Source organism: Aquarana catesbeiana, linkage group LG13, assembly GCF_042186555.1.
Source record: "Aquarana catesbeiana isolate 2022-GZ linkage group LG13, ASM4218655v1, whole genome shotgun sequence".
In the NCBI taxonomy this organism is placed as follows: domain Eukaryota; kingdom Metazoa; phylum Chordata; class Amphibia; order Anura; family Ranidae; genus Aquarana; species Aquarana catesbeiana.
In genome coordinates this window covers 21,050,795-21,339,152 of record NC_133336.1, presented here as the reverse complement: position 1 = coordinate 21,339,152, position 288,358 = coordinate 21,050,795, and the positions used below count along the sequence as shown (strand labels likewise).

The following is a 288,358-nucleotide window of genomic DNA, read 5'->3' as shown; positions in this document are numbered from 1 at the left end:
TTCTATTCAGCTGATTCTGGGATATTTAGAGCATTTTGGAAAACGTCAAAAGATTCTAAAATTACATCCACCGTGTTAGGAGTCTACTAATGGAATCCGCCAAAGTGTCTGAAAGAAGGACTGTCTGTGGGGCCCGCAGTAACAAATGGGATTTTATTTTATATAAAACGCTGACAGATATACAGAGAACACTGAGCCAGTTACATCAGTTTCTGCACCAATGGAGCTTACACTCTAATATCCCCCCCCCCCCAGTCACACACTATAATTATTGTATTACATTTATATAGCTCTGACATATACCGCAGTGCTATACAGAGAAAACTGAACCAATCACATTAGTCTGCACCAGAGGAGCTTACACTCTAATGTCCCTTCACAGTCACAACACACGCGATTATACATTTATTTAGCTCTGACATATACCACAGTGTTGTACAGCTAACACTAATCCAGTCACCTCAGTCTCTGCACCAGGGGAGCTTACACTCTAATGTTCCTACCACAATCCCACACCTAATATACAGATACAGTGCCTTGAAAAAGTATTCATACCCCTTGAAATTTTCCACATTTTGTCATGTTGTAACCAAAAAACAAAAATGTATTTTATATGTGATAGACCAACACAAAGTGGCACATAATTGTGAAGTGGGAAAACGATAAAATGGAAAATGATAAAATGGTTTTCAATTTTTTTTTTTTTTACAAATAAATATTTTAAAAATTTGTGTGTGGGGGGGCATTTGTATTCAGCCCCCTTTATTCTGATACCCCTCACTAAAATCTAGTGGAACCAATTGCCTTCAGAAGTCACTTAATTAGTTAATAGAGTCCACCTGTGTGTAATTTAATCCCAGTATAAATGCAGCTGTTCTGTGAAGCCCTAAGAGGTTTGTTAGAGAACCTTAGTGAACAAACAGCATCATGAAGGCCAAGGAACACACCAGACAGGTCAGGGATAAAGTTGTGGAGAAGTATAAAGCAGGGTTAGGTTATAAAAAAAATCTCCCAAGCTTTGAACATCTCATGGAGCTCTGTTCAATCCATCATCTGAAAATGGAAAGAGTATGGCACAACTGCAAACCTACCAAGACATGGCCGTCCACCTAAACTGACCGGCCGGGCAAGGAGAACATTCATCAGAGAAGAGCCAAGAGGTCCATGGTAACTCTGGAGGAGCTGCAGAGATCCACAGCTCAGGTGGGAGAATCTGTCCACAGGACAACTATTAGTCGTGTTCTCCACAAATCTGACCTTTATGGAAGAGTGACAAGAAGAAAGACATTGGTGAAAGAAAACCATAAGAAGTCCTGTTTACAGTTTGTGAGAAGCCATGTGGAGGACACAACAAACATGTGGAAGAAGGTGATCTGGTCAGAGGAGGCCAAAATGGAACTTTTTGTCCTAAAATCAAAACGCTATGTGTGGCAGAAAACTAACACGGCACATCACACTGAAAACACCATCCCCACCGTGAAACATGGTGGTGGCAGCATCATGTTGTGGGGATGCTTTTCTTCAGCAGGGACAGGGAAGCTGGTCAGAGTTGATAGGAAGATGAATGGAGCCAAATACAGGACAATCTTAGAAGAAAACCTGTTAGAGTCTGCAAAAGACTTGAGACTGGGGCGGAGGTTCACCTTCTAGCAGGACAACAACCCAAAACATACAGCCAGAGCTACAATGGAATGGTTTAGATCAAAGCATATCCATGTGTTAGAATGGCCCAGTCACAGTCCAGACCTAAATCCGAAGGAGAATCTGTGGCAAGACTTGGAAATTGCTGTTCACAGACGCTCTCCATCCAATCTGACAGAACTTGAGATATTTTGCAGAGAAGAATGGGCAAAAATGTCCCTCTCTAGATGTGCAAAGCTGGTAGAGACATCCCCAAAAAGACTTACAGCTGTAATTGCAGAGAAAGGAGGTTCTACAAAGTATTGACTCCGGGGGGCGCCATACAAATGTACACCACACTTTTCACATATTTATTTGTAAAAAAAATGAAAACCATTTATCATTTTCCTTCCACTTCACAATTATGTGCCACTTTGTGTTGGTCTATCACATAAAATCCCAATAAAATACATTTACGTTATTGGTTGTAACATGACAAAATGTGGAAAATTCCTGTATGCAGGACCCTGTCTTGGTCCCACTGTATATACAGTTGTGCTCATAAGTTTACATACCCTGGCAGAATTTTTTTTTTTTTTTTCAGAGAATATGAATAACACAAAAACTTTATTTTCACTCATGGTTAGTGTTTCGCTGAAGCCATTTATTATCAATCAACTGTGTTTACTCTTTTTAAATCAAAATCACACCAGAAACTACCCAAATGACCCTGATCAAAAGTTTACATACCCCGGTGATTTTGGCCTGATAACATGCACACGAGTTGACACAAAGCGGTTTGAATGGCTATTAAAAAAGGTAACCATCCTCACCTGTGATCTGTTTGCTTGTAATTAGTGTGTGTGTGTATAAAAGGCCAATGATAGACCCTTGCATCTTTCATCTAGTGCTGCACTGACGTTTCTGGATTCTGAGTCATGGGGAAAGCAAAAGAATTGTCAAAGCATCTGCAGGAAAAAAGATAGTTGAATTGTATAAAACAAGAAAGGGATATAAAAAATATCCAAGGAATTGAGAATGCCAATCAGCAGTGTTCAAACTCTAATCAAGAAGTTAAAAATGAGGGGTTCTGTTGAAACCAAACCACGGTCAGGTAGACCAACTAGAATTTCAGCCACAACTGCCAGGAAAATTATTTGGGATACAAAGAAAAACCCACAAATAACTTCAGGTGAAATGCAGGACTCTCTGAAAACATGTGGTGTGGCTGTTTCAAGATGCACAATAAGGAGGCACTTGAAGAAAGATGGGCTGCACGGTCGAGTCTCCAGAAGAAAGCCATTACTACGCAAATGCCACAAAGTATCCCGCTTACAATACACCAAACAGCACAGAGACAAGCCTCAAACCTTCTGGCACAAAGTCATTTGGAGCGATGAGACCAAAATTTTGATTTTTGGACACAACTATAAACACTACATTTGGAGAGGAGTCAACAAGGCCTATGATGAAAGGTCCACCATTCCTACTGTGAAACACGGAGGTGGATCGCTGATGTTTTGGGGATGTGTGAGCTACAAAGGCACAGGAAATTTGGTCAAAATGAATGGAAAGATAAATGCAGTATGTTATCAAAAAAATACTGGAGGAACATTTGCATTCATCAGCCAGGAAGCTGCGCATGGGACGCACTTGGACATTCCAACAATGATCCAAAACACAAGGCCAAGTCGACTTGTCATTGGCTACAGCAGAATAAAGTGAAGGTTCTGGAGTGGCCATCTCAGTCTCCTGACCTCAATATCATTGAGCCCCTCTGTGGAGATCTTAAATGTGCCGTTCATGCAAGACAGCCCAAGAATTTACAGGAACTGGAGGCTTTTTGCCAAGAGGAATGGGCAGCTGAGAAGATAAAGAGCCTTCTCCCCAATACCACAAAAGACTTCAACCTGTCATTGATGTTAAAGGGGGCAATACACGGTATTAAGAACTGGGGTATGTAAACTTTTGATCAGGGTAATTTGGGTAGTTTCTGTTGTGATTATGGATTTAAAAAAAAAAAAAAAAAACGAGTAAACACAGTTGATTGATAATAAATTGCTTCAGTCAAACACTAACCATGAGTACAAGAAAAGTTTTTCTGTTATCATTCATTATCTCTGAAAAACGGCCAAGAAATTCTGCCAGGGTATGTAAACTTATGAGCACAACTGTAGGAACAAAGTCACCCTGTCTTGGTCCCACGCCAGAGGCATAACTAGAACCTTCAGGGCCCCAGTGCAAGAAACCATGGAGGGCCCCCCTGACCACCGGGGCCCTTTATAAGCCCCAGTTTACACTGCTGCGATTCATCATGCGACTTGCGACACTTGAAGTCACATGACAAGTCAAAACATTAATTTCAATGGATGTCGTCTAAATCAAAGCAAAGCTGCAGAGCAAAAAAAAAAATCCCGGTGGGGAATGCCAGGGCCCAGTTGCAAGTGTGACCTTTGCAACCCTGGTAGTTCCACCATTGGTCCCACCGAATGCAAGAACGTAGCCGCTCTGTCTTGGTCCCACTGTATGTAGAAACATAGCCATCCTGTCTTGGTCTAACTGTAGGAACGTAGCCATCCTGTCTTGGTCCCACTGTCTGTAGGAATGTATCCACCCCGTCTTGGTCCCACAGTATGTAGAAATGTATCCACCCCGTCTTGGTCCCACAGTATGTAGGAAGGTAGCTACCCTGTTTATAGGAACGTAGCTGAATGTAGCCACCCTGTCTAGGAACATAAAGTGGGACCAAGAAAGGGTGGGTATGTTCCTACATACAGTGAGACCAAGAAAGGGTAGTCTTGGTCCCACTGTATATAGGAATGTAGCCACCCTGTCTGGGGCCCACAATATGTAGGAAGGTAGCCTCCCTGTTTATAGGAACGTAGCCTTGGTCTTGGTCTCACTGTATATAGGAACTTAGCCACCCTGTATTGGTCCCACTGTATGCAGGAACCTAGCCACCTTGTTTTGGCCCAAATGTAAGTAGGGATGTAGTCACCCTGTCTTGGCCCTGCTGTATATAGGAATGTAGCCACCCTGTCTTTGGCCCACAGTATGTAGGAAGGTAGCCACCCTGTTTATAGGAATGTAGCCTTGGTCCCACTGTATATAGGAACGTAGCCACCCTGTATTGGTCCCACTGTATGTAGGAATGTAGCCACCCTGTATTAGATCCACTGTATGCAGGAACCCAGCCACCCTGTCTTGGCCCAAATGTAAGAAGGAATGTAGTCACCCTGTCTTGGCCCCACTGTACATAGGAATGTAGCCACCCTGTCTGGGTTCCACTGTATGAAGGAATGTAGCCACCCTGTTTTGCCCCCACTCAATGTAGGAACGTAGCCACCCTGTCTTGGCTCCACTGTATTTGGAATGTAGCCACCCTGTATTGGTCCCACTGTATGGATGAACCTAGCCAGCCTGTCTTTGTCCTACTGTATGGAGGAACCTAGCAACCCTCTTTTGGTCCCACTGTATGTTGGAACGTAGCCACCCTGTCTTGGCCCCATTGTATATAGGAACATAGCCAACCTGTCTTGGCCCCACTGTAAGTAGGAATGTAGCCACCCCGTCTTGGTTCCACTGTATTTGGAATGTAGCCACCCTGTATTGGTCCCACTTTATGGAGGAACCTAGCCACTCTGTCTTTGTCCCACTGGATGTAGAAACCTAGCCACCCTGTCTTGGTCTCACTGTATGTAGGAACGTAGCCACCCTGTCTTGGTCTCACTGTATGTAGGAACGTAGCCACCCTGTCTTGGTCTCACTGTATGTAGGAACGTAGCCACCCTGTCTTGCTCACTCCTGATATGTAAGAAGTACTATGGGATTTGTAGCACATGACCGCAACAAACGTGCAATGCTTGTTCCAAACAAACAGAAGTTTGGGGGAAAAGAAGTGGTTCAGGAGCTCATGGAGGACTTTACACGAAGGCAGAAAATCACAGTAAGAAACAATTACTGTGGGACATTAATAGTCGATCTGTATGGATTATTTTTGGAGACTAAGGACATCATTTAGGGTCACCTTAAGCCCCTCGTCTCTCTAAGTTCTGTGGAGTAATAGTCTGCAGCTTTCACCCCACACAGGATCCTTTGGAAGTCATTCCCCAGACACCTCGGCCGCAGGCTCTCCTCACTTCCAGGATGATGCGTATTGATTAATAGATTAGCTTTCTCAAGATGACCCAACCAGAGGCTTTGCGAAAAAGAAGAAAAAAAAAAACTGCGCCTCCAGCTTGTTAAAGCCGTACCGCGTCCCTCGCAGCAGTCGCCGCCGCACGCCCCGCCGTCAGCTGCCACAGCAGCAAATTTAGTACGCGGGGAGTACAGGAAAATATGGTTCGTCTTCCGCTTTTGTTGGTTCGTTCATTTCTTTTCACAGGGAGTTCTGTCGGCAAGGCGCCCCCGTCAGGGGAAAGGAACTGGTAACGCGGGGTTAAGCGTCACCCGTCCAGAGAAAAAAAAAAAAAACTCCCCGTCTGTTTGGGAGAAAAAAAAACCTTCACCGCATGTCAGGCTTTCAGAGCGATTGTCAACAGGAAGCAGACATGCTTCTGACATATATAAATGCATCCTGGGGGCCATCTTGATTCCACAGAAAAAAAAAAAAAACACTACAAAACTTCTCCCCCTTCCTTATCAATGTTACCGGCAACCGTAGAAGAACCACAACGCCCAGCATGCCCTGCCGGCCAGAGGGATCCTTTCCAAAACTCCATAAAACAGAAGTTGGACTAAAAATCGAGTCGGCGTGTTTACAGCAAGCCGCAGATCGGTGATTTATATAGCGCCATCATCTGCAGTGGCGCTGTACAAAAAAAAAAAAAAAAAAAAAATCACAAAAACAAAAAAAACAAAAACAAAAAAAACACACACATTTGCAAAATAGGCTTCATAAGAGCAGCTGAGGCCACAGGATGGGAATAAGACCGGTATAAAGTACTAATATTTTTTTTGGGGGGGGGGGTTGGGGGGCTGAACACATCCAAAAATGGGACCCTAGGGGTCTCCAGCCAATGACGTACGAGACGTTGGGGCGCTGCCTTAAAGGTAGAGTACGACGGCTTGGGTTGTCCATACTGGAGATATAGATATAGATATAGATACAGACAGTGTTTCCTATAGAAGAAGCCAAGGACTGATACAACGTAGCCCATTCTGATGTCATAGTGATACAATGTAGCCGGAAAGTGATACAATGTAAATGCTGCAAATGGGGGAAGAGATCCAATCAAGGCGATCCAATTGTTCTCATTGTGTTTACGAAAGTGATACAATGTATTAGTAAACGACAACAACGTAACACTCCGTCTAGAAAGTGACACCATGGGGAGGTTCCGTTCCCATACACAAAGCCACGTCACCCACCTTGCAATCGTCAACGTCTGGAGAGTCCTGTCCGCCTGGGCCGCCTCTGGGCAGGTTTGGGGGTTATATCGGCACACTTGTGGCGTCCATCCCGGCGCGGTTTATTGGGAATGATTGGGGCAGACACAGTGCAGCCATAACCAGCCTTGTACTAAGAGAAGGAGAGCTTCATGTGTGCTGCCTGCAGGCTGGCCATCCTCCTGGGTCCTACTGCTCGTCCGCCCTGCTCTGCTACCATGTGCTAACAAGCCTTGCCTGCGATCAATCGGTCATGTAGGCTTTTGTGCAGACCAGACGCCAAAGCGCTCAATGTGCCTTTTTTAGCGTTCGCCGACTACCGTATCCTCTTAACGCTTGAACTCAGTTTTGCAACTTTGGCTTGTGTTGGTAAAACCTGTATATACACTATATTACCAAAAGTATTGGGACGCCTGCCTTTACACACGCACATGAACCTTAATGACATTCCAGTCTATGGTGGTTATGACTAAGGCCTTATAGGCTGAAACGCGTCAACTGACTTAATCTGCGCTTGTTCACTGTGGCTATTCAATAAAATGAATACCAACCCGGAGAGTGGATCATTTTTTCTTTATCCCAGTCTAATGTCCTGTTCATAGGATCCGAAAATCGAATGACAGATCGTCCATTTTTTTTTTGCATGCTAGTCGCATATCGAAAATGGAGAGGTTACTTAACCAGTTAAGGACCAGCCACCGCAGTTGTACAGGTTGGCTCTCCTGGGCGAATCGCCATCATTGTACGATCATGACTGTACGTCATTTAAGACCACTAGGGGGCGCACGCGTGCCCATGACTCGCGGGAGCCGATGCGCGTGGCCAGTGGCCGCGATGTCCTCCAGCCACCCACGATCGCTCCTAAGAGAGACAGAACGGGGATCTGTCAATGTATACAGACAGATCTCCGTTCTGTCAGAGGAGGAGAGACAGATCTGCTGTTCCTAGTGATTAGGAACAGCGATCTCTCTCCTCCTCCAGACAGTACACTCCCCACACAGTTAGAAATTCAGGAACACTTAACCCCTTGATCACCCCCCCTAGTGTTAACCCTTTCCTTGCCAGTGACATTTATACAGTAATCAGTGGCTATTTTTAGCTCTGATCGCTGTATAAATGTCACTGGTCTCTAAAAATCTAAAAAAGTGTCCGATCTGTCCGCTGCAAATATATATATATATATATATATATATATATATATATATATATATATATATATATATATATATAAATCGCAGACCGCAGATATGTATAGAATACATATCGGCCTAAACTGATGAAGACATTTGTTTTTTTTACATTTTTTTGGGATATTTATTATAGCAAACAGTAAAAAATATATATATATATATTTTTTTTTTTTTAATTGGCGGTCTTTTTTTGTTTATAGCGCAAAAAAAAAGTAAAAAAAAAAAAAGACATCAATTTTGTTTGGGTACATCGTCACACAATATCGCAATTGTCAATTAAAGCGACGCAGTGCCGTATCGCAAACAACGGCCTGGTTATTAAGGGGGCAAATCCTTCTGTGATGTCACGTGTTGTTGTGTATTTCTATTGTATTTTCGGACGACAACTGTGCCGATTAAACGAAAATCGTACGAGAAAACTTTTCGTGTTTGTCTGATTGGAAAATATCGGAAGAACCTTCGTGATCGGCTCTTCAAAGCTCTGTGCTAACTATCTGATTATTGTACGATCATTTAGAAAGCGGTATTTTTTGTCCGATTTTCGGATCGTGTGTGCGGGCCATTAGTCCATGGGGTTCAATATTGATTTGGCCCACCCTTTGCAGCTAATAACAGCTTCAGGCTGGGTTCACACTTATGCAAATTGGATGCGGGTTTCTCCACATCCAATTCGTATAACATGAGAGTGTGACCGGCTCACAATGAAGCCAGTTCACACAGCTCCAGGGCAGCCGCGGCGCGCACATAGGGTTGCCACATCATCCCTTTAAACCCGAACACATATGAATTACACGGGTTCTGAGGCTGATTTAATGCAGATGAGGCACTAAGTGAGTTTAATTGCCACCTTAAGGCTCGATGCACATCTATGCATGTTGCTTTTGAGCGTTTCTGCAGTGCTTTTTGCGTTGCTTGCAGCGTAATTTTGCCGCGATTTGCGTTTTCTTTTTTACACTGTATATAGCTGGTTGCTAAGGAGGGGGCCGGGAATCTGGCCGCCATGTCCTTAACAACCAATGAGTCATCAGTTGTCAGCGGGCTTCCCGATCAATGTAAAAAAAAAAAAGAATTGCCGGCTAAAAAAAAAAAATTGAGAAAAAAAACAGCGTGGGGTCCCCCCGGTCCTTGGGTCTAGTATGGATTCAGAGGAGACCCCCATGCCAAAATTTTTAAAAAATGACGTGGGGGTCCCCCCAAAATCCATACCAGACCCTTATCCGGTCATGCAGCCCAGCAGGTCAGGAAAGCGCCCCCCTCCTGAACCATACCAGGCTGCATGCCCTCAACATGGGGGGATGGGTGCTTTGGGGCAGGGGGAGCTTTGCCACCTCACCCCAAAGCACCTTGCCCCCATGTTGATGGAGACAAGGGCCTCTTCCCGACAACCCTTGTCCGGTGGTTGTCGGGGTCTACGGGCATGGGCCTTATCGGAATCTGGAAGCCCCCTTTAACAAGGGGGCCCCCAGATCCCGGCCCCCCCCATGTGAATGATTATGGGGTACATTGTACCCCTACCCATTCACTAAAATAAAAGTAGTGTAGTGTTAAAAAATACACTAGACAGTTTTTGACAAGTCTTATTATTAAAAATCTTCTTCTTCTTCTCCGCTTCTTCCTCCGATCTTCCTCCATCTTCTCTCGCATCTTCATCCTCCGGTCTTCTCCTTCTCCCCCTGCTTCTTCTTCCGCTCTTCTTCTGTCTTCTTTGTCCGATGTTCTTCTTCCTCTGCCGCCGCTCCCGCCGACGACCCTCCTCCGATTCTGCGTCCCGCTAATCTGTCGGCGCAGATGTCCTGCATTTCTTAAATAACGATGGGGGCATGGCAATTGGATTATGTCATCCAGAGGCCAGGCCCCCTTGTGACGTCATGGACCCAGCATGCCCCGGGCGGTGACGTCATGAGGGGACGTGGTCTCTGGATGATGTAATCCGATTGCCATGCCCCTATCGTTATTTAAAACGCGCGCAAAAATGCACGTCTGCTTGCCGCACTTGGGGTGCCATCAAAAAAATTAACGGCACCACAAGCGAAACACACTTTTTTTAGCGCATACTGTGAACACTCAGTTGTGAATACAGCCTTAGGTCTTCTGTACAGGGGTGTAGATAAGGGGGGAGTCAGAGTCCTGCATATGGGCGTCTGAGCAATGTAAAGCCTGGTGCTCCCCCTCCCAAAGACTCGAATGGCTGTGCCCGGATGTACTCCAAATATACGGCGGTACTCAAGTATAGCGTACGGGTGTGTGCAAAAAAATAAAACCTTTTCTTATTAATATTATTTTTTCTATTGTCTATAAAAAAAAAAAAATCTACTATTATTGTTCTCTAAATTGACATCCAACTGTTAGCCCTCGTTCACATTAAACACGGCTTTGAAATCGCACAATTTCGAAGCTGCTAGAGCTGCACGATTAATCGAATCGAGATCGCGATATTCTCCCCCTCGCAATCTTAACAAAGCCTTTTCCCGTATTCTATGCAGAGAGTTCTCTGCTCAAGCCGACAGCTGTCAAGAAACAAAACAAAACAAAAAAAAAAAACAGGCAGTCTGCCAAGTTTCACAACATTCCTCAGCTGCAGAGCCAACTATAAACATTGTAACATTTTGTTCTTTAGATCAAAGGAATGAACTTCTGTCTGTAAATGAGGGACGTTTAACCACTTTAAGACTAAACCTTTTTCTGAAACTTGTTGTTTGCAAGTTAAAATCATTATTTTTTGCTAGAAAATTACTTAGAACCCCCAAACATTATATATATATATATATATATATATATATATATATATATATATATATATATATTTTTAGCAGAGACCCTAGAGAATAAAATGGTGGTTTTTGCAATATTTTATGTCACACTGTATTTGTGCAGTAGTCTTTCAAATGCAGTTTGGGAAAAAAAATACACTTTAATGAATATATATATATAAAAAAAAAAAAAAACCAACAAAACTAAACAGTAAAGTTAGCCCAACTTTTTTGTATAATGTGAAAGATGATGAATCGTGATCTTTATTCTAAGCAAAAAAATTGTAATTCTCATTTTGGCCAGAATTGTGCAGCTCTAAAAGCCGCAATTCAGTCCGACTTCGGGGGCGACTAGAAAAACATCTATGTGGGTTCATGCACAGATGTCTATTGAAGTCACCCCCCCTGAAGTTGCCAAAAGTATTGCAAAAAAAACAACTTTTGGAAATCGCTGCGGTGTCGCACTGATTGGGACAGTGCCATTGCCGGCAATAGGCTGCGATTTGACATGCGATTTGACCTGTCCCAACAGCTATAATCTGCCTGCATTGCATAGAGAATCACAGAGACCCAGTGATGACATCACAGGGTCCAAAATAGGGTATGTAATGAAAAACAGAAAATGAGTTAGGGGGGGAGGGGAGGAATCAGGAAAGTAAAAATATAAGCAGATTAAATGCATGTTAACGCACAATGGATTGCTAAAAGCGCAAATAATCCCTCTTATTAAATATGGAGAGCCTATAGAAATACCTAAAGGAAGGAAATGACAGTAATGCCATCTTGGAGCACAGAGGAGTTGTTTCTTCAGATAATCTCTCTCTACAAATAACAGAATACGTAATATATAGGGATTGGTGTAAATTCTCTGCAAAAATTTTAAGCAAAAAAATTTTTTTTAAATTTGGGAAATTCTACAAATCGTTATTAATGAATATTTCCATTTTTGTTGAATGCGGTGAAAAGCTGTGCATTGCCATCGGTCACTTTCTAAAACAGGAGAAAATGTCAATATTTGCATTGACAAGAAATGGCAGGGTGTCAGTTTTTTTAGCCTTTAGTGGGCCCCTCGGATTCACTTTGATTTCTTGTAACTGATAAACACAAAGCAACCAGAGAAGTTATCATTATTGTCAGCCACCCAGTGACAGAAGAGGAAATCTGAACCTGTATCATGTGTCACATCTGATGCTGATCTCACATCTTCTAGGTCAAGTGGATGAACTGTATTCCCAGGTGGTGTGTGCGCCCCCTGCTGGTGATAAAGCTGAACTACATGCTGAAACCTAATTTAGGATAAAATGGATATTTCTCGGTTTCACCTTCTTATTGGTTTTTTTTTTTTTTGGCTATTTATAAAACTGCTCTGAGCAACTTTTTTTTTTTGCTCTTAATGCATTTGCTGTAGCCTACAAAAGACTGTAAAAGACTTACCACTTATTTTTCGCAGAAAATATCACCAATAAGTTACACCACTTCTGACACAAACCCTTGTTTATTTCCTGCAGTTCCCTGTGTTTTTATCTCATGTCCTGATTTAGGTGTCAGAGGTGACTAAAGACGCGTTCTGCGTGTTGCTGGTTTAAGAGGAGAATTTTGACAAAGTTTAGCGCTGACTTTTGTCTGTGTAACTAATTACAGCAATCTGAAATTTAAAAAAAACACAAAAAAAAAGCTGTTGCATGAAATATAATTTTTTTGGGCTGCATTGATCAGTGTGCAGAATGAACCCTCCAGTGTGTGGTATCCCTTCCCTTCCATGTGCAGACCGACCCAGCTCAGTGTTTGGAATCCCCTAACTTTTATTCCACTCACAGAATGACCCCTCCCAGTCTGTGGAATCCCCTCCCTTCCCTTTCCACTCACAGAATGACCCCTCCCAGTGTGTGGAACCCCCTCCCTTCCTTCTATTTCCACTCACAGAATGACCCCTCCCAGTGTGTGGAACCCCTCCCTTCCCTTTCCACTCACAGAATGACCCCTCCCAGTCTGTGGAATCCCCTCCCTCCCCTTTCCCCTCACAGAATGATCCCTCCCAGTGTGTGGAATCCCTCCCTTCCCTTTCCACTCACAGAATGACCCTTTCCAGTATGTGGAACCCCTCCCTTCCCTTTCCACTCACAGAATAACCCCTCCCAGTGTGTGGAATTGCCTCCCTTCCCTTTCCCCTCACAGAATGACCCCTCCCAGTGTGTGGAATCCCCTCCCTTCCCTTTCCACTCACAGAATGACCCCTCCCAGTGTGTGGGTTCCCTCCCTTCCCTTTCCACTCATAGAATTACCCCTCCCAGTGTGTGGAATCCCCTCCCTTCCCTTTCCACTTACAGAATGACCCCTCCCAGTGTGGGGGTCCCCTCCCTTCCCTTACCACTCATAGAATGACCCCTCCCAGTGTGTGGAATTCCCTCCCTTCCCTTTCCACTCACAGAATGACCCCTCCCAGTGTGTGGAATCCCCTCCCTTCCCTTTCCACCCACAGAATGACCCCTCCCTGTGTGTGGAATCCCCTCCCTTTCCACCATCATGCAGAAGGCCCCCCTCCAAATATGTAGAATCCTTTCGGGAGGTAGAAGAAAAGCAAGCAGGATAAGGAGCCAGAAGGGATGTCAGCAAAGCCAGTCTTTAAACAGGAATGTAGGAGATGGTTTCTTGTGCTGTGACCAAGGCGAAGGCAGGAATGAAGTGAGCTGGAGACCTTTAAGTAGGCGGGACTGACGAGAAGTTAACTGTGGAGAGAGATGAGAGCTGGCAATTAGCCGACAGCTGAGGGGCCAGCTCAGAGAAGGAAGGGCTGAGCCAGCCCTGACACCCCCCCCCCCCCTCACATTTTGAGAATCAGCAGGTCATTATCAAAACCATCTTCCCATGCCAACCTTTGTCAGATATCAGGTTAGGCATCCATGAGATGACCAGAGTTCAAGAAAGTACAAGTAAGAGAATGTAAACCACAGAAAAATAGTAAAAGAAGAACAGCATAGCTCTATTTACTAATTTATTGTATTAAAGTAACAATCCTGTCTGTGAATATCAATGTTCATGTGATGTGCACACCCCCAACAGTCAGATACATGTGAAACAAAACAAAAATGAGAAGCAGCACGTGGCCACGCCTCCTCATTATGTCATAGTCCCCATGAACCAACCAACACCTTCCTTCCTATGCTTCAAGTGTCAGTCACCCAGCAGAGCGTTCGTTCATTAATTATCTTCACGTGAAAACAATTACAGTCCTGGAAGCTGGTTCTCTTCTCTGAGCACACCTGAGTGTTACTCTCTGGGGTCCCAACAACTCTCCATAGTGATTAGCCTTAATGTGTGCCATACGCGGAGAATTAAAGGCCCCCCCCTGAGGACCGCGCACAATTGATGTGTTTTCCAACGTGGATAAATGGCTACAACGTCTCTCTAATACATGAATGGCTACAACGTCTCTCTAATACATGAATGGCTACAACGTCTCTCTAATACACACTCTATGAATGGCTACAACGTCTCTCTAATACACACTCTATGAATGGCTACCTTCTGCACCAACAACTTTCCTTATTTTGTTAGCAATATTTCTTCTTTACTGAAATTTTCAAAAATTAGAAAACAACAAGGATCCCCAAAAAAGGCATCACCCAAGAAAAAAAAAAAGGGTGGTTGGGGATTTTTGCATCTGGATACATAAGGGGTCTATTTATTAACCACTTGACCTCCGGAAGATTTACCCCCCCTTCAGGACCAGGCCATTTTTTGCGGTATGGCACTGCGTTAATTAAACTGACAAATGCGCGGTCGTGCAACACTGTACACAATAAAAAATTGACGTGCTTTTTTTCCCCACAAATAGAGCTTTCTTCTGGTGGTATTTGATCACCTCTGTTTTTTTTTTTTTTTTCGCTATAAACAAATAAAGATCGACAATTTAAAAAAAAAACAAAAAAAAAAAAAAAACATTTTTTACTTTCTGCTATAAAACATATCCAATAAAAATAAAAAAATAAAAAAATCTAATTTCTTCAATCTATTTAGGCCAATATGTATATTCTGCTTCACGTTTTTAGTTACAAAAAAAAAAAAAAATCACAATAAGCCTATATTGCTTTGCGCAAAAGTTATAACATCTGCAAACTGCAGGATACTTTTTTTTTTTATTAATTTTTTTTTTAAACCAGTAATGGCAGCACTCAGTGGCTTATAGCGGGACTGTGATATTGTGGCGGACAGTTGCACACTAAGTGACGTTTTTTACACTTTTACAGTGATCAGTGCTAAACATATGCACTGTCACTGTACTAACGACACTGGCTGGGAAAAGGTTAAACATCAGGGGCGATGAAAGGGTTAACTGTGTGCCTGACCAGTGTTTTTTTTGTGTACTGTGGGGGAGGTGCTTTTAGCAGGGAAGGCATGGATCCATGTCCCTGTTGTGCAGGAACACGGGATCCATTGCCTTCCCTACTGACAGAATGGTAATCTGCCTTGTTTACATAGGCAGACCGCCGTTCTACTTCTGTGCTAGATGATCGGCGGGTGCCGGCGGTACCTGCAAATCAGCTCCCACTGCGTATAAATCTCAGTGAGAGCGGTGTAACCCTGTGCACTGCAGACCTCAGAATGGGAGCTTAGAAGTGTGAGCCAGTCCGAGTCACCTACCTGGTTGAGGGCAGGTTAATGAGAGGGCTTTCCTTACACCTCTTGTCCCATTTCACCTGGAGTTGACAGCAGGGTATAACAGGGCACAGAGTGGCCGGGATATCTTGTAGTAGGTGCAGAGCTGAAGGCTGTGCAGAAGGCAAGCTGGTAGATAGCGGGCGCAGGATCTCAGATGCGTGGTGAGGCAGGCAGACAGAAGTCAGGAACAACCGGGCAGCAGAAGTACAGAATCAGGAACCAATAGCCAACATCATAATCGGTGCTGATGCTATGCATTCGCACGAGTATCGGTACTCGTGAAAAAGCCCCCATACCTGAAACCGATACTTTCAGGCTCGGTTCTTTCAGCTCTCAACATGGAGAAGGAAGTACCCCCAAGCAACTGGGACTTTAACGGCAACAAATATGCAAAAGTACAAAAATACAAATTTTATTAAATAAATATACATATATGCAAATATCAAACCACTAAAAAGCTGATGACAAACAAAAGATGAATTTGCATGCAGTCCAGACAGTCCAACGCGTTTTAGGACAACGAAACGCGTTGGATTGTCTGGACTCCATGGGAATTCATCTTTTGTTTGTCATCTGCTTTTTAGTGGTTTGATATTTGTATATATGTATATATATGTAATACAATTTGTATTTTTGTACTTTTGCATATTTTTTGCCGTTAAAGTCCCAGTTCCTTGGGGATACTTCCTTCTCCATACTGACTTCACATGGGATGTTGGCAACCTTTAGTGGGATGTTTGGATGTTCTTTCTCCTGTATGTCTACTTTCAGCTCTCAGCAGGATTTCCCCACTGACAGCCTAAATCTAAAAAAAAAATAAAAAAAATAAAAATAAAATAATAATAATAAAAAAAAAAAAAAGACGGCAATTACCATTGTTAAGGGTGGGGCTGCCGCATCCCTAACAACTGATGACTAATTCAGCTGTCAGTGGGGTTCCCCTGTTGACAGCTGAAGTGCAAAGGAAGTCCCGTCAATTGCCACGGTCAAAAAAACAAAAGCATCCTGACAATGTTTATCAACAACATTGCTCAGCCGCTGAAACAGAAAGATAAAAAGAAACATTGTTTATTCATCTACAGATCAAATGGATCAACTTCGATCTGCAGATGAAGTCAGTTTAAAGCAACCTGTCCAGTAAAGAAGTTTTTTTTAATTATTTTTTTATTAAATATTTCTCTGTTTAACCCCTTATTGACCCTTAATTCGCTCTAATCAGCCATAATTAACTCCCTATTCTCCTTTTAATTATTATTTTCCTGCTGATTTTTTTTTGTTCACTTCTATTTATTAAACTATTATTAATTAAAACTTTTTTTTTGTGTTTGGTAATATTTTTACACCTTTAACACATATTTACATGTTTCACATTGAAGAAAGCGCAAAATTAAAAAAAAAAAAATTGTAAATAACTTTTCAATGCTTTGTACCATTGATGACATCTGAAGTGTAAACAAAACAGTTGCGGTAGGTATTGGTAATTGGTATCGCGAGTACTAAAAAAAAAAAAAAAAAGTATCGGTACTCGTACTCATTGTAAAAAAAAAAATTGCATCGGTGCATCCCTAGCTATGCCAAGGTCAGTATCGGGTGGGCAGAGAGGGTACTAGAACAGCAGGTAGGAGGCAAGGTCCGGTCACAAGCCAGAGGTCAGCAACAGATTTTCTGTAGCAAGCAGACTGATGACTTCATGAGTGTGCTTCTGCTCCTTGGTTAGGGACAGGTCCAGACTTGGATTTGCTATCTGGCAGAGGTGCCTGGTTTTAAAGTCGATTTGTGTCAACTGTGTATATGGCTGTCCATTGTAAACACAGCCATGGGTCAAATAAATGATGAATGGGGTAAAAGTGAGTCAAGCAAAAGCATCCAGAAGCTGAAAGTTTAAATGGATGGCATCCGACAGGAAAGGGGGCCACCCATGCATAAAACAAAAGAAAAAGTACTTTGTCATTCCAACAAAGTGTCAGAAACCATGAAATCAGACCGAGACAGAAGTACAGTTAAGTCACACTTGTTTAATAATAAAAGTCAATAGAACAAAGCATAGTCAAAACATAGCCAGAGTTCAGGAACCGGAACGGATAGTCAGACAAGCCAAACGTCAGGGAGCCGGAGATGAGCGTAGTAAAACAGCAAGCAGGATCTGGAGCTAGAAGGGATGTCAGCCAAGCAAGTCTTTTAACAGGAATGCAGGAGAGCGTCTCTGTATATGTTGAGTAAGGCGAAGGCAGAGCTCCTCTGGACTGGACGGCTTAAGTAGACAGGACTGACGAGCAGGATATCATCAACAGCTGAGTAACTGTGGAGAGATAGGAGCTGGCAATTAGCCGACAGTTGAGCGGCCAGCTCAGAGAAGGAAGGGCTGAGCCCAGCCTTGACACAAAGTGAACCCGGCTCTATTCGGCGAAGTTGGCATCATTGAGAATCCATTATACGGGGGGGGGGTCCTAAATGTGTTAAATAATTTCAATTGTGCAGTCTCCCCCCCCCCAATAGAAGTAAAGAAGTAAAGTCTTCCTTTTTTAATTGTACCTACAGGTAATCCTATAATAAGGCTTACCTGTAGGTACTGTAAATATCTCCTAAGCTTGCACCGTTTAGGAGATATTTACTAAATGCGCCAACGTCATCAGCGCATATGCTCTGAAGGAATGGCCGCCCGTGCCAATTCTTCAGGGCCCTGTGCTGTGAACGGAGGCTCTGCAGGGGACTGACGTCATTGTGACTCCGGACAATCACAGTGATGCATACTAGCTCATTATGCCTATGCCTTTGTCTTACAGGTTGTTTTTTTTTTTTATCAGGTTTACAACCTCTTTTAAAAATACATTTTATTATGATTTATTTCTCTTCTTGGAAGCTGCAATCATACTGGTCCATGACCATATAGGTCCATTTACCATGGTGGTCCATCTTGGACTTCTGGTATCAAGAAGATAGCAGTGAATTGACCTACAGTGTCTCGTCCAACAGACGTCTTTTCTTCAGTGTCCTCTTGTCCTAAATTTGGACCCTTAACAGACCTTTTTCTAGGTTCTCCTGCACTGCAGACTCCCCTCAAGAGTCCTCCCACCTGCATCTGCATAGTCATTGTACCCTCAAGCATCCGTTCCCTAAGGACTCAAGTGAATCATTGAGTATTCATGTGCATATTATTGGGTTGTAAGGGCAACGTGCTGCACTCTCAGTTTTCCTCTTGTAGTTTGTTAGCATGTCAATTGACTCTTCACTGTATTTCTGACTGACCTCAGTTGTGTGCTTGCTTCTTGCTCTCATTTTGTTATTCATCTCTGGTTAATCAAGCAACAAGCGCACTACACTTCTTTCTCACCCTTGCATTTTCTCTGGTTGACTGGATTCGACCCTTGACCTGACTCCAACCATGAACTTGCCTAATGACTGGTACTTCGCCTTGGCCTGTTGATCGGCTGTTTGCCACCAGCAAGACCATCCCAAGGACTACCACACTCATACCCCGCCAGTATGGGTTCTGGGGAAATCCGGGCACTTCCAGAGCCTACACCTGGGCCAGCACAGTATTTCTCCCTTGGGCTGAGCCTGACCATGAACTTGCCTGATGAATCATACTCCACTTTGGTCTGTCCATCTGCAGTTTGCCACCAGTGAGACTATCTTAAGGACTACCGCACTCAAACTCCACCACTATGGGTTCTGGGGAAGACCAGGCACTTCCAGAGCTTAGACCTTGGCCAGAACCTGTTTCCACCACTGCATTCCACCGCTGGGCGGAGCCTGACCATGAACTTGTTTAATGAATGATACTCCACCTTGGTCTATTCAACTGCAGATTTCCACCAGCGAGATCAACCCAAGGACTACCACACTCAAACCCCACCAGTATGGGTTCTGGGGAAAACTAGGCACTTTCAGAGCCTACACCTGGGCCAGAACCTGTTTCCACCACTGCATTCCACCCATGAGCTGAGCCCGACCTTGAACTTGCCTAATGAATGGTACTCCACCTTGGCCTGTCCATCTGCAGTTTGACACCAAAGAGACAATCCCAAGGACTACCGCACTCAAACCCCACCAGTATAAGTTCTGGGGAAGACCGGGCACTTCCGGAACCTGCATCTGGGCCAGAACCTGTTTTCACCACTGTATTCCACCCTTGGGTTGAGCTTGACCATGAACTTGCCTAATGAATGGTACTCCACCTTGGTCTGTCCAACTGCAGTTTGCCACCACTAAGACCTTCCCAAAGACTCTCACGATCAAACCTCACCACTATGTTCTCATCTTGCTGGTGGCTCTAAGGATTCATCACCCTCCTAGCTAGCCTGCACAGCTCCTAACCTGCATCCAGCATCTTTGCCTATTACAGTCAATAGTCCTTTTTCTAATGGAGCCACCCTGGTTATTTACAATTATTCCTCTGACATGACACATTATTTTCTGCTTTTGTGTTTTTTGTATTTTAGCGACCACAGATGCATTAAAACGCAAATGTCAAAGGACAGCCAAATAAGAATTTTGTAGACTACCAACCAAAAAAAAAATCAATATGGTGTTTTTTTCTTTTCCCTAAGTAGAAGGTTATTGGAACTGTGGTGGTATTTTTATATTGCTGCAAATTCAATCCAAATGTGACCCTCTCTACTCACGTACATCTCTTTGGTTTATGGCGAAATAAAAAAAATCCTTGTAGCCGTAAAACTTGACCCTGTCAACATGAATCTGGGGGCCGGCCCTGTCTATCACAGCGATACAGCCGCCCGGAGAGCGGATCCGTGGATGAAAACAGCCTTCTATATTTAGTACCTGCCCACGTGAGCAGTAAATTACTTTGAGATCATTTAATTGAAGAGTTTTCTGAAAACCACAAAGCCTGGCAAGAGGCTGAGCTCAGTGTGTTATGACTGAGGAAGGTTTCCTGGAGATAGGGCAGTCATTTCAATCTTACATAACGATTTCCCTCAATAATAAGGAGTATGGGAAACAACCAACAGAGGGATTTTTATAGAAACGTTCTGCGCAAGGACTTAAAGCTCAGAGCAAAATATTGTAAAAGTAAAAAACACTGAGGACCGATTCACACCCGTGCATGCATTTGTTCAGGCTCTGAGACATGTTAAAATATTGACCAGAAGTGTGGAAAGCTGGATTCTTTGTATTGTTTAATATTAAGACTGGTAAAAGAGAATATTCCGCCATACACATGAATGTGGTGTAGAGCAGTGGTCATCAACCCTGTCCTCAGGGCCCACTAGATGCAGACTAGAATACTGCAATCACTGAGCAGCAAATGATATCACCTGGGATGTATTTCAGTTATCTTGCAAACCTGGGCTGTAAGTGGGCCCTGAGGACAGGAGTTGATGACCACTGGTGTAGAGCACTCCCTAAGACCCCATTCACACAGGGACGACTTGTCAGGCGACCTAGTCGCCTGACAAGTCGCCTCCCGTTCTGTGCTATGGAACCGTTCTAAGGGGAGCGACACAAGTCGCTCCGACTTAGAAAAAGGTTCCTGTACGACTTCGGGGGCGACTTGGGGCGACTTGCATAGACTTCTATACAGAAGTCGTTCTGCAAGTTGCCCGGGCAGTCGTTTGCAGGTCGCCTCGCTGAGGCGACCTGCAAGTCGTGTTGCCCCTGTGTGAATGGGGTCTTAGGAGAACGCTGGTAAATTTGGTCCTAATTCGCACTTTTTGGCACACGCAGTCAGGCACACTGCATTTTCTTCATTCTTCCACTGACTCAGAAAACAGTCTAGGGGTTCTCTAACCTTAGTGGTAGATGCGTTTTCAGGCGATTCACAGTAGGCAAAAACAAAGCAAAAGTGCAACATATAGTGTTTCCTTCACAGGGGTTCTCTTCCAGCGATATGCACAACCGAAAATACTAGCCCACCTGGCTCTCTCTCTCTAGCAGTACCTCTGCTCTTTATGCTCATCCTCAGACCACAGGTTCTTTGAAGCCAACAGCTTCACTCTGGCCTCAGTCCTCAGGCCGTTACCTGTCTTTTGCAGACACACGCGTCCTCTCACTGCCACCTGTGTTTGATGGGCACAGTGCCTGTGTTTGATGACACAGTGGCTGCGATTTATGGGCACAGTGGCTGCAATTGATGGGCACAGTGGCTGCGTTTGATGGGCACAGTGGCTGCAATTGATGGGCACAGTGGCTGCATTTGATGGGCATGGTGGCTGCAATTGATCTGCACAGTGGCTGCAATTGATGGGCACAGTGGCTGCAATTGATGGGCACAATGGCTGCGTTTGATGGGCACAGTGGCTGCGTTTGATGGGCACAGTGGCTGCGTTTTATGGGCACAGTGGCTGCAATTGATGTGCACAGTGGCTGCGTTTGATGGGCACAGTGGATGCAATTGATGGGCACAGTGGCTGCGTTTGATGGGCACAGTGGCTGCACTTGATGGGCACAGTGGCTGCACTTGATGGGCACAGTGGCTGCACTTGATGGGCACAGTGGCTGCATTTGATGGGCACAGTGGCTGCATTTGATGGGCACGGTGGCTGCAATTGATCTGCACAGTGGCTGCAATTGATGGCCACAGTGGCTGCAATTGATGGGCACAGTGGCTGCGTTTGATTGCACAGTGGCTGCAATTGATGGGCACAGTGGCTGCGTTTGATGGGCACAGTGGCTGCGTTTCATGGGCACAGTAGCTGCAATTGATGGGCAAAGTGGCTGCGTTTTATGGTACAGTGGCTGTGTTTTATGGTACAGTGGCTGCGTTTGATGGGCACAATGGCTGCAATTGATGGGCACAGTGGCTGCGTTTCATGGGCACAGTGGCTGCAATTGATGTGCACAGTGGCTGCGTTTCATGGGCACAGTGGATGCAATTGATGGGCACAGTGGCTGCGTTTCATGGGCACAGTGGCTGCACTTGATGGGCACAGTGGCTGCATTTGATGGGCACAGTGGCTGCATTTAATGGGCACAGTGGCTGCATTTGATGGGCACGGTGTCTGCAATTGATCTGCACAGTGGCTGCAATTGATGGGCACAGTGGCTGCAATTGATGGGCACAGTGGCTGCGTTTTATGGTACAGTGGCTGCGTTTGATGGGCACAGTGGCTGCGTTTGATGGGCACAGTGGCTGCATTTGATGGGCACGGTGGCTGCAATTGATCTGCACAGTGGCTGCAATTGATGGGCACAGTGGCTGCAACTGATGGGCACAGTGGCTGCATTTTATGGTACAGTGGCTGCGCTTGATGGGCACAGTGGCTGCGTTTGATTGCACAGTGGCTGCATTTGATGGGCACAGTGAGGCTACAATTGATGTTTTTTTTTCCAGAATTTTTCAGTTTGTCTGCGCCACCCCAAAAATTTTGAGCACCAGCCGCCTCTGCCACGTACACCTATGTATCATACGTAGTCTTAGAGCTACAAACGGCCCTTTGAGAGCAGCCATAATGCTGATGCGGTCCGCAATGAAGTGGAGTTTGGACACCCCTGCTGTAGAACATACTGTAAGGTGAAAAAAATCCTAATTCATCTCAGTATGTTGTTCTGTAGCTCATGGATCTTTAATGAGCCTTAACGCCTGAAAAAAGAGCAACTGCACTACCTTTGGGCAACACAACAGAACACAAACATCTGTGCACTGTGGCGCACCATAGCGCAGGTGCATATTGTATATACTGTATATGTATGTTGTGGTACCATTACTTGTCACATCCGAGGATCCACTCCTTCACTGGAAGCTGCTAACGTAGGATGCCCTGAAGCAGTGCTGGTGACGCAGCATCTCGCCGGTGACGCAGCATCTCACACCGTCACTATGGGCCCCAACTCTTCATTTTTGATGCCTTCACAATAAACACATTCATTTGGAGTGTTGGTGTCTTTGCATCTTTGCATCTCATCACATCTGTGATGTGTCCACCTCTAAAAATGGAAAATACACAAAAGAAAGATAAAATTAAATACAGCAACTCAAAGCCTACACAGCTGCTCCCTAATGTCGCTATGAGCTGCACTGTGCACTGAAGGGCATTGAACTGCAACAAACATGCACAGGGTGTTATTGTGCTCTGCGGTAACCAGGGATGTGAACAATTGAGAGGTATCATTCCCCCCCCCCCCCAAATTTGTGGAGAAAATCTGGATATTTTCTGCAAAATGTTATCACTCTGGTTAAACGCATTGAAGTTAATGGGGAAAGTTACATTGGCTTTAACTCTTTTGCTGCCAAAAAGAGCACTTTCTTTCCCCACACACACATGATTAAAAAGTAATTTTAGGCCTGAAGATTACTTTAAACCTCCCAAAATATTATATATTTGAAAGCGGAGACCCTGGAGAATAAAATGTAGGTGGTTCCATTTTTTTATGTCACACAATATTAGTGCGACAGTTTATCAAGTACGAATCACCAGTAAAAATACATTAACCACTTCCCATCCGGGCCAATTCTGGCACTTCGCTCCTACATGTAAAAATCATAATTTTTTTTTCTAGAAAATTACTCAGAACCCCCAAACATTATATATATATTTATATATATATATATATATATATATATATATATATATATACATACAGTGGGGACGGAAAGTATTCAGACCCCCTTAAATTTTTCACTCTTTGTTATATTGCAGCCATTTGCTAAAATCATTTAAGTTCATTTTTTTCCTCATTAATGTACACACAACACCCCATATTGACAGAAAAACACAGAATTGTTGACACTTTTGCAGATTTATTAAAATAGAAAAACTGAAATATCACATGGTCCTACTAACGATAAATGGCAAGCCTAGTGCGCAAAAAAACACGCCCTTTACTAACCATGGGAAGCAGCCAACATAAAGGAGTATACTCACAAAACTCAAAACGAATCTAAAAATAAATGGGTATGTGGCGCTACCTCATCTAGAAATAATAATAATAATAACAGATAGGATACATTCATTCATTCATACTGTACTAAAGGTGATCCAAAATAAAATAAGAAAAAACGAGACTATAAAATCTTCAAAGTGACCTAAGGATAAATATATGCACAATACTAATAAAAAACGGGACCTCACTATAAAAAGTGCATAGAATTAGTAAGTATTCAGACCCTTTGCTCAGTATTTAGTAGAAGCCCCTTTTGATCTAATACAGCCATGAGTCTTTTTGGGAAAGATGCAACAAGTTTTTCACACCTGGATTTGGGGATCCTCTGCCATTCCTCCTTGCAGATCCTCTCCAGTTCTGTCAGGTTGGATGGTAAACGTTGGTGGACGGCCATTTTTAGGTCTCTCCAGAGATGCTCAATTGGGTTTAAGTCAGGGCTCTGGCTGGGCCATTCAAGAACAGTCACTGAGTTGTTGTGAAGCCATTCCTTCATTATTTTAGCTGTGTGCTTAGGGTCATTGTCTTATTGGAAGGTAAACCTTCGGCCCAGTCTGAGGTCCTGAGCACTCTGGAGAAGGTTTTCATCCAGGATATCCCTGTACTTGGCCGCATTCATCTTTCCCTCGATTGCAACCAGTCGTCCTGTCCCTGCAGCTGAAAAACACCCCCACAGCATGATGCTGCCACCACCATGCTTCACTGTTGGGACTGTATTGGACAGGTGATGAGCAGTGCCTGGTTTTCTCCACACATACTGCTTAGAATTAAGACCAAAAAGTTCTATCTTAGTCTCATCAGACCAGAGAATCATATTTCTCACCATCTTGGAGTCCTTCAGCTGTTTTTTCAGCAAACTCCATGTGGGCTTTCATGTGTCTTGCACTGAGGAGAGGCTTCCGTCTGGCCACTAAAGCCATAAAGCCCCGACTGGTGGAGGGCTGCAGTGATGGTTGACTTTCTACAACTTTCTCCCATCTCCCGACTGCATCTCTGAAGCTCAGCCACAGTGATCTTTGGGTTCTTCTTTACCTCTCTCACCAAGGCTCTTCTCCCCCGATAGCTCAGTTTGGCCGGACGGCCAGCTCTAGGAAGGGTTCTGGTCGTCCCAAACGTCTTCCGTTTAAGGATTATGGAGGCCACTGAGCTCTTAGGAACATTAACTGCAGCAGAAATTTTTTTGTAACCTTGGCCAGATCTGTGCCTTGCCACAATTCTGTCTCTGAGCTCTTCAGGCAGTTCCTTTGCCCTCATGATTCTCATTTGCTCTGACATGCACTGTGAGCTGTAAGGTCTTATATAGACAGGTGTATGGCTTTCCTAATCAAGTCCAATCAGTATAATCAAACACAGCTGGACTCAAATGAAGGTATAGAACCATCTCAAGGATGATCAGAAGAAATGGACATCACCTGAGTTAAATATGAGTGTCACAGCAAAGGGTCTGAATACTTAGGACCATGTGATATTTCAGTGTTTCTTTTTTAATAAATCTGCAAAAATGTCAACAATTCTGTGTTTTTCTGTCAATATGGGGTGCTGTGTGTACATTAATGAGGAAAAAATGAACTTAAATGATTTTAGCAAATGGCTGCAATATAACAAAGAGTGAAACATTTAAGGGGGTCTGAATACTTTCCGTACCCACTGTATATATATATCTTATATATATCTATATATATAGATATATAGATATATATATATAGATATATATATATACAGTATCTCACAAAAGTGAGTACACCCCTCACATTTGTGTAAATATTTTCTTCTATCTTTTCATGTGACAACACTGAAGAAATGACACTTGTCTACAATGTAAAGTAGTGAGTGTACAGCTTGTATAACAGTGTAAATTTGCTGTCCCCTCAAAATAACTCAACACACAGCCATTAATGTCTAAACCGCTGGCAACAAAAGTGAGTACACCCCTAAGTGAAAATGTCCAAATTGGGCCCAAAGTGTCAATATTTTATGTGGCCACCATTATTTTCCAGCACCGCCTTAACCCTCCTGGGCATGGAGGTCACCAGAGCTTCACAGGTTGTCACTGGAGTCCTCTTCTACTCCTCCATGACGACATCACAGAGCTGGTGGATGTTAGAGACCTTGCGCTCCTCCACCTTCCGTTTGGGGATGTCCCACAGATGCTCAATAGGGTTTAGGTCTGGAGACATGCTTGGCCAGTCCATCACCTTTACCCTCAGCTTCTTTAGCAAGGCAGTGGTCATCTTGGAGGTGTGTTTGGGGTCGTTATCATGTTGGAATACTGCCCTGCGGCCCAGTCTCTGAAGGGAGGGGATCATGCTCTGCTTCAGTATGTCACAGTACATGTTGGCATTCATGGTTCCCTCAATGATCTGTAGCTCCCCAGTGCCGGCAGCACTCATGCAGCCCCAGACCATGACACTCCCACCACCATGCTTGACTGTAGACAAGACACACTTGTCTTTGTCCTCCTCACCTGGTTGCCACCACACACGCTTGTCACCATCTGAACCAAATAAGTTTATCTTGGTCTCATCAGACCACAGGACATGGTTCCAGTAATCCATGTCCTTAGTCTGCTTGTCTTCAGAAAACTGTTTGCGGACTTTCTTGTGCATCATCTTTAGAAGAGGCTTCCTTCTGGGACGACAGCCATGCAGACCAATTTGATGCAGTGTGCGGCGTATGGTCTGAGCACTGACAGGCTGACCCCCCACCCCTTCAACCTCTGCAGCAATGCTGGCAGCACTCATATGTCTATTTCCCAAAGACAACCTCTGGATATGACGCTGAGCACGTGACCTCAACTTCTTTGGCCACCGTGCTGCAGCTCAGTTTCAGGGTCTTGGCAATCTTCTTATAGCCTAGGCCATCTTTATGTAGAGCAACAATTTATTTTTTCAGATCCTCAGAGAGTTCTTTGCCATGAGGTGCCATGTTGAACCTCAAGTGACCAGTATGAGAGAGTGAGAGCGATAACACCAAATTTAACACACCTCCTCCCCATTCACACCTGAGACCTTGGAACACTAACGAGTCACATGACACCGGGGAGGGAAAATGGCTAATTGGGCCCAATTTGGACATTTTCACTTAGGGGTGTACTCACTTTTGTGGCCAGCGGTTTAGACATTAATGGCTGTGTGTTGAGTTATTTTGAGGGGACAGCAAATTTACACTGTTATACAAGCTGTACACTCACTACTTTACATTGTAGCAAAGTGTCATTTCTTCAGTGTTGTCACATGAAAAGATAGAATAAAATATTTACAAAAATGTGAGGGGTGTACTAACTTTTGTGAGATACTGTATATATAATGTTTGGGGGTTCTGAGTAATTTTCTAGAATGTATTTTTTTTTTTTTAATTTGTTTATTTATTTTTTTAGCAGAGACCCTAGGAAATAAAATGGCATTTGTTGCAACTTTTTATGTTGCACGGTATTTGCACAGTTTTTCAAACGCTTTTATATTTTAGAAAAAAAAAACAAAACAGTAAAGTTAGCCCAATTTTTTTTGCATAATGTGAAAGATGATGTTACCCCGAGTAGATAGATACCTAACATGTCACGCTTTAAAATTGCACACACTCGTGGAATGGCTCCAAACTTTGGTACTTAAAAATCCCCATAGGTGACGCTTTCACATTTTTTACAGGTTATCTGTTTAGAGTTACAGAGGAGTTCTTGGGCTAGAATTGTTGCTCTCACTCTAACGCACGTGGCAATAACTCACATGTGTGACTTGAACACCGTTTACATATGTGGGCCCGACTTACGTATATATTTTTTTTGGAAGGGGGGGGGTAAACTTAAACGATTAGGTTTAAATTTAAGTTAAATAAATTTTCACTTTTTACACTCATATTTAGATATGTTACATAGAGAACCAAAAGCAACAGTGCATAAATAATCAAATACGCAATAAATGGGGAAAAAAAAATCACAACTACAACATAACATTAAAATAATGAAATAAAAAAAAATAAATAAACACACAGACTTTAACCACTTAAGGACTGGAAGGTTTTACCCCCTTAATGACCAGGCCATTTTTTTGCGATGCGGCACTGCGATACTTTAATTGACAATTGCGCGGTCGTGCGACGATGTACCCAAACAAAATTGACGTCCTTTTTTTCCCACAAATAGAGCTTTCTTTTGGTGGTATTTAATCACCTCTGCGGTTTTTATTTTTTGCGTTCCGAACAAAAAAAGACCGAAAATTTAAAAAAAAAAAAAACAATATCTTTAATTTTTTTGCTATAATACATATCCAAAAAAAAAGAAAATGTAAAAAAAAAATGAATTTCTTCATCAATTTAAGCCAATATATATTACGCTAGATATTTTTGGTAAAAACAAATCCCGATAAGCGTATATTGATTGGTTTGCGCAAAAGTTATAGCGTCTACAAAATAGGGGATAGATTTAGGGACTTTTAATTTTTCTTTATTGTTTTTACTGGTAGTGGCGGCGATCAGCAATTTTTAGCGGGACTGCGACACTGCGGCGGACAACTCTGACCCTAAGTGACACTTTTTGGGGACCAGTAACACCAATACAGTGATCAGTGCTTAAAAAAAAAAAAATGCACTGTCACTGTACTAATAACACTGGCAGGGAAGGGGTTAATACCAGGGGGAGATCAAATGGTTAACTGTGTCCTAGGGAGGTGCTTTCTAACTGTGTGGGGGATGGACTGACAGGGAGTACACAGAGATCGCTGTTCCTGATTACTAGGAACAGACGATCTCTCTGTACTCCCCTCTCAGAACGGGGAATCCGCCTTGTTTACATAGGCAGATCCCCATCCTGCCTCTCTGTGGAGCGATTGCGGGTGGCCGGTCGGACATCACGGCCGCCGGACCCACAGTATCTATTACACAAAGCCATGTAGGGGTACGTCGTTTCGCGCAATAGAGCCGGCCCGCCCCAGTATATCTGCGGCAGGCGGTCTTTAAGTGTCTACTCACAGGGCTTGGGAATACATGTCACAGAATTTAAAGAAGTAAATGTGTGCGATCTTCACAAAGTGCAAGATTGTAGTTTAATAGGAATACATTAAAGAGGAACTGCAGTCTGCTCACATAATTTGTAATAAAAACATCTTTGCCATTCTGAAGCTTCCCTCCGACCACTTTGCATATTATTTTATACATACTGTGATACTACACTTGCCAAATATGCTGCAGAAATCTCCCTCCACTGAGTGTGGCTGCAGCTATTTTAACTGTGGGCAGCTGAAGCTGCTGCCTGGCCACTTCCTGGATTTACACACAGGCACACCTCCAGCTCTGCAGCTCTCAATGGCCCTCTTATGGCTCATCCCCCCCTCCCTTCCTGGCAAACTCTTACAAGAGTGAGAGAGAGAGAGCTGTACATGATGTCATAAGCCTAGACTAATGACCAGACAAGAAACAGGAAGTGGGCTGTGTAAGGGATTTACTGGCAGAAAAAAAAAAAAGTGTTACTATCCAAAGTTAAAACAACAACAAGGGCAGAAGATTTAATAGATGGAAAGATGAAAAAATGACCGAAGTTCAATTTTAAAAATAATTGAAATAAAATGCCGGGGGTGCGCAAAGTGTGGCTCCTTGTAAGCTCCTTGGGGCTGGCTCTCCTGGGGAATTGAGGGTGGCCTCCTGAGCTCTCCGGTGTCCCCATTGGCCCCCAGTACCTATCCTGGATCATAGAACACTCATTCCACCGTTGAGCGGTAAAAACATATTATCTTGGTGTAATCAAAGTGATGCACAACAACATATATATTTATGTATTTTAATTTTATTTATGTAACTATTCTTTAGCTCCAACTGTCCCCCTGAAGAGACCGCTTACAGGTCGAAACGCGTCGGGGCTTGCTATCCATGTAACATTTAATTTAACAATGTGTATCAATATGTGTTTGTTACTGCACTGGGGAATATGATTTGTGTTACTGAACCAGATGTTTCTCTATATACTGTATTTCAATAAACCATGATATTTGACAAAATATTTTTATACATCTATTAAGAACTTCTCTTTTGATCTTGTACATTGCTGTTTTAAAGCCCCATGGGGGAAAACAATTCTTCTATGAAAGATTTGATTTTACATTTTGGTCATAGAGATACTTTAACAGACCTAAAGGGACACAAAAAAAAAAAAAAATTGTTGGGTTTACATACATTTTGAGCACATTTTATCAAGCAGCTCTATGTGAGAGACTGAGAGTTCCCACTTTGGCACCTAATGATGAAATGGGTAATTTCATGGAAAAATTTTATGTTACTTCACTTATGTCTGGTAGCAGTGGCGGCTGGTGCTCAAAAATTTTGGGTGTGGCGCAAACAAACTGAAAAATGCAGAAAAAAATCCATCAATTGCAGCCTCACTGTGCCCATCAAACGCAGCCACTGTGTCCATCAAACGCAGCCACTGTGCCCATCAAATAGTGCCACTGTGACCCCCCCCTTCTGCTCGCCATCTGCCCATTACTTACCCTGTCTCGGTGGGGGCGGCGAGCAGTGGGACCTTGCTGCAGGTCAGACAGCGGCTCCTGTGTCCTCCGTGTGTCTCCTCCCATGTCCAATCGTAGCGCCTAATCGTCCAATCGTAGCGCCTGTCGTTTCAGCCAATCAGGTAACAAGTAATAGACCCGCGCATCTGATTGGCTGAGAGGCAGTTAAGTGTTAGGAAAGCAAATATTCATTCGCTTTTCTAACACACCTTTGTAAACTGTGAGCGCAATGCTTTGCACTCACAGTTCACCTTTTTTGAAGCCTATTAGAGCCTATGGCTCTAATCAGGTGCTTCAAAAACACACACCCCTGCCGCTGTAATTCTGGCGCCCGGCATCCAAAAAGGGGCCGGATGCCTGAAAAAGGGTTGGCTACAGCCGCCATGCATGAATCTATCCATTATACACAGAGGGGGGGTGGCTGGCGAGAGGGGGCGGCGCCCGTGCACCCTTAATGGACGCACCGCCACTCCCCGGTAGTAACTAAACGCCATCCAGTTCAGAGTTAGTTGTACTGTACCTGAATACCAGCCTGTCCAGGCCATTTTACATTTTCAGTTCTGTGACAGTTTGACTCACAATTACTCAGTCATGCAACACTGTTTCCAAATGAATTTTATATCATTTTTTAGCGACAAGTAGACTTTTAATTTGGTGGTTTTATAACCACAGTTTTTTTTTTTTTTTTTTATTGTTTACGCTATAAAGGAAAAAAAAAGGATAAAAAATGTTGAAAAAAAAAAAACTGACATAAAGGAATAATAGTGATTAAAAAAAAAGCACTTGTGGGTTTAACTAATCTTTTTTTTTTTTTTTTTGGAGAATTCTCATTTCAGGGGGCGTGGCAGGGGGTGTGTCCTATGCCTACATTTGCTAATAGGGTCCCTTGTTCCCATCTCAAATAGGGTTCCTTGTTCCCATCTCAAAAAGTTGGGAGGTGTGCCTAAAAATGCACCCAAAATTGTGTAGGCCATGGCATGTATGGTGGTGGTGGGTGCCCCTTTAAATGGTGGAGATCAGTGGTGTGTGGCCCTCTATTCTTGAGCATCAATGTATTTCTTCTTGTAACAAAGATTGTTTGCTGTTTAATAAGGGGGCCCCCAGATCCCGGCCCCCCACCCTATGTGAATGAGTATGGGGTACATGGTACCCCTACCCATTCACCTAGGGAAAAAAGCGTCAATAAAAAACACAGTACACAGGTTTTTAAAATAATTTATTAGGCAGCTCCGGGATCTTCTTCCGACTTCGGGGGTCCTCTTCCGACTTCGGGGGTCTCTCCGCCGTCTCCTCCCGGTGTCCGCATCTTCTGCCGGCTCCTCCGCTATCTTCTGCAGCTCAATTGCTAGCGGTGGTCCGGACTTCTGCCTTCTTCTTTTCTTCCAGAGATTTTGACACGACGCTCTCTCCAGCTGGAATGGTCTCTGAACGCTCCGCAACGGACTTATATAGGCGGTGGCCCCGCCCCCTTATGAGGTCACAGTCCCTGGGCATGCTGGGACTGTGCCGTCATAAGGGGGCGTGGTCATCACCCGGTGACCACGCCTCCTAAAACGTCACAGACCCAGCATGCCCAGGGACTGTGACGGCATAAGGGGGCGGGGTCACCGCCTATATAAGTCCCTTGCGGAGCGCACAGAGACCATTCTGGCTGGAGAGAGCGTCGTGTCAACATCTCTGGAAGAAAAGAAGAAGGCAGAAGTCCGGACCACCGCTAGCAATTGAGCTGCAGAAGATAGCGGAGGAGCCGGCAGAAGATGCGGACACCGGGAGGAGACGGCGGAGAGACCCCCGAAGTCGGAAGAGGACCCCCGAAGTCGGAAGAAGATCCCGGAGCTGCCTAATAAATTATTTTAAAAACCTGTGTACTGTGTTTTTTATTGACGCTTTTTTCCCTAGGTGAATGGGTAGGGGTACCATGTACCCCATACTCATTCACATAGGGTGGGGGGCCGGGATCTGGGGGCCCCCTTATTAAAGGGGGCTCCCGGATTCCGATAAGCCCCCCGCCCGCAGACCCCGACAACCAACGGCCAGGGTTGTCGGGAAGAGGCCCTTGTCCTCATCAACATGGGGACAAGGTGCTTTGGGGTGGGGGGGCCGCACTGCGCCCCCCGTGCCCCAAAGCACCCACCCCCCATGTTGAGGGCATGCGGCCTGGTACGGTCCAGAAGTGGGGGGCCGCTAGCTCGTCCCCACCCCCATTCCTGACCGGCCGGGCTGCGTGCTCGGATAAGGGTCTGGTATGGATTTTGGGGGGGACCCCACGCCGATTTTTCGGCGTAGGGGGTTCCCCTTAGCTCCATACCAGACCTAAGGGCCTGGTATGGGGGGGGGGGGACCCACGCCGGCTTTTTCATTTAAAACTTGGCGCGGCGTTCCCCCTCTGGATTCATACCAGGCAGCTGTCAGCACTGCCTGTCGCTCATCGGGAAAGGAAAGAAAAGTTTTCCTTTCCCGAATAGCGAGGCCAGGCTTGTGCTTACAAAGTCGTACTGAAGTCGTGTCTATATTATTCAGGCACGACTTGCATGCTACTTCAGGGTTTAACATTCAGGTCCATGGAGTACAACTCGCATAGAAGTTGGACCAAAGTAGTGCAGGGACTACTTTCAAGTCGGCACGACTTAAAGTCGTGCCAATATGAATGGTAGTCATTGAAAATCATGGAGAATGACTTGTCATACGATTTTGCAGTACAAAATTGTGGGACAAGTCGTATAAGGCTATGTTTCCACTATTGCGTCCCCAAAGTCGCGCGATTTACACTGCGATTGTGCGTTGCGATTTGTGGTGCGTTTTGTTGCGACTTTAATAACGACTTTGTGCGACTTGGATGTTCTGCGATTTATTCCTAGTGATGTAATTCCTTATCCTGCTTATTTATTTCCCCTTCCTCTTTGGTTGTCACGTGTTGTATGTTTGTTAGCAAACATGTTGGCTATGCAGTATGTTGGGTCAGCAGTCATTTTGGCTGCTGTAGCAGCATTTATAGATCAAGAAGAGGAGGATAACCGGAGGAGGAGAAGGCATCGCTTTTGGATACATCCCATCATTGCCCAAAGGGAAGTGAGAGGCCAGTTTGGGGTCCTTTACAATGACCTCCGGGCTCATGAAGACAAATTTTTCAACTATACAAGGATGTCAATTAGAAGGTGAGAACATTTTTTGATGTCAACTTGCAAATGCTGCCAGATATATTTCTGAAAATGTGTATATGCCTGGTCATTATGACTCTTTTTAGTATTTTTAGATTTGAATAGCTCGAAGTGTTAACTAGAACCTGATCAAATTGTTAGAAAAATGGAACTCCATTTGTAAATGTTTGATTTTTACATGGTCAGTGTAGATACTAGCCATATTTTTTCTCTTTACAGTTTTGATGAATTGTTGGCTTTGCTCTCTAGTCATCTAGAGCGCCAAAACACCAGTTTCAGAAGGAGTATTCCATCTGCTGAAAGACTCATAATAACATTGAGGTAAATGTTCATACCTACTGTTTCTTCTTCTTAACTTCTATGTGGCTTTTGGAGATCCACATCATTCTTTCATCATCTTTACATGAAGTCCAAAAATAACTACTAGCATGTAATTGTGCGTAAGCTTGTTTTTAAAATCTTAACTCTGCCTCTACATCACCTGTGTCTTTCTCCTGCTCCTCTTCTTCCTTCTTCACTTCCTCAGGCACCTCCTTCCTAGCTCTTTTTTTTGGGTTTATTGATGTAGCTTAGTGTCAATATGTATCATTATCCTAAAATGTATGTACTTTTCCATTTTAGGTACCTGGCAACTGGACATTCCTTTTCCAGTTTGCATTATGAGTTTTTGGTTGGCAAAACTACTGTCAGCAATATTGTCCACGATACCTGCCGAGACATCTGGAATGTCCTTAGTGATTTGGTTTTGAAGAAGCCCACTTCCGAAGATTGGTGCAAGAAAGCGGAACTTTTCTGGGATCGTTGCAATTTCCCAAATTGTCTAGGGGCAATTGATGGCAAACATATGAGGGTAGTGATGCCCATTGGCAGTGGAACAAAATACTATAATTACAAAAAATATTTTTCTTTTGTCTTACTTGCAGTGGCTGATGCCAATTATTGTTTCAGCTATATAGACATTGGATCATATGGCAGCAGCTCAGACTCCAGTATTTTCCAAAGATCTTCCTTTGAAAGAATGTTGCGGGAAAATGGTCTGGACCTGCCACAGGACTGTCCGTTGCCAGGAACAAATGGGCCGCCAATGCCATTTGTGTTTGTTGGGGATGAGGCCTTTGCTCTCAGTGAGCATCTATTAAGGCCTTATTCAAATCGGTGTTTGAGTGAAGAGAAGCGAATCTTCAATTACCGGTTAACGAGGGCAAGACGAGTGGTAGAATGTTCTTTTGGCATTTTAGCCAACAAGTGGCGTTTGCTCCATAACCCCATTAATTTAAAACTGGAGAATGCAATATCTGCAGTAAAAGCAGCATGTGTTCTTCATAATTTTGTTAGAATTCGTGATGGCTATCTTTTTGAAGATTCCCTCATGCACGATCTGGAAGGTGCACAATGGAGTTCCAGTAGGGGCACCACCAATGGTGCCAGTGTGCGTGAGGGATTCTCATCTTATTTTCTGTCTGCTGCTGGTTCTGTCCCCTGGCAGCAGGATGCCATAGCATAATGTATGTCATGCATTTTCTGTGAATATTATTTAGATGTATGTTATGTTTCAGTGCATCCAAAAGCATAATAACAGGTATTTTCCTCAAATTAGAAAAAAGGATAAGCCGAAAATGCACAATGTAAACAAAATAATTTTTATTTTCTTTTTTTTGTGCAGGAAAGCACACAAAATTTTTTAGTTATGTGTTTGGGTGAACTACACCATTTTGTTTAATTTTTACCAAGCACAACAAATAGTGAAATAATAAACTATTTCTCTCTGAAAAACACCAAAATAAAAATCTTTCAAAAATAAAAAAAATATCTGAATCTTTTTTACAAGACAACTCTTTTTGCAATAAGGCAAAAATAAAGAAATACGTTCCATGAACTTAAAAATTCAACAGTTGTTGTTTTGGCCTTCTCAACCAAACAAAAAATAGAGAACAAGTCTTAAACACACATCAATAATAATAGTAAATTACAATTGCTCGTATGTTTTGTTTTCATCAGTTGGTCCAGGAAAATCCACTGATGGACCAGGGTAATATTTCCTTTCCAGAAAAGGCGGAACATGACTGGGTGTAGGCTGCCTAAGTTGGTGAGTGGTTGGGGGGCCAAGGGTAGAGGTAGTGGGGTCAGGAATTGGATGCAACATGCGTGGCCTTGAGGGATTCAGCATATTACCATACTGGTCACAGTATGGACGGTTTATTGGTGGAGCATACTGTGTACTTGGAAAGTGAGTGTATTGTTGATAAGGGGGATATTGGGGAAGGGGGGTTGCATATATGCTGAGGATGTTGTTGGCCCCTCACCCACAAATGATTGAGCAGTTGACATTAAAGCCATCCTGAGTGCATATTTTTTCTCAGGGGGTACCTGTTTACATATGCCTAAAATTACAGTGAGAAATGCTGTGTCTTCACACTGGTTTTCAGCCATTTTAGTGGACATCTGACTGACTACATCTAAAATTTTATCCATGGGTTTCCCAGGCCGGGCACTGCCCCTTGAAGACCTTCGCAAAGGCCTAGAGACATTGCTAGGTCCTGGTTCTGCATCCTCCTCATTCATTGAGTTTGATGTTGACCTTGATTCATCTACGAACAGTTCCTTGTCAACATTGTCTTGGAATTGTTCTTGCTCCTCCTCCTCCACAGCTTCCTCTGCCTCATCTTCTGCTGCCAAACCCTGTGTGCTGTCTTCCCAGCTTGCTTGGGTTCTGAAATACAAATCACATATTTTTTAAGTAAGCATTACTATTTGATATGTAGAATTCGTAACATATGCCTGCTGATAACTTACTCTCGCATTTCCAACACTGGTTTCAAAAAATCAAGATCCCCGGCATGGGCATATGGGGCTAATCTTTTTGAGCCGGAACCACTCCTTCCTTCTTTTAATTTGCGTAAGTACCGGTTGTAGCAGTCTTTGAGACTTCTCCATCGAGTTTGTAACGAGTGCACTACAAAATATAAAGCAGATTATAAATTTTTTAAAAAATCTTTAGTGACTGCCTATAGGTCATTCATTTGCTAGGCTGCATAATTGATATGGATGGTGTTAAAACAACCGCTAAATATATTACCCATGACACCTACATAATTTGACATGTGCTGGAGGATGTTGACAGGGCCATCTTTAATATTATTTAATATTATTAGGACCGTGGTCAAATATTATTTGCTGGCCCACACACACAGATTTACGTTCCTGCAGCCACAGGTAACAGGAAAGTAACTATATAAATTCCACCATCAACACAGATAGTGTTGACAGGGGATTACCTCCTGCCAAACCATTGTGATCTCCTGCCAGGAGAAGCGGTCCCCACCAAGAAAACACAGTGCACACAACCATTGGTTACAGAAAGTGCTAAGCAGCATATATCAACCACTTACTTTTTGTAGAACGTTCTGTGGCTGAGAAAGAGTCCCAGGTCTCATAATATATGCGAGCCACCTCCAACCATGCTCTCTCCTTCTTTGCATGATCTTTGTAACCTGGATCTCTGAGGTCATATATTGCCGGACGTTGTCTGACAAGCCGAATAATTTCCTCATTGTCATGCACTTGTCGCTTATTTTTTTTAGCCCTAGGCATGCTTCCTGCTGTCTTCCACACTCACATACATTGATATAGGAAGTGATGTATTTGGGAGGAGCAGAGATCATGTGCTTCCGTAGACTTCCGTGGAAGTCGCAACAAAGTCGCGGTGTCAGACATGTACATACGACTTCATTGCGACTTAATACCTTTCTATGGAGAACAAGTCGCACCGAAGACGGAACAAAGTAGTGCAAGAACCTTTTTTCGAGTCGCTGCGACTTGAGTCGCACCAATTAGAACGGGGACCATTGAAATACATGGGTTTTGACTTGTCATGCGACTTGACATGTGTCAAGTCGCAAAATAAGTCGCACTAGTGGAAACAGAGCCTAAGTGTGAAAGGGGCCTAAGGCTATGTTTCCACTATTGCGTCCCCAAAGTCGCGCGATTTTGCCGCGATTTTTTACCGCGATTTTACCACGACTTTTTACCGCGATTTGAAGCAATGCCTGTATCTATGGACCTCAAGTCGCATCAAAGTGGGACCAAAGTAGTGCAGGGACTACTTTGAAGTCGCTGCGACTTGAAGTCGCACAGATATGAACGGTACTCATTGGAAATCATGGGATACAATTTGTCATGCGACTTTTCAGTCCCAAGTCGCATGAAAAGTCGCACTAGTGGAAACATAGCCTTACAATCCATAACAGACCTAAGGGCCTGGGGGGAACCCACGCCAGTTTTTTTATTTAAAACTTGGCGTGGAGTTCTACCAACTACTGTGTTTTCATTTGTTAATGCCAAAAACGTGGCAAAGTAGTACTCCTCCCAAATCGCGGCAAATCACGGTAAAATCGCGGCAAAATCGCGGCTGCGAAATCGCGGTAAAATCGTGCGAGTTTGAAGTCATATAAGTGTGAAAGGGGCCTTATTGTCCACACAGATCTGCGCATATCCTGGCTCCTCACAAGCCACGTTTGGCCCGACAGGAGTAGTTCCTCTCGGTTTATTTTTTTTTTAATAAATATTTTTTTATGTCTACATAATTTCTTGTTTATTTATTATTTACTTTATCTTTGATTTTAGTTTCTCAATTATTATTTTTTTTTCTTCCTCTTTTTTTCTTTTTTTTTTCTATTTTTGATCTTCCATTTCATTTCTATTTTGAAGTGATTGACCTATCTATGCATTTTGCATTGAAATGTGTCAGGTATGCCCACTGCAGATTTTTTACTTCCGGTCCAGGGTGGATGTAAACAATTTTTTTTTTTTTTTTGTAAATCAAAAGATCCAACTTTTTTTTTATCTTTTGCTTTTATTTTTATTTTTTTATAGTTGAACTAGATGGACTTGTGTCTTTTTTCAACCTGACTAACTATGTAACTATGTAAAGGTAAAGAAGAGATTTGGGGTCTTTGTGACCCCAGATCTCTCCATAAAGAGGACCTGTCATCCTTATTTCTATTACAAGGGATGTTTACATTCCTTTTATAGGAATAAAAAAAAAAATGAAAGGGACAGTGTAAAAATGAAATAAATAATAACATTTTTTTTTAAAGCGCCCCCATCCTTCCATGTTCACACACAGAAGCAAACGCATACATAAGTTACGCACATAATGTAAACGGTGTTCACACCACACTAAACATGTGTCTTTCATTCGTTTTTTTTTTTTTTTTTTCGGGTCATTCAGTATAATCGAAATTCGATATTTCGCATAAAATCAGAAATTCAGAAATTCGAAAATTCGGAAATTTGAATATTCGGAAATTCCCAATCCAAAAATTCGGAAATTAAAAAAATTTGGAAATTCGAAAATCTGAAAATGAGACTAAAAATCTGAAAATTCAAAAATCCAAAATAATAACTGATAATAACTAACTATTAAATTATAGGTATTGGAATTTCCTTTCAAATTTGGCTGTTAGTGAACGTTACGAATACGTATTTATCCGAAATAACGAATGCCGCATCTAAACGAATGGAATGTAACGAATTTAATAGTAATAAATAATAATAATAAAATGTTTTTAATAAAAAGTAATAGTTATTACTAATCAGTTAGTTATTATTTAAAATTTAAAAGTTTTGGGGTTTTCTAATTTTCGTATTTTCAGTCTTATTTTCGGATTTTCCTTCTTTTGATTTTTCGGATTTTCGTTATTTTCTCATTTTTGGATTTCCGAATTTTCGAATTAGTAAATTTTCGAATTTCCGATCTTATTTTCGGATTTTCGTTCTTTTGATTTCTCAGATTTTCGTTATTCTCTCATTTTTGGATTTTCGAATTTCTGATTTTCGAATTTCCGAATCCTCGAATTTCCATTTTTTTCGAAAACATTCGTTAAATGGGTTTTTCGTTTATTCGAATATTTCAAAAATTAACAACGTTTTTCGGAAAACAAATTCGGAATGAAACGAATTGCACATGTCTACACCACACATGTGAGGTATCGTCGCGAACGTTGGAGCGACAGCAATAATTCTAGCGCAAGGCCTCCTCTGTTACTCTAAACAGGTGACCTGTAAAGGCATTTAAAACTTTGCCTATGGAGGTTTACAAGTACCGTAGTTTGTCGCCATTCCACGAGCGCGCGCAATTTTAAAGCGTGACATGTTAGGTATCGATCTACTTGGCGTAACATCATCTTTCATATCATACAAAAAAAATGGGGTATATATTTTTTGTTTTGTTTACTTTTAATTCATTAAAATTTATTTTTTCCCAAAAAATTGCGTTTGGAAAACTGCTGCGCAAATACAGTGAGACATAAAAAATTGCAACGATCGCCATTTTACTCCCTAGGGTCTCTGCTAAAAAAACAAACAAAAAAAAAAAACCCAATATATATATATATATATATATATATATATATATATATATTATATGTATATATATTATATAGATAATATATATTATATATATTTATATATATATATTGTCTATATATTATATAGATATTATATTTTATATATATTGATATAGATAGATAGATAGATAGATAGATAGATAGATAGATAGATAGATATAGATAGATATATAGATATCTATCTATATCTATATATATCTATCTATATATAGATATATATTATATATCTATATATAGATAGATATATCTATATAGATATATAGATATATCTATATATATATAAATAAATATATATTTTATATATATAAATAATGTTTGTTTTTTGTTTTTTTTAAATATACTTTATTTTATATAAAATATATATATAAAAAAAATACTTTAATCAGGGTAACCCACGTGTGGCAGATGTGCGGCTACATCCTCCCATTTAAACAGAGGTGAGGCGCTCACCGCGTCCTGATCCTGGCTGTCGCATGGTAATTAAGGATACAAACTGCCTGAGACTTCCACGTCGCAGTTACTCAGCCGCACATTAAAATGCACAGCCGTATTTTAATAGTAACCTAATAAAGATGTCAATATGTGATTGATTTTGTTTACGCTGCCATTAGCGGCCGCATCCATTTTTCTCCAGCGGTGTTCAACTCCACTCTGGATCAAGCCGCCGCCAATTTTCATACATTTGCATAAATAAAAAGACGATCCCTTAGTAGAAGTAGGAGCTCGCAGATAACCCGCTTACATTACTGATGGCTGCTACGTGGGTTTTAAACACATTTCTTGAGTTTAAGAGTAACTCCGCTTTTGTTGAGAAAAAAAAAAAAAACCCTCCCCCTCTGGGTGATCTGTACATTGCAGGGATTTTACCAAACTTTGTTGCAGATTCCTACCCTTTGTTATTCTGAAGAAATAACTGTTTGTTTCTATGTGTCCATTGTGCACACTGAATGTGAATTTGAGTGACTTTATAATTATCAATCAGCTTCTGCACCTGCAGGACTCTAATGAGGAAAGTGGCCGGGTCTGGATCCCTGTAGATGTGATTTCTCTTTGGGAGTATCTCACCAAAAATGAAATTTGTGTTGCAGGGGATGCCCAAAATCTGACATGTATCTTACTGCAGACTTCTTTGTGCACTGGTGCGCAGTCATGTTGGAACAGGAAGGGGCCATCCCCAAACTGTTCCCACAAAGTTGGGAGCATAAAATTGTCCAAAATGTCTTGGTAGAGTTCCCTTCACTGGAACTAAGGAGCCAAGTCCAACCCCCGAAAAACAACCCCACACCATAATCCCCCCTCCACCAAATGATATGGACCAGTGCACAAAGCAAGGTCCATAAAGACATGGGTGAGCAAGTTTGGTGTGGAGGAACTTGACTGGCCTGCACAGAGCCCTGACCTCAACCCGACAGAACACCTTTGGGATAAATTAGAGCGGAGACCAACAGCCAGGCCTTCTCGTCCAACATCAGTGCCTGACCTCACAAATGCACTTCTGGAAGAATGGTCAAACATTCCCATAGACACACTCCTAAACCTTGTGGACGGCCTTCCCAGAAGAGTTTAAACTGTTATAGCTGCAAAGGGTGGGCCCAGTGCTGTGTCTTGGCCTAGGCCAACAAGGCCCAGGCCTAGGGCGGCACTGTGCGGGGGGGCGGCAAAAAGCCGCCCCCCCCCCCGAAAATGGCAGCGGCGTCCTCTTCCCGCACAGCAGGGCCACCATCTGGGGAGTACAGCTTAGCAGTGCGGGTGCGGAGGGGGCTAGAAAGTAAAGTAAGAACTGTCAAGCCGCCCCTCCGTAAAGCTGTAAATCTGTCTCTGATTGGCCCTCTGCTGTGGCCAATCATGGGGAGGAAAACAGCGGTCAGGAAGCTGGGCGGCGGCACAGCGAAACCAATTAGAGCCGCTCTCTCTCTCTTCTCCCTTCAGCTGACAGAAAGGGGAGGGGGGGCGAGCGGGGGGGAGTTCTCTGGCAAATGGATCAGCAGCGCTGTGACAGGGAGAGGAGAGATGCGGGCTGTCTGTGTATCTCCCCCGCTCGCCCCCCCCTCCTCTTTCTGTCAGCTGAAGGGAGAAGAGAGAGAGAGCGGCTCTAATTAGTTTCACCATGCCGCCGCCCAGCTTCCTGACCGCTGTTTTCATCCCCATGATTGGCCACAGCAGAGGGCCAATCAGAAGACTCTGGGGGGCATCATGGGAAAATAGTCCCTGAAGAATGGCGGCCCTGTGTGTCAACAGACATGCTACAGCCCCCAGCATGCATGCACTCTGCTGAGGGGGGGGGTGTTAGAAGAGAAAAAGAGGGAGCCACGCTGTACCCGCACCACCAGAGAGCCACGCTGTACCCGCACCACCAGAGAGCCACGCTGTACCCGCACCACCAGAGACACGCTGTACCCGCACCACCAGAGAGCCACGCTGTACCCGCACCACCAGAGACACGCTGTACCCGCGCCACCAGAGAGCCACGAGGTACCCACGCCACCAGAGAGCCACGCTGTACCCGCACCACCAGAGAGCCACGCTGTACCCGCACCACCAGGGAGCCACGCTGTACCCGCACCACCAGAGAGCCACGCTGTACCCGCACCACCAGAGAGCCACGCTGTACCCGCACCACCAGAGAGCCACGCTGTACCCGCACCACCAGAGAGCCACGCTGTACCCGCACCACCAGAGACACGCTGTACCCGCACCACCAGAGAGCCACGCTGTACCCGCACCACCAGAGAGCCACGCTGTACCCGCACCACCAGAGACACACTGTACCCGCGCCACCAGAGAGCCACGAGGTACCCACACCACCAGAGAGCCACGCTGTACCCGCACCACCAGAGAGCCACGCTGTACCCGCACCACCAGAGAGCCACGCTGTACCCGCACCACCAGAGAGCCACGCTGTACCCGCACCACCAGAGGGCCACGCTGTACCCGCACCACCAGAGACACGCTGTACCCGCACCACCAGAGAGCCACGCTGTACCCGCACCACCAGAGAGCCACGCTGTACCCGCACCACCAGAGAGCCACGCTGTACCCGCACCACCAGAGAGCCACGCTGTACCCGCACCACCAGAGAGCCACGCTGTACCCGCACCATCAGAGAGCCACGCTGTACCCGCACCACCAGAGAGCCACGCTGTACCCGCACCACCAGAGAGCCACGCTGTACCCGCACCACCAGAGAGGGAGCCACACTGTTCCCGCACCACCAAAGAGAGAGCCACGCTGTACCCGCACCACCAGAGGGGGAGAAAGATAAAGCCACTGCCAGGGTACAGACATGCTACACTACTGACCAGAGTCCGCCTGGGCAACCCAGAGTGAGCGAACGTCCAGCTGGAGGGATCACTGTTGCAGTTTCACCGGGTCTGGTAAGAGAGCCTGTTGGCCATTATCCATTACTGTTCCCAGGGACTGAGCCATTAGGAAGTGCCTAACCTGATATCCTCTAGGCCTTGTTGACCGCCACAATGAGCTCCAACGCTGGGCCTCCAGTCCAAAAATTAAGGGGGGGGACACAATTTTTACAGCTCCAGGTGACACCAAACCTAGTGACGCCACTGTCCCGGAGCCCACAACAAGTTCCGGCACTGAGCTTCGGTAACTGGCAGCCAGAGTGCGCTAGCGTGGGCACCCAGGAAATCTGCCACCTGGGGTCCCACAAGCGGCGATCGGCTTTCCGTAGCAGCCGCCACCTCTCTCCCCACTGTCAGCCACACACACTCCTCGGCTCCTCCTCCTTCTCGGCTCCAATGTTCTAGTGTACACAGCCAGGAGGAGAAGGAGCCACAGAGGAGGGACACGACTTCAGTGCAAGAGCCGCGCTGCCGGTCTGAGGTCTGTGTATAGTTTACAGTGGAGGGGGACACAGTAACCGGGAAGGGGGGCAGATAACAGATGCACACATGGATGAGGGGAAGGGGGGTAAGGGGATATGTGCTGTGTGCTTTGGGAGGGGAGAGGATATGTGCTAGTGAGGGGGGTCTGATCCTCCCCTCCCAAAGCAACTAGCACATATCCCCTTACCCCCCAAATGAAAAGATGCCACATGCCTCACTGTCCTCCTCCAATGAAGATGACAGGGCGGATCTTTAAAAGAAAGGGGTGTGGCCTTGACAGGAAGGGGTGGGGCATATTTAAATTAGGGGGTGCGCAAGCTCAGTCAGGCCTAGGGCAGCACAAAACCTAAATACACCACTGGGTGGGCCAACTCAATATTGAACCCTACGGACTAAGACCCCTTTGACACTGCAACGCCGCTAAAACAGCACTAAAGCGGCGCTCATTTTTGCAGCACTTTAGCTGCACTATTCGGCCGCTAGCAGGGAGGTTTTTACCTAAAAGAAAGTAAAAAGTCCAGTTTTTTGGCCCTTTCAAAGCGCTTTTAAGGCACTTTGGAAGCGCTGCCCATTCAGTGCAATGGGCAGGGATATTTTGGGAGCGCTAGATTTAGCGCTCCCAAGCCCGCCCCAAAGATGCTGCTTGCAGGACTTTTTCTAACGTCCCGCAAACGCACTGCCACCAGTGTGAAAGCACCCATTACAGAGAATGGATGGCAGTTTTCAGGCGCTTTTTAGAGGCGCTATTTCAAGCGCGAAGACGCCTGAAAACTGCCTCAGGGGTCTTATGCCGCGTACACACGGTCGGACTTGTTGGCGGAAAATTTGGAGAACCTGCTCTCAAACATTTGTGTGCGGAAAATCCGACGGCAAATGTTCGATGGAGCCTACACACGGTTGGACTTTTCCACAACAAGCTCACATCCAACATTTCCCGTCGGGAAAAAGTCCGACCGTGTGTAGGCTCCATCGAACATTTGCCGTCGGATTTTCCGCACACAAATGTTTGAGAGCAGGTTCTCCAAATTTTCCGACAACAAGTCCGATCGTGTGTACGCGGCATTGGACTGGGATGCCATTAAAGTTCATGTGCGTGGAAAGGCAGGTGTCACAATACTTTTGGTAATATCTATCTATCTATATATAAATATAAATATATATGTAAATATATATATATATATATATATATATATATATATATATATTATATTACATTAAATATAATATATTATTATTATTTAATGTATAAATTAAATCACAAAGGACTTTTGAAATTATATTTAAAAGAGATTTAGTAATGAGTTCCGATCTATATTAAGCACTAGTTTCCATTTACATATAATGGAGCTTTTGACATTAATGCACACGGTGCGATTGGTTTAAATTACCACCATTCAAATCTGAGCTGAGCTGGTGAGAAGTGAGCCCACGTAGCCCTGGTGTCTTCTACCCACCTAATATTTCTATAGATGTAGGAAAAAAAAAAGCTTTTCATTCTAAGCAGCTTAGTGGTAAGCACTGTGCCTTGTAGTATTGGGATCCTGGGATCAGTCCCACCCAAGGAGGCGCTTTTCCTTTTTTTTCTTTATATTCGGTTTGTGTGGGGTATTCTGGTTTCTTCGCACAGTCTGACGGGTAGTTTGGCATCTGGCCAAATGACAGAATGCGCGTTGAGCCTAGCTTCGGGCGTACTTATGAGTCGGGGGGTCTCACATTTGAAATATGGCCTCTAAGTGTCCTGAATTATCGCAATGACAACCTCACACTGCAATGATGTCTTTGATTGTCAGTTTAAAGCGCAACAAGTGTATTAGTAATGAAGCAAACACTGCAGCTGTGCTAAATTGGAGTGTGCGCACAGGAGTTGTAGAAAAAAAAAGTAAAAAGTCAGCAGCTGCAAATCCTGTAGCTGCTGACTTTTACTATTAGGACACTTACCTGTCCAGGGATCCCGCGATGTCCACAACCCCAAGCCTCCCTGAGACGGCGTCAGTATAGGACGAAATGCGCATAGGAAGGTTGACGTGCTGACGTCATCGCTTCTATGTATTCCTCTGATCGTTATTTCCACATTTCTGTAAGTGCAATTTTATTAGTTTTAAATAAATCTTTGTTACATTTTTACACTATGGAGAGTCTTTTTGCTTTTTCTGGGTAGCGTCTGATCCACCCTCCTGGTGGTTGATGCTCGAGTCTCCCCGGTCGTTTTGGTGTCTTATTCCAGTTGCCCTTCCTGTGGACATTCAACATCTCCCCGGATGAGAGGCCCTGGTTGGGTAATTTAGCGGCAGGCTTCCTAAAGCTTGCCTTTTGGTAAGTGCGCATTCTATGTGGTGGAGGTGCCCTGTCTTCAAGAGACAAGAGCCTTGAGGCGATTCAGTTCGCATTTGCAGCGCTATACAAGTCATTCATTCATTCGAGAGATGTATTTTCACAAGAACCTGCACTGATGTGTTTTTTATGGACCGTTGATCAATTTTTCACATATTATTTTGTGTTGTAGTTCACTTACTTTCACTGCTGGGATTAGTTTTTTTTTAGTTTGTTTATTCATTTTATAGCGCTGTCACATTGAATTCTATTGTCAAAACCAGGTACCTGCTACCCCCAACCCCCCCCCCCCCCAAAAGTGCCAAATGTGGCAGTGGAGGGTGCGAGCAAGCGGAGCTCCCTCTTTTGGGTGGAGCTCCGCTTTAAAGTTTTGGGTTTTTTTGTGATACGGCACTGCTTTGCTTTAAGTGACAATTGCGTCATGCGACGCAAATAAAATGTATGTCCTTTTTTTTTCCTACAAATAGAGCTTATTTTTGTTATTGGTATTTGATCACCTCTGCGTTTTTTTTTGGTTTTTTTTTGTGTTATAAACAAAAAAAAAGGACAATTTGGAAAAAACAAAAAACATTATTTTTTACTTTCTGCTACAAAACATATCCAATAACATTAAAAAAAAAAAAACAAAACAAAAAAAACCACATTTCTTCATAAATTTAGGTCAATATGAATTCTGCTACATATTTTTGGTAAAAAAAAAAAATCCCAATAAGCTTTTTTTTTATTGGTATTTGATCACCAATGCGTTTTTTCACCGGCGCCCCCCGCACCTCTGGCCACATGCGGTACTGCACACCCCAGAGGCTTGAATCCTGCTCGTCTTGCGAGACAACAGTCGCAAATCGAGTCAGAAACCTGCGTTACTCGCAATCCGAGGTTTTACTGTCTTCAATTTTCCAGCTTTCTGCTTGTGTGATTGGTTTACTGATTTTTACCAGAAGTCTGCACTAAGATACAAGTCAGGTTTTAGGCACCCTCTGCAGTAGGAATTTCTGATTTGGTGAGCTACTCCTCAAGGGTTAAATACTTCTAAAGGGATGCAGACACTGCAACTTTCCTTATTAGAACACTAAAAGTGCACCAGGTGATTACAATCAACCAGATCCTCCCATTCAGAATCAGTCAGCACAGGACATGGGGAAACAAACAGCTCTTTCTTCAGAGCAGAAACAAATAGGAATCTGCTATTAAGTTTGGTAAAGTCCCTGCAATGAACATAGATCACCCAGAGGGGATTTTATTTTTTCTTTAGGCCCCCTAACGGGGGGGGGGGGGGGGCGTCCAGAGCACCAAGGTCTGAATGAGCTCTTATGGAAGCTGCAGCACTGGAACGGAGGGGGGGGGGGGGGGTAGGAGACACAAGCCACCAAATAGGTGAGTATAATAAATCTTCTCTTGCTGCAAGCTTTGAATGGAATTTTTTCTTTAAATAGAGGGTCCCTTCAAGGCCCCCCTGCACACAGGGCCGTCCAGTTGCAGCGTGCCCCTCCAGGCTGACCAGAGGGGTCAGTACGATACCTCTTCCCTTGCAGCAAACTTTAGATGGGATTTTTTTTTAAATAGAGGGTGTCTTTGAGGCTCCTAGAAAATTTCCAAATTTTCGAATTCCGAATTTTCTGATTTTCGGAATTCGAACATTCAGAAATTCAGAAATCCGAAAATTCGGAAATCTGAAAAAAAAATAAAGAAAATCAGTAAAATTTGAAATAATAATTAACTAATAAATTATAGGTTTTGGAATTTCCTTTCAAATCTGGCTGTTTGTGAACGTAACGAATTTCTGAAATTTTGAATTTCCGAACTTCCAAAATTTTGAATTTCCAAAATTTTCAAATTTCCGAACCTCAGAATTTCTGAATTTACTAATTTACGAGATTCCGTAATTTAGAATTTTTGAAAATTCGGAAATTTGAAAATTCGGAAATTCGAAAATCGAAATTCGGAAATTCAAAAAACTAAATTCGGAAAATCAAAATTTGGAAATTCAGAAATTCGAAATTTGGAAATTCGAAATTTTGGAAATTGAACAATTTGGAAATTCGGAAATGAACGAATTTATCAAAATTTGTCAAAATTCGTTAAAAAAACTAAACGAATTGCACATGTCTATTTAGGGCCCTGTGTGTCCAAGGAGGAGAGTCTGGAATGCAGAAGACCCGTGTTCTGGAGGTTTGTCCCTGAACGCACAAAGCCCTAGAAGCCGGTGCCACACATGCAGGGTTCAACCCCCTTCCAGCCACGGCCCGCCATAGACTTTGACAGGCTGCATGCAGTGGGGCTGGATGCTGCACCTGTCCCTTCCGGCCACACTGAAACCCTTGGAGGGATAGAAGGCACTGATGAGCACTGATAGAAGGCACTGATAAGCACTGATAGAAGGCACTAATGAGCACTGATAGAAGGCACTAATGAGCACTGATAGAAGGCACTGATGAGCACTGATAGAAGGCACTAATGAGCACTGATAGAAGGCACTGATGGGCACTGATGAGCACTGATAGAAGGCACTGATGAGCACTTATAGAAGGCACTGATGAGCACTGATAGACGGCACTGATGAGCACTGATAGACGGCACTGATGAGCACTGATAGAAGGCACTGATGGGCACTGATGAGCACTGATAGAAGGCACTGATGAGCACTGACAGACGGCACTGATGAGCACAGATAGAAGGCACTGATGGGCACTGATGAGCACCGATAGACGGCACTGATGAGCACTGATAGAAGGCACTGATGGGCACTGATGAGCACTGATAGAAGGCACTGATGAGCACTGATAGACGGCACTGATGAGCACTGATAGAAGGCACTGATGAGCACTGATAGAAGGCACTGATGAGCACTGATAGAAGGCACTGATGAGCACTGGTAGACGGCACTGATGAGCACTGATAGAAGGCACTGATGGGCACTGATGAGCACTGATAGAAGGCAATGATGAGCACTGATAGAAGGCACTGATGGGCACTGATAGAAGGCACTGATGGACACTGATAAAAGGCACTGATGGGCACTTATAGGAGGCATTTATGGGCACTGATAGGAGGCACTGATGGGCACTGATAGGAGGCACTGATGAACACTGATAGGAGGCACTGATGAGCACTGATAGGAGGCACTGATGAGCACTGATAGGCAGCACTGATAGGAGGCACTAATGTGCACTGATAGGTGGCATTGATGGGCACTGATAGGTGGTACTGATGGGCACTTACGAATACTGATAGGCAGAACTCAGTCAGTATTGATGGGCTTTGATGGGCAGAATTGAAGAGTACTGATGGACGCTGTTAGGCGGCATTAATGAGCACTGATAGGTGGTACTGATAGGCAGAATTGATGGGCACTAATAGGCGGCATTAATGAGCACTGATAGGTAACACTTGTAGGTGGAAGTGATGGGCACTGATAGGCAGCACTGATGGGCACTGATAGATGGCACTGATGATTGTGGCACTGATTATCAGTGTAAACAATTTACTGAGATTCTTGACAGTTAACGGCAGTTCTTTCCTCACACAGACACAGCGTGTGAGGAAAGGGCTGTGGATAACTGGCAAGTCTGTTTACATGGTAAAGGGCCGATGTGATTGCACTGGATGCATGTCCCAGGGGTCATGCGGGAAGCATGGTTTTGGGAGGATGTCCATGGAAACTCTCCCAAAATTGGAAGCCCGGGGCTTGGATGGAAGGGGGGCCCATCATGGTTTCTTGCACCGGGGCCCTGAAGGTTCTAGTTATGCCTCTGGGTGCAACATTCACCCGCTGAACATTCTGCATCATCCCGTTCTCATTATTTCGTCACCAACATCAGAAAAGCCGTCTAAGTTATGCCAGCAGGCGGAGGGTTAACCCAGCTCCCCAGCATTGCGCTAATGATGGGTATTGGAAGCCTTGCGGTAACGCCGTCCTCACCGCGTCTCCCCTTTCCAATGACACTTTGATTTGCCGGCTCCTTTCTGCCGGTGATATTTCACCCTCCCTGGAAGAGCAGCTCTTGGGTAAAACAGCAATTTAAAGCGACAGAATATCATCGTCTTGGTGCTCAGCGATCCGTCTCTATGGAAATGAGCCGCTCCCCCCCCCCCATTGTTCCACGTGTCGGAGTGCTGGAGAAACATTCATTGTTTGGAAAACGCAGCTAGTGATGATCATATACCGCTGAGCTGCAATTTAATACTCTGGAGGCTGAGATTGGCTTCAAGGTGGGATCAATACTTAGATTACGGCCTCATAATAAAGGCCCCATTCCAGATGGAGGAGAGGTTTACAAACGTAAATGTAACAAACAAACCTTGACCCGGGCAATGGGAACGCTCGCCATGGAGGATAAACTCCAATGACAGCACCAAATAAAAGGTCAGAGAGTCCAAAGACAACATAGAATGGCTGACGCGTTTCGGGGGGGGGGCTCAAAGAATTTCCCCTCTTCTTCAGGGGCAGGGCTACAAAACGGATAATAAAACATATACTGCAAACGCCTATATTAATTGAATTAGCAGTGGGGTATGAAACATTAATATCAAAATCAAAAAAGAAAATATTTAAACATAAATAATAATGAATTAAAAAAAACAATCTTGTAATAAATTTAGATATTTTTTTTTTCATCATTATTTCCAGTTGAATATTTTGGATTTTAACATATATTTTTTCATAATTTTTACATGTACACACAGGATATTGACAAAAGTATTGGGACGCAGATATTCAACTGATATCAACTTTTTTACGAATATACACTATATCATCAAAAGTATTGGGACGCCTGCCTTTGGGGAATTGTTCGAGGAAAATCCACCACCACCAGTTTTCGTAGGTAAGGCATAGGCCCATCCAAGTCTAGACTAAAGCTTCTACTTAAAGCAGCCCACACCTGAGCAATTAAAAAAATCAACATCTACTCTATTACTAAAAGGGACGCCTGCCTTTACACGCACATGTAAACGTTGCTTCTATGTAATCGCTGAAGAAAGGTTTGGACCTGTTCTGGAAATCCACGGTGTGCTGGTGACATTTTCTTGCCCATTCAACAAGAGGCACCAGCTTTCTCCCTCCCGACAACTGATAAGAACAGATACTGGAAAAAAAGGTGTATGAGAACCTCAGCCCGGGCTCCCACCAGGCCACTCCCCAACGTGTTTCACTCCACCCACTGAGCTTAGTCAGGGGGACAACTAGAGGCACCAGCTTTCTCCCTCCCAGCAACTGATCAGAACAGATAATGGAAAAAGGAAAAGTCCTGGAAGATGAACATCACTGCAAAACCCCATAAGAAGGTGTATGAGAGCCTTAGCCTGGGCTCCAACCAGGACACACCACAACGTGTTTCACTCCACCCACTGAGCTTAGTCAGGGGGACAACTAGAGGCACCAGCTTTCTCCTTCCCAGCAACTGATCAGAACAGATAATGGAAAAAGGAAAAGTCCTGGAAGATGAACATCTCTGCAAAACCCCATAAGAAGGTGTATGAGAGCCTTAGCCCGGGCTCCAACCAGGACACGCCACAACGTGTTTCACTCCACCCACTGAGCTTAGTCAGGGGGACAACTAGAGGCACTAGCTTTCTCCCTCCCAGCAACTGATCAGAACAGATAATGGAAAAGGGAAAAGTCCTGGAAGAAGTGACTGGATAGCTACCTCTATAAATACATCTACTCTATTACCAAAAGTATTGGGACGCCCGCCCTTACACGCACATGTAAACGTTGCTTCTATGTGATCGCTGAAGAAAGGTTTGGTCCTGTTCTTGAAATCCATGGTGTGCTGGTGACATTTTCTTGTCCATTCAACAAGACGCACCAGCTTTCTCCCTCCCGACAACTGATAAAAACAGATACTGGAAAAGAAGGTGTATGAGAACCTCAGCCCGGGCTCTAACCAGACCACTCCCCTACATGTTTCACTCCACCCACTGAGCTTAGTCAGGGGGACAACTAGAGGCACCAGATTTCTCCCTCCCAGCAACTGATCGGAACAGATAATGGAAAAGGGAAAAGTCCTGGAAGATGAACATCTCTGCAAAACCCCATAAGAAGGTGTATGAGAGCCTTAGCCTGGGCTCCAACCAGGACACGCCCCAACATGTTTCACTCCAACCACTGAGCTTAGTCAGGGGGACAACTAGAGGCACCAGATTTCTCCCTCCCAAAAACTGATCAGAATAGATAATGGAAAAGGGAAAAGTCCTGGAAGATGACCATCTCTGCAAAACCCCATAAGAAGGTATATGAGAGCCTCAGCCCGGGCTCCAACCAGGACACACCCCAACGTGTTTCACTCCACCCACTGGGCTTATTCAGGGGGACAACTAGACGCACCAGCTTTCTCCTTCCCTGCAACTGATCAGAACAGATAATGGAAAAAGGAAAAGTCCTGGAGGACGAACATCTCTGAAAAACCCCATAAGAAGGTGTAGGAGAGCCTTAGCCCCGGCTCCAACCAGGACACGCCACAACGCGTTTCACTCCACCCACTGAGCTTAGTCAGGGGGACAACTAAAGGCACCAGCTTTCTCCCTCCCAGCAACTGATCGGAACAGATAATGGAAAAGGGAAAAGCCCTGGAAGAAGTGACTGGATAGATACCTCTATAAATACCCATAATAAATAAATAAACAATATGTGCAAGCACATTGCTGTGCCTCCTATTGGACATCTGTGGCAATGTTCTTATAGTCAAGATTCTAACAGGTTCACTTTAAGTCATAGAGGCTTCTGTATGTGCTCTCATTATCCTTCAATATTGTAGATCTGGCGGGATTCTGCTGAGTGGGTCTAAGTGGTGCACATGATCAATACCCAGACCATTGGCCTGTTAGCTCTATTTTCTTGTGCTGAGTTGGATGCTTTAAGAAAATACCTGAAATGACCACCTCCGTGGGGTTAAATGAATTAGGAGACTCGATGCAGCTCGGGAAAAATGTACAGCGAGTAACAGAAGAGTGGAATCACGTCACTCTATTGTAAACGCTGAGGAAGATTTAGGCACAGATTGCAATCACGCTGTGCCAAATTTGCATGCAGCCTGCGTCAACATGGGAGTAAATGGTATATTGATTACACAAGGAGGACTGCTGTGAATTTACAGATACACATCAGCGGTGCATCAAGATGAGTGACGTGATGTTTTGATACAAAACTCTGTACAGTATGTATAGATCGACGTATATAAGACAATAAAGAATAGGGACCGATGGCAACCAATCAGCAAACTACGTATAAAAAAATTACTCAGCCAGCACTGCTTCCTTCTCCACTTTTTGTCAGGGAACACACTGTCACCTTATATATACAGCTCACTGATCCAGCACTGCTTCCTTCTTCCACTATCTGACAAGGCACACACTGACACCTACAAAGAACTTCATAGGTGTGCGCACGGTGTGTGCCTGGTGTGCCTGGGCACACCCTAATCACCCTGTGCACATCACTCTGCCCGGCCCTGCTAACTCAGCAAAGGGGGCCCGGCAGCAGAGAGACGAGTCTGGCTCATCAATTCTGGGCGCCCCCTACTCCTCTCTGCAGCTACTTAAAGAAAACTTCTAGTCCTATTGTTTAGCTAAGAGCCAGGGGGCAGAAAATGGACTTTTCAACCACTTTTGGATGCAGGCCTGCACTCAGAATTAAGTCCTGGCCTCTTCTATAATAATCTTTGGCCTTAGATTTAATAGTAGGGAAATGCTGTGGTAAATAATTCCTCCTGACCAATTGGACCATCTTCCATCCTGATCTGGAGCCCAGATGTGGAAGTCCCTTACATTGGTGTTTACACCACATGCCTTGTTGGCTCATTGAGCATATGCCCATTGGAGTCTTCTTACTCCGGTAAGCCTCCTTACTAACCAGTGGTGGTTTCATTGTCTTGTGTCTTCACTCCAGCACTGATGGCACATGGAATCCCATCATGGCTATATAGTTTTTTCATGGTTTATCCATGGACTATTGTACTCATGATTTAAAAACCTCTATATGATGGAACCGGGACTTTAGTTTGGGTGTGAATTTCACATCACTTTTCACAGTTTTTTTAATTTTGTGGTCATTTCACATTATATATTAGATTGCATTTACATGAATTTGTATCATTATGAATTTTTGAGCGCTGCACAACATTTTATTTTTCACATATTCCTTGGTTTACACTTGTCCTAGTGTTGTGCTGGCTGCTATTTGATATACGTTTGCATGTCAGCGCGATATACTCCAATTTTTCTATTAATAATTCCGCCTGCACCTGAGAGTGGTTGAATAGCCCCCTTTCCACCACAGACCTGTTACACAGCTTGGTTCCAGGAGGAAGGGACACTACCGGTCCTGGCTCTCAGCTCGCGAGGATCCTCCTGAAAAAGCACTGCACCCAGTGCCTGGCCCCACCAGGTACTAGGGGAAACAGCAGGTTGCCACCTGAATTACCCTGTGATGGCTCCCCGGAGCGCCGCAGGCTTCCCTCCTCTCCTCTCCTGCCGGATGCTGCGGGGGAGAGGGGTGGAGCTTTTCAGGATGGAGAGCGGGGACCGGTACTGATCACTCACTCAAAACTGTGTTTACTATTCTCAGTTTATGAATGAACAGGAGCCTCTGTCTCCTGTTCATTAATCTGCAGTGCAGCTGAGGCCGCAAAGAGGAACCGCAGAATCTCTGTTCTCAGTCCCTCTTTCTCTGTCTCAAAATTGAAACTTCAGGGGTCTGTTTAGAATCCTGATATAAAAAATAAAAAACTACTGTCACTGTCCACTGCCCTACTGACACTGTCCTGTTCCCTACTGACAAAGTCCACTGCCCTACTTACTGACATCATGCACCGTCCTACTGATATCAATCTCTGTCCTACTGACACAACCTCTGCTCTCTACTGACATTGTCCTCTGCTCTACTGACACCATCCACAGCCCTACCGACACCATCCACTGCTCTACTGACACCGTCCACTGCTCTACTGATGCCATCCCCTGTCCTACTGACACCGTCTACTTCTCTACTGAAACCGTCCACTGTCCTACTGACACCGTCTACTTCCCTACTGAAACCGTCCACTGTCCTACTGACACCGTCCTCTGCTCTACTGACACAGTCCAGTTCTCTACTGAAACCGTCCACTGCTCTACTGACATTGTCCACTGCCCTGATACCATCCACTGTTCTACTGACATTGTCCTCTGCCCTACAGACACCGTCCTCTGCCCTACTGACACCGTCCACTGCTCTACTGACACCGTCCACTGCTCTTCTGACACCATCCACTGCTCTTCTGACACCATCCTCTGCCCTACTGACATTGTCCACTGCCCTACTGACACCGTTCTCTGCTCTACTGACATTGTCCATTGCCATACTGACACTATTCTCTGCTCTACTGACACCATCCACTCTTCTACTACATTGTCCACTGCCCTACTAACACCATCCATTGCTCTTCTGACACCGTCCTCTGCCCTACTGACACCGTCCACTGCTCTACTGACACCGTCCTCTGCCCTACTGACACCGTCCACTGCTCTACTGACACCGTCCTCTGCCCTACTGACACCGTCCACTGCTCTACTGACACTGTCCACTGCCCTACTGACACCGTCCTCTGCCCTACTGACACCATCCACTCTTCTACTGACATTGTCCACTGCTCTTCTGACACCATCCACTGCCCTACTGACACATTCCACTGCCCTACTGACATTGTCCTCTGTTCTACTGACACCGTCCTCTGCTCTACTGAAACTGTCCACTACTCTACTGACATTGTCCACTGCCCTGATACCATCCACTCTTCTACTGACATTGTCCTCTGCTCTACTGATACCATCCACTGCCCTACTAACACCATCCACTGCTCTTCTGACACCGTCCATTGCTCTTCTGACACCGTCCTCTGCTCTACTGATATTGTCCATTGCAATACTGACACCATCCTCTGCTCTACTGACACCATCCACTCTTCTACTGACATTGTCCACTGCCCTACTGACACCATCCACTGCTCTTCGGACACCATCCTCTGCTCTACTGACACCATCCACTCCCCTCCTGACACCATCCATGTTTTAATACACTTTGCAATTTTTGTTTACATTTATTTGAGTGTAAATTTTTGTTTACATGTATTTGTTTACATTTATTTGATATATATTGTGTATATATAAATATATATATATATATATATATATATATATATATATATATATATATATTCAGCTGAGCTTTGGGGTGCACACTTTAATGCAATAGGCTGCGCACAGTTAAGTACAGCTTACTGATCCAGCACTGCTTCCTCCTCCACAATCTGACAAGGCGCACACGGACACCAGTATCTCACAAAAGTGAGTACACCCCTCACATTTTTTGTAAATATTGTATTCTATCTTGTCATGTGACAACACTGAAAAAATTACATTTTGCTACAATGTAAAGTATTGAGTGCACAGCTTGTATAACAGTGTAAATTTGCTGTCCCCTCAAAATAACTCAACACACAGCCATTAATGTCTAAACTGCCGGCAACAAAAGTGAGTACACCGCTAAGTGAAAATGTCCAAGTTGGGCCCAAAGTGTCAATATTTTGTGTGGCCACCATTATTTTTCAGCACTGCCTTAACCCTCTTGGGCATGGAGTTCACCAGAGCTTCACTGGTTGCCACTGGAGTCCTCTTCCCCTCCTCCATGATGACATCACAGAGCTGGTGGATGTTAGAGACCTTGCTCTTCTTCACCCCTCCGTTTGAGGATGCCCAGCAGATGCTCAATAGGGTTTAGGTCTGGAGACATGCTTAGCCAGTCCATCACCTTTACCCTCAGCTTCTTTAGCAGGGCAGTGGTCGTCTTGGAGGTGTGTTTGGGGTCGTTATGTTGGAAAACTGCCCTGCGGCCCAGTCTCTGAAGGGAGGGGATCATGCTCTGCTTCAGTATGTCACAGTACATGTTGCCATTCATGGTTCCCTCAATGATCTGTAGCTCCCCAGTGCCGGCAGCACTCATGCAGCCCCAGACCATGACACTCCCACCACCATGCTTGACTGTAGACAAGACACACTTGTCTTTGTACTCCTCACCTGGTTGTCACCACACACGCTTGACACCATCTGAACCAAGTAAGTTTATCTTGGTCTCATCAGACCACAGGACATGGTTCCAGTAATCCATGTCCTTAGTCTGCTTGTCTTCAGCAAACTCTTTGCAGGTTTTCTTGTGCATCATCTTTAGAAGAGGCTTCCTTCTGGGATGACAGCCATGCAGACCAATTTGATGCAGTGTGCGGCGTATGATCTGAGCACTGACATGCTGATCCCCCACCCCATCAACCTCTGCAGCAATGCTGGCAGCACTCATACGTCTATTTCCCAAAGACAACCTCTGGATATGACGCTGAGCACGTGACCTCAACTTCTTTGGTGGACCATGGCGAGGCCTGTTCTGAGTGGAACCTGTCCTGTTAAACTGCTGTATGGTCTTGGCCATCGTGCTGCAGCTCAGTTTCAGGGTCTTGGCAATCTTCTTATAGCCTAGGCCATCTTTATGTAGAGGAACAATTTTTTTTTTCAGATCCTCAGAGAGTTCTTTGCCATGAGGTGCCATGTTGAGAGCAAAAGAAAAAAAGGGGGAAGGTTTGGGACTTTGAATGAGGTATGTGGTAAGACTCAACATATCATATAGGTAACAACAATACATTTGTTCATTACTGAATCATTAATTGACACATCATAATACAACAAAACAAGCATGGTACAATTGTCACAATACATCAAGCAAAATGTAAATCGCATGACACATAACAATAAGAGGTATGCATACTAAACGCTGGATAGGACATAGTCCAATGGAAACATGAATGGATAAAACCATAAAAAGTATCAGTGCACATTGGATGCATCAAAATAGGCTTGACGCGTTTCGTGGGCTGTTACCACTCATCAGGAGCCATGCATCCATGTTCTAAAAAAGAAAAAAATAAGTGACCATTCTATTCTACTATGTCAACTACCATGAAAAACTTGAAAATATGGAAAATTAGCTGGCTGTACCTAAAAATACTCACGTATGGACTGAACCACATGATGGTGTGCACCAAGAGGACCGGTCAAAAAAGGTCACCCGGGAGCTGAGGAAAAGGATCCAGAAGGAGAAGCCAGGCACACGGCCGCAATACCCCATAAAAAGTGAGTGTGTGATGTCATGGTTAATGACATATAAGATGTGACATGAAATAAGAATTAAAAATGCTATATGATGTTGAGAGCAATAACAACAAATTTAACACACCTGCTCCCCATTCACACCTGAGACCTTGTAACACTAACAAATCACATGACACCGGGGAGGGAACATGGCTAATTGGGCCCAATTTGGACATTTTCACTTAGGGGTGTACTCACTTGTGTTGCCAGAGGTTTAGACATTAATGGCTGTGTGTTGAGTTATTTTGAGGGGACGGCAAATTTACACTGTTATACAAGCTGTACACTCACTACTTTACATTGTAGCAAAATGTCATTTCTTCGGTGTTGTCACATGAAAAGATAGAAGAAAATATTTACAAAAAATGTGAGGGGTGTACTCACTTTTGTGAGATACTGTATATACAGCTCATTGATCCAGCGCTGCTTCCTCCTCCATTATCCAACAAGGCGCACACGGACACCTTATTAACAGCGTATTCACCCCGCATTGCTTCCTCCTTCTCAGTTTGTCAAGGCACACATTTCAAGCTTTATATAAATCTGATATAAATCTGATACATACTGATCCAGCACTGCTTCTTCCTTCTTATGTAACAAGACACAAATTGTCACCTTATATACAACTTACTGATCCGGCACGGCTTCCTCCTCCGCTCTCAGGAACACACTTTTAACATCAGGGGCGGACTGACCATTCGGGCTCTCGGGCACTGCCCGAGGGCCCCATGGCACTAAGGGGCCCCATCAGGGTTGCCAGCCTCAATAAAACCAGGGACAGTATGTAAAAATCTGTGTTTTTTTAAAAATCCCATTATAGCTGCTTCGCCTCTCCAGTACCTTTTCAGTGTGTGTATGTGTATTCTGTGTGTGTATACTGTGTGTGTGTGTATACTGTATGTGTGTGTGTGTACTGTGTGGCCCCATAATCTATTGCCTGGAGGCCCCATAATCTATTGCCTGGGGGCCCCATAATCTCCTATTGCCCGGGGGCCCCATAATCTTCTCCTATTGCCCGGGGGCCCCATAATATCCTATTGCCCGGGGGCCCCATGAGTTGTCAGTCCGCCCCTGGTTATCATATATACCGTATATACAGTACATCTTGCGGATCCAGCACTACTTTCTCCTCCACTTTATGACAAAGCATTCACTGCCTTGCTTGACCGTTTGTTGCAGCACCAGCTTAGGCCATTGGTGCATTGGTACGGCGCACGCCGGTCTTGAGCAAAATTTTTCTTACTTAGTCCTGGAAGACCGAAGTTTAGGAAAATGTGCGGACGCAGTGGCAGTCATGTGAAAACGTGATACAAGCGGCATGCACTCCTTCTTTATATGGATTCATAAAATAAAATGGATTTATAGAACCACAGTCGTCGCCATGGCTGCACACAGATAACATGTTTCCCCGAGTACCGCGGACATGCAAAGTCGTCACATTTCCAGCGCACGCAGAACGAGGAATGAATGAACGCTCGATGTATTTATTTTCCAGGCTGAGATCGCAGGGACACGCACTGCTAGAGATGAAGCAATTTCAAGCTTCCCTGCCTCCTGCAGTAATAACCAGTCCTGTTGTCACGTTTCTATGGAGATAGAGAGAGAGAGACGCCATTTCTACGTTCAGAGGAGGGCGAGACATTTCTTATATACAGCCTGGAATTCAGGGGAGGAGAATTAGATAGAGGAAGGAGCAGAGTCCTCCAGCAGTGCAGAGTATTTCAGGAGAGGAGAGTTAGATAGAGGAAGGAGCAGAGTCCTCCAGCAGAGTATTTCAGGAGAGGAAAGTTGGATAGAAGAAGGAGCAGAGTGATTCAGCAGTGCAAAGTATTTCAGGAGAGGAGAGTAATAGAGAAAGCAGCAGAGTCCTCCAGCAGTGCAGAGTATTTCAGGAGAGGAGAGTTATAGAGGAAAGAGCAGAGTCCTCCAGCAGAGCAGAGTATTTCAGGAGAGGAGAGTTATAGAGGAAGGAGCAGAGTCCTCCAGCAGTGCAGAGTATTTCAGGAGAGGAGAGTTATAGAGGAAAGAGCAGAGTCCTCCAGCAGTGCAGAGTATTTCAGGAGAGGAGAGTTATAGAGGAAGGAGCAGAGTCCTCCAGTAGTGCAGAGTATTTCAGGAGAGGAGAGTTATAGAGGAAGGAGCAGAGTCCTCCAGTAGTGCAGAGTATTTTAGGAGAGGAGAGTTATAGAGGAAGGAGCAGAGTCCTCCAGTAGTGCAGAGTATTTCAGGAGAGGAGAGTTATAGAGGAAGGAACTGAGTCCTCCAGTAGTGCAGAGTATTTCAGGAGAGGAGAGTTATAGAGGAAGGAGCAGAGTCCTCCAGCAGAGCAGAGTATTTTAGGAGAGGAGGGTTATAGAGGAAGGAAATGAGTCCTCCAGCAGAGCAGAGTATATCAGTAGAGAAGAGTAATAGAGGAAGGAGCAGAGTCCCCCAGCAGAGCAGAGTATTTCAGGAGAGGAGAGTTGGATAAAAGAAGGAGCAGAGTCCTCCAGCAGTGCAGAGTATTTCAGGAAAGGAGAGTTATAGAGGAAGGAGCAGAGTCCTCCAACAGAGCAGAGTATTTCAGGAGAGGAGAGTTATAGAGGAAGGAGCAGAGTCCTCCAGCAGAGCAGAGTATTTCAGGAGAGGAGAGTTATAGAGGAAGGAGCAGAGTCCTCCAGCAGTGTAGAGTATTTCAGGAGAGGAGAGTTATAGAGGAAGGAGCAGAGTCATCCAGCAGTGCAGAGTATTTCAGGAGAGGAGAGTTATAGAGGAAGGAGCAGAGTCATCCAGCAGTGCAGAGTATTTCAGGAGAGGAGAGTTATAGAGGAAGAAACAGAGTCCTCCAGCAGAGCAGAGTATTTCAGGAGAGGAGAGTTATAGAGGAAGGAGCAGAGTCCTCCAGCAGAGCAGAGTATTTCAGGAGAGGAGAGTTATAGAGGAAGAAACAGAGTCCTCCAGCAGAGCAGAGTATTTCAGGAGAGGAGAGTTATAGAGGAAGGAGCAGAGTCCTCCAACAGTGCAGAGTATTTCAGGAGAGGAGAGTTGGGTAGGGGAAGGAGCAAAGTCATCCAGCGGTGCAGAGTATTTCAGGAAAGGAGAGTTTGTTAGAGGAAGGAGCAGAGTAAATTAGTGTTGTACTAGCAGTCCCAGCATGGTCGGCCTCTCTGTTTAGGTGGACTGGGATTTGTAGTTCCCCAGCTGCAGAGACACCATCCCCTATGTTACACTGTTGAGGTCCCCCTGCTCTCAGACAGTCTGTTGGGTTTTAGGAAGAATACGTTGGAGCTGTATTTCTGGAGAAGTCTGATACAGACACTTATCTATATTTATTAATTTTCTAGATGGAAGGAACTTCAGTCCCCGGGGTCAGTCCCTTAATATCGGGGACACATACAATATGACACAAAGTGAGTCAGACAGGGAATTCTCTTTCAGCCTTATTGTCAGTGTGGAAATGTATATTTCTCCCAGAAATTGAAGGCAAAGTCTGTAAATCACATAATCCGATCAGATTCCACCAGTCTGATACAATTTACAGTCCCGGTGAAGTATATCTCGCTGCCGGTAACAGTGAATAAATATCTATTGCCTACAGTGATTTTTCAGCAAAATAATCCGACAGATGTGTCATAACCATAAAAACTACATGGGAACTGGACAAAAAAAACACACAACAAGTCTACTTCACTATTTATTGCATGAAGGCATTTTAATATTTGCATAACTCCTTCCAAGAGCCAGCCCACTGCTTACATCAGAGCTAGAGGTGTACAGCACCATGCCAGCCCCTCCCACCAGATGACATCACTGGGTCTAAAATAATAGCAAGTTTTTATTTAAAGTGGTTGTAAAGGCTGAAGGTTTTTTTTTTTACCACCATGCATGCAAAAACCTTCTGTGTGTTGCCCCCACCCCGCAATACTCACCTGAACTCCCTCTCAGTCCAGCAATGTGTAAGAGAGCCTTGGCTATCCTGGGACTCCCTCTCCTCATTGGCTGAGACAGCAGCAAGAGCAATTGGCTCCAATTGCTGTCAATCACAGCCAGTGAGCCAATGAGGAGAGTCAGGGGCAGGGCCAAGCCACGGCTCTATGTGTCTTATGGGGCGCGCACGTACCAGCGCCCCTAGAGCAAGTTGTTTGCTTTTGGGGCGCTGGTAAAGGGGGAGGAGCCAGGAGAGCCAGCAGGAGACCCCAGAAGAAGAGGATCTGGGCTGCTCTGCCCAAAACCATTACACAGAGCAGGTAAGTATAACGTTTGTTTTTCTTCTTTTCTTTTAAAAAAGCTAAATATTTAATACCACTTTAAAAATGTCATTATAACGTTGATGGGGAGAAGGAACTAGCAGACATGGGTACTGACCAAAAATTTGATAGTTTTGGTTTCATTCGTTTTTTTTTTTTTTTTTTTCGTTTTTCAGGTCATTCGTTATGATCAAATTTCGTAAATTTGAAAATTTGAGAATTCGTATATTCAAAAATCTGAAAATTTGAAAATCCAAAATCCGTAAATTTGAAAATCCAAAATCCGTGAATTTGAAAATTTGTAAATTCGAGAATTCGTAAATTCGAAAATCTGAATTGCGTTAAATAGAAAATTTGGAAATGAGAAAATTCGGAAATGAGAAAATCCGATATCCAGAAATTTGAAATACTAACTAAGTAACTAATAATAACTAACTATTAAATTATAGGTATTGGAATTTCCTTTCAAATTTGGCTGTTAGTTGAACGTAACGAATACGAATTTATCTGAAGTTACGAATTATCCAAAATAATGAATGTTCTTATCTAAACAAATGGAACGAAACAAATTAATAATAATAATAACAAAAAGTTTTCATTATTTTTATCTATTACTATTAATTCATTCGGTTCCAATCGTTTAGATACGGCATTCGTTATTTCGGAAAATGCGTAACTTCGGATAAATTCGTATTCGCTACGTTCACTAACAGCCAAATTTGAAAAGAAATTCCAATACCTATAATTTAATAGTTAGTAATAGTTAAGTTATTATTAGTTAGTTATTATTTCAGATTTTCGAATTTTGGTTCTTCTTTTGAATTTTCGTTTGTTTTCGAATTTTCAGATTTTCCAATTTCCGAATTTTTGGATTTCCAAATTTTTTTAAATTTCCGAATTTTCGGATTTTAAAATTTTCAAATTCGAGTTTCCGATTTTCGTGAACTCGTAAATTCCAAAGTTCGTAAATTCGATAATTCGTAAATTCGAAATTTTGGAATTTACGAATATTCAGAAAAATTTGTTAAACGGGTTTTCATTAATTCAGATATTTCCAAATTTATCGAAATTCGTTAAAAAAACGAATTTGGGACTAAAAAGATTGCACAGGTCTAGGAACTAGAGAAAGCATAAGTGAGTACCAGTGGTGCCTTGGTATGCATTGAAGTGACCGGTACCTTACCACTTCTGTCTTACCTATACCTTTTTTTCCACGTATCTCCGTTTACTAAGACTATCCTCCCTTGAGCTATCCATCGACGTTTGGGCGCATGGGTGTTCTTGGCTGTGTGAACTGATGCTCAACCTTCTGTTGATTTTTTTGTAAGTTGAAATAGAAAAATTGTAAAGTCATATGCAATTACCTATGTCTGTTTATGTGTTTCTTCTGAACATTTGTTGTCTCTTGTATATGAACAAATTTCTTTTATAGAATACAATATTACTTCTGTCTACCATATTCTCCTGAAGAAGACTCCACAAGTTGAAACGCGTAGGGGTTACCATTAGGCCTTTCAGCCCTTCTGCCAGAATTTGAGTAACAATAGGTCTCTTTTTTCTTTTTATATCAATGTACTGTTACTGTTGTGAGAATTTAAATCATCTTTCAATAAATACATTTTGTAACTTTTATATACCTGTTGATGGTTATTGGTGCCTAAAAAGTCCCCTCCACACTGTTGTTCTTTGTAAATTGCATCAAATCCTTACCATAATTTTCTTTTGCTGGCTCCAGTCCATGGCAGCATACTATCACATGTATGCTGACATGTTGGTGCCAGGGAAAAAATGTATTGCTATGCCCTGGGGTGGCAATCAAACCCCCTCGAATATACATGTGCCACATCCTTTAGCGGCGCGTATAGAAAAATAGCAAACATTTTTTATAGTTCACATAAATTCCAGACGTATACAGTACACATTTATAGTAAAACACATAGTTTATACATAGAAAAGGACCCATTGATTGACCCATGGGGAATACCACTTGTATACTTCCTGTGGGGCTATACTGTTTGTATCAAAAAAGCCCACACTGAGATACGGCATTGACTGTTGGGTTTTCAAAGGTCCTTGGTAAGTTAAAATTTGCTCAACATGTTTCGCCTCTGTAGTTATCGCTTCTTCAGGAGCTTCTGTATTTCTAGTTAAAGTAATAAACTTCAATTGGAATACGATATTGATATTAGGATGCACAATTGTTGTGATGCATACACACATGCATGACCATATACATAAAATATATGAACTCACCACTAATGGCGCTAAAGAGGATTTCAACGCTCACCGATGCTGGTAAGTCACAGCAGCTGAACCACCACTTCTCCAAAGGGAGAGGGTGACCACAGAACCAGGCCCAAAACAGCAGGAGACCAGCACATAGGTTGGGGTGTGTTGGTGCCAGGAAAATTGTATCAAATACTTACCTTAATTTTCCGTTCCTTATGCCAATCCATAGCAGCATACTACCACATGTATGCTGCCATGTTGGTGCCAAGAAAATGCAAAACTTACATTTTCCTTTCCTGGCACCAATCCATGGCAGCATACAATCACACTGTATGCTGTCATGTTTGTACCAGGAAAACAGAAAATTGTGCCAGATACTTCCCATAATTTTCCTTTGCTGGTACCAGTTCAGGCCGGCATACATGTGGTAGTATACTGCCATGTTGGTGCCAGGAAAACAAATGATGGCAGATCTTCATGAAAGCTGGCCATACATGAGGAGAACACGTGGCATGATACGGGGGGGCCGACTAGGGGGATTCTCTGCGATTCCTGTAAATGGTATTCATGGCTCTTTTTAGACACCATCTTGAATTGAGGTTTATTTGCCCTCTAAGAGAAAGATAAATTGATTAGAAGGTGACCTGTCATTGTATATTCAGGAATTATGATCTGCGTGTAGCGTTCTCAGATACGCCGCGCTGCCGCTACTTTCTTTATAAATGTCACGGCTGATTTATGATTCTGATTATTTTTCTCCATTGCTCTCTAAATAATTTTCCATTAGCTGATTCGCATTAAAAAAAAGGGGCTTTTATAGGATGCAGGTAGGGAATGGGGATTAGAGGGAAAAAAAGCAACGTATTTTCTTGCAAGAAGACATTTTGAAGTATATACGTAATATTTAACTAGAGGAGCTATGGGGTCAATTCACGAACGTTTATTACATGTGATATTTAAACCGTCAATTTACTGCAGTTAAATACCGCATTTGCAGTAAATATTGCAAAAAAAAGGCGATAAGCCATCACAATATTTAGTCAGTGATGTCACCTGGAAGACCCCGCTCCTTTGATTACTTTAGTGGTGGGGACCTGGAGGTGTCATTCAGTGTGAGGAAAGCAACGGCATCAGATGTGTTGACAGGAACCATTTATCGTGATTGACATGGATCGCAATCACTGCATGCAGTGATTGATGGTGGATGTACACCGTGGGACTTTTTTTTTAATAAAGAAATTATTAAAAACTGGTGTTTTTTTTTTTTTTTACTGTTTATATTTTTTTCTGTTAAAGAGTCAGGGTACTATGTTATGCCCCCAGATACCGGCCCCATAATTCTTCAAAAGAGTTTGCAGGCCCCCCCACTAACACTGGACCAGGGTTGTCGGAAAGAGGTCCTTGTCCTCATCAATATGGGGACAAGGTGCTTTGTTGGGGGGGGGTCCCCCTTGTTGAGGGCATGCAGCCTGTCTGGTTCAGAAAGGAAGAACTGCATGCTTATCCCCCCTGTTCCTGGCCTACCGGGCTGCATGTTTTGAAAAGGGTCTAATAGGAATATTGGGGGAGGGGTTTGGGGAGGACCCCAACCTTTTTTCTTGATTTTTGCTTGAGGTTCCCTCATAAAATTCTAACCAGACACGAAGGGTGTTAAACTTTTTTTTGTGAATAAGTACCCCTTACTCATTCACATGGGGGTGGGGCCAGTTTCTGGGGGTCCCATTATTGTTCAAGGGAGTTTGTAGACCCCTACAAACATGGGGCCAGGGGAAGAGGCCCTTGCCCTCATCGACATGAGGACAAGGTGCTTTGCCAGGTGGGGTCCCCCCTTGTTGAGGGCATGTGGCCTGGTATGGTTCAGAAAGGAGGGGCTGCAGGCTCATCTAACCTTTTCCTGGCCTACCGGGCTGCATGTTTTGAAAAGGGTCTGATATGGATTTTGGGGGGGGGGGACTTCGCCCTTTTTTTAATTTCTGCTTGGGGTTCCCTCATGAAATTCTTAACAGACGCAAAGGGTGTTTTTTTTTTGTGAATGAGTAGGGGTACTGTTTACCCCCTAGTCATTCACATAAGGGTAAGGCTGTTATAAAGGGTGTTTGCAGACACCCATAAACATCAGGCCAGGGTTGTGTAGAAGAGGCCCTTGCACTCATCAACATGGAGATAAGGTGCTTTGCCAGGGGAAGTTCCCCCTTGTTGAGGGCATGTGGCCTGGTATGGTTGAGGAAGGAGGGGTTGCATGTTCATCCCCCCTTTTCCAGGCCTACGTGGCTGCATGTTTTGAAAAGGGTGTGATATGGATTTTGGGGGGGGGGCACCTTTTATTTTTCTTCATTTTTGGGTGGGGTTCTCTCACCAGACACGAAGGGTGGCAGCTTACTGACAATCAATAGCCCTGAGCGGGAGCTCTCACATTTAGGGGATTAGTCATAAGGCTAAAAGTTTCAGTACCCCCTACAGCTTGAGGTTCAGTCTGCGATAAAATAAGGTGTAAAAAAATGTGCTAAATACCGCAAAATTAAAAAAATGAACTAATTTTTTTTTAGTCATTTGGCTTTTACTGAGTTAAATATCGAACTAGTTATTTTAAGGATATCTCTTAGTGAACTGACCCCAGTATAACTATACAGGTTATGGGGAGAAGGGGCTAAAGTAACCAATAGGCCCTCCAACCACAGTAAAGTCTTCTTAGAACAGAAGGTACTCACATGTCTCATTCCATCGCATATCCCAAAAATAAGAGGCTTATTCCTCATTTCAGGAGTAATCCTCTTATTTTTGGGATATGTGATGAAATAAGACACATGAATTACCTTCTGTTCTAGGAAGGCTTTAATGTGCTACATACTAATTTGGGTTGGAGAGCTTTTTGATTGCTTAAAGCTGGCTGTACTCTCTGTACTCTGTACTGTACTCTCTCAACATTCGTACGAAAATTCTCATCAGTACATTCGATGATACGATGAATGACGTTTGGAAGGTAGTTCGTTGTTTTGTTTGCTTTTAACACCTGGTTTTGGAATGAATGGACGTTCCCAAATGAAAACCACATTCACTGTTAGAAATTCCTTGGAGACAAATTTTCCATCTTGTTTCTTTGAATTTTCTCATCACTGCAGGCGAAAGCGAATGTTGATTTGACTCTATGAATTATTTAAAAAAAAACGAACAAACAATCCTGAAACAAAAGTTTAAAAAAATGACCTTCACCCTCCCGCAGCACTCGTCTTACTGTTACAAAGCTAGAGCAGTATATTCAAATTACAAGTACTGTATGTCTGCCATGGTGAAAGATGGTACTTGTAGCTTTTTCATTCCTGTGAATGCATGAGGCGGCTGTATGGGTGGAGCCCCAAACAACAGCGCTGTTGTCAAAAAGTGACAGTGGCTGCAGGGAGAAGATCCCCTGCTCACTGTCACAAAGCCATGCACTATACAGCAGGGCAGCCACTCGTCGCAGTACCTGGAAGACAGCAATGATTGCTGTATTAGCAGCACCTACTACAGTGATTTCCAGCTTCCACGGGTCTCTCACAGTTGTAGCAAATACATACCTATATTGGTCCAAGCTAGACCAATGCAACTGCATAAAAATTACCATACCTAAACCTTAGCTTTAACCACTTGCTGACCAGCCGCCGCAGTTTTACTGCGGAAGAATGGCACGGCTGGGGCGAAGCTACGTTATGTTACGTCGCTTTTCCCTATGGCCACTAGGGGCGTGCACGTGCCGCCGGAGGAGCGCGCCCGCTGCACGCCCCCCCAGCCGATGTGAGTGCTCAGTGGTCACGATCACCGACGGGCTCCCGCGATCGTCGCTGAGACACAGAGAACCGGGATCTGTGTGTGTAAACACACAGTTTCCGGTTCTCTGAGGGGAGGACAGACAGATCGTCTGTTCATACAGTGTATGAACAGCGATCTATCTCTTCCCCTACACAGTCCACTCCCTCCTTCAGTTAGAACACACACTAGGGAACACATTAACCCCTGCTCGCCCCCTAGTGTTAACCACTTCACTGCCAGTGACATTTTTACAGTAATCAATGCATTTTAATTGCACTGATCGCTGTATTAATGCGAATGGTCCCACAAATGTGTCAAAATTGTCCGCCATAATGTCGAAGTCCCGATAAAAATCGCAGATCGCTGCCATTACTAGTAAAAAATATAATAATAATAAAAATGCCATAAATCTATCCCCTATTTTGTAGACGCTATAACTTTTGCGCAAACCAATCAATATACGCTTATTGTGATTTTTTTTACCAAAAATATGTCGAAGAATGCATATCGGCCTAAACTGAGGAAAAAAATTGTTTTTTTTATATATTTTTGGGGGATATTTATTATAGCAAAAAGTAAAAAAATTGTGTTTTTTTTACAATGGCCGCTTTTTTTTGTTTATAGCGCAAAAAATAAAAACTGCAGAGGTGATCAAATACCACTAAAAGAAAGCTCTATTTGTGGGAAAAAAGGACGTCAATTTTGTTTCGGTGCAACGCCGCACGACCGCGCAATTGTCAGTTAAAGCGACGCAGTGCCGAATCGCAAAAAGTGCTCTGGTCAGGAAGGGGGTAGAATCTTCCGGGGCTGAAGCGGTTAAAGAGGAGCTTCAGTCAAGCAAAAATTAAAAGTAAGCAGCTACAAAGACTGTAGCTACTGACTTTTTATAAACAGACACCTGTCCAGGGATCCAGCGCTGTCCTCGCTGGTTCTTCACCAGTCTTTGGGTCCCCGGCGCCAGCATGCTAAAGTGGAACTTTAGGCCACAATTAAAGATGGGTGAACAGGCAGGAATTTTAACCACTTCCATACCGGGCCCATTCTGGCACTCCTCTCCTACATGTAAAAATCATCATTTTTTTGCTAGAAAATTACTCAGAACCCCCAAACATTATATATGTTTTTAGCAGAGACTCTAAGGAGTAAAATGGCGATCGTTGCAACTTTTTACGTCACACGGTATTTGCTCCTGAATTTTTCAGACGCCTTTCTTTTGGAAAAAAAAAAATGTTTCATGAATGAAAAAAAAAAAAACCCAGTAAAGTTAGCCCAATTTTTTTCTATAATGTAAAAGATTATGTCGCGCCGAGTAAATAGATACTTAATGTGTCAAGCTTTAAAATTGCGCACACTCATGGAATGGCGCCAAACTTTGGTACATTAAAATCTCCATAGGCGATGCTCAAAATTTTTTAACAGATTACCAGTTTAGAGTTACAGAAGAGGTCTTGGGCTAGAATTGTTGCTCTTGCTCTAACGCACACAGTGATACCTCACGTGTGAGTTGAACGCCATTTCACCCAAAGTTGCTGACCCAGCTCCCCCCACACAAAAACCGTCTTGTACTTGAGTCTTGTACTGGATGCTGGAGCGAACGGTCAAAGAGCACAATAGTTGTGGTGACTGTGCTCTCTACAACAATTAAAATCTTCCCTGCACCATCTGCAGGGTCTCTTCCTCCTCTTTGGCCTCAGTGGGTCCTCTGGCCTCCCCCCTTTCCGGGTCGGTTTGTGTGTGTAGGGGGAGCTGGGTCAGCAACTTTGGGGCAGGCACCTCCCTTCCTTTAAGGCACGCCATTTGTCTTAAATTTCTGGCTTAAGAAAATTGGATGTATCTTTCTGCATCCATATGATTTTAAATCTGCAAGGGTTGTCACTTCATTATATCGTATTAAATATTCTTGCTCAACTATACCCCTGAAGAAGGAGAGATACACATATCTCCGAAACGCGTCAGTGGTAAGAATCCCTTATGTATCACTTATATTATGATATGATGACAGCACTGTATATCTGTTCCATTACATTTTTTTTTAACATGTTTTGTACTTTTTATATTGAATAACAGATCTTCGTGCCTTTAAAGTCCACCAATAGGGGATTTTGTTCTTTTTCAAATCTAAAAGTGAAGAACAGTGCTACAGTATCCACACAAGCGGGCGGTGTCCGTGTATCACTCGTGCTCCCCTTTATGTGATTGCACTCACCAGCTAAGAATCCCCACTCAAGGGGTAACGCACTTTCACAGTTGTAAACAGTTCTTTCCACGGATTTCTCACTCTCCTTATCGTGTGGAGTCACATAGATATCATGTAGGGATAATAAAAAGCCTCCATAGCATAATTCCGTAAACCATTTAATGGATAAAATGTAAATATTGCACTTACATCAAGTTAAGGGTAACAAGCATTAAAAAGCAGGAAATCTGGCGCTCCACGGATCTAAACCGGAAGTGACGTAATGACGCGCTAACACTCTAGCTCCGACTTACGCATTTCGTCATCAAGACGTCATGAAATTAGGAATATTCCTCCTAGTTTTTGGTATATTTTTGGAATCAGACATGTTAATATCTTAAGTTTTAAGAAAGCTTTACTTTTCAAAAGAAGAACCCCCCCCCCTCCGGATGGATCATAGGAACCATAGGATCATATGACAGGGCTCTGGGAGTTATGCTCCAAAAAATGTGCTGCCAATAGGTGATTGCATATGACTGACATCCCCAAAAGTGAACACAAAAAGAGACTCAGCTGTAGCTGCCAAAGCAACTCTAACAATGAAATGAATGAAATAGTCAATAATACAGCCTTCAGTCTTTCCCTCATGAAAGGGTGCTAGGTATAATCCTGGACTCTGACCCATCCTTTCAGCTCCAAATCCAATCGCTGTCCAAACCTTGTAGACTTCACCTTCATAACATCTCCAACATGCGCCCCTTTCTAACCATTGAACACTAAACAACTTATTTACTCCCTTGGAATCTCTCGCCTTGACTACTGTAACTCCCTCCACATTGGCCTACCTCTCTGCAAGCTATCCCCTCTTCAGTCTATCATGAATGTCGCTGCCAGACTCATCCACCTTACCAACCGCTCAGTATCTGCCACCCCTCTCTACCAATCCCTACACTGGCTTCCCATTGGCCAACGAATAAAATTCAAACCACTAACAATAACATACAAAGCCATCTACAACTCTGCCCCGAGCTACATCCCCAATCTTGTCTACAAATATCACCCAAACCATCCTCTCCGCTCCTCCCAAGCCCTTCTGCTCTCTAGCTCCCTTGTCTCCTCCTCCCATGCTCATCTCCAGGACTTCTCCAGAGCCTCTCCCATCCTCTGGAACTCCCTACCCCAATCTGTCCGGTTATCTTCTACTCTGTCAACTTTCAGGCGATCCCTGAAAACCTATCTCTTCAGGGAGGCCTATCCTGCCTTCAGCTAACAACTGAATCTCCCTCATCAGTTCATCCCTCACAGTCCCTACCTTTTGTTTCAGCAGCCCCTCCCTATTAGATTGTAAGCTCGCAGGAGCAGGGCCAGACTAACCCTCTTGTACTGAATAGCATTGTGGCTGTATTGTCTGCCTTTACATTGTAAAGCGATGAAACTGTTTGCGCTATATAAATCCTGTATTATAATAATAATAGTTTGGAGCATACTTTCTCTTAATCTGCTACACATCATCAGGCTTCCATGTTCTACCTGAGTGGGAGATCATGGTCTTACAGTAACTCCCCCAATATTTTTAAAGACTGCCATCTATGGATGCCGTTAGGTGATACAATGCTGGGCCTACCAGAGGGTGACGGTGGTTCATCCCTCTAGTGTGATGTGTTTTTATCAGCTGTATGCTATGTTCACCCATTTGGCTCCCTTGTATGGTCTCGGTTCCCGAGAAGAATCTCAAAAAGCATTGGCTATGAGAAATTTGTACCCTAAGTTGTCTTGTGATCACTTTATGCTTTTCATATTACTAACATTTTTTTGTATTATATATGTGTCAGGGCTGGGCTCAGCCCTTCCTTTTCTGAGCTGGCCGCTCAGCTGTCGGCTAATTGCCAGCTCCTATCTCTCCACAGTTACTCAGCTGTTGATGATATCCTGCTCGTCAGTCCTGCCTACTTAAGCTGTCCAGTCCAGAGGAGCTCTGCCTTCACCTTGGTCAACATCACAGAAACTATCTCCTGCAATCCTGTTCATGACTTGCTTTGCTGACATCCCTTCTGGCTCCAGATCCTGCTTGCTGTTCCACTACATTGATCCCTTACTTCTGGCTTGGCTGACTATCCGTTCTGGTTACTGAACTTTGGCTATGTTTTGACTACGTTTGTTCCTTTTACTTTTATTAATAAACAAGTGTGATTTAACTGTACTTCTGTCTCGGTCTAATTTTATGGTTTCTGACACTTTATGCTTTTCATATTACTTTTAACATTTTTTTTATGATATATGGTTAGTCAGGTTGAAAAAAGACACAAGTCCATTTAGTTCAACCAATAAAAGGGGAAAAAATAAAAAAATATGTGACCAATAAAATGTATATTTTTATCAGTTTAAGACCCCTTTCACACTGAGGCAGTTTTCAGGTGTTTTAGCGCAAAAAATAGCGCCTGAAAACTGCCTCCCATTCATTTGAATGGGTGCTTTCACACTGGGGCGGTGCGGTTGCGGGGCGGTAGAAACAGTACTGCAAGCAGCATCTTTGGGGCATGTTTGGAGCGTTGTAAAAAGCGCTCCAAAAACGCCCCTGCCCATTGAAATAAATAGGCAGCGCTTCGAAAGCGCCTTAAAAAAAAAAGAAACGCTTCGAAACTGCCACAAAACGTGTCTTTTTTGGCCCGCTAGCCGCCCGAAAAGCGCAGCAAAAGCACCACAAAAATGACCAGCGCCTTAGCGGCTGTTTTAGCAGCGCTTCAGTGTTAAAGGGGTCTAATAGTTGGAGTACCTGAAAAGTTCCAATCCAAATTGTTTCCTTGTTGTCTACTGATGCAAGCAGGGGGCTGGCTCTTGGGAGGAGTTATGCAAATATAAAAATGCCTTGATGATTTGGATGTCAGTCTGGAGGAGTGGGTGTGTCACTAGGCAGGCTGTATTTGCATGCAGCCTGCACTAGGTAATGCCTATATGTGATGCTAAAGGTTAAAAGAACTGAAATCCAAGGAATGAAAGGGACAGAGAATCCTGGGGAGGAAAGTGGTACATGATGATGGGCGTCCTCCAGCCAGGAAATAAGGCGGGGCTCTATCTGACTTGCTGCACCTTCTAATGCACATTGTGAGAAGCTCAAAGTGTGCAGTGAAATCAGAGGAAGCCATTTCAGTCCAGGAGAGGAGACGGTACAACTCTGCAAGACTGAAGGTCAGATTTAACCTTAAAGCAGAGCTCCACCCAAAAAGGGGAAGCTTCGCTTGTTTGCTTCCTCACCCCCACCACAGCCACATTTGGCACCTTTCGGGGGGGGGGCAGATACCTGGCAAAGCCAGGTATCTGCTCCCACTGTATAAGATCGCCGCAACATTGTGGCGATCTACAAAACTTCTGTCCCCCCCCGCACTGCCTTCTGGAAGACACACAGATCCTAGAAGACAGCGGGACCATTCAGAAAGTGCAGCACTACCCACGCATGTGCACAAGGCTTCACTTCCTGTTTCTCTTAGTAAGAGATGCTGGCGCCTTCACCCAGAGCCGATGGACAGATCGGCTGGGGGTGCCAACATCACGGGATCCCTGGCCAGGTAAGTGTCCTTATATCAAAAGTCAGCAGCTACAGTATTTCTACCTGCTGACTTTTATTCCCCCCCCCCCCCCCCCAGGCTGGACCTCCACTTTAAAGAGAAGCTCCAGGCTCCCCCCCAAAAAAATTAAAATTCAGCATCTAAAAATACTGTAGATGCTGACTTTTAATATAAGGACACTTACCTGTCCAGAGAGCCCGCGATGTTCTCACCCGAGGTGATTATTTAATCGGCTCTGGGTGCAGGCGCTTGCATCTCTACTAAGGGAAACAGGCTGCGCCTTGTGAATGGTCCAATAGGGTTGGGGGGGGGACTTCCAGCTCAGATCGCCTCGGTAAGTGGAAGCGAGTACCGGTCTAAACCAGTAGAGGGGGGGAGCGTGCACACAAGGCGGAGCTTCACTTTTTGGGTGGAGCTCCGCTTTAATATATCTGACAGGTCCACTTTAATAAAGCAGGTAAATGCATCATTCCGGAAGCAGAAAGGATGAGATGCGATTATCTTTGAATGTTCTTTATTTTCTTATTTCCGTCTTTGACTTTTTCAGAGCTTGAAAAGCAGCGGTGGGCACTTGTAAGGATCTGCAGTTGGAGGATTTGCGTGCGTTGTTGTGAACCCCCCCGGGTGGCGCTGACCTGGTATGACACTTCTGCACCTGCTCCACGTTCCTCGGCTTTTCCTGCACACGGCTCCTGAGAATTTGCCTGGTTACAGTAGCAAGGTCAGCGCTCGTACTCGTGTACACGGATCGGCTGGATTGCTAAGCAACGCTCACTAAACCTTCTTGAATTTCCTTCATTCTGCAGGGTTCAGCTCAGGCTGCGCCGCTGCAGTGCCAGCAATGTTCCCAGGATGGTGTGGGGGGGAATGGGGAGACCCGTGCGCACACCGCCACGCTTTGTCAGAGTGAGAGCCGGAGCATCAAAAAAGCCCCACGGAGGAGATGATGGACACAAAGCTTAACTCCAGGCAAACAGTTTAATTCATATAAGGAAGATGGTTAGCCAAATAATTTGTATTGCTGTCCACCCAGACCTGAGATTTACACAGCTCTGCCATACAACACAGCCCAGGGCAAGACCTGATTTTTCTCTGCTGTAGTTGAAACCTGAAGTCTTCCACCCTCCACAGTCACAGCACTGGGTGGGGGTGATAATATGAATGTTGGACCTGTCACAGGCATTCATCAAGAGTGTCGGCTGTGTGCGCCCTTTCGGCCCTCCCTTTCATTCATATAATCTGTATTTTAGCTTCCAATGGTTAAAAGGTCTCTTTTTTAAGGGCGGACAAGCAGATTCATTAACGGTCTGCCTCCGCCATTCATAGAGAACTTTTCATCAATGGAAGCTATAGTACAGCTTCTATGAATGGGCGGGGGGGGCAAAGTCAGCACTGTTGTTGGGTTCCTGTGACAGGTCCAGCAGCTCTTGTATTAACCCCACCCCCAGCATTATGGTGTTGGTTGAGGAGGAATGGTGATGGCTGTTGAGGTATGGTGGTGGCTGTGGAGGTATGTTGGAGATATGGTGGTGGTTGGGGAGGTATAGTGGTGGCTGCAGAGGTATGGTGGTGGCTGCGGAGGTAGGGTGATAGTTGGGGAGGTATAGTGGTGGCTGTGGAGTTATGGTGGAGAAATGGTGGTGGCTGGGGAGGTACAGTGGTTGGTGAGGAGGTATTGTGCAGGTATGGTGGTGGCTGTGGGGGTATGGTGGTGGATGTGGGGGTATGGTGGTGGCTGTGGAGGTATGATGGTGGCTGCGGAGGTATGTTGGAGATATTGTGAGGGTTAGGGAGGTATGGTGGTGACTGCAGAGGTATGTTGGAGATATGGTGGTGGTTGCAAAGGTAGGGTGGTGGTTGATGAGGTATGGTGGTGGTTGGGGAGATACGTTGGTATTTGAGGAGATATGGTGGTATTTGGGGAGGTATAGTGGTGGCTGATGAGGTATGGTGGTGGTTGGGGAGATACGTTGGTATTTGAGGAGATATGATGGTATTTGGGGAGGTATGGTGGTGGCTGTGGAGTTATATTGGAGATATGGTGGTGGTTAGGGAGGTATGGCGATGGCTGCAGAGCTATATTGGAGATATGGTGGTGGTTGTGGAGGTAGGGTGGTGGTTGCGGAGGTAGGGTGATAGTTGCGGAGGTAGGGTGATAGTTGCGGAGGTAGGATGGTGGTGGTTGGGGAGGTATGGTAGTGGATTCAGAGGTATGGTGGTGGTTGCGGAGGTATGGTGGTGATTGGGGAGGTATTGTAGTGGCTGCTGAGGTATGATGCAGATATGGTGGTGGCTGTGGGGGTATGGTGCTGGTTGCGGAGGTAGGGTGGTGGTTGTGGAGGTAGGGTGGTGGTTGCAGAGTTAAGGTGTTGGTTGCGGAGGTAGGGTGGTGGTATGGTGGTGGTTGGGGAGGTATGGTGGTGGTTGTGGAGGTATTGTGGTTATTGCGCAGGTATGGTGGTGATATGGTGGTGGCTGCTGAGGTATGGTGCAGGTATAGTGGTGGTTGTGGGGGGTATGGTGGTGGCTGCAGGTGTATGGCGGTAGTGCGATGGTGGTTGGGGGAGAGAGGAATGGGTCTAGGGGAAGAGGACTTTGGACTTCAACTAAGATAACTACCAGCAGCACAAGCGACACTACATTGAATGTGAGCACTGTCCCTTGTGCTGTAATTTACCTAAACTTGGGCTTTAAAAACACAGCTCCAGCCAAATTTTTACTTTTTTTTGTTTTTGATAACTTTGTGTACAATCACAGGAGAACACGTTTCATGGGATCACCCCCATCATCAGGGCTAAAGGGTGAAACGTATACATTAATATCTGTCAGCATTTAATGTAAAATATAGGATGTCCTATGTAATAATGTATATCAAACAGTATGTCTGCTGAGCAATGCTTGTTGCACCCTGTAGCTCTGATGAATGGGGATTGGTGAGAAGTCGAAACGCGTTGAATACTCTTAGAACAAGTAAAAATCAACAGTATCTATTAAACATGGTTGGCGTGCTCACATCTTGATGATCTTTTTGCATCTCTACAATGGTGACCTCTTTTGGGTTCACCTAAGAGCTACCCTCCCTACATGCCTACAAATCATCCTTTACAGTAGTGTTCTGAGGTCCACAGTGTGTCACAGGATAGGAAGTGGAGGGAAATCGCTCCAGGAGACACACTTTTGAGGAAAACAATGAAGCAGCATCGATAATGAATCCTCCGTCCCGCCATGTATACAGTTCAATCTAGTCCTCTCTCCCACCGTAGTCCATTGCAAATTCAAAGTCCTTGTAGCACACTAAACCGTCAGAGTCCTGATCCACTTCCCTGGGGGAGAAAACACAGAATGAAAGGTTACTGTTTTATTGACCGTACACACTTGGGCTTTCCATGGGTAACTACAAGTCTCAGCAGATCCGCTATAACATATGCCTTGATTGGAAGTATACGGTTTAGGAAACTGTACTAAAAATGGCAGAAAATGCATTTAAAGTGCACAAAGACATGGAGGAGTGAGTTTGGGGTGGAGGAACTTAACTGGCCTGCACAGAGTCCTGACCTCAACCCGATAGAACACCTTTGGGGTGAACAAGGACGGAGACTGCAAGCCAGACCTTCTAGTCCAACATCAGTGCCTGACCTCACAAATGCGCTTCCGGAAGAATGGTCAAACATTCCCATAGACACCCTCCTAAACCTTGTGGACAGCCTTCCCAGAAGAGTTGAAGCTGTTATAGCTGCAAAGGGTGGGCCAACTCAATATTGAACCCTACGGACTAAGACTGGGATGCCATTAAAGTTCATGTGCGTGTAAAGGCAGGTGTCCCAATAATTTTGGTAATATAGGATACAGTACAGTGCCTTGCAAAAGTATTCACCCCCCTTGGCATTTTTCGTGTTTTGTTGCCTCACAACCTGGAATTAACATGGATTGTTTGAGGATTTGCATCATTTAATTTACAGAACACGCCCACAACTTTGAAGATTTTATTTTTTTTTTATTGTGAAGCAAACAACAAATAGGACAAAATAACAGAAAAAGTCAATGTGCATAACTATTCACCCCCCTAAAGTCAATACTTTGTAGAGCCACCTTTTGCGGCTATCACAGCTCCAAGTCGCTTTGGATAAGTCTCTATGAGCTTGCCACATCTTACCACTGGGATTTTTGCCCATTCCTCCTTGCAAAACTGCTCCAGCTCCTTCAGGTTGGATGGTTTGCTCTTGTGAACAGCAATCTTTAAGTCTGACCACAGATTTTCTATTGGATTGAGGTCTGGGCTTTGACTAGGCCATTCCAACACATTTACATGTTTCCCCTTAAACCACTCAAGTGTTGCTTTAGCAGTGTGTTTGGGGTCATTGTCCTGCTGGAAGGTGAACCTCCGTCCTAGCCTCAAATCACACACTGAGTGGTACAGGTTTTGCTCAAGAATATCCCTGTATTTAGCACCATCCATCTTTCCCTCAACTCTGACCAGTTTCCCAGTCCCGACTGCTGAAAAACATCCCCACAGCATGATGCTGCCACCACCATGTTTCACAGTGGAGATGGTGTTCTTTGGGTGATGTGATGTGTTGGGTTTGTGCCAGACATAGCGTTTTCTTTGATGGCCAAAAAGTTTAATTTTAGTCTCATCAGACCAGAGCACCTTCCTCCATACATTTTGGGAGTCTCCCACATGCCTTTTCACAAACTCAAAATGTGCCTTTTTGTTTTATACTGAAAGTAATGGTTTTCTTCTGGCCACTCTGCCATAAATCCCAACTCTATGGAGCGTACGGCTTATTGTGGTCCTATGTACAGATACTCCAGTCTCTGCTGTGGAACTCTGCAGCTCCTCCAGGGTTACCTTAGGTCTCTGTGCTCCTCTCTGATTAATGTCCTCCTTGCCCGGTCCGTGAGTTTTGGTGTGCGGCCGTCTCTTGGCAGGTTTGCTGTTGTGCCATGTTCTTTCCATTTGGTTATGATAGATTTGATGGTGCTCCTAGGGATCATCAAAGATTTGGATATTTTTTTATAACCTAACCCTGACTTGTACTTCTCAACAACATTGTCCCTTACTTGTTTGGAGAGTTCCTTGGTCTTCATGGCAGTGTTTGGTTAGTGGTGCCTCTTGCTTAGGTGTTGCAGCCTCTGGGGCCTTTCAGAAAGGTGTGTCTATGTAATGACAGATCATGTGACACTTAGATTGCACACAGGTGGACATCATTTCACTAATTATGTGACTTCTGAAGGTAATTGGTTGCACCAGAGCTTTTTATGGGCTTCATAACAAAGGGGGTGAATACATACGTACATGCCAATTATCAGTTTTTTATTTCTGAAAAATAGTTTTATGTATATATTTTTCTAATTTTACTTCACCAACTTAGACTATTGTGTTCTGATCCATCACATATAATTCAGATTAAAAAAAATTGATGGCTGTAATGTAACAAAATAGGTAAAAAGCCAAGGGGGGGGGGGGGTGAATACTTTTGCAAGGCACTGTACATACAGTATTTATTTATTTTTCCAAACAGATGTGATATTTGTCATCTTAGTACTAAACATTGCTCAATATGCAATCCCAGTAATCCATGTAGGCGTAATGGATCTCAAAATCCACAATTTATTGCCCACACTCAGCAGCCCTGTAATAGGATCTGATATACAATATATATCTAAGAAAGGCACATATTACATTGTACCACCTCCATTCCTCCTAAAGGGAGTAGATTATATGTACAAAACACGCAGCAATCTGGAAACCCATCACAAAGACTTCCATAGCATTCGTTACAACAGCAGATATCTGCATACATTGTCAGATTTATATAGAGGATACAAATGGGTTGCGGTAAATATGTGCAAAATATTCTGTGATACCGATCTTTTAAAAGCCCCTCTCGGGGATCAATGACACTCTCCTCCCATCCCCCTCTATCTGATTGCTAGAACAGAGAAAATCACAACCTAAATGCTAGTTTTTTACTTACCGTATATACTCGAGTATAAGTCGACCCGAATATAACCCGAGGCACCTAATTTTACCACAAAAAACTGGGAAAAATTATTGACTCGAGTATAAGCCTAGGGTGAGAAATGTGCAGCTACTGTAAGTGGAAAAGAGGGTCAACAATGCCCATTTGCAGCCTCACTGTGCCCATTTGCAGCCTCACTGTGCCCATTTGCAGCCTCACTGTGCCCATTTGCAGCCATAGGTCCCCCGAACTTCAAACTCGGTAGTTAAGGGTTCCTAGATGCCCTCTAGCTGCAGCCAAAATTTGGGGTCTCTGGACCCAAAGGGTCCCGAAATGACATTGCTGCAGATGGACGCAGTTGACCGATTTTTGGGCCCCGTATCTGGGGGCCACTTAGTGCTAGGCACCCCAAATTTGGAGTGCAAACTCAGTGGAACTAGCACCACAATATATCCAAAGCTGGGGTGCCTAGCACTAAGTGGCCCTGAGATACAGGGCCCCAAAAATCAGTTCAGAAAATGTCGAGCACTTTTCTGCAGCAGAGAATGACATTTTCTGAACTGACTTTGGGGCCCCATATCTCGGGGCCACTTGGTGCTAGGTACCCCAGCTTTGGATATGTTGTGGTACTAGTTCAACTGGGTTTGCACACCAAATTTGGGGTTCCTAGCTCGGGGGCCCCATATTCGGTTCGGAAAAAAATTACATTTTTTGTTGCAGAAAAGTGATTGACTCGAGCATAAGCCGAGGGGGGCACATTCAGCACAAAAAAATGTGCTGAAAAACTCGGCTTATACTCGAGTATTATACGGTATTTTAACTTGCGGTCATGTGACGCTGCAGCCTGAGTCTTCTCTTTGGTTTACTTCCTGCTTGTATCCCTCTGCGAGTTCCCCTGTCATTGCCTTTATGGCGTGGACAATTCTTATTGGATATTCAGCAGCAAGGGTACTCTCAGGATCCTGAAGATGGTGACATCATCACAGGAGGGTGGTGGGGGACTGTTAGGGTTGCCACCCTTTCTTCAAGCCAAACCCGAACACTTTACTGGTGCACAGCATTTTTTTTTTTTTAGTATACACTATAGACAATAGGATTGTAAAAGACCTTGGAGCGGGAGTGGACGGGGTAGTGAGATGTACACCAACAGACTTTGAGGGATGGGAAGGATGGGGCGGCCTGTGTGCTTTTATGTCAGTCAGCTAAAAAAAATTGTTTTAAATAAAAACTTGATGGTATTTCACTATTGTGAGTTCCGTTTCTCCTTGAAGTGCTTGTATGGATTTTTATCTGTGAGATCTGCTTGCACTGCCTGTGATGCTTAGTATGGAAGTTGCCCTTGGATAGATGCTGAAGCGCTGTATTACATTCTGACTTGGGGGGGCAAAATTATGGGGGAGCCACTGTCTTTAGGTGTGAGGCATGGAAGAAGAATTTATCAATTTGAATATTTTTTCACTTGAGTGGACTTAAGTTATTGTACAGTTGGTGTTCACTTTTTTTAGGTATACGTATATAAGGAAATTATTAGTAATTAATTGTATGAATTATCAGATGTTCACCTCAATGGAATTACATACTCAGATATATAAATATTTTTATTTAATCACATGCACACTCAAATTCATACATATACTAAGATATATACATATTTTCAATAACATACAGCAGGGCTCAAAATTTCAAGTCCTGAGCTACTAGCCAGGTCTGGAGGGTTACTCGCCACCAATTGACCCACCCAACCTTTATCCTGCCCCGCCCCTAATCATGCCATCATAAATTATCTCATGAAATGACACTTAAATGTTTAATGCAGAATTAAGTTACACAATTAGCTATTAACAACAACTTTATCAGTTCCCCTCAGCACAGCCTCACCTGTGCCCATCATTGCAGCGTGATCTGTGCCAATCATTGCAGCTTAACCTGTGCCCATCATTGCAGCCTCACCGTGCATTGCAGCCTCACCGTGCCCAACATTGCAGCCTCACCATGCGCAGCCTCACCGTGCCCCACATTGCGCCCTCACCGTGCCCCACATTGCGCCCTCACCGTGTGCAGCCTCACCGTGCCCCACATTGCAGCCTCACTGTGCCCCACATTGCAGCCTCTCTGTGCCCCAAATTGCAGCCTCACCGTGCTCCAAATTGCAGCCTCACCGTGCCCCAAATTGCAGCCTCACTGTGCCCCCATTGCAGCGTCACCATGCCCCACATTGCACCCTCCCCGAGCGCAGCCTCACCGTGCCCCACATTGCGCCCTCACCGAGCGCAGCCTCACCGTGCCCCACATTGCGCCCTCACCGTGCGCAGCCTCACCGTGCCCCACATTGTAGCCTCACTGTGCCCCACATTGCAGCCTCACTGTGCCCCAAATTGCAGCCTCACCGTGCTCCAAATTGCAGCCTCACTGTGCCCCAAATAGCAGCCTCACTGTGCCCCCATTGCAGCGTCACCATGCCCCACATTGCAGCCTCACCGTGCCCCACATTGCAGCTTCACCGTGACCCCATTGCAGCCTTACTGTGCCCCACATTGCAGCCTCACTATGCCCCAAATTGCAGCCTCACTGTGCCCCGAATAGCAGCCTCACAGTGCCCCCATTGCAGCCTTGCCAGGGCAGATGGATCATGATGAGTTAGAGGAGAGCCAGGGTCGCAGAGCGGTAAAACACGCCGTAACAGCTGACATTGAAACTGTCTCCGCTCTGCTCATTTTCGCCCAGCCTCGCCTCCTCCTAACCCCGTGCCTGTGATAGACAGAACGCAGGTCCAATGCGGGAATGCATTCTGTCTATCACAGGCACGCAGGAGGCGGGGCTGTGCGAGAATGAGCAGAGCGGAGACAGTTTTAATGTCAGCTGTTACGGCGTGTTTTACCGCAATACCGTGGTTCTCCTCTGCACTCTTGGAACTCCATGCACTCTTCCACCGGGATAATGGCTCCCGATCAGCTCCGCCCGCCGGCAGTGCTCGCCCCCCCCCCCCCCCCAGGCAGCCCAGCTCCTCGCCAGCCCTCATTTTCCACTCGCAACATGCGAATAGGCGAGTGGAAAATTTGAGGGCTGACATACAGTACATGCACACACACATATATACACACACATTTATACACACTCAGACACATGTATACACACATATATATACACTCAGATCAATGTATATATACACACACACACACACACGCACACACAGATATATACAATCAACAAAAGTGAGTACACCCCTATGTGAAAATGTCCAAATTGGGCCCAATTAGCATTTTTCCCTCCCCGGTGTCATGTGACTCATTAGTGTTCCAAGGTCTCAGGTGTGAATGGGGAGCAGGTGTGTTAAATTTGGTGTTATTGCTCTCACTCTCACATACTGGTCACTGGAAGTTCAACATGGCACGTCATGGCAAAGAACTCTCTGAGGATCTGAAAAAAAGAATAGTCACTCTACATAAAGATGGCCTAGGCTATAAGAAGATTGCCAAGACCCTGAAACTGAGCTGCAGCACAATGGCCAAGACCATACAGCGGTTTAACAGGACAGGTTCCACTCAGAACAGGCCTCGCCATGGTCGACCAAAGAAGTTGAGGTCACGTGCTCAGCGTCATATCCAGAGGTTGTCTTTGGGAAATAGACGTATGAGTGCTGCCAGCATTGCTGCAGAGGTTGAAGGGGTGGGGGGTCAGCCTGTCAGTGCTCAGACCATACAACGCACACTGCATCAAATTGGTCTGCATGGCTGTCGTCCTAGAAGGAAGCCTCTTCTAAAGATGATGCACAAGAAAGCCTGCAAACAGTTTGCTGAAGACAAGCAGACTAAGGACATGGATTACTGGAACCATGTCCTGTGGTCTGATGAGACCAAGATAAACGTATTTGGTTCAGATGGTGACAAGCGTGTGTGGCGGCAACCAGGTGAGGAGGACAAAGACAAGTGTGTCTTGTCTACAGTCAAGCATGGTGGTGGGAGTGTCAAGGTCTGGGGCTGCATGAGTGCTGCCGGCACTGGGGAGCTACAGATCATTGAGGGAACCATGAATGCCAACATGTACTGTGACATACTGAAGCAGAGCATGATCCCCTCCCTTCAGAGACTGGGCCGCAGGGCAGTATTCCAACATGATAACGACCCCAAACACACCTCCAAGACGACCACTGCCTTGTTAAAGAAGCTGAGGGTAAAGGTGATGGACTGGCCAAGCATGTCTCCAGACCTAAACCCTATTGATCATCTGTGGGACATCCTCAAACGGAAGGTGGAGGAGCGCAAGGTCACTAACATCCACCAGCTCAGTGATGTCATCATGGAGGAGGGGAAGAGGACTCCAGTGACAACCTGTGAAGCTCTGGTGAACACTTTGGGCCAAATTTGGACATTTTCACTTAGGGGTGTACTCACTTTTGTTGCCAGCGGTTTAGACATTAATGGCTGTGTGTTGAGTTATTTTGAGGGGACAGCAAATTTACACTGTTATACAAGCTGTACACTCACTACTTTACATTGTAGCAAAGTGTCATTTCTTCAGTGTTGTCACATGAAAAGATAGAAGAAAATATTTACACAAATGTGAGGGGTGTACTCACTTTTGTGAGATACTGTATATACACACTCAGATATATACAGTCAGATACATGTAGAGCTGCACGATTGTGGCCAAAATGAGAATCACAATTTTTTTGCTTAGAATAAAAAAATCACGATTTTCTCACGATTCTTGTGATGTCATTTTTTTTTTTTAGGAGAGAGAGAGATTGATAGCGAGAGATTGATTGATTGATTGATTGAGAGCGATTGATTGAGAGTGATTGATTGATCGAGATTGATTGAGAGCGATTGATTAATTGAGATTGATTGAGAGCGATTGATTGATTGAGATTGATTGAGAGAGATTGATTGAGAGAGAGAGAGAGAGAGAGAGAGAGAGCGAGAGAGATTAATTCAGAGAGATTGATACAGTAGCTCACATTTCGTCAGTGCTGCAGTCACGCTTGTGCTGGTGCGCTGTCCCCGAGACTTCTGGGAAGAAGAAACACACTTACCCAACCAATCACATTCTTTTTTGCTGAGTGACGTCAGACGTTTCGCGCTGGCTCCGACGGCTTCCCCTCCGCTCCGAAACAGGGAAACAGGCAGCATCCCGGGGACACCATCGATCGGTGCGCGGCGCGCTATTTTCACCTCACATTCTTACAAATTGCTTGATGATCAGAATCGCTCAAATCCGGAGTTGCGATCGTGGCGGGTGGAGAATCGCGATAACGATTCTCCACGATTAATCGTGCAGCTCTAATGTATACACACATATATACACCCTCAGGTATACACACTCAGATACATGCATACACACACTCGGATATATACTGTACATATGCTCAGTTATATACATGCACACACATATATACACACACTGAGATACATCAATGCACTCAGATACACACAAACATGTATAAATACACAACCACAACACACTATCCAATGAATACATACATATGTAGCCTGGTAATTGACAGCCAGCTTCTCTCCTCCCTTCTCTGTCTTGCTGTTCCCGCACTCACAGCCCAGTCCATACAGCTCCTTCCTCTTCTCCCCACACTCACAGCTCTTCTCCACTAGATCGGTCTGCCAGAGTGAGCAGTCCTGATACATGTAATAGATGTGGGCGGCACAGTGGTGTAGTGGGTAGCACTCTCGCCTAGCAGTAAGAAGGGTTGCTGGTTCGAATCCCAACCATGACACTACCTGCCTGGAGTTTGCATGTTCTCCCTGTGTCTGCGTAGGTTTCCTCCGGGTACTCCGGTTTCCTCCCACACTACAAAGACACGCTGGTAGGTTAATTGGATCCTGTCTAAATTGTCCCTAGTATGTATGAATGTGAGTTAGGGACCTTAGATTGTAAGCTCCTTGAGGGTAGGGACTGAATGTACAATGTATATGTAAAACGCTGCGTAAAGTTAGGTCGCCCCTGGACGACATAAACTCTATTACGAAACGCGTAGGGAGGAGCGACGCGCTTGCGTCACCTCTCATCGCTGTTGCGGTTACCAGCAGGATGGGTTTGTCTATGAACTTACCGGCCGGTGCTCCGGACACTTTAGGCGCTTACTTTACTACCATCATGTGAGTGCAATTATTGACATTTATTTTAATAAGGGGTAAATGGTTTTACACTCTTGGAGCTTTTATATTTTTTATGGTGCATTCATCCTAATGCGGGTTGATGTCCAAACGTGCCAGTTTGAGTGTTTATGCCACGATAACAACGCCCTGGTTGTGCCAGGATACCCTAAGGATTCTGGTTCATCGGCTGTGGTCCGGAGGTCTGGAGAATTTATCCCTTTCAAGCTTTCTCTGATCCTCTGTAGTGGGGGATCATGAGTCTCTGGTAAGCGGCCATTGTTTACTTGTGGTGGTGGATCGAGCACTATTTCCATTTATAGCAGAGACCATTCAGCCCTTTATGGACTCTTTATTTTCTTATCACATTGGTGATTTAATTATTTATGTATATGGACTCTTATTCATTACATTTTCATTCTTACGTGTTTACATTTTATGACATCATTTATTTTGGTGTTATGTCACTTTGATATGTTCACATTTATTCACTTTGTATATTTATATGATATGCATTTATGGACTCATTACTGAGTGGTGAATATTCACTTGCATGTCAGTTTTCAGCGCGATTCCAACTTTTTCCAATTTATTATTTCTGTGTTTGTGTTACTCAGCGGAATTGCTGCTTCTCAACTTGCACAACTTTTTGGTTTTGATATTTGTTGTGTGTTTCACCAGTTTCTTTTTTCTTTGGTGTGAATTATTGTCCATATTCTGTAATTTAAATGTCCAGTTTCTCATAATTGTTATGTTCTGAATATTGTGTTGTTGGTATAAACATTACCACCGGGTTGAAAGAGGTAAACGGCCCTCAGGTCACGTGGATGCAGATAGAGGGGCTCCAGAAGGTATTTTAAGAGCAGAGAAGATTGGGGGTTTCAGTTTTCTCCAGGTTTGGCAATGTCTGGATTTGATTCTGGAGTCCAGAGACTTCAAACAATTTCGAGAGGGTAGAAGCCCTGCCACCGGGTTGAAAAAGGTAAATGGCAACACAGTTCTCAAGAATGCAGATGGAGGGGCTCCAGAATGTTTGTTATGATCAGGCAAAATGGTGTTTTCGGGTTTCTGCAGGTTCGGTAACGCCTGGCTCGGGTTCTGGACTCCACAGACTTTGAAGAGCATTTGGAGTTAAGAAGCCTGCAATCCCGTGTCCAGATCTTACTGGGGACCAGCAGGCTGTGTGTGCACAGTCCTTACAATCGATGACCTGACAGTAGTCTAGGGCTTCACATAGGAGGTCTCCTGCCCAGAGGACATGGTGTGGGCAAGAGCAGCAGGGAGCTTCAAGAGAGAGCCGGGAGGGAAGGGCAGAGTTTAAAATGAGAATAGCGGTGCTGAGAGAAGGTTCAGGGATGAGGTCTGAGAATCGGCACTGCAAGAAGACGACAGAAGGTTTGATGTTGTTTTAATTTGTGTTTGAAATGATGGTGGAAACCCTGTAAGGGCAACTGTTTTCTTGGAACTTTTACATTCTTTTAAAATAAAAGTAGAACAACACATCCGAAACTGTATACCCTGGCTGGACTAAACTCACAAACCCCGGAACAGGAATCTCCAAACTGTGGCCCTTTGTATGTTCTCATCTGGCCCTTGGGGCACTTTCTTCTACTGATATGGAGGATTATTCATCTCGCTGACACCAATGATGGGGCACTATTCCTCCCACTAGTAGGGGGTAGTGCAGTGGTCTCCTTTGCTTGCATTTATCTGGCCCATGGGGCACTATTCCTCCCACTGACACCAATGATGGGGCACTATTCCTCCCACTGACACCAATGATGGGGCACTATTCCTCCCACTGACACCAATGATGGGGCACTATTCCTCCCACTGACACCAATGATGGGACACTATTCCTCCCACTGACACCAATGATGGGGCACTATTCCTCCCACTGACACCAATGATGGGGCACTATTCCCCCCACTGACACCAATGATGGGGCACTATTCCTACCACTGACATCATGGATGGGGCACTATTCCTACCACTGACATCATGGATGGGGCACTATTCCTGCCACTGACATCATGGATGGGGCACTATTCCTGCCACTGACAACAATGATGGGGTACTATTACTGCCACTGACACCAATGATGGGGCACTATTCCTGCCACTGACAACAATGATGGGGCACTATTCCTGCCACTGACATCATGGATGGGGCACTATTCCTGCCACTGACAACAATGATGGGGCACTATTCCTGCCACTGACACCAATGATGGGGCACTATTCCTGCCACTGAAACCAATGACGGGGCACTATTCCTGCCACTGACACCAGTGATGGGGCACTACTCCTCCCACTATTACCAATGATGGGGCACCATTTCTCTTCCTCCTATTGACCACGGGCAATATGTAATTTTTTTAACCCAGCGGACCATCAAGCCTGGAGCATTTTCTAATTTTCTACTCCCACTTGCCACAGTACACCCCCCCCCCCCCCCCATAGCCTAAAGAACAGTAACCTGCCCCTTTCTTTATAAAGTTTGGGGACCCCTGCCCTGGAATATCACAACATGTATACCATATACTAAGAACCAAGCATTTCCAATGTTTTATATTGTAACCAATATGCGTGCTTGACTTGACTTGGTCAGTAAAAGGCGCCTCCACAACGACTTTCTCTGCAAAGTTTATAATCTGCATGTGGGATGTTCCACAATTATTACAACGGGCTTTTATTGAGAGCAACCAGTAAGCCTGATGGTCATACAAATTCAATTAAAAAATCCTACTATCGGTGTAATGTTTTTTTTCCCCTTTTAAATCTGTTAGAAAGAATTAAAAACAAATCTGTTACCCCAAAAAGAAAAGCAAAACGTGAGCGTGTTTTTTAATTCCAAATCGATTTACAAATGAACTAGAATAGATCAGCAGAGTGTTGCGCTGTGATTTGTGAGATTTACCGACCTCACTGAATTCTACACTTTTCACCGTGGAATTATTTTGGCGAACGCATTTATAAATATTACAAATAAGAATGAGCGGGACGCGCGGCCGCTGGTCTGTGAAGACTGATCGTTCCCCTGACATGGAGATGAAATATGTAGATTAAGAGAAAAAAAATAAAAACAAATATGGAAAACTTTTATAGAAGCGGGCAACAGCCGAAGAGGGAATGGAGATTGTTATCGCGTTTACAACTCGGATGAGTCAAAGCGAGGATTACCGCAGGTTTGGAGAATCGTTCGAGGATGACCCACCCCTACCAATTTTTGTAGATAAGGCAAAGGCCCATCCCAGTCTAGACTAAAGCTTCTACATAAAGCAGCACACACCTGAGCAATTCAAAATCAACACACTCTATATTGTCAAAAGTATTGGGACGCCTGCCTTTACACGCACATGAAGTTTAATGTCACCCCAGTCTTAGTCCGTAGGGTTCAATATTGAGTTGGCCCACCCTTTACAGCTATAACAGCTTCAACTCTTCTGGGAAGGCTGTCCACAAGGTTTAGGAGTGTGTCTATGGGAATGTTTGACCATTCTTCCAGAAGAGCATTTGTGAGGTCAAGCACTGATGTTGGACAAGAAGGCCTGGCTCTCCACTCTAATTTATCCCAAAGATGTTCTATCGGGTTGAGGTCAGAACTCTGTGCAGGCCAGTCAAGTTCCTCCACCCTAAACTCGCTCATCCATGTCTTTATGGACCTTGCTTTGTGCACTGGTCCAAATCATTTGGTGGAGGGGGGATTATGGTGTGGGGGTTGTTTTTTAGGCGTTGGGTTTGGCCCCTTAGTTCCAGTGAAGGGAACTCTTAAGACATCAGCATACCAAGACATTTTGGACAATTTAATGCTCCCAACTTTGTGGGAACAGTTTGGGGATGGCCCCTTCCTGTTCCAACATGACTGCGCACCAGTGCACAAAGCAAGGTCCATAAAGACATGGATGAGCAAGTTTGGGTTGAAGGAACTTGACTGACCTGCACAGAGTTCTGACCTCAACCCGATAGAACATCTTTGGGATGAATTAGAGTGGAGACTGTCAGCCAGACCTTCTCATCCAACATTAGTGCCTGACCTCACAAATGCGCTTTAGGAAGAATGGTCAAACATTCCCATAGACACACTCCTAAACCTTGTGGTCCTGACCTCAACCCGATAGAACACCATTGGGATGAATTAGAGCGGAGATTGCGAGCCAGGCCTTCTCGTCCAACATCAGCGTTCGACTTTACAAACGCTCTTCTGGAAGAACGGTCAAACATTCCCATAGACACACTCCTAAACCTTGTGGTCCTGACCTCAACCCGATAGAACACCATTGGGATGAATTAGAGCGGAGATTGCGAGCCAGGCCTTCTCGTCCAACATCAGCGCCTCACTTTACAAATGCTCTTCTGGAAGAATGGTCAAACATTCCCATAGATACACTCCTAAGCCTTGTGGACGGCCTTCCCAGAAGAGTTGAAGCTGTTATAGTCTCTGTCTCTGGGAGTCATGCTGATAACTGTCAATCTTGCTATGCCTCATGGGACATGTACAGTACTGTTCTAAAGTTTTAGGCAGGTGTGAAGAAATGCTGTAAAGTAAGAATGTTTTCAAAAATATGTTTTTTAATTAACTATTTTTTAACAATTTACAAAATTCAAAGTGAGCGAACAGAAGTAAAATCTAAATCAAATCAATATTCGGTGGGACTACCCTTTGCCCTCAAACCAGCATCAGTTCTTACACTTGTACACAGTCAAGGATTTTGAAGGATTAGAGTCAGGTGTATGATTAACTAACTATACCAAGCAGGTGCTAATGATCATCAATTTAACCACTTCAGCCCCGGAAGGATTTACCGCCTTCCTGACCAGAGCACTTTTTGCGATTCGGCACTGCGTCGCTTTAACTGACAATTGCGCGGTCATGCGACGTTGCACCCAAACAAAATTAATGTCCTTTTATCCCCCACAAATGGAGCTTTCTTTTGGTATTTGATCACCTCTGCGGTTTTTATTTTTTGCGCTAAAAAACAAAAAAGAGCGACAATTTTGAAAAAAAAAAGCAATATTTCTTACTTTTTGCTATAATAAATATCCCCCAAAAAATATTAAAAAAAACTAATTTCTTTCTCAGTTTAGGCCGATATGTATTCTTCTACATATTTTTGGTAAAAAAAAAAAAAAAAAAAAAATCGCAATAAGCGTATATTGATTGGTTTGCGCAAAAGTTATAGCGTCTACAAAATAGGGGATAGATTTATGGCATTTTTATTATTATCTTTTTTTATTAGTAATGGCGGCGATCTGCGATTTTTATCGTGACTGCGACAGTATGGCGGACACATCGGACACTTTTGACACTATTTGGGGACCATTGTTATTCATACAGCAATCAGTGCTATAAAAATGCACTGATTACTGTGTAAATGACACTGGCAGGGAAGGGGTTAACACTAGGGGGCGATCAAGGGGTTTAGTGTGTCCTAGGGAGTGATTCTAAGTGTGGGGGGGATGGGCTACCTAGAACATGACAGAGATCACTGCTCCCGATGACAGGGAGCAGTAGATCTCTGTCATGTTGCTAGGCAGAACAGGGAAATGCCTTGTTCTGCAGCTCCGTGACGCGATCGGGACCCGCGGGCATGGTCACGGAGTACGCGGCGGGCACGCGCGTGCCCACAATGCCACGATTTAAAGGGGACATACCTGTACGCCCATTTGCCCAGCTGTGCCAACGTGCATCGTCGTGCGCTGGTCGGCAAGGGTTCAATAAGTAGAAAATGAAAGAAGGATGTGCTGGACAGTTTTTCCCCAAAAAATGTGACATGTATCTACGTCCCCAAAACTTATAAGTAGAGAAACATTTTTCTAGGGGGCAAATGGACTTTCCTGGTTCCGACGCAGACATTACAACATATTAAAAATGAAAAACCAGCAGTTTTAATTTCATATGTAGGGTGAAACACAGTCATTAACTGAAACAGAAACAGTTGTGTAGGAGGCTGAAAACTGAGTGAGGAACAGCCAAACTCTGCTACAAAGGTGAGGTTGTGGAAGACAGTTTGATGTCACAGGTCATACACCACGGCAAGACTGAGCACAGCAACAAGACACAAGGTAGTTATAATTTATCAGCAAGGTCTCCTACAGTCAAAGATTTCAAAGCAGACTGGCGTCATAGAATGCGCTGTTCAAGCTCTTTTGAAGAAGCACAAAGAAATGGGCAGTGCTGAGGAGCGTAGACGCAGTGGTCGGCCAAGGAAAAAATACAACAGATGAAGGACACATCATGCTTACTTCCCTTCCACATCGGAAGATGTCCAGCGTTATCATCAGAACAGAGCTGGTGGAAACCAATGGGACCCAGGTACACCCATCTAGAGAAGTCTGGCCAGAAGCAGTTTTCAGGTAGAAGTTACAGCCGAAAAGCCACCAAAACTCCAACATAGAAACAAGGCTAAGCGACTCAACTATGCACAAAAACACAAAATGGGGTGCAAAAAAAGATAGCAGCAGGTGCTCTGGACTGATGAGTCAAAATGTGAAATATTTGGCTGTAGCAATAGGCAGTTTGTTGGGGGAAGGTCTTGAGAGCTGTGCAATAATGAGTGTCTGCAGGCAACTGTGAAGCATGGTGGAGGTTCCTTGCAAGCTTTGGGCTGCATTTCTGGAGATTTGGTCAGGATCAACAGTGTCCTCAATTCTGAGAAATACAAGCAGATAATGCTCCATCATGCCATACCATCAGGGAGGCGTGTGACTGGCCCCAAGTTCTGCACCAGAACAATGCCGTCTGGTAGATACATTCTACCACCAATGTAAGGGACATTCTTCTCACTGATCACCAATGTAAGGAACATTCTTCCCACTGATCACCAATGTAAGGAACATTCTTCTCACTGACCACCAATGTAAGGAACATTCTTCCCACTGATCACCAATGTAAGGAACATTCTTCTCACTGATCACCAATGTAAGGGACATTCTTCCCACTGACCACCAATGTAAGGAACATTCTTTCCACTGATCACCAATGTAAGGAACATTCTTCTCACTGATCACCAATGTAAGGAACATTCTTCTCACTGATCACCAATGTAAGGAGCATTCTTCCCACTGATCACCAATGTAAGGAACATTCTTCTCACTGATCACCAATGTAAGGAACATTCTTCCCACTGATCACCAATGTAAGGAACATTCTTCACACTGATCACCAATGTAAGGAGCATTCTTCTCACTGACCACCAATGTAAGGGACATTCTTCCCACTGATCACCAATGTAAGGAGCATTCTTCTCACTGACCACCAATGTAAGGAACATTCTTCTCACTGACCACCAATGTAAGGGACATTCTTCTCACTGACCACCAATGTAAGGGACATTCTTCCCACTGATCACCAATGTAAGGAACATTCTTCTCACTGATCACCAATGTAAGGAGCATTCTTCTCACTGATCACCAATGTAAGGAACATTCTTCTCACTGATCACCAATGTAAGGAACATTCTTCTCACTGATCACCAATGTAAGGAACATTCTTCTCACTGACCACCAATGTAAGGAGCATTCTTCTCACTGACCTCCAATGTAAGAGATATTCTTGCCGCCGACCATCAGGCTAATGTACCGTGAGTTGTAGATATAATAACTATTAGCAGGGGTTCCCTGAGCCTGGAAAGTTATTTAAAGGGTTTGTCCATGTTAAAAAGGTTGACATAAGCTGCCCTAGACTATTGTCTCCTCTGAATAGGAAAAATAAAGTTAGACCAAAAATGGGGGGGGGGGGGGGGGGGAGGGTGACGGGGGACGGCAACCTACAAAATTATATTTATTACAGACAATCCTAAAGCCAACAATTAATGTAGATAAAAATATAGATACAAATCTATATAAATAATTGATAGACAGAAGTAATCTATTACAAACCATTTCACCAGATGATACAGAAGAAAAAGAGCAAAGATGATCCTCGGAGAGAACAACCAATGACACGCTCAGGTATCACTCATCAGCGTACAAATTGGACAGCGGGACAAGTGGCGAACAAAATAATATAATGCGGCGTTAAAGATCAAATCATTTCAAACCACTTTAGAAGATAAGTATCTGGAAGCATCTTAAAGTTGATTATACGCCGGAAATAATAGGCCGGAGAGGGTAATCATTTAATCCTTTAAGAAGTGTGAGACGGAACAACGGAAACTGCAAAACTGACACAAATGAATGGCTGAGGAAAGAAATGGCTATGCGGCTAATTCAATATTCACCAGGCAAAGAGCCAATGAGAGCTGAGAATAACAGGCACACAAGGGAAAACCATTTTGCCATTTAACATGTGTCAAAGCTTAGTGAATTGAGTCTGACGTTTTTATACAGAAATACAGTATTTAGCTAGAATCATTGGGGGGGATTTGTTCTACAAGGGGAAGTTTTTTTGGGGGGAGGCTGGAGGATTTATGCTAGGAGGAGTGATTTGAGAGGGAAGGGGGTCACAGGGTGGTATTGTGCCGTGAGGTTGGATGGGGGGGGATTTGTGATAGGAGGGGGATTGAGGGAGAGGGTTTGTGGTAGGAGGGGTGATTTGGGGGGGGGGGGGTTGTGCTGGGGGGGTGGATGGGAGGGGATTGAATTTGTGCTAGAAGAAGTGATTTGTTACATAGTTACATAGTAGGTGAGGTTGAAAAAAGACACAAGTCCATCAAGTCCAACCTATGTGTGTGATTATGTGTCAGTATTACATTGTATATCCCTGTATATTGCGGTCATTCAGGTGATTATCTAATAGTTTCTTGAAGCTATCAATGCTCCCCGCTGAGACCACCGCCTGTGGAAGGGAATTCCACATCCTTACCGCTCTTACAGTAAAGAACCCTCTACGTAGTTTAAGGTTAAACCTCTTTTCTTCTAATTGTAATGAGTGGCCACGAGTCTTATTAAACTCTCTTCTGCGAAAAAGTTTTATCCCTATTGTGGGGTCACCAGTACAGTATTTGTAAATTGAAATCACATCCCCTCTCAAGCGTCTCTTCTCCAGAGAGAATAAGTTCAGTGCTTGCAACCTTTCCTCATAACTAAGATCCTCCAGACCCTTTATTAGCTTTGTTGCCCTTCTTTGTACTCGCTCCATTTCCAGTACGTCCCTCCTGAGGACTGGTGCCCAGAACTGGACAGCATACTCCAGGTGCGGCCGGACCAGAGTCTTGTAGAGCGGGAGAATTATCGTTTTATCTCTGCAGTTGATCCCCCTTTTAATGCATGCCAATATTCTGTTTGCTTTATTAGCAGCAGCTTGGCATTGCATGCCATTGCTGAGCCTATCATCTACTAGGACCCCCAGTTCCTTTTCCATCCTAGATTCCCCCAGAGGTTCTCCCCCCAGTGTATAGATTGCATTCATATTTTTGCCACCCAAATGCATTATTTTACATTTTTCTACATTGAACCTCATTTGCCATGTAGTCGCCCACCCCATTAATTTGTTCAGGTCTTTTTGCAAGATTTCCACATCCTGCAGAGAAGTTATTGCCCTGCTTAGCTTAGTATCGTCTGCAAATACAGAGATTGAACTCTTCATCCCATCCTCCAGGTCGTTTATGAACAAATTAAATAGGATTGGTCCCAGCACAGAACCCTGGGGAACCCCACTACCCACCCCTGACCATTCTGAGTACTCCCCATTTATCACCACCCTCTGAACACCGCCCTTGTAGCCAGTTTTCAATCCAGGTACTCACCCTATGGTCCATGCCAACGCACCTTATTTTGTACAGTAAACGTTTATGGGGAACTGTGTCAAATGCTTTTGCAAAATCCAGATACACCACGTCTACGGGCCTTCCTTTATCTAGATGGCAACTCACCTCCTCATAGAAGGTTAATAGATTGGTTTGGCAAGAACGATTCTTCATGAATCCATGCTGATTACTGCTAATGAAATCATTCTTATTACTAAAATCTTGTATATAGTCCCTTATCATCCCCTCCAAGAGTTTACATACTATTGATGTTAGGCTAACTGGTCTGTAATTCCCAGGGATGTTTTTTGGGCCCTTTTTAAATATTGGTGCTACATTGGCTTTTCTCCAATCAGCTGGTACCATTCCAGTTAATAGACTGTCTGTAAATATTAGGAACAACGGTCTGGCAATCACCTGACTGAGTTCCCTAAGTACCCTCGGATGCAAGCCATCTGGTCCCGGTGATTTATTAACGTTAAGTTTCTCAAGTCTAATTTTAATTCCGTCCTCTGTTAACCATGTAGGTGCTTCCTGTGATGTGTCATGAGGATAAACACTGCAGTTTTGGTTACTGAAGCCCCCCGATTCACTTGTGAAGACTGAGGAGAAGAATAAATTCAATACCTTTGCCATCTCCCCATCCTTTGTAACCAGATGTCCTTCCTCATTCTTTATGGGGCCAATATGGTCTGTCCTCCCTTTTTTACTGTTTACATACTTAAAGAATTTCTTGGGATTTCTTTTGCTCTCCTCCGCTATGTGTCTTTCATGTTCTATCTTAGCCATCCTAATTGCACCCTTACATTTCTTATTGCATTCTTTATAAATTCTGAATGCTGAGGATGATCCCTCAACCTTGTATTTTTTGAAGGCCTTCTCCTTTGCTTTTATATGCATTTTTACATTGGAGTTAAGCCATCCAGGATGTTTGTTCGCTCTTTTAAATTTATTACCCAATGGGATACATTGGCTAATGCCCTTATTTAATATGCTCTTAAAGCAAACCCATCTCTCCTCCGTATTCTTTGTTCCTAATATTTTATCCCAATTTATGCCTTTTAGCAAGGTTTGTAGTTTAGGGAAGTTGGCTCTTTTGAAATTCAGTGTCTTTGTGTTCCCTTCATGTTTCCTATTTGTGTGATTTATACTGAAACTAATTGACCTGTGATCGCTGTTACCTAAATTGCCCCGTATTACCACATCTGTTATCAGGTCTGTATTGTTGGTAATCAGTAGATCTAGCAATGTTTTATTTCTAGTTGGTGCGTCTACCATCTGACCCATAAAATTGTCCTGCAAGACACTAAGGAACTGTGGTAGGAGAAATTTGGAAGGGAGGATTTGTGCTAGGAGGGTGGATTTGAGGGGTGATTGCGCTATGAGAGGGGATTTGTGCTAGCAGGGGGAAGTTGGGGGGGGGCGGCAAAGATTGTGCTGAGAAGGGAAATTTAAGCTGGTGTGGAAATTGTACTGGGAGGAGGGAGAATTTTTCTTAGAAGAAATTTGGCTTGTAAAGGGAATTTACGTTTAGGGTGTGAGTATGCAGATCGTATTATTTTCGTGGGGGAGGAGATTTTTGTGATGCTCACAGGGGGAGGGGGGGGGGTTAGATTTGGGCATCTTCTGGGCCCTAGATGAGCAACAGAAAAGCTGAAATGCTTTCCTTTCCTAGAGAAAACGCTGCCCCGGATTCCTTCCAGTGCTTGCCTTATTTATTTACCTTTTTTTTATAGGAATTTATATAGCACTATTAACTTGCACGTTATGCATAAGCAGGATGAATAAAATTTTTTTTTTTTTTTTAAATCAAAAAAATCAGATTTTTTTTTTTTTTTTTAATTTAAATCGTATTTTTTTGATTTTTATCAAATTTATTTTAATAAAATGCTTTTGGAGTAAAAATCTATCTAAAGATTGATTTCTATTTAGGATACATTGATAATTTAGTTTATTCAGCATGAAATGGAGCTTAGTTACCGTATTTATCGGTGTATAACACGTGTCGGCGTATAACATGCGCCGGCGTATAACAGGCACCCCAAGTTTAGGAGGGAATTTTAAGGGAAAAAACTTTTTAAGGGAAAAAAAACCTTACATTTAGATGCCCATCAATGCAGCCTTGCACAGCGTCCATCTGCATGCTTGTCCAGTGTCATTTGCAGCCTTGCAGCCTTATCAGTGTCCATCTGCAGCCTTGTCAGTGTCACTGCAGTTTGAAAATGGCGCCGACGAGATACACAGAGCCGGTCCTCGGCTCCTCTTGGCTCCTCCCGGCTCGTCCCGCCCTATAATGGACATAACACAAATCCAGTGGCGGGACTGGGTGTGACTGTGAGCAGAGCCGAGCGCCGCCCATATACATACATAGTCGAGTGTACTCGGCTAGGCTCGGCTAGTTCCGCTCACAGTCACGCCCAGTCCCTGTGTTATGTCCATCATAGGGCGGGACTGGGCGTGACTGTGAGCGGAACTAGCCGAGCCTAGCCAAGTACACTCGGCTATGTATGTATATCGGCGGCCGGCGCTCGCTCCGCTCGCAATCAGCGAGCAGGGGGGGGGGGGGAATCAGCGTATAACACGCACCCACGATTTTCCCCTGATTTTAAGGGGAAAAAAGTGTGTGTTATACGCCGATAAATACGGTATGTAGCATGAGGCTGTATATTCTGCAATAGTTACATTTTTGGTAAACTCATTCAATGAATCCAAGCCCTGCGATAAAACAAAGTTCAGGAATATTAATTTATCCCATTGTTTTGCAAATCTATGTACACTGCAAACTGTATGATTGAATCGGTTCTGAAATCGCTGTTTAAGGGCTCTTTCTCACGGGGCGGATCAGTGATGATCCACCCTGTGAACATCCGCTTGATCAGCGGGGATCACTCCACCGATCCCCGCTGAGCAGCACACGTCTACGCTGACATCCGACGCTCCATAGGGATACATGTATGTCCGTTTTTCATCCGAAAACGGAAGGATGAAAAACGGACATACGGATCCCTCGTGTGAAAGAGGCCTTACTAACCTGACAGCTTATTACTCTAAATAGGAAACCTTAATTTTGTTTACAAATATTAAAGATTCTAACTACCAGCAAGAATAAGTCCTTACATTTAAAGAGCACCTGTCATTTCAGAGCCATCATGGCAGCGCCTGTTAGTGGGCATCCACTCACCTGCTGCTACCAAGTCCCTCACCTTGTTGTGTCACTGCCACATCACCAGCCGTCCCATTAAAGTGAATGGGACTGTCGGTGATTCAACAAGCGGGTCAGAGGAGGAGCCAACAGCGGGTCAGAGGAGGAGCCAACAGCGGGTCAGAGGAGGAGCCAACAGCGGGTCAGAGGAGGAGCCAATGCAGGGCAGAGATGACAGTTGCTCTTTAAAAATTATGATCTAAATTGAGTTGATTTAAATCAAATCCACCCATGTGCATAAGTGTAGCTGAGTATTTACGTCAACATTTTTAACAAAAAAACATTTTTTAACAAAAATTGGGAAGTTTCAGCAAAATGTTGCCATTTTGGTGTAATGCATTTTAGTCAATAGGGAAAAAGAAATGAAAGGGTTTCTGGTGTTTTTTTTTTAAGTGTGCAGTGGGCCTTAAATGGCTCATAAAGATAACAAAAACTCCTTTCACTTATCCAGGACCTGTTCTTTTACCATAAAAATTGACCCCATCAGCCTCATTATTTTATATTTTTTTTCAGTAAAAAAAAAATAAAAAAAATTAAAAATTGGAAAAAAAATAAATAAATAAAAAGACAGTACACAAATAACTATCAAAAACAAACAATTATACTTACATTAAAACCTTAGAATGGGACTTTAAAAGCACAATAAAGTACAACATTTAACACGTCACTATATTAAAAGATTTTATATTTGTATCAATTTATTACAAAGCAATTCACATTGTAATACTGGCAATAAATTGATATAAAATCTTTTAACATAGTGATGCGTCAGATTTTGTCCTTTTTGTGTCTTGAAAGTCACCAAGACTTTCAATAAAAAAAAGTGTGATATTTGGTATGTTGGCACAGAAAAACAATTCTCATTGATCATGGCGCACGAAGTTGTATGTGTTTATTGTAAATAGCACCAAACAACATCATAAAAAAGGAAAAAAAACCCCACATACAGTCAGGTCCATAAATATTGGGACATCGACACAATTCTAATCTTTTTGGCTCTATACACCACCACAATGGATTTGAAATGAAACGAACAAGATGTGCTTTAACTGCGGACTTTCAGCTTTAATTTGAGGGTATTTACATCCAAATCAGGTGAACGGTGTAGAAATTTACTGGGACTGTACACACCACTGTAAAGACTGGGCCCCAACGCTAGCTGGCTGAAGAACTAGGGCTAAAGACTGTTCACTCAGCTACTTCACAAGAACTTTGCCTACTGTCCTTAGTAAGATAGGGAGTTTTAAATTTAATTGCTGCCTTTCATATAGAGTGCACTGTAAAGTGGATTAAACCTACTGTTTACAGAGGAGTTCTCAGTATTAATTATTATTGCTGGTATTGTTTTCTAATGCAATTACTTATTGCAGATTTTGTGGATTAACAGATTTACTCCATTCGATGCTGCAATAGATAGTGAACATCTAGTGAACTGTGATTGACCTAATCCTTTACTTACCTATTTATGTGCATACTGGTATTTACTGCAACCTGCAACAATACATTGGGTTAATTTACCAATGAGCATTCTGATGATTGCTTATTGACACTGAGCCTTAGACATGGGTTGCAGGAAAGAAAATTGCTAGATTCCCCCATCAACACAGACAGTGTGTGGTGGAAACCGTCCCCACCAGAAGACCATATACTATACCAGCCGCTAGCAATAATCACATGTAAAATCCAGCAGGCTGGTTGTACCCAAGTTGATCGATCCATTGATCAACTTGGCTACATTCCGCCTGCCCATACATGGATCAAATCTCAGCCAGTTCCTGTTGAACCAGCCGAGATTCGAATAGTCTATGGCTGGCTTTAGTGTGCAGGATATCTATATTTGTGCTTCCAGTGGCCGTGCAGTATCCATTTGTTTAACCAGGTGTGCCAGTGGGGCTGAGGTTGTTCTCACTGGCAGAAAAACAGAGAACTCAGTCCACTAAGCAGCTCCGGGGGGGGGGGGGGGTAGTGCTACAAGTGTATCTAACAAAAGAAGAAACATTCACATATTGACATATTGCAGCTTACCTAGTCCTAAGATGTGGCTTTACTTTTTTTTCAGCCTATTTTTTTCTTTAAATTTCACCTGGTGATCCTGCCAGTAACACACTTCACAATGCTTTAAATGGTATATTTAACATAAGACAAGGGAGAAAATAAGCATTTATTGCACGCTTTAAAGGGATACCGAGTTCTGGAAGCTGTGCCCACAAAGCTCAGGCAAAGGGCAAAGGACTAGTCACTAGTATTGCACATGGTCTCCCTGATACTTCCAGACTTCTCAGGCCTTGTTCTGCATGTATCTGTGGAGGCGCCATACTGATAGAGATAGGGCTTTGCTTCCCTTTGCCCCCGGGTGGAGAAATATTCAAGAAGCAGTCAGAGAGGTGAAGGAAGCACAAATCCCAGAAAAAAAAAAAGCAGAAGCAGGGAGATCCTTGTACTGCAGGTCCTCAGGTACAGCTTCCTCTCCAGAAAGTACAGTGATCAACACAGTAGTGATATCATTTAATGACTTATGGGGTATTGATAGAGGTAGAGCAAACAGATCCACAGAATGGATGAAGCAGAAGCAGGGAGATCCTTGCATTGCAGGTCCTCAGGTACAGCTCTCTTTCCTGTAAGAAGAAGTGAGCAGTATCTGATGACTGATGGGGTGATGATAGAGGTAGCGCAAACACAGATCCACAGAATGGATTAAGCAGAAGCAGGGATATCCTTGCACTGCAGGTTCTCAGGTACAGCTTCCTATCCAACAAGGAGAACAGTGATCAGTGCAGTAGTAACAACACAAAATCTCACTTTAAATCTGGTGAGGCTAGCGTTCAGAGGCAGCAGTGCCTTCGATAATCTCACACTGCAGATACATATTATATCATATTATATACTGCTATGGGTCTGACGACCGGGAGTGCCTAGGCACATTTGCATACCAGGAAGTGCACTGCTATTAAAAGGTAAATCTTTCATGGTACTGCTTAGGTAAAAATTACATTTCCTGCAGCTCCCTAAAACAGTAAATCTTCACTTTTAGAGTTCCACTTATGAAAGAAGTAGTATACTTCCATATTCTTTGCTATCTCAACATTGGAATACAGTCCATCCTCATTAAATCAGCGGTGTCACACAATAGATAAGTGTAATGGTTATGTTTCGAGCTGACTGGCTACAGATGCCGAATAATTAAAGATAATACAATTTACCAAGCAGGGTTTGCTGCTCCGGAGGAAAGATTGCTGGTTTCCTCAAACTTTCTGCACTCTGGTGACCCGCCTGCCTCCCTCCCGTGATGAAGCCGCAGTGCTGGATATGAGCTGGCGCCATAGCAATAAAAGTCGTACTTAAATTGTAATGAATTCGGTACAGAGCATCGAGAAGCGGCAGGAAAATATATTCACAAAAATAATTCCTGTCTTTAATATGCTCTCTCGGCGGCTGCCGCGCTTCCCCCGCACTTGTTGCTCAGTTTTTATGATGGAAGGCGGACGGGGAGTGTCTGAAATACAAGTTGATGTTCAGCCGCCGGTACGCGTTAATGGCGTATTAACTTAACTGTGACTTTTTCTCCTAGAAATGTGCGGATTATTTGTTTATATTGGCCCGGTACATTTAAATCTGTGGTCTGCTGTGTGACTAAACCCGCCGAGACGTTCTGCTGCAGATTTTATGGCGCAGATTACATCTAAAGCTGAAATTTTAGTATTAGATAAAATCATCCTATAAATGGAAGAGATTTGTTTTGCAAAAGTAGTATTTATGTTTATTTTACTTATTTATCCACTTGCCGACCGCAATACACGCATATTATATATATATATATATATATATATATATATATATATATATATATATATATATATATATATATATATATATATATGTAAAACGATATTTTTATTTTTCAGCTGGTGACTAGCTTTCTCATGAAAGACGTCTGAGCGGCTCATTAGGGATGTCCCCTCCCGCTGCTTGCCGGTATTACTCTGCTTACCGTTTTTACTGGTGCGCCCGAGAAACGATCTGATGGTGCAGCCGGCTGGTCACAGAGACGGATTTAGACCAGATAGTCTCTGACCGCCCCTATGGCCTTGGAAGACCAGAGCGACGTCATGACATCACTTCTGGTCTAGGGTGGAAGTGCCAATTTTTTATTTATTTTTTAAAGCAAAGGATCAACTTTTTTATTTATTTCTATTTTTTGCTTTTAAAAGCTAAAGGAGAGATCTGGGATCTTTTTGACCCCAGATTTCTACATAAAGAGGACCTGTCATCCATATTTCTTTTACAAGGGATGCTTACACTATTCCTTGTAATAGGAATAAAAGTGATTTAAAAAAAAGGTACAGCGTAAAAAAAAAAAAAGAAAAAGAAAAAAAAAAATATTAAAAGCACCCCCATCCCTTCGTGCTTGTGCGCAGAAGCAAACACATACGCGAGTCGTGAATGTTAGCGCGAGAGCAATAATGCTAGAGCTAAACCTCCTCTGTAACTCAGGTAACCTGTAAACATTGCCATTCCAGGAGCGTGCGCATTTTTAAAGTGTGACATGTTAGGTATTTATTTATTTGGCATAACATCATCTTTTATAATTTACAAAAAAATTGGAGTATATATTGTGTTTTCATTTTTTTCAATAATTTAAATGTATTTTTTCCCAAAAATTGCGTGGGTGTTACACAGGGTGGTCTGCATGCAAATGCAGCCTGCCTAGGAACACCCACTCCTCCAGACTGACATTTACCCATCAAGGCATTTTGATATTTGCATAACTCCTCCAAAGAGCCAACCCACTGCTTGCATCAGGGCTGAGGGCGCTTAAGAGGAGTACTGAGGCACAGTGGCGTACCAAGGGGGGCGCGGTCCGGAGTGGTGGGTGGGGTCGGGTGTGGCTGCCTCCTCCAATCCTCCTACAGACTCCCTCCCTCAGGCTGATCCCTGAGCTAAAAAAGAAAGAGGAGGGGAGAACACAGCAGCCCGGGAATCTCCATCACCTGCCATGCTATAAGTGACGGAGGACACTGTCACTACATGGAGACCTAGCCTGGCACTAAATTACCCTAACCTGGCACTATACCATCCTAACCTGGCTCTATATCACCCTAACCTGGATCTATATCACCCTAACCTGGCACTATATCACCCTAACCTGGCACTATACCACCCTAAACTGCCACTATATCACCCCAGCCTGGCACTATACCACTCTAACCTGGCAGTATACCACCCTAACCTGGCACTATATCACCCTAGCCTGGCACTATATCACCCTAGTTTGGCTCTATATCACCTAACCTGGCACTATATCACCCTAACCTGGCATTATTTCACCTAACCTGGCACCATATCATCCTAACCTGGCACTATGTAACCCTAACCTGGCACCATATCATCCTAACCTGGCACTATGCCATTCTAACCTGCCAGTATACTACCGTAACATCGACGTGCGGTGCGCTGCCTGGCCGCCTGGGGGGGGGGGTACGCGGCATTAGAAGAAAACTTGTTATGCCGCATACACACGGTCTGACTTTTCCGACAGACTTTTGGCGCACTTTTTAACGAACGGACTTGCCTACACACGATCACACCAAAGTCTGACGGATTCGTACGTGATGACGTACACCGGACTAAAATAAGGAAGTTGATAGCCAGTAGCCAATAGCTGCCCTAGCGTCGTTTTTTGTCCGTTGGACTAGCATACAGACGAGTGGATTTCTGGGTCTTGCGGAGTTACGACGTAAAGATTTGAAGCATGTTCCAAATCTAAAGTCTGTCAGATTTTCGACTGGAAAAGTCAACTGAAGGTCCGATGAAGCCCACACACGTTCAGATTGTCCGCCAGACTCGGTCCGGCGGACCAGTCCGGTCGAAAAGTCCGACCGTGTGTACGCTGCATTAGAGTCTGAAAAAGACTTGAGACTGGGGCGGAGGTTCACCTTCCAGCAGGACAACAACCCTAAACATACAGCCAGAGTTACAATGGAATGGTTTAGATCAAAGCATATTCATGTGTTAGAATGGCCCAGTCAAAGTCCACACCTAAATCCAATCGAGAATTTGTGGCAAGACTTGAAAATTGCTGATCACAGACGCTCTCCATCCAATCTGACAGAGCGTGAGCTATTTTGCAAAGAAAAATGGGCAAAAATGTCCCTCTCTAGATGTGCAAAGCTGGTAGAGACATCCCCAAAAAGACTTGCAACTGTAATTGCAGTGAAAGGAGGTTCTACAAAGTATTGACTCCGGGGGGCGCTATACAAATGTACCCCCCCACACTTTTCACAGATTTATTTGTAAAAAAAATTGAAAACCATTTATCATTTTCCTTCCACTTCACAATTATGTGCCACTTTGTGTTGGTCTATCACATAAAACCCCAATAAAATACATTTACGTTTTTTGGTTTTAACATGACAAAATGTGGAAAATATCAAGGGGTATGAATACTTTTTCAAGGCGCTGTATGCCCATCTACATCATCCAATGTCCTCTACTTTTTGGCTGAAGCGACTCCACCGGGGGGAATCCCCTTGCCAGCGATCTCTCGGCTTCCCTGCATTGTTCTGGCTGATTAATTACTCGGCTCATTTTGTTTGTTTCTCTGTTACGGGATAATAGAAGGCGCTGTATTGGCCGCGGATAAGGACGCTCTCCACAATGCAGCGTTTACAAGCCACGCAGACATTAAGTAATTGACTTCCCTCTCAGGGACCAATTATGCTACTGAAGGGAGAACGGCGCCTAATAAACTTGTTTTCGATGCTGCAGAAGGATGCGCGGGGATGATCCTGGCACACGAGGGGTTAAAGCCAAACTCCAAGCAGATATAAAAGATCATCATTTATTCTGGTTTGAATGTTAAAAAAACCCAAGCCTAACATTAAAGCTGAGGTTTAATCTGATTATACAGTGTGTTGCCTTCCCTTGGTTCCTCCCTCACACCTCACTCATCAACATGCAGACGAAATTTTTAAATAAAACCTTTCCATGGTCATTACATACCTTATTTTAGACCCAACAATGTCCTAACTGGGCCTCTGTGCAATGCAGGCAGATCATGGCTCGTGGGAGAGCCTCCACCCCCAACATTCCTTGTAATATTTTTTCTTAAGCCCCCCCGTTCACACCGTCAAATTGCATGCCAAATCGCAGCCTATTGCCGGCAACTGCATTGTCCTAAACGGCGTAACGCCGATTTCCAAAAGTAGTTTCTGCACTACTTTTGGCGACTTCGGGGGGCAATTTCAATAGACATCTGTGCATGAACCCCCCACAGATGTCTTTCAAATCGCCCCCCGAAATCGCACTAAAATTCAGGTTTGAAATCGCGTTCAGCTGAACATGCACGATTTCAAACCCGTGTTCAGTGTGAACGATACCCCAACTCAGAGTTTTTCCCTGCAGTACTTTTTTCTCCCTCTAGATGTCCTCAGCCAGCATCAATCAACCCCATCCCGGACGCACCCCAAACCTGTGACTGGACAGTGAAAGAAGAAGCAGCATGGTAGTTAGCTCATCCTTCTGTCACTCTCGGCATATGAACGGATTGACTCCTTTGCTGCTTCTTCCTCTCACACACCAGCTCTGCTGTATTGGGACAGCAGGAGGCTGATGCCAGGTCACATTCAGGTATTTACACTGCTTGCATTAAAAATATATATTTAACTACTTCCCGCCTGCATGACGTCCTATGACGTTGTGCACTTTACGGATCTATATCTGGATGATGCCTGCAGCTACTGATTCCCTACCCTGTAAAAGCTGCTGGATCCCTTTTACAGACATTGGGAGGGGATGCCCCCGCCCCCTCCCGCAAGAGCTGCACAATTAATCGTTAAAAAAATCGTGATCTCGATTCAACCCCCCTGACGATCTCTATTGCAGAGTTTGCCGATTCTTTCATATAACAAGTGGAGAGACTTATCTGCTCACTCAGCTGTCAAAAGAAAACATCCGGGCAGTCTGCCAAGTTTTTAACATGAAACATTGTAACTAACCGCTTCCTTCTTAGGTCAAAGGGATAAACTTCTGTGTGTAAAGAAAAAATCCAAAGTTTTTAACAACAGTGTAAATGCAGGAAGTTTAACCACTTAAAGTCTAAGTCTTTTTCTGACACTTGTTTCTTAAGTTAAAATCAATATTTTTTGCTAGAAAATTACCTGGAACCCCCAAACATTATATATATTTTAGCAGAGACCCTAGAGAATAAAATGCCAATTCCTGCAATATTTTATGTCACACTGTATTTGCCCAGCGGTCTTTTTTGGGAAAAAATACACTTCAATGAATAAAAAAAAAAAAAGAAACAGTAATGTTAGCCCAATTTTTTTTGTTTTAATGTGAAAGATGATGTTACGCTACGAGAATCGTGATCTATCTTCTAAGCAAAAAAATCGTGATTCTCATTTTAGCCAGAATCGTGCAGCTCTACCTCCCGCCACCCGTTGGTGCTTCTTCTGGCTCTTCCATTCGATCAGGAAGCCGGAGATCTAATATGGTGGTGGCGCAGGTTACCACAGAGCTGGCCGAGGACCAGATGGTCCCCGGCCATCTCTATGACCCTGGGAGGCCGGAAGCGACGTCATGACATTACTTCCGGATCTGGCAGATGTAAACACTACCATTTTTTCCCCTAGGAAAGCAGAGATCTTTTTTTTTTTTAATCTCAAGCTCTACAGGGTAGAGGAGATACGTATCTGGGGTCTTATACACCCAGATGTCTCCATAAAGAGGACCTGTCATGCATTATTTCTATCACAAGGGATGTTTTCATTTCTTGTGATAGGAATAAAAGTGATAAAAAAAAAATTAAAGGGACAGTGTAAAAATAAAAACAAAAAATGCATGCAGAAGTGAACGCATACGTAGGCCGCATACGTAAACTGTGTCTGCACCACACATGGTGTGAGGTATCGCTACGAATGTCAGAGCAATAATTCTAGCGCCAGACCTCCTCTAACTTTAAACTGATGACCTGTAAAAATGTTTAAAGCGTCACCTATGGAGATTTTTCGGTACCGTCGTTTGGAGCCATTCCACGATCATACACAATTCTAAAGGATGACATGTTAGTTATTTATTTACTTGGCGTAACATTATCTTTCACATCTTCTAAAATAAATTGGGTTATATATTGCGTTTTTTTTTTTGCATTAAAATTCATTCAAATGTATATTTTTCCCAAAAAAATTGCGTTAAAAAAAAATTGCTGCGCAAATATTGTGTGATATAACAAATTGCAACAACAACCATTTTATTCTCTAGGGTCTCTTTTAAAAAACAAAAACAAAACATATATAATGTTTGGGGGGTGCAGAGCAATTTTCTAACAAAAAAATACAGATTTTTTACATGTAGGAGAGAAGTGTCAGAATTGGCCTGGGTGGGAAGTAGTTAATGATGTATTAAAGCGGTATTAAACCCAGAACCAAAAATGGAATATATTGCAGCTTACTAGTCATTAGATGTGATGGCTGCATTAGTTTTATTTTTTAGGCTTTTTTGTGATGGCTACATTCATTTTCTTTTTTTATGCTTTTTTCCCCTATGTTTTCACCTGGTGATCTGGCCAGTAACACACCTCCTGTATTAGACCGCCTCCACTCTGGATGAAGGAGAACAGGGGGCACAGCAGACAGCAGCATTGTCAGTACAGGGGGGAGGGGGTGTTAAATGTAATAGCAGATTTAAATACACTAAGGCTACTTTCACACTGAGGCCTTGCGGGCGCTGGCGTTAAAGTGGCTCTATATTTAGCGCCGCTTTACCGTCATTTTAGAGGCGCTATTTGGTCGCTAGCGGGGCATTTTTAACCCCCGCTAGCGGCCGAAAAAGAGTTAAAACCGCCCGCAAAGCGCCCATGCAGCGGCGCTTTGCAGGCAGGTTTGGAGCGCTCCCCCATTGTTTTCAATGGGAAGGGGCGCTTTAGGAGCTGTAAATACACCGCACCTACAGCGCTCCAAAGATGCGGCTTGCAGGACTTTTTAGACCGCCCTGCAAGCGCACCGCTCCACATTGGATTGCACTGAGCGGCTCTTTCAGGGCGCTTTGCAGGCGCTATTTTTAGCACTTTAGCGCCTGCAAAGCGCCTCAGTGTGAAAGGGGCCTTAGAAACAAAACTTCAGCCAATACTTTATAATCAGTTATAGCAAACAGTTTTTTTTTCTCCCTTTAGGATAAATATTTTACATAAATAAAAGCAGATTATTGCAAGCACCCATCAGTGGTAAATGGTTTGTCTCATCCCTGTTAACTGATACAGCGGAAGGAGAGCTTGTTGTTTTGAAAAACCACAGACTTGTTGGCTGAATCACCAAATTAAAGCAGAAGCGAGAAAAGCCTAAAAAAAGAAAACGAATGCAGCCATTACATCTAAGAATTGGTGAACTGCAACATAACAAATGTTTGCTTTTGGGATTAATAGAGCTTTATTGATTACAGAGCTGCATTAAATGGGTCTTATGTATCTTCCTGCAGGCTGGCTATAACATGAAAAGGAGCATACTGTGTATGTGAATGGATTATGGGAATCTTGCAATAGAGAGTGTTTCGTTTTTTTTTTCTGCAGAGAACTTCCTTAAAAACAATAACCACAAAAATATAAAAATATGCATGCACACCGCTCCCGCCATACTGTAAATTACCGGAATAATCTGCAGAAGTTTCCCTCCTCAGCAAGATGTGAATTGTGCTGGATGCACAATCTCGACACGTGAAAGCTCTTGCCTGGGAGGCGTTGCGCAGTCTGGCCGCTGACACATTTCCCACGCCATATGGTGAGAAGGTTTTTTTTTTTTTTCTTTTATGGAATCATATTTTTGTTTGTTTGTCAGAAGGCTGAGAAAACGAAGTGTTGCTGTTTATTGCTTCACACATTAACGGAGGATGATTCGATGGTCCCTTGCGGGAATGGATCTCCATTGCGTATATAGAAGAGGCAGCGCAGAGAAGGGGGGCGGAGCAGATGAGCTGCCAGCCGCAGCAAACATATTAGAACATCATTAAATGGATTTAAAGTTTCAAAAGTCGTTCATACCTGGGCCGACTGATCGATTGTGGGGCTGTTGTCTATGGCAGGGGGTCTGCAAAATCCTTAATTAATATTTTACAAATATTTGCAGGCTGAAAAAAATCAGGTTCATAAATGAATGAATATTTAAATGAATAAATAAGTTCCCTCTTACATCAGGCAGTGCCCAGCATAGTCCCCCCTTACAGACAGGAATGCCCAGCAGAGTTCCCCTTAAATCCAGGAGGGCTAGCAGTGTCCCCCCCCCCCCCGTTACATTTAGAAGGGTTCAGTCGCGCCCCCCTTTCATCCATATGTGCCCAGTAGCTTCCCCCTCACATCCAGGCATGCTCAGCAGCGTCCCCCCTTACATTCAGGAATGCCCAGAAGAGTCCCCCCTTACATCCATATGTGGTGTGCCCAGCAGATTTCCCCCCTTATCCAGTAGTGCCCAGCAGTGTCCCTCCTTACATTCCAGTGTGCCCAACAGCATCCCCCCTTATATCCAGGAGTGCCCAGCAGAGTACCCCCCTTTATCCAGGAGTGCCCAGCAGTGTCCCTCCTTACATTCAGAAGTGCCCAACAGCTTCCCCCCTTCATCCAGGAGTGCCCAGCAGAGTCCTCCCTTACAGACAGAAATGTCCAGCAGAGTTCCCCTTAAATCCAGGAGAGCTAGCAGTGTCCCCCAGTTACATTTAGGAGTGCCCATCAGCACCCCCTTTCATTCATATGTACCCAGTATTGTCCCCCCACATTCAGGAGTGCTCAGCAGTGTCCCCCTTACATCCATATGTGCCCAGCAGAGTCCCCCCTTACATTCAGGAGTGCCCAGAGGAGTACCCCTTACATTAAGGAGTGCCCAGAAGAGTACCCCCTTCATCCAGGAGTGCCCAGCAGTGAACCTCCTTACATCCAGGAGTGCCCAACAGCACCCCCCCTTACTTCTAGGTGTGCCTAGTAGTGTCCCCCTTACATCCAGGTGTGCCTAGTAGTGTCCCCCTTACATCCAGGTGTGCCTAGTAGTGTCCCCCTTACATCCAGGTGTGCCTAGTAGTGTCCCCCTTACATCCAGGTGTGCCTAGTAGTGTCCCCCTCTTACATCCAGGAGTGCCCAGCAGCACCCTCCCTCCCTTACATCCAGGAGTGCTCAGCAGCGACCCCCCCCCCCTACATCCAGAAGTGCCCAGCAACGTCCCCCTTTACAGGCAGGAGTGCCCAGCAGAGTTCCCCTTAAATCCAGAAATCCAGGAGTGCCTAACAAAGTCCCCCCTCACACCCAGAAGTGCCCAGCAAACCCTCCCCACCAAATGCAGGGGTGGGGCATCAGAGTCCACCTTATATCCATGAGTGCCCAGCAAAGCCACCTTTATAACCACGTGTGCTCATCAGAGACCCCCTTACATCCAAAAGTGAAGCCAGGAGTGCCCATCAGAGCTCCCCCTTACATTCAGAAGTGCCCAGCAGTGTCCTCCCTTACATTCAGGAGCCACCCCCCCCCACCCCGGATTTGGGGGGAGCATCACAGTCCACCTTACATCCATGGGTACCCAGCCGTGCCCCCCCCACACCTTATATTAATGTGTGCTCATCAGTCCACTTTATTCATTCACAGTCTAATTTCAGTTTCCTAAGTGCAGCTACACAGATCTGGTCATCCCTGCTGCTGGAGGCCTGCTTTCAGTATCGGTTTCATCAGTGCTGCTGATCTCCTGCAGCTTCTTTGCAGCCGTTTCCTGTGTACATGCACTTCAGAGATGGCTACCTGACATTTCTCAGGGTGAGTTTCCTAATGGTGACAACATTGCACTATGCCTATGTAAGAGCAAATACCAAAAGGATTCTGCTATTACCTTTATTAGCTGTAAAACCCTCCTACATGCACATCCGCGATTTAGTTTCACTGTTATTTAAGGTATGATTTCTAGGCCCCAGAAATGAGCTCACGTTTTAGGTTTTAAAAAATATGCCAATATACGCAAGTGCTGGCAGTTACCTGCGTATAGCGCCGCACAGCATCTTCTGTAATGTAATGTAAACCCACCAACTTGCTTACCACTAAACAGATTGCCAACCATTTCAATAGCAAAATCGACACAACTCGCAAGGAGATATCCAGCATTCAAATTTCTCCCCTACCCAACACATTGGGTCCAACACCACACTCAAGACTCTCCTCCTTTTGCCCAGTTACCACAGATAAAGTTGATAAACTCCTCTCCGTGGCCCACCTCACTACCTGTCCCCTCACAATTACTGCGACCACCTTTCCACTCTATCCTCAACTCCCTAACCCACATCTTCAACCTCTCCCTCTCCTCCGGCACCTTTCCTTCCCCGCTCAAACATGCACTGGTTATCCCCATACTCAAAAAACCCTCACCCATCTCCCTGCTCCCGTTTGCCTCCAAGCTCATCGAACGCCTTGTCCATGACCGAATGCGTCGCTACCTCATGGACAACAACCTTCTCGACCCCCTACAGTCCAGTTTCCGTCCACAACATTCTACTGAAACCGCCCTACTAAAACTCACCAATGACCTACTAACTGCTAAAACCAATGGGCACTACTCCATACTCATTCTTTTAGACCTCTCTGCTTCCTTTGACACAGTTGACCACCTGCCCCTCCTCAGCAAACTACACTCCCTTGGCCTCCGTGATTCTGCTTTATCCTGGTTCTCCTCCTACCTATCTCAGCGCACTTTGAGTGTCACTTACAACTCCATCTCCTCCGCTCCCCTTCCTCTTTCTGTTGGGGTACCCCAAGGCTCCGTCCTTGGGCCTCTCCTATTCTCACTCTATACCTCTTCCCTGGGCCAGCTGATAACCTCCCATGGCTTCCAATACCACCTCTATGCCGATGACACCCAGATCTATCTCTCCACTCCTCAACTCACCCCTCCATCTCCTCACAGATCACAAACTTACTGAATGACATATCAATATGGATTTCACAGCACTTCCTCAAACTCAATCTTTCTAAAACTGAGCTTGTTATATTTCCTCCGTTGCGCCCCCCCCCCCCATGACTTCACCATTAATATCAACAACACAACCATTGGTCCCTCCACACATGCCAGGGTCCTGGGTGTAATCCTTGACTCTGACCTCTCCTTCAGCCCCCATATCCAATCACTGGCTAAATCCTGCCACAACATCTCCAGCATTCGACCCTTCTTGACTAATGACACCACAAAGCAACTTATTCACTCCTTGATTATATCCCGCCTTGACTACTGCAACTCTCTCCTTAATGGCCTACCCTAAAGCAGGCTCCTCCCCCCTTCAGTCTATTATGAATTCTGCTGCTAGACTAATACACCTCACTAACCGATCCGTGACTGTCGCCCCTCTCTGCCAATCCCTTCACTGGCTTCCCCTACCCCACCGTGTAAAATTCAAAATGCTAACCATAACATACAAGGCCATTCAAAACATTGCCCCCATCTACATCACCAACCTCATCTGCAGATATCGCCCAGACCATCCCCTCCGCTCCTCCCAGGACCTCCTGCTCTCTAGCTCCCTTGTTACCTCCTCCCATGCTCGCCTTCAGGACTTCTACAGAGCCTCTCCCATCCTCTGGAACTCCCTGCGCCAGTATGTCCGATTAGCCCCTACCCTGTCCACCTTTAGGAGATCCCTGAAAACTCATTTATTCAGGGAAGCCTATTCAACACCCACCTAACAACTGTCCCTGAGCCACCCCCTTCAAATCATTCTCTGCAGCTATTACCTTTTGTACCACCACCCCTCTATTTAGAATGTAAGCTCTACGAGCCGGGCCCTCCTGTACCTTTTGTATTGAACTGTACTGTAATTGTGTTGTCCCCCCTATACATTGTAAAGAGCTGCATAAACTGTTGGCGCTATATGAATCATGTATAATAATAATAATAATGGAGGTCAATGGGCACAATTATTCTGCAGCTGTGGTTCCCAAGCGCCACAACAACTGGCGTATTTTACACTATATGGTTGTACGCCCAATGTATGCCTGCTTGTGGGAACAAGGGGATTTCTCCAGTAAGATTTCCTGTGGGGTCTCCAGGACAAGAAGTAAAAAAAACGCTAAATCAGAGGGGTGCACGGGTAATTTTCTGACTACTACATTTCATAGGAGGCATCCCGTGGAGTTTAGGGATGGGGGGAGAACTTTTGCTTTGGAAGGTTTAAACTGTGAAAGGTTCACTTTAATGCTGAATCTTTAACATTACCTAATTTCTCCAGCTCAATAACAGGTCGAACATCTAGGGAAAAGCGAACGTCGCTAATGACAGCATGAAACATATGAGAAGTGAGCTGATTTGCATAAATTTAAATGAGCATAAGCCCTGTTCAATGATATGTCTGCAGACTGGCCCTGCCAGGGGCCATCGGGGGGAGGATGAACGTCGAATGTCACAAAGCAAAGTCACAGAAGTATTGTACATGGACTCGGCTGTTCATCCTTCTGCTGCGTTTTCTGCCTCCCGGAGTTCGTTAATCCTTCTTGACAGATGAACAGGCTCAATGGTACCCTGCGGGCTCTAATTTAATTGTTTTCTAACCTATGGGGCGAAGCATGAGGATCGGGCAAGGCTGGCACTGCCAATATGAAAGAGTAAGGGCCACTTCTTGAGCAGAAATAGAGCACCGAGTGAGGCCCAGATGGCACTAAGGGACTACATGATCCATAAGGTATGGAGTCTGCAGCAGTGAGGGGCTTTTAGCAACTGTGTTTGGATGTAGAATGAGGCCGAAAGCTTGTATGTGCATCTACTTTGCCCCCTTCACCCCATTAGTAACCAATGTGCACCAATAGGCCCCCCCTTTACCCAATTAGGCCCCCACTTTACCCAATTAGCACTAAATGTACACCATTGGCCCCCCCACTAAACCCCATTAGTGCCCAATGTGCACCATTAGCCCCCTACTTTACTCTATTAGTGCCCAATGTGCACCAATAGGCCCCGATTTATCCCATTAGCCCCCACTCTGCATCATTAGCACCCACTTTATCCCAGTAACACCCAATGTGAACCATAAGCCCCCACTTTACCCCATTAGTGTTCACGTTATCCCATTAGCCCTCACTTTGTTCTACTAGCTCCCTATATACCCCATTAGCATCTAATGTGTACCATTAGCCCCCATTTTACCCCATTAGTGCTCAATGTGCACCAATAGCCCCCGATTTATCCCATTAGACCCCACTCTGCATCATTAGCGCCCACTTTATCCCATTAGCACCTAATGTAAACCATAGGCCCCCACTTTACCCCATTAGTGCCCCCCTATTAGCACCTAATGTGAACCATAAGCCCCCACTTTACCCCATTAGTTCCCACCTTATCCCATTAGGCCCCACTTTGCTCTACTAGCTCCCTATATACCCCAATGTGCACCATTAGCGCCCCCCCTTTACCTTATTAGCGCCCAATGTGCACCATTAGCCCCCCACTTTACCCATTAGAGCTCAATGTGCACCTTTAGCCCCCTACTGTACTTTATTAGTGCCCAATGTGCACCATTAGCCTCCACTTTATCCCATTAGCTCCCAATCTGCATCATTAACGCCCACATTATCCCATTAACACCCACTTTACGCCATTAGCATTCGCCTTAACCAAATAACCCCCCCCTGCACCATTAGCGCCCACTTTATCCCATTAGCACCTAATGTGTACCATTAGCCCCCACTTTACCCCATTGGTGCTTGCCTTATGCCATTAGCCCCCACTTTGCTCTATTGGCCACCTACTTTCCCCAGTAACACCCAATTTGCACCATTAGCCCCACTCTGCGTCATTAGCGCCCACTTTATCCCATTAGCACCTAATGTGAACCATTAGCCCCCACTTTACCCCATTAGTGCCCACCTTATCCCATTAGCCCCCACTTTTCTCTACTAGCTCCCTGCTTACCCCATTAGCCATTTAATGTGCACCATTACCCCCCCTCCACTTTACCCTATTAGTGATCAATGTACACCTTTAGATCCCCACTTTACCCCATCAGCACCCAATGTGTACCATTAGTCCCCTACTTTACCCCATTAGTGCCCAATGTGCACCCTTAGCTCCCACTTTATCCCATTAGCCCCCCAGTCTGCATGATTAGCGCCCACTTTATCCCAGTAACACCCACTTTACGCCATTAGAGCTCAATGTGCACCTTTAGCCCCCTACTGTACTTTATTAGTGCCCAATGTGCACCATTAGCCTCCACTTTATCCCATTAGCTCCCAGTCTGCATCATTAGCACCCACTTTATCCCATTAACACCCACTTTACGCCATTAGCATTCGCCTTATCCAAATGACCCCCCCCCCACACACTATTAGCGCCCTCTTTATCCCATTAGCACCGAATGTGTACCATTCGCCCCCACTTTACCCCATTAGTGTCCGACTTATCCTATTAGCCCCCACATTGCTCTATTAGCCACCTACTTACCCCAGTAGCACCCAATTGCACCATTAGCCCCCTCTTTACCCCATTAGCGCCCACAGCAGGTGGTGTTTTGGTACATATGGCACTGGGGACTACATGTCCCATAAGGTATTGAGTCTGGAGCAGTGGGGATCTTGTAACAACTACGTGTTTGGGTGCAGCAAGAGGCCAGAAATTTGTATGTGCATCTACCTTACACCATTATTGCCCACTTTGTACTATTCAACCCCTTTTTACCTCATTGGTGCCCACCTTATTCTATTCGCTACTCACTCAAAAATGGCCCAGCGATTATTTTATGACCTTGCTACGCACATAACTGTGTCTCAGCTCCCCCTCCCAGCAGTGACTCTGCGATTCAACACCCTCACAGCAGTGGCTTCAGCTAAACTCCCCTTTTACCCAGCAGTGACTCTGCTGCTTATCCCTGTTACAGCACTGACTTTGCAGCTGAACTATCACTCCCAGCAGGGAACCAACAACTCAGAGCCCAACCAAGCAGTGACAACGCAGCTTAACTTTCCCTCTCAGCAGTGATTTAGCAGCTCCACTCCTCCTCGTAGCAGTGACTCCGCAGCTCAACTTCCCATCCCAGCAGTGATCCAGCAGATCAACTCTCCCACCCATCAATTACTCAGCAGCACAGCTCCCCCTCCCTGCAGTGACTCCACAGCTCAGCTCCCCTTTCCTGCAGTGACTATGTGGCTCAACTCCCCCAACCAGCAATGACTCCGCAGCTCAACTCCTTCAAAGCAGTGACTTCAGCTAAATTCACTTTTACTCAGCAGTGACTCTGCAGCTTAGTCCCTCTTCCATGCAATACCTCAGCAGCTCAGCTCTCCTTCTCAGCAGTGACCCTGCAGCTCAACTCCCACTCCCAGTAGTGACACAGCAGCTCAGCCCCCCTCCCAGCAGTAATTCAGCAGCTCAGCTCTCCCTCCCAGCAGTGATTCACCAGCTCAACTCTCCATCCCAGCAGTGATTCCGCAGCTCAGCTCTCCCTCCCAGCAGTGATTCAGCAGCTCACCTCTCCCTCTCAGCAGTAATTCAGCAGCTCAGCCCTCCCTCCCAGCAGTGACTCAGGAGCTCAGCCCTCCCTCCCAGCAGTGACTCAGCAGCTCAGCTCTCCCTCCCGGCAGTGATTCAGCAGCTCAGTTTTCCCTCCCAGCAGTGATTCAGCAGCTCAGCTCTCCCTCCCAACAGTGATTCAGCAGCTCAGCCCTCCCTCCCGGCAGTGACTCAGCAGCTCAGCTCTCCCTCCCAACAGTGATTCAGCAGCTCAGCCCTCCCTCCCGGCAGTGACTCAGCAGCTCAGCTCTCCCTCCCAGCAGTGACTCAGCAGCTCAGCTCTCCCTCCCAGCAGTGACTCAGCAGCTCTGCTCTCCCTCCCAGCAATGATTCAGCAGCTCAGCTCTCCGTCCCAGCAGTGATTCAGCAGCTCAGCTCTCCCTCCCAGCAGTGACTCAGCAGCTCAGCTCTCCCTCCCAGCAGTGATTCAGCAGCTCAGCCCTCCCTCCCAGCAGTGATTCAGCAGCTCAGCTCTCCCTCCCAGCAGTGATCCAGCAGCTCAGCTCTCCTCCCAGCAGTGATCCAGCAGCTCAGCTCCCCTCTTCCTAGCAGTCACTCAGAAGCTCATCTCCTACTCCTAGCAGTGACTCTGCAGCTCAACCCCCACCTCCCAGCAGGGACTCAGCAGCAGCTCAGCCCCCCCCCCCCAACCCCAGCAGTTAATCTGCAGCTTAGCTCCCCCCTCCAAAAGTGATTTGGCAGCTCATCTCCCCCTCCCAGCAGTGCCTCTGCGGCTCAACTTCACCCTCCCATCATTTCCTCCGCAGCTCAGCTCCACTGCCAAGCAAGGGGATCTCAGGCCTCTGCAGAAAGACCACTGCTTCAACACAGAGAGAAAAAGTCTTGCTGCAGGCTGGCAGGGGACAGGCTTCTCTACTGGCTGTGGCTGCTTTCTAAAGAACATGAACAATAGGACTTTGCACATCCTTTCTTTTTGTGCACCTGGAATGTATTTAACGGATTTAAACTGAAAGTTCAAGTGAGCGTTAACGTAAACGAGCTTGAAGTGGCCACCCATGTCATCCAATCAAATGACAGCCGTCATCTCTTCCAGGTGTATGACACATAAGGAGTTAGGAAACATTAGTGCATTCTTTTTTTTCACTGTTATACAAAGACCCCCCCATAAATGCAGGCCGCTCCTTCCATGAATACTTTTTTTCTCTTATTGTTTTTTCCGCCTTTATGTTAGCGTTTCAGGAGAGAGAGAGAGAGATTTTCAATCCTGCAAATGAGATATGAATGGCGCAGCCCCATGCAAAATGATTAATTGTCTCGTATTGAAAGACGCTAAGACGTCTCCTCAAGAGCCGGGAGCAACAAAAGGAAGAGCGGAGGAAAAAGGAAAATCTTCTGCAGGAATCGCCAGAGGTGACGCGCTGCTGCACTGTGTATGAGGTTTCCATGGCAACTGGCGCTGGCAAAGACGGAAAAAAAAAACGCCGGAGATTCATTTCATTCTGCAGTACGGGCTCATAAATCTCTCTGTTCTCCGGTACCCACAGATCATTCGCCTCTGCTTCTAATTATGGCGAAGGAGTGCGAAACAATGAGGTCATTATTACTGTACAATGTAGTGAAATAATTGGAGCGCACCTGGCTTCTGACCCTTCTGTTTATCTAGAGCCACGCAGGAGCGGCTGGCCTGCGAAACGCCCGGCAGATAATCGCGGAAAATAATTGTATCATAAAACATGACCGGGGACGGCTCGCGAGCATGCTAATGAACGCACCATAAAAATGAGATTTCCAGTTTAGCGGGTAACGTTTATTGTGCTCCGCGTTACGCCGAATGGACGAATTGGACGCACGGTAATTTTATGGTCGCTGAATCTCTGGGGCTTATTGGCACACGCGGTAATGAGTTGGGAGTTTATTTTACAATGCCGGCCGCTCGCGGCGTTTTAGAATTATACACTGATACCTTTTATAGGGTAATGTTTTGGCTGTCTGTGTTTAAAATACAACACCGATAACGGCCGGCTGGTATTTTTTTGATTGGTTATTATCAACAAACAAAGGCCGGTAATAACTAAAGAGATTCTCCAATCAAAAGGTGAAATGGAGCCTTGGAATGCGTACTGCGAGGACATCCAGTCTATCCGTGGATTCTGTTTTCCTTCCAGGTAGAGTGGTGCTGTGCCAGACTACTTAACGTTGAAGTTTAATCCGCTTATATTTTTCCCTACGTGTTACGTCATTCCGACTTCGTCAGGGTCACAGTGACCTTGATTAATTCAAAATGATGTAGCTTGCATTCCAAAACCATTCCATTTTCATTACACCATCTCTGGGTCTCTGTGCTTCTCTATGCAACACAGGAAAAAATCAGAGCTGGTGCCCTTTCCATCCAGCTGTGCTTACCTTACATGATCTACATCATTCATATGTACTTACAGTACATCATCCAGCTCTGCCCTATGTGTCAATTTGCATGTTCTCCCTGTGCCTGCGTTTCCTCCGTGTGCTCCGGTTTCCTCCCACATTCTAAAGACATGCTGGTAGGTTAATTAGCTCCTGTCTAAATTGGCCCTAGTATGTGTATGTATGAATGTGAGATAGGGACTTTAGATTGTAAGCTCCCTGAGGGCAAGGACTGATGTGAATGTAAATATATATGTAAAGCACTGCGTAAATTGACATAGCTATACAAGTACCTGTAATAGTAATAATAATACGTGCTTACATCAGCCAGCTCTGCCCTATGTGTTACAACATTCCGATTTCATCAACCTGCTTATATTTTTCCCTACGCGTTACGTCATTCCGACTTCGTCAGGGACACAGTGCCCCTGATGAATTCAAAATGATGTAGCTTGCATTCCAAAACCATTCCATTTTCATTACACCATCTCTGGGTCTCTGTGCTTCTCTATGCAACACAGGAAAAAATCAGAGCTGGTGCCCTTTTCATCCAGCTGTGCTTACCCTACATGATCTACGTCATTCATATCTGATTACAGTACATCATCCAGCTCTGCCCTATGCGTTGGATCAGTTCAACTGTGTAAGGGACACATTGGGGGTTGTTTTATGAAAGGCAAATCCACTTTGCACTACAAGTGAAAACTATAAGTGCAACATGCTTTTGAAATTGCTCTGAAAGTGCAGTCACTGTAAATCTGAGGGGTAGATCTGAAATGAGGGAAGCTCTGCTGATTTTGTCATCCCATCATGTGCAAGCTAAAATGCTGATTTTTATTTTCCTTGCATGCCCCCCTTGGATCTACAGCGACTGCACTTACAGTGACTGCACAAGTGCACTTTCAGTGCAATTTCAAGTTGACTTTGCACTTGTAGTTTGCACTCATAGTGCAAAGTGGATTTGCCTTTCGTAAATAACCCCCAATGTCCCCGACAAAGTCAGAATGATGTAGCTTGCATTCCAAAACCTTTCCATTTTCATTGCATCATTATGGGGTCTCTATACAACACAAGCAAATCACAGCTGGTGCTCATTTCATCCAGCTCTGTATACAATACATCATCCAGCTCTGCCCTATGCGTTACATCATTTCCACCATGTCAGGGACACATTGCCCCTGACGAAGTCAGAATAATGTAGCTTGGATTCCAAAACCTTTGCCCCTTTCATCCAGCTGACGAACTCAGAATGATGTAACAGCTGCCATCGCCGAAAACACACCCTATACTACCTACATGATTAGAATTGGAATGATTTAACTTGCATTCCAAAACCATTCTATTTTCATTACATCATACATCATGGTTCTCTGTGCTTCTCTATGCAACACAGGAAAATCATAGTTGGTGGCCCTTTCATCCAGCTGTGATTTTTAGTGCACAGATTGGAGTGCACTACTTTTTTTTTTTTTTTTTTACATCATCACTGGGTCTCTGTGCCCCTTTCATCCAGCTGTGCTTAAATGACCAACGTCATATGTGCTTACATCATCCAGTTATGCACTGTGTTACAACATTCTGACATCCTCAGGGACACGGTGCCCCTGACGAAGTCAGAATGATGTAACTTGCATTCCAAAACCTTTCCATTTTCATTACATCATCACTGGATCTCTGATCTTCTTTATGCAACACAAGCAAACCACAGTTAGTTCCCCTTTAATCCAGCTATGCTTATATGATCTACATCATTCACATTGGCTAAGTGGTTATCACTTCCGCCTAGCAGCACTAGGGTTATTGGTTTGAAGCCCAACCACAGAACTACATGCCTGGAGTTTGCATGGTCTCCCTGTGCCTGCATTTCCTCCATGTACTCTGGTTTCCTCCCACACTCCAAAGACATGCTGGTAGGATAATTAGCTTCTGTTTAAATTGGCCCTAGTATGTGTATGTATGAATGTGAGATAGGGACCTTAGATTGTAAGCTCCTTGAGGGCAAGGACTGATGTGAATGTAAAATATATATGTAAAGCATTTTGAAATTGACAGCGCTATACAAGTACCTGTAATAGTAATAATAATAATAATAATAATAATACGTGCTTACATCAGCCAGCTCTGCCCTATGTGTTACAACATTCCGACTTCATCAGGGACAAGGTGCCTCTGATGAAGTCGGAATGATGTAACTTGCAGGGCGAAGCTGGATAACATAAGCGCCCAAACGGTATGCAGGAAGGGGCAGTGATGTGGTGGCTTCATAAATGGTTTGTTCTTTTTCCCCATGCATGATGATTTTTAGTGCACGTAGTGGAGCGCACCACTTTTTTAAGCGTCTTTTTAACCTTTTTTTTTAATAAAATGCTGAAACTGACTTATGCAATGCAGACTGTTCACACTTCACTTCCATGTGGAGTAAATGGAGACCCCTGAGGACAAATAATAGGCCAGTAGGGGGGCATAAAGAGCATTAGACCTTCTACTTATTTCAAAGTCCATCATAAAGGATTAGCCAATGCTCTATAGCAGGGGCCTCCAAACTACAGCCCATGGGCCACATTCAGCCCACTGCAAGATTATATCCGGTATACATCTAGGGTTAGTGGTCTCTCACACAGGTCTCAGTCAAACCCCTCCTCTGGTCTCCAGCCGAGGTTCCTGTCATTGTACCATCACTGGTTGCTAAGGCCACTGATGTCCTAACAACCAATAATATGCCTGCCTCAGCATTCACAAGAGGACAGCAAGTCTTGCTGGCAAGACTTGGAGACTTGGCAAAGAGGCTGCCAGTAGAGAACAGAACAATCTTACAAGGGGAAATGTTAGAAGTCTCACCTGAAGGCCTCTAGGACAGTGTGCTCGGGGATGTTTGGGGCCACACGTTTAAACGCCCTCTTAAAATCGTCCACATTTAAAAACCCGCGACCTAATAACATAGAAACATTGAAGAGTGACAGCAAAAATAAAAAACAAAAAAAACTATGTGGTCCATCAAGTCTGACCCTTTTTTAAAAAAAAATGTATATTTCTTTTTTACCACTTATTGTTGACTGACTCCCTAGCTCTGCTGGAAGTCTTTTCCAAGCATCAACTACTCTCTGGGTAAAATAATACTTCCTAAGATTAGTTTTGAACTTTTCTCTTGCTAGTCTGAAGTCATGTCCCGTGTTCTTGATTTTAGCTTCATACTTAGGATCCTGCCTCCTGAACCTTACTCAAAGCCTAAAGTATTAAAAAAAATTCGGTCATGTATCCCTTTCCCTTCCTTCCTCCAGACTGTGCATAGGAGTTGTTAATGCAGAAGGTTTTTTTATCATCATGCATGAAGATAAAAAGCCTTCTGTGTGCAGCAGCCGCCCCAGCACCCCCTAATACTTACCTAAGCCCCATCTCTGTTCAGCGATGTCCATGAGTCCCTCGGCTGTCGGAGACGTTCCCTCCTGATTGGCTGAGACACAGCAGCGGCGCCATTGGCTCCCGAAGGTGTGAATCAAAGTCAGCCAATCAGGAGAGAGAGGGGCGGGGCCAAATTGCAGCTTTGTGTCTGAATGGACACACCGAGTTGCAGCTCGGCTCGGGTGCTCCCATAGCAAGCTGCTTGCTGTGGAGGCATTCAACAGGAGGGAGGGCCCAGGAGCACCGAAGAGGGTCTCGAGAAGAGAAGGATCTAGGCTGATCTGTGCAAATTCACTGCAACAGAGAAGGTAAGTACAACATGTTTGTTATTTTTATTATTTTTTAAAACAAGACTTTACAACCACTTTAAGTTCCTGCAGGCTTTCCCTCAGATCTTTCATAATTTTTGTTGCCCATCTCTGGACTTGTTCTATCTTATCAATATCCTTTCGTAAGTGAGGTCTCCAGAACTGGACACAATATTCGAAATGATGTCTAACTAAAGATTTATATAGAGGAATCAGGACATCCTTCCTCCTGCCTGTGACCCCTCTAGTCATATAAAGATCTATAGAGAGGAAACAGGACCTCCTGCTGGTGATCCCTCTAGTGATATAAAGATCTATATAGAGGAATCAGGACCTCCTTCCTCCTGCTGGTGACCCCTCTAGTGATATAAAGATCTATATAGAGGAATCAGGACCTCCTTCCTCCTGCTGGTGACCCCTCTAGTGATATGAAGATCTATATAGAGGAATCAGGACTCCTTCCTCCTGCTAGTGACCCCTCTTGTGATAATAAGGATCTATATAGAGGAATCAGGACCTCCATCCTCCTGCTGGTGACCCTCTAGTGATATAAAGGTCTATAGAGAAACGAGGACCTCCTGCTGGTGATCCCTCTAGTGATATATAGACCTATATAGAGAAATCGGGACTCCTTCCTCGTGCTGGTGACCCCTCTAGTGATATAAAGATCTATAAAGAGGAACTAGGACCTCCTGCTGGTGATCCCTCTAGTGATATAAAGATCTATATAAAGGAATCAGGACCCTTTCCTTCTGCTAGTGACCCCTCTTCTGATAATAAGTATTTATATAGAGGAATCAGGCCTCCTTCCTCCTGCTGGTGATCCCTCTAGTGATATGAAGATCTAAATAGAGGAATCAAGACCTCCTTCCTCCAGCTAGTGACCCCCCTAGTGATATAAAGATCTATATAGAGGAATCAAGACCTCCATCCTCCTGCTGGTGATCCCTCTAGTGATATAAAGATCTATATAGAGGAATCAAGACCTCCATCCACCTGCTGGTGGCCCCTCTAGTGATATAAAGATCTATAAAGAGGAACCAGGACCTCCTTCCTCCTGCTGGTGATCCCTCTAGTGATATAAAGATCTATATAGAGGAAGGAGGACTCCTTCCTCTTGCTGGTGACCCCTCTAGTAAGTTAAAGAACTATATAGAAGAATCAGGACTCCTTTCTCCTGCTAGTGACCCCTCTTGTGATAATAAGGATGTATATAAAGGAATCAGGACTCCTTCCTTCTGCTAGTGACCCCTCTTGTGATAATAAGGATCTATATAGGGGAATCAGGACCTCCTTCCTCCTGCTGGTGATCCCTCTAGTTATATAAAGATCTGTATAGAGGAATCAGGACCTCCTTCCTCCTGCTAGTGACCCCTCTTGTGATAATAAGGATCTATATAGGGGAATCAGGACCTCCTTCCTCCTGCTGGTGATCCCTCTAGTTATATAAAGATCTGTATAGAAGAATCAGGACCTCCTTCCTCCTGCTAGTGACCCCTCTTGTGATATAAAGATTTATATAGAGGAATCAGGACCTCCATCCTCCTGCTGGTGACCCCTTTAGTGATAACTAAAAAACAAAGTCATTTTTACAATCAAGTAAAACAATACAGATGCAATTTTTTTTTAATCACACAGAGTAATGAAATATCCATTTACTAGTTCCCTAGAAACTGCAGCTCAAACTTTTGCCCATTAGCTGGCTGCGAATGAATACTTACAGTGAGTATCAAAGACGGAGAAGATCTGTCTCTGCTCTCCGAAGTTTAGCTGAGCGCTCCTTTTTACAGACATCAGCTTTACAAATTCATCAGCTCGGATGCCTGGGGGTAGAAAAGATGTTTGTGCGTTATATGACTGCACAGAAGGCTCACCAAGCAATAATCTGCAGCGCCTAGAGCAGAGTACAGGGCTCCCTGGAACCAATCATTTTTCTTCTATTGATCACATACAAGCCGTGGGAAGAGGAGACCGACACTCAGGAGATCAGCAGCACACCGTGATCCCTACAAATCACATCCTGTAAGTCTATATAGTCAGCGCATGAAACAAAAAGGAGGAGATCATATGGGCTTTGATTGTCACAAATCAGTAACTCTCCTTAAATGACTTGACGTTAGCATTGAACCTTTTGCCAACCACGTAACGCATATATGCGGCAACAAGAAAAGTGGGCTTTAAAGCGGAACTAAAGTTTCTCTGTAAGAGACAGCGAGCAGGCAGGTGTTTATTGCCCCTACCTGCCTGTTCGCTGTCTTCTCTGGAACTGTTTTGTGCACTGGTCCAAATTATTTGATGGAGGGGAGATTATGGTGTGGGGTTGTTTTTTTAGGCGTTGGGCTTGGCCCCTTAGTTCCAGTGAAGGGAACTCTTAAGGCGTCAGCATACCAAGACATTTTGGACAATTTCATGCTCCCAAGTTTGTGGAGGCCAACAGCACCCTAGCAACCAGTGAAGCTTTGAGGCCAACATGGTCCTAGTAACCAATGATGTTTTAGGGCGAACAGCATCCTAGCAACTAATGATGCTGTGTGAACGAGAGCATCCTAGCAACTAATGATGATGTGAGACTGACAGTGTCCTAGCAACCAGTGATGCTGTAGGGCCAATAGCCTCCTAGCAACTAATGACTCTGTGAGACCGACAGTGTACTAGCATCCTAGCAATCAATGACTATTTCAGCATGAGCATGACCTATCAACCAATTATGTTGCGAGGCCGACAGGGTCCTATCAACCAATGATCTTGTGGGGCCAACAGCATCCTAGCACTCAATGCTGCTGTAAAGGTGATGGCATCCTAGCAACCAATGATGCTGTGAGGGTGATGCCATCCTGGCAATCAATGATGCTGTGAGGGCGACGGCATCCTAGCAATCAATGATGCTATGAGGGTGACGGCATCCTAGCAATCAATGATGCTGTGAGGGCGACGGCATCCTAGCAATCAATGATGCTGTGAGGGCGACGGCATCCTAGCAATCAATGATGCTGTGTGGGCGACGGCATCCTAGCAATCAATGATAATGTGAGGGCGACGGCATCCTAGCAACCAACGATGCTGTGAGGGCAATGGCATCCTAGCACCCAATGACGCTGTGAGGGCGACAGCATCCCAGCAACCAACGATGCTGTGAGGACGACTGTGACCTAGCAACGAATGACCCCTGGGACCGACAGCACCCTAGCAACCAATGATGCTGTGAGACTGATAATGTTCTAGCAACCAGTGATTCTGTGGGGCCAACAGCCTTCTAGCAACTAATGACTCTGTGAGACTGACAGTGTCATAGCAACTAATGGTGCTGTGAGACCAACAGCCTCCTAGCACCCAATGATGCTGTGACGATGACAGCATTCTAGCAATTAATGAATTTATGGGGAGGAGAGCGACCCAGCAACCAATGACCCTGTGGGGTGAACGACATCCTAGCAACTAATGACTTAATGAGACCAACAGCATCTTATCAACTAATGATGCTGTGAGGCTGACCGCTTCCTAGCAACCAGGATGGCATAGCCCTGCGTACAACAGAATGAACTTAGATTTACCAACAATTTCCTAACTCAAAACTGGTGTCGCAGCCGTTGTTGGAAACTGTCACAAATAAAAAATAATTTGCTGCAGCCCTGTCTATTGCAACCATTCCGCCAGAAAAAGGGCTGCAGATGCGTTATTGAATTGCGGCCATTGTGTCCTCTTCAGACGTATCTCTATGTCCTGTGTCAGTCCAGGAATGAACAATGCAATGCTGCTCTCTGAGGGCCGTGTAACGCACAATCTCTGAGCAAACATAAAAAAGAAGGGAGGTGGAAAGTGATACACACAACATGGAAAACCACAATGAGGTGATATAAGAGATGGAAAGTTAGAAAAGGTAAAAAAAAAAATGATTAGATCACAATAATATAATAACAACACAGATAGGAACACAATATACTGACCCCCAGACTTGGAGGATGATATGGAGTCAACTTCTAGCTGAAAGAGAAAGAAAACCGTCAGTATGTATGCCAGGAAATCAACTACGGTAATGTCATATTAATACAGTAACTGATAACAAATATATCAGATAATAATAGGATTGTTGAAAAAAACTATTATAAAAAAACAAAAACACAATAATAAATACTTTGTTATCTTAGGTAATGATAAAGCTATCAGTGAATAAAAGAGGTCCATAGAAAAGACATAAACACAAATGTTTCATAGGGAGTGTACAGGGCGGGAGCTTAACAGGTTAACCACTTGCGCACTGGGTACCTTTATTTTGGTGGGATTTAATCACCACTGGGTTTTTTATTTTTTGCGCTATTAAATAAAAAAAGACCGAAAATGTTGTAAATAAAAATGTGTATTTTTCTTCGTTTCTTTTATAAAATTTTGCAAATTAGCCATTATCCTTCATAAATTTTAACCAAAATTTATACTGCTAAATATCTTTGGTAAAAATAAACAAAATCAGTGTATATTATTATTTGGTCTGTGTGAAAGTTATAGAGTCTACAAGCTATGGTGCCAATCACTGAAAATTGATCACACCTGACGTACTGACGGCCGATCTCATTTCTTCAGACACTGAGGCCGAGTTCAAACGCTCCGACATTGGGAGCTCATGTCGCATGACGTGTGCAAATCAATGTGTCCCTATGGGAGCCGTCCTAACTGGTCCGACACAAGTCGGTCCATCTTTGAAAATGCTCCCTGCACTACTTTGGTCCGACTTTGATCCTACTTCAGCCCATTGAATATCACTGAAGTCGGATCAAAGTCGGATCGCCGCCTTAACTGATCCGACTTTGGCACGCAACTTGTGTTCTGAGGGTCTTGAAGGGGAACTCCGCGCCAAATTTACAAAAAAAAAACCATGGCATGGGTTCCCCCTCCAAGAGCATACCAGGTCCTTCGATCTGGTATGGATTTTAAGGGGAACCCCCACGGTGAAAAATGGTGTGGGGTCCCCCCCAAAATCCATAACAGACCCTTATCCGAGCACATAGCCCGGCAGGTCAGGAAAGGGGGTGGGGACGAATGAGCGCCCCCCCCCCCTCCTGAACCGTACCAGGCCACATGCCCTCCCTTTTCCTGACCTGCCGGGCTGCGTGCTCAGATAAGGGTCTGGTATGGATTTTGAGGGGACCCCCATGCCGTTTTTTGTGGGGGGTTCCCCTTAAAATCCATACCAGACCGAAGGGCCTGTTATGCTCTTGGAGGGGGGAACCCATGATGTTTTTTTTTTTTTTTTTTTAGAAATGTGACTGGAGCTCCCCCTAAAGATTCATACCAGACACAGTACCTGGTAGTGTTGGGAATCAAATTCGAATCCCTGTTAATTGAAGTTGGACGGATGTCGGACTTAAAGTCGCAGGGCAAAGTCGGATCCAAAGCGGTACGACTGTCGTGTCGTACCAGTGTGAACCTTGGCCTCAGGCCCCTTTCACACTGCCACAACTTGAGAGTAGCGTGATTACACCACGATTTTGATAGGATATCAGGGAATGCCTGTGTAAACTTGGAAAAGTGTGAAAGGGGGCTAGCAAGCCAGGAAAGTACAAAAATACCCTAATTTACCCCTTTTTGGAAAGCAGACATTCCAAGGGACTTAGTAAGAGGCATGGTGATTTTTTCATGTTGTAGTTTTTTCCCACAATTCTTTGCAAAATTAAGATTTTTTTATTTTTATTTTCACAAAATTGTCATATTAACAGTTTTTTTCTCTCACACAGCATATGCATACTTGCAACTACAAAATACATTTTGCTACTCTTCCCAAGTATGGTGATACCTCATGTGTACAGAGGCCCAACATGCAAGGAGCACCCTCAGGCGTTCCAGGGACATAAATTATACATCTAATTTCTTTACCAAATACACTTTTGAAGGCCCTGGAGCACCAGGACAATGGAAATGCCCAAAAAATGACCCCATTTTGGAAAGCAAACACCACAACGTATAATCTATGAGGAATAATGAGTCTTTTGAATGTGTCATTATTTTCTACAGGTTTTTAGAAAATGTGGAAAGAAAATGAAAAAGCATTTTTTTAATGCATTTTTTTTACACATTTTTACGGCACTGATGGGCACAGAAGAGCACTAATAAGGCACTGTAGTGGCACTGATGAGCACTAATAGGGCACTGTAGTGGCACCGTAGGGCACTGATGAGCACTGTAGTGGCTCCGTAGGGCACTTATGAGCACTGTAGTGGCATCGAAGGGCACTGATGAGCACTGTAGTGGCACCGTAGGGCACTGATGAGCAGTGAAGTGGCACTGATGGGCACACTAAATACAGCCGTTGCACTGTGTCTCCCTCCTCTCCTCACATGCTGTATCGGGGTGTGGAGCGGAGAGAGCTGAACCAGACATGACGTTGGTTTGTTGACAAAGTGATCACTTCATCATTGGACGGAGCAATCACGTGGTAAAAGGCCGCTGTGATTGTCCCTTCACCCCGATCCATGACGCGCTGGGCAGGGGGCGCACAAGAAGCAGGTACACGGGAGGACGTCAGTAGAGGCCCTCCCAGAACTAGCCGGACGCTATGTAGCTGTCATTCGGCTATAGTGTGGTCAGCAAGTGGTTAAAGCAGAAAGCAACTTTTGCTGATCCTATTCCTCCCTTTTGAAAGTTTTTTTTTCTTTCTGGCAGATGGCACCTGTTTCGGACAGGTAGGTAGAGAAGAAATTTGCCCCACCCCTCCCCCGCAACCTCCTAGGACACTAGCCCCATGAGACTGTGGAAGCATTAAGAAAGTGCAGCGTGTCTTGCGCATGCATAGTGGGAAACAGGCTGTGCAACACCAGGAAGTCACAGTTGCCCTACCAAACTGCAGTGCTGGAGGGGCCTGAAGACCAACATAAAAAAAAAACACACTGGGTGACAACAGTGCTAGATCCCTGGGCTGGTAAGTGTCTGTATATTACACATTTGCAGACCAGCAGTATAACATATACTGCCGTCTGGTGGCTTCGATGTTCCCCCGCGACGTGAGGGTACAAACTTTTCTGGTTTACAGGCGCGCACGTGTGCCCGCTGCCTCTCGTGTTGAGGTTGGACACAGCATGAGTTTGCCAGCAGGCTCACAGCCGATGGTTTTGGTTGTGCACCTGCTGATAGCTGTGACCAATCACAGCACAGAGATCTGTGTGTGTTAGCAAACACAAAACACAAATCTGGCTGCTTCTGCTTCCTAATCTCACTTAGGCCCCTTTCACACTACCGCGACTTGAAATTTTGCACGATTTTGCCGCGATTTAAGGGAGACTCGAGGTCCATGGACCTCAATTTGCATCAAAGTCGGACCAAAGTAGTGCAGGGACTACTTTGAAGTTGGCGCTAAGCGCTTTCCCCGACTCGTTCATTCCCCGACTTAGTTGGGGTAGGCGGAACACTTTGGTGGGGGTGGGTCAGCCACACCTCTTGACCTTTGGTGACACGCCTACTGACCTTTGGTGGAGGTCCCTATTCCAATCCCTGAGTCCAAACCTTGTTCTTCAAGGGTAAACCCTTACCCCAAATGACCTTTGACCTATGAACTTTAAGTGCATCTCCACTTTCTGACACCCCCACCCTAAAACCCCTACCTTTCCCAGATCCAGCTCGGTTTGTCGGAAAAAGGGGATTTTTTTTTTCCCGGCTCGCTCACCCCGTAGAAACTCCTAGGACGCGCGGGCTTCCGCGCTTCACTCGGCAGCCTTATAAAAGACATTTGCGCAAATGTGCGCCCAACTTGTTCATTCCCCGACTTAACTGGGGTAGGCGGAACACTTTGGTGGGGGTGGGTCAGCCACGCCTCTTGACCTCTGGGGACATGGCTGCTGACCTTTGGAGGAGGTCCCTATTCCAATCTATGAGTCCTAACCTTATTCTTCAAGGGGAAACCCTAACCCTGACCCAAACCCTGAAGCGCGTGCAAAGCATTTTCCCCGACTTGTTCATTCCCCGACTTAGTTGGGGAAGGCGGAACACTTTGGTGTGGGTGGGTCAGCCATGCCTCTTGACCTTTGAGCTCTGGGGACACACCTGCTGACCTCTGCATTGGAGGGTGGAAGCGACGTCAAAACGTCACTTCCACCCAATGCTCTTAAAGGGGACTTTTTTTATTTAATTTTTTTTAAATGACATTTAATTTTTTTTTTTTTTATTGCATTTTAGTGTAAAATTTTAGGGTCTTTTTGACCCCAGATCTCACATTAAAGAGGTCCTGTCATGCTTTTTTTCTATTACAAGGGATGTTTACATTCCTTGTAATAGGAATAAAAGTGACCCAATTTTTTTTTTTTTTTTTTTTGAAAGGACAGTGTAAAAATAAAAGATAAAAAAAAGGAAAATAAATAAGAAAAAAAAACAAAAAACATTTTAAAGTGCCCCGTCCGGTCGAGCTCGCACGCGGAAGCGAAACACATACGTAAGTCGCGCCCGCATATGAAAATGGTGTTCAAACCCCACGCAAGGGATCACCGCGATCGTTAGAGCGAGAGCAATAATTCTATCACTAGACCTCCTCTGTAATTCAAAACTGGTAACCTGTAGAAATGTTTAAACGTTGCCAATGGAGATTTTTAAGTGCCAAAGTTTGTCGTCATTCCACGAGCGGGCGCAATTTTGAAGCGTGACATGTTGGGTATCAATTTACTCGGCGTAACATTATCTCTCACAATACAGAAAAAAATTGGGCTAGCTTTACTGTTGTCTTATTTTTTAATTCAAAAAAGTGATTTTTTCCAAAAAAAAATTGCGCTTGTAAGACCGCTGCGCAAATACGATGTGACATAAATTACTGCAATGACCGCCATTTTATTCTCTAGGGTGTCTGAGAAAAATATATATAAATATAAATATATAATGTTTGGGGGTTCTAAGTAATTTTCTAGCAAAAAAAAAAAATAATTTTAACAACAAGTGTCAAAAAGTGGCTCGGTCCTTAAGTGGTTAAATATTTACTTGCAGCATAAGATTGTCTGCAAATAAAGTTTTCTATTATTAAAAAAAAAATAAATACTTTATAGACTTATAACAGTTAACAGAAATGTAAACACAACTGACTAAAAACTGTGGGTCTCTAGTGACATCTTGTGGCCGAACAACAAAACTACTACAGGATAATGTGAATGTAAACCTCAGTCACCGACGCCTCCTGCGATATTTAATGTGTTAAAGTGGTGTTCCGGCCAAAATTATACTTTTTAAATAAAAATACCCCTATAATACACAAGCTTAATGTATTCTAGTAAAGTTAGTGTGTAAACGAAGGTCTGTTTTGTTAGTTTATAGCAGTAGTTTGTTATTTTATAAACTTACAGCAGGCCGTGGCCATCTTAAGTGTGGGCATCTGAAGCCAGACTGTATTTCTTACTGGATCTCATCCTTGCAGATCTCGCACATGCTCAGTGCAGCACAAGCAGTGTAATAGGATTCAGGTCAGGTCTCCATAGCAATGGCAGTTTCAGAGGAAGTTGCCGCCCCTTCCCAGAAGGCATTGCAAACAGGAAATGATGCGATGGGCCGCGGCCAGGGAGGAGGAAGTGAAAAATGAATACAGCAGATATACAGTAGGTGTTGAGAAATTTTTTTTTTAAATATCCAATTTGTTTACAGTGCACAGTTTAGTGAGGGATGATGAAGAGTTGTAAAAGTGGCTGGAACTCCACTTTAACGTCAAATCACAAGCCGCCTTCAACCGTTATAAATTTGCAGCTTTTCATTAACCACTTGAAGACCAGGCTTTTTCTGGCACTTTTTGTTTACAGGTTTAAATCAGCATTTTTTGCTAGAAAGCTACTTAGGGTGTCGGCTGGATGTTGTTTGCCGCCCCCTCCAAAAAAAAATGCCACCGGCCGCCACTGCTTTAGACCAGATTCTGTGTGCACCAGTTATATCCCTCCCTCCTCCCCCAAGGTGTATCCAAGTTCTGCCACTTCCTGTTATAGACTGACAACAATCTGTCCATGTCTCCAAAGTTGTGCTCCTGGGTTGTCACCCTGTCACATGAGCTTCTAATGGACACTACAAATAGTCATTCCAACACTCATTACACAGGTAGGATCCAGTAGACACGTGCAATTCGTTTTGTTCCGAATTCGTCTTTCGACTAAAATTCGACAAATTCGTTAAATTCAGTTCCACCCAAAAAAAAAAAAATTAATTTATGTGCTTAAAAATTTTTTTTAAAAAAATGAAGAAATTTTTCTTTTTTACTCACCTCTAAATGCCTGTTGCTAGGGGGGTCCCTCATAGTCTGCCTCCTTCAGCACCTGGGCTCTTGACGTCACTTCCCCCGGCACAGGAAGGGAGATCGCCTCTCCCCCCCCTCCCTCTTGTCACTCATCTGGGACACGTGACAGGTCCCAAATGATTGCGTGGCCAATCACAGCGCCGGCACAGTTACAATGCCGGCGCCGCCGAGCAGAGGGGGGCACCGCTGGACCCAGGAACGGGTAAGTGTTCAATTATTAAAAGTCAGCAGCTGCAGTATTTGTAGCCTTTTTTTTTAGTGGGAACTCCTCTTTAAGGAATTTTTTCGAAAATTTGAAAAAGAATGAAAACCTGACAATCTGAAATAACTAAACTAATAACAACATTTAAAATAAGAATAGATGTGCGTAACACACCTATAAATTTCCTGGATAGATGAATTCCGTGAATTGAGTTGTGTAAACACTGTTAGTGAACACTAATTGTAAGGATTGCAGCTCTTAAAGTGCATGTGCCTTTAAATATGTGAGCAAAGTAAGAGCGCCACCTTGTGCTAAACAAATACATCAATAACACAAAATAAATTACAATAGTGCCATTAGCCATAAAAAAAAAAAAAAAAATCAATGATGATAGTCCATAAAAAAAAAAAAAAAAAAACATGTACAGAGTTCATGAACTTCAAACTCTGCAATGCTGCTTCAAAGAGTTTTCAATGCGTGCAAAATAAAGTGCTAAGAAGATAATCCGTGTGATCCGTGCTCCCCTCTGTGCCCCCCCCTCACACCAGAAATCCAGGACTCCCATAACAGAAGTCACAAGCGCTCAGGAGGGTGGCTGGGTTCTGTAGTTCCACAAGCTGTATCTCCAGCTGCAGCATGCGTGTTCAGAAATCCAGGGCTCCCCACCAGAAATCGCAAACGCTTCGGAGGACGGCTGAGCTCTGTAGTTCCACGAGCTGTGTCTCCAGCGGTACCGTGCCTTGTTCTCCGCAAACCATCAGGGATAAATGGCAAAGAGAGCGATGTAGTGTAATTCCGTTTGTTTATTGCAAAAATAACGAACAATATCCACTCACGTGTTAAAACATTGCAAACAGTGTTAAAAACCTGGAAGCGGCTGTCGACTTGCGTCTCAGCAACCGGAAATTGCGCCACCACCCGCGGTCCACTGACGCATTTCGTCCTGCCCACGAGACGTTATCAAAGGATAACCTTTGATAACGTCTCGTGGATGGGACGAAAACAGGGGTGGTGACGCAATTTCTGGTCGGTGACAGGCAAGTCGGCAGCGGCTTCCGGCTCTGGGTTTTCAACGCTGTTTGCAATGTTTTAACATATGAGTGGATATTGTTTGCTATATTTGCAATAAACAAACGGAATTACAGTATAACAAACAATATCCACTCACATGTTAAAACATTGCAAACAGCGTTGAAAACCCAGAGCCGGAAGCCGCTGCTGACTTGCGTCTCACCGCCCGGAAACGGCGTCACCACCCGTGTTTTCGTCCTGTCCACGAGATGTTATCAAAGGTTTGATAACGTCTCGTGGGCAGGACGAAACGCGTCAGTGGACCGCGGGTGGCGGCGCAATTTTCCGGTTGGTGAGACGCAAGTCAACAGCCGCTTCCGGGTTTTTAACGCTGTTTGCCATGTTTTAACACGTGAGTGGATATTGTTCATTATTTTTGCAATAAACAAACGGAATTACGCTACATCGCTCTCTTTGCCATTTATCCCATGTTCATCCCTTTATGACATTATCCTCTGATGGCTCCTTCCAGCAGGATAATGCACCATGTCACAAAGCTCCAATCATCTCACCACTGGACAATGAGGTCCCTATACTCCAATGTCCTCCACACTCACCACATCTCATCCAATAGAGCACCTTTGGGGTGTGGTGGAACGGGAGATTGGCATCATGGATGTGCAGCTGACAAATCTGCAGAAACTTTGTGATGCTATCATGTCACTATGGAGAAAAATCTCTGAGGAACGTTTTCAACACCTTGTTGTATATATGCCACCAAGAATGAAGGCAAAAGGGGGTCCAACCCGGGACTAGCAAGGTGTACCTAATAAAGTGGCCGGTGAGTGTGTGACAGGCAGACGGCAAAACACGGACATGGATTACCTTGTAGGGTTTATAGCCAAACAACATCACCACGGCAACCTTGAAGTCTTCTCTACTCAGATATCCTTTCTGGCTCTCGTCACACGCTGCAAACACCTGGAGAAACACAACGCGATACAATGTAACATCCCCCGTCATACGACGTAACATCCCCCATCATATGACGTAACATCCCCCATCATACGATACAACATCCCCGTCATACAACGTAACACTCCCCGTCATACGACGTAACATCCCCCATCATATGACGTAACATCCCCCATCATATGACGTAACATCCCCCATCATACGATGCAACATCCCTGTCATACGATGCAACATCCCCGTCATACGACGTAACACTCCCCGTCATACGACGTAACATCCCCCGTCATATGACGCAACATTCCCCGTCATATGACGTAACATCCCTGTCATACGACGTAACACTCCCCGTCAAACAACATAACCCTCCCCCCAGACTACAACACACCTCCACCAACACTAAGCGAGGAATGATGACGTCATTATCAGTTTATTCATCCTTATAGCTCTGACATATACCGCAGTGCTGTACCCACATCAGCCCTGGAAGGATTTTCCCCCTTAATGACCAGACCATTCTTTGCGATACGGCACTGCGTTTCATTAACTGTTAACACAATTGATGTCCTTTTTCCCCCACACATAGAGCTTTCTTTTGGTGGTATTTGATCACCTCTGCGGTTTTTATTTTTTGCGCTATAAACAAAAAAATACCGACAATTTTGAAAAAATAATATTTTTTTACTTTTTGCTAAAATAAATATCTATTAAAATCTTTTTAAAAAACAAATATCTTCATCCGTTTAGGGCGATACGTATTCTTCTACATATTTTTGGTAAAAAAAAACAAAAAAAAATAAACCCCAATAAGTGTATATTGATTGGGTTGCGCAAAAGTTATAGCGTCTACAAAATAGGGGATAGATTTGTGGCATTTTTATTATTATTATTTTTTTTTTTTTACTAGTAATGGCGGCGATCAGTGCTTTTTAGCGGGACTGCGATATTGCGGCGGACACATCGGACACTTTTAACACATTTTTGGGACCAGCTATAAACATGCACCGATTACTGTGCAAATGTCACTGGCAGGGAAAGGGGTTAACACTAGGGGGGGGGGGGCAGTCAAGGGGTTAAATGTGTTTCTAACTGGGGGGGAGGGGACTGACTGGAGGAGGAGGAGAGATCGCTGTTCCTGATCACTAGGCACACACGATCTCTCTCTCCTCCCCTGTCACAACGGGGATCTGTTTGTTTACATTGACAGATCCCCATTCTGGCTCTCTGTGGAGCGATTTGCGGGGGGGGGGGGGGGGGGCGGCGGAGATAACGGCTCCGGGGTCCCGCCCAATAGAGCTAAAGCGGCCGACGTACAGCTACGGAGATCCGTGACGAACCTCCCGCAGTACAACGATGGCGGCTGGTCGGCATGCAGGTACAGAGAATACTCAGCCAGTCACTTCAGTCTCAGCAACAGAAGAGCTGACACTCTAATGTCCCCTCCCCCCACAGTCATACACTATTATTATTATTATTAATATACATTTATTTATATAGCGCTGACATATACCGCAGTGCTGTACAGAGAACACCGAGACAGTCACTTCAGTCTCTGCACCAGAGGAGCTTACACTCTAATGTCCCATCACACACTATTATAATACAGGTATATAGCGCTGACATATACCGCAGTGTTGTACAGAGAACACTAACCGTCACTTCAGTCTCTGCACCAGAGGAGCTTACACTCTAATGCCCCCTCCCCCACATCACACACTATTATTATTATACATTTATATAGCTCTGACATATACCACAGCGCTGTACAAAGTGTGTCAGTGTTCTCTGTACAGCACTGCGGTATATGTCAGCGCTATATACCTGTATTATAATAATAATAATAATAGTGTGTGATGTGGGGGAGGGGACATTAGAGTGTAAGCTCCTGTGGTGCAGAGACTGATGTGATTGGCTCGGTGTTCTCTGTACAACACTGCGGTATATGTCAGCCCCATATACCTGCATTATAATAATAGTGTGTGATGTGGGGGGAGGGGACATTAGAGTGTCAGCTCCTGTGGTGAGGAGTAGGTCAGCGTCTCACCGATCGGAACCTCTCCTCCTCCTCTCCCCGCACGGACATGCTCTCGGATCGGATGAAGCTCTTCTTTTGCGGAAGAGTCACCATGACAACCGAACTTCCGAAACTGCCGCCTAGAGGCAGAGGTGATTTCGGATTGGCTATTCTCTGCCGACGTCGGGGAGCCTGCCGGCTCCTATTGGTTGAAGGGGGTCGGGAGCCCGCCCCAGGAGAGGACTCGGCGCTGGAATAGGCTGGAGGGAGGAGGAGGGGCGGGGCCTGTGGATTCCTCTCCCTCTCTCAGCTAGAATAGCGTCATATAAACATATTCATTGCGGCCAGCAGAGGGCGACCGGTGTTTGTATTGGTTGCCGAACTCTGACATCTTCTGGTGCGCCAAGTAGTGACGTCAGAAAACAGCGACCCAAGTGGAGCAGAATGAGCAGGTGACAGCTGGGGGAAAACACTGATACAATGTAACACTGAGAGATAAATAGGAGAGGAGCAGACACTGATACAATGTAACACTGAGAGATAAATAGGGGAGGAGCAGACACTGATACAATGTAACACTGAGAGATAAATAGGAGAGGAGCAGACACTGATACAATGTAACACTGAGGGATAAATAGGGGAGGAGCAGACACTGATACAATGTAACACTGAGAGATAAATAGGGGAGGAGCAGACACTGATACAATGTAACACTGAGAGATAAATAGGGGAGGAGCAGACACTGATACAATGTAACACTGAGAGATAAATAGGGGAGGAGCAGACACTGATACAATGTAACACTGAGAGATAAATAGGGGAGGAGCAGACACTGATACAATGTAACACTGAGAGATAAATGGGGGAGGAGCAGACACTGATACAATGTAACACTGAGAGATAAATAGGGGAGGAGCAGACACTGATACAATGTAACACTGAGAGATAAATAGGGGAGGAGCAGACACTGATACAATGTAACACTGAGAGATAAATAGGAGAGGAGCAGACACTGATACAATGTAACACTGAGAGATAAATAGGAGAGGAGCAGACACTGATACAATGTAACACTGAGGGATAAATAGGAGAGGAGCAGACACTGATACAATGTAACACTGAGAGATAAATAGGGGAGGAGCAGACACTGATACAATGTAACACTGAGGGATAAATAGGAGAGGAGCAGACACTGATACAATGTAACACTGAGGGATAAATAGGAGAGGAGCAGACACTGATACAATGTAACACTGAGGGATAAATAGGAGAGGAGCAGACACTGATACAATGTAACACTGAGAGATAAATAGGGGAGGAGCAGACACTGATACAATGTAACACTGAGGGATAAATAGGAGAGGAGCAGACACTGATACAATGTAACACTGAGAGATAAATAGGGGAGGAGCAGACACTGATACAATGTAACACTGAGGGATAAATAGGAGAGGAGCAGACACTGATACAATGTAACACTGAGAGATAAATAGGGGAGGAGCAGACACTGATACAATGTAACACTGAGGGATAAATGGGGGTGGAGCAGACACTGATACAATGTAACACTGAGAGATAAATAGGAGAGGAGCAGACACTGATACAATGTAACACTGAGAGATAAATAGGAGAGGAGCAGACACTGATACAATGTAACACTGAGGGATAAATAGGGGAGGAGCAGACACTGATACAATGTAACACTGAGGGATAAATAGGAGAGGAGCAGACACTGATACAATGTAACACTGAGAGATAAATAGGGGAGGAGCAGACACTGATACAATGTAACACTGAGAGATAAATAGGGGAGGAGCAGACACTGATACAATGTAACACTGAGGGATAAATAGGGGAGGAGCAGACACTGATACAATGTAACACTGAGAGATAAATAGGGGAGGAGCAGACACTGATACAATGTAACACTGAGGGATAAATAGGGGAGGAGCAGACACTGATACAATGTAACACTGAGAGATAAATAGGGGAGGAGCAGACACTGATACAATGTAACACTGAGGGATAAATAGGAGAGGAGCAGACACTGATACAATGTAACACTGAGAGATAAATAGGGGTGGAGCAGACACTGATACAATGTAACACTGAGAGATAAATAGGGGTGGAGCAGACACTGATACAATGTAACACTGAGAGATAAATAGGAGAGGAGCAGACACTGATACAATGTAACACTGAGGGATAAATAGGAGAGGAGCAGACACTGATACAATGTAACACTGAGAGATAAATAGGGGAGGAGCAGACACTGATACAATGTAACACTGAGGGATAAATAGGGGAGGAGCAGACACTGATACAATGTAACACTGAGGGATAAATAGGAGAGGAGCAGACACTGATACAATGTAACACTGAGGGATAAATAGGGGAGGAGCAGACACTGATACAATGTAACACTGAGGGATAAATAGGGGAGGAGCAGACACTGATACAATGTAACACTGAGGGATAAATAGGGGAGGAGCAGACACTGATACAATGTAACACTGAGAGATAAATAGGGGAGGAGCAGACACTGATACAATGTAACACTGAGGGATAAATAGGGGAGGAGCAGACACTGATACAATGTAACACTGAGGGATAAATAGGGGAGGAGCAGACACTGATACAATGTAACACTGAGGGATAAATAGGGGAGGAGCAGACACTGATACAATGTAACACTGAGAGATAAATAGGGGAGGAGCAGACACTGATACAATGTAACACTGAGAGATAAATGGGGGAGGAGCAGACACTGATACAATGTATTGGCAGAGTTGGTGTTGGACTCTCCCATTACAGAGGTGTGATGCTGTCAGTGAATGTCCTGTGTTGGATTGTGGGTGGAGAACTTACAATGGGGTTTATTTACTAAAGGCAAATCCACTGTGCACTTGGAAGTGCAATCACCGTAGATCCGAGGGGGACATGCAAGGAAAATAAAAAAACAGCATTTTAGCTTGCATATGAGTGGATGATAAAATCAGCAGAGCTTCCCCTCATTTTAGATCTTCCCCTCAGATGCACTTGTAGTGCAGAGTGGATTTGCCTTTAGTAAATCATGCCCGATGCCTTGCTGGAATCTGATGCTTCCTTTTGCTACGGGGGTGATGCTGATGATTCGTCCTCTCAGCTCATTAATTGGGGATCCTGGGACCTCTCTGGGGTACACACTGCCTGGAGGATCACCTATGAGCTGCTTCCAGCGAGTCTCTTATACACCGATGGCTTCTTTTAAGGGGATGCTTCCCATTAGGACCCGGGTGGGGGCAGCCATTGCTGATTTCTCCTTCCCTCCTTGTCTCTGGGCCGTCATCTTACTCCCTGGCTTCAGTGACGGATACAGATTGTCCCCCATGTCGGCTGTTGGAGGCACGTTATATTCATCTCAGATACTGTTTTATTTTTTGTTTACAATTCTAGTTGTTCACTTCATTTGCTGTGGACATGTTGTGAGCGTTTTTCATCTCTTTTGATGCCCGTTTTCAACACATCTTGGCCATCTTTGGCTCATACAGTGTTGGATAGTGTGAAAGTTTCAGCAACTGGCTGAGCTCCATCACTTTTAGCGTTTCAAATATTCAAAAATCCCCCTTTTTTAATGTTTTAATTTTTTAAAATTTTTTTTTACCGGTCTGGATTCATGAGTGACAATGGGCACAGTTTCCTCGGCTTCCCATGACTTTTTTATAATTCAACATGTTGTTTGCCCTCCCTGATGAAGACTCTTGAGTCGAAATGCATCGGAACCTTCTTTAGCCCAATACAAACAGCAGTTGTAAATGTCAAGATTTTTGTTATAGGACTACAAAATGTGTGCTCTGATTTTAACCGGATGTTGTATCATTTGATATATCTCTGGCTTTCTAATAATAAATTGTGATATTATCAAATTGTTGGCTTTTGTGTCGAAAAAATCCCTTCCAAAAAAAAAAAAAAATAGATAAAAAAAATGTGCTTATGATATACAAAACAAACTAAATGTTACCCAGTATGGTGGAGGCGTGTCCAAGATGGCGCCGGGAGCAGTCGTGCATCTGTAAAGCTCCCGATTCCAGCGATGAACCTGTCTCTTATCCTGGTGTGGGACGACCCTATGACCTCCTGCAGGGCTCGACACACCCCAGGCGCCAGGTTGCCATGGCGACAAGAAAATTTTGTCCTGACACCTGGGCCCCTGCCTGAATGCTGCACATACTCCGCCCCCCTGCTATATATCCCAGGCTGCTCTTGCTCATCTGCGGGCCCGGGACCAGCATAGTGGGTACTGCCAGGTAGAGGGGAGGGGCGAGAGCAGATACACGTCCAGTCCCCCCCCTCCCCTTCTTGTTGTTGACCCGGAAGTGACGTCACTTCCGGATCCCCTTTGACAGTTTCCCCGCCACTCAAGGCCGATGTGCATTGCATTACATTCAGTGGAGCACAGGGAAGACATGTAGGGTCTTTTAAAATTTTAAGATTTTTTTTTAATTGAAATTAAAGTACCCCCCCCAAAAAAAATTGAGATTCCCCCCACATACACATGTACAAATGTAAACGTATGCAGTGGGGCGCCTATGCCTGAAGCTGTCGATTGTGATAAACATGTTTTTACATATCGCCGCACACGCCGGAATGAGAGCAATAATTCTAGCACCAGACCTCCATTGTAACGCAAAACTGATGATCTATAGGAGGGCTTTTAAAGTGTCGCTTATTGAAAATATAGGTTGCGGAAAAAAAAAATGGCTCCCAACTTTTTTTAGCTGTCTCCTAGATTCAAAGAAAATTTGTCAAGCCCTGAACTACGACATCATCGGAGGATGACTAGAGGCGGAAGCGCCGGCCCAACTCGCAGTGCAGCGGATCTTGTGGGTACTGAGGCCGCGACGGGAGCCTTCCTCCCTTCCCACCCACCATAGGGTGACACAGACTGGAGGCGGCTCCCTTTACTTCGGCCAATTTTTGACTTCCTTATGCAGGCTATTAGCGCCTGCCAGTCTTGCCTCTAAATTCGATCATTTACAGGCCGACATTAATCTCATCCATTGGGACCTTGATCGGTAAGGGGAACAAGACACCGAGGTAGAGCGTTGAGTGTCCGATGTGGAGGACGTGCGCCAGGACCATCATGCTGATCTCCACATGTGAAAGATTAACTGCTTAAAGACCAGTCTTTTTCTGGCACTTTTTGTTTAAATCAGTATTTTTTGCTATAAAATTACTGAGAACCCCAAAACGTTATACTTTTTTTTTTTTTGGCAGAGACCCTAGGGAATAAAATGACGATCATTGCAATTTTATACGTCACCCCGTATTTGTGCAGCAGTTTTGCAAACGCAATTTGTTTTGGGAAAAAAAAGGAATTAAAAGTAAAAAAAACACAATATTTACTCCAATTTGTTTGTAAAATGTGAAAGATAATGTTACGCCGAGTAAATAGATACCTAACATGTCACGCTTTAAAATTGCACACGCTCGTGGAATGGTGACAATCTATGGTACTTAAAAAATCTCCATAGGTGACACCTTAAACAGTTTTACAGGTTACATGTTTAGAGTTAGAGGAGGTCTAGCGCTAAAATGATTGCTCTCGCTCTAACGTTCACGGCAATACCTCACATGTGTGGTGCGAATACCGGTTACATGTGCATGCGCGACTTGCATATGCATTCACTTCTGCGGGCAAGCACGGAGGGATGGGACACATCAATTTTTTTTTTTCCTTATTTATTTTCCTTTTTTATTTTTACACCGTCCCTTTTTTATTTTTTTTTTATTTTTCTCTTCATAAAGAGGACCTGTCATACATATTTCTATTACAAAGGAATGTAAACATCACTTGTAATAGAAATAAGTATGACAGGTCCTCTTTATCTCGGGAAAGACCACAAATCTCTAAATCTCTACTTTACCTTTTTAAAAGCAAAAGATCATAAAAAAATGTATCTTTTGCTTTAAAAAAAAAAAAAAAAAACAACTTATTTAATTCCAGCCTGGACTGGAAGTGACGTCATGCTATCGCTCTGGTCCACCAAGGCCATAGAGGCGATCAAAGTGGACCTACTCTTTGATCACCGTCAGATCTTTTCTCGGGTGAACCAGCAGAAATGGTAAGCCCGGGAAACACCAGTGGGGGGACGGGGGAACATCCACTCCCGCCTCTTCTCAAAGCATTCCAGCAGCTCATGAGCCACTCGGAACGCTTTCATGAGAAAGCCAGTTGCTGGCTGTAAAAACTAAAATCTAAAATCTTCAGCCATAATTTCAATAAACCAATTGCAAACCACAACGTATATATACGTATTGTGGTCGGCAAGTGGTTAAAGAGGAGTTCCGCCTGAAAAAAAAAATGAAAGTCATCATCTACATATACTGTAGCTGCTGACTTTTAATATACAAACACTGTCCAGAGAGCCCGCAATGTCGGCACCCCAGCTGATTTTCGGGTGGGCTGTCGGGTGCCTCCGCCGCCATTCGCGGTAAGGGAAACCGGCAGTAAAGCCTTTCAGCTTCACAGCCGCTTACCTACTGTGCATGCACGAAGCGCGCTACGCTTTCTAACTGGCCCGGCGGCGGAGGAAGAAGAAGGGGGGGCCGAATTTCCGAAGGACGGCGCAGTCTCCTGGAAGTGGTTCAGGTTACCTGTCAAAAACAGGAGGAGGAAGCAGATAAGTGGAAGTTCCGCTTTTGGGTGTAATACCGCTTTAAGGTGAAGCATCTAGAATCCAGAGCAGAGGACGCAGAAAACTGTAATTGCCGCAATAACCTGAGGATCTTTGGGCTGCCAGAGGGCGCGGAAGGCGCTGCTCCTACTACTTTTTGCCGAAAACCCTCTTGCCCCGGGTCAAGTTTTCACCCTTCTTCTCGATTGAGCAGGCCCACCACGTGCCTGCAACCCATAGGCCCTCCAGGAGCGCCTCCTACCCACCTTTATTTTTAAACTCCTGCATTTCAGGGATTGGGACCTCGTGCTCCGAGAAGCCTGCAATCAAGGTGACCAGTAGTTTGAAAATAATACTCTGTGAAAATGTCACCCAGTTCAGGTTTACAGCTTCTGTAGAAGTAGTGGCTTGTTATGGGATGTTTGGCCAGCAATGTATGAAGCCGCCTTCTTCCTCCTCTTTGATCCCAGTGTGAGGCTCCAAATTACGCAGATGTGAGGATCCTTCTGTATCTGTAGAGACTTCCCGCACTCCATCAGCATATGGTGTAGATGAAGCTCTGCTCTCTCCAACATTCTGCATTCTGGTTCTGGGATCGTCCCTGGTGGCTGAAGATCAGAGATACAGACAGATGTTCACATTGTAGAGCCGGCAGTGCAGAGCTGTGTGAGCAGTTCGCCCTTCTGTATGTTTTCAGGGAGAGATACTCTATACTCAGACAAAACAGTTAATGGGAAACAAAAAAACAGAAAAAAACATTAAAAAAAAATAGGGTAAATTAAAGATTAAATTCCTCGATTAATCGTTAATTTTTTGATCGGTACCTCTCCGCCGGCTTCCGGGTCTTCAGGGAGTTCCGTCGGAGATCTGGTGACGTCACGGACATCGACGTCACCGGACTCCTCCCCCGATGTCCGTGAAATCATAAATTGAGGAAGACGGATCCTAACGATTTGATTGATCTCACTGGTCAAAGTATTCAGACAAACATCTATGTAAATCCTGGACTTGGCTATGAAAATCAACATATCTGAGGGCTTTCCTGGCTGTAAGTCAGTTTGATGATGAACTGACATTGATTGGTTATCCAGCAATCAAGAAACATTTATGATGAGGGCACTTTTTTTTTCCAAAGAGCTGACACTTTGCCATCTCAGCAGGTGATGGATGTCTCTGGCTCTCCATCGGTCCCCCTGATGCACAATGGTGCCATTTAAATAGACTGTAGGGTGACGCCGTAGCCCCGCCCCGCTGAGGAAGTTCTGATTGAACGTAACGCGCACGGGGGAGGAGCTACGCATGACGTCAGCTAAAAGTGGTTCTATCTGTATGTGCGTTATAATTAATCGAAATTAGTTGATTAATCGAATAAAAAAAAAAAAAATTGAGTAATCGAACACGAAAATTTTAATCAGTAACAGCCCTAAAAAAAAAAATGATCAATGACTCAATTTTTTTTTTTTTTCCGCGTCACTTTTCTTTGTTGCTAAATACATTTTTTTGTCAATTTTACCAGTTAATCGATTTGCCGTTTTTCTCATTATTGGAGGGACGAGGGCAGGTCCATCCTCCTAGTTCAGTGGTTCTCAACTCCCGGCCCACCAGCATGCATTGATTTACAGATCCCATAAACATATATTTTACCACTTGCCTACAGGGCACTTTCACCCCCTTCCTGCTCAGGCCAATGTTCAGTTTTCAGCTCGGTCACACTTTGAATGACAATTGCGCGGTCATGCAACACTTTACCCATATGTTTTTTTGAGAGAGATTGAGCTTTATTTTGGTGGTATTTAATCACCGCTGGGTTTTTTATTTTTTCCTAAACAAATGAAAAGGGACCAAAATTAAAAAAAAAAGAGAGGGGAGAGAGGGGGAGGCGGACACAGAGAGAGAGAGAGGGGGGAGGGAGAGAGAGGGGGAAGGGAGGGAGGGGGGGAGAGAGAGAGAGAGGGGCAGAGAGGGGGAAGGGAGGGAGGGGGGGAGAGAGAGAGAGAGGGGCAGAGAGGGGGGAGGAAGAGAAAGGGGGAGGGAGAGAGAGGGAGGAGGGAGAGAGAGGGGGAGGGAGAGAGAGGGAGGAGGGAGAGAGAGGGGGAGGGAGAGAGAGGGAGGAGGGAGAGAGAGGGAGAGGGAGGAGGGAGAGAGAGGGGGAGGGAGAGAGAGGGAGGAGGGAGAGAGGGGAGGAGGGAGAGAGGGGGGGAGGGAGAGAGAGGGAGAGAGGGGGGGGAGGGAGAGAGGGGGGAGGGAGAGAGAGGGAGGAGGGAGAGAGGGGGGGAGGGAGAGAGAGGGAGGAGGGAGAGAGGGGGGGAGGGAGAGAGAGGGAGGAGGGAGAGAGGGGGGGAGGGGAGATAGAGGGGGGGAGAGAGAGAGAGGGAGGGAGAGAGAGAGGAGGAGGGGAGAGAGAGGGAGGAAGAGAGGGGAGGGGGAGAGAGAGAGGGGGGAGAGGGAGAGAGGGAGGGAGAGGAGAGGGAGGGAGAGGAGAGGGAGAGAGGGAGGGAGAGGAGAGAGAGAGAGAGAGAGGGGGGGGGGAGAGAGAGAGGGGCAGAGAGGGGCAGAGAGGGGGGAGGAAGAGAAAGGAGGAGGGAGAGAGAGGGGGGAGGAAGAGAGGGAGAGGGGAGATAGAGGGAGAGAGGGAGGGAGAGAGGAGAGAGAGAGAGAGAGAGAGAGGGGGGGGAGAGAGAGGAGGAAGAGAGGGGAGATGGAGGGAGTGGGGGGGGGAGGAGAGAGGGAGGGGGGGAAGAGAGGGAGACAGGAGATAGAGGGGGAGGGAGGAGCAGGGGGGGAGAGGGGGGTGAGGAGAGAGAGAGAGAGGAGGGGGGAGAGAGAGGAGGGGGAGAGGGGAGATAGAGGGAGTGGGGGAGGGGAGAGAGAGGGGGGAGGGGAGGGGGGGGGGGAGAGGGAGATCTGTGTGCAAGGGACAATTTTTAGACACAGCTTTTCACAGATTGGTGAACCTCTGCCCATCTTTACTTCTGAGAGACTCTGACTCTCTAAGATGGTCTTTCAAATTTCCTGAAGACTGCTCAGATTGATAAGAGTGGGCTAGAAATAATTCAAAAGCAATGTTGAAATGAATATAGGATTTTACATTTTGACCATACTGTAAATATTCTTTAATGGGTTAAAAAATGAGAGCTATTCCAAACCCAGACGAATCCTCGGGCCTCTATAATTATGTTGGATGATTTTGATGACATTTACATTTTATTGTGCGAGCATCAAAAATGTCATTGAGATTCTTCTTATTTGCAAAGCTGTAAAAAATGTCACCATCATTCTAATTTGTCAGCCCATCTTGATCATATCCTAATGTAATGCTAACTCCCCCCCCCCCCAATTTTCCCTGCATGCGTTGCACCGAATGCAGAATAGAGCTCCCCTAAAATGAAAGCAGGCATTCACCTTGAGCTTTACCTTTCCACTACATTAACCACTTGTGGACCACCCAGCAATGTACTGCGGACGGACGGCCTGCACAGGCAAAGTGACATACCCGTACATCGCTGCCTGCTCCTGGGTTTAGGGCGCACGCTAGAGTTGCCACCTCATCCCTTTAAACCCGAACACATATTAATTACACAGGTTCTGTGACTGATTAAGGTGGTAATTAAACTCACTTGGTCCCTTATCTGCATTAAATTAGCCTCAGAACCCGTGTGATTCATATGTGTTCAGGTTTAAAGAGATGAGGTGGTAACCCTAGCGCACGCACCCCCCACCCCCCACAAGGGGGAGCCTGTCAGCAAGTCCCGGCCAATGTTTCATGGCCAGGAGACCTGCTGATCGGCTGTGTGCAATCACAGCCTAGACCTCTGTGTCGACAATCAACACAGAGCTCTGTACAGAGGGAACACCTTTGTGATGCAAAGACAAGAAACAGAGAGATCTAGTAGTAAAAAGCATCACACATTACACATAGTTAGGCACACATTTAACCCCTTTGATTGACCTAGATGTAGAACCCCTTCCCTGCCAGTGTCATTAGTACAGTGACAGTGTATAGTATTAGCATTGATCACTGTATAAATGTCACTGGTGATGTCAGTGTCAATTAATTAGTTTTTTATTTTTTATTTTTTTTTATCCAAAGGAAAAGCTTTATTTAACAAGAAGCCAGTACAAGCAGTACTTTCCAATACAAGTTTACATATATTCAGAGCCAGTAGAACCCTGGTCCCACAGCCTATGTGCCATTGTAAGCACAACTCTTACATTGTGTCAGGTAGTTACCCCCCAGCCTCAGTTAGTTTTAGACTGCCTGCTGCACTATGGCAAGTTCGTAAAGGTCGCTGATCACCCCCCATTAATAGTACAATAAAAATAAAATTTTCAGTTTATACACCACAGTTCGTAGGCGCTATAACTTTCACACAAACCAACCAATATACACTTATTATTATTTTTTTTTTTATTATTATTATTATTTTTTTTTTTTATCAAAGACATGTAGCAGAATACATTTTGGTCAAAATTTAGGCCTTATACACACGGGACGTTTAAAAAAACGCCAGCGCTGCTGCCAGGAAAAAGCAGCGTTAAAAATACGTTTGTCAGCCGCGTTTTTTGAATAGCGTTTATGGGCATTTTTTTCATTCATTCACCAATGATGGGGCACTATTCCTTCCACTGACACCAATGATGGGGCACTATTTCTTCCACTGACACCAATGATGGGCCACTATTCCTCCCAATGACACCAATGATGGGCCACTATTCCTTCCACTGACACCAATGATGGGGCACTATTCCTTCCACTGACACCAATGATGGGCCACTATTCCTCCCAATGACACCAATGATGGGCCACTATTCCTCCCAATGACACCAATGATGGGCCACTATTCCTTCCACTGACACCAATGATGGGCCACTATTCCTCCCAATGACACCAATGATGGGCCACTATTCCTCCCAATGACACCAATGATGGGCCACTATTCCTTCCACTGACACCAACAAGGGACATGTACCAATGAGGAGCATCTGTGTAACAGTACAGGTGGGAGTACAATCACTCTGAGATGTGTTTTGCAATTAAAGGATGGGGAATGTGGAGGTTGTAAGGTAAGTGGTGGGTGAGATCAGACAAGGAACGGGGAGGGGTGGCTAGAGAGAGGACAGTATATGGGCACATCAGGGTAGGGATGGACAGGTAGGGATTCATAACGAGGATTTGGATAGTGGTGGTGGAGGAGGGACCAGGGCCTTCTTTATATTTATGTATTATGTTTTTTCTCTTTGTGTGATAGGAATTCAGGCTCCCAGCAGAGCAGTTATGGAAAGTGGACGTTGTCCAGCAGTGATGAAGAGTCAGAGGACACCAAAAAACCATCATCCTCATTATCGGTGAGCAGAGACCGTGTGGTTCCCGCTCCTCAGTTCCCGTGCTCCGAAGCCAGGAAGGAATCTTACAAGAGGAAGTCAAATCCAGTAAAGTTTGAAGAGATGGCAGGTAAAGAGCCATCACCGGCCAAAAAACTCAAATCGGACAAAGAGGGCATGGGGTGGTGCCTCTCCAGCAGTGATGAGGAGCCTGAGCCAAAGAAGGAGCCAAAGAAAGTGAAAGAGCCATCTTCCCGAAAACCAGAGGTGCAGAGAGTGTATAGGAGCCGCAGCCCCACCCCCACCCCCACCACCAATGAGAAACACAAGACTCCCAGCGACTCTCAGGACCCCTGGGATGTCCTACAGGCTGGAGAACCTTTTCGCTTCTACTTGACCAAAGTTACCGGCATCAAACCCAAGTACAACGCCGGTGCCCTTCATATTAAGGGTGAGTCACTGATGGGTTACATGTTTGGGATAGAGTGGGAAAGCGGTCTGGTAGAACTCAGATGTAAAGGATGCAATGTAATCATTAATACATAATTAAATGTTTTTTTTTATTTTTATGTAAGTAGTGAAAGTACCTGAAGTTGACCTGACATCAGTCTCTTGCTGTCTTTGTACAGCAGAACTGGAGTGTTGGAAGAAACAACAGCAGGGACTCTGTCTCTGGAAAGCAGGGACTAGAATTGATCTCTTCCCCTAGTGAAAGCAGTACACGCAATCACTGGTCAGGCACACATTCAACCTTGTAATCACCCCTGATGTTTGACCCCCTTCCCAGCCAGTGTCATTAGTACAGTGACAGTGCATATTTTTAGCACTGATCACTGTATTAGTGTCACTGGTTCCCGCAAATTGTCAGTTAGTGTCCGATTGTCCACCGCATTAACCGCCGCCATTACTAGTATAAAAAAAAAAAAAAAATCAATAAAAACTCCATAAATATATCCCATAGTTTGTAGACGCTATAATTGAACCAATCAATATATGCTTATTGTGATTTTTTTTTACCAAAAATGTGTAGCAGAATACATACTGGCTGAAATTTATGAATACGTTTTGATTTTTAATTTATTTTTATGTTTTTATTGGATAAGTTTTATAGTAGAAAGTAAAAAAAAATATATATATATATATATATATATATATATATATATATATATATATAAGTTTTGTTTTTTCAAAATTGTCGCTCTTTTTTTGTTTATAGCGCAAAAAATAAAAAAATGCAGAGATGATCAAATACTACCAACAGAGAGCTCTATTTGTGGGAAAAAAAAAGGACATCAATTTTATTTGGGTACAGCGTCGCACGACCGGGCAATTGTCAGTTATAGTAATGCAGTGCTGTATCGCAAAAAATAGCCTGGTCATGAAGGGGGGTAAATCTTCCGGAGGACAAGTGGTTAAATACCACCAAAAGAAATCTCTATCTGTCTCATACTTTTTTTTAAATAAAAAAATGTATATGGGTACAGTAGTGACTGAGTAATTGGCATTCAAAGTATGACAGTGCTAAATGCTGAAAATTGGCCTGGGCGAGAAAGGGGGAGGTGAGGGGGGAGTGAAAGTGTCCGGTGTTGAAGTTGTTAATTTCCTGATTTTTCTTTTCCCGACTGAAATACATTTTTAATTGAAAATCCTTTGTCTTGGCAGATATCCTGTCTCCCCTGTTTGGGACGTTGGTCTCCTCTGTGCAGGTATGAATGTTGTTACATACATACAGATAGGGATACGCTACAATATACAGATACTGGAATTCAAAACAACCAATAGGAAACAATAAAACATTCAGGTGTGCCGCAGTGGTCAAAATTCCGCTTTGCTCTTGTCAGAAACCATGAAATCAGGGCGAGACAGAAGTACAGTTAAATCACACTGGTTTAATAATAAGTAAAAAGAACAAACGTAGTCAAAACATAGCCAAGGTTCAGTAACCAGAGTGGATAGTCAGCCAGGCCAGAAGTCAGGGATCAATGTAGTGGAACAGCAAGCAGGATCTGGAGCCAGATAGGATGTCAGCAAAGCAAGTCTTTAACAGGATCGCAGGAGATAGTTGCTGTGATGTTGACCAAGGCGAAGGCAGAGAACCTCTGGACTGGACAGCTTAAGTAGGCAGGACTGACGAGCAGGATATCATCAACAGCTGAGTAACTGTGGAGAGAGATGGAAGCTGGCAATTAGCTGACAGCTGAGCGGCCAGCTCAGAGAAGGAAGGGCTGAGCCCAGCCCTGACAGCTCTCACTGGAGATGTAGAGTAGGAATGTCGGCCTGGTCAGGTGCCGGACAGCGGTGTATCTGGTGTGACGGACATGCCGGTGCTCAGGCTGATTGTCTGTCTGCATTTGCACTGCTGGAGAGACCTCTGAGGAAGACGTGATTGGTGAACAAAGTCGGGAGAGGAAGACTCTGGCTGGAATCACTGACACCCTTTTCTTATTATCCTGTGTGCAGTGACCTCCTGGAGTGGAGCTTTGATCATAAAATCCACTTCTCTCCAGGAGTCCTGCTGTTCAGGTAATTACAGGAAGCCAATAGAAAGACACGTCCGGGTTCTTATGCTAGTTGTGTGTATCTAGAGCTCAACCTCTGGAGTGTAATAACAGAAGTGTGCCCCATTCAATTACCAGGATGGGGCATACCTGGGGGCAGTGGCGGCCCGTCCATTAGGGGCGCCGCCCCCCCCTCCCCCTCATCCATGCGTCCGATCCCCTAATTTACATGCAGGGCGCCGGACGCATGGATTCCAATTTTTTTTTTTTTTATTAGAGCCTAAGGCTCTAATAGGCTTCAAAAAAGGGTGGGCTCGGGGGGGGGCAGAGCACTGCGCCCTGAGCCCACCCAGTTGTGGCTACTGAGGCCACGCATGGCCGCTGTGAGGTGACGCACAGGAAAGCCGTCGCCCGGAGGGAAGCGCTGCCCGCTTGAGGCGGTAAATTGTCTAAAGTTTTTTTACCCATTCCGGATTATTAGAATTGCTATGTATAACACATCATACATAGGTCATAAATCTGAGTTATGTCACATATAGCACAGCACATATAGTTCCTAAGTCTGGGATATGTCATGTATAGCACAGGGGGGGATTTACTAAAACACACAGAATCTTGTGCAGCTCTGCATAGTAACCAATCAGCTTATAACTCCAGCTTGTTCAATTAAGCTACGACAATAAAACCTGGAAGCTGATTGGTTTCTATGCAGAGCTGTACCAGATTCTGGGTGATCCAGTTTTAGTAAATCTCCCCCATCAGTGTACACCGTTCATAAGTCTGGGATATGTCATGTATAGCACATTGTTAAAGTAGATTTCCAGTTAAACCTAAAAACCTAGCCTTTTATTTGAAACCTATAAACTTTTATGCTAAGCACTATTTTGATTGCTTAATGTCTGATTATAAACAACCATCTAATCCAGACATTGAGGGTCCCTCCTCTCTTTCACCAGCAATGGTTTCCCTGTGTAGCCGAAGCCGAATGTGGCTGCTCACAGGCATTTCTTTGTACCTATCCATTGTCCGTTCTTCTTCCGATGTTGACTCAATGCTCTCTCCCGTTCTAATGCTGGGTGCGCGGTGTGCCACTACTCATATTGACATTGGGCGGGGTCACCGGGTGATGTCATCTGGAGGCCCCGCCCCTTCTGACGTCACCACCCGAGGCATGATGGGGCAGTGATGTCAAAAGGGGCAGGCCTCCGGTGACCCTCGCCCCATGCCAATATAAGTAGTGGCAACCTGCGCACCCAGCATTAGAGTGGGAGAGAGGGTTCAGTTAACATCGGAAGATGAACAGAGGGAGAAGACAGCGGAGAAGACCCGGTAAAAGAGAGAGAAGATAGCGGAGAAGACCCAGCAGAGGCAGAAGACAGCAGAGGGAGAAGAACCGGAGAGGGCTCGAAGACATCAGCGGAGAGCAGGGAAGAGCCGGAGAGGGGAGAAGAACCGGCGGAGGCAGAAGACCTCAGCGGAGGAGGCAGAAGAGCCGAAGAGGGGAGAAGAGATCAGAAGAGACGACGGAGCTGCCTTAATAAATTACTTTAAAAACATGTGTAATGTGTTTTATTTTTGACACTTTTTTTTTCAGGTGAATGGGTAGGGGTACAATGTACCCCATACGCATTCACATAGGGTGGGGGGCTGGAATCTGGGGGCTTCTAGATTCCGATAAGCTCCCTGCCCACAGACCCCGGCAACCAACGGCCAGGGTTGTCGGGAAGAGGCCCTTGTCCTCATCAACATGGGGACAAGGTGCTTTGGGGTGGGGGGGGGCGCAGGGCCCCCCCTGCCCCCAAAGCACTCATCCATGTTGAGGGCATGCGGCCTGGTACGGTTCAGGAGGGGGGGGGGAGTTGCACGCTCGTCCCCACCCCCTTTCCTGACCTGCCGGGCTGCGTGCTCGGATAAGGGTCTGGTATGGATTTTGGGGGGACCCCCATGCCGTTTTTTTGGCGTGGGAGGTTCCCCTTAAAATCCATACCAGACCGAAGGGCCTGGTATGCTTTTGGAGGGGGAACCCATGCCGTTTTTATTTTTAAATTTGGCGTGGAGTTCCCCTTCAAGATCATCAGAGCACGCCAAAGTCGGATCAGTTAGGAAGGCAATCCGACTTTGATCCAACTTCAGTGATATTCAATGGGCTGAAGTAGGATCAAAGCCGGACCAAAGTAGTGCAGGGAGCATTTTCAAAGTCGGATCGACTCGTGTCGGACCAGTTAAGGACGGCTCCCATAGGGACACATTGATTTTCACACGTCATGCGACATGAGCTCCCGATGTCGGAGCGTTTGTCGTACCGGTGTGAACCCGGCCTAAATGGAAGAAAGAGATTCTGTGGACAGGTGTCTTTTATACAAATAACGAGTTGTCATTAGGAACACCTTCTTACATTGACAGGACTAATCTGTGTACTACGTGAGCACCTACTGTAGAAGCCAGATCTATTGTTAGTAGGGGATCAAATACTAATGGTAATGGTAGGGGATCAAATACTTATTTTACACACTGAACTGCAACTCCATTTAAAACATTTGTATAGTGTGTTTTTTCTGGATTTTTGGTTGATATTCTGTCTCTATCATATAAAATACACCTATGATAAATATTATAGACCCTTCAATTCTTTTGTAAGTGGGCAAACTTAGAAAATCTGCAGGGGATCAAATCATTATTTTCCCCGCTGTATATGATTCAGCAGTCTAGGGTATGTCATGTATAGCACAGTGTACATAGTTTATCAGTTAGGAGTTGATGATGTTTTTGATTGATCAGTTATCGCCCTGTGTCTGTGCTTTCACAATATCTATATCTTTTTATTTTTTTTTTTAGTTTAACTACTGTATAAATATCCCCTGGCTGGTGAAGCAGTATCCGGAGGAATTCCGGTAAGTGAGAACGTCTATCATTTTGTGGTTTGCCACACACATAAGATGGCCTCACACCGTGTAATATGATTGTAGATTTACCAATCGCTGTGTAGTGTGACGGGCCCGTCTGATATCCAATCAGGCAGGTGCGCACTCTCTCCATATTTGTTGGATAAATCTAGAGGAGATTCTACAGTCTGATTGGGAGCCTTAAAGCGGGGTTCCACCCAAATTTTGAACAATATCTGTATGTATTCTCTTCCTTGCCTAGATGCTGACATGCCGTTTAAAAAAATTGAAATCGCCTTAATTACCTTTTATTTTTCTATTCTTCTTTGCACTTCCTGGTTCTCCTCCCGTGGGAGTAGGCGTGTTTCTAGCCTCTCCCAGACTCCTGGGAGCTAGTCTCAGGCTTCCCAGGATGCCACTGAGCATGTGCGGGAACGAGCGGTGAATGCTGGGAGCACAGCATTCACCACATCCAGGAAATAAATGCTTGTGGGCTTCAAATGCCCACAATGAAGATGGAAACCGCCTGCAGTGAATAATATAAGTTATTCTTTCTGACGAAATCTGACACAGGCGGACATATTACACACAATATGTGAGTATGTAATGCTGAGAAGAAAAGTTTGTGAATGAACTCAAAAAAAAAAAAAAAACGATAGATAGGTGGACCCCCGCTTTAACCACTTGGCGCTGACAGCACGCAAATATACAGCCTCCCGGTGGGGGGGCCCTGGCGCAGAGCGGCCGCATATTTGCGTGCAATATTGCAAAAACAGCTATGCCGAGAGCGCGCGCCCTGTGCGCTCCCGGCACAGTTACCGGCGGCTAACCAAAAGCTTTCTGATCGTGTGTCACATGATCCTAAACCCCGCCTCCTGGCATCTGCAACCCCTCCAAGGGGGGTTTAAATGAGGAGCCTGCGATGCCCTGTGCTGCCAGCGTAGTGGACTGACTCCATATTACACAGCCCGGAGTGAGTATCCATTGTAATTGCTTACAATGGCAAGTGCCCATTGGTCAGTATTAACATGTGGCTGCACTGACCATTGAGAAGTACTTCTTGTTTCTGGCACACTTTACTGGCAGAAGAAGACGCGCACATGCTTCTCATTGGTCAGTACGGTCGTGTGGCAAGCATTTGATTGCAGCGACTGGCCTCAGTGATACACAGAGATTAAACAAATCCTCCTACATAAGTTGTACCTGTTTATCTGCAGTCTTCTCTTCTCTACATCTCTTCAAAGTGCAGAATCTATATAGCTTGTCTGTGCTTCCAGAAACCATATAACCTACTTTCCATGCGTTTTTCATGCAGAAAAAAAAAAACGCATTGGACTGCATGTGGTGTGAACTGGCTCTGAAAGATATTGCTGATTGATTTCCGTCACAGATCATGTGATGGCTGGACATTGTCAATGGTCGGAACCCGAGGGTGACAGACTACTGCAGCCCGTACTGTCTTCTTCAGTGTTTTTTTTAATTTTCTTTATTTATTTTGAGAGGTGATGTAAAAAGGAAATGTTTTTAAACTTATTACACGATCGAGATGAATCCACACTGCTGGTATCTTCCTATTTCCAGGAATAAACCATTACTGATTGTCCACGGGGAGAAACAGGAATCCAAAGCACGTTTACACGAGGAGGCGCACCCGTATGAAAACATCCGCCTGTGTCAGGTATTTAGAAAACGTGATTCTTTCCTCTATAACCACGTGAAGATCGGGCTTTTCTGGCACCTTTTGTTTACAAGTTTTTAAATCGGTACTTTTTGCTAGAAAATTACTTATAACCCCCAAACTTTATACATTTTTTCTTTTTTTTTTTTTTTTTTTAGCAGAGACCCAAGGGCAGTGATGGTGAACCTCGGCACCCCAGATGTTTTTGGAACTTCATGATGCTCAGCTACACTGCAGAGTGCATGAACATCATGGGGAAATGTAGTTCCAAAACATCTGGAGGTGTCATGGTTCGCCATCACTGCCCCTAACACAATTTTTTTGCAAAAACACTTTAACCACTTGCCGACCGCCGCACGCCGATATACGTCGGCGCAATGGCAGCGGTGGGCAAATGAGCGTACCTGGACGTTCCCCTTTAAGAGCTGGGGATAGCGTGACCGTTCCTGCGGGAGTCCGCCGGTCTCCCGCTGATAGTGTCACGGAGCCTCAGAACGGGGAAGTGCCTATGTAAGCAAGGCATTTCCCCATTCTGGCTTGTGTCATGACAGAGATCACTGCTCCCTGTCATCGGGAGCGGTGATCGCTGTCATGTCACTTGAAGCCCACCCCCCCACAGTTAGAATCACTCCCTAGGACACACTTAACCCCTTCACTGCCAGTGTCATTTACACAGTAATCAGTGCATTTTTATAGCTCTGATCGCTGTATAAATGACAATGGTCCCAAAATAGTGTCAAAAGTGTCCGATGTGTCCGCCATAATGTCGCAGTCCCGATAAAAATCGCAGATCGCCTCCATTACTAATAAAAAAAATTAATAATAAAACTGCCATAAAACTATCCCCTATTTTGTAGACACTATAACTTTTGCCCAAACCAATCAATATACGCTTATTGCGATTTTTATTTACGAAAAATATGTAGAAGAATACGTATCGGCCTAAACTTAGGAAAAAAATAGGTTTTTTTAATATATTTTTGGGGGATATTTATTGTAGTAAAAAGTAAAAAATAAAGCTTTTCTTTTTCAAAATTGTCGGTCTTTTTTTTTTAGCGCAAAAAATAAAAACCGCAGAGGCGATCAAATACCACCAAAAGAAAGCTCTATTTATGGGAAAAAAGGACATCAATTTTGTTTGGGTGTAACATCGCACGACCGCGCAATTGTCAATTAAAGCGACAGAGTGCCGAATCGCAAAAAGTGCTCTGGTCAGGAAGCGGGTAAAATCTTCCGGGGCTGAAGCGGTTACAGTGGAACTTTGCCCATAACAACCTGATAAAAATGAATGTTCTTTAGCAAGGAACATACATTCCACATTAGTAGTAATGCTACAAAAATGAGTGTGCTGTAAATTTCCCCCAGCATTGCTCCTGTTTCTTCATGCTGGAGGCCACCATTTTGCCGAAGCCCAGAGCCCCTGAACAGCAGTAAATAATAAAGCGGAACAAAACCCATCGATTTAAAGGGGTTGTAAAGGTAAAAAATTTTTCACCTTAATGCATTCTATGCATTAAGGTGAAAAAACTTTTGACAATACCGCTGCCCCCAGCCCCCCCGTTTTACTTACCTGACACCTCGAATCTCCGATGCTCGTTCCCGTCATCTCTATTGCAGCTCAGCCTGGTCGCTGATTGGCTGCAGTGGATGGATTGAAAGCAGCGCAGCCATTGGCTCGTGCTGCTGTCAATCGCATCCGATGACGCGGCGCGCCAGGGGGCGGGGCCGAGTGATACAGTGAGCGGCTATAGCCGCCGGCTGTATCACGGGAGCGCGCCGCAATAACTAACCACCATGCGAGGGAGCTCGCATTAAGGTGGTTAGTGCTTGCGGGGAGGAGCTGAAACAGCCGCCGAGGGACCCCAGAAGAGCAGGTTCGGGGCCACTCTGTGCAGAACGAGCTGCACAGTGAAGGTAAGTATGACATCAGCATGACGGATTATCACGGTACCATAGAAGAATTTAAACGCATAATACTTAATAATAAATTTATTTCAAAAATTGATACATTGAAAAACACTGTAAAATCACTAGGATGTTATCTAGAGGTTCAACAATCAAGGTTCCAGTATGTGTGAAACAAGATGGTTGACGCGTTTCACAAGGTAGCTTCTTCAGAACCAAAATTGACACGTAACCGAAGAACCTTAAGTTGGAGAGATAGGAGAGATACATATACTAAAGATAAACACAGGTCCAATATTGTACAAATATATCAAACATAAATATGAAAAATATCCAAATAGCCTCAGTTCCTCAGTTTCAACTATTTGGGGTCTACAATCCGTAAGTTTCAGAATGCTTTTGATTATTGAGGGCTATTTGGATATTTTTCATATTTATGTTTGATATATTTATACAATATTGGACCTGTGTTTATCTGAAATCTATGTATCTCTCCCATCTCTCCAACTTCAACTTAAGGTTCTTTGGTTACGTGTCAATTTTGGTTCTGAGGAAGCTACCTTGCGAAACGCGTCAACCATCTTGTTTCACACATACTGTAACCTTGATTGTTGAAATAAATGTATTATTAAGTATTATGTGTTTAAATCCCTCTATGGTACCGTGATAATCCGTCATGCTGGTTCTTTGTTTTGTAAATTCTATCTAGGATGAGGTACCCCCTCTAGATTTTTTGTTCACATTTTTTATCTGTTCTGTAGACTAGGTAAATTTAGGCAGCCCTGGCTGGCAGTTTGTTTTGGTTTGTGTGGGCTGGGAGAGGCTTAGTGTAGCAGCTGGTGACTCTCAGGTAGCGTCACTGAGACCTCCCTCTTTCTTCTAGAGGATTCTGATCTAGCAAGACTTAATTTTCTGAATAAAATACCACTTTAAAGCAGAATTGAACTCTCCTATCTTTTACAGCCAAGGAAGCTGCTTCAGTTTGATCTGCAACTGCCATAGTGCTGCACATGTCATCAGTTAGGACACCAGCCATTTGATGGTATGACTGTTTGGTTGAGTTAACAAGTAAATGTGACAGTTAGCAATCCTGGCGTTCCGTGAATGTACCTGTTTTTCTGAAACTGTTAAAATGATGGGTTTAGTTCCGCGTTATGAATTACTGCTGCTCAGGGGCTCTGGGCTTCAGCGAAATGGCGAGCTCCAGTAAGCAGAAACAGGAGCAGTGCTGGAGGCAATTTACAGCAACCACTAATTTTGGTAGCAGAATTATTCATGTAGGATGTATGTTCCTTGCTAAAGAACATTATTTTTTATCAAGTTGTTGTGGGTAAAGTTCTCCTTTAATAATAATAAAATTCTTTAGCAATCTGAGTGCATGGTAGTCCCCAATATTTCTTCTATGTGCTATTTGTTGGGAAAACGCACCACACTAGTGTTAGTGTTCTTGGGGATGTAGCAAATGCATCTTTTTTTAAGTGGTTTGATAAACTTACATGACGTACGTAGTGGTGCACCGAAAAAAGGTGCAGATAATGGAGCCGAAAAAGGGGCGGGGCCGTCCCGCCCGGTGCCGCACATGTATCATCCTGGTGTGTCCCTGTCAGTCTCCCCTTCCTCATGCTCTTCTCACTCCTGTCATGAGATGCAGCCTCCCCAGTGTCCCGCCTCCTAGACTGCCTCTTGTGATTGACGGCACACTGATCCAATGCCAGGAATCATTGTGCCGTGTGTCATAGGAGGTGGGACATCAGTGGCTGCATGGCGATTCAGATCCAGCTCTGACACACAGCATGAGATTGCGCTACCAGGCACTGGCAGACTGTATCTCATGGACACTGGTAAGATATATATGATGGGCACTGGTAGGCTGTACATGCTGGGCACTGGTAGGCTGAAGATGACGGGCACTGGTAACTGTACAAGTTGGGAACTGGTAGTCTGTACATGATGGGCACAGGTGGGCTGCTGCATCTGATGGGCACAGGCAGGCTGCTGCATCTGATGGGTACAGGTAGGCTGCTGCATCTAACTGGTAGGCTACATCTGACAGGCACTGGCGAGGCTGCATTGATCTCTTGTAGTATGTCTGCAGTCTCTGACCGTCTCCTGTATCATGTCTGCTAGAGGTGCACCGAATGGAAATTTGCTAATACTATTTTAAGTTTGAGATTAAGTAAGAGCTTGCATACATGATACAGGAGTTTGTTAGAGACTGGGGACATGATACAAGAGATGGTTAGAGACTGGGGACATGATACAAGAGATGGTCAGAGACTGGGGACATGATACAAGAGATGGTTAGAGACTGGGGACATGACACAAGAGATGGTCAGAGACTGGGGACATGACACAAGAGATGGTCAGAGACTGGGGACATGATACAAGAGATGGTCAGAGACTGGGGACATGATACAAGAGATGGTCAGAGACTGGGGACATGATACAAGAGATGGTCAGAGACTGGGGACATGATACAAGAGATGGTCAGAGACTGGGGACATGATACAAGAGATGGTCAGAGACTGGGGACATGATACAAGAGATGGCTAGAGCCTGGGGACATGATACAAGATATGGCTAGAGCCTGGGGACATGATACAAGAGATGGTCAGAGACTGCAGACATGATACAAGAGATGGTCAGAGACTGAGGACATGATACAAGAGATGGTCAGAGACTGGGGACATGATACAAGAGATGGTCAGAGACTGGGGACATGATACAAGAGATGGCTAGAGCCTGGGGACATGATACAAGAGATGGCTAGAGCCTGGGGACATGATACAAGAGATGGTCAGAGACTGCAGACACGATACAAGAGATGGTCAGAGACTGAGGACATGATACAAGAGATGGTCAGAGACTGAGGACATGATACAAGAGATGGTCAGAGACTGGGGACATGATACAAGAGATGGTCAGAGACTGGGGACATGATACAAGAGATGGTCAGTGACTGGGGACATGATACAAGAGATGGTCAGAGACTGGGGACATGATACAAGAGATGGTCAGAGACTGGGGACATGATACAAGAGATGGTCAGAGACTGGGGACATGATACAAGAGATGGTCAGAGACTGGGGACATGATACAAGAGATGGTCAGAGACTGGGGACATGATACAAGAGATGGTCAGAGACTGGGGACATGATACAAGAGATGGTCAGAGACTGGGGACATGATACAAGAGATGGTCAGAGACTGAGGACATGATACAAGAGATGGTCAGAGACTGAGGACATGATACAAGAGATGGTCAGAGACTGAGGACATGATACAAGAGATGGTTAGAGACTGAGGACATGATACAAGAGATGGTCAGAGACTGAGGACATGATACAAGAGATGGTCAGAGACTGAGGACATGATACAAGAGATGGTCAGAGACTGAGGACATGATACAAGAGATGGTTAGAGACTGAGGACATGATACAAGAGATGGTTAGAGACTGAGGACATGATACAAGAGATGGTCAGGGACCTCAGACTGCATTTTTCTTGACCTTTCTTGCACTAAAGGTGCCAATAATGGCCAACAATAAATGAACATTAATTTAAATTGATAATAGTAATTAAAAAGTTGAATACAATACAATTGTATATAAAAATATAAATATTTTTTAAAAACTGTCATTTTCGGTATCGGTTTTCGGCCTAGTGCATCCTTCATTTTCGGTTTCGGCACCAAAATTTCGATTCGGTGAACCCCTAGATGTACGTTTTTTATCTTTCTACAAGTTTGTTCTCACTAGTTGAACTGCATGTGCAGCATTGAAAAGCGCATTTTTTTTCCCCCCATGAAACGCATTGGGTAAAAAGCATATGCAAGATTATTTGTGATGTATACTGTGTAGCAATGTTGCAGTGCGCTCGTTCGTGGTTTTAACAAAGAGAATCTGTGAATATGAGATTTACTTGGGAAAAAATTTAAATGCTTTTATTTGTGGTTTTAGAATCGAGTACTTGCATGCCATAAATCTCCTCCTTCCCTTTTCTAAATATCTTTTTCTTTTTAGTATTGTGTGCAATCTCCCCTTGTGTGACAATGTAATGTTCATCTTCCTGCAGGCCAGGCTGGATATGGCTTTCGGGACCCATCACACGTGAGTTCCCAGAATAGTTTATTGGACAAGATATAATTCTTGAACAATGGTGCGCTTGTTCTATATGTTATAGTGTGCCTAAAGTGACATGTGCATAAAAAAAAAATCAATGGGTTGATTTGGCAAATTTCAACAATTGATAATACAAATAAACGTACAACAAAAATTCATAAAATACAGCCAATATAAAGATGAATATTGATAAAGTGCTCCTTCCCGAAATATAATGGTTATGTGATCCGTGCCCCCACTTCTATCACCAGGTGCAATGCCTGCTCACCTTAGGACGCCACCCCCTTGGGTCATACAAAGCTCTCAATAAGGCCCCTTTCACACTGGAGCGGGGGTGGCGTCTGCGGTAAAGCGCCGCTATTGTAAGCGGCGCTTTACCGTTGGTATTCGGCCGCTAGCGGGGCGGTTTTAGCCCCGCTAGTGGCCGAGAAAGGGTTAAATACCACCGCAAAGTGCCTCTGCATTTCAATGGGCAGGAGCGGTGAAGGAGCGGTATACACTCCGCTCCTTTACCGCTCCGAAGATGCTGCTAGCAGGACTTTTTTTCCCGTCCTGCTAGCGCACCGCTCCAGTGTGAAAGCCCTCGGGGATTTCACACTAGAGACACAGCAGCGGCACTTTCGGGTCGGTTTGCAGGCGCTATTATTAGCGCAATAGCGCCTGCAAACCGCCCCAGTGTGAAAGGGCTCTTATGTGTTCTAGGGCGAACATGGCCAATCAGGGCCATGGGTAGAGGGCATACAACTGTGTAACTGAGACACCGGATGTGACGTCACCAACTCGTCCCGACGCGTTGCATCACTGATCACGTGACTTCTTCAAGGGTGGCAGCATCATGTTGTGGGGATGCTTTTCTTTAGCAGGGACAGGGAAGCTGGTCAGAGTTACATAGTTACATAGTTAGTCAGGTTGAAAAAAGACACAAGTCCATCCAGTTCAACCTTAAAAACAATAAATAAATAAAATAAAAAATATTGTACAATCCAATATACCCAATTTTATACCCTCAGTTGATCCAGAGGAAGGCTGGATTTTCCCTGGATCAACTTTACCTATAAATGTCAGTACCCAGTTATATTATGTACATTTAGGAAAGTATCCAGGCCTTTCTCAAAGCAATCTACTGAGCTGGCCAGAACCACCTCTGGCGGGAGTCTATTCCACATTTTTACTGTGAAGAAACCTTTGCGTATTTGGAGATGAAATCTCTTTTTCTCTAGACGTAACGAGTGCCCCCTTGTCCTCTGTGTTGACCGTAAAGAGAATAACTCACCACCAAGTTCACTATAAGGACCCCTTATATATTTGAACATGTTGATCATATCCCCCCCTTATACTCCTCTTCTCAAGAGTGAATAAATTCAGTTCCTCTAATCTTTCCTCATAGCTGAGCTCCTCCATGCCTCTTATCAGTTTGGTTGCTCTTCTCTGCACTTTCTCCAGCTCCCCGATATCCTTTTTGAGAACTGGTGCCCAAAACTGAACTGCTTATTCCAGATGAGGTCTTACTAATGATTTGAACAGGGTCAAAATGATATCTCTCTTTCTAGAGTCCATACCTCTCCTAATACAAGAAAGGACTTTGCTCGCTTTGGAAACCGCAGCTTGGCATTGCATGTTATTATTGAGCTTATGATCTACCAAAACCCCCAGACCCTTCTCCACCACGGATTCCCCCAGTTGTACTCCCCCTAGTATGTATGTTGAATATTCTTAGCCCCCAAGTGCATAACTTTACATTTCTCAACATTAAACTTCATCTGCCACATAGTCCCAATTAGACAGAGCATTGAGGTCGGCTTGTAAATTGGAGACATCCTGTAAGGACGTTATTCCACTGCATAGCTTGGTGTCATCTGCAAAGACAGAAATGTTACTTTTAATCCCAGATCCAATATCATTTACAAAGATATTAAAAAGTAAGGGTCCCAGCACTGAACCTTGGGGTACACCACTGATAACCTTAGACCATTCAGAGTAAGAATCATTAACCACTACTCTCTAAATTCTGTCTTTTAGCCAGTTTTAGCCAGAGTTGATGGGAAGATGGATGGAGCCAAATACAGGGCAAACGTAGAAGAAAACCTGTTAGAGTCTGCAAAAGACTGGAGACTGGGGCAGAGGTTCAGCTTCCAGCAGGACAACGACCCGAAACATACAGCCAGAGCTACAATGGAATGGTTTAGATCAAAGCATATTCATGTGTTAGAATGGCCCAGTCACAGTCCAGACCTAAATCACATTGAGAATCTGTGGCAAGACTTGAAAATTGCTGTACACAGACGCTCTCCATCCAATCTGACAGAGCTTGAGATATTTTGCAAAGAAGAATGGGCAAAAATGTCCCTCTCTAGATGTGCAAAGCTGGTAGAGACATCCCCAAAAAGACTTGCAGCTGTAATTGCAGTGAAAGGCGGTTCTACAAAGTATTGACTCCGGGGGGCGCCATACAAATGTACCCCCCACACTTTTCACATATTTTTGGGTGTAACATAACAAAATATGGAAAATTTCAAGGGGTATGAATACTTTTTCAAGGCTGTGTGTGTGTGTGTGTATATATATATATATATATATATATATTATAGTGCATCCGGAAAGTATTCACAGCGCTTCACTTTTTCCGCATTTTATGTTACAGCCTTATTCCAAAATGGATTTAATTCATAATGAATTCATAAACCCCATAATGACAACGTGAAAGAAGTTGGTTTGAAATCTTTTCAAATTTATTAAAAACAAAAAAGGAAAAAAATCCCATGTACAGAAGTATTCACAGCCTTTGCTCAATACTTTGAAGCACTTTTGGCACCAATTACAGCCTTAAGTATCTTTGAGTATGATGCTACAAGCTTTTGGGCAGTTTCTCCCATTCTTCTTTGCAGGACCTATGAAGCCCCATCAGGTTGGATGGGGAGTGTCGGTGCACAGCCATTTTCAGATCTCTCCAGAGATGTTCAATTGGGTTCAAGTCTGGACTCTGGCTGGGCCGCTCAAGGACATTCACAAAGTTGTCCCGTAGCCACTCCTTTGTTATCTTGGCTGTGTGCTTAGGGTGGTTGTCCTGTTGGAAGATGAACCTTTGCCCCAGTCTGAGGTCCGAAGCGCTCTGGAGAAGGTTTTCATCAAGGATGTCTCTGTACATTACTGCATTCACCTTTCCCTCAATCCTGACTAGTCTCCCAGTTCCTGCCGCAGTAAAAACATTCCCACAACATGATACTGCCACCACCATGCTTCACTGTAGGGATGGTATTGGCCAGGTGATGGGCAGTGCCTGGTTTCCTCCAGACATGACGCTTGCCATTCAGGCCAAAGAGTTCAATCTTTGTTTCATTAGACCAGAGAATTTTTTTTTTCTCATGGTCTGAGAGTCCATCAGGTGCCTTTTGGCAACACTGGCCATTGGGTTCTTGGTCACCTCAATGACTAAGGCCCTTCTCCCCCGATCGCTCAGTTTGGCCAGGCGGCCCGCTCTAGGAAGAGTCCTGGTGGTTCCAAACTTCTTCCATTTACAGATGATGGAGGCCACTGTGCTCATTGGGACCTTCAATGCTGCAGAAACTTTTCTGTACCCTTCTCCCGATCTGTGCCTCCATACCGTACTGTCTTGGAGGTCTACAGACAATTCCTTGGACTTCATGGCTTGTGCTCTGACATGCACTGGTAACTGTGGGACGTTCTATAGGTGTGTGCCTTTCCTAATCATGTCCAATCAACTGAATTTACCACAGGTGGACTCCAATCACGTTTTAGAAACATCTCAAGGATGATCAGTGGAAACAGGAGGCACCTGAGCTCAATTCTGAGTGTCATGGCAAAGGCTGTGATACTTATGTACATGGGATTTTTTTTTGTTTTTTATTTTTAATAAATTTGCAAAGATTTCAAACAAACTTCTTTCACATTGTCATTATGGAGGTATTGTTTGTAGAATTTTGAGGAAAATAATAAACTTAATCTATTTTGGAATAAGGCTGTAATACAACAAAATGTGGAAAAAGTGAAGCGCAGTGAATACTTTCCGGATGCACTGTATAATATATAAGAATAAAAAAAAAAGAAAAATTATATATATATATACACACTCACACAGTGGCTTAGTGGTTAGCACTCCTTCCTTGCAGTACTGCGTTTGTGTGGGTTTCTGCCCACACTCCAACTAATATATCTTCTTCTGCTCTTCTTTTTTCCAGGAAGATGATGATACTGTTATATGAGGAGGGTCTGCGGGTGGTCATTCACACCAGCAATCTAATTCATGACGACTGGCACCAGAAGACTCAGGGGTACGTACATCCAGGTTTCCATAATCTCTTGTATCAGTATGCCCTTCCATATACCAAGTTAAGTGACTGGCCTAATTTGATACACAGATACAAAGGATAAAGGATAAAAATCCTCCTTTATAAGTTGTACCTGTTTATCTGCAGTCTTCTCTTATCTACATCTGTTTAAAATGCAGAATTTGTAAAACTTAAAGTGTTCCTAAACCCAGGAGCCTGCATTCACTATATCTGGTCTCCCCAGGACCCTGCATTCACTATATCTGGTCTCCCCAGGAGCCTGCATTCACTATATCTGGTCTCCCCAGGACCCTGCATTCACTATATCTGGTCTCCCCAGGAGCCTGCATTCACTATATCTGGTCTCCCCAGGAGCCTGCATTCACTATATCTGGTCTCCCCAGGAGCCTGCATTCACTATATCTGGTCTCCCCAGGAGCCTGCATTCACTATATCTGGTCTCCCCAGGACCCTGCATTCACTATATCTGGTCTCCCCAGGAGCCTGCACTCACTATATCTGGGCTCCCACAGTACGCAGAACATGGAAATGTAATTATTTTAGTAAATATAAACTTCTAAATACCTTTTCTCCTCAGCAGTATATAGCAGTCTTGAGACTTCTATCAGTGTCTGGTTAAAGCTTGTAGGAGGAAATTTCATTCTCCTCTGACTGTCCTATGAGATTGCAGGACCCCTGACCCTCTGTCTGGACAGTGCTGATTGGCCCTGTGCTGATCACATGCACCCTCCCAGAAAAAAAAACCTCTCTAGCGATACACACCAAACTGAGCATGTGCAGAGTGACTCCAAAGGCTTTGTCATATCAGGAGATGGATTGGGGACAGCAGAAGAAGGGAAGGATGAGAGAAGGCAGGCTCAAACAGCTTTTTTTACACAATGTGGAGGATTACCCCCTTAGGTTCCACAGTGAGTATAATGAGCATGCCTCCTTGCATATACAGACTGATTTTACTGTTGTGGGTTTAGTAACACTTTAACCGCTTCAGCCCCTGAAGATTTTACACCCTTCCTGACCAGAGCACACTTTGCGATTCGGCACTACCTCGCTTTAACTGACAATTGCGCAGTCGTGCGACGCTGCACCCAAACAAAATTGACGTCTTTTTTTTCCCCCACAAATAGAGCTTTCTTTTGGTGGTATTTGATCACCTCTGCGGTTTTTATTTTTTGCGATATAAACAAAAAAAGAGCGACAATTTTGGAAAAAAAGCAATATTTTTTTTTACTTTTTGCTATAATAAATATCCCTCAAAAATATCTAAAAAAAATTATTATTTTTTCCTCAGTTTAGGCCGATATGTATTCTTCTTCATATTTTTGATAAAAAAAAAATCGCAAAAAGCGTATATTGATTGGTTTGCGCAAAAGTTATAGCGCCTACAAAATAGGGGATAGATTTATGGCATTTTTATATTTATTTTTCTTTCTCGAACATCACGGGACACAGAGCCACAGTAATTACTGATGGGTTATATAGGTATCACTGGTGATTGGACACTGGCACACCCTATCAGGAAGTTCAACCCCCTATATAATCCCTCCCCCTTGCAGGGATACCTCAGTTTTTACGCCAGTGTCTTAGGTGATGGACGTGTAAAGATGTCCTGTGCTGAGCTCCAAAGGTAATATCCTAAGATCCTATACTGGGGCAAGCCAGGCGAACCGGATCCATTCAAAGTGTCTTTTCACGGCCGAATTGAATGGTACCCGGGCCTCGTGTCCGAAGAAACGAGGTTTTACCCATAATGCTTCTCTTTTTAGAGAGCTGGACCCCGCAGATCAGAAAATGGCTTTAAACTTCCTAATTTCTGGCAAGGTGCTTTACGGTCCCAGAACTGTTGGATCCCCCTACTGATGGGGGCCCCAGTCTCTGACGGTTTTTTCAAACGGAGCCCACCGTGAGAGGTGAAGATTGGGTCTGTGTAAACAGCACCCTGCGGCTGGATAAGGTAAGAGGAGATTCCACAGAATTTTTGGGTTCTAGTGGCTTTTCTCCTTTAACCGCTTGGCATCCGCGCTATAGCCGAATGACGGCTACAGCGCGGACCTACATTCCCGGGAGGACGTCATATGACATCCTCCCCTGTGCACGCTCCCTGCGCGCGCCCTGCAGGGCGCGCGCCGGGCGCGTTGTGATCACCGAGTCACTGAGACTCGGCTGATCACCGATCTGTGTAAGGGGCCGGTCCCGGCCCCTTACCATGTGATCAGCTGTCAGCCAATGACAGCTGATCACATGATGTAAACAAAAGATCGGTAATCGTTTTTTTTTTTTACTCACGCTGACAGCGCGAGTAGAAAAAAAAGCCGATCACCGGATCGGATGTGAGGGACATCGGTCCCCAAGTGGAAGAGGCACATCTGCCTCATCAGTGCCCAATAAAAGTGCCACCTAATAGTGCCCACAGTGCCACCTAATAGTGCCCACAGTGCCACCTAATAGTGCCCACAGTGCCACCTAACAGTGCCCACAGTGCCACCTAACAGTGCCCACAAGTACCACCTATCAGTGCCCACAAGTACCACCTATCAATGCCCACCTGTAGTGCCAATCAGTGCCACCTACCAGTGCTGCCCATCACTGCCACCCATCAGTGCCCATCACTGCCACCCATCAGTGCCCATCACTGCCGCCTATTAGTGCCCATCACTGCCGCCTCATCAGCGTACATCAATGAAGGAGAAAAATTACCCGTTTAAAATTTTTTAAAACAAAATATAAAAAAATAAACTTTTTAAAAAAAAAAAAATCAGTTTTTTACATTTTTTTAATAAAAAGTAAAAACCGCAGAGGTGATCAAATACCACCAAAAGAAAGCTCTATTTGTGGTGAAAAAATGATAAAAATTTCATTTGGGTACAGTGTTGTATGACCACGCAATTGTCATTCAAAGTGCGTCAGCGCCGAAAGCTGAAAATTGGTCTGGATAGGAGGGGGGTTTAAGTGCCCAGTAAGCAAGTGGTTAAGGTAAATGCATGCTATGCCTATTGTGACCACCGGGGGCTGCCAAGAGCACAAACCTGCACATGCTGACTCTGTCTCAGGTGTTGTAATCGCTGATTATGTCCCAGCATCTCAAGCAGGCTGCAAACAGGTAAGCTGGAAGGGGGGATTTCTCATGTTTGAATGTTCCCCCCCAGGCTAGAGAGGGGCCACAGGGGTCTAGAAAGTGGTTATACCACCCGGGCTCTGCGGCCTAATGGCCACCATCTCTGAAGATAGCCATTCAGGCAGATCTTGTTACCAGCCTCCCTCCTTCCCCCCCCCCCCATCCCCAGCCTTTCTCCAGAAGCATGGCAGGAGAGTCGGCAGTGCGGGAAGCGCTCGTTTTTTTTTCAAAACTCGAGGGGGGGGGGGGGGCGGTAGAGGAGGGGCGGGACGTCAGCACAGAGTGCTTAGACTCCCACTCAGGCCAGCTGCAGGCTATTAGAGGCACTCTGTACTGGTGCACTCAGCCTTCTGAGAGACACAGAGCTGACGGTCGCATGTAAGGTGGGACACAGGCATTCTCTTAGGCAGCATTTACTGAAGTAACACCAGACTGAGCATTGGGTAGCAAGGCTTTTAGCCAGACTACATCGCTCAGCGGGCAGTGTTCATTTGTATACCTCACACCTTGTTGCTTTGCACTATGGGTAGAAGAGGTTCAAGCACCCCAGGAACCAGAGACACTAGGGGATCTCATTCAGGTTCTGAGGGCCCCCTGTCGGCAGCATCCTCCCCCCCTAAAGATGGGCCAGGGACGGCTAGCCGGGGAGAGCCATCGGGGTCAGGGGCTACACCTGCCTCTGGCACTTCAGCCCCTGTATATATTACACAAGAGGTTTTTTCCTCAACCATTAATGGTCTAGAGGAAAGATTAATGGCCGTGATTACGTCTTCATTAAGTGGAAGAAAACGCACTAGGCTTTCCTCTGTTCCCCAAGACCCTCAGACAGAGGAGCTCTGGGATAAAGGAGATGAATCCCTTTCAGAGGATCGGGATGGGACGGATGATTCCTCTTCGGGGGAATCAGATGGCGAGGGACCCTCTGCGACTTCCCAAGAGGAGAAAGTCTTAGTGCAGATCCTTACTGGATTGGTCCGCTCCACATTTAAGTTGCCCATACCTGAAACTGCTAAAGAATCCTCTTCTGCTTTGGGGTCACTGAAACCTTTCCAAGCAGCACATGCTTTTCCTGTTCATAATTTACTTGAAAAGCTCATTTATTCTGAGTGGGATCACCCAGACAAACGTTTTTTTCCGCCGAGAAAGTTTTCAACACTTTATCCGATGGAAGAAAAGTTTATTAAAATGTGGGGAATACCGGCTATTGATGCCGCCATTTCCTCTGTAAATAATAGCCTGACTTGTCCTGTAGACAATGCTCAGATGCTCAGGGATCCTGTAGATAAAAGGATGGAATCCCTATTGAAGGATGTTTTCTCCTTAGCAGGATCAGTGGCCCAACCTGCAGTAGCAGCGATTGGAGTCTGTCAGTACTTAAGAGACCATGTTAAGCAGGTCATCAAAGTATTACCTGAACAGCAGGCCCAGGGGTTTGCTAACCTTCCAGCGGCCTTATGCTTTGTGGTTGACGCCATTAGAGATTCTATCGTGCAAACCTCCCGTCTTTCACTGGGGTTGGTGCATATACGTAGAATCCTATGGTTGAAAAATTGGTCAGCCGAAGCACCATGTAAGAAGCTACTGGCTGGGTTTCCATTTCGTGGTGCAAGGTTGTTTGGAGAGGACTTGGATAACTATATCAAGAGAATCTCTTGTGGGAAAAGCACTCTCTTACCTGTCAAGAAGAAGAGTAAGCGTCCCTCTTTCAAACGGACTCTTTCCCCAGGGCCGGGGGCTTCAGCCTCCAGGCAGTCTCGACGGCCGCCTCCATCGGGGTCCAGAGACAAGAGTCAACCCCAGGGACAAAAGAAGTCCTGGGGAAAGAAGCCTACTAGGCAAAACACTAAGACCTCTGCATGAGGGGGCGCCCCCGCTCACTCGAGTGGGGGGAAGACTGCGACAGTTCTCAGAGCTCTGGCACGAGGACTTCCAGGACAGATGGGTAGTCTCCACGGTAACCTTAGGGTACAAGCTGGAGTTTCAGGAATTCCCTTCTCCTCGGTTCCTCAGATCAAATGTTCCCAGAGACCCAGAGAAGAAGCAGTCGCTCCTTCTAGCGTTAGAGCGACTTTTGTCGCAGGAGGTCATTATGATAGTTCCCGCAAAGGACCAGGGATTGGGCTTCTATTCCAACCTTTTTACGGTCCAAAAGCCAAATGGGGATGTCAGGCCCATTTTGGACTTAAGGGATCTGAACCGATTCCTAAGGATTCAATCCTTCCGCATGGAATCAATTCGAACAGTAGTTCCCACCCTGCAGGGAGGAGAATTTCTGGCATCAATAGACATCAGAGATGCATATCTGCATGTGCCCATTTTTCCTGCTCATCAGAAGTTTCTGCGCTTCGAGGTAGGAGGGCGCCATTTCCAGTTTGTGGCTCTGCCTTTCGGGATAGCCACTGCACCTCGAGTGTTCACAAAGATCTTGGCTCCTCCTCTGGCCAGATTAAGGGCTCAGGGTATAGCTGTCATAGCATACCTAGACGACCTGCTCTTGATAGACCGGTCGGTAGCCTCTTTGAATGGAAACTTGAGGACCACGGTCAGGTATCTAGAACACCTGGGTTGGATCCTCAACTTAGAAAAGTCTTTCCTAAAACCAGTAAGAAGACTGGAGTATTTAGGTCTGATTATAGATACAAGCCAGGAGAAAATATTTCTACCCCAGGCAAAGATCACTGCTTTGAGAGAGCTGATTCTGACAGTAAGGACCAAGAAGGGTCCCTCAGTCCACCTTTGTATGAGGCTACTAGGGAAGATGGTGTCTTCATTCGAAGCAGTTCCCTATGCTCAGTTTCACTCAAGAATGCTGCAACACAGTATTCTGTCGACCTGGAACAAGAAGGTTCAGGCATTAGACTTTCCGATGCACCTGTCGCATGCGGTGCGTCAGAGCCTCAATTGGTGGCTCATACCCGAAAACCTGCAGAAGGGGAAATCCTTTCTACCTGTTACCTGGACGGTGGTAACAACAGATGCCAGTCTGTCAGGTTGGGGAGCAGTTCTGGAACAGGCTGCGGTCCAAGGGGTATGGTCCAAGACAGAGAGGACCTTACCCATCAACATTCTGGAGATCCGGGCGATACATCTAGCTCTAAAGGCCTGGACTATCAGGCTACAGGGTTGTCCGATCAGGATCCAGTCCAACAATGCCACAACAGTGGCTTATGTCAATCATCAGGGAGGCACCCGGAGCCGAGCTGCTCAAAAAGAGGTGAACCAGATCTTAGTCTGGGCAGAGATGCATGTGCCATGCATATCGGCAGTTTTCATCCCGGGACTAGAGAATTGGCAGGCGGACTATCTAAGTCGCCAGCAGTTACTTCCAGGGGAATGGTCTCTGCATCCCGACGTCTTTTGGGCCATATGCCAAAGATGGGGAGTTCCAGATGTAGATCTCTTTGCATCCCGATTCAACAAAAAGATAGACAGATTTGTGGCAAGGACAAAAGATCCTCTTGCATGCGGGACGGATGCGTTGGTGATTCCGTGGCATCGGTTCTCACTGATTTACGCATTCCCGCCTATTCTGCTACTATCACGACTCCTTCGCAGGATCAGGCAGGAAAGGAAGTCGGTACTTCTGGTGGCCCCCGCTTGGCCCAGAAGGACTTGGTATGCAGAAATAGTAAGGATGACAGTAGGTTCCCCGTGGACACTACCGGTACGCCCAGACCTGTTATCTCAAGGTCCAGTGTTCCATCCTGCCTTACAAACGCTAAATTTGACGGTTTGGCTATTGAGACCCACGTTCTGAAGAGTCGTGGGCTCTCAGGTCCTGTCATATCTACCTTGATTAATGCAAGGAAGCCAGCTTCCAGGATGATTTATCATAGAGTCTGGAAGGCTTATATAACCTGGTGTGAATCCAGAGGTTGGCATCCCAGGAAATATGTCATAGGTAGAATCCTTGATTTTCTACAGATGGGATTAGAGATGAAGCTGGCCTTGAGTACCATCAAGGGCCAGGTCTCTGCTTTATCAGTATTATTTCAGCGGCCACTTGCTTCGCATTCTTTGGTCCAAAACTTTATGCAGGGGGTGATGCGTCTTAATCCTCCGGTTAAAGCGCCCCTAAACCCCTGGGACTTGAATTTGGTCCTGGCTGTGTTACAGAAACGGCCTTTTGAACCAATAAGTCAGATTCCTTTGGTCTTGTTGACAAGGAAATTAATTTTTCTGGTGGCCATCTCTTCTGCTAGAAGAGTATCAGAATTAGCAGCTCTTTCCTGTAAGGAGCCTTATTTGATTATACACAAGGATAGAGTGGTACTATGCCCTCATCCTAGTTTTTTACCGAAGGTGGTTTCTGATTTTCATTTAAACCAAGACATTGTTCTACCTTCCTTTTTTCCAGATCCCTGTTCTCCGGAAGAGAGATCTCTACATTCGTTGGATGTAGTAAGAGCAGTTAAGGCCTATCTAGGGGCAACTACTCAGATCCGCAAGACGGATGTTTTGTTTGTGCTGCCAGAGGGTCCCAATAGAGGACAGGCAGCGTCAAAAGCTACCATTTCTAAATGGATTCGACAGTTGATCATTCAAGCTTACGGTTTGAAACAGAAGATTCCTCCATTTCAGATCAGGGCACATTCCACAAGGGCTATTGGTGCTTCTTGGGCAGTGCATCACCGGGCCTCTATGGCTCAAATCTGCAAGGCCGCAACCTGGTCTTCAGTTCATACATTCACCAGATTCTATCAGGTGGATGTGAGAAGGCATGAGGATATCGCCTTTGGGCGTAGTGTGCTGCAGGCAGCGGTACAGGGTCCTCAGGTCTGATGGCACCCTACTTGGTCGTGGTTCCCCCCCCTCAGGTAGCATTGCTCTGGGACATCCCATCAGTAATTACTGTGGCTCTGTGTCCCGTGATGTTCGAGAAAGAAAATAGGATTTTTTAAAACAGCTTACCTGTAAAATCCTTTTCTTTCGAAGGACATCACGGGACACAGAGGTCCCGCCCCTCTTCTAATACACTATATTGCTTGGCTACAAAACTGAGGTATCCCTGCAAGGGGGAGGGATTATATAGGGGGTTGAACTTCCTGATAGGGTGTGCCAGTGTCCAATCACCAGTGATACCTATATAACCCATCAGTAATTACTGTGGCTCTGTGTCCCGTGATGTCCTTCGAAAGAAAAGGATTTTACAGGTAAGCTGTTTTAAAAATCCTATTTTTTCTATTAGTAATGGCGGCGATCTGCGATTTTTATAGTGACTGCGACAATAGGACGGACACATCGGACACTTTTGATGCTATTTTGGGACCATTGGCATTTATACAGCGATCAGTGCTATAAAAATACATTGATAACTCTGTAAATTACACTGGCAGGGAAGTGGTTAAACACTAGGGGGTGATCAAGGGGTTAAGTGTGTCCTAGGGAGTGATTCTAACTATGGGGGTGATGGGCTACCTAGGACATGACAGCGATCACTGCTCCCGATGACAAGGAGCAGTAGATCTCTGTCTTGTCACTAGGCAGAATGGGGAAATGCCTTGTTTACATAGGCATCTCACCGTTCTACCTCTCCACACAGCAATCGCGGGCCGCCGGCTAACATCGAGTTCCCGGGACCCGCAGGCACAATCGTTTGGCGGGTGTGCGCCCAATAGGTGGAAAATTTAAAGGGACGTACCTGTACGCCCATTTGCCTGCCTGTGTCATTCTGCCGATGTATATCTGTGTGCGGCGGTCGGCAGGCGGTTAAAGTGGATGTAAACCCAATTCATGAAACTTTGAGCTGGACCCGTATATCTGTAGTGTTTTCTTATCTCTCTCCGAAGCACTGAGTCCTGTGTCTTTCTTCTGTCCCATAGCTCTGTTAGCAGCCTGATAACTTCTCACAAGTTCTCAGACACGGGAGATAAAAGCAGCCTGAAGTGTGTGGTGTGGGAGGTTGCTATAAATAGATTAGCAGAGCTCTGCACATTACTTCCTTCCTGTGCCTTTCCTCCAATCAGCTGTTTTGGCTGTATGCCGATAATCCACTCCCAGTGCTGAACTGGAAGAGAAAATCTCTAACACAATGTGCGCTTTCCAAAGAATATAGAAGGATGGAGACAGCAGATATACATGTAAAACTTATGTAGGGAGATTTGTTTCATCTCTGTGTATCATCTGAGGCTGTTCACTTCACTGGATATATTTGAGGGTTTACATCCGAAAGGGGGTGGAGAGCTGAAGCTACACTCTGCAGAGCTCAGTGAAGAGAGCTCTGGGAGCTGATTAGAGGGAAGGGACACTCCTCCCCCACCCCATCTTCACACAGCAACAGAGCTGAGGCTGTCAATCACAGGCTGTGTGCTGGAGCTCCCTCCCCGACCCCTTTTTTTTTCTTTTGGCGCCCAGGAAAACTTGGCAGAAGTGACTCTCATGCTGATAGCTGAGGAAGGAGGCAGCAGACTCATTGTGTCACTCAGTACCCCTTGTGCTTCTCTACATCTTTGACAGCATCAGTGCACAGGTAGCATTTCCCAGCAAGGCTTTGCAATTACAAGACATAGAAAGCATGGGGGAGCTGAATGACACCCTGAGTTGCATGGTGTCACAGGTAAATGGCCAGCAGTTTCTAGCACTGATTGCTGGACAGCCGGAGCATAGACAGAATTCAAACCTGGGGCTTATTTTTTTCAAGGTACTAGCGTTATATGGCCGTTTTTAATGTTGTAATTCTAGGGTGACCTTCCACTTTAAATTAGAAGTTGCGGCTTCGGATTTTCTTTTGCATTCTCCTTAACCGGTTCCCGACCGGCGCACGCCGATGTACGTCGGCAGAATGGCACGGCTGGGCAAATGGACTTACAGGGACGTCCATTTGAATTCCCCGCCGTGCCATTGCGTGCGCGCTGGCCGGGAGCTCCGTTTGTCGGGTCGCGGGTCCCGCGGACTCGACCGCCGCGGGGATACCCGCGATCGCCTCACGGAGAGGACGATCGGGGAGATGCCGTTGTAAACAGCATCTCCCCGTTCTGCCTAGTGACAAGTGTCACTCGATCTCTGCTCCCTGTCATCGGAGCAGAGATCAGTGACGTCACACATACAGCCCATCCCCCTACAGTTAGTAATCACTCCCCTAGGACACACTTAACCCCTCCCCGCCCCCTAGTGGTTAACCCCTTCACTGCCAGTGCCATTTACACAGTAATCGCACTGATCGCTGTATAAATGACAATGGTCCCAAAAATGTGTCAAAAATGTCCGACATGTCCGCCATAACGTCGCAGTCACAATAAAAATCGCTGATCGCCGCCATTACTAGTAAAAAAAAAATTATTAATAAAAATGCCATTAAACTATCCCCTATTTAGTAAATGCTATAACTTTTGCGCAAACCAATCAAACGCTTATCACGATTTTTTTTTTTTACCAAAAATATGTAGAAGAATACGTATCGGCCTAAACTGAGGGAAAAAAATGTTTTTTTATATATTTTTGGGGGATATTTATTATAGCAAAATGTAAAAAATATTGCGTTTTTTTTCAAAATTGTCGCTCTTATTTTGTTTATAGCGCAAAAAATAAAAATCGCAGAGGCGATCAAATACCGCCAAAAGAAAGCTCTATTTGTGGGAAAAAAAGGACGTCAATTTTGTTTGGGAGCCACGTCGCACGACCGCGCAATTGTCAGTTAAAGCGGCGCAGTGCCGAATCGCAAAAAACGCTCTGGTCAGGAAGGGGGTAAAATCTTCCGGGGCTGAAGTGGTTAAACTTGCAGAGTTAAAAATAACAAATTGCCAATGACATAAGCCCTCGTTCTTAGTGCAGGATAAGCCTGTGACTGCGCAATGCATGTCCTGGTGGCGTTCAGCGGAGGGCTCTTATGGAGAGACATCGGCCAGGATCCCTCCCTGTGCCGCCACCATTGTCCTGTCTGTGACCCCCTGCCGCCTTTTTGTCCGCCCATCACATCTGAAAGCTTTTACCATCCCTGGCTGTACCGGCGGCACTCCGCGCCATTCCCAGACACATTAGCTTTCCCTGTGTGTTCGGATTTGTCCCGCATCTCTCCGGCTTTCCGATTATAGAGCTGGTATATTATCGTTACTGCCTGCTGAGGCTCTTCTGTACTAATAATTAAAAAATGTTTTACTCTAAACATTTAATCATTGTTAGCTTTTTAATCTAAATTGGATAAAGTTAATAACGTTTTCAGGTACTTACGTGGAAAGGATTTTAGCAAACGTTATTGGTGATTCTTGCCTGCTTTTTGTTCTGGTTACTTGTGGAAATTAAGTGTTTATTGGGAGATTTTGCCTTTATTGTAATCACATGATCAGTTCCAGTGTTATAATCGGGAAAACCTAATCCCTCCTGGGAGTGAAGGAAAGTTGAGCAAAATATTACAGCGCACACATGCAAAAAAGACATTTACCTCCAGCAGGGCTAGTTTAAAACACCTAGACAATTTAAAAAAATATTATCAAAAAATATGGGGATTTGGTCACACCATATTGCTATATGGTGCTAAGCCCACTTACTGCGTCAAAGTACCCCATGATTAGTGGTCTTATGGCTGCACCAGCTTTAGTGCATCTTTTAGGGTGTGCCCCCCAAATATCTTGTTTATCTTGTTTGAAGGAAAGTTGAGACACCTTCATTTGCCACAACCTTCTCTAACCAAACACCACGTGCCACGACCTTCTCTAACCACAACACCACATGCCACGACCTTCTCTAACCACAACACCACATGCCACAACCTTCTCTAACCACAACACCACGTGCCACGACCTTCTCTAACCACAACACCACGTGCCATGACCTTCTCTAACCACAACACCACGTGCCATGACCTTCTCTAACTACAACACCACGTGCCATGACCTTCTCTAACCACAACACCATGTGCCACGACCTTCTCTAACCACAACACCACGTGCCATGACCTTCTCTAACCACAACACCATGCGCCATGACCTTCTCTAACCACAACACCATGCGCCATGACCTTCTCTAACCACAACACCACACGCCATGACCTTCTCTAACCACAACACCATGTGCCATGACCTTCTCTAACCACAACACCACGTGCCATGACCTTCTCTAACCACAACACCACGCGCCATGACCTTCTCTAACCATAACACCACGTGCCATGACCTTCTCTAACCACAACACCACGCGCCATGACCTTCTCTAACCACAACACCATGTGCCATGACCTTCTCTAACCACAACACCACGTGCCATGACCTTCTCTAACCACAACACCACGCGCCATGACCTTCTCTAACCACAACACCATGTGCCACGACCTTCTCTAACCACAACACCACGTGCCATGACCTTCTCTAACCACAACACCACGCGCCATGACCTTCTCTAACCACAACACCACGCGCCATGACCTTCTCTAACCACAACACCACGCGCCATGACCTTTTCTAACCACACCACCATGTGCCATGACCTTCTCTAACCACAACACCATGTGCCATGACCTTCCCTAACCACAACACCATGTGCCATGACCTTCTCTAACCACAACACCATGTGCCATGACCTTCTCTAACCACAACACCATGTGCCATGACCTTCTCTAACCACAACACCATGTGCCATCACCTTTATCAACCACACCACCATGTGCCATGACCTTCTTTAACCACCACAGAAATCCTGCTGGCTGTTTTATAAAACCATCTTTCTCTTTCATTGCCATATGTTTTTAGGATTTGGTTGAGTCCCCTATATCCTAAGTTGCCGGAAGGTTCATCATCTCTAGCTGGGGAATCGATCACCAACTTCAGGTCTGACCTCATGGCATACCTGGCAGCATACAACTCCCCAAGCCTGCGTGAATGGATCGATATTATCAAACAGCATGATTTGTCAGAGACCAGGTCTGTACCCCCCATCTTTTCCATCCATATTTTATAAAGCCACGATATGATACCTATACATACATGTAGCACAGCTCATTGAAACTCTGGGCAAAATCCAAAATGACATAATGTCCAGTGATGGCCCCAAAGATGTGGGCGGAGACAGAGCTATATTGAAGGGTGACGCAACAACACTGGCACCGTCTGCACATTTACTTGTAGTTCCTGAGCTGGATAGCATTTGGGATGGAGGCTACTGGGGACTGTAGCCACCCTGTCACAGGAACTTGCTTGCCCTTACTATGGCTGGATAAACAGGTACTTTTTTTTAAAAAGAACAAAAGTGCTATGGATCAGTATGCTCTGCACAGTTCATCCACCTTGAATGTACTTTCATTTTTTTTTAAGCAGAAATATACATTAAATTTATAGAAGAATTTCAGGCATGGTATATTTTTATATAACTTAAACAAGCTATAAATGTTCCCACCACCACAAAATTTCAAAACCTCTTACCAGAAGCTTAGGACCTCATAAACAAAGGTCATAAGCGCCACATAATATGGATGATCACCTCCTCATGATCCATTGGATAAAACACTGCACACTGAAAAGGAGCGATCCCGTATATATAAACCTGAATAAAGCAAAAAAGCTGATGCGTACTCACAAATAGAAGAAATGTACACAGCATGGAAACTCAAAAGAGTTGCCCGCCAGCATGCGTAATGATGTCAACCTGCTAAGCTCCGCCCAGGCTGACGTCATCCTGCTTGCTGGCGGGCTGCATTTTCGGGGTGTGGTGGTTTGTGCATTGGACCATGAGGAGGTATTCATCCATATTATGTAGTGGTTTCTACATTTTACCTTCAGGGTGTTCCATGTGTGCTTATGAATCTCATTTATGAGGTGCTAAGCTTCTGGTAGGAGGCTTTGAATTTTGTGGTGGTGGAAGCAACAAAGTGGTCACGTGTGAGAACCTTCTACTCGGCATGCTCACTTGATTTGAACTCTCTTGTTCTATGATACTTTTTCACTATATTGTGTAACAATTCACCATTGATATCTGACGTCGCTATCTTAACACTGGTGGTTTATTGTTATCTTATCATTTAAAGGGGAAAGCACAACAATGTAACTATGTAAAAATATTCCATACCTGAAATTCTTCTTTAAAAACGTCTTTGTTTTGTCAATACAGTGGTACAAATAATTATTTGATCCCCTGCAGATTTTGTAAATTTTCCCACTTACAAAGAATTGAAGGGTCTATAATTTTTATCATAGGTGTATTTTAAATGATAGAGACAGAATATCAGCCAAAAATCCAGAAAAAAACGATATAAGTGTTATAAAATGAGTTGCAGTTCAGTGAATAAATTAAGTATTTGATCCCCTACCAACCAACAATAATTCTGACTTCCACAGACTGGCTACAGTAGGTGCTCATGTGGTACACAGATTAGTGCTGTCAATATAAGAAGGAGCTCCTAACGACAACTCGTTATGTGTATAAAAGCCACCTGTCCACAGAATCTCTTTCTTCCATTCAAACCTCACCATCATGGGCAAGACCAAAGAACTCTCAAAGGACATCAGGGACAAGATTGTAGACCTGCACAAGGCTGGAATAGGTTATAAAACCATCAGCAAGAAGCTTGGTGAGGAGGCAACTGTTGGATCGATTATTCGCAAATGGAAGAAATACAGACTAACCATCAATCGTCCTCGGTTTGGATCTTCATGCAAGATTTTGCCTCATGGGGTGAGGATGATCGTGAGAAAAGTGAGGGATCTGCCCAGAACTACATGGGAGGAGCTTGTGAATGATCTCAAGGCAGTTGGGACCACAGTCACCAAACAAACCATTGGTAACACAATACGCCGCCATGGATTGAAATCCTGCAGCACCCACAAGGTCCCCCTCCTCAAGAAGGCACATGTACAGGCCTGTCTGAGGTTTTCCAATGAACATCTAAATGATTTAGAGAAGGATTGGGAGGAAGTGCTGTGGTCAGATGAGACCAAAATTGAGCTCTTTGGCATTAACGCGACTCGCCGTGTTTAGAGGAAGAAAAATGCTGACTATGACCCTAAGAACACCATCCCTACAGTCAAGCATGGAGGTGGAAACATTATGCTTATGTGCTGCTTCTCTGCTAAAGATACAGGCCGACTTTGCTACATTCAGGGGCCAATGGACGGGACCATGTATTGTAAATTCTTGAATGAGAACCTTCTTCTCTCAGCCAGAACTCTGAAGATGGGTCATGGATAGTCTTCCAGCATGACAATGACCCAAAACATACCGCCAAGGCAACAAAGGAGCGGCTAAAGAAGAAGCACATTAAGGTCATGGAGTGGCCTAGCCAGTCTCCAGACCTTAATCCTATAGAAAATGTATAGAGGGAGCTGAAACTTCGAGTTGCCAAGTGACAGCCAAGAAACATTAAGGATTTAGAGAAGATCTGTAAAGATGAGTGGACCAAAATCCCTCCTGAGATGTGTGCAAACCTGGTCACCACCTACAAGAAACGTCTTACCTCTGTGATTGCCAACAAGGGTTTCTCCACCAACTACTAAGTCATGTTTTGCTTGGAGATCAAATACTTATTTTAATCACTGAACTGTAACTCAATTTATAACATTTGTATTGTGTGTTTTTTTTTTTTTCTGGATTTTTGGTTGATATTCTCTCTCTATCATTTAAAATACACCTATGATAAAAATGATAGACCCTTCATTTCTTTGTAAGTGGGAAAACATACAAAATCAGCAGGGAATCAAATAATTATTTTCCCCATTGTACATCAATAAAAATGTTTTTTCTTTAAATCAGGGTGTACCTGATTGGATCCACACCTGGAAGATATCAAGGCCACGATAAAGAGAAATGGGGGCATTTACGTTTGAGAAAGGTAAGTGCGATACATTGTTTTACTGTTTTGTGTCATATCGGTAGACCTAAGCCAGGGGGTTGTGGAATGATACAGCACCAGTATGTTCAAGCCCCTAAATTGGGGATTTTACTGTGTGAATATGGGGGTAGATGATCCAGTTGAAGAAGTAGTAGGTATTAAGCTGGCCATACATGGGTCGAAATCGTAACAAAGGACGGCCATACACGGTTCCTGCTGAACCGGCCGAGATTCGAACCATTAGTGGGCAGGCTGAATGTACCAATTTGATCGATCAATCAACTTTGGTACAACCAGCCTGTCAGATTCGCTGACGATTATCACAAGCAGCTGGTATAGTCGCTAGCGATTAATCACGGTCTTCTCCCGGCGGGGATGACCTCCCTCGCCCCCTCGCCTGGAGAAGACAGTGGCCCGGCAAGAGGGATTCCCGCATCAACACTGTCTGTGTTGATGGGGGAATTGAGCGAATTGCTTTCCTGCACAAAATGATAGAAAATTTGTTTGGGTACAGTGTAGCATGACCGCGCAATTGTCATTCAAATTGCGACAGCGCTGAAAGCTGAAAATTGGCCTGGGCAGGAAGTTGTCTAAGTGCCTGGTATTAAAGTGGTTAAAAATAGTAGTGATGCACCAACAATTATGGGCCGAAAATGGGGTTTTCAGCGTTGTGCCGAAAGAAAAAAAAGTGCTGATAGTGGCTACCGAAAACACAACACGGGTGCATTTTTGTTATGTGCTCTTGCTGTGTTTTCAGTGGGGTTTGCCAAATATGCACCAAAAATGCAGCCAGCAGGATTTTTAACACCGTTTCATAAGGTGCCGATAATGGGCGACAATAAATTCATATTAGTTTAAATTCATGATAATAAAAAATTTGAATATAATATATATTTTTGTATAAATAATTGTGTATATATATATATATAATTTTTTTTTTTTAAAATGTAAATTTCGGTTTCGGCCAAGTGCATCCTAAATTTTCGGTTTCGGCACCGAAATGAAAATTTTGGTGCACCACTAATAAATAGTCCATTTTATGTATGTGTTTGGAATGGAACACCATGTTGTAGTTTTACATTTATGCATTAAGGTAAAAAACCTTCTGCTCCCCAGGCCACCCCTTATACTTTCCTGAGCCTGTTCTCGATCAAGAAATGTACATGAGAGCAGCAGCTCTCTCACCTCTCTCCCCCCTAACTGGACAGAGCGGCAGCAGTGGGAACCATTGGTTCCTGCTGCTGTCAATCAAAGCCAATGAGGAGAGAGCAGCACACACAGAGGCTGCTTGGCAGCGAGCACGCACGGGTGAGCCCAGTGCAAGCAGCTTGCTCTGGTGGCACTAGGCAGGGATGATGAGCCAGGAGCGCCCAGCGGGGGACCCTAGAAGAGGAGGACTGGGGATGCTCTGTGCAAAACCATTACACAGAGCAGGTAAGTAATAACATGTTTGTTATTTTAAAAAAAATGTTGCCTTTTAGAATCGCTTTAAATGGGGTTTACAGTGCAACTCCAGCCTAAAATTCGTTTTTTGCATAGTGATTGTAAGGTTCATTTCAGAGTCGCTTGACAGGCGACCCAGATTAAATGTTGCCTCCTGGACGCACTGTTTTTAACCTTTTACAGCCCACATTACCTGCCACTGACACCATTGCTGAGGGTTGTTATTGCACTCACTGACACCATTGCTGAGGGTTGTTATTGCATTCACTGACACCAAGGCTGAGGGTTGTTATTGCATTCACTGACACCAATGCTGAGGGTTGTTATTGCACTCACTGACACCAATGCTGAGAGTTGTTATTGCACTCACTGACACCAATGCTAAAGGGTTGTTATTGCACTCACTGACACCAATGCTAAAGGGTTGTTATTGCACTCACTGACACCATTGCTGAGGGTTGTTATTGCACTCACTGACACCAATGCTGAGGGTTGTTATTGCACTCACTGACACCATTACTAAAGGGTTGTTATTGCACTCACTGACACCAATGCTGAGGGTTGTTATTGCACTCACTGACACCGTTGCTGAGGGTTGTTATTGCACTCACTGACACCAATGCTGAGGGTTGTTATTGCACTCACTGACACCGTTGCTGAGGGTTGTTATTGCACTCACTGACACTAATGCTAAAGGGTTGTTATTGCATTCACTGACACCAATGCTGAGGGTTGTTATTGCACTCACTGACACCAATGATGAGGGTTGTTATTGCACTCACTGACACCGTTGCTGAGGGTTGTTATTGCACTCACTGACACCAATGCTAAAGGGTTGTTATTGCACTCACTGCCACCATTGCTGAGGGTTGTTATTGCACTCACTGACACCGTTGCTGAGGGTTGTTATTGCACTCACTGACACCAATGCTGAGGGTTGTTATTGCACTCACTGACACTAATGCTAAAGGGTTGTTATTGCATTCACTGACACCAATGCTGAGGGTTGTTATTGCACTCACTGACACCAATGCTGAGGGTTGTTATTGCACTCACTGACACCAATGCTGAGGGTTGTTATTGCACTCACTGACACTAATGCTGGGGGTTATTCTGGTCTCTGACACCAATGCTGGTGGTTATTGTACTCCAACGTCTTCAAAAAATGCAGCGAAAATGAAATGTTGGGGTGTTGAGATGCATTATAGACTATTAATTTTGAATGGGCTGCATAACCTGATGCAATGCGCCTCAATGCATGGAAATGCACTGCCATTGTGTGGCCCTATGAACATATCGGGGGCCGAACTTGAGGCACTTTATTATTTTCAGGTTAAACACCACACCCCCGCTTATACGGATGCATTATGGTTACTCTTAGGACAATACCCTGTGTTTTTTAGGATTCTTTTTATGGAGGATTGCCATTTTTATCCATGTGAAGTACAAGTTGACAATTATATGCTTATATTCATGTGTTTACTATACTCTATGTATCCACTGCTGCATGTCATTGTTGTGTGTTTTAGACAATAAACACATTTTCTATTACCTGGCTTTACTTGCTGAGTCCCATCATACATACCTCATTTAAAGTCCCGATAACCCTTTCTATATACCAGATTCAGGGATGGAGATGCATGGCCACGTCCCAAAAAAAAAACAAACCCTTTTAAGTTGAACACCGCTGGTTTAGATTGTGAGAACTTTTAGAAGGAGACACACCAGAGGTCCTGCCATAGATAGAGATTCAGAAGACATCACAAGGAAGCTGTCAGTCAGTCCTTGGTGTTCTATGACAGAGGTGTAAGACTGGTTGTTGTAATAAAGGTGGCATTGTATAACAGATTTAACTGTTACTGTAGAACATGCACCATATTCTGTGTTCCTACTTTGCAGATATTACGAGAAAAAGGTGGCCTGATCTCGGGTATTGAATCGTGGCCTGTGATTGGCCAGTTTTCCAGTATTGGTTCGATGGGAACCGACCACACCAAGTGGCTTCATTCTGAGTTCGGTGAGAGTCTGAAGACGCTGGGGAAAGGAGTGAAAACTCTGCCGAAAGCAGAGAATCCTCTTCAGCTGGTACGGATGATGGGTTTGTATTTCTGCTGATACAGACAGATAGTGATTTTTTTGGGGGGGTCTTTTTTTTTTGTTTTTTTTGTTTTTTTTGTAAATGTTGCTTTTAATAAATTTTAGAATAATGTTTGAAAGCCTTTTATACAGGGTTTGTGATATGAGTTATACATGATAGTATAATGAACAATATAGTAGTCAATATTTGTCCAAATATATGAGGACGTTAGACACCTTCATTTAAATATTGTGGAACACAAAAAGGGAGGAATCGTGGCGATTATTTTTTACAAATTTATGTAAGATATTAAATGTGAGAGCATAAAATAGAAGGAAAGTGTTGTGGTTGCCCCTGGGCAGGATATATGGACTCACCCGAGGCTCTGGATCCAAGTGAGATTTGGTCTTTATCAGCGCTCCTGAAAGTTGAGATGGGCCAGAGATCCCAATAAGTAGTCCTGTCTGCATTGCTGCAACTGTCACTAGGCCGCATCCCTCAGGATCACCCCACCTAGGAATAGCAGGAACAAGGATAGCTACGGTGTGGAGATTGCAGTATAAGACAATGGGCAGAACAGTATTCAAGTACAGGCAGAGGTCTTGCTAAAGCACATTCCGTGTGAAATGCGTTAACTGCCCTGTCCTGTGATATGGAGTTGTGGTGTCTGTATGTTTTATACTTGGAAGGCTTCAATAAACATCATTTTATCTACCACACCATTGGAGTGCGGCCAACTTTCCATTTTTGCCTCTGCATTACTGTGATCACAGACCGGGTCGGCACCTGTCAGTGTGTGGAGGGGTTGTTTGTCCATGCACTCACCTGGAGCTGTGATTTCTTCCTATTGTTTCCAGGGATCTTGGCAGGGAGAAGAGTAGTCAGGTCCCGGCAGGGGTCTTGGTAGGCAGAAGAGTAGTCAGGTCCAGGCAGGGGTCTCAGCAGGCAGAAGAGTAGTCAGGTCCAGGCTGGGGTCTCAGCAGGCAGAAGAGTAGTCAGGTCCAGGCTGGGGTCTCAGCAGGTAGAAGAGTAGTCAGGTTCAGGCAGGGGTCTTGGCAGGCAGAAGAGTAGTTGGGTCCAGGCAGGGGTCTCAGCAGGCAGAAAAGTAGTCGGGTCCAGGCAGGGTTCTCAGCAGGAAGAAGAGTAGTTAGGTCCAGGCAGGGGTCTCAGCAGGTAGAAGAGTAGTCAGGTCCAGGCAGGGTTCTCAGCAGGTAGAAGAGTAGTCGGGTCCAGGCAGGGGTCTCAGCAGGCAGAAGAGTATTTGGGTCCAGGCAGGGGTCTTGGCAAGCAGAAGAGTAGTCAGGTCCAGGCAGTGGTCTCAGCAGGAAGAAGAGTAGTTAGGTCCAGGCAGGGGTCTCAGCAGGTAGAAGAGTAGTCAGGTCCAGGCAGGGTTATCAGCAGGTAGAAGAGTAGTCAGGTCCAGGCAGGGGCCTTGGCAGGCAGAAGAGTAGTCAGGTCCAGGCAGGGGCCTTGGCAGGCAGAAGAGTAGTCAGGTCCAGGCAGGGGCCTTGGCAGGCAGAAGAGTAGTCAGGTCCAGGCAGGGGTCTTGGCAGGCAGAAGAGTAGTCAGGTCCAGGCAGGGGTCTCAGCAGGTAGAAGAGTAGTCAGGTCCAGGCAGGGGTCTCAGCAGGTAGAAGAGTAGTCAGGTCCAGGCAGGGGTCTCAGCAGGTAGAAGAGTAGTCAGGTCCAGGCAGGGGTCTTGGCAGGCAGAAGAGTAGTCAGGTCCAGGCAGGGGTCTCAGCAGGCAGAAGAGTAGTCAGGTCTAGGCAGGGGACTCAGCAGGTAGAAAAGTAGTCAGGTCCAGGCAGGGGTCTTGGCAGGCAGAAGAGTAGTCAGGTCCAGGCAGGGGTCTTGGCAGGCAGAAGAGTAGTTGGGTCTTGGCAGGCAGAAGATTAGTCAGGTCCAGGCAGGGGTCTCAGCAGGTAGGTCATTTTATTTTGCATGGAACCCACATTAAAATCCTTTAAATCTGGAATAAAGTCCAGGACCGACAAACAAACATACTGTAAGAGCGCTTAATTCTGGATTTGTTGTCCTAATCAAACTGCTTGTAAAATAATGAATGCGTAGCTAAGAAAATGTTTATTACCTCAGTCTATGCACATTTACCTCTACATAACTAATATTGACGTATCTTTTGCAGATCTACCCCTCGGTGAATAATGTCAGGACAAGTCTGGAAGGTTACCCTGGTGAGTAACAGCTAATCGCTTGCACCTATGCAGGTAAGGGATGCCTATAGAAAAAAACAAACTGTGCAGCTTTGACCAAAGTTGGTTAATCTTCGGGCTTTCAGAGAAGGCCAATTACGTACCTTCTGAAACCTGACTGAAAAACTCCCAGAGATGGCATCACCCCATCTTGCCTTGTTGCTAGGATGTTGCTAAGAGACTCCCAGCTGTTACTGTTCACATCCACCTTCGCAGGAGCGAGCGCACAAATGCTGAGCTCAGAACTACTGCGTCAGAGCAGAAAAAGTACACGTGAGGGGGTTTAAATCAGAGAAGGAGCTCACTCCTCTGATGGTGGCGGGTGGGCAGTAACAAGTGGGAGTCTCTTGGCAACATCCTAGCAATAAGGCAGGACAGGATGATGCCATCTCTGGGAGTTTTTCAGACAGGCTTTAGGAGTTACATAAATGGTCTACACCTATAGCATTATCCAACTTTGCTCAAATCTGCACAGTTTGTTTTTATCTAGAGGCACCCCTTACCTGCACAGGCAGTTTTTCAGTAAAGGTGAACTATGCCTTTAACAGTGACTTAGTTATTAGCATGGATTAACAGAACTGAGGACTTGGGTTCAGTTACCACCAGGAATGCTATCTGCATGGAGTTTGTATGTGCGTCTGTATGACTGTGGAAGGAAAATTAGGGACTGATGTGAATTATATCATGTGACTGGTTCAGCGCCCTTTGTATAGCCCTGTGGAATATTTCAGAGCTATATTAATGCATAAGAATAATGTTAGTGTGGGACATTAGAGTGTACATTTTTGCTTATTAAAAAATCATACAAACATACAGCTTATTAATAAAAACTAAACAAAAACAAGCCAAATGTTTTAACAAAAACAAGCGTGCTTACATCAACAAGTAAAGAAAACCTGAACTGTTGGTGTCCATGTGGGACTCCTCGCAGCCAGCAGAAACTTCTTTGTCTGGATACAAGCCATCTCCTCCTGGACTCACCTGCTGATTGCAAGGATCTGTTGGCAGGTGCAATCTCAGGAAAGTCCTCCACACACTGAGAGAGATTTTCAACAAGCACTCCTTTACCATGAGCCTCATCTGACGAGTCGGTGCCATTAAAGGGAGATTCCATTTCTGTAATGGCCTGCAGCAATCCGCCATTTTCCTCAACCTCCTCCTGAGATGACCCAGGCTGCTGGGGAGGGAGGGGGGCAGATACTGACTCGGACATGACAGATCCTGAGACGGGGTAGTACTGGGGCCACCATGTGAAGCCACTTCCTTACCCCCCATCCATACTGTAGACGTTGCTCTGGTATCCACCCTCTGGCTGGTACTGGCAAAGGCACTTTCCTTCATCTGGAAAAAGGTGTAGGTGCAGCGCTGGTGTGAGTTACATCTCCAAATGAATAAATGAGAAAAATTTTTTTTCAAAAATTCAGAAGTGGTGAAAAAAGACTGAAAATAAAGACTAAAGCAAAGTTCCAATATGAGAAACTGAAAACAAAAGAAATCAGTGTGGTTATAATAAATCTCCTAATGGCGTGCTTTGATATGATATGATAAGTATTGCATACTGTGCTCAAACCAGTAAAAAATAAAATAAACATATAATGAATAATAAAACCTTACAAAAATGTTCATAAGTGTATAGACAATGACCTAACACCATAAACAGATAATAGAAATGATGATAAAAATTCTCAAATACATATGGTGAAAAAAATCTGAGAATAAAAAGACTAAAGCAAAGACCAAAGGGTGAACTTAAAAAACTGAGGCACAGTCCCAAAATCACATATCCAAGTGAAGAAGGCTGATTATCATATAGATGTAGAGACCAAGAGCCAGAGAAAGATCCCTCCTCCAGATAGTTTTACACCCAAGGTGAGCATGTAGTTTCCTTACCGACTTAAATGACCACCTAAGCGGTCTCACCAAGCCCAGGGAATACGGTCTCCCAAAAACCAGTATGGATGTCTGACGCTGCTAGATCCGTGTCACTCAAAAATACAAACAAAAAAGGCTCCCATAGTGTAGTATTTAAGTACAAGTTTAATACGTATAAATGAATTGCACTTACAGGATAAAACGTCTAAATGCGCAGTGTGCCAAAATAGCGGCGTCTCCTCAAGCTTCCTCTGCTTGCTGTTTGCTGTAACCATCAACCTCCGAAGAGGAAAACGTGATGACGTCAGTGTCACAGGCTCCACCCTACACGTTTCGTCGCGATAGGACGTCGTCTGGGGATTGGCTGCTGTAACTGTGTGATCACGTGCGTCATTTATATAGTCCCGCGGCACCAACTTTACTAAGGGCAATTCGAATATTAATGATGGAAGCATACGGGCACCATCATTGTGAATGCTGACAGGTTTAGCAAAACGGGATATAGAGGAAACGAAGACCAATAATAGATATAATATATACCACCGCCATCTACGGGTGGTATAAGATATTGCAGAAAATTACACTAACATAGGGCTACAGCAAAGGGCAAGCATAGGAAGCTGGGCTAGACATCGCATACACTGTCTCAAATGAACATATTGAACATAATGAAATGACTTCATAATTAATAAGGCACATAGTGTAACATATGCAAATAGTTACAATATGTAATATATAATAAAATAGTGCATGTATATAAAAAATATATATAATATAAATATAAATATATAAACATAAAAATTAAAAAAATATAATATATTTAAAATTAAGAATTAAGATAAAATATTAGGCATTGTTGATAAAGCAATTTATGTCCCAATCAACGTTTAAGCCAAATGGCCCATATGATCTCATATTAAAAATCCATTTTGTTTCGAGCCTAGAAATTTATCTAATCTTATTAGTACCACTCCAATGGGGATGGATTTTGTCAATAGGTAAAAAAAAGGGTCCCTTTGAGTTTTTTGTCATGGTATTTGGCATAATGCCTGAATAAATTATGTTTAGTGAACCCACGTTTGATGTTTCCTACATGTTCATCCAGACCTACATGTGCAGCTGTTTTGGTGCGCCCAATGTACTGTTTGGAGCGCAGACATTGGATTAGGTATACGACACACCCTGTAGAGCATGTGATGAATGACTCTATGTTATAAGTTCTGTTTGCCTGAGTGGAGTGGGAGGATTCACATTTACACTACACTAAAAGAGTTAATTTGACAAATATTACATTTCCTGCAAGGAAAAAAAACCCTTCATTGATTGAAAAACAAAATAGTTTTAAGAGGGTCTATTACACTAGGAGCGATACTATGACGCAAGGAAGGAACACCTCTATAAATGACTACCGGTCGATCAGGGATAACTGGGCCTAATATCTTGTAATTTTTTATTATGCTCCAATGCTTATTAAAAATCTTCTTAACGGAAAAGTGTTGGTTAGAATACCTGGTGATCATGGAACAACCAAATTTATTATCTGTTACTTGATTGGCCCTACTCGGACCATTCAGCATAAGGTCTCTATCCATGTCACCGACATTTTTAATGATCTCATCAATCTCCTTCTCTCTGTAGCCTTTATCCAGAAATATAGATTTTAAAACAAGAGCTTGCTGTTGATAATCCAAACTGGAAGTGCAATTGCGCCTAATCCATTGGAATTGGCCTTTGGGGACCGCATTAAGCCATGCTGGATGATGACAGCTGGTTAGCGGAATAAAAGCTTTGTGATCGGTCTCCTTGAAGAAGGTGGTAGTAGTCAAAAGTCCATCCCTAACTGTAATGTTAATGTCGAGGAAGTGGATCTGAGATTCCCTCACCTCGTATTGTAGGGAAATTCCTCTGTCATTGGAATTAAGTTAGTAAAAAAAGGCCTCAAGAGAGGGTAAATCACCCTCCCACAGGAGAAGGACATCATCGATGTCTCCAAAGGCGTAACTCCCTGGGGGGGGGGGGTCATTGACAATTACATCCCTTTCCCAGTGAGCCATGAATAGGTTCGCCAGGCTCGGAGCGAACTTGGCGCCCATAGCAACGCCACAGGTTTGCAGAAAGAAGTTGCCCCCAAACCAAAAATAATTGTGGCTTGTAGCAAAAGCAAGAAGGCTTAGAATGAAATCTTTCTGTATTGATGTTAGAGTATGATCTTGTTCTAAATAGAATTTTACCACCTCCAAGCCATGTTGATGTGATATAACAGTATATAAGGAGGCAACATCAGCTGTTGCCAGGATACAACCCTCTCTCCATTCACAGTCCACCAATATTTTAAAAACTTGAGTTGTATCTTTCAAGTGGGAGAGAGTTGTTGCAACCAAGGGCTGTAAAAATTCATCAACGTATCTGCCAATTTTCGCCGTTACAGAGTCTATACCACTGATGATAGGGCGGCCCTGTGGTTTAGACTGGTTCTTATGGATTTTGGGCAAGTAATATATAACAGGTACCCTCGGTGCAGAAGGTACAAAATATGCCTTTTCTTTTTTGTTGACAATACCTCGCTGAAAACCATCATCAATTATAGATAAAAACTCTCTTTTATATTTGGCTGTAGGGTTTGAGGCCAATTGTGTGTTTGTCACCTTATCAGATAAAAGCCTATTCATCTCTTCCAAATAGTCACCTTTATTTAGAATAACGACACCACCGCCCTTGTCTGCGGGGCGTATGACGATGTCGTTATGTGCACAGATCTGTTTCAAACTCAGTTGGAAGTCATTATTGCTTTTAGGTTTGAGTGTTTTAAGAGCCACGGGTCTTTTACTACCATCTCTTTAAAAATTTGTACAGACGGGGCAACAAAGCCTGGGGGGTTGAATAACGAAGCATTAGACAAATTAGTATTACGAATTTTGAGCCACATTCATTCGGCCCCCATTATCATGGGATAAGGAGCTTACTTCAAGGTTACCATTCTGAGAATTATCAATAGACACCATATTTGTTGTTATAACTTGAGGTGTATTAATGGTAGCCAATTGACTACGATTGCCTATTGGGTTAAGAAGAAAATGCCTTTTAATATTCATCTTACGGATGAATTAGTGGACATTGATAAATGTCTCAAATTTATTGAGACCACGAGGGGGTGCAAATTTCAGTCTCTGACTGAGAACTCTTTGTTCACCTTGCGATAAGTGAACCAAGCTCAAATTGAAAACACCACTGATGTTTATTGTTTTCTTTTCTTTGGACCTGACCCTCCTCCCCCCTCTGATGCCTCTCTTTCTTCGTGTCCCCTTTTGGATCTGTTATTGCCCATGGGAAAAAAAAAAACGGGATTGTTCCATTCTTCCAAAATCCAAAGGGGACTCAGGTAGGTCTTGTCTTTGTCTTATTGGGTAATCGGTAAATTGGCTAGGGTGTCTAGTGATGACGGATTCTACCTCATAGTTATCGTCCCGATGATATGAAAGGGAAGCATATCTATTTTGAAGGGGAATTTGATGACCTCTAGGGGTCTATTAGAACTCATCCCTTAGTGATTTATGTAATCCCTGGGGTCCTCTCTATATTCCCTCTGTCTCTGGTAATTATAATCATTCACGTAGGGTGTCCTTTGCTGTCTTTTATAATCATTCATATAAGGTATCCTTTGCTGTTGGAAACCTCCCCTACTAGAATTATTTCCAAACGAGCCACTTTGGCGACTATGTTGAGAGACACCTTGTTGGCGAAAGTGATTACCTTCATTTTTATATTTATTTTTGGTATTATTTGGTTTAACAGAGGTATACCCTCTCTGGTTGTTTGGAACTGTCTGACCCCTCTGTCCATGATTTCCTCTACTCTGTGATGGGTTAGGTAACACCACACTAGGGGATGGAGGAGGGATGGATTGTATAGGTAGAGATGTAGGACATGAACCCACAGCCTCACCTTCCATAGGCTCATCAACTTTAATCTGCCATTTGAAAACCATTTTATTGGAATAATCAGCAGGATCACGGTTATATTTTTTCTTTTTTTTTTTTTGACTTTTTGATCATGATCTTCCTTTTCAAGAAAAAGTCTCAATTGGTCAGATTCTTGTTTGTAAATTTCTTGATCCTTAAGTGGACCCAATTTGTTTTTTACCAAAGTAATTTATTTGTTAAGGGATTTGAGCTTATTGTGTTTTTTAGCCAATAAAAATTGAGGAAAATTGACACCAGTATCATTAAAATACACAAACTACCCTTCTAAATCGCTCTCTCCCTTTTGAGGGTTCAATTCCCACCACAAACTACGAGGTACCATTTTCTGTGCAACATATTGTTCGAGATATGCCACATCCCAACTGGTATGTAGCTCAGAGACCAACAGATTTTTGAGTCTTAGAAACAGCCCCCCTATCTCGTCGGACTGTTCAACATTCCCATCAAATACTCTTTCGATATTAATGTTATGTTGAGACCTATAGTCAAAAATGTCCATGATGACCTTTCAGCTGCAACGTTTTTGTATAAGGTATTCTCCAATACATATGGTGAAAAAAAATCTGAGAAAAAAAGACTAAAGCAAAGTCCAAAGGGTGAACTTAAAAAACTGAGGCACAGTCCCAAAATCAAATATCCAAGTGAAGAAGGTTGATTATCATATAGATGTAGAGACCAAGAGCCAGAGAAAGATCCCTCCTCCAGATAGTTTTACACCCAAGGTGAGCATGTAGTCTCCTTACCGACTTAAATGACCACCTAAGCGTTCTCACCAAGCCCAGAGAATTCGGTCTCCCAAAAAACTGTATGGATGTCTGAAACTGCTAGATCCGTGTCACTCAAAAATACAAACAAAAAAGCTCCCATAGTGTAGTATTTAAGTACAAGATTAAAACGTATAAATTAATTGCACTTACAGGATAAAACGACTAAATGCGCAGTGTGCCAAAATAGAGACGTCTCCTCAAGCTTCCTCTGCTCGCTGTTTGCTTTAACCAGCGACCTCCGAAGAAGAAAACGTGATGACGTCAGTGTCACAGGCTCCACCCTACACGTTTTGTCACAATAGGACGTCGTCTGGGAATTGGATGCTGTAATTGTGTCATCACATGCGTCATTTATATAGTCCCGCGGAGTTCACACTTTGGACTTTGCTTTAGTATTTTTTTCTCAGATTTTTTTCACCATATGTATTTGAGAATTTTTATCTTTATTTCTATTATCTGTTTGTGGTGTTAGGTCATTGTTTATACACTTATGAACATTTTTGTAAGGTTTTATTATTCATTATATGTTTATTTTATTTTTTACTGGTTTGAGCACAGTATGCAATACTTTTTGATATCATATCAAAGCACGCCATTAGGAGATTAAATATAACCACCCTGATTTATTTTGTTTTCAGTTTCCCAATTTCTCATATTGGAACTTTGCCTTAGTCTTTATTTTCAGTATTTTTTCACCACTTCTGAATTTTTGAAAAAAATCAATTTTTTTTTTTGCCTCATTCATTAATTTGGAGATTTAACTCACACCAGCGCTGCACCTACACCTTTTTCCACTTGTTTGAGTTTTGTATTTAGACTTTTGGTGCTGGAAGCTCTATTTGTGCTGGATTCATTTTTAGTTTCTTTTATTTGTTTCTAGCGCAGCGTTACCCTTTTGGGTTTTTGTTTACTACTTTCCTTCATCTGTTGTAATCTCTCCTCATTCTCACACCTTTCTCTGAACACACCGCTGCTTTCCGTTTGAGAGAGGTGAGCAACTTCTGCTTTTTTAATGCCTCCTCCAGGGACCTCAGCTTGGAGACTTCCCTCTTACTGTTTCCAGACCTACTATGCAGGGATTTCTTTTTCCTGAGATCTTCTTTCATGACAGCAAGTTTCTGTTCCTCCTTAGCAATGTGGTGAAGTCTGTTCACCACTTTATCCTGAAAGACTGGTAAGGACTCCCCTTGCATAGGCACAAGCCCAGGATCCATTGCAGCTTGAGCACATGGAGTAGGCTTCAGTGTCTCTGGGGAGCCTTCACCTTCATCTTCCCCAACATGGTCCATGCTTGCCTTTTTTTCCTCATTCATTAATTTGGAGATTTAACTCACACCAGCGCTGCACCTACACCTTTTTCCACTTGAGTTTTGTATTTAGACTTTTGGTGCTGGCAGCTCTTTTTTGTACTGGATTCATTTTTAGTTTCTTTTATTTGTTTCTAGCGCAGCGTTACCCTTTTGGGTTTTTCTTTACTACTATTCTACCTTATACAAAAACGTTGCAGCTGAAAGGTCATCATGGACATTTTTGACTATAGGTTTCAACATAACATTAATATCGAAGGAGTATTTGATGGGAATGTTGAACAGTCCGATAGGGGGGCTTTTTCTCAGACTCAAAAATCTGTTGGTCTCTGAGCTACATACCAGTTGGGATGTGGCATATCTCAAACAATATGTTGCACAGAAAATGGTACCTCGTATTTTGAGGTGGGAAGTGAACCCTCAAAAGGGAGAGAATGATTTAGAAGGGTGGTTTGTGTATTTTAATGATACTGGTGTCGATTTTCTTCAATTTTTATTGGCTAAAAAACACAATAAGTTCAAATTCCTTAACGAAGAAATTACTTTGGTAAAAAAACAAATTGGGTCCACTTAAGGATCAAGAAATTTACAAACAAAAATCTGACCAATCGAGACTTTTTCTTGAAAAGGAAGATCATGATCAAAAAGTTAAAAAAAAAAAGAAAAAATATAACCGTGATCTTGCTGATTATTCCAATAAAGTGATTTTCAAATGGCAGATTAAAGTTGATGAGCCTATGGAAGGTGAGGCTGTGGGTTCATTTCCTACAGCTCTACCTATACAATCCCTCCCTCCTCCATCCCCTGGTGTGGTGTTACCTAACCCATCACAGAGTAGAGGAAATCATGGACAGAGGGGTCAGACAGTTCCGAACAACCAGAGAGGGTATATCTCTGTTAAACCAAATAATAACAAAAATACAAATATAAAAATGAAGGTAATCACTTCCGCCAACAAGGTGTCTCTCAACATAGTCAACAAAGTGGCTTGTTTGGAAATAATTCTAGTAGGGGAGGTTTCCAACAGCAAAGGACACCCTACGTGAATGATTATAATTACCAGAGACAAAGGGAATATAGAGAGGACCCCAGGGATTACATAAATCACTACGGGATGAGTTCCAACAGACAGACCCCTAGAGGTCATCAAATTTCCCTTCAAAATAGATATGCTCCCCTTTCATATCACTGGGACGATAACTATGAGGTAGAATCCGTCATCACTAGACACCCAACCAATTTACCGATTACCCAATAAGACAAAGACCAGACCTACCTGATTCCCTTTGGATTTTGGAAGAATGGAACAATCCCGTTTTTTTCCCATGGGCAACAACAGATCCAAAAGGGGACACGAAGAAAGAGAGGCATCAGAGGGGGGAAGAGGGTCAGGTCCAAAGAAAAGAAAACTATAAACATCAGTTGTATGTTCAATCTGAGCTTGGTTCACTTATCGCAAGGTGAACAAAGAGTTCTCAGTCAGAGACTGAAATTTGCACCCCCTCGTGGTCTCAATAAATTTGAGACATTTATCGATGTCCACAAATTCATCCGTAAGATGAATATTAAAAGGCATTTTCTTCTTAACCCAATAGGCAATCGTAGCCAATTGGCTACCATTAATACACCTCAAGTTATAACAACAAATATGGTGTCTATTGATAATTCTCAGAACGGTAACCTTGAAGTTCCTTATCCCATGATAATGGGGGCAGAATGAATGTGGCTCAAACTCGTAATACTAATTTGTCTAATGCTTTGTTATTCAACCCCCCAGGCTTTGTTGCCCCGTCTGTACAAATTTTTAAAGAGATGGTAGTAAAAGACCTGGTGGCTCCTAAAACACCCAAACCTAGAAGCAATAATGACTTCCAACTGAGTTTGAAACAGATCTGTGCACGTAACGACATCGTCATACGCCCCGCAGACAAGGGCGGTGGTGTCGTTATTTTAAATAAACATGACTATTTGGAAGAGATGAATAGGCTTTTATCTGATAAGGTGACAAACACACAACTGGCCTCAAACCCTACAGCCATATATAAAAGAGAGCTTTTATCTATAATTGATGATGGTTTTCAGCGAGGTATTGTCAACAAAAAAGAAAAGGCATGTCTTGTACCTTCTGCGCGAGGGTACCTGTTATATATTACTTGCCCAAAATCCATAAGAACCAGTCTAAACCACCAGGCCGCCCTATCATCGGCGGTATAGACTCTGTAACAGCGAGAATTGGCAGATACGTTGATGAATTTTTACAGCCCTTGGTTGCAACAACTCTCTCCCACTTGAAAGATACAACTCAAGTTTTTAAAATATTGGCGGACTGTGAATGGAGAGAGGGTTGTATCCTGGCAACAGCTGATGTTGCCTCCTTATATACTGTTATATCACATCAACATGGCTTGGAAGTGGTAAAATTCTATTTAGAACAAGATCATACTCTAACATCAATACTGTCAGGTCACCTTGAGGCTGGGTGACAGATGCACTCTGTAGGAGTCAGAAGTTCACCGCTAGGTAGTGGACCCTAGGACTGACTGCTGCGGATTGAACCCTGGGAGGTTCAGGAAGCAGGTCTACTGGATCACTGACACAGATCCCACTGGGAGCTAGAGCATAGATTCCCCAGGGCGCGGAGTCTAAGAGCCAGCAGGTGTTCACCAGAGCCTTTAGTGGTAAGGATGGACTGCGCTGCAGTCTGGCTCCAGGTCGCGGCCCCCAGGGTCTCACAGCCCACGCTCACGGTAGACTACAGGAGAAGAGGAAGGAGGCAGCAGGCTGGAACAACAAGGAAAGTAAGGGACAAGCCAAGGTCCGGGCCACAAGCAGACAAGGACAACAGAGTTCATGCCAAGGTTCAGGGTCACAGGCAAACAGGGATGGTCGGGGACACGCCAAAGGTCAGGGTCACGAGCAGACAGGAATAGATAAGAACAGGCCAAACTCTATTGCATAACCATGACAAATACAGAGCGATTTCATTCTAAGCCTTCTTGTTTTTGCTACAAGCCACAATTATTTTTGGTTTGGGGGCAACTTCTTTCTGCAAACCTGTGGCGTTGCTGTGGGCGCCAAGTTCGCTCCGAGCCTGGCGAACCTATTCATGGCTCACTGGGAAAGGGATGTAATTGACACTGACCCCCCCGAGGGAGTTACGCCTTTGGAGAAGGTACATGGATGATGTCCTTCTCCTGTGGGAGGGTGATTTACCCTCTCTTGAGGCCTTTTTTTAATAAACTTAATTCCAATGACAGAGGAATATCCCTACAATACGAGGTGAGGGAATCTCAGATCCACTTCCTCGACCTTAACATTACAGTTGGGGATGGACTTTTGATTACTACCACCTTCTTCAAGGAAACTGATCGCAATGCTTTTATTCCGCTAACCAGCTGTCATCATCCAGCATGGCTTAATGCGGTCCCCAAAGGCCAATTCCAACGGATTAGGTGCAATTGCACTTCCAGTTTGGATTATCAACAGCAAGCTCTTGTTTTGAAATCTAGATTTCTAGATAAAGGCTACAGAGAGAAGGAGATTGATGAGATCATTAAAAATGTTGGTGACATAGATAGAGACCTTATGCTGAATGGTCCAAGTAGGGCCAATCAAGTACCAGATAATAAATTTGGTTGTTCCATGATCACCAGGTATTCTAACCAACACTTTTCCATTAAGAAGATTTTTAATAAGCATTGGAGCATAATAAAAAATGACAAGATATTAGGCCCAGTATATATATATATTTTTTATATATTATATATTGTAATTATTTGCATATGTTACACTATGTGCCTTATTAATTATGAAGTCATTTCATTACATATGTTAATTTGAGACTCTGTGTGCGATGTCTAGCCCGGCTTCCTATGCTTGCCCTTTGCTGTAGCCCTATGTTAGTGTAATTTTCTTTAATACCTTATACCGCCAGTAGATGACGGTGGTATATATTATATCTATTATTGGTCTTCGTTTGCTCTATATCCTGTTTTGCTAAACTTGCCAGCATTCACAATGATGGCGTCCTTATGCCTCCATCATTAATGCTTGAATTGCCCTTAGTTAAGATGGTGCCGCGGGACTATATAAATGGCGCACGTGATGACGCAATTACAGCAGCCAATCCACAGACGACGTCCTACCGTGATGAAACGCGTAGGGTGGAGCCTGTAACACTGACATCATCACGTTTTCCTCTTCGGAGGTCGATGGTTACAGCAAACAGCGAGCAGAGGAAGCTTGAGGAGCCGCCGCTATTTTGGCACACTGCGCATTTAGACATTTATCCTGTAAGTGCAATTCATTTATACGTATTAAACTTGTACCTAAGTACTACACTATGGGAGCCTTTTTTGTTTGTATTTTTGAGTGACACGGATCTAGCAGTTTCAGACATCCATACTGGTTTTTTGGAGATCGTATTCCCTGGGCTTGGTGAGACCACTTAGGTGGTCATTTAAGTCGGTAAGGAGACTACATGCTCACCTTGGGTGTAAAACTATCTGGAGGAGGGATCTTTCTTTGGCTCTTGGTCTCTACATCTATATGATAATCAACCTTCTTCACTTGGATATTTGATTTTGGGACTGTGCCTCGGTTTTTTAAGTTCACCCTTTGGACTTTGCTTTAGTTTTTTTTTTCTCAGATTTTTTTCACCATATGTATTTGAGAAATTTTATCATTATTTCTATTATCTTTTTATGGTGTTAGGTCATTTTTTATACACTTGTGAACATTTTTGTAAGGCTTTATTATTCATTATATGTTTATTTTATTTTTTACTGGTTTGAGCACAGTATGCAATACTTTTTGATATCATATCAAAGCACGCCATTAGGAGATCAAATATAACCACCCTGATTTATTTTGTTTTCAGTTTCCCAATTTCTCATATTGGAACTTTGCCTTAGTCTTTATTTTCTGTCTTTTTTCACCATTTCTGAATTTTTGAAAAAAATCACATTTTTTTCCCCTCATTTATTCATTTGGAGATTTAACTCACACCAGCGCTGCACCTACACCTTTTTCCACTTGTTTGAGTTTTGTATTTAGACTTTTGATGCTGGCAGCTCTTTTTGTACTGGATTCATTTTTAGTTTCTTTTATTTGTTTCTAGCGCAGCGTTACCCTTTTGGGTTTTTCTTTACTACTTTCCTTCATCTGTTGGAATCTCTCCTCATTCTCACACTTTTCTCTGAACACACCGCTGCTTTCCTTCAGAGAGGCGACCAACTTCTCCTGCTTTTTTAATGCCTCCTCCAGAGACCTCAGTTTGGAGACTTCCCTCTTACTGTTTCTAGACTTACTATGCAGGGATTTCTTTTTCCTGAGATCTTCTTTCATGATAGCAAGTTTCTGTTCCTCCTTAGCAATGTGGTGAAGTCTGTTCACCACTTTATCCTGGAAAACTGGTAAGGACTACCCTTGCATAGAGACAAGCCCGGGATCCATTGCAGCTTGAGCACATGGAGTAGGCCTCAGTGCCTCTGGGGAGCCTCCACCTTCATCTTCCCCAACATGGCCAATGCTTGCCTGGGAAAAGCCTGCAGGACATGCCCCAGGATTGCTGCTTCTCTCAGCTGAGGTCCCAGCAGAGTGAGCCAACAGCACCACCTGGTGGAGAAGCTCCTCTGGTGCAGAGACTGATGTGACTGGCTCAGTGTTCTCTGTACAGCACCGCAGAATGTGTCAGAGCTATATAAAATGTATAATAATAGTGTGTGACATTGGAGTGTAAGCTCCTCTGGTGCAGAGACTGATGTGATAAGTTAAAGTGGAAGTCTGGGCTAACACTATCTAAGCCTAAACCTGCTTCCACCCTCATTCTAAACCCTATGCTAACTACCCTGTATGGGAAAGATGTGTATACTTACCTAATCTGAGGGCGCTCCAGTCACGTGATCTCCCCAGCAGCCGGCTTCAGGGGAGAGGAGAGAGCAGTGACAACGGTTGCAATGCCTGGGCAGTGACATCACCCATAGACTTACTATGGGGCATCCGTTGTCCACAGGGTTTAGTTCCGCATTATAAGGTGTCATATTTGCAGTGACAGGGTCACACAGTGATTTTATAGCTAGGATTTTTTTATGTGACTTTTTTTTCCTATTTCATTTAAAGTGAACTAAAGGACCGTTTTTTAATTTTTTTTTAAATGACAAACATGTCATTCTTACCTCACTGTGCAGCTCGTTTTGCACAGAGTGGCCCCCGAACATCCATTTCTGGGGTCCCTCAGCGGCTCTTGCTGCTCCTCCCCACATTGGATAGCCCCCTTGGAGAAACGCGGGCACGCTCCCGAGTCCAGCTTTCGGTGTCCATAGAGGCCGAATGCAGGACTCGCCCCCGCCCCCCCCCACCCCCCCAGCGCCCGCATCATTGGATTTGATTGACAGCAGCAGGAGCCAATGGCTGCGCTGCTTTCAATCTATCCAATCAAGAGCCGGGAACTCGTGGAGAGAGTGACGGCGTGGACGCGCCAACGGAAATTCGGGGCTCATTTAAGTAAAACTGGGGGCTAGGGGGCCGGTGACTGCCAGGTGTTTTTTCACTTTAATGCATAGGATGCATTAAGGTGAAACAACACAAACCTTTACAACCCTTTTAAGTTTGCAGAGGCTGTTTTCAGCAAAATTTTTGCAACTGCAAAATCTAGTTCAAAAAGTTCATCCCTGGTCATGCCTTTTTTTTTTTTTTTTTCTTTTGGTTAGTTTTTGAAAGGTAGTTTTAGCAAAGTTTTTGTTGTAGAAAAATCAGATATTAGGGTAAAATTTAATTTCTATATCCGTTTCCTGTGAATGAAGTTTGTGAATGTTGCTTCAGTTTTAGCATTCTTAAAGTGGACATAAACCTGATATTTTTTTTTTTTTTAATGAAGACTTCTACCTGGTACAGTAGAGGATGTCAAGTCATCTGTGCCCAGTCTTGCCAGGAAGAGTTAATCCAGCTCTGAGCAATCCTCTTTTTGTAGTAAGATAAAAAACTGATGTGACTGACATCTCATTTCTTTATCTCATGAATGGCATAGGAGAGAGAGAGAGAGAGAGAGAGAGTGTGTTACGATTCCAGCTTCACATCCCCCCCTCCTTTCTTCTCCAGCTCTCCCAGGATTGGCTGCTCCACACCTCAGCATGATTGAGCATGCGGAAGTCATGTGGTGCCTTTCCTGAGTTTTGACTGGATGTTACTCAAGAGTGTAGAGGTGGGCGGGGAGTCTTGAGTCTTGTGACATCACCAAGCTCTGGCAAAGAGACCCACTTACCCATTCCAGAGTTTTGTGGGGATCATACGGCCGAAAGGGTGGGGGGACGTTTGCAAGGTAGGGGATACATGCAGGAGGCTTGCATGTAATATATACATTAATACTGTGCCATTAGTTTATACTGGGTGAGCGGTGGGTTTACATCCACTTTAACTTCCATCCTGTTGTTTTTCATGTAGTAATATTTTATTTTACTCCCTTTTGTGTTTTGCAGCCGGGGGCTCTCTGCCTTACAGCATCCAGACTGCCCAGAAACAGCCGTGGCTCCATTCCTATTTCCAGTAGGTACCAAACCGCCATTTCGACTTGCACTATACTGTCAAAAGTATTGGGACACCTGCCTTTACACGCACGTGAACTTTAATGACATCCCAGTCTTAGTCCGTAGGGTTCAGTATTGAGTTAGCCCGCCCTTTGCAGCTATAACAGCTTCAACTCTTCTGGGAAGGCTGTCCACAAGGTTTAGGAATGTGTCTATGGGAATGTTTGACCATTCTTCAAAACAGGGGAAGACTAGGGGAAGACATGGGTCCATGTTCCTGCTTTGAAAAGACATAGGGTCCATGCCTTCCCTTCTGTCAGAATGGTGATCTGCCTTGTTTACATAGACAGACCGCTGTTCTCTGGATGATTGGTGGGTCCCGGCGGACATAGAGTCCGTGGTACCCCCAGTTCATGCCGCTGGCGCCCCCTACCCGGAAGTGTAGGATCAAGTACTAGGTACGTGATCTGGCGCAGCAGTACCACCTTGCCGCTGTATATGAAAGTTATACGGTCAGCAAGTGTTTAAACAGTGTTGACCAGGGGTCTCAAACTGGCGGCCCTCCAGCTGTTGCAAAAAACTACAAGTCCCATCATGCCTCTGCCTGTGGGGGTTATGTTTGTAACTGTCAGCCTTGCAATGCCTCATGGGACTTGTAGTTTTGCAACAGCTGGAGGGCCACCAGTTTGAGACCCCTGGTATAGACATTTATTTTTTAATGTTCTACATACTGTAGGTATACCTGCGAAAGGGGCCAGCCTGAAGTCATCTAGCAGGTCTTCATTTTCTGACGCAAAGTGCCACTTTAATTACTACAGTGATAGGTGTCCCAGGATCCGCGCATCAAGTCAGAGTCTGCTGTGTGATAGTGAATGGCAGCCTCAGCTTGGACCCCCGCCAGGCCACGCCCCCAATGTGTTTCACTCCGCCCACTGGAGCTTACTCATGGGGATTAACCACTTTAAGGACCAGCCCCGTTTTGAGATTTTTGTGTGTACATGTTTAAAACTGTTTTTTTTTTTTTTGCTAGAAAATTTCTTAGAACCCCCAAACATTATATATTGTTTTTTTTTTCTAACACCCTAGAGAATAAAATGGCGGTCATTGCAATACTTTTTTTTCACACCGTATTTGCGCAGCGGTCTTACAAGCGCACTTTTTTTGGAAAAAAATCACTTTTTTTTAATAAAAAAATAAGACAACAATTTTTTTTTTATAATGTGAAAGATAATGTTACGCTGAGTAAATTGAGTAAATTGATACCCAACATGTCATGCTTCAAAATTGCGCCCGCTCGTGGATTGGCATCAAACTTTTACCCTCAAAAATCTCCATAGGCGACGTTTAAAAAGTTCTACAGGTTGCATGTTTTGAGTTACAGAGGAGGTCTTGGGCTAGAATTATTCTTCTCACTCTACCGATCGCAGTGATACTTAACATGTGTGGTTTTACCACCGTTTTCATATGTGGGCACTACTCATGTATGCGTTCGCTTCTGCACGCGAGCTCGTCAGGATGGGGCGTTTTAAAATTAATTTTTTTTATTTATTTTACTTGATTTTATTTACTTTTACACTGTTTTTTTTTTTTTTTTTTAATTTTGGGTCACTTTTATTCCAATTTCAAGGAATGTAAACATCCCTTGTAATAGAAAAAAGCATGACAGGTCCTCTTGAATATGAGATATGGGGTCAAAAAGTCCTCAGATCTCATATTTGGATCTAAATGCAATAAAAAAAAGAAAAAATAATTTTGTCATTTGAAAAAATGACAACAGAAAAATGTGCCTTTAAGATGTATGGGCGGAAGTGACGTTTTGACGTCGCTTCCGCCCTGCTATGGTATGGAGATGGGTGGGGGCCATCTTCCCCTCACTCGACTCCATACCCAGCAAGGGGACAGACACGATCGCCTCCGCCGCTGCCGACGGCTCCGGTAAGCGGCGGAGAGCACTGGATCACGGCGGGAGGGGGGGAGCCCTCTCCCGCCACTGATAAAAGTGATCTCACAAGGAATCCGCCGCAGAGACCACTGTTATCTTATTGCCTGACCGCTGGACGAACGCGGGGATACCAGGGTTTTGGCAGCTAGCTGCTGCCATAACAACGATATCCGTCCCCAAAGTAAGGACGTACATCGGCGTGCGGCGGTCGGCAAGTGGTTAAAGAGAAAAGTGGTGTAGTTGAGCTATGGAATGGGCCCACATACCAAATGGTAAAGAAAATGGAGAAAACTCCCCCTTGCTGGACTTTAATGGCCCAAATGACAGTACGTCAAGAACAAATATAATGAAAAATGTACAATATTTATTCAATTGGAAGTATAAAAACACTAGAAGTGGCTGATAACATCCAAAAATTTCAACATGAGATACAATTCAACACAAGATACATGCAAGCTCTAGAATGGTCACAGGACTACCGTGATGGGGACCACCATGGCAGAACCAGGGTGTGGTCTGCATGTTCTGCCATGGTGGTCCCCATCATGGTAGTCCTGTGACCATTCTAGAGCTTGCATGTATCTTGTGTTGAATTGTATCTCATGTTGAAATTTTTTGATGTTATCAGACACTTTTTTTTTTTTTATACTTCCAATTTAAAAAATATTGTATATTTTTATTATACTTGTTCTTGATGACCTGTCATTTGGGCCATTAAAGTCCCGTAAGGGGGAGTTTTCTCCATTTTCTTACTCGTGGGGATGGACATCTTACAATATCTACAGCTCACAGTATATTAGCATTAGAGTCACTGGGAAGAGTTCCCCTTATGTTTTTGGTCATTGGGATCAACCCCCCCCCCCCCCCCCCCGTTACAGATAGCTAAAAAGGATCGTTGGTGTCAGTGGTTACCTATCTAAGAGGAAGGAATTGCCCATTGCTCAAGGAACCCATGGAAGCCTGTGGAGGAACCCTGGTTGAGAGAGGCTGAACTACAAGGTCATTGATCATCAAGGTTTAATTCAAAATCCACTGCAAATAATGTGCATTGCCATAAGATCGAAATTCATGTTAGCTTTGGCGAATCCTGATCAAATTTCATTACAAGTAGCACTCCTAAAGATTGCACTCACAATCTGAATAAAGCTCTATGGCAATACACAACATATGCAGAGGATTATGAGCTAAACCTTGAAGGATCAATGACCTTGTAGAGTCCTCTCTATTACATGCACTCCTACACTTTATACAAAGCTACAGATTAAGTATTTGAATGCTAAGACACTTTTTTATACAATGGACTTTGATGTATACACATTCCGTGTGAGCTACTACAAGGAAGGACAGATCTGTGCAAGCAACGTAGGAGATGTCTTCTAAGTTCTATATACAGTAAAACCTTGGATTGCGAGTAACGCAGTTTACGAGCGTTTTGCAATACGAGCTATTTTTTTTTAAAAATCTGACTCGATTTGCGAGCGTTCTCGCAAGACGAGCAGGATTCAAGCCGCTGAGGTGCGCAGTACCGCATGTAGCCAGAGGTGCGGGGGCGCCGGTGACGCTCGAAGACACTCAGTTCAATACACACAAATACACACTGTACAAATACAGTAGTACCTTGGATTATGAGCATAATCCGTTCCAGAAGCATGCTTGTAAATCCAAAGCACTCGCAGACACTCAGAGACGCTCGGTTACCTGAACCGAAGCCCACGATGTCACCGTTGTCCCTACTAGCAGGGAGCGTCCATCTTCGCCCCTCTTCCTTCCGGGGCCAGCGAACTCTGGCTCTGTGAGTGGCCGGAGTCACGTGATGTCACTCCCACGCGTGCGAGTCACAGCATGACCCCTATTAGAAAGGGCACGATGTGCGCTCGGCTTTTTCGGAAATATCTCCTAAACCGTGGCACCTACAGTTAAGCCTTAATATAGGCTTACCTGTAGGTAAAAGAGGTTGTACAGGGTGTACAACCACTTTTGCACTGGCAGGGGTGATTAAAACAATCGGCCTTTATTCATATAAAACCTTTATCCCAAAAGGGAAAAAAAAAACAGTTTGCTGTAACTGATTATAAAGTGTGAGCTGGAGCATGGATTCAATTTGTTAGTGTATCTAAATCTGCCAGTCCATCTAACACTCCTCACCCCCCCAGACTGACAGTGCTGCTGTGTGCAGTGCCTCCTGTGCTCCTTCATCCAGAGTGGAGGCGCTCTAAAACAGGAGGTGTGTTACTGGCCAGATCACCAGGTGAAAACAGAGGGGGAAAAAAAAAAAAAGAAAACAAATGCAGCCACCACATCTAATGCAGTATATTCCATTTTTGATTTGGGGTTTAATGCCGCTTTAATGCTGTTTTCTATCCTCCTGAATAACATAATAGCATAACAACACTGGTTATGACAACATTGGCAGTTAAATGTATTATAAGGTTTTTGTGTGCTGGTGGGGGGTTTGACTTTGGACCTCGTTATTATTCAGATTTAATTTTTTGTTTTCAGCAAGTGGAAAGCCGAGACATCGGGGCGTAGCAGAGCCATTCCTCACATCAAGACCTACATGCGCCTATCGCCAGACTACCGGGAGCTGGCCTGGTTCCTTGTGACAAGGTACAAAACTGACCTGGACATTTTATAGATAGGCAACTCCTATCCTCATGTTGATTAGTGGTCCCAAATTAATAATATCTACTGCAGTAGGGAACAGACACAAAAGATACGCTCAGCATCTTTCCAAATAACTGTTCTGCTTTATTATGACGCAATTGAAGGTTTTTTTACACATGATTACGGAGGTATCACATTAATATTACAATTGTACTTTTATGGTAACAAGGGGCGTAACATAGGCAGGCTAATTCTAATCAGGACTCGAAAGAATGCAAAGATGTAATGAAAACATTATTAGTGTCGTGTGCACAGTGACTGCAGTGCGCAATACATACAAAATAGAATACAATTATATACAGAACTTACAAATTTCATGTACAAAAACAAACTGAACAAATGATGTCATTATTGTAAACCAGTGAGGTCATCTGTACATACTATAAATGGATCCAGTGGTCCGTCCACACTGCGGGGGGCATACCGGCCGCCTTCATGTATTTGTGGATGTTACTGGTTGTTCTTTTTTCGAAAACAAGTCAAGGTGTGAACCCGGACATCTCCCATGTGCTTCAGAGCTACGGTAAAACAGTAGGAATAGGATGAACCCATTGTACTGAAAGTGGACCTGTCATCTGATACATTGGGGTTCATCTACTAAAACTGGAGAGTGCAAAATCTTGTGCAGCTGTGCATGGTAGCCAATCAGCTTCTAACTTTAGCTTGTTCGATTAACCACTTGCTTACTGGGCACTTAAACCCCCCTCCTGCCCAGACCTATTTTTTAGCTTTCAGTGCTGTCACTCTTTGAATGACAATTGCGCGGTCATGCAACGTTCTACCCAAATTAAATTTTTATCATTTTTTTCACACAAATAGAGCTTTCTTTTGGTGGTATTTTAATCACTGCTGTTTTTTTTTTTTTTTTTTTTGCTAAAACTAAAAGAAAACGAAAATTTAGGAAAAAAAAAAAGTTTCATAGTTTGATATTACATTTTGAAAACAGGTAATTTTTCTCCTTCATTGATGTGCGCTGATGAGGCTGCACTGATAGGCTGCGCTGATGGTTGGCACTGATGATTGGCACTAATTGGTGACACTGAAGGGCACTGATGATCACTAATCAGTGGCACTGATGGGCAATAGTAGGTGACACTGATAGGCAGCACTGATTGGTGGCACTGATGGGCAGCACTGGTGGGCATTATTGGGTGGCACTGTTGGCACTGATGGGTACTGATAGGTGGCACTGACAGGTGGCACAGATGAGGGAGCCATGGCTCTCTGTGTGAGGGACCGATGTCCCTCTGACAGAAGTCGGTAATCAGCTTTGTGAGGGAAAAAAAAAAAGAAAACGATTTCTGATCTTCTGTTTACAGCATGTGATCAGCTGTCATTGGCTAACAGCTGATCACATGGTAAGGGGCCAGGCCATAGACTCGGTGATCACAGGGGGCGCGCAGGCAGCTCATGCATGGGAGGAGGTCATATGACGGCCTCCCGGCAATTAGGGTCCACGCTGTAGCCATCATCCGGCTATAGCGCGGGCGGGAAAAGGTTAAAGGAGAAGCGCAGCCAAAGCTCGTTTTGGCTGTACTTCTGTGCATCACAGGAGTGCAGTTGATTCTGCACTCCTATGACCAGTTTTCAGCAGCAGACAGCAGGCTGAAACCCGCTGTCGGCTGATGTCAGAGCCACTCCAGGCTTGGGACAAGATCGCGACAATGAAATCGGGATCTGCTCACATGCCTGGCCCATCACGCGGCTCAGCCTCTCAGCAAGCCACCAAGACCCTGAGCCGACCGCTCCCGTCGCCTCCACAGCCCAGCGTTCCAGTAAGCTCTGAGAACCGAGCGATCTGGGGTGTTTGATCATCCGGTTCTCAGAGTTAGAGCCGGCGGGGGACAGATGCAGCATCCACCTAGGTAAGTATGATTCAGAAAATGGTATGGATTTTCAGGGGAACCCCCTACGCCAAAAAACCGGCGTGGGGTCCCCCCAAAATCCATACCAGACCCCTATCCGAGCACGCAGCCCGGCCGGTCAGGAACGGGGGTGGGGACGAGCGAGCGCCCCCCCCCCCCTGAACCGTACCATGCCACATGCCCTCAACATGGGGGGGTGGGTGCTTTGGGGGAGGGGGGCGTCCTGCGGCCTCCCCCACCCCAAAGCACCTTGTCCCCATGTTGATGAGGACAGGGGCCTCTTCCCGACAACCCTGGCCGTTGGTTGTCGGGTCTGCGGGCGGGGGGCTTATCGGAATCCGGGAGCCCCCTTTTAACAAGGGGGCCCCCAGATCCCGACACCCCACCCTATGTGAATGAGTATGGGGTACATCGTACCCCTACCCATTCACCTGGGGGAAAAAGTATCAATAAAAAAACACACTAGACAGGTTTTTAAAGTAGTTTATTAGACAGCTCCGGGGGTCTTCTTCCGACTTCGGGGGTCTTCTTCCGACTTCGGGGGTCTCTCCGGTCTCTTCTCCCAGCGTCCGATTCTTCTCCGCTCTCTCTGGCCTCTTCTCCCGGTGTTCGACCTCTTCTCCTGCTGTCTGGTTCTTCTGCCGGCTCCTCCGCTATCTTCTGCCACTCTTTTGCTAGCGGTGGCCCGGACTTCTGCCTTCTTGTCTTCTTCCCTCTTCTCTTCTTCTGATGTTGACACAACGCTCTCTCCGGCTGTAATGCTCTCTGAGCGCTCCGCACTGACTTATATAGGTGGTGACCCCGCCTCCTTATAACGTCACAGTCCCTGGGCATGCTGGGACTGTGACGTTTTAAGGGGGCGTGGTCACCGGGTGATGTTTTTCCTATTGCAGCGAGTGCGAGATGTAGTACCCTGCCCTTGCGTCGTATCTATCCGGCGGAGTTACGACGTAAAGATTTGAAGCAGGCTTCAAATCTAAAGTACGTGGGATTTCCGACCTAAACGGTCCGTCGGAAGTCCGATGCAGACCACACACGGTCGGATTGTCCGACGGATTCGGTCTGTCGGACCAGTCCAGTCAGAAAGTTCGCCCTGTGTGTACACGGCATTACGACTTTTCGACGGACTAGGTTTGGCGGACCGGACCCTGTCGGACAATTCGACCGTGTGTGGGCTCCAGCTGATTTTTTTTTCCCCAAAAGTCCGATGGACCTAGAAATAAAACATGTTTCAAATCTTTCCGACGGACACGAGTCCGGTCAAAAGGTCAGTTCGTCTGTATGCTAGTCCGACGAACAAAAAATTACGCTAGGGCAGCTATTGGCTACTGGCTATGAACTTCCTTGTTTTAGTCCGGTCGTACGTCATCACGTACGAATCCGTCGGACTTTGGTTGATCATGTGTAGGCAAGTCCGTTCATTCGGAAAGTCCGTCGGAAAGTCAGTTGAAAAGTCCACCAGACCTAGTCCGTCAAAGTCCACCCGTGTGTACGCGGCATCAGATTGCCCTGTATTTGGCTCCATCCATCTTCCCATCAATTCTGACCAGCTTCCCTGTCCCTGCTGAAGAAAAGCATCCCCACAACATATTGCTGCCACCACCATGTTTCACAGTGGGGATGGTGTGTTCAGGGTGATGTGCAGTGTTAGTTTTCTGCCACACATAGCGTTTTGCTTTTAGGCCAAAAAGTAAAATTTTGGTCCCATCTGACCAGAGCACCTTCTTCCACATGTTTGCTGTGTCCCCCACATGGCTTCTCGCAAACTGCAAATGGGACTTCTTATGGCTTTCTTTCAACAATGTCTTTCTTCTTGTCACTCTTCCATAAAGATCATATTTGTGGAGAACACGACTAATAGTTGTCCTGTGGACAGATTCTCCCACCTGAGCTGTGGATCTCTGCAGCTCCTCCAGAGTTACCATAGACCTCTTGGCTGCTTCTCTGATGAATGTTCTCCTTGCCCGGCCGGTCAGTTTAGGTGGACGGCCATGTCTTGGTAGGTTTGCAGTTGTGCCATACTCTTTCCATTTTCAGATGATGGATTGAACAGAGCTCTGTGAGATGTTCAAAGCTTGGGATATTTATTTATAACCTAACCCTGCTTTAAACTTCTCCACAACTTTATCCCTGACCTGTCTGGTGTGTTCCTTGGCCTTCATGATGCTTTGATAAAGTCACGTGGTGTGACGCAACGCATCAGGGTAGGAGGAGCCAGGTGCCGACGCTTCCTGGGGACGGCCGTACCCGGAAGCCTGATTGTTTCTGCTGCAATTTCGCTAACAGTTTCAGTTTTTAATGTAAGTTACTACTTTTTATCAATAAACTTGTATTGGAATTACTTCACTATGGAAGCATCTCCTTCTTCATTGTTATTCTGGGGTCGGTGGGAGCGCTGGTGACTAGTTAGAGAGTCTGACCCACGCATACCCTTTGGAAGAGGGGGACGGCTGTTGGAGCATCATCCCTGACAGAGGAATATTAACTATCTGCCTGACTTGGCCCATTGGGGGCCGCTGATAGAGGTGAGAGGCTGGGGGAAACACCTGTGTGCTGCACCTACTGTTCAAGTGAATGAATCCAGCACAAAGTCACGCTACTGGCATGTTAATATTAACCATCTGTATGGACATTATGAATCACATTGCATGAAGCATTAGTTTTGGACTTGATCACAGTTCACTGTCACAGTTTTTTTCTTTTTTTCTTTTTTGTATCTTCATTATTATATAATTTTAGGGGGATAGAGAAGTTGGATTTTGGGAGTCTATTTCAGAGTCAGATCTGTATATATGCACGGCTCTGCACTAATGTCACTTTTTTGCACTTGATCACTTTGTATATATATATATGTGATATAGAGTTGCACTTTTATATTTATTATTGCATCACAGCTGCTCTGATATCATCTATCCATCAGCATTATTTATTTGGTGTAGGAAATTATTTTTATTTATTAAGCTGGAGAAAATTATGCACAATTTATGACACACTTTGAGGAACTGTTTATTTTCATCTATTGTGTCGGTGTTTAAAAGCACCGTTGGTCACAGTTTTACACAGTCTGATTGAGGAACACTTGAGTTATTGAATGGTATATATATATTTTATTCTATTTTATTTTGGTTTATTTACCAGTATTTAATATTTTTGCTGATTTGGTTGCCCCCTAATGGGAGAAGTAAGTATTGTCCATCAAGAGAGTTTTTGAGTATTGAGCAGTAAGGAAGCATTGAGATTTCTTTAGTTTGAGATTTATATCAAGTGGTAAATTTTGATTAGCGCCACATCATTTTTACCTTTAATGTATTTATACTGAGATTAAATTACACACAGGTGGACTCTATTTACTAATTAGGTGACTTCTGAAGGCGATTTGTTCCACTAGACTTTAGTTAGGGGTATCGGAGTAAAGGGGGCTGAATACAAATGCACATCACACTTTTCACTTATTTATTTGTAAAAAATCTTGAAAACCATTTATCATTTTCCTTCCACTTCACAATTATGTGTCACTTTGTGTTGGTCTATCACATAAAATCCCAATAAAATACATTTACGTTTATGGTTGTAACATGACAAAATGTGAGAAATTTCAAGGGGGATGAATACTTTTTCAAGGCACTGTAATATGAGTTCAAACCTAAAGAAATCTTTCGATTTCAATGTATTCATTATTGTTGGTATGAGCATTTGGTACAGATCAAACAGTCCACAGAGAAAGTAAGCAAATGACGTGCATGGATCAAGCTGGTATCGAATAGACATGTAAAACGATCAGTGAAGATGTGGCGTCGTTGCTGGCGCATATTTTGGATCAATGAGAAGATCAACAAATCCAGTCCACAGAGCGTTGATATCAAAAGTCACATCATACATATGGGACAAGAAGACCATGATGGTCAGCCAAGAAGGAGGGAAAAAAAAGAAGGTGGAAGAGAGTGGGGGGGGAAATGTAGAAAGAGAAAAAAGAAGTAAAAAAAAAAAAAGGGGGTGGGGGTGAGGACAGAGAACAGAAAAGGAAAGAGTAAGGCCCGTTCTATAGGAGGAGAGAGGGGAAGGGAAGGAGAGAGAAGCTGACATGGGGGACCCCCGCCACACCAGGTTAGTGAATTCGGATGGGAAGAGGGGCACGTATCAAGGAAGAATTTGAGGGTGACGGTAGGCAACCCAAGGATTCCAGATCTTGTCAAATTTCTTTTAGTTGTTGGTAATGGTGTTTGTCAAATGTTCATTTATAGAAAAACCATCCAACCTGGTCCTAAACAAATCCTTTACTTTGTATCTAATCAGGCAGACTCTTGCACTACATAGTTGAGGGTAATTTTAAAGTGTTTCTAAACCCACAACAATAAAATCCGTCTGTATATATATGCAGTAAAGCATGCTTGTTATACTCACTGTGGAGGGATGTAAAAGGCTGTTTGATCCTGTCTTCTCTGACCCCCCCCCCCCTTCTTTCAGTGCCTCCAACTCATCTCTGGCTATTATAGAGGGAAGGGGACGGGCTGCACATGCTCAGTTTGGTGTGTATTGCTAGAGGTTTTTTTCTTTTCTTGGGAGGGTACATGTGATCAGCACAGGGCCAATCGGCACTGCCCAGACAGAGGGTCAGGGGTCCTGCAGTCTTATAGGACAGTCGGAGGAGGATGAAAAATCCTCCTACAAGCTTTAACCAGACACTGATGCAGTCCAGTTCTGGGCACTAGTCCTCAGGAAGGATGTACTGGAAATGGAGCGAGTACAAAGAAGGGCAACAAAACTAATAAAGGGTCTGGAGGATCTTAGTTATGAGGAAAGGTTGTGAGCACTGAACTTATTCTCTCTGGAGAAGAGACGCTTGAGAGGGGATATGATTTCAATTTACAAATACCATACTGGTGACCCCACAATAGGGATAAAACTTTTTCGCAGTAGGGCGTTTAACAAGACACGTGGCCGCTCATTAAAATTAGAAGAAAAGAGGTTTAACCTTAAACTATGTAGAGGGTTCTTTACTGTAAGAGCGGCAAGGATGTGGAATTCCCTTCCACAGGCGGTGGTCTCAGCGGGGAGCATTGATAGTTTCAAGAAAATATTAGATCATCACCTGAACGACCACAACATACAGGGATATACAATGTAATACTGACATATAATCACACACATAGGTTGGACTTGATGGACTTGTGTCTTTTTTCAACCTCACCTACTATGTAACTATGTGACTATCACAGAAGTCAAAAGACTGCTATATACTGCTGATGAAAAAGGGTATTTAGCCGTTTGTATTTACTAAAATAATTGCATTTCCATGTTCCGTGTACTGTCGGCTCACAAATATGCGAATTGGATGTGTTTTGAACATCATCCGATTTGCATTACATGTGAACCAAACCGGCTTTTTTTATGGAGCCGGTTCACATATGTGCGGTGCAAATTCAGTGCGAATTTAGAATGAGTCCTGTGCGTTTTTCTGAACACTGCAGTGCGGTTCAGACGGGAATTCCAGACTCATTGCCTTCTATGGGGACACTTCTGAATCGCACATGTCATCAGTTTTGAACACAAATAAAAAAAAAAAAAAAAAAAAACAGTGTGGGAGTCCCCCCCCCCCAGATCCATAACAGGTAACGTTCCTGTTGTGATTTTCTTAAAGTGATTGTAAAGGTAAAATGTTTTTTTTTTTAAAATAACAAACATATCACACTTACCTCCACTGTGCAGCTCGTTTTGCACAGAGTGGCCCCCGAACCTGCTCTTCTGGGGTCCCTCGGCGGCTCCTCCCCACACCTGATAACCCCCTCGGAGAAACGCTTTCCTGAGGGGGTTACCTTGCGGGTGCGCTCCCGAGTGCAGCATTCGGTGTCCATAGAGGATTTGATTGACAGCAGCGGGAGCCAATGGGTGCGCTGCTATCAATCTATCCAATCAACAGCCGAGAACCCCGGGCAGAGAGACATCGCGTCCCCGTGGGCCAAGTTCGAGGGCTCAGGTAAGTAAAATGGGGGGGCTGGGGGGCCGGTCACTGACAGGTGTTTTTTTACCTTAATGCATAGGATGCATTAAGGTGAAAAAACACAAACCTTTAGTGCCGGTTCACATAGGGGCGACTTGTCAGGCGACCTAGTCGCCTGACAAGTCGCCTCCCGTTCTGTGCTACGGAACCGTTCTAATAGGAGCGACGCAAGTCGCTCCGACTTAGAAAAAGGTTCCTGTACTACTTTGGGGGCGACTTGGGGCGACTTACATAGACTTCTGTACAGAAGTCGTTTTGCAAGTCACCTCGGAAGTCGTTTGCAGGTCGCCTCGCTGAGGCGACCTGCAAGTCGTGCCGCCCCTGTGTGAACCGGCACTTACAACCCCTTTTAAGTGTTTTGTTTTGTTTTTTGTTGTTGTTTCATGTTTTTATTTTTTTTGTACTTACCCCAGATTGTCTGGTGTTTTGATATTCTGTATTTTAAACTTCTAATTTTCCAATAAAATTAGATTAAATGTAAAGAGGAGCTCCAGGCTTCCCCCCAAAAAATAAAAGTCAGCAGGTATAGTATTTGTAGTCTTTTAACATAAGGACACTTACCTGTCCAGAGATCCAGCAATGTTCTCGCCTGAGCCGATTTGTCAATCAGGCTTCGGGTGCAGGCGCCGCCATTGTTTCACAACTGGTTTCCTGCTGCGCATGTGCGAGTCGCTCTGCGCCTTGTGAATGGTCCCGTAGTGTTCTTGGACCTGTGATGTGTCCCAGAAGACTGCGGGGGGAGGAGTGGATCTGAGCCGGAAGTGGGTACCTGTCAAAACCATTTTCCCGCTCCCCCTTCCTCCCCAAAAAGGGTCAAATGTGGCAGTGGAGGGGGGATGCGAACAAGTGGAACGTCCCCCTTTTGGGTGAAGTTCCGCTTTAAGGTGAAAACCCTTAAAGGGGTTGTAAAGGTAAAATTTTTATTTTTTAAAAATAACAAACATGTTATACTTACCTTCACTGTGCAGCTCGTTCTGCACAGAGTGGCCCCGAACCTGGTCTTCTGGGGTCCCTCGGCGGCTGTTTCAGCTCCTCCCCGCAAGCATTTACCACCTTAATGCGAGCTCCCTCGCATGGTGGTTAGTGCTTGCGGGCGCGCTCCCGTGATACAGCCGGCGGCTATAGCCGCTCACTGTATCACTCGGCCCCGCCCCCCAGCGCGCCGCGTCATTGGATGTGATTGACAGCAGCGCGAGCCAATGGCTGCGCTGCTTCCAATCCATCCACTGTAGCCAATCAGCGGCCAGTGTGAGTGGAGGAATAGATGTCGGGAACGCGAAGCTGACTTTTGAGGCGTCAGGTAAGTAAAACGGGGGGGCTGGGGGCGGCGGTATTGTCAGAAGTTTTTTCACCTTAATGCATAGAATGCATTAAGGTGAAAAAATGTTTTCCTTTACAACCCCTTTAAGGCTTTAGAACCACTTTAATGGCCTCCTATATGTGTTTTTTTTAGGGGGATTGATGTATATTTTTAAATGACTCACCAACAAAGCCGATTGATTTTAGCGTGTTGCATTGTTTTCTGACGCTGAACGTTTTCTTGTGACCTAGTTTTACTACAAACAAAAGCTTTTTACTGGCTAGATGAGAGATCCATAATGTCTATATGGAACGCGTTTTTATTGACGGAGGCTCTTCACCTCTGAATGGCGCATTTTTCTATAGACAAGTAATTGATTTGTTTACTTGTTTCACTTATGAAGCAGAACTGAGACAAAGAAGCCCCCCCACTAAAGACCATCAATCAGTTCCTGTACCTGAAGATTACAACTCAATACCCCGCTCAGCTTTTGTTATAGAGGTAACAATTTATTCTGCTCATCGTTAATTCTGCGGTCTGCTTGCCGCATGCTCCAGGTATCGGGCGGCGAGTTTTAAGGCCAGGGTTGGCCTCATGGTTTTGACCCAAGGCAAGTAACTCCTCCCTGTATCTGGACTGCCTAGGTGAGATTTCCTTTCACTTTGAGGTTCGATGACGACTGTATCATTCTTGATATCCCGTCCATGTTCTGTCTCGGTGATGGTGGTCTTTAGGACAAAATGGAGAGGGAAGCTCTAGTGGCACAGACCGCAATAATACATAAAACATAGAACCTCAACAGGAGCACCAGACCAAATAATGAAGAGTCCAAGTTGCTTTAATGATTCCTCATATAATCAAAATAAATGACAGTGATCAGTCCATGAGAAAGTCCAAAGTAAATGATATGTGGAATATCCCAAGTGGTCTTGTCTCAAGGATGCTATACGAACGACTAAACACCCAAAGTGCACCGATCACCATCATCAGAGAAGGCTGTGCCCTTACCAAATGACTAGTTTCCACATTATAGGAGCCTAGTAAAGCTTGGATTCATACAACAACGAAGGATCCATCCTCTGGATACAGACAGGATAATGTTGGTATCCACTCCACTGGTAACTCACTTTATCTCTCGCTCCCAGATATGGTGCAAAAAAAAAGAGAGGAAAAGATCGCCAACATAGTATAAAACCGTGATGGTTTATTGAAAAATGTCAAGTTCACAAGTCCAACAAGACATGAATAAAATTCTAGAAGAAAACAATCTGCAGATCGTATAACAAACTAGCGTGGTGAGAGAGAGCATAAACTCCACCCTACTAGTTTCGTCATAACTGACGTCATCGGGGGGTGTGGAGTTTATGTAGAAACCCACGCTATTTAACAGGTCCATAGCGGAAAGGGCACAGCCTAAATAGCGGAAAGGGCACAGACTAAACACCTTATTCAGGCCGCTATTGGTTAAACTGAATGGCACAACCCCTTTTGACGTCAGTTATGACGAAACTAGTAGGGTATGTGGTATCACTACGATCGTTAGGAGTAGGAGAATTTAATTTGGGTGGTTGTTTGGTGGAAGGTTATGATAGTAGCAAGAAATATAAAGCTACATTTTTTTAAAAAAATGTATTATTTTTTTTACTATTTTGGTCCAGTTTTCCTATGTTAATAAATAAAAAAAAAATAAGGAGATATCCATTACAATTTACTACCAAAAGAAAGGCCAATTTGTCCTGAAAAAACAATGCGGTATAATCCACCTGGATGCACAAAGTAGTTGTGATATGTACGGTTTTACAAACGCATGTCAAAGTTGCAAAATTGTGCTTAGGCATTAATATTTGTTTTACCCTTAGCCGTGAATGGGGTTAATGAGGTGGAGCTACTCTCTGTAACCTACTCCTGTTAATCCAGGGTTGTTTAATGATGGGGTCCTTGAGTTCCTTGGTGGGTTAAATGGTGGCGGACTGAATCGCAGAGCAGTGAGTCTGCAGGGGACAGTGCAAAAGATAGGATAAGTGTCACAGCCAGAGCTGATTTTTTTAATTTTTTTTTTATTTTATATTATTTGATTGAGGTTAAAGCTGAACTGTAAGAATCCACTAAATCCGCTAAAAATGTAAGAATCCACTGCTCAGCACCATTCACACATGTAAATAAAAGTACAAGCAGATGGGCGGAGGCCAAGATTTAAATAAACCTTGCATTGACAAAGCACAGTTTCACTTTAAGGATCACAAGCCAGGCTCCGCCTTTTGACGCCCAGGGCATCATACAATCGCCGGTTATCCAGCCCGCACCGTGCTTTGTCCAATCACGTCGCATTCACGCTTGTTCCGTTGTTTCCAAAAGAAGCTCTCAGCAAACCCTCTTCTCCGGCGTTTGAAGAGGTTTTACGTCCTCTCTCATCTCCACCCGTATATATCAGTCCTCGAGGTAGCTTAGCACTTAGCACACTAATACTTCGAGTTTCCATAGCAATGGCTGCGCTCCGAGAATTCTTGTTGTCTTCATTTGGGTGTTTGTTGAAGTGGATGATCGAAAAGGTACCTTTTTTTGGTAGCACTGATCTTTTTTTTTTTTTTTTAAAGTGTAGATTAGCCTTAACATTGATCATTTTATAATGCATTCTTTATTAATAAAGTCGCTTGTAAATGTTTATTCTTGTTCCCACTACGCTCTTGTTTACTGGCAAATACGTAGCATTGTGAGCAAGGAAGCAGATCTGTGCTGGCATTGTCAGTCCAGAAATCACAGGGCCCCGTACAGCCTACCTGACAGGTCCTCCTCCCCCCCCCCCCCCCCAAATTACAGAAATTACAATGTTTTAATAAAACATTTTTTCCAGTTTTTACAATAATTTTTTACATTTTAAAAACTAATTTTATTTCTTTTTTTTTTTTTTTACATTTTAAATTTTTTTTTACAATTTTTTTTTTTTACAATACCAATGGGGGGGGGGGGGGGGGGGGTGTTTGGATGAAATATCAGGGGTTTAAACAGACCCCCTGACATCTCACCTTTGAGACAGAGAAAGAAATTTAGGACACAGATTCTTCAGTCCCTTTCTCTGCAGCCTCAGTTGCATTGAAGATGAATGGACAGGAGACACAGAGTCTCCTGTTCATTCATAAACTGAGGCTTAGTAAACACAGTTTACTATGCTCAGTTATGAATGGACACAGGAGCGATCAATAGCGATCGTTCACTGTGTCCATTTCAGAAAAGGAAGGTCATTTGTAATTTACTGGCCCTTACCTCCACTCTCCATCCACCTGTGCACCCGCAGCAACTGGCGGTGCTGCGGAGGGACGGGGGGGGGGGGGAAGCCTGGGCACACAGTGGGAGTCAGATGGGGGCAGCCCAGGGAAGGGGAGCAGTGCGGAGGGACGGGAGGACAATTGAAGAACAATGCACTGTGTCTGTTTGTGTCTCTCCATCCAGCAGCTGAAAGCTGGCGGGAGAGGGGGAGAAACTGGCTTTCAGCTGCTGGAGGGAGAGACGCAGACACAGTGCATTGTTCTGTAATTGTCCTCCCATCCCGTCTCACCAATCCCCCTGCGGTCTGGGTCCCCTACAGGAGGCCCAGTGGGTACCCCTTTATCGGTGGCCCTGCACTCAGTTTGCTGACCTGAGCTACAGGAAACCATGCCGATGCACTGCATGCTTGTAGTCCCTTACTTAGCTTTGCTGTCAAGCCACAACCCTTGCCAACCTTGCTCTGCCTGACTCAACCTACTTAGACAGTGAATGCATTTCCCTGCAAACACTGCCAGACAGTGGAAACACACCTCCTGCCCATCACTAGACACACCTGCTTATCAATGGAGACATACCCCCTGCTTATCAATGGACACAAGCCCCCTGGTCATAAATGAAGACACGCCCCTGCCCATCAATGGAGACGCGCCCCCTGCCCATCAATGGAGACGCGCCCCTGCCCATCATTGGAGACGCGCCCCCTGCCCATCATTGGAGACGCGCCCCCTGCCCATCATTGGAGACGCGCCCCCTGCCCATCATTGGAGACGCGCCCCCTGCCCATCATTGGAGACGCGCCCCCTGCCCATCAGTGGAGACGCGCCCCCTGCCCATCAGTGAGACGCGCCCCCTGCTCATTAGTGTAGACGCGCCCCCTGCCCATTAGTGTAGACGCGCCCCCTGCCCATTAGTGGAGACGCGCCCCCTGCCCATTAGTGGAGACGCGCCCCCTGCCCATCAGTGGAGACGCGCCCCCTGCCCATCAGTGGAGACGCGCCCCCTGCCCATCAGTGGAGACGCGTCCCCTGCCAAACAATGGAGAGCCTCTCCCATCATCTGGAACTCTTTTTAAGCCATCCTCTTCACTCCTACAAAGCCCTCCTATTCTATAGCTCCATCGTCACCTTCTCCCATTCTCCCCCCCAGAACTTCTCCAGATCCTGAAACCCCCTAACCTAATCTGTATCCCCTACTTTAATCACCCTTAGGTGATCCCTGGGAATGCATCTCTTCAGGGAAGCCTATCCTACCTCATCCCAATAACAAAACTTTTGCTTTTTTCATCAACTTATTCCCACACAATTACCTTTTATAGCACTTGCACCTCCTTTTAGATTGTAAGCTCTGATTACCCGGGCACCTTTAACCCTCTTGCATTAAAGAAGTATAGCTTAAGCTATTTTGGCTATACTACTCCTGTAGATCACAGGAGTGCAGTTTGTTCTGCACACCTGTGACCCGTTTTCAGCTGACAACAGGCTAAAGTCCTAGGTTGGCTGATGTCACTCAGCCGATCCCGACTACATAGACCACTGAGAGCCTGAGTCAGCCCCTCCCATCCCCTCCACAGCCCAGCGCTCCAGTGAGTACTGGAGGAGCAGAGAAAAGAGCCGGTGACTGACAGTCCCAGCTCTCTGCTCAGAGCAGAGGGGGAGAACTGTGTGATCAGCGGTGCGTGATCGCTCAGTTCTCACTGTGGAGACACAGGGGACAGATGCAGCATTGGATCAATCTTCTACCCCTCAAATTTCCTCTCTCCCCACACATATTACAAATCCCCCCCTTCCTCCACAAAGTCAGCCCCCCAAATCCCCCGTCATTGCACAAATCCCCCCCCTTAATTTCCCCTTCTAGCACACATACCCCCCAATCATCCCTACTAGTACAAATCTCCTCCCCCCAACAAAATCCCCCCCCCCCAACCCTCCCTCCTAGCATAAATCCTCTTTCCAGCACAAATATCCCCCCCCCCCATCATCACTCCTATCACCCTTACACAAATTGTACCTCCTAGAACAATTCTTACCCCCTGCCGCCCCCAAATTCCCTCTCTCAACATAAATACCCTCACCCAACTCTCCTCGTGGTGCCGCCCCCCCCCCCCCCCCATCTCACTTGATACCTCAGTGCCCAGAGCAGCCACCCCTCCTGCCCACTCCTTGTGCCAGCCCTGGTTGTAAAGCACCGTTGCAAACTGTTGCTGCTATATAAATCTTGCATAATAATAAATTAGATGCTTCAAAGGGTGGCGCTCTACGTTTTTCCTGAGGCTTTCGTATGGATGCATTTGGGTTGATTCACAGATATGTCCCAGATACAGAGCAGCTGTACCAGCAGCGGACTACTTCTGCAGGATGTTCATACACAGCAATTCCACGTCTTTTTTTTTTTTTTTGCTTTTTGCATATCCAGCACATTAATAATACATCTGCTGCCCCCGCTGTTCTACAACCCCCCACCATCGTGCTGAGTCGTCTTTGCGGCTTGCAGAGTTTGTGCACTTTTGCAGAACTTTCCTTGGTTTGTATACAAAGACGCAGCGCCTGGTGTCACTGACAACACGGGGAATTCTGCAAGCGTCTCTTAGCAACCAACCAGCTGATTATATCTCGGCACGCCATCTCCGTCAGACTGCAGTAGGTGGGTAATATAATAGCAGCGGACCCTCGCCGGGCCCCCAGCCGCTGTGGAAGCCGTATCTGGTTCCTCTATTGCCACCATCCCTATGATTCCTCTGTCTGTTGCATTGCATGCGTGCCTGTGGCTATACACGGCCAGATTTCTCTTTTGATCTCAATCATCAAGGTCTGTCCCTCTTCATCAAAATTGCTTTTAACTCTCACAAAAGAATACAAAGTTTTGTACAGTATTGTCAGAAAAAAGCATGACGTTCCATGAAACGACTGCACCCAGGGCCATCTTTAACCAACTAAATACCGGGCACTTTCACCCGCCTTCCTGCCCAGGCCTATTCTCAGCTTTCATCGCTCTCTCACACTTTAAATGACAATTGCGCGGTCATGCTGCACTGTACCCAAATGACATTTTTTATCATTTTTGTTTCGTACAGATACAGCTTTCTTTTGCTTACCAGGCCAATTCTGACATTTCTCTCCTACAAAAAAAAATCATAATTTTTTTGCTAGAAAATTACACAGAACCCCCAAACATTTTGTTGCATAATTTGAAAGATGATGTTACGCCAAGTAAATAGATACCTAACACGTCACTCTTAAAAATTACACACACTCGTGGAATGGGGCCAAACTTCGTTACTTAAAGCGGAGTTCCACACAAAAATGGAACTTCCGCTTTTCGGAACCCTCCCCCCCTCCGGTGTCACATTTGGCACCTTTCAGGGGGGAGGGGGGTGCAGATACCTGTCAAAGACAGGTATTTGCACCCACTTCCGGCATAGACTCCCATGGGAGTCTATGCCTCTTCCCATCCCGACCGCGCTGTCTGCTGGGAACACACAGCTCCCAGGAGAGAGCGGGGACCACTAGGGACGCGCAGCGCGACTCGCGCATGCGCAGTAGGGAACCGGGAAGCGAAGCCGCAACGCTTCACTTCCTGATTCCCTCACCTAGGATGGCGGCGGCAGCTGCCGAGAACCGAGCGGGTTCTCGGCGTCCCCTGCCGACATCGCTGGACCCTGGGACAGGTAAGTGGCAATGTATTAAAAGTCAGCAGCTGCAGTATTTGTAGCTGCTGGCTTTTAATATTTTTTTTTTTTTGGCGGTGTGGGTGAACCCCCGCTTTAAAAATCCCCATAGGCGACCCTTTAAAATTTTATACAGGTTACAATTTTTGAGTTACAGAGGAGGTCTTGGGCTGGAATTATTGCTCTCGCTCTAACGTTCACGGCGATACCTTACATGTGTGGATTGAACGCTGATTACATATGTGGGCGCGACTAACGTATGCGTACGCTTCTGCAAGCAGGCAAGCACGCGGGGACAGGGGTGCTTTTAAATTTTTTTGTTTTTGTTTATTGTTAATTTTACTTTTATTTTTCTAGTTTTTCTTTTTAGGTTTTTTTTTATCACTTTTTTTATTCCTATTACAAGGAATGGAAACATCCCTTGTAATAGGAATAATGCGTGACAGGTCCTCTTTACAGTGAGATCTGGGGGGGTCAATAAGTCCCCACATCTCACCCATAGGCTGGGAAGCCTGAAAGCAAAAAAGAAAAAAGATCCTGAGGTGGCGGCATTTTTTCAAATGCAGAGGCCGGGCGTGACGTCATAACGTCGCGCCCGGCCTCTGAACGATCATAGAGACTTTGGGGACTGTCTGGCCTGCTGGAAATCTCTATGGTCATTATCTGGCGTCGGTTCCTTCTCCGGTTCGCCGATCGCAGAGGCGAGTCGGGAGAAGCTTCTGAGGGCAGTGGGAGTAGGGGGAGTCCCCTCCCCGCTGCCTGTAAGAATTTTCAGGCGGCTGAACAGCCGCTATGATTATTCTTATAGTGAAGGGAATCGCCAGCGGTGAAAGAAGATATCTGAATGATGCCTGTAGCTGCAGGCATCATTCAGATATCACCGCTTAATGTCCGCGACGTCATATGACGTTGAGCGGGTGGGAAGCGGTTAATCACCACTGAGTTTTTTTATTTTTTGTGCTACAAATGAAGAAAGACCAAAAATGTTGAAAACAAAATGCGTTTTTCTTCATTTTTGTTGTAACATTTTGCAAATAAGTAATTTCTCTTCAGAAATTTTGACCAAAATGTATTCTGCTACATTTCTGTGGTACAAATAACCCAAATCAGTGTATATTATTTGCCAATCATTGAAAATTGATCACACCTGATGTACTGACTGCCTATCTCATTTCTTGAGGCCCTAAAGTGTCAAGACCATACAAAATATTCCCCAAATGACCCCTTTTTTTGGAAAGTAGACCATCCAAGGTAAGAGGCATGACAAGCTTTTTGAAGTTGTAATTTTTTCCCAATTTTTTCCCACAATTCTTTGGAAAATTAATAAATGATTTATTTTTTCACAAAAATTTTGTTTCTCACACTTGGCCTAGGCACACTTGCAACTACACCCTAAAACACGTTCTGCTACTCCTGCTGAGTATGGCGATATGACATGTGTGAGACTTTTTCACAGCCTGGACACATAGAGAGGCCCAACATCCAAGGAGCACCTTCAGCCATTATCCACTTTAAGACCAGACCTTCTTCTGACAATTTTACAAAAAATCTGTATTTTTGCTAGAAAATGATTTAGAACCCCCAAACATTGTATATTTTTTGTAGCAGAGGCCCTAGAGAATAAAATAGTGGGTTTTGCAAATTTTTATGTCACATGGTATTTGCGCAGCAGTTTTTTAAACGCAGTTTTACACACCAACGCATACATACATTTGAATGAATTTTAATGCACACAGAGACTCTAATACCCACATTTTTGGGAAAATATAAAATATGGTGTTGCGCGCTGGTAAAGAGCTGCAAAACATATCATGCTATAAAATTGCGCACGCTTGTGAAATGGCGTCAAACTTCGCTATTTGAAAATCTCGTTTTATAAGCCTTTATTGTTTACCAGTTTAGATTAACATGGGAGGTCTGGTACTAAAATTCTTGCTCTCGCTCTGACGTTCGCCGCGATACCTCACATGTGTGGTGCTATCGCTGTTTACGTATGCGTACAAGACCAACGTGTGCGTTCGCCTTTTCACGGGGGGGGGGAGGGGGGCGCTTTACATGTTTTATCTATTTATTGGTGGGACACTGGTACAGTGACAGATGTTTTTGTGCACTTGTACACTGACAGATGTTGATCGGCCACAGGCGGACACTGACAGATGTTGATGTCACAGTGGTACATTATTGCAATATTGCAGATGTTTTGTGCACTGGTAAAGATGTTTATGGGGGCACTGTGACAGATGTGTATGGGGATAGGGACAGTGGTGCTTGGTGTAATGGGGGGGGCTGGGGGGGATCTGTGACAGTACTCTGTGTGTAAAATCATCCTTACACACAGAGCTGGCATATTATCCTGCCCCCCCCCCTTCTCTCTGAGCTCAGCAGGGAGAACTGACACAGAGACACGCGTCTCTGTTTATACTGGGAAGGCTGTGATTGAACACAGCTGTCACGTGATCTGGAGGGCCAATCACAGCGCCCATATCTCAATCCCGTCTTGGCTGTGTCCCATGATCACAACCTTCACAGGATTGCGCCGCAGTGCGGCCTCTCGTTCTGAGGGAAGTTCCTGAACCTACACTCAGAACGACAAAAGGCCCACCCGGGCTGTTTATGTACAGTGGCCAGGTGGGAGGAGGTTAATATTGAATGGACCCTGGGCAAATATTTTCTTGGGCCCCATTATTACATAGGACCCCTCACCATACTACCCCTCCCCCCCGCTATTACAACTGACCCACCCCCCATAAATCCCCCCACCCCATTATTTCACTGAACCCCTCCCCCATACTACACCTATCATTACACAGGGCCCCTCCCTCATACTACCCCCATCATTACACAGGACCTCCCCCATACTACCCCCATCATTACACAGGACCCCCTTACTATCCCCATCATTACACAGGCCCCCCCCCATACTACCCCCATCAGTACACAGGACCCCCCCCCCCTTACTATCCCCATCATTACACAGGACCCCCTTACTATCCCCATCATTACACAGCCCCCCCCCCCATACTACTCCCATCATTACACAGGACCCCCCCCCCTTACTATCCCCATCATTACACAGCCCCCCCCCCCCCCCCCCCATACTACTCCCATCATTACACAGGACCCCCTCCCCCTTACTATCCCCATCATTACACAGACCCCCCCCCCCATACTACCCCCATCAAATCTCAGGACTGGATTACAAATCCTTTTGGCAATGAAAATCGCTCCCATAGATGTATCTCCTCTGTGTATTTAGCTGTTCTGCTTTAAATACAAAATAATAGTTTCTCTTCTAGAAGTATAGAGTAATATATCTGTGCTTTGTGGGCGGATTAGACAATGAACAAGCAGCTAAGCCATTAGCACAATGTTTGTACCTGTTGTACAGGATATACTGTATTCTCTCTCTCTCTCAAGATTTATTGCAGCCTTTAATCTGACAGCAGGGCTGATTTTAAAAGCATTTTTCAAAAGCGGATTCTGCTTTTCAATAGAATTCCTTCAAATGCTGTAAGTAGAGATAATGAATCGCCCATACAGCTGAGAAGCGGCTCCAGCCCGTGTGCCCGGGACTCGTGTTATGTTGCTGATGATAATATGATATAAATAAATCTGGAGGATCTATGATGGTACACAGATACCGTTCTAATTCCAGGGATACCATCTTGATGTCGTAAGGGTCTGGTTGGTTTGTAAAGTGTGGGGGGAAAAAATGGTATTTTGGACGCAAAGGATGCAGCCTACAGCTCTGTGCCAGCAGCCTTTGAATCTCAATGACGGGCTGAAATACGCTGCGGCTGGACACTGTTCTGAGCGGCACTCGCATTTCGGGCTGTATGTGTTCTGGGATGTATGACCCGAATGCCGGAATTCCAAGTCCTTAGACTGGAGTACCACTAAAAACTATATAGCTATCATCACAAACACTATATTGACAAAAGTATTGCCTTTACACGCACGTGAACTTTACCGCTATTTTCTTTTTTTATTGATTTTCATATTGCAAAATTTAAAAGCATACAACATCATGAATTGACATGTAGTATCGCATAATACAAAAAAAAAAAACTATTGTTATTTTATATTTCCTCTCCCACCCTCCCACCCAATCTGCTACCACCCTCCCACCCAATCTGCTCCCACCCAATCTGCTCCCACCCAATCTGCTCCCACCCAATCTGCTCCCACCCAACCTGCTCCCACCCAATCTGCCACACACCATCCAAACATTAATTATACATATCTAATTGTCTATTATCTATCAAAAATAGGCAAAGATAGAGAAGAAACCCACTCTGTGGGCAGAGAAATGATGTAGGAAAGAAAGCACAAAAAGTACAAAGGTGGCAGGGATGGGAGTATGGTGGGGAGCGGGGGAGGAATTCTCCCCAGCTCCCCGCCGTCCCCTCATAAGGGACATCCCATCTTCTCCAACCAAGGTCTCCTCCACAATCTCACAAACTTTCTGAGGTTATTTTGCCTGATATATGCCACTCTCTCACTCCGAACCATTGAATTGATAGTCTCAATGCAATTCTTCACAGTTGGGGGGGGGGGGAACTGTGCCTGCCATGTCGCTTGGAACAGACATCTCAGTACTGCTACAGTAGAACCGGGCAGAACTCTATCTTCCTCCAAGCTCCCACACACGCACATGAACTTTAATGGCATCCCAGTCTTAGTCCGTAGGGTTTAATATTGAGATGAAGTCGTCCTGGGGCACAGGCGGCGTACTGACTCACCGCAATGGATGCAATACAAGAAACGACCACACCTCGTTCTGAGCTTTGGGCAGTCGCTGTATGCAATGCTCCATTTTGAAAAAGGGACAATACCCATACATAAAAGAGAAAGCAAAAAAAAAAAATCACTATAGCTGATTCCACTGTTTTAAAGGAACCCAATGAGTGGAACAACAATGAGTGGTTACAAAGGCGCAACCAAAATTTAACTGGGCTAGCATCCAACTATCCCTGTACAGATTTATGCTTGTATACCATTATGGTGCTGGGACCTCGGCATATCATAATTAGATCTCATGAGCATTCAATTCATCCCAAATACAGTAGATGATAATAAGCAGAACATCCGCTATAAATTATTTTCATGTTGCAGTGAAAAGGTTGATCGAATTATTCCCTACATATATCTAAAAGAGAGCGGAAGATGGTTGAAAGTCTTGTAGGGAGACACCTGCCCTGGAGGGCAACAGCGGCTTCTATTGGAAATAATAACAGCAAAAATTGTAATGGTAGGTAGACCGCTCCACTCTGGTAGCTGTATTAGTAGGGGCAGCAGTTCCATTCACAACCTACAGCCATCTGCGTGGGACCACCCAAGAACTCTGGGTGTAAAAAACATCAGAAGCTTAAGGGCTCATGCTCAGGGCGGGTTGACTCATACACTGTAAAAACCCGGAATTTTTGAGTTCCAGGGAGGTACAGGTTCAGAGTACAGCCACCACATAATTTAGCCTGTCATTGATTTTGACAGGCTGTTGGCAGCGGGCTGTACTCTGAACCTGTACCCTCCTGCCACTCAAAAATGTCAGGTTTTTACAGTGTATGAGCCAAACCACCCTGAGCATGAGCCCTTAGGCTTCTGATGTTTTTTACACCCCAGACAAAACCATCAAGGAAAAAATCAATGACAGGCTGAAATACAATCAAACTTGCGTTTTAGGGCCATATGTGTTCAGGGACATATGACCGGATTGCAGGAACTCCATGTTCAGGCTGTACTGACCCATAATCAACCACCACTCACAGAACAGCGTACTGCCGCTGCATATTGCAGCCTGTCATTGATTTTGACAGGCTGCTGGCAGCGGACTGTACCTGTGCTGCCCTTGTGCCCAAAAAAACAGTTCCAGCCAAACCGCCCTGTGCATTAGCCCTTAAGCTGTTTGATCTTTTATACCCCAGACAAAAGCATCAATAAAACCTATAGTCAGACCAGCTTTGGGGTCAAAAGCAGCCCCCCCATCTGCCATGTCCACCTTCTTTTGTCTTTATTTTACTGGTCCTAATCCAGCTTAGAAAAGAAGCTTATACACCGCAGTATATTGTCAAAAGTTTGTCAAGTTCTTTTCATACATTGAAACATTGCATCTTCCACACCCCGCAGGCAATGTCATCCACACGCTGGATAAAGGAGAGGAGTTTCCACTGTACAATGCTGGCGTCCTCATTGTTCTCCGGGAAATCTCATCATCTCAAGCAGAGTTCAATAGGAATATGTTAGATCTTTCCAAGTCGAAATAACTGAATACTTCCTAAGGGAAAACATTGGATTTCTCTGTTCTCCGAGCTCGGTTGCTGTTTTGACGTATATATCGATTTTTTTCTTTTCTTGTTTTATGAGTAATCTACTGCTAAATGTTTACTTTCTAGATTTTTCTGAGAAGCAATACTCATTGGCAAACGTCTACGGACACCTAATGAGATTGTTGGCCATTCCATTCCCAAACCATGGCCAGTAATTTTGGCCCCCCCCCCCATGGCCATTAATATGGAGTTGCTCCCATTTGTGGCTATAACATCCTCCGCTCTTCTGGGAAGGCTTTCCACAAGATTTTGGAACATGTCTGTTGGGACTTGCACCCATTTGTGAGGTCAGTGGCTGCTGTTGGATGAAAAGACTTGGCTCACATTTGGGATTCTAGTTCATCCCAAAGGTGTTCAGTAGGGTTGAGGTCAGGGCTGTGTGCAAAATCTTGAGTTCCGCCATACCAAACTGCTTAAACAATGTCTTTATGGAGTTGGATTTGACTCCTGAAGTTTTTGTCATTTACACAGGGTTAGGATTGGGCTTCCAATACTAACAAAGTGGTGGTTTCATTACACAGGCATGGCCCAGTGGTGTCACCATCAGAAAACCTGTCCTGATAAATGCCATGCAGCCATCGGCGGAGTGCATGTAGGCATTCAGTTCCCAAACCATGGCCAATAACATGGAATTGCACCCCAACCCTTCATTTTTTGTGGCTATAACATCCTCCGCTCTTCTGGAAAGACTTTCCACAAGATTTTGGAACATGTCTGTTGGGACTTGCACCCATTTGTGAGGTCAGTGGCTGATGTTGGATGAAAAAACTTGGCTCACATTTGAGATTCTAGTTCATCCCAAAGGTGTGTTCAGTAGGGTTGAGGTCAGGGCTCTGTGCAGAATCTTGAGTTCCTCCACACCAAACTGTTTAAACAATGTCTTTATGGAGTTGGATTTGCTCCTGAAGTTTTTGTCATTTACACAGGGTTAGGATTGGGCTTCCAATACTAACCAAGTGGTGGTTTCAGTACACATTACACAGGCATGGTCCAGTGGTGTCACCATCAGAAACCCTGTCATGATAAATGCCATGCAGCCTTCGGCGGAGTGCATGTAGGCATTCATTTCCCAAACCATGGCCACTAACATGGAATTGCACCCCAACCTTCATTTTTTGTGGCTATAACATCCTCCGCTCTTCTGGGAAGACTTTCCACAAGATTTTGGAACATGTCTGTTGGGACTTGCACCCATTTGTGAGGTCAGTGGCTGATGTTGAATGAAAAGACTTGGCTCACATTTGGCATTCTAGTTCATCCCAAAGGTTTTCAGTAGGGTTGAGGTCAGGGCTCTGTGCAGAATCTTGAGTTCCTCCACACCAAACTGCTTAAACAATGTCTTTCTGGAGTTGGATTTGCCTCCTGAAGTTTTTGTCATTTACACAGGGTTAGGATTGGGCTTCCAATACTAACCAAGTGGTGGTTTCAGTACACATTACACAGACATGGCCCAGTGGTGTCACCATCAGAAACCCTGTCATGATAAATGCCATGCAGCCATCGGCGGAGTGCATGTAGGCATTCAATTCCCAAACCATTGCCAATAACATGGAATTGCACCCCAACCCCCCATTTTTTTGTGGCTATAACATCCTCCAATCTTCTGGGAAGACTTTCCACAAGATTTTGGAGTGTCTGTTGGAATGTGTGCCCATTTGTGAGGTCAGGTCTTGATGTTGGATGAGAAGACTTGGCTCACGATCGGCATTCCAATTTATCACAAGGCTGTTCAGTAGGGTTTAAGGTCAGGGCTCTGTGCAGACTCTCAAGCTCCTCCACACCAAACCAATGTCTTTATGGAGCCGGATTTTGCCTCCAGATGTTTGTCATTTCCATAGGGTCACGATGGGGCTTCCAATGGAGCTGGTTTGAGCACACATTACAGTGGCGAGGTCCGTTGTTGTCACCATCAGAAAACCTGCTCTGATAAATGCAATGCAGCAGTCTCTGGAGGGCATGAAGACAAGAAATGACTGTTATAGATTGCAGGAGATAGCAGCACTGAGATTACAACAGAGAATAAAAACTGTTAAAACCACAAATTTTATTGTTGTTAAAACAATTGCAATGGCTTATGCTAAACAGTGCGCAGAGCGAGCAATATATCAGGGGGTTTCCTCTACTGTAAATATTATATTATTATACCCGCTTGCTGTCTTCTGACCAATAATTGGCCTCCATTGTCCTTTGCATGTGTGATTCTCCCACCCCTTGTATGCCAAGTGGTCAATCCCGGTTCATTAACACAACATTTTAGCGCAACCTCCTTTCATCAGCGAGTTATTGTGTGTTACACGCGGCGTTCTTCATTGAACTGAACTGCGGGAACCGCATTCCATAATTAGTCTCCAGTGGCTGCTATGGCAACTCCAATTTGTTTGAGGATTCTAAATATTCCAAGTGCCAATGCCCCTTAGGCGCAAGTCATCGGCATCCGGCAACCATCCATCATCCAAACAGGGATTCATTACATACTTTGTTCTCAGCCAATGAGCCTCTCCTGGGCCTGCAAACAAAGTGAGAAATACAAATTCCCCTTTCTGCCGCCGGCTTCCTGCTCGATCGATCCCCTTTTTTAGTTTTGCTAATTTTCTCAGTATTTTTTTATTTTGCCTTTTCATGGCGTATTCCTAGCCCTAAATTTGTGTTCGCCCTCTTGCTAGCTCTGTATCCCCACCAGAAATGACCATGCTGCATGAGCCTTAAAGGGTAACTCCACTTCCGTAAGTGAAAAAAAATAGAAAATAAAGAAAAAATAATACAGCTTGTACAATTGCGATACAAGTCATATTGTAAGTGAATGTTGTTATTAAAAATTGTCTATTTCCCAAAGACAACTTCTGGATATGACACTGAGCACGTGCACTCAACGTCTTTGGTGGACCATGACGAGGCCTGTTCTGAGTAGAACCTGTCCTGTTAAACCGCTGTATGGTCTTGGCCACCGTGCTGCATCTCAGTTTCAGGGTCTTGGCAATCTTCTTATAGCCTAGGCCATCTTTATGTAGAGCAACAATTCTTTTTTTTCCAGATCCTCAGGGAGTTCTTTGCCATGAGGTGCCATGTTGAACTTCCAGTGACCAGTATGAGAGAGTGAGAGCGATAAAACCAAATTTAACACACCTGCTCCCCATTCACACCTGAGACCTTGTAACACTAACAAGTCACATGACACCGGGGAGGGAAAATAGCTAATTGGGCCCAATTTGGACAGTTTCACTTAGGGGTGTACTCACTTTTGTTGCCAGCGGTTTAGACATTAATGGCTGTGTGTTGAGTTATTTTGAGGGGACAGCAAATTTACACTGTTATACAAGCTGTACACTCACTACTTTACATTGTAGACAAGTGTCATTTCGTCAGTGTTGTCACATGAAAAGATAGAAGAAAATATTTACAAAAATGTGAGGGGGGGGGTGGGTGTAGGTTGAGTCATAGCCCCTGACTTTATATATTTTAAGAATTTTTATTGAAGTAACAAGATATTGTTGTACAAGGTACATTAAAAAAAATGTGAGGGGTGTACTCACTTTTGTGAGATACTTTATATCGGCCTAAACTGATGAAGAAATTTTTTATTTTTTTTTTTTTTAATTTTGCGAAATTTAATATAGCAAAAAGTAAAAAAAATGTGTTTTTTTCAAAATTGTCACTCTTCTTTTGTTTATAGCGCAAAAAAAAAACCAAAAAAAAAACCACAGAGGTGATCAAATACCACCAAAAGAAATCCCTATTTGTGGGAAAAAAGGACATCAATTTTGTTTGGGTACAACGTCGCACGACCGCGCAATTGTCAGTTAAAGCGACGCAGTGCCGAATCGCAAAAAATGGCCTGGTGAAAAATCCTTCCTGGAAAAAAGTCAGTTTTTTTTCTTTTTTTTTTTTTTTTTTTAATAATTGATTTTTATCCACCGTGGAAGCAATCTGTATGGCCGTCCTGAGTGTGAACCCCCTTTATGAGCTCCCAGCCATGTTTTCCAGGCTCTGCTGTCCCACCTACAGACCGGGGACCGGCATGATGGGTGCTGTGGGGTAATGGAGAAGGAGACCAGTGAACACGGCATTCACACATCTCCCCCACCTAGTAAGATCCCGGATGTGATGACTATTACATCACATGACTATCACATCACTTCCTGATTGGCCAGTCTCTTTCCCCGGTCGCTGTGGCTGGGAAAGAAGCTCATGGAATATGATCTGTGCACCATTAGCTTCAATGGAGGACAGGTGGAGACATCAGGGGTATAAAAGGCCCATAATGTCTTATTAAAGAACCTGTCACAGAAAAGTCGTATCCCATAGGGGACTAAGCAGTGTGCTTTGCTTTTTTTCCACAAGAAAATCCTTTCTCATATTCTTCCTCATAGAAGGAACTTATTCAGTCCTACTTTTTACCTTCCTAGTGCTGTTTTTAGTGGTGCACCAAAATAAAAATTCCGATGCAGAAAGTTCAGGATGCACTTGGCCAAAAAAACGAAATAGAGAGTTAAAAAAAAAAAAATCCAAAAAAAATTAAATTAATGGAGCTGGCGTTTTTGCATTGAAGTCAATAGGACACGATTTTGCATTGCAGTCAATGGGACGGGATTTTGCATTGCAGTCAATGGGATGCCATTTTGCATTGCAGTCAATGGGATAGGATTTTGCATTGCAGTTAATAAGGGGAATTTTTGCATTGCAGTCAATGGGATGCAAATTTGTATTGCAGTCGATGAGACGCAATTTTGCATTGAAGTCAGTGGGATGTGATTTTGTATTGCAGTCAATGGGACAGGATTTTGCATTGCAGTCAATGGGATGCGATTTTTGTATTGGAAGTCAATCATGATTTTGCATTGCAGTCAATGGGATGGATTTTGCATTGCAGTCAATAGAGGGAATTTTTGCATTACAGTCCATGGGATGCGAATATATATTGCAGTCAATGAGATGCAATTTTGCATTGAAGTCAATGGGACGTGATTTTGCATTGCAGTCAATGGGATGCGATTTTTGTATTGGAAGTCAATCATGATTTTGCATTGCAGTCAATGGGACACATTTTTGTCTTGCAGTCAATGATGCGATTTTTCATTGAAGTCATTGGAACCCGATTTTTCATTGAAGTCAATGGGATACGATTTTGTATTGCAGTCAGTGGGATGCGATTTTGTATTGCAGTCAATGGGATGCAATTTTGCATTGCAGTCAATAGGATAGGATTTTGCATTGCAGTCAATAGGGGGCATTTTTGCATTGCAGTCAATGGCAGTCAATTCAGTCAATCAGTCAATTGCAATTTTGCATTACAGTCCATAATATGCGATTTTGTCTTGCAGTCAATGGGATGCGATTTTGCGTTGCAGTCAATGGGACGCGATTTTGCGTTGCAGTCAATGGGACGCGATTTTGCATTGCAGTCAATAGGACGCGATTTTACATTGCAGTCAATGGTGTGCGATTTTGCATGGCAGTCAATAAGGGGCATTTTTGCATTGCAGTCAATGGGATGCGATTTTTTTTTTTGTATTGCAACCAATCACAATTTTGCATTACAGTCCATGGGACGTGTTTTTTGCATTGAAGTCAATGAGAAGCGATTTTGCCCTGCAGTCAATGGGACGGGATTTTGCATTGCAGTCAATAGGACATGTTTTTGCATTGCAGTCAGTAGGGGGCATTTTTGCATTGCAGTCAATGGGTTGCGATTTTGTTATGGAAGTCAATTTCGATTTTGTATTGCAGTCAATGGGACATGATTTTGCCTTGCAGTCAATTGGATGCGATTTTGCATTGAAGTCAATGGATTTGCCTTTAGTAAATAACCCCCAATATATTGAAACGCTGCCTGTACCAGCAGATTCTCAATGGGGCTGTCAGCCGACGAAAAAAAATAGGTAGTACTACGTATTACCAGAGGGGGGGGGCGGACTTTTTAGGCTGAGAAACACTGGAGAGGAAGTAACAGTATAAAAATATACATTTATTGAAGGTTACAAATACATAAAAGTAAGAATGAAGATTATAACATAAATGCATCTATGAATATTGTGCGGTGAGCCCTTGTATGTCTACGCGTTTCACCGATGGGCTTCCTCAGGACACAGCCAAGGTTCGCAGACGAGACAGATAAGAGAACATGTTTCTCCATCTGAAATGAGATATAATGTCATTAGACACACATAACTAACACATAAACAAACTCTTCAAGATGAAAATCATGCGCTAAGCAATTGCGAGTGCAGCCGACACCACAGGGCCAGTCCGGGCTCGGGCAAGGTTTGCGACAATGAAGTCAGGATCTGCCCACTTGCCTGGACCGGCGCCCGGCTCAGCTTCTCAGCGGGCCGCTGAGAGCCTGGGCCAGCCGCTTCCGCCCCCTCCGCCTCCACAGCCTAGGGCTCCATTGAGTGTGGGGGGGGGACAGAGCAGACAGCAGTGACTGACAGTCACCAGCTCTCTTCTCACGGAGCCCTGGGAACTGAGCGATCGGCGGTGTTTGATTGCTCGGTTCTCAGTGTTAGAGTTGGCGGAGGACAGATGCAGCAACCACCTAGGTAAGTATGATTCTACAAAGAAAAAAATACCCATACTTCTCTTTTAACCACTTGCCGACTGCTGTCAGCATATACACGTCTGGGCAAAGTAACGTATGGGTATGTTACTTTGAATTTCCCGTCGTGCGCGCGCACCTACTGCGAGCTCCGTGACCGTGCCCGCGGGACCCGCGGACTCGATCGCCGCTGGTATTCCCGCGATCGTGTCACAGAGCTAAAGAACAGGGAAATGCCAATGTAAACAGCATCTCCCCGTTCTGCCTAGTGACAGGACACCGATCGTCTGCTCCCTGTCATCGGGAGCAGCGATCAGTGATGTTTCACAGTAAGCCACACCCCTAACAGTTAGAATCACTCCCTAGGACACACTTAACCCCTTCCCGCCCCCTAGTGGTTAACCCCTTCACTGCCAGTGACATTTTTACAGTAATCAATGCATTTTTATAGCACTGATCGCTGTATAAATGCCAATGGTCCCAAAAATGTGTCAAAATTATCCAATGTGTCCGCCATAATGTCGCAGTCACAATAAAAATCGCAGATCGCCGCCATTACTAGTAAAAAAAAAATAATTAAAAATAAAAATGCCATAAAACTATCCCCTATTTTGTAAACGCTATAACTTTTGCGCAAACCAATCAATATACGCTTATTGCGATTTTTTTTTTTTTTTTTTTTTTTTTTTTTACCAAAAATATGTAGAAGAATACGTATCAGCCTAAACTGAGGGGGGGAAATTTTTTTTTATATATTTTTGGGGGATATTTATTATAGCAAAAAGTAAAAAATAATGCGTTTTTTTTTTTTCAAAATTGTCGCTCTATTTTTGTTTATAGCGCAAAAAATAAAAACCGCAGAGGCGATCAAGTACCACTAAAAGAAAGCTCTATTTGTGGGGGAAAAAGGACGTCAATTTTGTTTTGGCGCAACGTAGCACGACCGCGCAATTGTCAGTTAAAGCGACGCAGCGCCGCATCGCAAAAAGTGCTCTAGCCAGGAAAGGGGTAAATGGTTAAGGTAAAACAAAAAGAACCAGAAAACCTCTTTTTGAGAGTTATTTTCACTTAAAGCCCAACTCGAGGCAGTCAATGTTGTTCCTATACCAGAATCCCCTTGGCAGGCCGCCATTGCTCCGGTATCTGCCAGGAGGGTCCAATAACAGTCTCCGCACATGAGTCGGCACAGGGAGAGTAAATGCTGTTTTAATGCATTTTACCACCATGGCCTCTCAGTCGACTTTTCCACTCCTCTGCTCGGCGTTGGGGGTTCAAGCTGCTCCATTCAGATATTTGTGCCTGACACTCAATGGGGTTCACAGCAGAATTTCCAGACTCCCAATATGGGGGGGTTATTGGCCGCATCAAACGTGTTGTACCCGGACAATGCCTGACCTTTCAGAGAAAACCTAAGAGTGTTTGTTTTATAGAAATAGACCTGGATCCGATACCTCTATGTCATTAATAGCACTTAGAATTGATTAGCAGAACTCGGAAATTGGTGCAGAAACCAAGAGGATGTAGGCTTTAAATAGCTGCCGTTAAGAAAAAAAAAAAGAAAAGTCTTAATTGAAACACTGAGCGGAAGTACTCTCCATGCCCCCCCCCTATATATTGCTCTATAATTTGAGCTCAGGAGCTGGAACATGCATGCATATTACATGTTGGCCTGTTCAGTCGTTTAACTTGCAGCTGGGCCTCTTGGGCATCGCTGCCCCCCGCCGCCGGGCAGCAACACAGGGTAAGGGGGGGGGGGTGCACTGTGATGTGAGAGGGGGTGGGGAACTCTTGACTTCTAAGGGCGGAGGGTCTCTTGACCACTGATTTAAAGGGGGGAGTAGGGTGCTTTTTGCTTATCTAGTCTTGCAGATACAGCCGGCCCTTTGAGGGAAACCATAATGCTAATACGGCCCGCAGTTTGATACTCCTTCTCTAGCCACTTAAAGACCAGGACTCTTTTTCAGACTCGGTGTTTACAAGTTAAAAACAAGGTTTTCTTTAGAAAAATACTTAGAACCCCCAAACGTTATTTTTTTCTAACACCCTAGAGAATAAAATGGCAGTCATTGCGATACTTTTTGTCACATCGTATTTGCGCAGCGGTCTTACAATCGCACTTTTTTTTTTTGGAAAAAAATTCACTTTTTTTAATAAAAAAATAAGACAACAGTAAAGTTAGCCCTTTTTTTTTTTTTTTAATATTGTGAAAGATAATGTTACGCCGAGTAAATTGATACCCAACATGTCACACTTCAAAATTGCGCCCGCTCGTGGAATGGCGTCAAGCTTTTACCCTTAAAAATCTCCATAGGCGACGTTTAAAAAATTCTACAGGATGCATGTTTTGAGTTACAGGTCTAGGACTAGAATTATTGCTCTCGCTCTAACGATCGAGGCGATACCTCACATGTGTGGTTTGACCACCGTTTTCATATGCGGGCGCTACTCACGTATGCGTTCGCTTCTGCGTGCGAGCTCGACGGGACGGAGGGCTTTAAAAAATCCTTTTTTTTTTCTTATTTATTTTACTTGATTTTATTTATTTTTTCACTGTTTTAAAAAAAAAAAAAAAAAATTGGATCACTTTTATTCCTATTACAAGGAATGTAAACATCCCTTGTAATAGAAAAAAAGCATGACAGGACCTCTTAAATATGAGATCTGGGGTCAGAAAGTCCTCAGATCTCATATTTGGACTTAAATGCAATTAAAAAAAAAATAAAAAAATTGTCATTTGAAAAAATGACAACAGAAAAATGGTCCTTTAAGACGTATGGGCGGAAGTGACGTTTTGACGTCGCCTCCGCCCTGCTATAGTATGGAGACGGGCGGGGGCCATCTTCCCCTCACTTGTCTCCATACCCAGCCACGGACAGGTCCCGATCGCCTCCGCCGCTGCCGACGGCTCCGGTAAGCGTCGAAGGGCGCGGGAGAGCAGCAGGAGGGGGGTGGCCCCTCTTCCACCCCCGATAACAGTGATCTCGCGGCGAATCCGCCGCAAAGACCACCATTATCGTAAACGGGACCGCCGGCTCAAAAGATGGATACCTCGATTGTGGCAGCAGCTGCTGCCGTTACCGAGATATCCATCTTTAAACTGCCGACCTATATGTACAGGAGACGGTCGGCAAGTGGCTAGAGAAACCCTAGTTGTGGAAAACCCTGGACTAGATATATTAATCTGTAGTTCCTTCTCCTTCTTGCTTTCTCCTGTTACATTATATACAGTGCCTTGAAAAAGTATTCATACCTCCTTGAAATTTCCCACATTTTGTCATGTTGCAATCAAAAACGTAAATGTATTTTATTGGGATTTTATGAGATAGACCAACACAAAGTGACACATAATTGTGAAGTGGAAGGAAAATGATAAATGGATTTCAACATTTTTTACAAATAAATATGTGAAAAGTGTGGCGTGCATTTGTATGGCGCCCCCCGGAGTCAATACTTTGTAGAACCTCCTTTCCCTGCAATTACAGCTGCAAGTCTTTTTGGGGATGTCTCTACCAGCTTTGCACATCTAGAGAGGGACATTTTTGCCCATTCTTCTTTGCAGAATATCTCAAGCTCTGTCAGATTGGATGGAGAGCGTCTGTGAACAGCAATTGTCAAGTCTTGCCACAGATTCTCAATTGGATTTAGGTCTGGACTGTGACTGGGCCATTCTAACACATGAATATGTTTTGATCTAAACCATTCCATTGTAGCTCTGGCTGTATGTTTCGGGTCGTTGTCCTGCTGGAAGGTGAACCTCCGCCCCAGTCTCAAGTCTTTTGCAGACTCTAACAGGTTTTCTTCTAAGATTACCCTGTATTTGGCTCCATCCATCTTACCACCATCTCTGACCAGCTTCCCTGCTGAAGAAAAGCATCCCCACATGATGATGCTGCCACCACCATGTTTCACGGTGGGGATGGTGTGTTCAGGGATGTGCAGTGTTAGTTTTCCGCCACACATATCGTTTTGCTTTTAGGCCAAAAAGTTCAATTTGGGTCTCATCTGACCAGAGCACCTTCTTCCACATGTTTGCTGTGTCCTCCACATGGCTTCTCACAAACAGCAAACAGGACTTCTTATGGTTTTCTTTCAAAAATGGTTTTCTTCTTGTCACTCTTCCATAAAGGGCAGATTTGTGGAGAACACGACTAATAGTTGTCCTGTGGACAGATTCTCCCACCTGAGCTGTGGATCTCTGCAGCTCCTCCAGAGTTACCATGGACCTCTTGGCTCTTCTCTGATGAATGCTCTCCTTGCCCGGCTGGTCAGTTTAGGTGGACGGCCATGTCTTGGTAGGTTTGCAGTTGGGCCATACTCTTTCCATTTTCGGATGATGGATTGAACAGAGCTCCGTGAGATGTTCAAAGCTTGGGATATTTTTTTATAACCTAACCCTGCTTTAAACTTCTCCACAACTTTATCCCTGACCTGTCTGGTGTGTTCCTCGGCCTTCATGATGCTATTTGTTCACTAAGGTTCTCTAACAAACATCGGAGGGCTTCACAGAACAGCTGTATTTATACTGAGATTACATTACACACAGGTGAACTATTTACTAATTAGGTGACTCCTGAAGGCAATTGGTTCCACTAGATTTTAGTTTGGGGTATCGGAGTAAAGGGGGCTGAATACAAATACACGCCACACTTTTCACATATTTATTTGTAAAAAATGTTGAAAACCATTTATCATTTTCCTTCCACTTCACAATTATGTGCCACTTTGTGTTGGTCTATCACATAAAATCCCAATAAAACACATTTACGTTTTTGGTTGTAACACGACAAAATGTGGAAGATTTCAAGGGGTATGAATACTTTTTCAAGGCACTATAACCTAAGAGTATTCTCCTCCCCCTCACTCACTATTGGCTGGCTTCTGAGCCCTTCACTTGTCAGATATAGACACCTATTAGTTGACTCTATCACCCCCAATCTTCCCCTGTGCTCATGGTTACATTGTATCATTACAGAAAAAAAAAAACGCAGAGCAATCAAATTATGGTATTTAATAAATTGACCTCTAAAGTGACTCTGTGCTTTCCCAATACAAGACAAGACAAGAGGTTCCCTTTACATACTCCTTACAGTAAAAGGAGTGATCTACTTTGAGCTGAACACTGATTTATTTCTTGTAAAAGTTCTCTTGAAATGTCTATTTATATTTGTTTTATCATTCTATTTATTTTATTATTATTTTTCTTTTAGTGCAAATCTGTCGAAAGCTGCGTGGGGCTCCCTGGAGAAGAGCGGTGCCCAGCTGTTTATCCGCTCCTATGAGCTGGGAGTCCTTTTCCTGCCATCTGCTTTTGTAAGTTTGTTTTCTCATTAGTAACATTCCATTTTTTTTCTGCCAAACTTGACGTTCTGTAGAGAAAACAATGTGTACAGCAAACACTGGTGTCATGTGGGAGCTGGATAAAACTTTTTTTATTGGTCATTCCACCAGAAACTACCTGTCAGAAACCATGAAATCAGGCCGAGACAGAATCACAGGTAAATCACATTTGTTTAACAATAAAAGTAAAAAAGAACAAACGTAGTCAAAGCATAGCCAAAGTTCAGTAACCGGAACGGATAGTCAGCCAAGCCAGAAGTCAGGGATCGATGTAGTGGAACAGCAAGCAGGATCTGGAGCCAGAAGGGATGTCAGCGAAGCAAGTCTTGAACAGGATCGCAGGAGATAGTTTCTGTGATGTTGACCAAGGCGAAGGCAGAGAACCTCTGGACTGGACGGCTTAAGTAGGCAGGACTGACGAGCAGGATATCATCAACAGCTGAGTAACTGTGGAGAGATAGGAGCTGGCAATTAGCCGACAGCTGAGCGGAGGAGGTAAGTATAACATGTTGTTTTTATAGAAAAGAAAACGAGACTTCACAATCACTTTAAGATCTTGATGTATTTTTTTATATTTAGACAAGCGCAGTCCCCCTGAGGAAGACCGACATTTTTACAGTCGAAACGCGTTGGAACATTATATATCTATATATATAATATATATTATATATATAGATATATATATATAGGGCAGTACATCTGCCTATACTACATATGTTGCCATGTTTGATGGATCACGTGTAAACCAGAGCTCATATTTTTTTTAACACTTTGTGATTTTTAAATATTTGTAAAATAAAAAGATTTTTCATACAATTCTATTTGGTCTAATATCTCATTTTCTGTAAAAGAAAAAAAAAAAACCCTGGGGGAATTTTTCTACTGCTCCTATATCTCTATCCATCCTTTGTACAGCTCTATATCTTTGTATCTAATACATGATATAACTTACTGTGAAGTGCCCGTGTACGACATTACATTAATTTCAGGTTTACTATTCAAGCCTGCGAGGTCGCAGCGGGTTAAAAGTTTCCAGGTATCATTAAGCGCCATTAACTATAACTGTGTTAGAAATCCCGGCCTCATTATATGTCTCCGGAGCTCTGGTACTTACAGAAATATTACACACTCGGCTTCTGTACGCGGGGGCAGTTAACAGACACCTGCTAAGTAAATGACACTCTGTTTACCTTAATACTGCATTAAGCGGTATTTCCTGGCAGCGCTGCGTGAATACTGCGCACTATCTCTAGGTCCCCCCCTCCTAGATAATGGGGTTGTTGAGTGTTCTTCTGTGAGCGCGACGAACCGCAGGGGGGAATAATTTCCTGGGGACAGTCTACCTGTTATCTTAATCTGGAGGAACAGATGCTCTGTGTGATTCCAGGCCATTCTGGCTGCAGGCAGAAGGAATGAAAAAACAAGGAGAGCGGTCACAGGTTGCCTTGACCCCCCCCTCATGGAGCAGGCGGACAAACGGCACAATGGTGACAGCACTCAAAGCAGAACTCAAGAAATATATTTTTACAAAATAAAAAAAAAAAAAGGCACTTCTGTTCAGTTACGTATTCAAAAAACTGAATTGAATTTTGAAATAATTAACCGCTTGCAAACTTTCCCCTATAGCAGATTTACTGCTACAGAGCAGCCATTCTGTGCAGAATCACATATACAGGTGTAACTCCAAAAAATTGGAATATCATCAAAAAGTTTTGCGGGCGGTTTTAACCCCTTTTTCGTCCGCTAGCAGGGGGTTAAAAGCGCCCCGCTAGCAGCTGAGTAGCGCCACTCAAACGACAGTAAAGCGGCGCTTTACCATCAAACGCCCCAGTGTGAAAGCAGCCTTACGGCTAGTGAAAACCCAAAATTCTATATTTTAGAAAATGAGACTGTTGTGAAAAAGTTGAATATTGTAGACTCGTGGTGTCACACTCTAAACAGCTAATTAACTCAAAACACCTGTAAAGGTTTCCTGAGCCTTTAAATGGTCTCTCAGTTAGTAGGTTACACAATTATGCGGCAGACTGCTGACTTGGCAGTTTTCCAGAAGACAGTCATTCACACCCTCCACAAGGAGGGAAAGTTACAAAGGTAATTGCTAAAAAAGCTGGCCGTTTACAGAGTCATGAGAAAGAGCGGAGAGGCACAAAATCCATGTTGCATGAGGCCCAGTGTGAAGTTTCCACATTGAGTGATGATTTGGGGAGCCATGTCATCTGCTGGTGTTGGTCCACTGTGTTTTATCAAGTCTTTATGGAACTTGCACAAAGCAAGGTCCATAAAGACATGGAAGAGCGAGTTTGGGGTGGAGGAACTTGACTGACCTCACCCAATAGAACACCTTTGGGAAGAATTAGAGTGGAGACTGCGAGCCAGACCTTCTCGTCTAACATCAGTGCCTGACCTCACAAATGCTCCTCTGGAAGAATGTTCAAACATTCCCATAGACACCCTCCTAAACCTTGTTTACAGCCCTCCAAGAAGAGTTGAAGCTGTTATAGCTGCAAAGGGTGGGCCAACTCAATATTGAACCCTACGGACTAAGACTGGGATGCCATTAGAGTTCAGTTCATGTGCGTGTAAAGGCAGGCGTCACAATACTTTTGGTAATATAGTGTATGTGCTGGCCGGGAAGGGAGTTCGCCTATGCTCCAAGCAATGGTAGAGAATGATAGGTGTAGCCGGGAAGGTAGTTCGCCTATGCTCCAAGCAATGGTAGAGAATGATAGGTGTAGCCAGGAAGGTAGTTCGTCTATGCTCCAAGCAATGGTAGAGAGTGATAGGTGTAGCCGGGAAGGTAGTTCGCCTATGCTCCAAGCAATGGTAGAGAGTGATAGGTGTAGCCGGGAAGGTAGGTCGCCTATGCTCCAAGCAATGGTAGAGAGTGATAGGTGTCCCGGGAGCCGCACATCAAGTATAAAGCAGTGGATTATCGAGAGGTGATTTTATTTCATTATACATTGGAGCGTTGCACCCTCCACTCCCCGCAGGGATGTGTCATTGTCACTTCCATACACTGGATGAAGGAGAGAAGGTTCCACTTTACATTCAACGCTGGCGTCCTCCATTGTACGCCAGCAAATCTTATCGCAAGCAGAGTTCAGTAGGAATATGTTAGATCTTCTCAAGTCTGAAAACTGAATGCTTCCTTAGGCCCCTTTCACACGATCGGACCGTTCAGGTCCGCCTGTCAGTTTTGACGGCGGACCTGAACGGGCGATCCATGTTAGCCTATGGAGCGTCGGATGTCAGCGGAGACATGTCCGCTGACATCCGACCCCGTCCGATCCGCTAAAAGCAGACGTATGGCTCTACGTCCAGATCCGTCGCTGGCGGATCGGATCGGGTGAGATCTGACGAAAACGGACACGCTGTCCGTTTTCGTCCGATCCCTCCATAGGCGGCAGCGGCGCCTGACAAGCCCCTCCCCGCTCAGTGAGCAGAGAGGGACCTGTCATCCGCCGGCTCAGCGGAGATCAACGGACTGATCTCCCGCTGAGCCGGCGGACCGAGGCGGGCTCCGTAGAAACGGAGCCCGCCTCGTGTGAAAGGGGCCTAAGGGTGAAACAATGGATTTCTCTTTTCTCTGAGCTCAGTTCCTGTATCGATGTTGTATATTTTTCTCTTTTATAATTGTTTTATGACTAATCTATTGCTCAGTCTTTACTTTCCAGCTTGTCTAATTAGCCATACAGTATGTGGCCAAAAGTCTATGAACACCCGACCATCACACCTATACAGGGTTGTTTGGTGTAAAATTACAAAACCATAGCCACCAATATGGAACTGGTCCTTCTTTGTGGCTTTAACAACTTCCACACTTAAAATTTTGCCCATTTCGAGGTCAGGTACTGATGTTGAATGAGAAGACCTGGCTCAAAACTGATGTTCCTCTTCACCCAAAGGGTGGTCAGGAGGATTTAGGTCAGGGCTCTGTGCAGGACACTCAAGTTCCTCCAAACCAAACTGGTCACACCGAATCTTTATGGAGCTGGCTTTGTACACAGGGGCACATTCATACTAAAACCTGTTGCTTTGCCCCAAATGGTGGGCAAAACGCAGATTTTCTTTAAGCACTTCCGGACCGCCGCACGCCGATATACGTCCCAACTTTGAAGAGGGATATCTTTGTTATGGCAGCAGCTAGCTACCATAACCCTGGTATTCTCTTCTTCGGCCGGCGGTCCGGTTTCCGATAATCGTGGTCTCTGCGGCAGATAAAAGATCACTTTTATCGGCGGTGGGAGAGGAGCCCCCCCCCTCCGGCCACGCTCCGGTGCCCTCCGCCGCTTACCGGATCCGTCAGTAGCGGCGGAGGCGAACGGGTCCTTGTCATTGCTGGGTATGGAGATGAGTGAGGGGCAGATGGCCCCCCACCTATCTCCATACCATTGCAGGCCGGTAGCGACGTCAAAACGTTACTTCCGCCCATAGATCTTAGAGGGCCTTTTTTTTTTTTTTCAAATGACTAAATTTTTTATTGCATTTTTTAAATTGCATTGTAGTGTAAATATGAGATCTGATGTGCTTTTGACCACCGGATCTCATATTTAAGAGGTCCTGTCATGCTTTTTTTCTATTACAATGGTCGGTCACCCGCCGTATCCACCGGACATGGGCGATGACAGATCACTGTACCGGCCCGCTGCCCGGTACCATGTGATCGCTGTGGCCTTAGGACACAGCTGATCATAGATCCGAGTAAAGAGCCAATCACAGCAGCCCTTTACCACGTGATCAGTCACAGCTGAGCACAATGTAAACACAAGCCAGTTATCGGCATTCCTTTCCTCACGTTGACAGTGTGAGAAGAGGAGAGCCGATAACCAGCTTGTGTGATAGGAACATCTACGCTGATTATCATTGTTCTGATTATCAGTGCAGTCCCAACAGTGCCCACCAGGGCTGTCAATCACTGCCTCCTTATCAGTGTCGCCTATCGGTGCCCTTCAGTGCCGCCTGATAGCCTGTCAGTACTTCAGGACTGATACATTTTCAGATTTATATTCCAAAGTTTGTGGACTCTATAACTTTCCTACAGATGTGTCAAAATGTGTCAAAAGTGTCCGATGCGTCTGCCGCAATGTCGCAGTCTTAATAAAAAATCGCAGATCGCCACCATTACTAGTAAAAAAAAAAAAATAATAATAATAAAAATGCTATAAATCTATCCCCTATTTTGTAGACGCTATAACTTTTGCGCAAACCAATCAATATACGCTTATTGCAATTTTTTTTTTTTTTTTACCAAAAATATGTAGAAGAATACATATCGGCCTTTTGTGGGGAAAAAAAGGACGTCAATTTTGTTTGGCTACAACGTCACACGGCCGCGCAATTGTCAGTTAAAGCGACGCAGTGCCGAATCGCAAAAAGTGTACTGGTCAGGAGGGGGGGGGGGGTAAATTCTTCCGGGGCTGAAGTAGTTAAGGTACTTATATAGTGCCGTCAATTTACGCGGCGCTTTACATATACATTGTACATTCACATCGGTCCCTACCCTCAAGGAGCTTACACTCTAAGGTCCCTAACTCACAATCATATACTAGGGGCCAATTTAGACAGAAGCCAATTAAAGAGGAGTTCCCATTTTTTTTTTTTTTTTAAATTAAAAGTCAGCAGCTACAAATACTGCAGCTGCTGACTTTTAATAATCGGACACTTACCTGTCCCAGGGTCCAGCGATGTGGGGGGATAGAAGCCCCGCTTGTCTTCCCCCTCCGTTCGGCGGCGCCGGCATTGCAACTGTGGGCGCCCGGCTGTGGCTTCACAGCCGGGCACCCACTGCGCATGCGCGAGCGGCGCCGCGAGCCGTGATTGGCCGCTGAGACATCTGGGACCTGTAATGTGTCCCAGATGATTGACAAGAGGGAGGGGGCAGAGCTGAGTCCTTCCTGCGCCGAGGGGAAGTGATGTCACCAGCCCAGGCACTGAAGGAGGCAGACTACGAGGGACCCCCTAGCAACAGCCATTTAGAGGTGAGTAAAAAAAAAATTTCCACATTTTTTTTTTTAATTATTATTATTTTTTTATTTTTAGGCACATTCATGCATTTATTTATTTTTTTTTGTTGGGTGGAACACCACTTTAACCTACCAGCATGTCTTTGGAGTGTGGGAGGAAACCAGAATACCCGCAGGAAACCCACGCAGGCACAGGGAGAACATGCGACTATCATGTATGTTCCCCCCTCTGCCCCCCAAAGCTCAGGGAAGCAGCATTTTTGCCATAAGCAGAGTGGATGTTATGATAAGAGAACATAAGAAATTGGGGACATATTTTGAAAAAAATACTTTGATAATGAAATTTTCTTTGGTGAAAGCGGATACTTTAAAACAAAAAAAAAGAATTAAAAAAAAAAAAAAAAAAGAAAGAAGAAGAGGGTTTGATAATACTTTAATAACTCTTTTCATATCTTCATAATGGCTTTCATACCATCTGCATTCTTCAATGAAAACTATTTAAAATAAAAATACTTTCAATGGTTTTGGAAAGAATACATAACTGAACAAAAGGCCTTGGATGGTACTTTGAAATGCGTTCTGGGAAGTAAACTGTGTCCTCTGATGGCCAGTCAGGAAACTACAGAGAATAAACGCTCAGGAGACCTATCTACAGATCTACACTCCTAGCAATGTTCTCATTGCCCGATTCTATGAATATGCAATATTTTTATATTTACTCGGCTGCAGCGCCGATTGAAACAACATGTCATCTCCAGATAATACATTCTGATATTCCCTCCTCACCATTAAGAATTCTTCTGCTTTGAATGCTTAATTAAAACATTTTTTTCTTTTTTTTTTTTTTTTGTTCAGACATCTGTTCTGTTTTCACGGAAGAGTCCATAATGAATTTCTTCTCAGAATTCAGAATAAACATTATATAAAAGGTTTATTAAATTTGGCAATGCCGAGATAATAAAGCGCATAACAATCAGGGTTCAGTCTGCTGACAGATATTAGAACACTGCTTTCTGATTGGTTACCCTGCTTGCCTCTTTGCTTTAACCTTTTCGCTGCCAGAGCTTTTTTTTTTTTGCGTTTTTTTTTTTTTTCGTAAACATGTTTAAAAAAATCATTTTAGGCCTGAAGATTACACAAAACCCACAAACATTATATATTTTCTGAAAGAAGACACCCTAGAGAATAAAATAGTGGTAGTTGCAATTTTTTTTCATGTCACACTTTATTACCCCAAAGTAGAGCTGCACGATTGATCATCAAGAATCGTTACTGCGATTTCCCCCCCCCCCCGTTGCGATCTTGACAAAAGTGTTTCACGATTCTTGCTATGCAAAGAATTCTCTCTGCTCTGATGAAGCCACAGCCATCAAAAGAAAGGAAGAAAATAACGGGCAGTCTGCCAAGAATCACAACATTCTTTAGCAGTGGAATGAAGTCTAAACATTGTAACGATTTGTCAAAGGATTATAGTTCGTGTGTAAGGCCCCTTTCACACGAACGGACCGTTGAGGTTTTGACGGCGGACCTGAACGGGCGCTCCATGTTAGTCTATGGAGCGACGGATGTCAGTGGTGACATGTCCGCTGACATCCGACCCGGTCCAATCCGCTAAAAGCAGACGTATGGCCCTACGTCCCTGGCAGATCGGATCGGGTGAGATCTGATGAAAACGGACATACACTCCGATCTCTCCATAGGAAGCAGCGGCGCTCGACAAGCCCCTCCCCACTCAGTGAGCAGAGAGGGACCTGTCATCCGCCGGCTCAGCGGAGATCAACAGAGAGATCTCACGCTGAGCTGGCGGACCGGGGCGGACTCCATGGCAGCGGATCCTCCTCATGTAAATGAGGCCTAAATGAGGAAAGTTTAACCACTTATAAATACTAAACCTCTTTTCTGTTGGTTTCAAGTTAAAATCATTTTTTTTTTGCTAGAAAATTACTTAGAACCCCCAAACATTATATATATTTTTTTAGTAGAGACCCCTAGAGAATAAAATGGTGGTTGTTGCAATATTTTATGTCGCACTGTGTTTGCGCAGCGGTCTTTCAAATGCAATTTTTTTGGGAAAAAATTACTTTAATTAAAAAAAAAAAAAACTAACCAGTAAAGTTAGCCCAATTCCCATTTTGGCCAGAATCGTGCAGCTCTACCGCAAAGGTCTAGGAAACGCAAAATTTCAGTAAAAAACACCAACGTGAATTTTAGGGCAAACAAACACAATAAATTACCCAAATTTTTAGTAAAATATAAAAGACGAGGTTGCGCCGAGTAAATAGATGCCCAACATGCCAAACCTTAAAGCGGAGTTCCACCCAGAAAAACATTTTTACATTTTCACAGTCCTTTATGTGTATTAAAGAAGATTTGGCGTTAAAAAAAAAAAAACAATTTAACTCACCAGAAATGCCCTGTTGCTATGTGGTGGCTCCTAATCTGCCACTTCTGGGTCCGCAGCGCTCCGCATTACTTGGGAAATGTGAGGAGTCATTTCCCAGGAGTCAGCGGGCAGTACTGTGAGAAAAAAAATTTATTTCCCGACAGGAAATGACATGATTTAAGGTGGATCTTCTTGGTTGCCATCACAACGGGGCGGGCACTTCCGACGACGCCACCCGTTGTAACGGCAACATGAGAAGTTCCCTGCGTCGCTTACTGTGCATGCGTGAGAAGGGCTGGTGCATGCAGGTAATACAGCAACACTGTATCCCGGAAGTATATGCTTGTGGGCTTCGCCTGCCCACAACTAAGATGGGAATGCCCCAGCAGGAATATTATACGGTAACTTTTAGAATAAAATAGTAATAAAAGCGGCGCTATTTTTGAGACTAAACAATGTTACTTAAACATTATATGATAGAAAGACATAGATTTAAAAAAAAAACATATGTGGGTGGAACTCCGCTATTTTTGTGCGCCCGTGAAATGGCGACAAACTTCAGTACCCTATATTTTCTATAAGAAGAAAAGAGAAAAAAGGGTCACTAAGTGTAGTAGTTAGATGCAATTTAATATGGCCCCCATAATGGGTTACTCACAAGAGGTGGGCAGTAAACAGGCTCTTCAATATAGATACACTTTAGGGGGGTTCTGTCCATCTAATACTCATGCGCTGAGCAGCGATGTGTCTCGCACTGTGGGGGGAGACAGAAGCTGTAACCGGATGATGGGCACAGAAGCCCTCGAGTGGTTCCGAGTTTTTCGGGATGGACCACAGTGTGGAGCGCAGAGTTGCGCGGATGGTGGAGAGGGTGCTGACGTCACAGGTCCCTGGGTGCTGTGCGACGCGTTTCGAAGCATGCACCGTGCTGTATTCGAGCATGTGCACTCCTTTTGCAAGCTACAGATAGAATGGGGAGCCTGAAGATGTCCATTTTGACGAAACTACTATACCTAATGCAGGCCCTACCTATACACATTCCCTCTAACTTTTTTAAACATGTACAATCAGCCTTTACAGCATTTGTTTGGGCTAAGAAAAGACCCAGACTCTCCAACAAATTACTTGTACTCTCCAAAATGTCTGGGGGTCTAGCACTACCAAACATCCGTGCATATTACCACGCGGTGCACTTAGGAAGGCTCATAGACTGGTGTCGTCACCAGGAGACCAAGCTGTGGTCCCAACTGGAGCAATCCCACACCATATTTCCACTGGGGGGCACTCCATGGTGTTACCAGGGCATACCAACAGAACTTAAACACCACCCACTGATAGGTAATACGAATATGTTCCCAACTCATTTCTCAGACGGCCCTCTCATCCCAGAACTAACCTCTATATCCCATAATAGGCAATCCTTTGTTCACACCGGGATTAGAAGATGGAATCTTCCGTAAAATAGGTGAGGCGGGACTACATCTAGCATCCCACTTTAGCACCGGGGGACGTTGGAGAACACACAGAGAACTCACTGACCCCAATGGCTTAGTCCGACTAGACTTCATGCGGACAATCCAGTTGAGACACTTCCTCAGGTCCATCCCGCCCCCCCGCGGATAGCATCCAAATGCTTACAACTCTAGAGGTACTCTGTACGGAAACGGGAGCTTTACCACACACGTTATCGCTGGCCTACAACCTCCTGAATGCACCCCCCACAGACTTTGTACCCCTGGGATTGCTGAAATGGGAAACAGAATTAGACTGCAGGTTCAACACCATAAAGAGGCAGCACATACTTAGATTCACGCAAACAAATCTTCCATTTGCGCCAAGATCCAAGAAACAAATTACAAAGTACTTTCCCGATGGTACAGAACCCCAGCATTACTGCATAAACTTTTCCCTACGACGTCGGATATGTGCTGGTGATGTCAGAGGGAAAGGGGAACTCTCTTGCACATTTTCTGGACGTGTCCCAAATTAGCACATTTCTGGAAAGTGGTGAGAGAAACAGTGCAACTTTTCACTGACAGGACAATAACCGATGACCCTGCACTCTTTTTGTTGCACGCTACAGACACTCCCGACAGAGTTTATAAGAAGTCAGTGGTACGCCACCTATTAGATGCAGCCAAGGCCTGCAGTCCGCTTTGCTGGAAATCTGCCCTCCCGCCGACTATTGATATGTGGCTGGGGAAAGTGGAAGAAATAAGAAAAATGGAAGACCTCATCCTGACGGCACAACATAGAGAAGAAACATTCTCTAAAACTTGGCAACTATGGACTATGTTTATATACTCGTCTGCAGGCCAAGCACTGAGAAGAACTGATGCTGTCCCATGACCACAAAATCAACAGCACACTACTGATACCTCCCCAGTGGCAATACAAGCCCCGGTAAACTTAGAACATCCGATGCTCCTTGTTCGTGGGTTACAACCCCCTTCCCCTTAGATCCGCATCTCTCCCTTACCCCCCTCCCCCTCCCTTTCTACTACTTTCTTATTCTTTCCTTCATATCTCTTCTAAATTTTTCTATAAGGAAATAGAGGACCGACTTCGTGGACAGTATTACTCCATAAAACCACCTGATTAACAAAGAATGTACATCCTTTAGAGTAACGGTTACTACCATGTTATGTACTGTTTTGATAAAGGGATTAATGGAGATATGTAACTGTTACGCATATTGTATTTCTTCTTGACACTTTGTACTATTCTGTGATGCATGTGGTACTCTGTAATTTGTTGGTCCATGTGGGCCGGGTTCTTTACATAAATAAACAATTAAAAAAAAAAAAAAGAATGGGGAGCCTGGTATTTATGAAAGAACGGCCATTCACGATCAAGTAATATCATTTAACTCAAACAAACAGCAGCAATTTAAAAACAGCATTTATCAAAGCAATAAACAATGATTAACTATATAATCCATAAATAAAAACAAATATATGTTAAAATATACGTATACACGGGTTCATCATAGTATAAGCCATCCTCTCACTGTCTAATGGGTGTTACTGATCACAGTGAGGGTATTCACATTGGTACATGCCCGATGGAGGGATTAGACAGGGTGTGATATTGATTTTTTTACTGTTATTTTTATCTAAATATAAACCACAATTCATATTTTAATCATGCTCAATTATATTTATATTCAAATTCAAGTTTTAATTGATTATTTAATATATAATACAAATTAACATAAATTAATGTTTAATAATTCACACATTTTCCACACATATGCTAGTATTAACATCATATTTACAGTGTCAAGTTGCTTTAATATTATTATATATTTTCTTGCATTTGTGTGTGTGTGTATATATGTGTATCTATCTATCTATCTATCTATCTATCTATCTATCTATCTATCTATCTATCTATCTATCTATCTATCTACTTTCATGAATACCCTCACTGTGATCAGTAACACCCATTAGACAGTGAGAGGATGGCTTATACTATGATGAACCCGTGTATACGTATATTTTAACATATATTCATTTTTATTTATGAGTCATATAGTTAATCCTTGTTTATTGCTGTCAGAAACCATGAAATCAGGCAGAGACAGAAGTACAGTTAAATCACACTTGTTTAATAATAAAAGCAAAAAGAACAAACATAGTCAAAACTTAGCCAAAGTTCAGTAACCGGAACGGATAGTCAGCCAAGCCAGACGTCAGGGATCAAAGTAGTGGAACAGCAAGCAGGATCTGGAGCCAGAAGGGATGTCAGCAAAGCAAGTCTTGAACAGGATCGCAGGAGATAGTTTCTGTGATGTTGACCAAAGCGAAGGCAGAGAACCTCTGGACTGGACGGCTTAAGTAGGCAGGACTGACGAGCAGGATATCATCAACAGCTGAGTAACTGTGGAGAGAGATAGGAACTGGCAATTAGCCGACAGCTGAGCGGGCCAGCTCAGAGAAGGAAGGGCTGAGCCCAGCCCTGAGAATTGCTTTGATAAATGCTGTTTTTAAATTGCTGTTGTTTGAGTTGAATGATATTACTTGATCATGAATGGCTGTTACTTCCGGCCGTTCTTTCATAAATACCAGGCTCCCCATTCTATCTGTAGCTTGAAAAAGGAGTGCGCATGCTCGAATACAGCACGGCGCATGCTCCGAAATGCGTCGCACATCACCCTGGGACCTGTGACTTCAGCATCCGCGCAATGCTGCCCTCCACACTGCGGCTCATCCCGAAAAACCTGGAACCACTCGAGGGCTTCTGTGGCCATCATCTGGTTGCAGCTCCTGTCTCCCCCCACAGTGCGAGACACATCGCTGCTCAGCGCACGAGGATTAGACGCACAGAACCCGCCTAAAGTGTATCTATATAGAAGAGCCTGTTTACTGCCCACCTCTAGTGAGTAACCCATTAGGGGGCCATATTAAATTGCATCTAACTACTACACTCAGTGGCCCTTTTTTCTCTTTTCTTCTTGTCTGTTTACTACAGAGTGAGCTGCGCTCTGGATTTTAAAGCTGACACAAGTGTATGGACTTCTTTGATGAAATTTATATCATGAACATTTTGGTTTAATACTTCTGTGTTTGCCTTTGCACCTATTACCCATTTTTATCGCTATATGTTCTATAGGCGACGCTTCAAAAGCCCCCTATAGGTATCAGTTTAGTGTTACGAAGGAGGTCAGGTGTTAGAATTATTGCTCTCACTCTGGCGTACGCGGCCAAAGCTTATTTGGCTGTACTTCTCCTGTGGATCACAGCAGTGCAGTTCGTTCTGCACTCCTGTGACCTGTTTTCAGCAGACAGCGGAGTTCAGCCTGCTGTCTGCTGAAAATGTTTCACAGGAGTGCAGAACGAACTGCACTGTTGTGATCCACAGGAGAAGTACGGCCAAATAAGCTTTGGCTGTACTTCTCCTTTAACCCCTTCGCCACCAGGTCCATATGTCGTACGGCCCTAACGGCGGGGGGGGGTAAATCGCACACAATCCGGTGGCTGCAGCCACAGAGCCGGTGTTCTGTCAAAAGAGCCAAGTCGTCAAAATCTCCAACCACATCACTTTCGGCAACTCTCTAGCAGCAGTAATTGCAGATTATGTTGTTGGTTACTAGCGGGCGGACTAACAATGACCACTAATTATATCATGTATCGTAGTGTATACGCTGCCGGTGTTCTGTGACAACCGCCAAGTCGTCTAAACCTGCAATTACTGCTGCTGGAGAGTCACTGGAAGTAACGTAATTGGAGATTTTGATTTGGCTCTTTTGACAGAACACCGGTCCAGGCTCGGGCAAGATCACAACAGTGGAGTTGGGATCTGCCCACATGCCTGGACCGGCACCCGGCTCAGCCTATCAGAGAGCCGCTGAGAGCCTGAGCCGGCCGCTCCTGCCCCCTGCACAGCCCAGTGCTACAGTGAGCAATGGGGGGGGGGGGGCAGAGCAGAGAGCAGTGACTGACGGTGTATCCACCTAGGCAGTGGATGCCTAGGTGGATATTGCATCTGTCCCTCGCCCGCCGCTGATCGCTCAGCCCTAAGAACTGAGCGATCAGCGGCGGGCAGGGGACAGATGCAACATCCACCTAGGCAAGTATGGTTCTGGAAAAAAAGAAAAATCCCATACATCTCTTTTAAAACTGGAACTCTAGGCTATATACAAGATACAATTCAAGGTGGTTGTAAAAGCTGCTTTCTTTTTCTTAAAGGTGAACTATAGGCAAAACCTTTTTTTTTTTTTTTTTTTTCATTTTGGATAGAGTAAGGTAGGGTTATAACTCCTGTCAGATTTTTTTTTTTTTTCCCGCCATCTGTGTCCCATTGTGGAGATTTCCCTTCACGTCCTGTCCCATAGCCAAACTGGAAGTGAGAGAAAATCCCTCCAAATTAAGGGAATTCCTTGGGGACCCCCCAGCTCACCAGAACTAGAGTCCCCATTGGAAGATTTCCCCACTATTACTTTTTTAGGGACAACCCAAAATTTGGGATTTTCTTTTTACTTTCAATGATAATGGTGAACAGGACAAATAGAGAGGGTGAATCTCCTTAAGGGGGACACAGACCCCAATAAAACCTTACAGGGGTTCTATTCCCTCTCCACTCTATCCAAAATTTAAAACTAAAGGTTTTGCCTTTAGCCATACTTTAAAGTATATCCACTTGAAGACCTGGCATTTTCTTGCACTTTTTGTTTACAAGTTTAAATCAGTTTTTTTGCTAGAAAATTACTTATAACCCCCAAACATTATCCTTCTTTCTTTTTTTTTTTTTTTTTTTTTTTTTTTTAGCAGAGACCCTAGGGCAGTGATGGTGAACCTTGGCTCCCCAGATGTTTTGGAACTACATTTCCCATGATGCTCCTGCAATTTTTTGGGGGAAAAATACACTTTATTGAACAAAAAAAAGAAAAAACATATATAACCCAATTTAAAAAAAAAATATGAACAATGGTGTTTTGCTGTGTAAATAGATACTTAACATGTTATGCTTTAAAATTGAGCATGTTCGTTGAATGGTGACAAAGTACGGTACCTAAAAATCTCCATAGGCGGCATTTTAAATGCCTTTACAGATTACCTGTTTAGAGTTACAGAGAAGGTCTAGCGCTAGTACTATTGCTCTCGCTCTAACGTTCAGGGAGATATCTCACATTTTATTTTATTTTAATTTACAATGTCTCTTTAATTTTATTTTTTTTATCAATTTTATTCCTATTACAAGGAATGTAAACATCCCTAGTAATAGAAATAAGGATGACAGGTCCTCTTTATCACGAGATCTGGGGTCAAAAAGACCCCAGATCTCTTCTTTACCTTTAAAAGTAAAAGATCAAAAATAAATAAAAACATTTTAAAAAAAGCATTTTAAAAAAAGAACAGTACATGTTTTTGTCACTAAAGGTCCCCCTCAGTACTTCTTTTCGCTCGCAAGGTAACTTCAATCTTCTGAGTTGAATGACAGTCACCGTCTTCAACCCACTTCCTCTGAGTCCAGGCTGTCATGGACCCGCCCCCAGGCTGTGAATGGACAATGACAATCCTATTTCATGTTTAGGGAGGAAGTTTCTTAAACACACTGTCTTTCTCTGCAGGGCTTCGACAATGAAACATTCCAGGTTAAGGTCAATGTCTACGCCAATAACGAAGACTCTAAAGGAACATTCCCAGTGCCTTATGATCTACCTCCAGAACGCTATACGGGGAAAGGTAGGTGATGTCTGTAGTATAGTCATGCCATAGAACAGGCATCACTACATGGCGGATCGCTGTCTGTAGGCGGATCGCTGTCTGTATCCGGACCAAGTGACAGTTACATCTGGACTGCCATGGTTGCACCATTTAGGAGCCGGGTCTCTCTTTCTCCCTGTCCTGGCCGCATGGTAGATCCCTCTCCTGCTTCCCTCCCCACAGCGGCTGCACCATCATCCTCGCAGCAGGACCGAGCACAGAGCAGGTCTGGACAGAGTGCTGGAGCCGCAAGCAGGTGATTGGTGGCTTGGACCCTGGGTGGTCCAAGCCACCAATCACCAGCTTGTTAACAGGAAAAGCTGGTCAGCTCCCCTCACCACCCAGACCTGCCTTGTGTAAGGTAGGACTGAAACCGCTGCGGGGGAGGGCAAAAAGGGGGCTAAGGACACTGCTATTGGGGGTTGGGGGGGGGGGGTGAGAGGAGGTGAGTAAACTGCTATAAAGGTGGGTTGTGGACACTGTTAAAAAGGGGGCTTCCTAACAAGGTGATATAAAGGGGGCGGGGGGGAGGGTTGAGAATATTGCTATAAAGTGTGTGTGTGTGTGTGTGTAGAGGGGTCAGGACACTGCTATGAAGGGGGGAGGTTAACGGGGTGGGGGACGCTGACATGAGGGGGGGGGGTCTAAGAGGGTGGAGGACACTAACATGAAGGATGACATAAAGGGGAGGGGCTGTGATATATGGGGGAACTGTGATATAAAGGGAGGGGCTGTGACATGGGGGGGAACTGTGATGTAAAGGGGGGCTGTGACATGGGAGGGAACTGTGATGTAAAGGGGGAGCTGTGACACGGGGGGAACTGTGATGTAAAGGGGGAGCTGTGACATGGGGGAACTGTGATGTAAAGGGGGACCTGTGGCATAGAGGGAACTGTGATGTAAAGGGGGACCTGTGGCATAGAGGGAACTGTGATATAAAGGGAGAGCTGTGACATGGGGAGAACTGTGATGTAAAGGGGGGCTGTGACATGGGTGGGAACTGTGATGTAAAGGGGGAGCTGTGACATGGGAGGAACTGTGATGTAGAGGGAGCTGTGACATAAAGGGGGAGAAACTGTGATGTGAAGAAGGAACTGAGGACTATGCGACCTGGGACTGTGATGTAAAGATCTTAGTCATCAGGCAAACATACTGTGTATTTTAATTCAATCCCCCATAGAACATCATCCTGCCATAGAATATCATTTTTAAGTTTCATGTTTTTTTAATGACCCTTTAACAGGCCTTTAAGGCCCCTCTCCTAAGGCAACCTAGTCGGGACTCTACCATGTGACCGTACATGTGATTTCCATCTCATTTTAATCATGCAGCTACTTTGGCACAAACAACTCTTCCTCTCAGTTTGGGGTCTTTCAGACCTCTCTGGCTGGTGACTCGCAATAGATTCTATCAAAGCCACGGCGTTATAAAAGCGCATTATGCTGAGCACCAATTTTCAGAGTCTGGAGGAAATTGGCAGCATTCTCATTATTTTCCAGCTTTGTGTTCCTCTGTCACACAATGCATCACATTTTAAGGTTTCCTCCAGATAGATGAAGAATTTGATTACCATCAATTTTTGCTTACTGGAGAAGAAAAGAGAGCTGCATTGTCATATTTGTCAAGTCCTAAGAGTATTTTTTTTTCTATATGTGTGTGAAAAGTTATTTGACAAAGTTATTTTGTGAGCTTTGAACTGACTGGTGTTTTTTTTTCCCAAATTGATAACATTCATTCAAGTATACTATTCTTCCTTTCTTTACTCCTCTCCCCTCCCAACCTCTCCTCTCCCTTCCTCTCTCTTCCTCTCCCCACCTTTTTCCTCGCTGCCTCTAGCACTTTGTCTCCTTTTATTTCCTCTCCCTTCCTTTTCATCAGCTCTCTCTTCCTTTCCACTTCCCTCCCCACCTCTCCCTTCCTTTCTTCTCTCCCCATCCTTCCCTACCTCACCCTTCCTCTCCCCTCCCAACCTCTCTTCTTATTCCCACGCCCTTCCTTTCCTCGTTTCCCTCCCTGGCCCTCTCTTCCTCGCCTCGTCCTTCCCCACCTCTCCCTTTCTCTCTTCCTCTCCTCTTCCTTCAATGCCTCGCCTTTCTTCTCCCCTCCCAACCTCTCATCTCTGCTCCCTTCCTCTTTTCTCCTCTCCTTTTTCCTCCCATCTCTGCTCCCTTCCTCTTTTCTCCTCTCCTTTTTCCTCCCATCCCTTTCACTTCCCTTTTCCTGTCCTCTTCAAAACTTTCCCTTCCTTGCCTCTTCCCTCCTCTCTCTTCCTCGCTTGTCCCTTCATCTTTTCTCTTTTTTTTCTCCTCTTCTATCTCCTCCCTGCTTCTCCTTTCCTCTCCTCTTCTCTATCCTCCCTGCTTATCCTTTACTCTCCTCTTCGCTCTCCTTTTCTCTCTCCTCCCTGCTTCTCCTCTTCTCTCTCCTCCCTGCTTCTCCTTTCCTCTCCCCTTCTCTCTCCTTTTTCTCTCTCCTCCCTGCTTCTCATCTTTTCTCTCTCCTCCCTGCTTCTCCTTTCCTCTCCTTTTCTCTCTATTCCCTGCTTCTCCTTTCCTCTCCTTTTCTCTCTCCTTCCTGCTTCTCCTCTTCTCTCTCCTCCCTGCTTCTCCTTTCCTCTGCTTTTCTCTCTCCTCACTGCTTCTCCTTTTCTCTCTCCTCTTCTCTCTCCTCCCTGCTTTTCCTTTCCTCTCCTTTTCTCTCTCCGCCCTGCTTTTCCTTTCCTCTCCTTTTCTCTCTCCGCCCTGCTTCTCCTTTCCTCTCTTCTCCTCTCCTTTTCCCTCCCCATCTCTCACTTCCTTCTCGTCTCCCTTCCTCCTCTCCCCCTTTCTCTCCCCCCTCTTTCTTTCTGATACGTTTGTCCCCTCTTTCCTCCTCCCTTTTCCCGCTCTTCCTTTCCTCTTCGCGCTTCCTCTACTGTCTGCTTCTCCCTTCCTCTCTTGTCTTCTCCTTTTTCCCTCCCCATTTCTCACTCTCTCTCTTCACCCTTTTCTCTTCTGTCCCTTCCTCGTCTCTCTCTCTTCCTCTCCTCTTCCCAGTCTCCCCTCTTTCTTCCTCTCCTTTCCCGTTCTTCTCTCTTCCTCTCCTCGTCACCCTTCCTCTCCTTTTTTCTCCGCGCCTCTCATGTATCCCTCGGCCACCCGGGACTCTCCCTCCTGATTGGCTGAGACACAGCAGCAGTGCAATTGGCTCCCACAGCTGTCAATCAAAGTCAGTTAGCCAATCAGGGGCGAGAGGGGGGGGGCGGGGCTGAAAAGGCAGCTCTGTGTCTGAATGGACACACTGAGCTGCAGCCTGGGTACCCCCATAGCAAGCTGCTTGCTATGGGCGGGAGGGGCCAGGAGAAGCAAAGAGGCACCCGAGAAGAGGAGGACCCAGGCTGCTTTGTGCCAAATCAACTGCAACACAGCAGGTAAGTATAACATGTTTGTTATTATTTTATTTTTTTTAAAAAAACTTTACAATCACTAAGTCTCACTTCTCTTCCTTCCCCCGTCATTTCCCTTACCAACTCTGTCACAATATTGGAGAACAATGTATTATGTAAAGCAGATCTCCAGCCAAAAAAAAACAAGAATAATAACCCATTAAAAGGATAAATAAACAAAAAACAACTTTTGCTGCAGTATTCACCTTCAATCCAGAAACTTCCCCCACAGTACTATTTTCTCCCACTATTTATTTATTACAGACATTTATATAGCGCCAACAAATTACATACTGCAAAGCACAGCATTTTAGTAATGTTACGTTCATATTACTCCCTGCCCTACTATCTAGGTCTCACATAAATACATAGACCTACTATGGCAAATTTAGACAGGAGCCAAATAACGTAGCAGCTTGTATTAGGGGTGTGAGAGGAAACTGGAGTACCCGGAGGAAACCCGCACAAGAACGGGGAGAACATGCAGGCTTCATGCAGATAGTGTCCTGGCTGAGATTCGAACCAAGGACCCCCATGCTCTCGATCTAATAGCCAGCATCATTCTACCCGCTTCCTCTGAGCCCAGGTGGTCCTGGACCCATTGTGCCATGATTGAGGCCTGCTGGCCAAAACGCGTTGGATTTTTTGACTGTTGTTCACCTGCAATAATATAACAGTGTTTTAGCCGACTTCCATGGCACCAGCCTTTCACTCTTTTTTTCACCGGGGTCCCTAGCCTGTGACTGGACAGTGAAAGGGAGAACCACCACAATGATTAACTCATCTCTTTGTCACTCTGCTCTCTCCTCCCCATCAGCATGCTTCTTGTGAGCACATGAGCTGATTGGCTCCTTGCACCACTTCTTCCTGCCACATTCTAGCCCAGGAATTGAAAGAGGCCTGTATCAAGTTAAATTCAGGTACTTATATTGCTTGCATTTAAAAAAAAATAATTTATCGATGTATTAATGATTACTAAGGTACATTCATTTGTTTCTATTATACTTGCTTAGAGTTCAGCTTTAAGGGCTCTTATCTTTTTAACCGGTTCCCGACCGGCGCACGCTGATGTACGTCGGCAGAATGGCACGGCTGGGCAAATGGGCGTACCCGTACGTCCCTTTAAATTTGCTGCCGTGCCATTGCGTGCGCCGGCCGGGAGCTCCGTGAGTCGGGACGCGGGTCCCGCAGACTCGATCGCTGCGGGGATACCCACAATCACCTCGCGGTGAGAAAGAATGGGGAGATGCTAATGTAAACAAGCATCTCCCCGTTCTGCCTAGTGACAGTGTCACTGATCTCTGCTCCCTGTGATCGGGAGCAGAGATCAGTGACGTGTCACACATAGCCACGCCCCCCCCACAGTTAGAAACACTCCCCAGGACATACTTAACCCTTACACTGCCCCCTAGTGGTTAACCCCTTCACTGCCAGTGTCATTTACACAGTAATCAATGCATTTTTATAGCACTGATTGCTGTATAAATGACAATGGTCCCAAAAATGTGTAAAAAATGTCCAATGTGTCCGCCATAATGTCGCAGTCACAATAAAAATCGCTGATCGCCGCCACTACTAGTAAAAAAAAAAAGATCAATAAAAATGCCATAAAACTATCCCCTATTTTGTAAACGCTATAACTTTTGCACAAACCAATCAATAAATGCTTATTGCGATTTTTTTTTTTTTTTTTTTACCAAAAATATGTAGAAGAATACGTATCGGCCTAAACTGAGGAAAAAAAATGTTTTTTTAAATATTTTTTGGGGATATTTATTATAGCAAAAAGTAAAAAATAATGTGTTTTTTTTCAAAATTGTCGCTATTTTTTTGTTTATAGCGCAAAAAATAAAGCGCTATTTGTGGGGGGAAAAAAGGACGTCAGTTTTGTTTGGGAGCCATGTCGCACGACCGCGCAATTGTCAGTTGCCGAATCTCAAAAAAGGGCTCTGGTCAGGAAGGGGGTAAATTCTTCCGGGGCTGAAGTAGTTAATAGATTTGCCACAATAACTGTTTAGTAGGTTCATTGACTGTAATGCCTGACATACATATTACCAATATAAACTAAAAATCTCAGTATGAAATACAATGAAAAATAAATGAAACAGCTTGCAAAATGCAAAGTTTCCAAAAATGATATTCACATTAACTATAAAACAAAAACCTGATGTAAATATGTACTGTACATACTCCCCTAGTTTATCTTTAAGGACTCGTTTACACTTGCTTCAAAATGTGACATTGGACATGCTTTTTTAACCACTTCAGCCCCGGACGATTTGGCTGCACAATGACCAGGCCATTTTTTGCAATACGGCACTGCGTCGTTTTAATTGACAATTGCGCGGTCGTGCGACGCTGTACCCAAACAAAATTGACGTCCTTTTTTTTGCCACAAATAGAGCTTTCTTTTGGTGGTATTTGATCACCTCTTTTTATTTTTTGTGCTGTAAACAAAAAGAGACCGACAATTTTGAAAAAAACACAATATTTTGTACTTTTTGCTATAATAAATATCCCCAATTTTTTTTTAAAAAAAAAGCTAATTTTTTCCTCAGTTTAGGCCGATCTGTATTCTTCTACATATTTTTGGTAATAAAATTTGCAATAAGCATATATTGATCGGTTTGCGCAAAAGTTATAGCATCTACAAAATAGGGGAAAAATTTATGGCATTATTATTATTTTTCATTTTTTTTTACTAGTAATGACGGTGATCAGTGATTTTTTATCAGGACTGCAACATTATGGCGGACATATCGGACACTTTTGACACATTTTTGGAACCATTGACAATTTATACAGCGATCAGTGCTATAAAAATACACTGATTACTGTATAAATGTCACTGGCGGGGAAGGGGTTAACACTAGGGGGCGATCAAGGGGTTAACTATGTTCCCTAGGGAGTGACTCTAACTGTGGGGGGAGGGGACTGACTGTGTGAGGCGACCGGTCATTGTGCATACTTACGGCAGTATAAACAACAGATCGGTCTCCTCACCCCTGAAAGCACGGAGATCTGTCTGTTTACATTGACAGATCTCCGTTCTGTCTCTGTGTGGAGCGATCGCGGGTGCCTGGCGGTCATTGCGACCCGCCGGGCACGCGCATCAGCTCCGGGCCCCGTGGGGGGCCTGCTCACGCCTCCAGCGGCGCGCACGCTCCCCCTAGTGGTCATAAGGCGAACCGACGTACAGTTACGACGGTTCGCCCAGGGGAGCCAACCTGCTGCAGTGCAACTGCAGCGGCTGGTCAGGAAAGGGTTAAAGCACTCTGAATGCCAATCAATGCACCTGTCACTAAATAAAATGATCACCTTACAGTCCTGTTCACACGTTTGTGTTTGCTTCGCCTCAAAAATTGTACCTCATGTCACTTTCTTGGTGTTTTCAAAGCATCTCCATAGTGTTCATAGAAGTGTATGGCAATGCTCGCTTATAGCACCTGAAGCTTTTGAGAGGCTTTTATTTAAAGTTAGCTTTGCTTTGTTTTGGAGGGATTGCAGGTATGAGATATCCCAGGTTGTACTAGGAAAACCAACAAGCGAACTGGAAAGACATCCTCAGCAGCCACTTCCGGTTTGTGTGTATATATTCTCGGAGTGTCAGGTGCAGACGTCACATCAAGTCGAGCAGCAGGAAGGTGATCGGGGTCTGGACTAGAGCGGAGCAACTTGCAGATGGCACACGTGGTGTACAACGTGGGAACACTAGCGGAAGGTGAACGGGACTGGAGAGTGAGGGCTGAGTTGCAGAGGATTAGCAGAGCTGGGGGACAAGAGTATGAAAAATCAGATGTCACATGTGGGGCGCAGCATGGAAGCAATATAGTGAGAGGCGAGTGGTGACCATAGAGAGAGGGGGATCAGAAAACCAGAGCTCAGCAGAGCTGGGAGTTACTACTGATCGGGGGATCAGAAGAGCTGGGGGTTACTACTGATCGGGGGATCAGAAGAGCTGGGGGTTACTACTGATCGGGGGATCAGAAGAGCTGGGAGTTATTACTGAGTAGAGGATCAGAAGAGCTGGGAGTTACTACTGAGCGGGGGATCAGAAGAGCTGGAAGTTACTACTGAGCGGGGGATCAGAAGAGCTGGGGGTTACTACTGATCAGGGGATCAGAAGAGCTGGGAGTTACTACTGATTGGGGGATCAGAAGAGCTGGGAGTTACTACTGATCGGGGGATCAGAAGAGCTGGGGGTTACTACTGATCAGGGGATCAGAAGAGCTGGGAGTTACTACTGAGTAGAGGATCAGAAGAGCTGGGAGTTACTACTGAGCGGGGGATCAGAAGAGCTGGGGGTTACTACTGATCGGGGGATCAGGAGAGCTGGGAGTTACTACTGATCGGGGGATCAGAAGAGCTGGGGGTTACTACTGATCGGGGGATCAGAAGAGCTGGAAGTTACTACTGATCGGGGGATCAGAAGAGCTGGGAGTTACTACTGATCGGGGAATCAGAAGAGCTGGGAGTTACTACTGATCGGGGGATCAGAAGAGCTGAGGGTTACTACTGAGAGGGGGATCAGCAGAGCTGGGAGTTACTACTGATCAGGGGATCAGAAGAGCTGGGAGTTACTACTGAGTAGAGGATCAGAAGAGCTGGGAGTTACTACTGAGCGGGGGATCAGAAGAGCTGGGGGTTACTACTGATCGGGGGATCAGGAGAGCTGGGAGTTACTACTGATCGGGGGATCAGAAGAGCTGGGGGTTACTACTGATCGGGGGATCAGAAGAGCTGGAAGTTACTACTGATCGGGGGATCAGAAGAGCTGGGAGTTACTACTGATCGGGGAATCAGAAGAGCTGGGAGTTACTACTGATCGGGGGATCAGAAGAGCTGAGGGTTACTACTGAGAGGGGGATCAGCAGAGCTGGGAGTTACTACTGATCAGGGGATCAGAAGAGCTGGGAGTTACTACTGAGTAGAGGATCAGCAGAGCTGGGAGTTACTACTGAGCAGGGGATGAACAGCTGCAAAACAAAACCGAAGAAAATTCCCAGCTCAACTTGCAAGCCAATCTGCTACCAACCAAATTATCCTGTCTAACAGGAATTATCCAACTGAATTAGCCTGTTAGACATCTAATTCAGTTGGAAGCAGACTGGCTGGTGAGTTGAGCTGGGAATTTTCTTTAGTTTTGTTTTGCATGTGTTGCTATTCCATGTGTTCCTTGCTGTGAAGGTCAGTTGTAGGTGGGGGCTGTAGCCAGTTGTTTGTTACTGATCAATAGAGCTGGGGGATACTACAGAGTAGATGATAAGCAAAGCTGGGGGTTACTACTGAGTGGAGCATCGGCAGAGCTAGGGGGTACTACTGTACAGGGGACCTGCTGGACGAGGGTACTAATAAGCTGGGTATCTGCTGAACGGGGATACTAATGAGCTGGGGATCTGCTAGACAGGGGTTCTAATGAGCTGGGGATCTGCTGGACAGGGGTACTAATGAGCTGGAGATCTGCTAGACAGGGGTTCTAATGAGCTGGGGATCTGCTAGACAGGGGATCTAATGAGCTGGGGATCTGCTAAAGGAAGTACTAATGAGCTGGGGCTGTACTGGGCCCCTTTGAAACAAATAGAAAATCAACACACACAGGACATTTGCCAATCTTGATTAAAGCTTCAAAAAAAAGCATCACAGAAGCATCAAAAAAGCATGTTGAAGCGGTAGGCGCTTTAATGTCTGTTAACGTCGAAGCAACAAGCCCTTAGAGTGAATCAGAATGTGAATATGTTATGGATTCTGTATATTGGCCGCCCAGTCTGAATTATTCTGTATCTTCCTCTCTGGCCTGCGGCTATACTGTGTGAGATAAAGAAAGATATATATTGTTCATAGTAAGCTGTACTCTTATGACAGCAGCAGAGAGAGAATGTCATCTTAGCCCGGCTATTCCTAATAATTTAGGTTTCTCTGTAGTATGTAAGTACCTTAATAAAAGCAATTTTCTGTTATCTGAGGGGTCATAGAGCACTCACTGTCCTCACTGGAGTGTCTGGCTCCATAGTGCAAAAGAGGGACAGTTGAGGGTTGGATTCCAGTTAGAGATGTAGGCTCTAATGAATAGAAGTAATGAAAGAAGAGAGCCGTAGATATCTGTCCAGATATCATTTTTTTTTCACCACATCAAAAAGTTTCCTTAAAAGAATGGAAGCCAATGCCTTTTGGGGGTTGCACTAAAAACTACTCCTCATCAGGGCTTAGATATGTTATGCTGGAGGAGTCTGGGTGGAATATTACGGAGCTTGCTGCGGTCACTGGTCTAGAAGTCCTACCAGTTCTTTCACTCTACACAAAGTGTCTTTCCTGATGGCCCTATCAAGGCCCGTCCATCTGATGAGAGCCCTCCATGAGCTTGGAGTCCAGGGCTCCACCATTCCAGTTTCTCGATTAATTTTTTGGTTCTATGTAACCTGTAACCATAGGAGACTGACTGCACAAACGGGGGTCCATCATTTCTCCCTTTTAACATTTTGTGTCTGAGGATATCCCTATGTTCATGCTACGACTGTTTAAATTCACTTACTGTTGATTGACTCATTACATCTGTTGGATGTCTGTTCTAAGCCTTCATTACTCTTTCAGTGAATTATTATGTTACTCTTGATCTTCCTTCTGCTAGTTGGAGGTCATGTCTCTGCGTCCTTGATCTCAACTTCATATGAAAAATACTGCATTTCTGAATGTTGCTCACACCCTAAAAGTATTTAAAGGTTTTGCTTCTCATCTCAAGGTTTTACATATTAGATTCCTGTAATCTTTCCTCATATGTGTTATCACGCAGACCTTTCTCCATTTTTGTTGCTCATCTCTGGACTTGTTCTGTCTTGTCAAGTCAATATACTAAAAATCTATATAGTAGAATCGGGACCGCCTTCCTGCTGCTGGTGATCCGTTTAGTGATAACTAAAGATTTATATTGGGGAATCGGGACCTCATATTTCCTGCTTGTGACCCCTCTAGTGATATGAAGATCAATATAGAGAAATCAGGACCTCCTTCTCCCTGCCGGTGATCCCTCTAGTGATAACTAAAGATGTCTGTAGAGGAATCAGGACCCCCTTCTGCCTGCTGAAGATTTATGTAGATAAATCAGGACCTCCTTCCACTTGCTGGTGATCCCTCTAGTGGTATAAAGATCTCTATAGGTGAATCAGGACCTCGTTCCTCTTGATGGTGATCCCTCTAGTGATATAAAGATCTATATAGAGAATATCAGGACTTCGTTTTTCCTGCTAGTGATCCCTCTGGTGATATAAAGATTTATATAGAGGAATCAGGACCTCCTGCCTGCTGGTGACCCCTGTAGTGATATGAAGATCAATTTAGAGGAATCAGGACCTCCTATTCCCTGCTGGTGATCCCTCTAGTGATAACTAAAGATGTCTATAGAGGAATCAGGGCCACCTTCTGCCTGCTGAAGATCTATATAGAGGAATCAGGACATCCTTTCTCCTGCTGGTGATCCCTCTAGTGATAAAAAGATCTATATAGAGGAATCAGGACATCATTTTTCCTGCTGGTGATCTCTCTAGTGATATAAAGAGATATATAGAGGAATCAGGATCTCCTTCCTCCTTCTGGCTGGTGACCCCTCTAGTGATATAAAGATCTATATAGAGGAATCAGGATCTCCTTCCACTAGCTGGTGATCCCTCTAGTGATAGCTAATGATGTCTATAGAGGAATCAGGGCCCCCTTCTGCCTGCTGAAGATCTATATAGAGGAATCAGGACCTCCTTCTTCCTGCTGGTGATCCCTCTATAGATATAAAGATCTATATAGATTATATCAGAACTTCCTTCATTCTGATGGTGACCCCTCTAGTAAAATAAAGATCTATATCGAGGAATCAGGATCTTCTTCCTCCTGCTGGTGATCCCTCTAGTGTTATAAAGATCTACATAGAGGATGATGCCCCCCACAGTCCTCTTTCCTTTCTCCGCTGCCGGGAAACACCGTTTGCTAATAGCTACCGTATTTGCCTGTAGTCTTTAGCCCCATCTACCTGCCAAATGACATGTTTTCGGTGGACGGGGTGTAGGTAGAGCTTAGGCATCAGTTCAACAAAGTTGAGCCTTTAGTGAGTTCAGGCTCAGAGGGGATTACAGAATAGTATTTTCTCATTAATAAGAAAAGTTAGTCAATTGCACATTTTAATGCCTTCTGCCTGGCAGCACTTTTCCTTTAAAACGTTTAAAGTTGAAGATTACACTGCTTATATTTTGCTTTCCCCAGTTCCCCCCTCCCTTCCTTAATCAACATGCTAATTTTTTTTTTTTTTTTTAAAGAAAACCTTTCCATTTTCATTGCATACCTTACTTAGGTCCAGTGATGTCATCACTGGGTATCTGTGCATTTCTATACAATGCAGGCAGATCATGACTGGTAGGACACCACTTTCTGAAAACATTACAGCACCTTGCCTCTGTAGTCTACCCAAGAACCCCGTAGCCCTGATGTAAGTAGTGGGCTGGCTCTTGGGAGGGGTTATGCATGCATTAAAATGGCTTGAGGGCTGAATATCAGTCTGGAGGAGTGGGCATTGCAAGGCAGACTGATTTGCATGCAGACTGCCTTAGCCCACATGTGATGCTAAGCCCTCCATGATTGAAAGGACTGAAATCTAATGAATAAGAGGAAAAGGCTAAGTAATGATGAATGTCCTCCAGCCGGTAAATGAGGTGGGCTCTATCTGACTTGCTGCAGCTTCTAATGCACATTGTGAGAGACTCACAGTGTGTAGTGAAATCAGAGTAACCAGTTTTAGTACAAGAGGAGAGGAGCCGATACAACTGTGCAAGACGGAAGGTAAGACTGGAGTTCAGCCTTAAAATGTCTGACAGGTTCTCTTAATGTTTGTGCAGCAATGGTACCCCCCATCCAACCCCTGCCTTTCTCTCTTCCTTTTGTGGCATCTATGCAGTTAATGTTCACCTCACCAGTGAAGGACGGGTAATCGGAGACTGTAGGAGGAAAATCACAATGGAAATGGTGTGAAACAATGTGAATCGAGGCCTGTATCTCTTCTTGATTCATCAGAGTCTGACAGGCATTCAGTGAAGACGGGATTCTCCCGCGGGGACATTGAGCGGGCGTGTACATGCAATATCCCAGTCTCCTGTACGGTGCCGTATTTGTCCTTGTCATATGGTTTACATCACGGTCATTTCTTCTAGATTGCATCTTCCTCCTTCCCTGACCTTTTCCAAGAGTCTACTAATCGCACTCTAGGCCGATGTTGAGCATACTGGCCGTCATAATGTGACAGAGAGATGCGAAGCCGTGTCATATTGTAAATGGACTTGTGATTACCATATGGAAATACACATCTTGATTCACACCAAGAGATTGCAGTGCAGCGTCCTGCTGCGACTGGGCTGCAATCATCAGACTGCGTGCAAAGCGAAGGTCTGACCTGTTGGCTCCTGCTAATAATTCTGTCTGGCATGGCTTATAGGAAACCGCTTGTGGACTTCAGATGGAGCATGCTGGCCATGTGGCCAATACCACAGAGAGTTTGATGGGAAGGATGGTTCCTTGGCTTTGGGGAGAATTCTTGGCCTAAAAAGAAACCCGGTGAAATAAATAGTAGTGACCCCTTTCATTGTTAATCAGTGTAAAAGCGACCCTTTACTTTGGTGGTCAGTGTAGAAGTGATCACTTAACATTTGTAGTGAGAGGATAAATGGCCCATTACATTGGTGGTGCAGAAGTGATCTCTTACATTGGTGGTTAGTGAGGACATGGCCCTTTACATTGGTGGTTGTGTGGAAGTGCCCTCTTACATTGGCGGTCAGTGTAGAAGTGCCCTCTTACATTGGCGTTTGGTGTAAAAGTGCCCTCTTACATTGACGGTCGGTGTAGAAGTGCCCCCTTACATTGGCGGTCGGTGTAGAAGTGCCCCCTTACATTGGTGGATAGTGTAGAAGTGCCCCCTTACATTGGCCGTCGGTGTAGAAGTGCCCATTTACATTGGCGGACGGTGTAGACGTGACCTCTTACATTGGCGGACGGTGTAGACGTGACCTCTTACATTGGCGGTTGGTGTAGAAGTGCCCCCTTACATTGGCGGTTGGTGTAGAAGTGCCCTCTTACATTGGCGGTTGGTGTAGAAGTGCCCCCTTACATTGGTGGTTGGTGTAGAAGTGCCCCCTTACATTGGTGGTTGGTGTAGAAGTGCTCCCTTACATTGGTGATTAGTGATCAATATAGAAGTGCCCCCTTACATTGGCGGACAGGTAGACGTGACCTCTTACATTGGTGGTCGGTGTAGAAGTGCCCCCTTACATTGGAGGTCGGTGTAAAAGTGCCCCCTTACATTGGCGGTCGGTGTAAAAGTGCCCCCTTACATTGGCAGTCGGTGTAAAAGTGCCCCCTTACATTGGCGGTCGGTGTAAAAGTGCCCCCTTACATTGGCGGTCGGTGTAAAAGTGCCCCCTTACATTGGCGGTCGGTGTAAAAGAGCCCCCTTACATTGGCTGATGGTGTAGACGTGACCTCTTACATTGGTGGTTGGCGTAGAGGTGCTCCCTTACATTGGTGATTAGTGATCAATATAGAAGTGCCCCCTTACTTTGGGGGACGGTGTAGACGTGACCTCTTTATATTGGTTGGTGTAGAAGTGACCCCTTACATTGGTTGTGTAAAAGTGACCCCTGCCATTGGTGATCAATGTAGAAGTCGCCCTTTACATTGGTGTTTAGTGATTAATATAGAAGTGACCCCTTACATTGGTGATTAGTGATTAATATAGAAGTGACCCCTTACATTGGTGATTAGTGATTAATATAGAAGTGACCCCTTACATTGGTGATTAGTGATTAATATAGAAGTGACCCCTTACATTGGTGGTTGGTGTAGAAGTGCTCCCTTACATTGGTGATTAGTGGTCAGAGTAGAAATTACCCCCTTATATTGGTGGTTAGTGTAGAAGTGACCTTTTGCATTGCTGGTTGTGTGGAAGTTCCCCCCTACAATCAACAAACACAGGACATTTGCCAATCTTGATTAAAGCTTCAAAAAAAGCATCACAGAAGCATCGAAAAAGCATGTTGAAGTGGTAGGCGCTTTAATGTCTGTTAAAGTCGAAGTAACGAGCCCTTAGAGTGAATCAGAATGTGAATATATTATTGATTCCGTATATTAGCCGTCCAGTCTGAATTATTCTGCGTCTTCCTCTCTGGCCCGCGGCTATACTGTGTGAGATAAAGAAGGCTATATATTGTTCATAGGAGGCTGTACTCTTATGACAGCAGCAGAGAGAGAATGTCATCTTAGCCCGGCTATTCTTAATAATTCAGGTTTCTCTGTAGTATATAAGTACCTGAATAAAAGCAATTTTCTGTTATCTGAGGGGCCATAGAGCACTCACTGTCCTCACTGGAGTGTCTGGCTACATAGTGCAAAAGAGGGGCAATTGAGTGTTGGATTCCTGTTAGAGATGTAGGCTCTAATGAATAGAAGTAATGAAAGAACTTGTGTAGAGTGAAAGAAGAGAGCCGTAGATATCTGTCCAGATATCATTTTTTTTTTCACCACATCAAAAAGTGTCCTTAAAAGAATGACAGCCAATGCCTTTTGGGGGTTGCACAAAAACTTCTCATCAGGGCTTAGATATGTTATGCTGGAGGAGTCTGGGTGGGAATATTACGGAGCTTGCTGCAGTCACTGGTCTAGAAGTCCTACCAGTTCTTTCACTCTACACAAAGTGGCTTTCTTGAGGGCCCTATCAAGGCCCGTCCATCTGATCAGAGCCCTCCATGAGCTTGGAATCCAGGGCTCCACCATTCCAGTTTCTCAGTTAATTTTTTGGTTCTATGTAACCTGTAACCATAGGAGACTGACTGCACAAAAGGGGGTCCGACATTTCTCCCTTTTAACATTTTGTGTCAGAGGATATCCCTATGTTCATGCTAAGGCTGTTTAAATTCAGTTACTGTTGATTGACTCATTACATCTGTTGGATGTCTGTTCTAAGCCTTCATTACTCTTTCTGTAAATTATTATGTTACTCTTGATCTTCCTTCTGCTAGTTGGAGGTCATGTCTCTGCGTCCTTGATCTCAACTTCATACGAAAAATACTGCATTTCTGAATGTTGCTCACACCCTAAAAGTATTTAAAGGTTTTGCTTCTCTACATTGGCGGTCGGTGTAGAAGTGCCCCCCTACATTGGCGGTCGGTGTAGAAGTGCCCCCCTACATTGGCGGTTGGTGTAGAAATGCCCCCCTACATTGGGGGTCGGTGTGGAAGTGCCCCCTTACATTGGCGGTCGGTGTAGAAGTGCCTCCTTACATTGGCGGTCGGTGTAGAAGTGCCCCCCTACATTGGCGGTTGGTGTAGAAATGCCCCCCTACATTGGGGGTCGGTGTGGAAGTGCCCCCTTACATTGGCGGTCGGTGTAGAAGTGCCTCCTTACATTGGCGGTCGGTGTAGAAGTGCCCCCTTACATTGGCGGTCGGTGTGGAAGTGCCCCCTTACCTTACATTGGCGGTCGGTGTGGAAGTGCCCCCCCTACCTTACATTGGCGGTCGGTGTAGAAGTGCCCCCTTACCTTACATTGGCGGTCTGTGTAGAAGTGCCCCCTTACCTTACATTGGCGGTTGGTGTAGAAGTGCCCCCTTACATTGGCGGTCGGTGTGGAAGTGACCTCTTACATTGGTGGTCGGTGTAGAAGTGACCCTTTACATTGGTTGTGTGGAAGTGGCCCCTGCCATTGGTGACCAGTGATTAATATAAAAGTGCCCCCTTACATTGACGGTCAGTGTAAAAGTGCCCCCTTACATTGGCGGTCGGTGTAAAAGTGCTCCCTTACATTGGCGGACGATGTAGACATGACCTCTTACATTGGTGGTTGGTGTAGAAGTGCTCCCTTACATTGGCGATTAGTGATCAATATTGAAGTGCTCCCTTACATTTGGCGGACGGTGTAGACGTGACCTCTTACATTGGTGGTTGGTGTAGAAGTGCTCCCTTACATTGGCGATTAGTGATCAATATTGAAGTGCTCCCTTACATTTGGCGGACGGTGTAGACGTGACCTCTTACATTGGTGGTCGGTGTATAAGTGACCCCTTATATTGGTGGGTGGTGTAGAAGTGACCCTTTACATTGATTGTGTGGCCCCTGCCATTGGTGATTAGTGATTAAAATAGAAGTGACCCCTTACATTGGTGGTTGGTGTAGAAGTGCTCCCTTACATTGGTGATTAGTGGTCAGAGTAGAAATTACCCCCTTATATTGGTGGTTGGTGTAGAATGACCTTTTGCATTGTTGGTTTTGTGGAAGTTCCCCCTTACAGCGGTGGTCAGTGTAAAAGTGACCCCTTAGATTGTTGGTCAGTGTAGAAATGGCCCCTTACATTGGTGATTGGTGTAAAAGTGGCCCCTTATATTGGAGGTTAATGAGTGTAGAAGTGATCCCTTACTTTGGTGGACATTGTGGAAGTGACCGCTTACATTGGCAGTAATTGTAGAAGTGTCCCCATAAACTGGTAGTCTGTGTAGAAGGCTCCCTTACATTGGTGGTCAATAAAGTGCCCCTTTTTATTGGCAGTCAATAAAGAGCCCCCTTACACTGGTGGTCAGTGTAGAAGTAACCCATTATTTTGATGGTCAGTGTAGAAGTGACACCTTACGTTGGTGATCAGTGTAGAAGTGGCTCCTTACATTGGTGGTCGGTGGAGAAATTACCCCTTCCATTGGTGGCCAGTGAAGGCAGGAATCCAGTCTGCCATTGCTCTCTTCTCAAGGAACTCTTAACAACCTCTGAGTTTCCAGAGTACGGCCTATCCCTATCTAAGCTTTAACCTGCCCCCCCCCCCCCCCTTCTTCTAAACCCTATTCTATTTTCCCTGTGAAGGTAAGATGGGTATTCCAACCTATTCTGAGAGCGATCTGGTCCAGTCACATGATCGGCTCCCAGCGCCGGAAACCTCGGGGGGTTCCCATGCCATTCATCCACTTTCTAAGGCATAAACAGCCACGATAACCACAAACACCTATCAAAGAACATAATTACTCTGCAGTTTCCGTGGATACAGGTACGTGATGATAAATTGCTGACCTGAGCATGGAACTTGCATTGTATGAATACTGATGGATGTAAACATTTCTCTGTATAATGATAGTGAGCTGTATGATGTTAAGCAGAAGATTCCACGATGCTTTACCTGTAGGAGAAATCACAGAGAATGACACAAAGTAACACACTAAAAACAAGCAGACTCAGGATAATTGCTTCTTAGGCAGGGGTGGGCAATTAAGGCCCCATTCACACTCGTGCGACTTGTCATGTGACTTTGGAGGGGGGGGCTGGCATCTGGGGATTCCAGATTGCAATAAGCCCCTCAACTGCAGACCCTCCACAACCACCTCCCAGGGTTGTGGGGAAGGGGCCCTGGGGACAAGGTGCATTGGGGCCATGTTGAGGGCATGTGGCCTGGTAGCGGGAGCATGCGGCCTGCTTGCTCACCCCCCCCCCCCCTTTTCTGACCTGCCAGGCTGCATGCTCGGATAAGGATCTGGTATGGATTTCGGGGAGGGGGCCACGCCGGTTTAAAAAAAAAAAAAATTGGTGTGTGGTTCCCCTTAAAATCCATACCAGGGTCTTCGGGTTTTTTTCATTTTTTTTTTTCATTGTCGGCATTTTTACATTCAAACCTGCTAACAACTGATGAGTCCTCGGTTGTTAACGACTCAGCGGCCGGCTTCCTGGCCCGCTCCTTAACAACCAGCTATTCTTCGCAGAGAATTTGAATTAGCTGCTTAATTTTCGACCAATTTGAATTCCAGTCATTCTGAAAATTTGAAATTCGTTAGAAAATAAAGAAACCAAACAAAACTAAATATATTTTTTCATTCTGAGTCGCACTCATCCAAAGTCGCATCAAAGTCCCATCAAGCCTCACTTACAGGCTGAGAGAGGCATGCTGACAGTGGAGGTATCTAGGCCAGATAAAGACAGTTGGAGGGGGACACAGAGGACAGAGGAGTGCCTTGCCTTGCCTTCCTAGGCTATGGGGCTGTGTGTTTTTTTGATGCACACAGTGTAGGGAGACACAACTCTGGTCCCTGCATGAAATTATGGCCCCATAGGATGCTGCAAGAGAAAGAAGCCACCCTTCTGGGGCAGTGGTTATAGTACCAGCTCACACTGGATTGTCTCTCCATGACTAATTACAGAGATCCCGTGGTACAGAGCCACTCAGATTGACTCTGTACATTGTATTGTACTTTGTATATTAAACTGCCCTCGCCCATTGGAATGCACGGGCAGCGCTTCCGAAGCGCCGCAACGCTGGTGGTTTTAACCCTTTCATCGTCCGCTAGCAGGAGTTAAAAGCACCCCGCTAGCACCCGAAAAGTGCAGCTCAAACGAAGGTAAAGAGCTGCCAAAATGAGAGTCATAAGCCTTCTATTCATGGAGTCTGTCAGTTTCTTGGTCTGTTGATCAACTTTTTGTGCAGCAGCAACCACAGCCTCCCAGACACTGATCAGAGGGGTGTATTGTTTCCCTTCACCGTAAATCTCCCGTTTTAAGAAGGACCCACAAGTTCTCAATAGGGTTCAGGTCAGGCGAGGAAGGGGGCCATGTCATTATGTTTTCATCTTTAAGGTCTTTACTGGCTATCCACGCAGTGGAGTACTTTGATGCATGCCATGGAGCGTTGTCCTGCATAAATATCATGGTCTTCTTGAAAGATGTAGACTTTTTCCTGTACCACTGCTTGCCGCCCGCCCACCATCAAATGACGGCGGGACTGTGCGGCTCTCGTTCTGGGACGGCAGCTCTCGCGTGCCCACTCTCGCTTTTTAACCATGTGATCGGCTGTGTCCAATTACAGCGGTCACATGTAAACAAGGAAGTGCCGGTAATCGGCTCTCCTCGCCTCACACTGACAGAGTGTGTGGTGAGGAGAGCCGATCAGCGGCATCTCCACGCAGGAGGACATTTAGGAATGTAATCAGGGCACTGATCATCAGTGCCCTGATTACAATATTGCAATATAGTGTCACAAATCAGTGCCCACCATTGTCCACCAATGCCAGCTATTGGTGCCCACCAGTGGCAGCAATCAGTGCCCACACCTGCCAACAAGTGCCTCCAATCAGTGCCTTATTAGCGATGCCAGTGCCCATCACTGCTGTCAATCAGTGCCCATCAGTGTCGCCCATCAGTGCCCGTCAGTACTGCCTATCAGTGCCCACCAGTGCCACATATCAGTGCCACCTATCAGTGCCGATAAGTGCGGCATATTAGTGACTCCTCATCAGTGCCCATAAGTGCCGCCTCATCAGTGCCCATAAGTGCCGCCTCATCAGTGCCCATAAGTGCCACCTCATCAGTGCCCACCAGTTCAGGCTATCAGTGCCGCCTCATCAGCGCACATCAGTGAAGGCGCAAAAATTACTTAGTTACAAAATTTACTGACAAGAAAAAAGTAAAAAATGTTTTTTTTTTCAAAATTTTTGGTCTTTTTTTTTGTAAAAAATAAAAAACCCAGCAGTGATTAAATACCGCCAAAAGAAAACTCTATTTGTGTGAAGAAAATGATAAAGAAAAATTTGTTTGGGTACAGTGTAGCACGACCGAGCAATTGTCATTCAAAGTGCGACAGCGCTAAAAGCTCAAAAATGGCCTGGCCAGGAAGGGGGTGTAAGTGCCCGGTAGGCAAGTGGTTAAAGAAAGTGTCTTTTAAAAACTGGCAGTAGGTTCGGGAGTTAATTTTGAGTCCATCTTCAACCCGAAAAAGGTCCAACTAGCTCATCTTTAATAATACCAGCCCATACCAGTACCCCACCTCCACCTTGCTGTTGTCTGAGTCAAAGTCAAGCCCTGTGCTGGCGTTACTGATCCAGCCGCAGGCCCATCCATCTGGTCCATCAAGAGTCACTATCATCTCATCAGTCCATAAAACCTTTGAAAAGTCTATCTTCAGATATTTCATGGCCCAGTCTTGACATTTCAAGGTATGTGTCTTGTTCAGTGGTGGTCGGGTTTCAGCCTTCCTTACCTTGACCATGTCTCTGAGCACTGAACACCTTGTACCTCTGGCACTCCAGGTAGGTTTCAGTTCTGGAATATGACGGCACTGGAGGATGACGGGTTCCTGGTAGCTTCTCGTTTTGATTCTTCTCAAATCTTTGGCAGTTACGTCTTTTTTTTTTTTTTTTTTTTTCTCAACATGTTTCTTGCAGGTACGTTTTCATGCAGCAATGTGCATTTCCAACACGTTTTGGACTTTGGAGTGGCTAGAGATAGCAGTCATTGACCGAAGCATGTTAATACCCTGTGCCCACGCATTTTATATGTTCTATAGGGTTCTATAGGCCTCCCAATGCACTAAAATGCAGAAATGACAAAAGATCTTATTTTAGGAAAGTCAGAGAGTGATTGTGAAGCTTGCACATATAACAACCAATCGGGCTGTACGGACCTGCTCTTTAAAGCTGAATTACAGGCAGATATAAAAGACACAAACAAATGCAGCGCTGTAATAATCAGTACATTATTAAAGTGGTTGTAAAGGCTGAGAGAAACCTTCTATGTGCAACAACCCCCCTCCCCCCCATAACTAATACTTACCTGAAGCCAATCTCGATCCAACAATGTGCACAAGAGCAGGTCTCTTCCTCCTCAGTGGCTGAGACAGCAGCAGGAGCCCATAGCTCCTGCTACTGTCAGCTACAGCCAATAAGGAGAGAGCAGGGGTGGGGCAAAGCCGCGCTCCGTGTGTGAACGGACACACAGAGCGGTGGCTCGGCTCGGATGCCCCCATTGCAAGCTGCTTGCTGTGGGGGCCCTTTTACAGTAGGGAGGAGCCAGGAGCGCCAGCGGGGGGGACATAAGAAAAGGAGGATCTGGGCTGCTCTGTGCAAAACCCCTGCACAGAGCAGGTAAGCATGACATGCATTTTATAAAAAAAAATCTACCTTTTAATATAACTATTAAGTGGACCTTCAGTAATTTTACATCTTTCCATCTATTAAATCTTCTGCCCTTGTTGTTGTTTTAACTTTGGATAGTAAAACATTTTTTTTCTGCCAGTAAATACCTTATACAGCCCACTTCCTGTTTCTGGTCTGGTCATTAGTTTTGACCAGTGATGGCGAACCTTGGCACCCCAGATGTTTTGGAACATTGATTTCCCATGATGCTCAGGCACTCTGTAATGTGGTGAAGCATCATGGGAAATGTAGTTCCAAAACATCTGGGGGTGCCAAGGTTCGCCATCACTGGTCTAGGCTTAGGACATCATGCACAGCTCTCTCTCTCACTCTTATGAGAGTTTGCCAGGAAGGGAGGGGAGATGAGTCATAAGAGGGCCAATGAGAGCTGCAGAGCTGGGAGGTGTGCCTCTGTGTAAATCCAGGAAGTGAACAGGCAGCAGCTTCAGCTGCCCACAGTTAAAATGGCTGCAGCCAGACTCAGTGGAGGGAGATTTCTGCAGCATATTTGGCAAGTACAGAATCACAGTATATATAAAATAATATGCAAAGTGGTTGGAGAGAAGCTTCAGATAATTATGTGAGCAGACTGCAGTTCCTCCTTTTAAAAAAAAAAATATATTGCAATCTCCTGTACAGCAGAGCTCTGATCGGGAAAAGGAGGAGCCATCCCACACAAGGAGCCAATCAGTTGTGCTGCTTGGAGGAGAGAGCAGAGAGCTGAGCTCATCAGTCCACTGCTTCTCCTTCCACTGTCCAATCACAGGCTGGGGGGGGGGGGCAAGACCTGTAAGTGTTACTGAACTGCAGCAGAGAAAAATCAGGTCTCCCCCCTGCCAGACAGGGGCTTGTGCTATGTGTCAGAGCTGTGTAACTCTCAGGACTGGATGGACAGAAGTACAAATGCTTTGTAATTCAGATCCCGTATATGTATTTCATCTGTGTATTTAATATGTTGAGTTTGGGTGAAGTTTCTCTTTAAGCTGCTCATACAAATGTCTTGATTATTTTTTTGTTTTCACCCCCCCCCCCCTTTACCACTCACGGTTTCTCTTATCTCCATCTATGGGGTTTTTTTTTTTGTCACTCCGCTTGTCTGCCTCCATTGAGTGACTCTCCGGCTCTTGTGTGTTTTATGTTACAGAGAGACCCTGGGTCTGGAATATTCCCTATGTCAACGCGCCGGATTCACACGGAAATATCTGGTGTCCCTCGTAGGATTCTCGCACTGCGTGAAGCAACTCGCAGAATCTCCGATCCTCTTCCTAAGAAATATGTGAAGATTTTTTTTTTTTTTTTTTTTATAATTTCATAAACAAGCTGACTTGAATAAATTGAGGTATTTATATATTTCTGTGATCCTGGAGAATTTTTTTTTTTTTAATTTTTATCTTTTTTTTTTTTTTTGGGTGGGGTATTATTGTAGAGTGCCTTATGAATGGCAATTCACTTAAACTATGTCAAGCTAAGACTTTTTATTTTTCTAGTTTTGGATTGAGTTGGAAAGGGTTAGATTCTCTGTTTTTTATTATTTTCTGGGGCTCCTTTGGAGAAATTTTCACATGTTTTTTTTATACATGGTTACATTGATGCAGATTGGACCCATGTAACTATGTATATACCATGGAAAAGAAAAAAGTCCTGGACGGCCGCACACCACTAAAGGCATCTTTATTGCAAAAAATTAAAATCCAATGCAGTCACTTCATACAAAAGAAACAGGGGAAAACAGCTAACGCGTTTCACACCATGTGGTGGTGCTTAATCATGATTAAGCACCACCACATGGTGTGAAACGCGTTAGCTGTTTTCCCCTGTTTCTTTTGTACATGAAGTGACTGCATTGGATTTAAATTTTTTGCAATTAAGATGCCTTTAGTGGTGTGCGGCCGTCCAGGACTTTTTTCTTTTCCCTCTAACTTGTGCAGAGCCAGCACCTGCAAGTTCATACTAGGGCGGGCGTTTTTCAAAGGTCTGGAGCTTCTGGAGCGGTAATTTCCTCTCATATGTATATACCATAACTGTAGAAGCTGGAAATCGCTGTAGTAGACACCACTACTACACCGCTACTACAGTGATCTCCACTAGCTTCCAGGTCCTGCTTCATTATAACCATAGGAGGTCGGCTGCTGGGAACAGGTTGCCATTCAGAGAATGTTTTGTATTTTCTAATTTTCTCAGTGAATGCAAGGCATTACCTGATTGGACAAGGTGGAGAGGTTGTGCGATGACATTACGTTCTCCAGCTCCTCCAATCAGAGAACGCTTTGCATTCATTCAGAAAAATTCATCCATGGATAGCAGTAAACGCATAAAAAGTGTTCTAACCCTCGCCCACATCTAAAATTAGGGAAATACGTTTTGGTTGGACATACACTTTAAATTAGATTTTTTTTCTATATACATCGTAAACAATTGTCTTTTTTTATTTTTAAATAAAATCCTTGTTTTCACATTTTCCCTTCTTTATTACAGCGCTGCTAATCTCCTGCATCCTCTTTGCAGGCTCTTCCTGTCTTTATATACTCCAGTGATGGCTGCATTTTTCAGGGCGGGTTTTCTGATGGTGACAACCAAGGTCTATGCCTAGGTAATGTGTGCTGAAACAGCTCCTTGTGGTCTCCATCAGAAACAATCCACTGTGTGAGCAATGTGAAAAATATACACTCACCGGCCACTTTATTAGGTGCAACTCGCTAGTACTGGGTTGGACCCCCTTTTGCCTTCAAGGCATGGATACAACAAGGTGTTGGAAACTTTCCTCAGAGATTTTGCTCCATAGTGACCTGATAACATCACACAGTCGCTGCAGATTTGTTGGCTGCACATCCATGATGCCAATCTCCTGTTCCACCCAGGGCCGGTGCTACCACTAGGCAAACTAAGCAGCTGCCTAGGGTGCCACTGCTGCCTAGGGTGCCCGGCCACTGGTGTTCCTACTCTCTTCTCTCTGCAGCAAGCAACTAAGTCTCGGCATCAGCAGGCAGCCGCTGCTCCGTTCTCACATAGTGTCAGAGGTGCAGCAGAGGACTGTGTCGTGGCCCGACTCCCGAATTAATGGAAGCAAGCAAACGTTCATTGATGGGCACTGGTAAGGCTGCAATTGATTAGCGCTGTTGAGGCTGCATTTGATAGGCGCTGGTGAGGCTGCATTTGATGGGCGCTGGTGAGGCTGCAATTGATTGGCGCTGGTGAGGCTGCATTTGATGGGCTGCATTTGATGGGCGCTGGTGAGGCTGCATTTGATGGGCGCTGGTGAGGCTGCAATTGATTGGCTCTGGTGAGGCTGCATTTGATGGGCGCTGGTGAGGCTGCAATTGATTGGCTCTGGTGAGACTGCATTTGATGGGCGCTGGTGAGGCTGCATTTGATAGGTGCTGGTGAGGCTGCAATTGATTGGCGCTGGTGAGGCTGCAATTGATGGGCGCTGGTGAGGCTGCATTTGATGGGCTGCATTTGATGGGCGCTGGTGAGGCTGCAATTGATGGGCGCTGGTGAGGCTGCATTTGATGGGCGCTGGTGAGGCTGCATTTGATGGGCGCTGGTGAGGCTGAATTTGATGGGTGCTGGTGAGGCTGCAATTGATTGGCGCTGGTGAGGCTGCAATTGATGGGCGCTGGTGAGGCTGCAATTGATGGGCGCTGGTGAGGCTGCATTTGATTGGGCGCTGGTGAGGCTGCATTTGATGAGTGCTGGTGAGGCTGCATTTTATGGGCGCTGTTGAGGCTGCAATTGATGGGCACTTCATTAAAAAGGTGGGGTATACATGGGCAGGGCAAAGGGGGTGGAGTCAGGGGTGGAGCCAAGGGGAGCGGCACAAAATGAGGCTTCGCCTAGGGTGTGAAAATCCTTGCACCAGCCCTGGTTCCACCACATCCCAGAGGTGCTCTGTTGGATGAGATGTGGTGAGTGTGGAGGCCATTGGAGTACAGGGACCTCATTGTCCAGTGGTGAGATGATTGGAGCTTTGTGACATGGTGCATTATCCTGCTGGAAGGAGCCATCAGAAGATGGGGACACTGTAGTCATAAAGGGATGGACATGGTCAGCAACAATACTCAGGTAGGTCGTGGGGTTTCTACGATGCTCAATTGGTACTAAGGGGCCCAAAGTGTGCCAAGAAAATATCCCCCCCACATGGATGTGTTGTGTGTTCTGAGATGGTATTCTGCATACCTTGGTTGTAACGAGTGGTTATTTGAGTTACTGTTGCCTTTCTATAATCTCAAACCAATCTGCCCATTTTTCTCTGACATCAACGAGGCATTTTCCGCCACACAACTGCCGCTCACTGGATATTTTCATTTTTTACCATTCTCTGTAAACCCGAGAGATGGTTGTGTGTGAAAATCCCAGTGGATCAGCAGTTTTTTAAATACTCGGACCAGCCCGTCTGGTACCAAAAACTGCGGTATGCCATGGTCAAAGTCGCTTAAATCCCCTTTCTTCCCCATTCTGATGCTCAGTTTGAACCTCAGCAAGTCGTCTTCACCGCGTCTTGATGCCTAAATGCATTGAGTTGCTGCCATGTGATTGGCTGATTAGCAAATTGTGTTACCGAACAATTGAACCTAATAAAGTGGCCGGTGAGTGTATACACCATCGATTACTTTATTCAGCCTTTCGCCATTTTTTATTTAGCGCAACACTATTTATGTAATATGGTTTCTATGACAAATGTCTCATAGTGTGTTTGCAGCTGTTCACTTTCATTTTTGGCACACAAGCGCGTTTTTTTTTTTTTCTCTTCACATGTAAGTCTCCTTCAGAAGCTGTGTGACAGAGTGACAACTTAGGAGGACAGTTGAGGGACGGTGACAGCCGTTGTCATGATATAACAGGAAGTGCTTGAATGAGGACCTTCATGGCAGGATCAGGGATGCCTGCAATGGCTTCATTGTATTTTTTAGGGCGGGTTTTCTGATGGTGACAGCCGTGGTCCATCAGGAACAGTTCACTGCGCAAGCAATGCATAAATATACGTGCATAAGAAATGCTCAAAGTTGTGTTCCCACATTGGAAAGAATCTCCACTACCAAACGGCCAGAAGAATAGGACTCTTTTTATACAGAAGAGTCCTACACAGCATGTGATAATAATGGTCAGCACTGAGCAAGGCTTTCAATTTCCTCCAGTGGACTCAGCAGTTGGCCAAAGGCACCAGTACACATGAGCGTCCTCCACTTTTGCATCTCCACACTTGCTCAGAAAAAAACAGGGGACCGAACGCTCCACATGTGAAATTCCTTATATCAAATTTATTAAAACATAAAATTGCACTTACATGGTGAGAAAGAAGTCACCGCACAGTAAAAAAAATACAACTGCGGTCATCACAGGTTTACATCCAGTCGATTTCCGGTAGCGTGATGACATCTGCATGTAGCTCCACCCTACGCGTTTCATCAAACATAACGTCTTCCATTGGAGGAAGTGGAAAGCCTTGCTCTGCACTGACCACATGCTGTATATAACTCTCCTGTAATAAGAGAGTTGCATTTATGCGCGCATGTAAATGGTGTTCGCACCACACGTGTGAGGTATCGCCGCAAACATTACAGCGAGAGCATTCATTCTATGACCTCCACTGTATCTCTAAACTGTTAACCTGGAAATATTTTTAAAGTGTCGCCTATGGTGATTTTTAAGTACCGTAGTTTTGGTGCCATTCCACGAGCGAGTGCAATTTTAAAGCTTCATATGTTAGTTATCTGTTTACTTGGCGTAACATCATCTTTTATATTTTAACAAATAATTAGGTATTACTTTGTAGTTTTTTTGTAATTAAAATTAATTAAAGTGTATTTTTTTTCCCCCCAAAAAAATTGCGTTTGAAAAATGGCTGCGCAAATTCTGTGTGACATGAAAAATGGAAACGCCCATCATTTTGTCCTCTAGGGTCTCTGCTTAAAAATAAATTTATAATGTTGGGGAGGTTTTCAGTCATTTTCTAGCAAAACAATGATGATTTTTAAATGTAGGAGAGAAATGCCAGAATTGGCCTTGTAGGGAAGTAGTTAAAGTGGAGTTCCACCCACTTTTACAACTCTTCAGCATCCCTCACTAAACTGTGCACTGTAAACTAATTAGATTTTTTTTTTTTTTTCTCAGCACCTACTGTATATCTGCTGTATTCATTTTTCACTTCCTCCTCCTTGGCCGTGGCCCATCGCATCATTTCCTGTTTGCAATGCCTTCTGGGAAGGGGCGGCAACTTCCTCTGACACTGCCGTTGCTATGGAAAACTGACCTGAAACCTATTACACTGCTTGTGCTGCACTGAGCATGTGTGAGATCTGCAAGTTTGAGATCCAGGAAGAAATACAGTCTGGCTTCAGATCCCCACACTTAAGATGGCCACGGCCTGCTGTAAGTTTATAAAATAACAAACTACTGCTATAAACTAACAAAACAGACTTTAGTTTACAGACTAACTTTACTAGAATACATTAAGCTTGTGTATTATAGGGGTATTTTTATTTAAAAAGTATAATTTCGTCCGGAACACCACTTTAATGACAGGTCCTCTTTAAGTTCAGGCTTGGCGTTGAAGGCCATTAAGCTGTGATAGTGTAGAGAGAGCAAACTTCAAGGGAGCAAATTTTCCAAGGATGAGGGCTGCTCTCCGGGACTTAGACTGGGAGGGAATATTTGCATCGATAAACACAGAACAGAAATGGGAACTCTTCAAAAAGACCTCACTGCAAAGTATATTCCCATGGGCAATAAGTTTAAAAGGCTAAAAACAAAACCTATGTGGCTCACGGCCAAAGTTAAAAAAAAGCTATAAACAATAAGAAAAGAGCTTTTAAAAAAATATAAAAATGAAGGAACACTAGTGTCGTTTAAATGTTACAAAGAATTCAACAGAATATGTAAAAAGGAAATCAAGGATGCAAAAATTCAAAATGAACGACAGATCGCAAAAAATAGTAGGACAAACCCCAAAAAATTCTTCAAATATATTAATAGTAAAAAGGTCAGGTCTGAGCATGTGGGCCCTTTACAAAATAATCTAGAGTGGGTGACTGGGGACAAAGAGAAGGCAAATTTATCAAATACTTTCTTCATGTACAAAGGAGCATGGGGGAGGTCATGTCCATAATGGGGGTGGTAGTGACACAGCCCGGAATGAGCCACAATGGCTCAAAAGTGATATGGTCCAGAAATATTTAGACAGAATAAAGGTGTATAAAGCACCTGGACCAGATGGTATCCACCCACTGATCCTAAAAGAACTGAGCTCTGTAGTTTCAAAGCCATTGTATCTAATTTTTAGAGACTCATTAATGACGGGAATAGTACCACTGGATTGGCGCAGGGCGA

At 44.6% G+C, this 288,358-nt stretch overlaps 2 protein-coding genes across 2 annotated transcripts; one reads left to right on the top strand and one right to left on the bottom strand.

The window, feature by feature from the left end:
• Positions 1-75,169: 75,169 nt before the first annotated feature.
• Positions 75,170-138,984, bottom strand: EFCAB11 (EF-hand calcium binding domain 11). The gene is made up of 6 exons (XM_073610301.1): positions 138,830-138,984; positions 136,699-136,794; positions 128,308-128,344; positions 126,085-126,186; positions 123,495-123,585; positions 75,170-78,148 (listed from the first exon to the last, which is right to left on the bottom strand). The coding sequence occupies exons 1-6, from the start codon at positions 138,911-138,913 to the stop codon at positions 78,067-78,069; spliced, it is 492 nt and encodes a 163-aa protein (XP_073466402.1). The 5' UTR covers positions 138,914-138,984; the 3' UTR covers positions 75,170-78,066.
• A 170-nt stretch (positions 138,985-139,154) lies between these two features.
• TDP1 (tyrosyl-DNA phosphodiesterase 1) lies at positions 139,155-282,704 on the top strand. Its single transcript, XM_073610531.1, has 16 exons — positions 139,155-139,251; positions 150,705-151,228; positions 152,440-152,483; positions 156,111-156,166; positions 157,739-157,835; positions 163,815-163,849; positions 168,058-168,150; positions 180,961-181,131; positions 183,953-184,031; positions 187,374-187,559; positions 189,694-189,742; positions 205,162-205,228; positions 209,651-209,758; positions 243,972-244,074; positions 259,520-259,634; positions 282,177-282,704. The coding sequence occupies exons 1-16, from the start codon at positions 139,244-139,246 to the stop codon at positions 282,248-282,250; spliced, it is 1,809 nt and encodes a 602-aa protein (XP_073466632.1). The 5' UTR covers positions 139,155-139,243; the 3' UTR covers positions 282,251-282,704.
• The last annotated feature ends 5,654 nt before the right edge of the window (positions 282,705-288,358 follow it).

Bases quoted from the DNA above. Each gene is read 5' to 3' on its own strand.
- EFCAB11 (XM_073610301.1), bottom strand. From the start codon at position 138,913: ATGGTGACTCTTCCGCAAAAGAAGAGCTTCATCCGATCCGAGAGCATG. The intron at 128,345-136,698 runs GTAATCCATGTC...TTTCTCTTTCAG, and splicing joins TTGGCTATAAACCCTACAAG to CTAGAAGTTGACTCCATATC. The intron at 126,187-128,307 runs GTCAGTATATTG...TTCTACCCCCAG, and splicing joins ATCATCCTCCAAGTCTGGGG to GCATCCGAGCTGATGAATTT.
- TDP1 (XM_073610531.1), top strand. The intron at 168,151-180,960 runs GTACGTACATCC...ATATGTTTTTAG, and splicing joins TGGCACCAGAAGACTCAGGG to GATTTGGTTGAGTCCCCTAT. The intron at 189,743-205,161 runs GTGAGTAACAGC...TGTGTTTTGCAG, and splicing joins AAGTCTGGAAGGTTACCCTG to CCGGGGGCTCTCTGCCTTAC.